The sequence below is a fragment of the Phyllostomus hastatus genome, unplaced genomic scaffold (assembly GCF_019186645.2).
Source record: "Phyllostomus hastatus isolate PE091 unplaced genomic scaffold, TTU_PhHast_1.1 phas_contig_86, whole genome shotgun sequence".
In the NCBI taxonomy this organism is placed as follows: domain Eukaryota; kingdom Metazoa; phylum Chordata; class Mammalia; order Chiroptera; family Phyllostomidae; genus Phyllostomus; species Phyllostomus hastatus.
The window spans coordinates 49,952,489-50,240,846 of record NW_025333977.1 but is presented as its reverse complement, the minus strand read 5'-3'; the positions used below and the strand labels follow the sequence as shown (position 1 = coordinate 50,240,846).

Below are 288,358 nucleotides of genomic sequence, written 5' to 3'. Positions count from 1 at the left end.
CATATTAAAGCTAAAAAAAGTATATATTAAATGTTGAGTTCAAATATGCACCCATCTCTTTCAGGCAAGATGGAGACATAGGTAGATATGCTTCACCTGTTCAGAAAACCAAAGGAAGGATAACAACCTATTTAAAAATAAAACACAACCAGAACTGCCAAAGTCGAACTGTATGGACGTCCAACAACCAAGGAGTTAAAGAAGAAACATTCATTCAGATCAGTAGGAGTGGTGGAGATGGGCAGCTGGGGGCAGAGAGGGCTGTGGCAAGATGGTGGCTGGCAGACCAGGTGGTTCTACATTTGTGGGTGGATAAAAACTGGGAGGAACAACTGAGGAGTGAGCAATCTCAGCACAGGACAGACCATGCAACCCCGAGTTCTAGCACCAGGATATTGAGTCTTATAACCTCTGGCTGTAAAAACTTCTGGGGTTTGTGGTAGTGGTAGAAACTGCCAGTCTCTCAGAAGGGTCTGTTTGAGGGGCCTCGGGGTCCTTGTGGGGTACACAAGCCCACCCACCTGGGAATCAGCACCAGGGAAGCACCCGGAAGAGCATCATTCACTTGCAGGAAGCAGGGGAAGTGACTGAAAGTGGGGCGAGAGCTGAGCAAGTGGCATCGTTCCTTCTCTGACCTCTCCTCATAGCCTCTGGCTATAAAAACCTGTGGCATTTGTAGCAGTGGAAGAAACTGCTGCTCTCTCAAGAGAGTCCGTTTGAGGGATCCGGGGGTCCTAGAATGTACACAAGCCTGCCCACCTGGGAATCAGCACCAGGGCAGCAACTGCAAGGGTGCCAGTCACTTGCAGGAAGCAGGGGAAGTAACTGAAAGCAGGTGAGAGCTGAATAAGCAGCATTGTTTCCTCTCGGACCCCTCCCCCACATACAACACCACAACTTGGCAAAGTGGGTCCCCTGCCCTGGCAAATACCAAAGACTCCTCCCTTTACAACATAACAGGTACATGGAGACAAAAAAAATATGGCCCAAATAAATGAATACATCAAAACTCCAGAAAAAGAAGTAAGCAATGAGGAGATAGCCAACCTATCAGATGCACAGTTCAAAACACTGGTAGTCGAGATGCTCACAGAAATGTTTGAGTACAGCCACAAAATAAAGGAAGAAGGGAAGCCTATACAAAGTGAAATAAAGAAAAATACACAGGGAACCAACAGTGAAGGGTAGAAAACTGGGACTCAAATCAACAATTTGCAACAAAAGGAAGAAATAAGCATTCAACCAGAACAGAATGAAGAAACAAGAATTCAAAAAAATGAGGAGAGGCCTAGGAACTTCTGGGACAACTTTAAATATCCCAACATCCAAATTATAGGGGTTCCAGAAGTAGAGGAGGAACAGCAAGAAATTGAAAACTTTATTTGAAAAAATATGAAGGAAAACTTCCCCAATCTGTCAAAGGAAATAGACATACAAGTTCAGGCAACTCAGAAGAGTCACAAACAATCTGGTCCCAAAGAAAGCCACACAAGACACACCATAATTAAAATGCCAAAGATCAAAGATAAAGAGAATCTTCAAAGCAGCAAGAAAAAAGGAGACAGTTACTTACAAAAGAGTTCCCATAAGACTGTCAGCTGATTTCTCCAGAGAAACCTTACAGGCAAGAAGGGGCTGGCAAGAAATATTCAAAGTTGTGAAAAACAAGGACCTATATCCAACATTACTCAATCCAGCAAAGCTATCATTTAGAATGGAAGGGCAGATGAAGTGCTTCCCAGATAAGGGCAGGTTAAAGGAGTTCATCATCACCATGCCCTTATTACATGAAATGTTAAAGGGACTTATCTAAGAAAAAGGAGTTTACTATTCAAAACTATGAATAGCAAAAGGACAACAAACTCACAACTATCAACAACCAAACCTAAAACAAAAACAAATTAAACAACTAGAACAGGAACAGAATCATAGAAATGGAGATCACATGGAGGGCTATCAGCCATGAGAGGAAAAAGAACAATGGGAGAAAAATTACAGGGAATAAAAAGCATAATTGGTAGGTACAAAATAATCAAGGAGAGGTTAAGAATAGAATAGGAAATGGAGAAAACAAAGAACTTATATGTGTGACCCATGAACATGAACTAAGGAGGGGGAATGTTGGAGGGAATGGAGGTACTGGGAGGAAGGGGACAAAGGGGAGAAAAAATGGGATAACTCTAATAGTATAATCAATAAAATATACTAAAAAACATGTATGCCCCACCTATAATAATAAACCAATTATAAATTATTTTCAATGTAGTAAGCCCAAATACTTAACATATTCAGCATATTAAATATACTAAAAATGGTAGATAAGCATCTCAAAAATATAATACAATATAATATAAATATATACATTTATCTTGAAAAGTTTGAAAATAAAAAGGAAGGGAACATAAACTGGCATACCATATGCTCTATAAACAGTTATTGAGTCAATGCTAGAACAGCCAACAGCTCATTTTGAAATGCTGGTCATTTCTCTGTGCCAGACAGAAGTGGGAATCAAAATGATTTACTCTAAGAACTTTAACTCTATTACTGTGAAGTCATTTATGTACTGTTAAATGATTTGAATACCCAAGAAAACTAGGATTCCCTAAAGCCTGTTCCTTTGCATATCCTTACATTTCTTCCACCAAAGCCAAATATTATGTGAAGCAATGAGTCTGGAATTCACAAGTGAGTAAAATTTCCATTGGCTTTAATCATACAGACTGTCTAAAAGGTTATTATATTCTCAATGCGGTCTTCTCATCTGTATTAATTTCATATTGCTGTTGTGACAAATGACCACAGCTTGGGTACTTAGAACAGAAATTTATTTTTTGTTTCCTGACAGTTCTGGAAGCCTGAAGTCCAAAATCAGGGTGTCACCAGGGCTATGGTTCCTCCTGAGGTTCTTGGGGAGAATCCATCCCTTGCATCTTCTAGGTTACAGGAGCTTGGGGCTCCTTAGTTGGTGGGTCATGTCACTCTGCCTCTGTCTTTACATGACTTTGTCCTCAGGATGTGTATCAAATCTCGTCCACCACTTTCTTATAACTAGATGATGGCATTTAGGGCCTACCAGGAAAATCCAGGATTATCTCTTAATCTAAATTGTCTTTCATAAATTTACATATTCCAAACAAGTTAACACAGACTACACAGAGAGAACCTGGTATCCTTAGGGCCACCATTCAGCCCATTACACCAATCATGAGTTAATCTACTGAGATACTAATTTCTATTTTACTTATTGCTGCTATAGAGTAACAATTCAAAAGCAAATTCTGCCCCCCATACTTATCCACATCCCCACACTAAGATTAGCCATAATTTTGTTTTTAGGGCAGAGGCCAGCACACGTTTTCTGACAAGTCCTAAAAAGTAAACAAGGATTTGTGGACCTTCTGTCACAACTATTCAACTCCTTCTTTGTAGTATGAGAATAGCTATAAGCAATATGTAAATAAATGTGTTCCAATAAAACTTTATTTTCAGAAATAAGCAGTGGGCCAGTATTCCCCTATGGATCTGGGTTTGCCAACTCATAAAGTCTGGGCTTTCCTTAGGGAATATGAAAATATTTTTTTATTTCTGGGTTGGTATTACGGACATTTCCCTGTGTTTCTAGGATTGGCCTGAATAAGGAAAGGTGGATGTGCTGGAACTGAGGTAGAAGGAAGGCAGGTTACATCAAGGATGCAGTTGTGGAATCAGACATCCCGTGTCTGGAGGAAAAAGAGGCAGCTCCAGGAGGATATCAGTTTCCTACTGCTGCTATAACAAATCACCACCAACTTAAAGAAATATGTTTATTGTATTATAGTTCTGTAGGTTCAAAGCACAACACAGGTCTCATTGGCCTAAAATCACGATTTTTTTTTTCTCAAGGCTCTTGAGAAAAATACATTTCCTTGACATCACCACCTTCTAGAGGCTGCCTAAGTTCCTTGGCTTGTGATCCTCTTTCTTCATCTTCAAACCAGCGGCAGAAGGTTGAGTCCTCATATGGTATCACTCTAACCTTCTTTCTCCCTTTTCCACGTTTATGGACCCTTAGGATTACATTGGGCTCACCTATATAATCCAGGATAATATCCTTATTTTAAATCAGTAGATTAGCAACCTTAATTATTTCAGCAAGCTTAACTTCCCCTTTCCATATAACATAGCATATTCCCAAGTTCTGGGAAGGAAGGTGTGGCATCTCTGGGAGACCTCCTTCTCCCACAGCATGTGCAGAACCTGTATTCTACTCCATGCAAATCTCAGGAGGTGACAGAACTACTGATGTGGGTTGAATGTGGATATCCAAAGATACTTACAACAAAACTAGTTCTACTGGCCCTGAGAACAGCTGTAATGCTCTTGTGGCAAAGGTGACAATATAAAAAGGCGTCTCTGGAACCCACCCAGAGCATTTCTGCAGCTCTCAACAGAGTAAGTAGGCCAGAAATAAAACCAACAAGAACACAATTGTGGCCATCATGAAGTACGGACCAGGGGCCTCTTCCATTTTCGTGAATAATGTAACACTTCTTAGATGAAAATAAAGAGCAAATTCCATTACTGATACTGGATGTCCTGCCAGTCAGATGATTAGTAACTCAGGGACATGTTAAATTTTATTTAGAAGAATAGAATAATATGACATTGCTAGTATCTCTGGGGTAACACAAAACTTACTCATACTCACTACATCACCTTCCAAAGTATAGGCGTGTTCCATATGTATGTTCTTTTCTTTCCTCCTCTGACCTCCTACTATTGCAACCCAGCTACTCAAAAGCCTTTAGTAATTCAACAATTCTGGTCCTGGCATCAAAGATCCCCATCAAGATCTGATCAATCCTTCTTCCACAAATTTAATTCCAAATATTAACATGTACACATTATGATTTCCAACATAATTACAATATTTTTGTTTTTCTATTAATAAAAATTTTTCATAAGGCTTCCCTGCCTTGAAAGGCTTTTTCCACCCCATTTTTAAACCTCTAAATCCTACCATATTCAAGGTCATTTGCAAATGTTACTGTTTATCATAAATCCTCTGATTTTCCCAACTAAACAAGTGGAGCACCTCACTATATTTGCATAGACCTTTAACTATTACAGCCTTTTATCAGTGCATCAGTCACACACCAATAGAAAAAAAATACTGTATTTCAACAAAAGGATTTAAAATACCTGCTTGTGGGGTGAAAAATCTAAATAGTGAACACTAAAAATTACCAAGAGAAAATAAGTAGCTATTACTGACAGATTTTAGGGAATAAAAAGAAAGAGGTTAGTTAGATTATTAGAATTTAGAATCTGAGAGTAGGGGCCTTGTGGATCTGAGACTCAGATCTCTAAATTGGGAGACATGCCTCATTGCACCTTGTACTTAGGGTGGGTAGCAATAAACTAATTTTGGAATTCAAAGAACCTGGAGACTGAAACCAACTTCCACTGTTAAACTTTTCCTGCTGGGGTGAAATGCCATCGTTGCAGCAAATTGTCACTGCCTAGGTGATAGCAATCTGGAGAGCAAACAGAATAAGAAAGTCCTCATTCATTCTTCTTGTGTTCCTATCACTCTAGTGCTTCTTGGCAGAACCTAACAGGAAGCCAGCTGGCAAATGAGCCTGGGAAATACAGCTTGCTACACCTTAGCACCATAATGATAAGGCAGATATATAAAGGTAGAATTAAAATCAGACAAGATGCACTTTCTGGAATGCTAATGAGGAAGACGCTTTGATGGAGAATTCTTTCAGTATATTTAAATTACACCATATAAAAAGTTGACTACATGGCCAAAACATAGAATTGGTCCAAGTCCCAGTAGAAACTCATATCTTTCCACCAAAAATCTTACTTTTCCAGTTATCTATTTCCATTGATAACACCGAGAAGATCTCCTGACACACAAACCAAAAATCTTACAATCCACCAATTTTTTCTCTCTATTACATAATACTCATCCACTACCAAATCCTATTCACTTTCTTTATAATCCCTGATTCCCAGTGTCTCTATATTTGTATGGCTACAAATTACCCACCCACCCATCCAAAGTCTTGTTTCTTTCAGTCTCAGCAGGTCCATGTTGGGTAAGCATTAGAAGTTAAGCACTATGCAAAACAACACAATCATCACAGAAATAGTAATATTGGAGAGGTAATACTAACATATATTTTAAAATTACACAATCAATGATATAATACTACCGGTGAATATTTTTAAGTTCTTACACAAGAGGAAGCAATGAGACTAGAGGTATCAAAGCAAGACAAGAGACATCAAGGAATGATATGAATTGGTTAGGTAAAAGAGAGGGAAAAAAAAGTGAGAGGGTACTCCAAACTAAAGGACAATGGAAAATCAATGGGAAAAAATTATTTTGTTGACCTTTTTGGGGGACACTGAGGAGACAGAACTAATGATACCTCAGGATTCATTAAAAGTCTCAGAAGGTCTTTGTTGGAATGACAGCCATTTTGTGAACAGATATAAATGAGCTGTTGAAGACACACATCCAAATTATTCTGGAGCTACCAGTAAATGTACTTCCTATTTCATAGAGTCTAACCATGACAGATGGATCTGTACTGCCATTATTCTGAAATTTCTCCCCGCTTCTGAGATCACAGACTAATAACATTAGCTTCCCTAATGTCCAAACAATTTTGTTGACTTCTATTTACTCCAGCTTGCTTTACTCTTCATTAAAAGAGTAAGAATTTTTATATCAACTTTATTTAATTCATGTTTTTTATCATTTTGTACAGAATTTTTCTTTTTAAAATAAAATGATCACTTGAGTATCAGAGTGCTTTTATCACTATGAGAAGACTCAAAATATAGCTAGAACAAATAAGGAAAAGGCACTCTCTGCATAATAAGACCTAAAGAGGCATTTCTGTGGTTGGTTATTTCAGACACTAAATTACATCAAGATAGGGTGGGCTACTCTGGTAATGACTTTGAACGAGTGCAGCAGCTCCAGTCATCCATGTTTAGCAACATTATTTAAAGTTCAGAAGAGAAGAGGGCATCTCTCTTCCATATGTCTGTTTTAAAAAAGAAGGAATATTTCCAGCAACACCCCAGAAAAGAGTTTCTCCTCATGTCTCCCTGTTCAAAATAATGTCACATGCCCATCCTTAAATCAATCCCTTAGAAGTGAATGAAATTACTAGGATTCGTTTAGAGAAACTGAGATTCAGAACTTGGGGTTCAGGAAGAGTCCATTCTCCCTTGAAGCCAAAAACTGCATAATAGTTGAAAAATCAGGGTTCTCTGTTAACACAGAACAGGGGTGAGGTGGGATGTAGGTAGAATCGCTGTTGAACAGGAGTATCTGCCCAGTCTTCCTTGAGCTTTAGTTTCTTCTTAATTAGAGTTGTTTCACCCGTTCCTTTTTTTTTAATTTTCCCAATTTGATTTTACTTTTTCTGATAGGATGTTCAATATATTAAAAAGGTTGATAATGTATATAAAATTAAGTCTTGATCTGCTTTCTTCCTCTCATCCATCAGCCTTATACAATCTGCCCCACATACCAAGTTTACCCTTCATTAGTTTTTCTCTTCATGTAGCCTGAACACTGCACTGTCCTGAGCATTCTTCCCACCCATGGTTCACATAGAGATTCAACTACGTCACATGCCCTCCTTGGATCTGCTCTGCTCTTTCACATGGTCCTCGGTGATTCATGGCTCTTTCTGTCGCTCTCACATGTCCTGTAAGATTGAGTCTCGCCAAAGACTTTCGGTATCAATACACTGATTCCTTTAGGTGTGCTCTCTTTTCTCCTCATTGCAATGTTGTGGCTGTTTTGCCAAATTTTCATTTTTGTGATTCTTCTAGCCATTTCCAGTCACCTTCTCTTCTTAAATCTCTCTATATAAAATTATTAAATTTTTTTCTCTGAACTTCCTTAATTCTGTTTTTCATAGTTTATATTATTTGACTATTCTCTGTATTACATTTCTTAATTATCAGATTACTTACAATAAGAGAGTCCCTTTCTTCCAAAATTCTAGTTATTTCCATAGGAAGCTTAAGCAAAAGAAAAAGAACCTGAAATTAGTTAAATTTTTTTGCTTGTCCACTTAGTGTTTGGAGAAATAACTTAATTTCCCCAATTTTTATTCCATATATAATATAATAGTATAATATATATAACAGATATGTATAATGGGGATATAAATATCTGCCTAATAAACTGTGAGAATTAAGTGTGTGTGAGTATGTGTGTTCTCATTCTTTTTCAAATGTCTGTGGGGTTGAAATGTCAAAATGTGAAGTTCTTCAAAACAACTATAACATGTAAGTTACAAATTCCAAAGGGCTTGTGGCAATTGTCCGTAATGATCTTCAGTCTGTAGCCTTCTCCCAACAAGCTACCACTGAAGCCCACACCAGTAGTTCAAAGTGTGTTTGTGTGACAAAGTCCACATTTGCCATGTCTCTTTCAGGACTTTGAAAAGGCCAAACTCCCTGGGGGCAGGGGCCCTCTGCAGACACCGAAATGTCTTTGAAAATTGTAATAGTTAATTTGTGGTCCCTTCTTGGGTTTTTCCTGTGTCATTTCAAGTACACAGTTTATTATACAATATAGAAGTTTTTTCCCCCTTTCCAAAGAAGAGAGATCCCTCTAGTGGTTTGAGTATTTTTTTAGTGACCAACGGAGACAGGGAAAGAGAGCCCATTTAATTTCTCTCTAAGAGCTATGAGAGTTGATGAGCTGGGAAGACAGAGCTGTGAAAATAAGAAATACAAAGAAGCATGACTTGATGGCATGCCTTTCTTTGCTATGCTGGCAGCAAAGGATTTTATGGACCTTCAGAGACTTGTTAGATCATTGTCCTGATTTATCAGGATCTTTCTGATTATCATTTGTGATCTATTACCATTTTCTCATTCCTATTATTTCAGCTCATTCCTCTCCTGTCTGCATTGCTTTTGGAGGATGCATATTCTTCTCGTGTTACTGCCAAGTCCAAATACAATGTTCCATGTGTAATTCTTTATGGAAGTATAAAAGTTGGTGATCATTCTTATGTTTGTATGAAAACAAATAGTCAAGAAAATCCATGTGCATTTCCAGCTTTCTGACTTTTACCTCATTAGGATGAGAGAGGAGTGGCCATTCTCTCTCCCTTCAATTCTAACAAAGCAACTGGAAAGATTTTTGTAAAAATTATTCTGCATAGTCCAAACCAATTGAAAGAAAAATGCTAGCAACCTACAAGTATACACATTAAAATAAACAATGCCTGAGATTTAACTGAATAAATAAAATCTTCCTATATCCTAATAATATTTTAACCAATTATTCTATTGTACACATTTGCCAAAGGAGTTCAGATGTTTTATATGTAGCCTCTGAATGGACACTTAGTTAAACCTGAGCATGCACACCTGTGTCCTGCAGCTACACCTGCCTTCCAACAGTGGCCAAGAAGAAGAGCTTAAGAATGAACAACAGATCCACAGTCCTAGGGTTGGTTCCTGAAGTGACACTGGCAAATCAAAAGAAAAATTTCCCACGGTCATGGGGCCTTTGTGTAATGGCTGAGCTGCTTCAAGTGTGCCAGAGATAAAGGAACTGAGCATTGTTCATGCAAATTATCACTTATCTAAAAACTACAGCCATAGGTTACAAAATACTGTTCCGATGCTGTGGCAATGAATCATTTTTGTGAGTTAAGGTGTTAAAATATATATTGTCCTTCAATATAAGCAATCAACAGCAATTGTGTTTTTTGTTCCACTTCAAATTGCTGGTCCCTAGGAAATCTAGAGAACAAAATGTTTCAATGTCATGGTACATTACACATTTCAGAAATTCCCACTTCTCCCACTTCAGTTCATGTGGAATGAATAAAAAGGCAGACATTAAATGGAAGAGGTAAAACCAAAAACAAAAAAACTAAGCTGGTTAATTCATAATCTAAGTAACTTGTAATTACATTAATTTGTGAATTAATATGAATAAGGACCACTACTTGATATCCTTTGTCCATCTTTCATTTTAGTTAAATTAGAAATTAATTCTATAGCCAGTTTTCGTGATTCAAGCTTGTTTTTGGAGCATCATATGTAATATGTTTGGTTCATCTTAAAACACCAACCACATAATAAAAATGTTGATACCCTCAAAGTCTATAAAGGAAGGGTTATATGTGCAGCTTCTAGAGAAAGTTCTAGATGAGTTCCATAATTTCTTTTCATTCTAGGAGAAGGGTCAAAATACTATGATGAGGTCACTAGCTTCAGTATCATTTAATTATTTAACAAATAATATTGAGTATCTGTGGTGGATTCACATTGTGTCACTTAGCTAAAATGGAACCCATTTCCCAGAATTCTCTTCACTATGTAGTTTCAAGTTAGTGTGGACCACAGAGATATTTGCATAATATCTAAGATGGGAAAGGGGAAGAGCAGCAGTTTTTTCAGTACTTGGGAGATCTGTGCAGGTTCACTACCAGGCACTACTGCAACTCACGCGCATTACGCCGGACAGTAGCTCCCCTGGATGGCACGGAGCAGGTCTCAGTCCGCCCCCGCTACTGCTCCGGTCAGACACCCTTTCACGTCTTCATCTCCTGGGACAGGTAAGTGGTTTAGTTCTGTGACAAAGGACTCAAGCTTCTGTTATAGGTCAGTTGCAACATTGAAGTTGGAAATTTGAACAGACTGACACAGGTACGCTAGTCCATCCTTATGAATTCCAGCCTTATTATCCTCACGGCTCCAGTTTCTCCTTGCTCTTCACCACTTCACCTCAATCTTTTCTTCCCAGGTGCCTGCCTTCTCAATTCAAACACAGACAACAGATTTTATGGACTATTTAACCAGCTCCCACAATAACATAAGGTTGACTCCCTATAAAAAATTTCCTATTATATATCACTCCTAATATTTGTGTTTCTCTGAACCCTGACAATACAATGTCCACTATAAACAAACCACTATGACTAGCAACAGTAATTAAAAAACTCAAAAAGCCAATATAATGAAGAAGACTATTAGTTTGCTAGGGCTGCCATAATAAAATAATACAGCTTAACTAGCTTAAAAAACATTTATTTTCTCAGAGTTCTAGAGACTAGAAGTTCAAGATTAAGGTGCCAGCAAATTTAGTCTCTTCTGAGGCCTCTTTCCTTAGCTTGTGATGGCTGCCTTGTCACTGTGTCTCATCTGGTCTTTTCCCTTGCGTGTGCATCTCTGTCTCTTCCTCTTCTCATAAGGAAACAAGTTACGTTGGATTAGGGGTCCATCCTTATGACATCACTAACTTTAATGACCACTTTAAAGATGCTGTCTCTAAATACATTCACCTTAAGGATTAGGGTTTTTACATATAAACTTGCAGAAACATGATGCAATTCATAACAAAGATTAACAAAAAATTGAAAAATGTAGTTGAATTGAGAAATGTTAGGTGCAGTTACAGAATGTGATGGATGGCCAGTTGATGAGTACATAATACAGTTCTGGGACTGTGGGCTCAGAGATAGGAGGATTACATAATGTATCATTCAAAATGGGACTCCTATGAGAGTGAAAAGGTGCATTAAAAATAATTGATCTTCATCAGGCATAATCTAGAACTGTCATGGCAAAAATAGGAGTCACAGGAAAGACTTCAAGGAGGAAATAAAATCCAAATAAGACCTAAGGAGGAAAAAAAGTTAAGGAGGCCAAGGGGAAAGAGTGGAAAGCCTGTTCTAGGTGATCAGGCAAAAATAAAATAATTAGCAAGAAACAATATACTGGAGAAACAGTGCCATATTTGGAGAACTATAAGAAATTCCATGTGGCTGAAGTTTAGCCTGGGCAGGGGGCCAGAAATAAAAGCCAGATAAGCAGGATTCAGAGGATAAAGGGGCTCTTGAAAAAGTTGAGACTTGGTTCTGGTGTCAGCTGTGGGCCAATACAAGTTTTAATCATGGAAGTGGCATAATTTGGTTTATATTTTAGAAAGATCTCTAAAAATTAGATCAATATATAGTGACTATAGTTAATAACAGTGTATTATATAATTAAAATTTGCTAAAAGAGTAGAACTTAAGTGTCTCACCTACCTCCACCCCACAAAATAAATATGTGAGGTGATGGATGTTTTAATTAACTAGATAGGAAATACTTTCACAATAATTATATATATCAAATCACCACAATGTACACTTTAAACGTCTTACAATTTTATTTGTCAACTATATCTCAATTAAGCTAACTTTTTTTAAAAAAAGAGAGAACTTAGATCAGGATGGTAGACTCCTCATTTCTCTTACTTTTTTCCCCCAGACACTCCTTTTCTCCCCAGGAAAAAAAAAAAGAGGCCGTTTTAAAGACTAAATAAGTAACAGCCTTGGGAAAGAATAAGAAATACCATCTAAAAAACAAAAATATGGGAGATGTGTAAAAATAAAAAAGAAATGAAACAGGATCAAATAGACAAAAGGACTTCAGTCCAGTATTAGAACCTCCAACATCTGGAGGACCTAAGGAGCCAAGTTCAGAAGGTTCTCACTCACCAAAGGGTAAATTTTGAATGGCAGTGATCATAATAACTACAATGGAGTAAAACATATCAAATAAGTTTCAGTCCATAAGTCTGTAGTAATATTATAATAAAACTGATTGATTGTCACTGAGGAATAACAGTAAATTATTTTGAAAACTGTCAATAAAGAGAAATAATCAAGCAGTTTCTTGTTTTTTCCATATGAACTGTATGAAGAGGTAACCAATATTAGATGAGGGAAAGTTGCTCTTTATAGAAATACTCCAGCTAATCCATGAGGAAGGAATGATTTAATTAATACATTCCCATTGGAGTTAATGAAGGTGAGTATTGTTTAGCTGCCAAAACTCCAAAAGAGAAACAACTAAGCTTTAAATGGTTCTTGACAGAAAAACATAGCACTACTATGAATTAATCTTTCCAAAAAAATTGAATTTGAACTTAATCAAACCTCTTATCAAACCCCCAGAACAGTTAATAATGTACAAGAAATTTAGAACAACAAAGGTTATAATCAGCAAAATCAACCCCCATTACAAAAGAAATGAAAGAATACTATAAATTGGAAGAGTGTTAGGGACATACCTAGCAATGATAATGTGTAGACTCTATTTATATACTGATTCAAAGAAATAAACCAAAAAACAAAATTGTGATGTTAATGCTATAAACTGTAAATCTAAATACTGACCAAATAGGTGATGACTAAATATTTTTAGTTTGGGGAATATATATTTCTAGAGAGTGATTGCATACATAAACTCAGAGCTTTTAATAGACACTTAAACTGGGCATATAACTGTGAGGAATAGAACCATCCATGGATTTTTGTTGAGCACATGGAAGTTTATGAGATATTGAGCTGTGTCAAGAGTAGTTTCTCACCCTCAGCACTACTGGGATTTGGGGCCAGAGAATTCTTTCTGCAAGGATGTGCTGTGCATTGCAGGATATCTAACTGCACCCATGGCCCCTACCCAACGAGATGTCAGTAGCATCTTCTACTCAGTTGTCACAATCAAAAATGTCTCCAGATATTTTCCAAAATTGCCCTCATTTGTGAATCACTGATATAGATTAAAAAGAGAAGTGGGTGGAGTGGATGAAGGCTTAAGGGACCAAAAAAACCTGCGACTGAATTACAATTCTGCTATTTACTCACTGTTACCATTTCTCCAGGCCTTACTTTTCTCATCTACAATATGGAAAATATATTGTCTAATTGACTAAGTAGATGTGGTAATCATTTAATAGGGAAGACACTTAAATTAATGAGAAGATATGCCATATGCCTCCCTTCAGAAGTGCCTATTACTATTTCTTCTCTTTTTCTTCTTCCTTGAAACAATCCTGCATCAGTAAAGCTGCTTAACAATCCCACAGAAATGAATTGTGAATGTCCACATTCACCCCTACCAATGAGGTACTTTGCAGTGAGAGAAACAAGTAAATAATCTCAAATAGCAAAGGTGAATTATTGTTCTTTCTAGAATCTAAGATCAGATCCCACATATATACCTCCCAGAGAGTCCTCTTAGTCTGACTAAAATACAACACAGACTCACTAAAGCTCTCCAGATCAAAAACTAAGAAAAAAATGTATGTTTTCATTCAATAAGAAAGATTTGGCCGGGGTAAGTCACTCTGTTATAAATGAGGTTCTAAGTTTTAGGCTTTGAGAAACAGGTTCATGTTTTACCTGTTTCCTAACAGTTTTAGCAGTTATTAACTCTTTTTTCCAAGGGTATTATTAGATTTTTATTCTAGTTTGATTTACATTCCAATGAAATTATAAAATATATTCATTTCTTTATTTTTTAAATGTGACTTAAATTATTATTTATTTTTAATTAAACCATTTTTATTGTTGAGCTATAACTCACATACCATACAATTCACCCACCTAACGTCTACAGTAAAATGGTTTTTAGCATACTCACAGATATGTACAACTACCACCATAGCAATTTTAGAACATTTTTATCACCATCAAAAGAAATCTCACATTTACCAATAACCTGCTTTTTCTGTCTCTTATTTCACTAATCCATTTCTATCTCTATAGATTTGCTTATTATGGTTATCTCATATAAATGGAAACATGTAGTCTTTTTTGTCTCACTTTTTTACTGATGAAATTATGATGAAATTATAAAAATGTAGTATTTCCAAGGCTCATCCATGTTGTAGCTTGTACCAAATTTTATTTATTCCTTTTAAAGGTAGAATAACATTCTATTACGTAAGTATAACACATTTTGTTTATCTGCTCATCAGTTGATGGGCATTGGGTTGCTTTTACCATTTGGCTATTATATATAATGATGCTATAAACATTCATGTATAAGATTTTGGTTTGTGCCAAGATGGAGGCATAGGTAGATATGCTTCATTTCTTTGCACAACCAAAAGAAGGATAACAATGAAATAAAAACAAACAAAAAAACCCAGAACTGCCAAAAAATCAAACTGTGTGAAAGTATGACAACCAAAGAGTTAAAGAAAAAAATTCATCCAGACTGGTGGGAGGGACTGGATGGAGAGGATGCACAGCAACATGGTGGCTGGCAACCAGGTGATCCTACACTCACTTGTGGCTAAGTCAGAAGGAACAACTGGGAAGTGAGACAAAATTCACAACCCAGGGTTCCAACACAACAAACTAAAGTCTCAAAACCTCTGGCTGTAAAAACCTGTGGGAGTTGCAGTGATGGGAGAAACTCCCAATCTCACAGGAGAGTCCATTGGAGAAGCCCACAGGATCCTAGAATATATGCATGCCCACTCACCGAGGAATCAGCACCAGAAAGGGTACAATCCACTTGTGGGAAGTGAAGGAAGTGACTGAAAGTGGGACAAGAGCTGAGCAAGGGGCATTGTCACCTCTCTGACCACTCCCTTATAGACAGTGTCACAATGCAGCAAAGCAGGTTTCCTGCCCTGGCAAATACCTAAGGCTCTGCCCCTTACCATGTAATAGGTGCACCAAGACAAAGAAATATGGCCCAAATGAATGAATACATCAAAACTCCAGAAAAAGAAGTAAACAATGAGGAGATAGCCAACTTATCAGATACACAGTTCAAAACACTGGTAGTCAAGATGCTCACAAAAATGTCTGAGTACAGCCACAAAATAAAGGAAGAAGGGAAGCCTATACAAAGTGAAATAAAGAAAAATACACAGGGAACCAACAATGAAGGGAAGGAAACTGGGACTCAAATCAATAATTTGCAACAAAAGGAAGAAATAAGCATTCAACCAGAACAGAATGAAGAAACAAGAATTCAAAAAAATGAGGAGAGGCCTAGGAACTTCTGGGATAACTTTAAATATCCCAACATCCAAATTATAGGGGTTCCAGAAGTAGAGGAGGAATAGCAAGAAATTGAAAAGTTATTTGAAAAAAATATGAAGGAAAACTTCCCCAATCTGTCAAAGGAAATAGATATTCAAGTTCAGGAAGCTCAGAGAGTCCCAAAGAAGCTGGACCAAAGGAGAAACAGACCATGATACATCATAATTATATTACCCAAGATTAAAGATAAGGAGAGAATCTTCAAAGCAGCAAGAGAAAAGCAAATAGTTACCTACAAAGGAGTTCCCATAAGACTATCAACTGATTTATCAAAAAAAAAACTTACAGGCAGCAAGAGGCTGGTAAGAAGTATTCCAAGTAATGAAAGACAAGGACCTACATCCAACATTACTCAATCCAGCAAAGCTATCATTTAGAATGAAAGGGCAGACAAAGTGCTTCCCAGATAAGGTCAAGTTAAAGAAGTTCATCATCACCATGCCCTTATTATATGAAACATTAAAGGGACTTATCTAAGGAATTGAAGAAGATCAAAAACTATGAACAGTAAAAGGACAACAAACTCACAACTATCAACAACTGAACTGAAACAAAAACAAAAACAGACTAAGCAAACAACTAGAACAGGAACAGAATCACAGAAATGGAGATCAAATGGAGGGTTAACAGTGTTAAGGGGATGGAAAATGTACAGAGAATAGGAAGCATAATTGGTAGGCACAAAATAGATGGGGAGGTTAATAATAGTATAGGAAATGGAGAAGCCAAAGAACTTATATGTATGACCCATAGACATAAAATAAGGGGGTAATGCTAGAGGGAGGAGCATATAAGGTGGGGGAGGATAAAGGTGAGAAAAAAATGGGACAACTGTAATAGCATAATCAACAAAATATACTTGAAAGATTTTATTTGAACACCTGTTTTCACTTCTTTGGGGATTACAGCTAAGTGTGCAATTGTTGAGTCACAGGTGACATCCAAGCCGATTTCCACAGCGATACAGCCATTAACTCTTACTCAAGAAAATAATGTTTAAAAAGCAGGATAATAACACTTCCTCACACTCTAAAACAGACTGTTCCTGCTCAGCTTTGTAGAGTGTCTAAGTCAAACCTCCAAAAAGGAGAAATGGTAGATATGTAATGTAAACATGCAGTCATCAACTATTCTGCACTTATGGAATCTTCTCATCTGTCTTTTTGTTGTTGTTATTGTTGTTGCTGCGATTGTTAAATGGTTTTCCAGTTGACCTAGTAACCAAAACATTGTTTAAAACAATGGAGAAGTGTATTCCAAATTATGATTAAAGTTGTAGAATAAATGGTCACACACAGCACCAGGCCACCTGACCAGGAAGGTTCATCTGGCTCACATCGATTGAGGGACTCTACCAATCTTGGAATTGCAAAGCTGCAGGTAGAAGGGATTCTTTGTTCTTCATTTTCCCCCATCTAACAATACCTGGCTACCCACCAAATAGGTATGTGAAAGTTTATAGGCATACATTTAATTCTGCAGTTATTACCATTCTCCTCCCTCTCCCTCCTGGATGGGATCACATACCTGGCATCTACCTAAGATGCTCATCAGGCAAGTGTTCAACAGTGAGGGGGCATCTTGACTGCAGGCAAATTCCTTGGCTTGAGACTATTCTCGTGGAGAAACTGACCAATTATAAAAGGCCAAGTGATGTCTCCAACTAAACAACAACAGCAGCAGCCTAGGCAGTAAGGGATCATAGTAGACTCAGGAACTCAAAACCAATGATTACGAATATAGTAAATTCATAAGTAAAATAATGATCTTGAGCTTGTAAAATTTAAAAAAAATAGGTTTTGAGGCAGAATGCAAGGTGGGTCAGAGTATTTAGATTAATACAAAGGCTATGAATACTAGGGTACATTATAAGTTGATTTCCTCAAATCCCTGTCTCCTGGTTTATATGCTTAATATAATTCTCTCCTGCAGTGCAGGCAGAACCTGTGATTATAAGGAGGTATCAATCTTATAATTAGGTTACTTTATATGGCACAGGTAAAGGGATCTTACAGATATAATTAAGGTTCCTAATAATTGGCTTTGAGTTAATTAAAAGGAAAGTTATTCTGGGTGGTCCTGACCTAATCAAGTGAACCCTTAGGTTATCCTTAAAGAAGTAAGCTGCCCTGTAGTGGAGAGCTCCATGGAAGGGCCTTCTGGGTTATGGAAAGCCATCTCTAGGAGCTAAAAGTGACCCTTGCCAACAACTTGCAAAAAAATGGAGACCTCAGTCATACAGCTACAAGAAAATGAATTCTGCCAACCACCTCTGAGTGCTTGGAAGTGATTCTTCCAAAGTGATTTTCCAGAAGAGGATGCAATCAGCCGGAACCTTGATTTCAGCTATTCAAGAAACTAAGCAGAGAACCCAACTAAAACACACAAGTCTCCAGACACACAGGAACTATGAGATAATAAATTAATCTTATAAGTTGCTAAGTGTGTGGCAATTTGTTATGTGGCAACAGAAAACAAAGACAACCAAAAGCCATAGTATGTGTGTGCATGCACTTCATGCTCTAAGGGAATTTAGTGGCTTTGAAACACTGGGCAGGACCTAACACATATTCTTTCTGTAGTTCTGTCTGTCTTTTGTGGTCTGATCTTTGACTTATATTTCATGTCTAAATAGCTCTTTTCCTACCTATCTTACATACACACCTTTTAAAATTAAATTTAATCTTTTGTTCTAATCTTGATGAGCATGCAATGACCTACACAAAGGATTTGCATGTTAATTTGTTTCATCCACAAGCGTGGAGTTCTAAACCCTGAAGCCTTGCAAATGTTTTGCTGCTTTGAATCCCAAGTTGCACTGTCAAGCAAAATAGGAGGTAGGAGAAATTAGAAACTGGTACAATGAGATTGGAAGTTCCTAAGGGAGTGGTAAACCTAACAGAAAACCTTCAGTGTGTGTGTGTGTAAGAACACAAACCATTTAGATGTGGATGTTATTGTCTAGTTAGACCAGAATTCTAAAGGGGCCAGAAGCAATTTTATTTTGGTGATTTCAGAGTACAAAGCAGTGTAAGTCTATCATCTGACTGCAGTTTGAATAAAAATGTGCACTACAAGGTAGACTCACAACCCTCTATTCCACTACAGTGCTAGCACCAAAGCTCTCTGTTTAATCCAAAGGCAGATGAACAACAAATGTCCTTCTGTTATTAGTACAAAGCTCAAACTGAATGGGGTTTATCAGGGTTTTACATCTAATCTCTCTGCTTAAGAAGTTCTGGCTGTTAGTTTTGGCTGGCAAGAGAAGGGGAACCAGATGCTTGAATGCCAAAGAGCAGTTCCTAGGTTAAAAAAAAGTTTTAAGATGACTTCTATTTTCATGTGTATGTGCCATTTTAAGCATAAACATTTAAAATTTATATCATTGGATTTTAATAATGAATTAATCTAAATAGCCAATTAGTTCCCCTCCAAATAAAGACAAAATGTGTCAACTAAAATTTTAGCTATAGGCATTTCTGTGCTTATTACCCCAGAGAGTAAAGCAAGTATTGAAATTTCTAAATAACACTAGTAAAAATGTATTCATTAAGTAGAATATTTTTATTTTAAAATTCCCACAAAATGCATTCCCTCCTGGCCATGGAACACCCTACACATGAGAGTGTGCTTGCAAAACTTCCAGCTGTTCCTCTTCATTTTTCCCTCATCAATTCCACACTATCATTTTAAAAAGGCACACTAAGGTTTTCCCAAATAATCACCAACACATGATGAAATTACTTCTCCAGATTTAAGAACTCCAGCAAAGAATTGCTAGGGGATTACTATCTCAATTTCAAACAGTGCCCCATTCAGATGGAACTGCAATCAATTTATAATTAGAGCAATAATTTCCAGTTGCCATATTTCAGGAGGTCTTCAGTTATCTTAGCAACTGGCATGAAATTCTAAAATAAAAATAATTTAAATTTGCTCTCATAAAAAAGACTAAAATGTACTCTGTTACTTCAGGAGCTGGAATGGAAGAAAAGTTTTAAAATTAAAAATAGAATAATAAGATCATAGTCACAAAGGGTCTGGCTGTTCTAGATGAGGGCAATGACATCAAACCTGGCTAATCATAAAAATAAATTAAAAACTGCTCAGAAAGAGGCTTAAAATGCATAGTCCTAGGTCCACACATACCTCTTAAATCAGAATCTTTTAGGTGGAACTTGAGAATCTTCAATTACAAAGCAACCCCCAGGTATTTCTAAAGCAGTTAGTCTGTAGAATAGAACTTAAGAACCACAAAAATTAGGAGATATCTCAATATATCCTATTGATTTGATACAATGTTAATTATGGTATCATGATTGAAAATAAGCTATTCTAATAAAACTAAAAAGAAATATTTTGGTCTAAATTCTTGCATTTAACTTTTTAATCTCCAAAATTTCCAATATATTACCAAAGGAATTAAAAAATTGTGGAAAATTTGTATTGGCTCTGAAAATCAGGGAAGGAACCCCAACTATTGTAGGAAAAATCAAGAAATTTCTGCAGAATATATTGCAAGCAGACCAACTTGGGAGAATTGCTAAACAACTCAATTTAAAAACTGACCCCAAGTACAGAATAGTAGAACCTGGAGTAAAAATGGGCATTAGAACAATGGTAGGAGGTTTGGGGAGGGTGTTGCAAATCTAGAGCTAAAAGGGTGAGGTTTCACTGCACAATTTACTCCAGGTTACCTCTGAACTGTATAGTGCAAGCCAAGTAAAATAAGGGCAATGTCACAGCTGGCCTCTGAAGAGACAGACTATGCCAGTAAGAGAACAGGAATATTATCACAGCAAACAAAGAGGAATAGACTACTTTTGGCAGAGGGGCAAAACTTCCTGATATGACTGCCTGTGGCTTTAATTCATACCCTACTCTTTAGAAGTAATTGCCCTATAATCTGGCCAAGTAAAGCTAATTCTACCCTCCTTTTTTTCTCCTTCCTTCCTTCCTTCCTTCCTTCCGTCCTTTCTTCCTTCCTTCCTTCCTTCCTCCCTCCCTCCTTTCCTCCCTCCTTCCCTCCTCCCTCCCCCCTTCTTTCCTTCCTTTCCTTCTTTCTTTTCTCCTGCCAGAAACACTCCCACCCCAAGCTGTGACATTCAAAGTATTTCCATACATTGCCAAATGTCCCCAGGAAAGGCAAACTCACCCCAATTGAGAAGCACTGCAAGAATAGCAATGTTAAAAATGTTTAACTCTATACTCATAACATTGAGCATTTGAGTAAAAAAAAACAATTTTCTAGAAAAATATGCATTATTGAAAGTTGATTTAAAATGTAGCTTAATAAACAAAGACATTGAAGTTCTCATTAAAATGTCTTTCAAAAAAGACAAATTCTGTGATTCCCTTTCTACTGAATTTATTAGGATTACACTGGTTGGTAAAATTATATAGGTTTCAAGTGTAAAATTCTACAAAACATTATCTACACATTGCATTGTGCACTTACTGCCCAAAGTCTATTCTCTTTATGTCACCATTTATCACCTGTTTATCTTCTACCAGCCAAATTCTTCACTTTCAATGCATTACATTGATTTATCTGTCTTTTCATGCTCTGATACCATAGTTTTATTTTTTAAATGTATTTTATTTATTATGTTATTACAGTTATCCCAATTTTCCCCCTTTGCCTCCCTCCACCTGTACCTCCTTCCCTCCAGCAATCCCTCCTTAGTTCATACCCATGAGTCATGCATTATAAGTTATTTGGCTACTCCATTTCCTGTAATGTTCCTAACATCCCCTTGTCTATTTTGTACCTACCAATTTGTACTTCTTAATCCCTGTACCTCCCCCACTGTACTCATCGTCCTCCTCGTCCTCCTCCCAACTGATAACCCTCCAAATGATATCCATATCTATGATTCTGTTTCTGTTCTGCTTCTTTGCTTAGTTTTGTTTTTTAGAATCAGTTGTTGATAGTTGTGAATTTATTGGCATTTTAATGTTCATAGTTTTGATTTCCTTCTTTTTCTTATATGTCTCTTTAACATTTCATATAATGATGGCTTAGTGATTATGAACTCCTTTAGTTTTACCTTTTCTGGGAAGCTCTTTACCTGCCCTTCAATTCTAAATAATAGCTTTGCTGGATAGAGTAATCTAGGTTGTAGGTCTTTGTTTTTCATAACTTTGAACACTTCTTGCCAGTCCCTTGTAGCCTGCAAAGTTTCTTTTGAGAAAACAGCTGACAGTCTTATGGGAACTCCTTTGCAGGTAGCTATCTGCTTTTCTCTTGCTGCTTTTCAGATTCTCTCTTTATCTTTAACCTTTGGCATTTTAATTATGATGTATCTTGGAGGGGGCCTCTTTGCATCCATCTTGTTTGGGATTCTCTGTGCTTCTTGTATGTTTATTTCTTTCACCAAATTAGGGAAGTATTCTTTCATTATTTTTTCAAATAAGTTTCTAATTTCTTGCTCTTCCTCTTCTTTTGACACCCCTATGATTTGGATGTTGGTATATTTGAAGATGTCTCAGAGGCTTCTTAGCCTATCCTCATTTTTTAAATTCTTGTTCTTCTTTCGGTTCTCATTAAATGTTTTTTTCTTCCTTATGTTCCAAATTGTTGATTTGATTCTCAGCTTCATCCCCTCTACTGTTGGTTCCCTATAGATGTTTCTGTATTTCACTTAATGTAACTTTCATTTCTGCCTGGGTCTTTTTATGCTGTTGAAGTGCCTAATGAGTTCCTGGAGCATCCTGATAATTAGTGTTTTATACTCTGCATCTGATAGATTACCTGTCTCCATTTGTTTGGTTCTTTTTCAGGAGTTTTGTTCTGTTCTTTTATTAGAACAATGCTTCTTTATCTCCTCATTTTGGCAGCATCTGTGTGTTTGTTTCTGTGTATTAGGTAGAGCTACTCTGACTCCCTGTCTTTGTGGCGTGGCCTATTGTAGAAAGAGCACCTGTTAGTTGTATGATGAGAAGCCATAAGCACTTACCAGGGTGGGGCAATATGTGAATCTGTGTGGGGGAAGGCTCAGAGAGGGAACATTGCCACTGCCTGGCCTCTGGACTTTTGTCTGGAAGGCAGCTGTCTCCTGGAACTCACCCTGATGCCAATCACATCAGTTTCTTCCCTTATGCCATGGGTGCTCTTCCAGCTGTTGCCCTGGTGCTGAATCTCTGAGAGTGTGGGTCTCGTAAGTCCTTAGTCTATTACAGTCCCTTTAAGAGGAGTCTCCTGTGAATCCCACAGTTTCTTTCACCACCCCAATCTCCACTCGTTTCTACAGCCAGAAGTTATGGGGACTTATCTTCCTGGCACTGGAACCCTGGGCTGGATGGTTGGGTCTGGGGCTGAGATTCCTTGCTCCTGAGGTATTCCTTCTGATTTTTATGCACCGCATGTGGATGTGGGACCACCCATTCTGCATCTCTGTGCTTGTCCAGGCCAATCTGCTTCTCGGCCTTTCCACCTACCCACATCTCTCCGCATCTTCACCCCTCCTGCCCATCTGGCTGAATGTGGCTGCTTTAAATCCTTGGTTGTCAGACTTCCATACAGCTCAATTTTCAGATGTTTCTGGGTGATATTTGTTTTGTAGTCTAGTTGTAATTTTTGCTGTAGTTGTGCAAGGAGGCAAGCTATGTTTTCTTATGCCTCCATCTTGACCAGAACCACAATGTTTTAATTTTGTAATAAACTGTTCCTTTCAAACTTCTAAGAACTATAGCATTTGTCTCCTACTTAAAATATTATAGATAGATTACAATAGAAATATAATGAAAGTTACATATAAGTAATAAAATTGGACAAATTTTAATTGAATAAGAGATTAATAATTGAAATAATAGGTTAGGAATAAAAATTTAGTATTTATAAAACCCAATATATCTGAAATATTAGCCCAATATATAATCAAAATAAAAATGAGATATCTATGTTTTTTTTCCCTCAGGATAAGTCTTTGAAATCCAGCATGTACATTACCCTTACTACCTACTAGATAGAATAGTTAAAGAATATATTTCTCAGATTTATTTTTCTGAAGTTTAGAAACATGAGCTTATAAAAATGTATAATCTCATTTAAGAATTTAGATACAAAAAAATCCAAACAAAATGCTAACAAAACACTGAGCATTACCTTATGCTGATATTTTATTTGTGACCAAGTATAGTTATTCTAGGAATGCAAGATATAATTCAAATGTGGACTTTAATAATATTACTTATTCTAAACTATGTAGAAGAAGAAAAAACAAATGATCATCTTGATACCAGAAATGTATTTAGTTAATAAAATTTAGTTTCTATTTTGATTTAAATAAACAAAACAACTCAGCTCTCAGATAGCTTCTTAATATGTTACCGACTACACTTGAAAATCCCAAAACTAATATCAAATGGAAAAGTAAAATGCAAGTGTCATTTTCAATAAAGCCAAGGCTGAGCTAAGAATAGAAATATCTTAATGTTTGAAAGATACATGATATTTTAAATGTCAATTCTCCTCAAATTAATTTATAGGTATTTTCTAAGTATAATGTGTCCAATTATTAAAAAAATAAGTGAGAGAAAGGCAGAGTTTTTAAAAATGAGGTGTGTTTGTTTTTGCCTGCAAGGCATTAATAAAAATAACAGAAAAGTAATTCAAACAGAGTGGAACACGTATAGAAAAAACAGGTGGAACAGTGAATCAATGTAAAGTGCAGAAAGGACTCAGTATCCAGATGTGATAAAAGTTACTTCTCAATTCCAGTAGAGAAAAGATGAATACTTCAATAAACATTTTAAGATTTAGCTACAATAAATATTTATTGAAACACTACCTACATGTGAAAAATAAGAAACAACAAAAATACCTAACACTATGAAACTTATATATATATTATGATATATTTATGCAATAAAAACATCTAGCCATTTAAAATGATGTAGAAAAATACTTAAATCTATACAAAAATATTTATTATATAGTGTTAATTAAAAATAAAACACTACCATGTATGAGGAGGAACACCCAAAAAAATAGAATTATTTTCTAAGGGGTGGGCCCCTTGTAGCACAGGCTTCCCCCACTAGGTGAGTGTTCTAGGAACCCACCTGTATCAGTGTACCTGGTGGCATTGTGAGAGGCTGTGTTTGGCTTCACTGAATGTTCATTTGAAGATTCTTTCAACATGTTTGCCCATTTAATAATGGGTCATTTATCAGCATACCTGCCCACACTGGGCTGAGTATTCAGCAGTTTTTGACCAAAAATAGCATGACCCCCATGCTCCACCCTCTCTATTCACCCAATCTCACCCCATGCAACTTTTTAATTTATTTGTTTCTCCGGATGAAAAATTCCTCAAAGGGAAATGTTTGGTTAATGTGGAAAAGGTGAAAAAAAAAAGCAACAGAATCAGTAAAGTGCATCAAAATTGATGAATTCAAAAACTGTTTTGAGGAGGGGAAAAAACATCCTGATAGGTGTATTGCATCAAATGGAGGGTACTTTGAAGATGACTGAAGTATAAACATGTAGAAATAAAAACACAATTTTTATAATATAAATAAATTCCAGGTTTTGAGTGTCCCCCCTCACAATAAGTATTGTGAGGTTCTACTTTTGTATTTTTCTTTGGTGTGTGTATAAGAAAGTGAGGGAAGACCAGAAGTATATACATTAGCTAAAATAAAGGATTAGTTATTTATATATGGTAGACTTTTTAAATTTTTATTTGTTTTGTGACTTCCTTGTACTTTCTGCTCAATATAAAAATGTATGACTTCACTAATAGTTTAAAAAGCGAAGGTAAAACACACACAAAATTATTTAATCTGTAACACAAAGTCTTTTGAGAAACATTGATGACTATTTTTCTTAGTGTTATTAGCTAACAAACCTGCCTTGCCAAAAATTCTGTTTTTTGGCCAATGCTTATTCCTGTATGTAGAGCTGTCCCTAAGCACTGCGTATCAAAATCCCATCCACAAACTCAAAGCCAATGATAAGGAAGACACATGAATAATGGGTAAGTATGTGAAAAAGTGCTAAACATCATTAGTCATTAGCGAAATAATAACTTAAAACCATAGTGAAATGATGCAATATACAAACTAGAATGTTTAAAATTAATAAGATTGACAATGCCAAAAAAGTTGTTGAGGATATGGAGAAACCAGAAACCTTATATACTATTAACAGAAGAATAAAATAGTACAACCAGTTTAGAAAGATATGTGGAAGTTTCTTGTAAATTTAAACTTGTGTGTAGCCTATGACCCAAGAGTTCCACTAGTATTGTCCAAGAGAAGTAAAAGCATATTGTGCAAGAAAGATTTGTTCAAGAAAATTTGTATCACCTTCATTCATTAATACTAAAGATTGTAAACCATCAAATGACCATCAAAAAGGTAATATATAAACTGTGATATGATCAGACAGTGGAATACTACTCAGGAATGAAAAGGAATGAACAACTGATGTATATAGCAATATGAATGAACATAGAGAGAATTCTGCTGAGCAACCACCACTAATCATCAGAGAAATACAAATTAAAACCACAATCAGATATCTCATACCTGTCAGAATGACTGTCATCAATAAATCAACAAACAACAAGTGTTGGTGAAAATGTAGAGAATAGGGAACCGTCATGCACTGTTGGTGGGAATGTGGATTGCTGCAGCCATTGTGAAAAGCAGCATGGAATTATCTCAAAAAATTAAAAATAGAAATGCCTTATGACCGAGTGATTACACTTCTGGGAGTTTAGCCAAAGAAGCGTGAAGAGGGTATAAGGGGGATAAATGGTGCTGGAAAATTAAATAAATAAATAAATAAATAAATAAATAAATAAATAAATAAATAAATAAAAATTGTAAAAAGACACAAAAGAGTATTGACCATATTATTCCATTAGATGGAATATGAAGTTCAAAAGGTATTGGTGGTGACAGAAATTAGAATGGTGGTTTCCTCTAGCTGGGAGTATAAAGGTTGTCTGGGAAGGGACATGAGAACTCCCTCAGTGATGGCAGTGTTCTGTAAGTGTGTGCATCACAGCTTTGTCAAAAGCTCCTCATCTGCTCTTCTCTCTCCTATTAATTTATAAACCATCTTCAGGCAAGGGTACAGGACTGGATCTTATTTCCTTTTCTGTTTTTTATTTTTTTTTAATCAAATCAAACGTATATCTAGCATGGTATTTTAGTAAACCAGTCGATAGATGATGTAAGAAGAGAACATACTAATCTTGGCCCCAACATTTCTCAATGGTCACCATTCAAAGAGAATATGTTCAGACCAGTTTTGTGTTGTAAACATCCTCAAGGCCACATTTCATTCCAGTGATCTACATGTTTTATTGAGATTGTAATTTGGGGTTCGAGAAACCACTGTTGTTCAGGGACATCCCCACACATTCACTCATCATGTACTTCTCTACCAAATTGTTGTCTGCTGAGTCTATGAAAAATTCTCTAGCAGCTATTTCATTGTAAATTCCCTAATCTGCTAGATGTATGGTAGAAAGAAACAACCAGACTGGGATAGGAGCACAGGACTGAAAGAGTTCAGAACATGCCATCCCAAAATATGCTGCTCTGGCATATTGGCTATTTTTTGTTAAAAGTGCTGACAACACAGCAAATACAGAAAAACTCTCTGAACTTCTTTCTTAGAAATATAAGATGGAATTCCTATATGAAAGATGCCCTCCTTGTACCAGAGGAAAGTAACATTCTTATTAGCAAGGACAAGAAGTTGAGACCTAGAAAATTCTGTAGAAAGAGGCCTTGTTAAAATAATTATCTTCCTTTAGCTGCCCCCTTAGTTAAGTTTAGCCTCCTCTTCCTTTCTTTTAGTCACTGTTCACAGTTGTTTTTCTTTGTTTAGCCTATTACAAAAGATAAGTATATTTTGACATTTTTTTCATTCCTTATGAAGGAATGTCATGTAAAACTTGTATTAAATTAATGTGATGCTTTTCTCCTGTTGGTCTCTCTTTTGTCAATTTAAATCTCAGGCTCCACCAAAAGAACTCTGAGAAGATAGTTATAAAAGTGTATATTTCCCGTATTAACCAATGTCATCTAAATAAATTTAATAAAACAAAAACTTGGGGGGACAGATCCAAGATGGTGAAGGAGTAAGTGGAAGCTACACCAACCAACACCCAGGACCACTCTGTAATTACAGCTAAATTGTAGAGAAATCGTCCTGAATAACCAGCTGAACACTAGCTGGAGAGAAGCCTTATAACCACAGAGAGAATGAAGACACCACTTCACCACAACAAGATTGGTAGGAAGTAGGGAGGAGGCACAAGAGTACTTCAGTGGATAGATCTTTCAGACAGAAAATCAATAAGGAGACAGTGGCCATCAATGACACACTACACCAAATAAATTTAATTGATATCTTCAGAACATTTACATACTTTTCAAGTGCACAGGGAACGTTTTCTAAGATAGACCACATGTTAGGAGAAAAAACAAGTCACAGTTAATTAAAGAAGATTGAAATCACATGAAGCATCTTCTCTGACCACAATGTTATGAAACTAGAAATCAAACACAAGAACACTGAAAAACATGCAACTACATGGAAGCTAAATTACATGTTATAAAACAATGAATGGGTCAACAATAAGATCAAGGAAGAAATCAATAGATACGTTGAAGCAAATGAAAAGGAGTATGCAATAACCCAAAATATGTTGGACACTGGAAAAATAATCCTAAGAGAAAAATTAATAGCATTACAGGCTATCTTTTATTTTTTATGAGTTTTGTAGGCTTTTTTTATTTTGCTTAATCCTGTCACTTTTTTTACCCAGTCCCACATGCCCCCACCCCATCCCATCTTTCTGAGAGCTGTCAGTCTGTTCTCTGTATCTATGAGTCTTTTGTTTGTTAGTATTTGTTTCATTAGACTCCATGTATAAGTGAAATTATGTGGTATTTGTCTTTCTATGGCTGGCTTATTTCACTTCATTAGAGTGTTATTTACAATAGCCAAGATTTGGAAGCAGCCCAAGTGCCCACCAGTAGATGAGTGAATTAAAAAGCTGTGATACATATGCACAGGCTATCTTTTTTTAAAAAAAGAAGAAGAAAACAAGAAAAACTCAAGTAAACAATCTAACTTCACACTTAAAGGAACCTGAAAGATAACAATAAACAAAACCCAATATGGGTAGACAGAAGGATATAATAAATATCAGAGCAGAAATAAATGAAACAGAATCTTTAAAAAAATGATATGAATGGTCAATAAATCCAAGAAGAAAAAATGAGAGAAAAAAACATTCATCAAGAAAAAAAAGGGGGATCCAAATAAATAAAATCAAAAATGAAAGAGGAGAAATAACAACTGACACCAAAGAAATACAAAGGTTGTAAAAAATATTATCAACAACATATGCCAAACAACTGGACAACCTGGATGAAATACATGAATTCCTAGAAATAAACAACCCCCCAAAACTATGAGGAAGAATCAGACAATCTGAATAGAAAGATTACACCTAGTGAAATTGAAGCAGCAATCCAAAAACTCCCAATAAATAAAAGATCTGGGCCAGTTGGACCTTGACTTCTCAAACCATTTCATAAAATCAAAGAGGAGAGAAGGATCCCAAAGTCATTTTACAAGGCCAGCATTATCCTAATTCCAAAACCAGACAAAAACACTACAAAGAAAGAACATAATAAGCCAATACCCCTGATGAACATAGATGCTAAAATCCTCAATAAGATATTAGCAAACCAAATACAGTAATGAATCAAAAAGATCACACACCATTATCAACTGGGATTCATTCTGTGAATGCAGGGTTGGTACATCATTCACAAATCAATCAATGTGACTCACCACATAAAAAATGAAGGATAAAAACTACATGATCATATCAATAGATGCAGAAAAAGCATTTGATAAAATCCAGCACCCATTTTTGATAAAAACTCTCAGCAAAGTGGGATTAGAGGCAACATACCTAAACATAATCAAGGCCATATATGACAGACCCACTGCCAGCATCATACTCAATGGGAAAAACTATAATTATTCCTCTTATGATAAGGAACAAGACAGGGATGTCTGCTTTCCCCTCTCTTATTCATCATAGTACTGGAAGTACTTGCCTCAGCAGTCAGACAAGCAGAAGAAATAAAAGGCATCCAAATTGGGAAGAAAGAAGTTAAACTGTCATTATTTTCAAATGACATGATACTGTACATAGAGAACCCCAAATATTCCCCCAAGAAACTCCTAGAACTGATAAATGAATTCAGCAAGGTAGCAGTATACAAAATTAATATCCAGAAATCAGTTACATTTTTATATGCCAATAACAAACTAACAGAAAGAGAAATGAAGAAAACAATCCCATTCACAATTGCTTCAAAAGGAATAAAATACCTATGAATAAACCTAACCAAGGATGTAAAATATTTTCTGTACTCAGAAAATTCTAAGACACTGAAGAAAGCAATTGAAGAAGATACAAATAAGTAGAAGCACATACCATGTTCATGCATAGGAAGAATTAACATCATTAAAGTGTCCATACTACCCAAAGCAATCTATAGATTCAATGCAATTCCTATCAAGATTACAATGACATATTTCACAAAACTAGACCAAATATTTCAAAAATGTATATGGAACCACAAAATGCCCCACATAGCAACATGGATTATGAGAAAGAAGATCAAAGTTGGGGGAATAATGGAACCTAGTATGATAATATACTATAAAGCTATAGTAATCAAAACAGCACAGTACTGGCATAAAAACAGAAACATAGATCAATGGAATAGAATAGAGAGCACAGAGATAAAGTCATGCCTTTATAGTCAATTAATATTTGACAGAGGAGTCAAGCACATAGAATGGACTAAAGATAGTTGGTTCAGTAAATGGTGTTGGGAAAATTGGATTGATACATGCAGAAAAATGAAACCAGACCACCTTCTTATACCACCCACAAGAATAAATTCAAGATGGATAAGAGACTTAAATGTTAGACCCAACACTATAAAAATTGTAGAAGAAAACATAAGCAGTAAAGTCTAAGACATTGTTTGTAGCAATATTTTTTCAGGTATCTCTCCCCAGGCAAAGGAAACAAAAACAAAATAAAAAAAAAATAAAACTACATCGAAGTAAAAAATTTTTGCCCAGTAAAGAAAATCATCAACAAAATAAAAAAAGACAACAGGCAGACTTGGAGAACATATTCATTGATACAACTGATAAAGGGTTAATACCCAAAATTTATAAAGAACTTATAAACTTCAACACCAAAAAAACAAACAACCCAATAAAAAAATGGGCAGTGGACCTGAATAGATACTTCTCCAAAGTGGACATACAGATGGCCAATAGACATATGAAAAGATGCTCAATGTCACTAATCATCAGAGAAATGTAAATTCAAACCACAATGATATATTATCTTACACCTGTCAGAATGGCTATCATCACCAAACAACAAGTGCTGGAGAGGATGTGGAGAAAGGGGAACCTTTCTGCACTGCTGGTGCAAATACAGGTTGGTGGAAAGCAGTTTGGAGATACCTCAAAAAATTAAAAATAGATCTGCCTTTTGACCCAGAAATCCCACCTCTAGAAATGTATTGAAGGAACCTCAAATACTGATCAAACAAACATAAGCTTCCCTATGTTCATTGCAGTGTTATTTACAATCACAAACATCTGGAAGCAGCCCAAGTGTCCATCAGTAGATGAGTGGATAAAACAACTATGGGACATTTACACAAAGGAATAATACTGGGCCATAAAAGAGAAGAAAATTTTACCCTTTTCAGCAGTGTGGATGGACCTGGAGACCATTATGCTAAGCAAAATAAGGCAATCAGAGATAGAAATATACCACACGATTTCACTCATCTGTGGAATCAAATGAACAAACTGAACTAATGAGGAAAATGGGGACATACTCATAGAGGCAAAGCAGGATGACAGCTGGGGAGGGGGAGGAGAGGCAGTGGAGGCATTGAGCGAAAAAGAAAAAAGGACTCATAAACATAGACAGCAGTGTGGTGATCATGAGGGTGAGAGGGGTATAAGGGAACTAAATATAATAGAAAAAATACAGTAAACAATAAATTTTTTTAAAAGTATTCCTTTTCCACACCACTACCCTTGCCTCTAGCATACCTGCTCTTCACATACTTAGGTAGCAGTATATCCCACTTTTGACCCAGTCAATGGGATCAGACCACCCAATTGTTAAGCTCTTTGTTCAAAATGTATGGATTTGAAAAGTTCCTTAAATGCTCTCATACAACACATTTTTATGTTGAAACTTTTTTCTAGTATCTCCCATTAAAATTTAAACAAACTGTATTAATTGAAAACTTTTAGCTCCTAAACAAATATATATAAAAATAATAATCTCTAATAAAACATGTATTTAAAGAAAGAATAACAACTATAATTATGGTGTATCACGGATATTTAAAATAGTTTCAAAGTAGGAATTTAAAAAAGTAAATATTCCAGGAACTGGCATCAATTTGAGGGGGAAAGTAGAAGTAAGCCAGAAATCTTTCACCCTTTGGCTGCCTAGAAAACCACTTTCTAGTACCTTAACACTTCTACGTTTTCATTCCATATCATTTTTGTGGATCTTTTTCTATTCCTCTTAGTAACTTTTCTTTCCATTATCAAATCTCTAAGATATAATGGGATCAAATATAAGATTTTTAACCAGTCTATCAGTCAACTATTTCAATCAAATTTTGATATTTTTATTTTTCTATCACTTTCTCTCCTATCGCTTTCAGTATAGCAAAGTGCAGTTTTGGGGTAATGTGTCTTAAACCCCATGAAAACTATTCTATTCAAAATAGTCTATCCATCTATAGGAATAGTCTATAGGAATTCTAAATAGCCTGTCCATCTAAACTCCAAGTTGAGAGAATAAATGACCAAGGAGGGAAAAAATGCTATTTGGATATCCTTAAGCTAAAAGTGAATTCCTGCAAAGGGGAAAGCATATGATCAAATTTCCACCTCAAAGAAAAAAAAAGAGTTAAATCTTTCTCTTCCAAGAAGCTTCTGTTTATTAAATGGCAGCAAATATTTGTACATGGAGTTACTCTCAACAGCAGACAGCCTGCTTTTCTACAAACACTGGTTTGTAGATTCTTTTCCATTTTCTTGACTAAAAAGTCAGCTCTGAAAATTGTTTTAAATGTTCAATTAAAAAGAGCTAAATTGTAAGCTCCCTGAGGAAAATTTCCTTTATTCAGTGATATTTCCCAAAACCTCATAAATACTAAATGGGCGAAATTACCTACATTTAACTGAGACTATGTTGTTAATTCTCTCAAGACCAATGGAGCATATGTTTTCTCGATGTCTGTCTATCCATGTGACAAAATTATGGAAAGAACAGATCTCAAAATTGCCAATTTTATGTTTTTTCCTAGAACATGAATGGACAAAAGCCTAAGAAAATGCTCTCTCCTTTGAATGCTATTTGCCTCGGATCAATAATATGAGGAAAATTCAATGCCAGTACAAATGAATGTCATCTTGCCTTCAACCACAGCACAAAAGGAAGAAACAGAAAAATACAACTTTTGTCATCAATCAAACATCAATGTTTCTCTCCCTCTTTTTCTCCCTCCCTGCCCCTCTCTAAGAGAAATAAATATAATCTTTTTAAAAAAGCATTATCAGTTAAAATGCACTGCTTTTAGAAGGCTGTCTGTGGTGCCTCCCACAGTTGTTTCCATCCTATTCTAGCAACGGCTAAGACGAAGATGTTCTAAAGTGAGATGGGCAGCTTAGGAAATGCAGACCCAGATGGCCTTATGGTTTGTTAACTTATTAAAGGCCTGTATTTCCTGGGAAAACATACTGAGGACTGTGACATGCTCCTAATATTTTGTGGTGTTTGTCAAATTGACTCAGAGCTTCCTTCACTTCTTGCTTTCTTACCCTATGTCTGGCTTTAATCTCAGATTTAGTTTAAATGGCTAATTGCCTCAGGAGGCTGGTACATTAGTTTTCAAGTTTCTTAAATACCAAATATAAGTGAATCGCTATCTTAGCCCTTAAATAAACCTCCTGTGGCTTATGTGTATATTCTTATTTTTACTTGAGAAAACTAGGAGTTCAGATCAAGTAACACCACCCCTCCCACCTGCAATTCCCAGGAAAACCAATCCAAAATTGCATACCGAAAGTCCCATCAGAGTTCACAATCTCTCCCTATACCAGACCTCCCTCCGCGCTGGGCCAACCCATGGTACCTTCAAATGGCATTCTTTTTACAAAACGTGGTCAGACTAGGTATTTTTCTTCACCTAACCCCATCCTTGACAAGAATTCTAAGGTGTGAGAGCAGTTTGCCTTATTCCTTCAATCTCCCAGGTGAACCAACCTCAAAATAGGTCTAACCAAGAACAACTTGATTTAGTCAAAAGCTCTGTGCCAGCTGAGGAGTTATATGATCTGAGTTCCATCCACCACTAATTCCAACTGGCTGTGTAACCTGTGCCCAACAGCTCAACTTCTCTTAGCCTCACATCCCTCATCTTTAAAGGAGCAAGTTAACCATCCAATGCCAAAGAATATTTTAGTCTGATTTACAGTGGAATTCCTAAGAGAGTAGGGGTATTTGGTAAGTTATTTGAATTAACATTTAATCAATAAATTGCAGAGTAGAGACATTACCTAAGAACTTAAACAAGAAAGCACAGTCTCTCAACTATACCTAATGTCATTTGGATTATATTCTCCCAAATATTCCTTTTTTAAAAGAATACCGTTATTTTAAAAAACCACATTAACATGTTTTTGTTTATTAGTTGGCATTTGAAATGCTCTGCTCCTGCATTGTAGTACCTATATCCAAAACCTACCAAAAAAGTAGAGTCCTTAAGAAATATAGCAGCACTTTTAGCTATCAGACAATAATAAACTGGGAATGACAGATGGTACTGATCATGGTGATTTCATGGTGAGAATGGTAAGGGCTTAGCAGCTTCCCATTAAATTAATGAGAATCCTGGGCCTTTAGGGCAGGAGTGAGCGATGTAACGGAGACATCTGAACACCTTTCTCTCACCCTGGGAATGAAAGGCAAGATTGAAAGGATAGCCGCTGCAGTTAAGTGTTTGCCTTTCCATGCAGTTTATCCTCTAGTTCAGGCTGTTACTCCATTATTCTCTCAGTTTGGTTTTCAAGATCAGCAGAGATAAAACAGCCTTTGTAAGGTATTTTGGGTTGTTTATAGCTTGTTTTCTGAATAAATAAGAAATAAAAGACCAGAAATCCCTCCCGGTCTCTAAAACTGTCCAGTGAAGGTATCTTTTTAATTTGAAATCGTAAAGTGAGATTTCCTTTTTATGATCTGTCTTCTTGCTTTGACCGTCAGCAACTCTTTGGTCTGCTATGTAAAGAAGGGTATCACAATTAGTTACAGATAAACAAATAAATACACTAGAATGTAATTGTGGGTTTTATCTTGAAGCAGAATGCAAAGATCGAAGACATAGTGGATTAGGAATTAGGTGAGTTGTGCTCCTAACAACCTGTGCATCCAGGAAAACTCATTTCCTCTCTCCAGGCCTCTGTCTCTTCAATGGTGATAACAATTGATTTGACCAAATGGTAAGTTTTCCAACACTTTGAAATATACCGCTCTGTTTGAAAATAAAGAGAGAGGGATTTGAATGAACTAGTTGATACTGTTGTTGAAAACAAATATTCTAGAATTCATCTTTTGAAGGGCAAAGATCCTTTTCTACAGGAGGGAAGAGTATTCTGTGCTACCTATTTTCCTGCTGTATTTTGAAAAGGAGGCACACGGTGTCCTTCACTTGCTGCTGTCAGTGTTCTTTGCCGTGACTCACAGCACCTGGTTAGTCAGTCAACACTGATTGACTAATCTTGACACCATTTGTTTTCTGACTTAATTTAGTCCACAATTCAATTCCCTTAACCCCAGGAAAAAATCCTTAGATATCACTTTGAAAAAGTTCATTTTTTATAATCTTTTAAAACATAGATCTTGCCATGACTGCATTTCCATTTAGCTAATTAATCCTCTATGTCTTTTCTAATTCCTTAGAATGACTTGTCTTGTCTGCTCAGTGTTTATTAACATCTTACCCAGAGAATGAAAGTTTAAAGAAAACTGCTGAAGACTGAAAATAGTTTATACATTGAGAAAAAAGTTTTTAAATTATGGACTTAATTTCCAGGTGCTTGAACATTAACATTTTCACGAAGAAATATAAAAGGGTTTGCTAGATCTATATTTTCTATAGACTTCTGAAAGAGTTCGAGCAACTGGAAAATAATAAAATCAAAATTTAATATGCTAAGTTTCTTTGTAAGTTTTTATAAAAGTCTGCAAAGAAATGGCAACCTTGAATACCTACTATTTGCCAAGCATTTTGCATGTGTTAGCATGCTCTGTCTCACGTTAGCCCTACAAGTGTCACACTACAGAGTTCTGATTGACAAGTAAAGAAACCAAGACTAAGCCAGGCAAAGTAACGAGAGCATGGCTTTACGAGTCGTAAACAGCAGAACCGGCATTCCGACTGCGGCTTTTCAGGGCTCTGAAACCGATGTTCTGTTTCCACTCTAGATCAGTGCTTCTCTTGAAAAATCCTGTTAGATAATCCACTTTTTGTGTTCTTTGTACTTTTCTTTGTCTCTCCCTACTTAAACTCAAGGTGAAGACTTTTTATTGCAGCTCTTTCCTGCCATGACTCTGAAACTAATAATAAAATGTCGTTTTATTCATAAAGTTAGCACTATGTGGCCTAAGGCCTTGCAAACATCCTCTCATTTAATACACGACAAGGGTAGGTGCTATAGTAAGTACTTACAGATTTGAAAACAATGGTTTGAGAAGGCTTAGCAATTTGTTTGAGATAAAATTGTTGGATTTTTCTGAAGAAAAAAACTTAATCCCATATGTCTCTTAAGACATCTGACTAAAGAAAAAATATATATAGCAAAATTTCATTTATTTCAAGTAGGGGGAGCTTAATTATATTCAATTGCTATTTTTAATTGGCTGTCTATCTTTACTCTAAAAAGTCCCTTTAACAGTTTGCTCTGAAAAAAACTTTTTGTTCTACACCTAAAAGAAACAAACAAAAAAAACCCCACCAAACCGAATGCCACTAGTATGATACACTACTGCCATCCAGTGGCCATTGAAGGAATAAATTGTAAATGCTTCAATGCTGCAAATGGCCACTAGTGCATTTATTTAAATATGAAATAAAATGTTGAGATTAAAGGAAAATATTTAAGTAGTAAAGTTCAATGTTATTACTTATCCTGGACACAATCTTTCTCAAAGTGAGTAAACTGGTGTGTGTGTCATGATATAATGTTAATGTTAGAGGCCTTTAAATAATTAAAAAACATGAACGAAGGAAAAGGAATACATGCTGTGCAATTGCAAATTTCTCTTTAAATTTTGTAACCCTTTTGATTCAACACAAGTTTTTATTGACATCTATGTTTCAGAAATATTGTGAAGTGGCCTTTGTGAATGCAGAGCTCAGCGTGGTGATTCATGTACTCACAGAAGAAAGCCAATTGGGTTTGGTCCCTGGGTCATGGATACTACTAGTGAACAAAGCATCTTGAATGTTTTTAGGATGAAAATTAATAAAATCAAAGTCATGTAGATTAATGTACACACTTAATTTTTTGTTATTTGTTGAATTTTTTTGTTTTTATGTTTTTTCATTGTTTCTTTGTTGGCTTATTCGAACCACTGTTGCCAAAGATATATCCATGAAGGAAGGCAGAAACCAGAGATTTTAGATTCAAATATGTTTACAATCCTACGTTGGAAGAGATCAAAATTACAACTAAACCGCAGAACAACCATCATTCAGAACCACCTGATCTGGATGAATGAAAGTCCTACAACTAGAGACTTAAACAGGAAGCCATACTGAGACTATAAAAGGGGACAGAGATGGGGAGTGGGCTGGTCCAGTGTCCATGTGTGGTAGATAAAATCAAGAGGGATATTTAGGATGCAGGGGTCAATCCTGGGAAGTGAGAGGTCCCAGCCCTGCACCAGGCCCTCCAAGCCAGAATTCTAGTGCTAGGAAGAGAAATTCTCATAACTTCTGGCTGAAAAAATAATGTCAGAAAACTTCCCTAACCTGGTGAAAAAAACAGAGTCCCAAACAAGTAGCACACACCAAAACACATAATTAAAATGTCAAAGGTTAAAAATAAAGAATCTTAAAAGAAGCAAGAGAAAAGCCATTAGCTACCTACAAGGGAGCTCTCATAAAACTGTCATCTGATTTCTCAACAGAAACAATATAGGTCAGAATAAATTGACATGAAATATTTGAAGTGATGAAAAGCAAGGACCTACAACCAAGATTATTCTACCCAGCAAAGCTGTCAGTTAGAATCAAAGGACAGATAAAGATCTTCCCAGACAAGAAAAAGCTAAAAGAGTTTATCACCACCAAACAAGTATTACAAGAAATGTTAAAGGGTCTTCTTTAAGAAGAAAGAAAAAAAGATAAAAAATTTGAATCAAATGGCAATAAATATATATCAACAATTGAATCTAAAAAACAAAATAAGCAAATAAGCAGAACAGAAACAGACTCATAGATACAGAGAACATTTTGATGGTGGCCACATGGGAGGATTAAAGGGATATATAAAAAGGTAAAGGGATTAAAAAGTACAAATAGATTGTTACAGAATTGTAATGGGATGTAAAGTACAGCATAGGAAATATAGTCAATAACATTGTAATAACTATGCATGGTGTCAGATGGGTACTAGATTTATTGGGGTGATCACTTCATAAGTTATATAATGCCCAATCACTGGGGTATATGCCTGAAACTAACATAATATTGTATGTCAACTGTTATTTAAAAATTAAAAATGCTTCAAATTTTATTTTTTAAACATGGTATTTATTTATTTTTAGAGAGAGAAAGGAAGGGAGGGAGAAAGAGAGGGAAAAAAACATCAATGTGTGGTTGCCTATCACACACCCCAAACTGGGGACCTGGCTCACAACCCAAGCACGTGCCCTGACTGGGAAATGAACCGGCAGCCTTTTGGTCTGCAAGATGGTGCTTAATCCACTGAGCTGCACCAACCAGGGCAAAAAAGTTATTTAAAGTTTTTAAAAAGCATCATAGATTGTAAGAACCTCTGATTATTTTTTAGCAAATATTTCTTGAGTTTATTGGAGAAATGTTTCATATTTATAAATACAGCACAATCTTGCCTTCAAAGTAATTATTGTTCACTACAGAAAACAGAAACACAAATATACAAATACAATGCAATATTCACAACGTCAGGAACAGGTAAGGAACAGTGTCTCCTTATTCATAATAAGGAGTGCTTCACATGTAGTAAAAACCCAATTGTTGTTAGATGAATGACTGCAGCAGTATAATTGAGGTACTTTGAGGTAAGCACAAGGTGTTACTAGACATCTGACTAAAATCTGAGAGGCTGTGGGAGGCCGTCTGGAAAAGGAAACTGGGCCACAGTGTGGATTAGGCACAAGCAGTCAAAATAGGAGGGCGCAGTAAAATGTTCCAGAGATCAGTGGTGGAAAGGTCTGGAGTTGACATTAGAATTCTCTAATTCAAGTCATTTGGAAACTAAGAAAACTACAGGTAAATAACTTGATAAAAGTCACATCATGGGTAATGTCGCAAGCAATTTTAGACTGGGTCTTCCAACCGCCTCCACAATTTTTTTAAAATTTTAGTAGTGCACCTATAAATGCCTTCTTTTTTTTTTTTTGACAGGGAGAAGGGAATATGTGGTGGTAGTGAAAATAGAAATAAAGAAATTAAAGGAAAAGTTGGGTTAAAGAAAGAATATACAGTATTCAACTAATAATTGGACATAGACAGACATTGAGATGTTCTGCTTACCAGTAAAGGGACAAAGAAATAAGAAGCTGAGCCTTGAGTGTCTGGTCTGTTAGCTCTACAGCAATTCATTAATGCTACTATTGTTTACATATTCTTGTATATAACTTTGGAGAGAAGTTCATCGTTGGTGACCATGGAAACTGTTTTCTACACAGTGAAACATTTTGAAAACTGACTCAAGACAAAACCAGTTGTAAGAAAGTCCAACAGGAGGACTTCAAAGGTAAAATAGAGGGATTAGATCAGAGGATGAGTCACTACCATCATCACCAAATTCTTAAGGAGCATCTACTGGGTGCTAGACAATGGGGTTGGTAGGCACTAGGAAGAGGAATAGATTAGCTATAATCCACCCTTGACTGCCAACCTCTGGTTCTGGTTCTTGGGTGTTCTCTTCAACACTAATTACCCCAATTTAAGCTGCAATTTATTGAGGGATTCTTCTGTGTCAGTGAGAGTTCTACATATTTTATAAGCATAATCTCATTTAGTCTTGATAACAACTATGTAAAGTAGTTCCTTATTACCATTTTACAGGTGAAAGAAGCAGAAAGGAAGAATGCAGAAAGTAACTGACGTAAGAGTGACTACTAACCTTTGAAAGGATATCCTGTTCACATAAGTTGGCTTTTGGCTGGCATAGGCAAACTTGACTTTCAAAGGGTCCCCACCATTCCCAGAACTGATGAGTGGTTCACCATGCCTAACTTCTTATACAAACAATGTGGTTGATGACGAACACCTGCTTTCCTTCTGGGTTTCTGAATTTTGGTACATACTAGGCAAAGGATACCTATGCAATCAGCCCCCAACACAAACGCTAGGCGATAGGTCTCTAATGAGGATCCCTGGTTGGCAACATTTCACATGTGTTGTTGCAAGGAGTTGCTGCAGGAATTCATCTTCTGTGACTCTCCTGAGAGGGGACCTTTGGAGTTTGCCCCTGTTTTCCTCCAGACTTTGCCCCAGATGCCTTTTCTCTTTGCTGATGGTGCTTTGCATCCTTTCACTGCAATAAATCATAGCTGTAAAGTACAACTATATGCTGAATCCTGTGAGTCCTAGTGAAGTATTGAGGCTAATATCTGGGAATCCTATTCCAGGTGAAACCTAGACAGACCTTCAGGAAAAACAATATCACAGTAGTTTGTGATCCTTCAAATCTGGGTTGTTAAGAATTACAATGGCTTGTTTTGATGGAAGAGAGAAAGAACAAGTGCTGAGTATTTAGTTGAAGATAGCCTAACTCCTCACTAAAACAGAATGTTCTTGCCTTCATACACTGTTTTCATTTGGATTTAGCCTCATGAGAGGTGAATGTGAACCTAGTTTCTGCAGGACATGGTCTTCTAAAAGAGAAGAATCATCTACTACAATCACTTTCAGACTTTAGTGTGCATTAAAAACACCTGGTGGGTTTGTAAAGACACTTGGAGCCTCACACTCTGTCAGTTTCCTGATTCAGTAGGTCTTACCTGGGGTCAAGAATTTGCAGATTAACAATTCCTAATGCTACTGATTAGTAGACCACACTGTGAGATTAGTGGATCTACTAATTCACTAGTACCCCTAGGCAACTATTGGAAAGGAGATGATACCCTACTTTGGGAGAAGAGAAATTCATGTCACAGAATCTTAGAATAACAACCCACATAACAATTGGTTCTGTCCCCAGTTAAGTAGGTGTTTGTTTATTTGATTTTTAAAATTGAACTTTGAACACTTGTAACTCAAAATCCTTTTCCAGAATTACTTTCAGATTGCAGCATTGGTATGTGGGGAAAGCTTCTAGGAATAAGAATAGCTCAAGAAAATACTGTTATTCTTTGATATTGGTTACTATAAATTTTATATATTAAGTACTGCATAGGTGGAATATTTAATCATCCAAACCTCAAATATCAATAAAACTGGTTCTCAAAATCTGTAACATTCTCACTTTCAATATGTAATCAAATAACTTAGAGTTTGGGGAAACACAACTTAAGGTGAGATATTAAAAAATTGGAATATTTTTCCCATTTTTGTAGTTTTGATGTCTTAAAATTTATAAGTAAAAGCAAACCTTATATTGTTCCAATTTCCCTGATGAGAAGACTGGAGGCATGAGGAGTGTCTCACTCGCTTCGAAGACCACCTTGCCAGGGTCATTGAGCAGTCCTGGATCCCATCTGACTGGATCTGGGATGGATGATGTGTTCAGCCGTACCTACAGGAAATGACAACTTTTCCTATAAAGAATTATTTGGTGATAAAACTTTACATAGCCCATAAGTTGAACTGACCCCAATTCTTCTACTGGTAAGAACCATCCAAGTGAACCCCTGTCAATGATTTGAGGTCCTATCCTCAAACACCTTAAGTATTGATGAGATGTAGTTTATCATTTAGTGCAGGCTCGGTGACTGACCAGATATGGCTTTTTTCTTCTTTTTGTTCTTGAGTTGAAGAAAGTTGCTTTGATTACATTGCTTATTATGTGGCACATTTTATTCTTGCAAAATGTGCCTTGTTTTTCACCCTTCTTACATTCCATCCCATCACTATTCTTACTTCCACCACAGAATATGGCAAGTGCTACAAACCAGGGCTTTTTTATATCTTTGTCCCCTCTTTGGAGATCTGGTTTTTATCAGGACACCAATGTTTCCCATCTCAAGTGTCATTACTTGTATCTTGAGAAAATCTCTATACCTCACTCAGCCTCAGATCTCCATCTGAAGAATGAGCAATGCAATAGTTAATGTTATGTGTCAACTTGACTGAGTCACAGGATGCCTAGCTATTTGGTCAAACATTATTCTGGGTCCTTCTGTGAGGGTGTTTTTGAATGAGATTCACACTTAAATCAACAGACTGTGTAAAGCAGATTGCCCTGCATAATGTTGGTGGGCCTCAGCCAGTCAGCTGAAGACCTGAATAGAAGAAAAGGACAACCCTTTCCCAAGTAAGAGAAAATTCTCCTTCCTGACAGCCTTCAAACTGACACTAGCTCTTCCTGCCTAATGGCCTTCGAATTGGGACATCAGCTCTGCAAAGTTTAAACTCATCACCCTCTGTAATCATCTGAGCTAACTTCTTACAGTAAATCTATTTATATTATTTACATTATCATCTATTATTAAATATATTATATATTGTAATGAATTACAGTAAACCTCTTTATATATTCATAAGTAAATTTACATATAATAAAGGGGTTGGCAAAAACAGGTTACAGTTGTTCATATGAAAAATAAATTAGTTAATTAAAAAAATAAAACAATAGTCCTGATGTGCAGCCCAATAGGCTGATGTGCTCAGTGGACTAAACACTAACCTGTGAACTGAAAGGTCGCTGGTTTGATTCCCAATCAGGGTACATGCCTGAGTTGTGGGCCAGGTCCCCAGTTGGGTATGTGCGAAAGGCAACCAATCAATGTATCTCTCACGTATAGATATTTCTTTCTCTCTTTCTCCCTCCCTCCCTTTCTAAAAATAAATAAATCTTTTTTAAAAAAGCAATAATAAACTGTATTTCATGTAAACTGTAAATCTACTTTTTCTGTCCCCAGTAAACTATATATTATAATAAATAATAATAAATACTTTATAGATAAATATATAAAGTAAGTTGTCATGTATATGAAGGGATATATTATAATTTTATACTTGGTTCTGTTTTGCTTAGGAATCCAGACAAATATAAGAAGTTTGAGCCTTGAGTCTAAATTATCCAGTCTTTAAAATCTGTGGTTCCAAATAATACTGACCAGACAAAAACATACTAATTGTGTTATCAGGATCCCTTCTGGTCTAAGGGTTCTAGTTTATACTGATATTCAAATCTTATATTGAAACTTAAATAAAAACTACAGAGCAACTGAAACTAGTTCAACAAGTATAAATTGGGGATACAGCTCTAATCAAAGTCAAGTCCCTGCCACTCATCTTGACAGAATGACTTTGGAAGTAGAAAGTTCACATCAGTTCAAAACTCGTTGTGTTTCTGGATGTGTTATGGACTGAATGTTTACCCTGAAACTGGGATCTTAACTTGCAATGTGATGATATTTGGAGGAGGAGCCTTTGAGAGGTAAGTAGGTCATGGGGGTGGAGTCCTCATGAATGGATCACAGAGAGCTCTCCAGCCCTCTTTCTGCCATGTAAAGACACAGAAAAAAAAAAAAAGAATAAAGAAAACAAACAATGACAACAACAACAAAAAACAGCAGTCTGCCACCAGGAAGAATGATTTCACCAGAAGCTGACCATGATTGATGATAGTACTCTGTGTCTAAGAAGCAACAAGCTGCTTTAGAGCAAGTAATTCATTTCTTTATGTATTTATACCAGGTGCTTTATGTATAGGATCTTAAGTCTCCTTAAAAAATGGTATTATTCTCATTTTATAGAGAAGGAAACTCAGGCTCACAGATAAAGTAACTTAGCCAAGGTCATAGAGACGAAATTGAAGTCAGGACACAAACCAGATTTATCTGGTTTCAAGTTCAATCTACCTCCCTTTCCACAGCATTCTGAAAAATAGATAAAGGACTTCCTTCAAGGAAACTGCTCTAGCTAAAGAGAAAAGTAATTATTTAGATTTCTTTTAAGAGCAGGAGATATTGGGGGTATTGATCCATCATAATTGTAGTTGAAATTTTAAGAAATTCATGAATATTTATTAAAGCAATTTTAACTGGAATGCCTCCTACCCTTTGATGGTCTCTTTTACCCATCTCATTATACCTATCACCAATCTCCTCCTATGCATCCACTGATTTAGAATCCTAGAGTAATGATAAGGAATGATATCTGGAAGAGGATTCCACAAGAAAAGTAGAAGATACAGACTCTGAAGTTTACTAAGTTGAATTACAATATATAAAAAGAATGCTTCAGTTTTTCTCCCACAACCAACTCTGGAATAATTTCTGAAGTGTGCCCTATCATGCAATACATATCAAAAGATCAAAGATTACAACTAGTAAAAGACATAAATCAGTGTTTGTTTAATTTTGATACTCTATTCATTATCTATGGCCACAATACTACTTAACAAAGTTAGATAAATAGCATAACATCAGAGATATGGAGGTGTGAAAGGGCCCCTTGGTCTCTCCCCTTGAAGTTCCAACAATTTGAACAGCTATAACTCAAAGAATTCCCTGCTCAATGCACAAACATACCTAACAGATCCGTTCATTGAAACATCTAAAGGTGGGGAGGCAAGAAAAAGTGGGGGAAGCAAAAATGGAGGAGGAGGGCTAAGAGAAGCCATGGACACAGTCCTGCAGCCAGGAACTCACAGCAAGCTCAGCCCAGAGAGGAGAAAAATCTGGTTGTGGCTGGTGATCCTTTGAGCCAGAAAAAGCAAAGAGATTCTGTGGGCATTGCTGCAGGAATGAGCAATGTGAGCTCTGGCTGAGCACAGAGACCTGGACAAGGACACAGCACAGGGGTGCAGCCATGGTTGTCGGGCAATCAGCATTCCAGAGGGAGAAATAAAGACATGAAGCCCTGAGACCTCGTGGTCTCCCAGAGTTCACCTCCCTTGGCCCTTGGTGTTGGCTTGTGGACAAGGGCCTGTGGCCCTTGATGTTGGCTTGAGTTCACAGTACATTATCTGTGAACTCAAGAGCTGGTATTAGAGAATCACTTTTTCCCCTGACCAAGAAGTGTACTCATGACTGGTTCCAGGGTCAGAACACAGGGGGACCCCATGGAGGTCAAAGGTCACCCTTACTGGGAGGATAAAACAACTCAGAAGGCTGCTGATCTCCAACAGCCTACCCCACCAGCAGCACACATTGTGAACACTGACAGCAGCATCTGGCTATGGAGGTCAACACTGGGATTTCACAGAACTAAAAACGTTGTGACTCAGTGCAACCTACTGAAAAATAATAGAAAGGCCTCTTTGTATTAATCTGCTAGCAAATTGCCACTCATACATAGATGCCTAGATATAGAAGGAATTCATTGAATACCATGAATAATCAAGGTAGTGAGGCAGCTCAGAAAGAAAAAATGTCTTCAGAAAACAGACTTAAAGACATTGAAATATGTGATATAAATGACAGAATTCATGATTGCAGTTCTGAAAATACCCAATGATTGAGAAAACACAAAAAGTCAGTTTAATGAGTTCAGAAAACAAATCAATGAACAAAATGAGTACTTCGCTAAAAAGATTGAAACTTTAAAAAAGAATCAAACAGAAATTCTGGAGATAAAAAATTCAATAAAAGAATAAATTAGCAAACATAGGAAATAGAGCAAACCAGGTGGAGGAAAGTATTAGTGATATCAAAGAGAGAAATCTAGAAATGATGCAGAAAAGAGACAGACTTGAACATAAAAAAATGAAAGAACTCTATGAGAACTATCTGACTCCATCAGAAAGAGTAATATTAGAATAATATGCATACCAGAAGAAGAAAAAGAGAGGGAACACAGAGCCTATTCAAACAAATAGTTGATGAGAACTTCCCAAATCTATGAAAAGAACTAGATCCTTGAATCCAAGAAGCAAACAAAACATCTTCTTACCTCAATCCAAAGAGGACCTCTCCAAGGCACATTGTATTAAAACTTTCAAAAATTAATAGCAGAGAAAAAATTCTCAAAGTGGCCAGGGGACAAAAGATAGTAAACTATAAAGGAAAGCCCATTAGGTTATCATCAGATTTCTCAGCAGAAATTGTACAAGCTAGAAGAGAGCGAAACCAAATATTCAAACTACTGAAAGAGAGACATTACCAGCCAAGAATAATATAGCCAGCAAAGTTATTATTAAATATGAAGGAGAAATAAAAACATTTTCAAACATACAGAAGCTGAGGGAATTTATCACCAGAAGAGCTTCATTGCAGGAAATACTCAAGGAGGTTATTTTAGCTGAAACAAAGAATAAAAGTTCATAAAACTATGAGTAAAATCACTAACAACTTACAGCAATAAAACAGATAATTTGTGACAACAAAAAACATAAACAGGGTAAAGGTCTGAATTTGCAAAGAGGATGGAATCGGATTAATTCAGAAGAAAAAGGACTACAGTATATAAGAAAAATTCTCTTTTATAAACCTAATGGTAACCACATACACAAAAAATGAAACACATTAACTTAAAAAAAGAGACAAAACAGAAGAAGTATAGAATACCACCAAACAAAAACAAGAGACAGAAACACAAAAGAAAAGAACCAGTGGGGGCACAAAGCTACCAGAAAACAAAAGATAAAATGGCTATAGGAAACCCTCATACACCAATAATTATCCTAAAAGTAAGTGGCCTGAATTCACCAATAAAGAATCACAGAGCAGCACATTGGGTCAAAAAACAAAACCCAACTATATGCTGCCTTCTAGAGACATATTTAGGCTGCAAAGACATTGTTAGATTCAAAGTGAAAGTGTGGAAAATGATACTCCAAGTAAATAACATCCACAGAAAAGCATGTATAGCAGTACTTATATCTGACAAAATGGATTTCAGGATAACAAAGGTAAGAAGAGACAAATATGGGTATTTTATCATGATGGAGGGAATACTATGTCAAGAAGACATGACACTTCTTAATATACATATATGCACCCAATGAGGGAGCACCAAAATATATGAAGCAACTACTAACAGAACTAAAGGGAGAAACAAACAAAAACATAACCATAGTTGGGGCCCTTAATACTATATTGACAGCTCTATATAGATCATCCAACAGAAAATCAAAAGAAATATTGGCCTTAAATGACACATTAGATCAAAAGAACAGAATTGACATTTATGGAGCCTTGGATCCCAGAACATCAGATTATACATTCTTCTCCAGTGCACATGGAATATTCTCAAGATAATCATATGTTGGGTCAAAAAATTAGCCTCAACAAATTCAAGAAGATTGAAATTAGCCCTGGCCAGTGTAGCTCAATTTGTCTGACTGTCATGCCATAACCAAAAGGTTAGGGGTTCGATTCCCAGTCAGGGCACATGCTATGTTGCAATTCCAATACCCAGTATGGGTGCCATGGGAGGCAACCAGTCAATGCTTCTCTCTCACATGATATTTCTCTCTCTGCCTTCCTCTCTCCCTTCTTCTTTCTCTTGAAGCAATAAAAAAGTGACCTCAGGTGAGGATAAAGTAAAAAAGATTAAAATTATACCAAGCATATTCTCTGACCACAATGCTTTGAAATCAGAAATCAACTGCAAAAATGAAGTTTAAAAAAACCTACAAATATGTGGAGATGAAAGAACATACCACTGAAAAAGGACTGGGTCAAAGAAGAAATAAAAGGTGAGATCAAAAGATATAGAGAGACAAATGAGACTGACAATATGACATATCAAAACTTTGGGATGCAACAAAAGCTATAGTAAGAGGAAATTTATACAATTACAGGCCTGTCTCAAGAAACAAAATAAATCCCAAGTAAACAACCTAACGTTATATTTTAAGAACTAGAAAAAAAAACAAATGCAACTCAAAGTCAGCAAAAAAAAAGGTAATAATAAAAATTAGAGCAGAATTGAATGAAATAGAGAACAAAAAGACTATACAAAAAATAATAAAACAAGGCTGGTTCTTTGAAAAGATTAATGAAATGCCCTGGCTGTTGTGGCTCAGTGGACTGAGTGCTGGCAAACCAAAGGATCACCAGTTCAATTCCCACTCGGAGCACATGCCTGGGTTGCAGGCCAGGTCCCCAGTAGGGGGCATGCAAGAGGCAACCACACATTGATGTTTCTCTCCCTCTCTTTCTCCCTCCCTTCCCCTCTCTCTAAAAATAAATAAATATTTTTTTAAAAAAGAAAAAGAAAAGATTAATAAAATATGAGGAAAGACCCCCCAAAAAGGAATTTATTTATTAAAAATTGTGTATTTATTCTTACATGTTTAAACTTCAGTCATCTTCATAGTACTCCTCGTTTGACACAGTACACCTATCGAGATGGTTTTCCATTGCTCCAGTTTTTGAACTCATTGAATTTGATGCCTTTTAGTGCTTTTGCTGTTTTTTGTTTCGCCTCTTTCTCATTGGCAACATATTTCCCTTTGAAGACTTCCTTTTGAAGACTCATCCAGTGAAACCAAAAAACGTCACTTGGCGGGGAGATCAGGTGAATAGAGAGGGTGAGGCACAGGATTCATGCTGGTTTTGGTCAAAAACTACTGAACACTCAACACAGTGCGGGAAAGTGAGCTCATAAATCACTCATTATGAGAGCGCTGAATCCTCGCCACTAAACCACCAGAGAGTTTTATTGTGAAATGGACAAACATGTTGAAAGAGTCTGCAAAAGAAATTCACTGAAGCCAAATGCAGCCTCTCACAATACCACCAGATGGTCCACTGATACAAATGGGTTCCTAAAACACTCACCTATTGGGGAAAGCCTATACTACAATGGGACCACCCTCCAATCTTGGGTTTCTTTTCAGTCCTTCCTCACAGACAAACCCCTGACTATAGTCACTAAGAAAAAAAAAAAGAGAAAAGACTCATGTAAACAAAATCAGAAATGAAATAGAAATTACTGCAAACAACAGAGATACACACAGTATCACACTAGAATACTATGAAAGATAATATACCACCAAATTCAATAACCTAGAAGAAATGGGTAAGTTTCTAGAAATACAGACCTTCCTAGACTGAATGATAGACTATTTAAAAATCTAAATAAACTAATCAAAAAAATGAGGAAATTGAAACAATCATTAAAAGCCTTCCAAAAATAAAAAGTCCAGGACCAGATGGCTTCACCAATGAAGTCTACCAAACATTCAAAGAAGATTTGAACCCTATCTTTATCAAACTCTTCCAAAAATTTGAAGAAGAGGTAATAATTCCTAACACATTTTATGAGGCCAACATAATCCTGATACCAAAACCTGGCAAGGGTAACACACTAAAAGGAAATTACAGACTGATATCTCTGATGGATATAGATGCAAAAATCCTAAATAAAAATAATAGCAAATCAAATACAACAATACATCAAAAAATAGTACATATGAAATGACATATTAATCAAGTAGGGTTCATTCCAGGGGCAGAAGGATGGTTCAACATATGCAAATCAGTCACAATATTACACCACATTAATGAAACAAAAGATAAAAATCCTATGATCTTATCAATAGATGCAGAAAAAGCATTTGATAAGATACAACATCAATTTACAATTAAAATACTCAATAAAATGGGTATAGAAAAAAATTATCTCAACATAATAAAGGCCATATATGACAAACCCTTAGACAATATCATACTCACTGGTGAAAAACTGAAAGGTTTTCCTCTAAGATCAAGAACAAGATAAGGATGCCCACTCTTACCACTCTTAGTCAGCATAGTTCTGGAAGTCCTAGCCAGAGCAATCAGGCAAGAGAAAGAAATAAAAGGCATCCAAACTGGAGAGAAAGAAGTGAAAGTGTCACTTTTGGCAGTTGACATGATTCCATATATAGAAAACCCTAAAGACTCAAAAAAAAATACCTATGAGAAACAATAAATGAATAAAGATTCTGGGTACAAAATTGATGTACAAAAATCCACTGCTTCCCTGAATATTAACAATGAAACTTCAGAAAAAGAAATGAAAAGAATTTATTTTGCAATTGCAAACAAAAGAATAAAATACCTAGGAAAAACAATTTTAAAAGGATGTGAAGGACCTATATACTAAAGACTACAAAGCATTATTTAAAAAGATTGAAAAAGACAATGAAATGGAAATATATTCTGTGTTCATAGATTGGAAGAATCAACCAGTAGTTAATTGGACACATTAACAAAGCAATATACAGATTTAATGCAATCCCCATCAAAATCCCAATGTCATTTTTAAAAGAAATAGGACAAAAAATGATCAGATTTTTATAGAGCCACATAAGACATGGAATAGCCAAAGTAAAAAGAAATGAGGAAATCATGAGGAAAAAGAATGAAGCTGGAGGTATTATACCACCTGACTTCAAATTACACTACAGAGCTACAATAATCAAAATAGCATGGTATTGGCAGGGAAAAAAAAAGACATACAGAAGAATGAAACAGAATTGAGAGCCCAGAAATTAAACCACATATATATGGGGAAATAATTTTTGACAAAGAAGTCAAAAACCCACAATGGACAAAAGAAATCCTCTTCAATAAATAGCACTGTAACAACTGGAAGACTACATGCAAAAGAATAAAGCTAGATTACAGTTTGTCCTCATGTACAAAAAATAATTCAAAATGGATCATAGATCTAAATATAAAATATGAAACAATAAAGTACATAGAAAAAAATAGGTACTAAACTTAAGAACGTTGGTCAGAGAGAACATTTTATGAATTTGACACTAAAGTCAAAGGGAAATAAAGACAAAAATAAATAAAAGGGACTATATCAAACTAAAATGCTTCTGCACAGCAAAAGAAACTGCCTACACACACAAAAAAAGCAAGCAAATGAATGGGAGATGATATTTGCAAACAACAGCTTTGGCAAAGGGTTAATATCCAAAATATATAAAGAACTTACAAAATTCAATACTGAACAAACAAACAATCCAATTTAAAAATGGGCAGAGGACCAGATTGGGACACACATCTCCCAAGAAAACATACAAACGGCCGACAGATACATGAAAAATTGTTCAACTTCACTAGCTATTAGGGAAATGCAAATTAAAACTACAATGAGCCCAGGCTGGTGCAGCTCAGTGGACTGAGTGCTGGTCTGCAAATGAAAGAGTCACAAGTTTGATTCCCAGTCTAAGGCACATGCCTGGGCTGCCAGGCAGGTCCCCAGTAGGGGGAGCATGAGAGGCTTCCCACATTGATATTTCTCTCCCTCTCTTTCTCCCTCCCTTCTCCTTTCTTATAAATAAACAAACAAACAAACAAATATCTTTAACAAAAACTGCAATCAGATACCACCTCACATCTGTTAGAATGGTGGTTATCAACAAGACAAGTAGTAACAAGTGTTGGAGAGATCATGGAGAAAAAGGAACCCTCATTCACTGCTGGTGGAAATGTAAACTGGTACAGCCACCATGAAAAACAGTATGGTGGTTCCTCAGAAAATTAGTAGTAGAGTTACCATGTGACCCAGGAATCTCTCTTCTGATTATCTACCCAATAAACTTGAAACATTTATTCTAAAGATATATGCACCCCTATGCAGCACTATTCATGGTGGCTAAGACATTGAGAAAACAAGAGTCCTTCAATAGAGGATTGGGTAAAGAAGATGTGATACATATATATATGGATTACTACTCAGCCATTAGAAAAGATGAAATACTGCCCTTTGTGACAACATAGGTGGACCTCAAGAGTATTATGCTAAGTAAAATGAGTTAGAAAAAGCTGAGAACCATAGAATTTCCCTCATATGTGGGACATACAACTGAAACTCATAGACACAGAAAGGAGTATGGAGGTTACTAGAGGGAAAGGGTAGAAGGATAGTAAAAGGGTGAAGGGGGCCTAATAGTGAGGGAAGATGATCTGACTTTGGGTGATGGGCACACAATGCAATATACAGATCATGTATCATAGAAATACACACTTGAATCCTATATGACCCCATTAAACAATGTCAGCCCAATAAATTTAATTATTTATTAAGTAATTAAATTATGGCTATAGAAGACAGACTGAGGCATTTTGAATGTCTTGCATGCTAACAAAACAATCCTGATTTAAAAAAAAAAAAAAACTCAGGGCCAGCTGGATGGTTTTGTTGATTTGAGCCAATCACAGTGATGTTGGCAGGGCTCTCTTACGAATTTGCAGCTGGCCGAGGGTTGCCTGGGACCTAGCCAAGCTAGAATGTCCACAGGTGGGAAGACCCACCTCCGCTCTATTGGGTTCCTCATCATCATCCAGCAGACTGGCCTCTGCTTATTCTAATTCCTTGTTAAGATTGCAAGGGAGCAAAAATGTGCACGCCTTCTGCAGTCTGGACTTGAAAGTAGCATCTCTACTCCGGCCACATTCTCTTGGCCAAAAACTGACAAGGCCAGCCTGGATTCCAAAGGTAAGAAAATGAACATCACCTCTTAATGGGAGGAGCTGCAAAGTCAAATTGTGAGCAAATCAAAACTGTTTTTGCAATCAGTCTACCACATTGATTATCATCAAGAATTTTGCAGAATCCTTTATCTTCTCATTGGTGTGCCTATTACCCATTAGGCCTACATTACCCTAACCATATTTGAGCAATCACAGGTTTCATGTGGTATTTTATATGCATGAAAAGTCATAAGTATTCAAAATTGAGGAAAAACACTACATACTAGTTAAAAATTCTCTCACTAAATTACATTGAATGAAGATAATATTCAGGAGCTTTTATGGAATCTAGAGAGCTAAGAAAAACCTTTAGCTTAATCAAAGTGATCTCTCTAACAAGTGCTGAATTCTCCATTGTATGTAAAGCACTCAGATTCAGAGGAAGATACTGAGAGCTTAAACCATATCTCAAGAGAGTTTGTAATCCAGGCTGGCATACAAAGCATCACACTTGCCTGCCACACTTGCTCACATAATGAGCAGAAATACTATGTGTACACACAGAGAATAAGTAAAATAATATTCCAGAGAAAGAAGTGAGCAAGTGGAGAGAAGGAGTAGAAGGTGTCATGGGTAGACTTGGCTTTGAGCTTACCTTTAATCTGGGTAGAAGACAAAGAAGCAACCTTGAGTAAGGAGGTTTTGAGGTCAGAAGAAAGCCCCAGCCGGAGGCTCCAAGGCAATCAATAAATAATTCTAATTTAGGCTCATCAAAATGAGATAATGTTAAAACCAACCTTATCTCTATATTTCAGTATATAAATTAGATTATGTAACTCTTAGCTTTGATCTTGAATGCAGTGGTCGTTCTGTGCTACCAAATTCAAGAGAGAGAAGGAAGGATAGAAAAGAGCTGAGATATGAGAATGGACTCTACTTCTGGTCAGGTTTTGCATATTTTGAACCAAAATAAAGATAAGGGAAAAAGCTGACTACAGTATAAAAGTCATTAACTAAATGGCATTGGCAAGCTCACAGAATGGGTGGAGAATTGCCAGGTCAAGAACTACACAGAAGATAAAAGCTCAGAAATGTAACATCAGCCTTGGGGGCAATTTTTCATCTGGAAACATTAGCTACTAAGAGCTGTACCAGCACTTTTGACAGCCTCCCAGGAATAAAGACACCAAAGGTGGAGTCCTGGCCCGCATTTCAGGTTGGAGCTCTAAAGGCTGTATCCTGAGTCAAGGTCCAGTAAAAACTGCCCAGTCACAGACTATATGGCCCAGCTTCAGAGCATCTAAATCTTTGAAGTAGAGTTATGGTGTCCCAGAGCCTCTAGCATTTTAGAAATTTTGTTTTTAATTCTATTGCATTTTCCTTTCAGCTGAGTGTTCTTACTGCTGGACGCGAGCAGAATCTCAATGAGAAAATACATCCACGAAAGTACTAAGATAATGTAAAATGACATTCCATGTTTGCTGCAAAGGGAATTTTACTTATCACACTAAAAAATCAGAGCAAATGTTGCATCTTTATTCATTATCAAATAAAAATAAAACATTTTCATTGATCCAACATGGGTCATTTAGATAGGTGGCTTTCTTTTATTATCTTCTTGAAAATCCATTTAGATGAATTTTTTCATGTGCTTTACGTGATGCTCAATTGTAAGATATATAATAAAAATAATTCTAAGTAGCACATGAATTATCAAGTCTTATCAAAGAGAAACAATAGTTTCTGCAGAAACAAAACAGTTAGCTTTGTGCCGTTAGATTTAATGAAGTTTGATTTTTATAAAATAGGGATGTTTTCAGAAATCCTTGATACATAATCTGCAGATACAACTAAGAGTAGGCTCTGCTTAGCAATCAAAATGACTTGTAATACATGATACTTAGTATGTAGATTTATAATCTGCTACTCAAAATATCCCAGTGTATCTTCCTGTTTAATTTATTTTTCTGACTCTCAAATATGTCAGAACAAAATGTTCTCATTCTTTCATTTTTGGGGACACAATTCTTTTTTGCATAATTTTAATTGGCACTTGTCTACTCTGTTCTTTACACTGTTTTTTATATGTGGGCTGCTGTGTTACATCACCAAGCAAAGTAGGAGCCATCAGATGATGACTTGCAGAGGAGAATGGGCCTAGTATATTCAAGTATATTCAGTGGTGAATTTTTCATGGCTGAACATTACATTACAATGTACTAAACAGGAATCTATAACTAAGATATTCAAGCTAATTTCAAATACTTAGTAAAATCAATTAAGAATGATGACCATAAAAATCAAGTGCAGATTAAATACAAAATGTTCTTTCTTTCTAAACCTTCTTTGATGATTAATTTTGTGGCTCAACTTGGCTAGACTATGGTGCTGAGTTGCTTGGTCAAACAACAGTCTCGGTATTGCTATAAAGGTATTTTTTAGATGTTATCAACATTTGAGTTAGTAGAGTGTGAGTAAAGGAGTTTATTCTCCAAAATGTGGGTGGGCCTTAAGAGGAAATACTGAAGTTTCCTAAAGTAGAAGGAATTCTGTCTCCAAATTGCAATATGGAAACCCTACCTAAATTTCCAAACTCCAAATTTAAAATTGCAACATCAGCTCTTAGCTGAATTTCAAGCTTTTCAGTCTACCTTATAGATTTCAGATTAGCTAGCTCCCATAATTTAGTGAGCCAATTCTTGAAAATAAATTTTTCTCTCTATATATAAAACTTTCTCTCTCTTGTCCTATTGCTGCTTTCATACTAATCCTCAAAGAGCATTCGAATTTATTTTTCCCCTCCTGAATTAATGAATACATTGTAATTATGTACCTAATGTCCTTTTGTGGATTTCAAACCAATGCTTTTATTTATTTCCTGAAAACAACTATTGCCTTTAATTTTTATTTTGAAGCACAGTAAATCACAATATTTTAAATGTGTGGAAAGAAATACTGCCCATTCTATAAAGCAGTTCCCAGAATATTATTATTAAAAGCAGTTTACAAAAGGCATTAGTGTTAGGGCCATCTTAATGACAACTTCTAGTGGTGAGAGGGAACCAAAATATTTTATTGAAAAAAAGCAAGTTAGGAATGGAGAGGTCTAGCAAAAAAAGTATTTAATGAGTGTATGAAAACAATTTTTTTTATTTTTATGCTCAACCCTCTCCACTGTAGCTAAACAGAAAAAAAAAAAATGATGTGGATGTTATACAATAGGAGGAACTCTAAAAGGTACACATAAAGTTGTCCCTTAATCTATTATCTAATCTAGTGAGACAATGTATCACTGATAGTTATGGAAAATAAATTAAGTGTAGGCAGCTAAGGAGAAGATATGTAGGGACCAAAAAGAGAACTGTTGACAATAAATTTATAGTATTCGAATATGTTTCTTTATAGAGTCACTTGGAGATGATGATTAATTTATATTAGCTGCTTCAAAACACATGTGCAAAAGGTTTTAACAAAGTTACGTAAGTACCTATGTTCACAGTATGGCAAGAAACAATTTTATCTTAGCAACTGGTACTAGTGATCTAAAAATGTTTCAGCCTTTAATGTGCACCAAAAAAGTCTGTTCTTGTACATATCCTCTAAATTTCTCCAATGTAAATCAGCAATGTAAAGGAGTCTTTACATTGATTCCTTTCCATGGATACAATACCAACCCTACTGGCAAGGCTTATATGTGGTTTATCTCTTTTGCCGTACTGACACCTAATTCTCTTTATAGGTCTGGGCAAAGCAGGGATGAGGAAACAGACATGGGTAGTGGGCTTCCTCCTCAAGGAAATCACTAATGTGAGAGAGTAGCAGAACAATCTTTAATCAGAGAGAAAGAACCATCAGAGATGAAAAGGGAACCTGCTCTGAGGGCAGAGGATGCTTAGTGGAAGTTGGGTGAAAGCCACCTATACATTCTATTTCTAATTCTTGAATTTAGGTATTTCCTTTCTCTAAGCTATCTAGTCAGAAGGAGCCATGCAGTTCTTGAACTCCTGCTCCATTCTTTGGGAGCAGCAATGCTGTCTCTCAGAACTTGTTCCCAGGTGAACACAGAATGACTGAATTAGGAATTTCACAACCGGTGCCATGAACTACTAAATTCCTGGAATATTCTAGGACTTTTAACTGGATACATCCAAACCAGATAATCAATCCTTTTTTCTCCATATTTCTCCAAGGACATTTTCCTTGTGTTGGTATCAATTAAGACATTGTTTCATAATAAGTAACAAATATATTGTGGCTAGCTTAAGCTGACAGATGATAGATGAATATTGATATATTTAAGGATATAAGAGGCCTGTCCAGAAAGTATCCAGCTATGCACTATAAAAATTAGAGACTTTTATTGAAGAACATACAAGATACAAGAAACATTGTACATAGGACAATGATGCCTCAGTCCCCTTCTAATAGGCACCTTGGGACCTCACATGGTTCTCCCAATTGCCATCAGCTGCCCTTTCGTATTTTTCTGAATCTCATGGAGGGTCTGAAATCTCTTCCCTTTCAAAGGAGATTTTAGTTTTGGGAAAAGCCAGAAGTCACAGGGCACCAAATCTGGGCTGTAGAGGAGCTGAGTCACCTGGGTAATTTGATGTTTTGACAAAAAACTCTGCACAAGATGTGATGCAGGGCGGGCACATTGTCGTGATGAAGCTGCCAATCACCAGTTGCCCATAGCTATGACCTTCTGAATTATCTGACTAGTTTCCACAGAGGAATGTTCAAGCTTAACACAAAACTTGATGCACATTTGTTGCTCTACTCACTCAGTCATTTTGAATGTGATAGCCACACATTACACATGATGACGCAATGTCATCTACCACCCCCACTGACTAGTACAGTGAAGTCATAATTATTCACACATGCACATTCCAGTCCACTCTCCTTAAGGGCTGCCAGGTTAATCGATGTTGCAAAAACCATTCTCATTATATTAACAATGGTTGGACTTTTTCCAGACAGACCTCGTATATATATGCATATATAGATGCAGATAGATGATATATACAGATAGATGGCTCATCTGATGGGGCATCTCTTGGCACCTCCTCTGTCCCATATGTGGGTGCTGCTGCTCACAATGAATTGCTTCTATCCTTGCATGGCTCACAGAGTAAAGATCCCAAGTCATGTGTGGAAAAATCCAACCAGGGGAACTAAATCATTATCAATAGCTGGCTGCCAGGGTGTGCCACCCAACAAGATTACACACTGTGGGAAATTACCCACAAGTAGTATAAAATACAGCCTCAAAAGGACATGGGTACTAAAGCTTAGGTATCTTTGTTCTCAAAATAGTCTCTACATTGAATAAAATGCACTCTAGCATAATTAACTTTTATATGCCTCTGAGAACTCTGAGTTACTTCCATCCTGAGCATGTCTTGGTCTTTTTTCTTCTTCCTAGCAAGAGTCAAAACCAAAGTTTTTATTGTAGTTGTTCAATCATCATGAGCCTATTAGATTGTGTTGTTTGAAGGACAGCGGTCAAATGGCTGCTGCAAAGGCAGAAGCCACGTCCCCTTTGATCACAGACTCATCAATAAAATTCTGTCACTGGTGTCTAGCATGTGACAATTACTTCTGTATTTTGGGAAGGGAAGACCATCTTAATTGAATTTGTATTTCCTGTTTCCCAGGCATTTTGAGTAGGAGGAGGGTAGACCTTCTCTACCATCTAATGCAATGGCTTGCGTCATCTTAACTTGGTTGGTGCCTGACACCCTCTAAATCCTGATTGTCTGCATTCCAAGCTGTGAGGTGTGGCAAATAGTTGTTTTAATTCCAGAGACTGCTTAATGAGGTTTTGTTAAGCCTCCTGTATTTGTACACCCTCAGGAAGAGTGGGACAATTACGAACTCTGTGTTTCAGTTCAGATGCTGTATTCATTGACTATGTAAGTGACCAAAACACGTTTACTTGATTTTAAAATCTCCAGACACTTACTGTTTTCTCAACTCAGAGATAGAATACCAAACAAATCTTGTTCCCAGTATAATGGCAGAAACAAATGTTTGAGACTTTAAAGGATAGTACAAGATTATATGGTAGGTACAAAATGAGCAGTACAGGTAGCACAAAGAGCAAGAACAAACTTTGGTAGTGACATTAACAGTGGGTAAACCCCTCCCACAAGTTCTGCTTCAGCAAGAGCAGGGTTTTTGTTTGATTTTTTCTTCTTGTGTGTTCAGGTATAACTCAACCAGAACTTGTTTGGATTTGTGCTACTGCTAGATAAATGTTTCTGCCTTTATTACCATAGAGGAAGAGATTTATGTGTAAATGTATTCTGCTATTTCTAGAAATATGTGTTCTAGCCCAACTTTGAGTAAAGTCTTCACCCCGAGGCTGAATCGATTGCGTGCTGCCCCACAGTTGTCCTCCTTAAATATGTGTAACTTGGCGTTGCATGTCAGGTGAAGGCCTTCAGGGGAAAAAACCTTGAATTGCTATATCCAAGGGAAAAATGTCTCAGAATGTGACATATGGAGCGTTATGATTTTTTTTTTGGCTCAAAGTCAAACAGGAACTACATGTGTTTTTAGATCGTATTTCCATCTGGGAATTAATAAGACTTATAAAATGGATGATTTTGTGGGGCTACCTGTGTTCAAAGCTGAGCAGAATTGTAGGGTTATACAAATGGAGAACGAAACAGATTTTTAATAAACTGGTATTACAGGACTTTTCCATATGAACTCCAGGGTCCCCTCTCTGTAGCCTCCCTGGGTGAGATTAATGAGTGTGAAGAATGAACAAGAAATCCTGTTGAGCTGGTTCATGCTCAGTCTCCAGCACCTAATATGTTGTTGGATATATGCTGCCTTTAGGAGATTCCCAAGTGCCAAGCACTGTGCTAAGCAGGTTATGGGCACATAAGCATGTAAAGGAAGGGGATTCTTCAACTTGGGGCAGAAACCTCTGTTAGAACCAGTACTGGGAAGGAAAACCTGAAGTATAATAGATGAATTGCTGGTGGCTCAGCATGAACAAGTAAAAATTTCAGAAGAAACCTGTTATAGGGTAAGTGGAGGCAGTCTGGCTTCCTTGCCCAGGTGTCTGGGTGGCTAAGGGAAGCAGTGTTCCCATAGCCTTGGATGGGCCTGATAACCAGTGTTCTCATAACCTTGAGACTGGGTCCAAATAAACTATTCCCATAACATGAAGTGGGCTCGTGTGTGTGGAATTATGTTACATTCTGTAATGTTATGGCAGTTTTTCAGCTTTGTTCCCCTCTAGTACTTAAATAAGTAGGGTCTTCTCACTAGTTAGAGACACATACAAGGGGACAGGTGACACAATGGGTGCCACAATGAGGAGCAAGGGCCATGACATGTGCCACGCAAAGACATGCAGACAGACACGCAGCTCGCAGCATGCGTGGCTTGCCTACCCATGAATAAAGTCATGCCAGACATTCCAAAGGCTCCATGAATATTTTTCCGTCTGCACGGATACCATGAACCTTCCCAGCCTTGAAGGGTTACAACACACCGGTCATGTGGAAGCTGCCAGTTTTGTGAATCCCACCTCCTGGAGCTCTATCAGGTTCTCACGGTGACTAAAGGAGAAAAATAGCCTCGACTTCCAGCAGGCAGTGGGGGGAAGGAACCATTGTGAAATAAACACATCATTCTTTTCTTGTTAACAAAGTCTGCACTCAGGAGAAACTATTTATTAACCAGAACCTACCCACTACAATCCCTTCACAGCCTGTCTGACATGGGAGAAGGGAAATAACCAACTCCAGCTCATTCTAACCATCCTATTTCACCTAAGAAACCCACATTAAATTCAAAGCCACATATGGAATACAAATAAATGAACAGATAAAAATATACCATGCTAATACTGATTAAAAGAAAAGAGAAAGTCACAATATCAATTTCAGGCAATGCAGACTTTAGAGCATTTAAAGTTATCAGGGATAAAGAAAGGCCTAACGTAATGATAAAGTTGTCAATTCTCCCACAAGACACAACAACCCTCAATACATATGAAGATAACAATGGAATATTAAAATATGTGGGGCCAAAACTGATAGAATTGCAGGAAGAAATAGGTAATTCACTGTTTTTTTGGAAACTTGACTACTTTTCTATCAGAAATGGCTGAGACAGCAGGCAGAAAACCAGGAAGGGCTTAGTTAAATACAACATCAATCAACTAGACATAATTGACATCTATATGCTAGTTCATCTAACAACAGCAGAATGCACATTCTTTTCAAGCTCATATGAAACATTCACCAAGTTAGACCATATTTGGGGACATAAAACACACCTTAACAAATTTAAAAGACAGAAATTATGCAATGTCTCCTCTCAGACAACAATGGAATTAAACCAGAAATCAATAACAGGAAGATAACTGAAAAATTCCAACAGTTGGAGCTTTAAACACACACACACACACACACACACACATTTCTAAATAACATATGAATCAAAGAAGAACTCTCTGGAGAAATTTTGAACTATTTTGAATTAAGAAATGAAAATATAATTATGAAAATTTGGGGGAATAGCAAAAGCAGCAGTGCTTGGAGTAATATTTATAGCACTGAATACATATCAAAAAGGAAGAAAGATCTAAAATCAATAATCTAAGCATTCAGTTAGATTATTGGAAACTTGAAAAAGGAGAGCATATTAAATCCAAAGTAAATGGAAGAAAATAAATAATAAGAATTAGGGCAGAAATCAATGCTATAAAGATAGGAAATCAATAGAGAAATCAATGAAACCAAAAGCTGATTTTTGAAAAGATCAATAAAATGTACAAGCTTTTAGAAAGGCTAACTAGTGTTTTTTCTAACTAAGAAAAAAAGAGAGAGGACACAAATTGCTAAATCCAGAAATTAAATAGGACATCACTACAGATCTGCTAAAACTCACACAAGAACAAACAATCTGATTGAGTCAATAATTGATAGCTTTACAAATCAGAACACACCAGGCTTTATTGTACTCACTAGGGCATTATACCAAACATTTAAAAAAGAAATTAGACCAATTCTCTATAGTCTCTTTCAAAACACAGGGGCAGAGGGAATACTTCCTAATTCAGCCCATGAAGCCAACATTACCCTGTTACCAAAACCAGACAATGGCATTACCAGAAAAGAAAACTACATGTCAAAACCCTCGGCTAATATTAGCAAACTGATTTCAACAATGTATGAACAGAATTATATACCATAACCAAGTGGGAAATTTAAATGCATATTGTTAAATGAAAGAAGTCCATCTGAAAAATCCATATACCATTTCAACTATATAACATTTCAAAAAGTCAAAAAAAATCAGTGGTTATTAGCAGGAAAGGATAAACAGGCAAAGCACAGGAGAGTTTAAGAACAGTAGAACCGTTCTGTAGGACATGGAAATGGTGGATACGTGTCATTATGCACTTGTCCAAACCCAAAGAATGTACAGCACAAAAAGTGAACCATAATGTAAATGATGGAGCTTATATTATAACAATGTGTCAGTGTGGGTTCCTCAGTGGTAACAAAGGTACCACTCTGCCTGGAATGTGCATAATGTGGAAGGCCAGGCATGCATGGGGGAAGGAGATACACTGCCAATCTCTGTACCTCTCTCCCAACATTAGTGTGAATTTATAACTGCTCTAAAATATGAAGTCTAATTTAACAATGTAAAATCTATTGTCTACTCTATACCACAGACCTGGTCCCCGAGACCGCAGATAAAAGTTTCTTTAACTGGACTTTTCATTCCTGTATTAGTTTATGGTAAAACTACAGTACTTGAGCTACTGTGCCTATCTCCTATCCTTCCCATGTGAATGTTACTAAGCTTTCGTGCAACAACTGAAGTGGAAAAACGGGAGGGAAAGAGATACAAGTTAGAGTGTTAGTAGCATATGATGTCTGGAGAGGTGGAGAAGGACCTTCTTCACTTCTTAATGAGCTTTTCCATGAAAAATCCAAGGACTGAGCAAAACATACAGTGTTGCTCCTGAATGGCTTAAGCTTCTCTGAAAGCATTTCATGACATAAACCAGAAGAGTTTCATAGTCCTGTACTATAAAACAGAAGCCTGTGGAAAGTAATACTGGTGATTTGTGTAAATATTTTAACTTCTGAACTTGATTTCCACCTGAGATAGTCTCTCAGGCTTGATAAAGAAATGCAACTGTGACAGGAACAAGCCACGTAGTAGTGTCATCAGAAGAAGACCCATCTGGAACCAGTTCTTGTGGTGCACCCCCCACCCCCCAAAAAAAGAATTTCAGGAGCACCCACGAAGGAGGATTTGACCGTAGTGGCACAATTTATTAGAGTGTGAAAGTATGGCCCAGGAGAAGAAAGGGCACAAAGGACGGAGATGCTGTCAAAAAGTCTGCTTTAGATGCTGCACTGGGCGCTTCCCCAGCGGGGCCAGCAGCAGAAGCTGGTCAAGTAGTCAGTCTGCTCCCAGATTCACCATGCTCAATGTCTCACCCATGACCAGGTGGTTCAGCTCCATCTCCCGGCAGAAGTTTAGTTGGTGGGCCACTGGCCCACACCCACACCTACTGGGCTGAAAAGGGTCAGGGCCCAGAGCCGCAAGGCCACCACCATCCCAACCCTGCGACATGCCTGCACCGAGGCTCCAGTAGTCCAGCTCAGTGTCTGCTCCCAGCTGGCATGAAATTCTTCGCTGTGTGACCTTGGGCAAGATACTTAACTTCTCTGTGCCTTGTTTTCCCATCTGTGTGTCCAGTGCCAAGGCTCCACAGCTCCCACGCTGCAATCGGCCCGTGCTTTGGCTCACGCAAAGCAGCCACCTTGAAGACGTGCCTTCGCTTCTGTCTCAGTACACTTCCTTGGGCTTGGGAAAAATGCAGGCTTCCTTTCAAAGTGTCCAATCTCTTTTCTAGCTTTTCCCAGCCTGTGCCTGTGCCCTCCCCCTAACCAATCTCTTTCTTGGATTTGCTCAACTAATGCCCTCCCTTTTATGGCCGCAGTTTTGGCTCCTACTGCACATGTGCTTAGTAAAGGACAGTCCCCTTGCCCTGCTAATGGGGGATGGAACCTATTGTTCCCTAGGGTGATTGGAAAGTGAGTCTTCCTGCCCACTTGGATGTGAATGTGTTTGGCAGAGTGATGCTGGCTATTCCCTGCAGTGACTGTGAAACTACCCCTTCCTCGTTAATCCAACTTAATCAGATGTTTGTTCTGTTCCTTTTCATTCATACTGCCTGCCATCACAGTAGTATTTGAATTCACAAGTAACCTGTGTGCCCCTTAGAGGTCTGCTGGGGCACTGAGAGTATCAGCAGCTTGGCTAGTCCTGGAATAAAGATGAGAAGAGGAAGCTATTAAAATTATATTTGCTATCATTTTACTCTCTGGCTATGGTGAACTAAAGGTGAAATAGACTTAGTCTCTAACACAATTGTCTTATTATTCTTGCCTAAAAGTTTTGAAAAAGTTCCTGGTCTTTTCCATTTCTAATCAATCTTCTATAATTTTGTCTGTAATTAGTTTAGTCTAATTTATTAGTAGGATTAGCGCCTGGTCATAATAAGCACTCAAGGGTTTGTTGAGCACATGATGCTTCCTCCCATGACTTCTGACGGCCCACAGTAGAGAGTCCAAGTTCCTTGGCATGATGTCTAAGACTTTAAGACCTGTTGCACCCTCTTCTTTTCCAAGCCTTTCTACATGCACCTCTTATCACATGTACCTCTTTCTTCACTTTGAGGTTCTTCTCTCTTATGTTTCAGATGACTTACATGTACCATTTTTGCTATCTGTCTTATCCTTCCTCCTATTCTGTATTAAACATTTATGTTCCTCCTCAGGTCTGCTCCTCAATAAAATGTTTCGATTCTAAAGACAAATGAAGTCGGTCCTATAAAAAGTTTCCATGATACAAACGTGCAGTTAGAAGATGAATAAGTTCTAAAGATCTAAAGCAGAGCACACTGATTACAATCAACAATACTGTATTATATACTTCAAAGTTGCTAAGTGACTAGCTCTTAAATGTTCTCACCACAAAAAAGAAATGATAATTATGCATGTGACAGAGGTGTTAGCTAATGATAAGGTGATAATCATGTCGCAATATATAGATGTATCAAATCAACACATTATACATCCTAAACCTGAAGAGTGTTATATACAATTGTATCTCAATTAAAAAAATATTTTTAAAGTTTCTATTAAACTAGTGAAACTTATTCTGCTTTTCAAGTGCATTGTATATGGTTGTTTACATATTTGTCTCTACCTTTAGACAGTGTCTTTTGCGGGCAAAGGTCTCAGCTCGTCTACATCAAGGCATGGACCACAATGGAGCAGATGAAAGTGGCGGTATTAGGGAAGCCCAGGTTAGACTTCCCGCCTCCATCATCGAGTGGTGAGCTTAGTAAAGTTAATTTATCCATTTAGTTATCATGTTTACAAACCCAAAATAAAATGACCTCAACTGGGTCAGCATCTGGTAGATAAAATTTCTGTTGCTGGATAAAATGTAGTGAGAGACAAGCAGTATGTGTGTGTGTGTGTAATTAAAAGTTTTCCAAAAGATTATTTTAATAGTAAAAGATTTTTAGATTTCATTGTCAAAGCTTATTCCCATTCAAAACCTGTGACAAATGCTGGATGGACAAAGTCTATTATACTTATACATGTCTGGAAGATGGAAGAATAGGTGGACGCACCATACCTCCTCGCACAACCAAGATTAAAACAACAATAATTTACATATAGAATAACACTCCGAACTGATAGAGGATTGATCTGAATGGAAGTCGGACAGCCAAGAAGTTGAAGTAGACCCATATATACAGACTGGTAGGAGACAACGAGCCAGGCGGGCGCGGGGCTGGCGCAGGTCGGCGGTGCGCGGAGGTCGGGGAAAATTTGGCGCGAAATTGGCGCGACAGCCATCTGGCGCACAAGAACGCAGCAGTGGACCCTGAGTATGCAAGCTGCGGCTGGCGGACCCAGTGGGGCAGCAATTGTGGACCAGGGCAGAGCTCGTAGTCCAGGATCCCAGAGAAGGGTCTGAGCCCAGGAGAATGGAACTACCACCATTGTTCCCTCCCGTCCCCGCTCCCGCTCCCACCCCCACATATAACATCACAATCTAGCGTCTGGGGTGCCCAGCCCTGGTGAACACCTAAGGCTCCGCCCCCCACCATCACAAGAGTGACCAGACCAAAAAGGAGAGAGACAGGGAAAGACATAAGACATGTTTCCAACAGAACAGATCAGTCCCCCAGGACTCATCCTTTTGAGCGACCAAGAAATAGCCAATCTATCAGATGCGCAGTTCAAAACACTGGTGATCAGAAAGCTCACGGAATTCGTTGATTTTGGGCGCAATTTAGATGAAAGGATGCATGTTACCATAAAAGAGATGCAGGAAGATACACGGAGGAGAGCCAATAGTGAAAGGAAGGAATCTGAGTCTCAAAACAATACAGTGGACCAGAAGGAAGATAGAATCAACCAAGCAGGAAAGCATGATGAAATAAGAATTCAAAAAAATCGAGGAAAAGCTTAAGAGCATCCAGGACACCTTTAAACGTTCCAACATCCGAATTATAGGGGTACCAGAATGGGAAGGGGAAAAGCAACAAATTGAGCACGTATTTGAACAAATAATAAAGGAGAACTTCCCCAATCTGGCAAAGGGAACAGTCTTCCAAGAAATCCAAGAAGCTCAGAGAGCCCCAAAGAAGTTGGACCCAAGAAGAAACACACCAAGGCACATCATAATTACATTAGTCAAGGTAAAAATGAAGGAGAGAATCCTAGAAACAGCAAGAGATAAGGGGACAGTAACCTACAAAGGAGTTCCCATCAGACTGTCAGCTGATTCCTCCAAAGAGACCTTACAGGCAAGAAGGGGCTGGAAAGAAATATTCCAAGTCATGAAAGACAAAGACCTACATCCCAGATTGCTCTATCCAGCAAAGCTCTCATTTAGAATGGAAGGGAAGATAAAGTGCTTTTCAGATAAGGTCAAGTTAAAGGAGTTCATCATCACCAAGCCCTTATTTTATGAAATGTTAAAGGGACTTATCTAAGAAAAGAAGATTAAACAACTAGAACAGGAACAGAACCACAGAAATGGAGGGCACATGGAGGGTTAGCAGCAGGGGGGGGGGTGGGAGGAGGAGTGAGGGGGGAAAAGGTACAGAGAATAAGTAGCATAGAATGTAGGGTTGAAAATAGATAGGGGGAGGGCAAGAATAGTATGGGAAATGTAGAAGCTAAAGAACTCATAAGTATGACACATGGACATGAACTAAAGGGGGGGAAACGTGGGTGGGAGAGGGGGGTACAGGGTAGAGGGGAGAAGGGGGGGGGGAATGGGACAACTGTAATAGCATAATCAATAAAATATATTAAAAAAGTAATTATACATGTCTGAAGTACCTGTAATTCTTTGTGAAACTGAAAAACTATGACTTAGGAGATATGCTTTCAGATTTCCTTCAAAATAGCATTTCTAAAATGTTTTCCTCCTATCATCTGATTTAAATCATTTGCTTGACTTAGGTTTTAGAATCAGTCGTTTTTATTCAGAGAACCCACAATTATATCATAGCATCAAAGTAAGTTAATTCAGTAAGACAGTGACATGGGGATGAACTAAGCAATTAAAGTCAAAATACGGAATTATTCTCACTTAGTTCAGAGTTAGAATTGCAGATTTTACATGTGAACCAAACTGTGCATGGTCTATAGGAAATAAATTGATTAAAAGCTCATCGAGCTCTTGGAATTATTTTTTGCAAACCATCCTGTCATATTTGTGCTTGCTCCTTTGACTCTTAAGTGTGAAAGTCAGGATAATTGGAGGGAAACTAAGACAAGTGAATTATTGTAATCAGAGATTTAAAGCTAAGAATTGTATAAAAGGCCACAAAACTCCAAAGCCATTTTCAAAGGGAAATGTGTTGCCAGGCCCAAGAAAAAGGATATTTCAGCTTGAATTCTGTATGCAGTATCTCTTTGTTACAAAGCAGTTGCAAATCAATATACTTTTGAGTGTTAAATTCAGAAATAAAGCTTAAATCAAAATGGAGAATGTATCCTTATGAAATTCTTTACCTTTAAGTGTTCAAATTTCCTTTTACCCTATGCATACAGAAAAAAAATTATAGAATAAAAACCAAAGCTCCCATTTTTTAAAAACACCTCCACAATTTGGAATTTGGTTGTTCTCAAAGAGTAAAATTTCTGCCAAATGGATGACAAGCTGTTGTCAAGGCTGAATGGGAGGCTTCTGTGGGCGTCTGCAAGGGGCTAATGCACAGAAACTGCATTGCATTTTGAGCTCACATACTCTCTGAAATAGAAAGAATCTAAATTTTAAAGCTTTTACTAATATTTCCTCAATAACTCTAATATTTATTCATAGACACAAGATACAAGCTTATGACATTAACCCTAGAAATGAAAACACTTTTTAAAGAGATATTAAAATTATTTTCAGTGCTGTTTTACCATTTTTTCTTGAGCATCTAAAAGAATGTCAATGAAATTAAAAGCATCCTTATGTTACAGAGTAATAATATTAATTCCCAAATATTAAGATAATAGGAAGTGTAAATACCAAGAGTTACTGAGCATCCTGTGATCAATGACAAAGATTCTTTGCTTGATCAAACTTTAGTGAGGCTCCTCAACCTTTTCCTAGGTCCACCTGTGTGCACTTATTTGTAAAGTTCAGTTTTAGCAAGAGCCTTGCTAAGTCAGTGTAGCAAGAGTTCCCCATGCTCCATATATGATCATGCTGGAAATCTCATTGGGCCACTGAGCTTCTACCACCCTCCAGGTGATGTTGGATCACCCTGGCCTGTCTTCAGCAAAGATTCTGTCAGGTTGGCTTAGCCAGAATCTCCTTTATTTCTGATGTTTCCTCTTAGTAATTTTTCATCCACTGACCCCTGCTCTGTTCCTTGGCTGTAAATTTCCACTCACCCATGTTGTCTTTGAAATAATCCCAGTTCTATAAGAAGTTCTCTTCTTCCTTACCACAAGAGTTTTGAATAAAATCTGTTTTTTACCATATTAACTATTGTCCAGCTCCAGTTTTTCTGAACACCAAGCATTGTTAGGTCCTTTTGCACATTTTTATCATTAAATTCTTAGCAACCATTGCATGTTTTATTATTCTCATTTCAAGCAGAAACTGAAAGGTAGAGATACTAAGATTTATTGAAGATCAAAGAACTAGTTAGTGCTGGAGACAGAACTTCAGTGTTTTGGTGGACTTTTTAAAGTCTTGTTTATTGCAAAAGTTGTGTCAATTTTTATTTTTTCTAGTGCTTCAAAATTTTTCCCAAATATAGAAAACATGGGAGTAGTTACGTTAAATAGGCAGGTTTTTTTCCAATAGAGGAGATATAGATAGCTTCCTGTTTTAAGATATCATAAATTTATCTTAGCATCAACACATTTGGGAAAGAAGCCATCATCATTTTACAAGGGAGTTCCCAGAACTGAGCCAAAACAAAGCCCTTAAAAACAGAATCATGTGAACCTTCATTTTACACGCTCTGGGGAAGTAAATGAAGAATGTTCATCCCACGTGGGAATGCTCCCTGCTGACCAGTCCTACTCTGGGAAGAGTCATGCTGCATTCCTAGAATGTTTGAGGTCGATAGGAGAGACTGACTGCATTCCCATCCACAGTAAGGAAAAGAGTGTTCACATTTATCTAGCTGGTGATTACAAACTAACTCTTTATAACATAGAGCTCCCTTTGACTCTGCAATTTACAAAATAGCCTTCAATGTAACCTTACATCAATTGCCTATCATTGATTTCTATGGAAACTCATCTTATTTTGTGGTTGATAATGATGATTTATTATCTGTTAACCTCACAGTAGGCAGGTTAAATAATTTAAGAAATTGACTCCCCAAGCTTAACAATGAGACATTTTACCTACAGTTTGAGGAGGAAGGTCTGCCTTGGATGTGGAAATACAACACTACAAAGAGCATGTATCTATGTAGCCTAGGTTGGCTCACACTTGTCTTTCCAGTTTATTAGAATTTGGTTTTGTTTTTTCTTTTCTAGGGGGTTTATTAGAATTTGTGCTTGAGATGTCAGACAACCCATTCTACACTGTTAATTAAGGATAGTAAGTGAAATATTACATTCTAGCTGTCTGTCTCCTTAAACATATTATTCCTATCTCATATTTAGATGGGCATGATCATGGGTTTGAACCATGACCAGTATAGGGAAAGAAAAATAAATTCTTTGTATCTTCTTAGGTTCCTTGGCTGGGTCTGAGAATTAAGCTGACAAAAACAGGTTGACAGGAGAAAAGCATACAAATTTTATATAATATTCTTATGTGCACATGAAAGCCTTCATAGCATTAGTGGCAAAACTGTACCAGGTGTTAGTAGTGGAGTTAGACCTCAGTTCAGCAGCCTCGGTACTTGAGTTCAGCAAAGAAAGAATTCAGGGCCAAGGAACTCAAATGGAAGAAGAGTTTATTTACAGAGGTAGAAAGAGGTGAGCCAGCTGGGCTGTGTGGGTTCGGGAAACAGTTACACAGGCAAAAGAAGGGCGCTTGGAGCTTAGAAAAAAGAAAGAGCAATTGTTCACACCTTGAGGTAATGAAAAGGGAGAAGGGCACAGGCACACCCCAGAGAGAAAAAGAGCACATGCTGGGTCCTCCATCCTGAGGGTTTGTATCCCCCCTCTTAAAAGGTGGGGACCATGGGGGAGATCCCAGGGGAGGATCTCAATAAATATTCATCAGCTTTTCTAGCTGCATCCTTTCAGGGTCATGGCCTTTACTGATTGGCGGGTGCTAAGTGAGGGGTCATTAGTCATTGCATCTGGCTCTTATGTCAGCCATGGTGTCTCTTCATCTGGTTTTACTGTTTTTCTGGAACTGGAGCTGAACATAACTGAGGCCCAAATGTCATCTCTAGTTTGACCAAAATTCTGACTATCTGGTAAACAGACCCAAGGCTTTGGTTCTTGAGATTTCTTGATGATGATCAGAACCTCATTGTCCTGAGGGCTTAATGCTTAAGGGAGTGGTCATGCAAGGGCTTGTATGGGAGTCTTTTGAGGCCCTTCTCTGGCCCCTATGTTTCTCCTCTAAGGGAGTCTACCACATGACTAGTGGCATGGTAGGGGAGGAAAAGTCACCCTGGGGGTGAGGTCCTACCCTACAGTTGTCAGCTGCTAGGCATGGGAGGCTTTCACCCTGAGTGACCTTGCATACCTGGCCTATCATCTTGGCTTTCCTCATGCCTGTCCCACTGCCTGCTACAGTAGGAAATAACACCCAAAGAAGCAGTTAAGTCCGAAAGCTATATACTTTAAAAAAAATCAAAGAATGATAAATTTGTGGAAAAATGACGAGACAAAGGCAAATAGCTTATGCTTCTAGAGGTGGTAAATTGTTGGAAAGAGACTAGGACATGTATTAGGAAAACTAATGGAAGACAGAGGTTATTTTGGTAGGTTTATTTGTACAGATCCATTTGACTTCGACTCCCAGACTTTGGTGATAAGAAAAGTCTTTTTTTGTACAAGGAGGGCAACTTTCTCATGGGTAATTTTGTGACCTGCTTTTAGACAGAAAAGGGGAAGTCAGAGAGGCTTTTCTGCATCTGCTGTTTCTCAAATGCCTTCAGCTCGAAATAATCAATATGCCAAAGTGGCATGTTTGGAGGGGCTTGTTCTGAACCGTTTACCGTCATTTGTAGCAAGGAATGTATGTACTTTTAGGTCTTAGAGCCTCAGAAAATATAACATAAAATTCTAAGATTCCATTTAATTAATGTACACCATCAAGTAACCGAAGACATGAGAAAAAAACTGGGGAGATGCATAAACTTCCAATTTACCAGTAGCTTTTGGTTTAATAATTGACTGTCTTAGAGTTCAAGAGTTCACACAAGTGAACTGTATTGCGTACAACTTAAAAAGGAGAACTTTCCAGAGTGGAGATATGTCCAGTAGCAAAAAGAAGAAAAAAAGATTTTTTCATGATTCTCAACACTCATGTTAACTATTTTATAGCACAGCTCTCAATTTTATGATTTAACCAGGCAATTGCTGGTTGATTTGAGAGCATGTGAGTAGCAAAGAAGGAGTAATCTAGTATGCAAATATTGGCTATAACACACCAACCATTGGACCACCAGTGCAGAGCACTGTTGAATAAGTATTAAAGGCTCAGTGAGAAAATGCCAAGATGACAAAGATGCTCTGGAGAACTATATTTCATATGGAAAAATGAGCACAGTTGGAAGAGAATATGTTAAATGCTGTAATGAGTACAAGTGGGGTTTTATATTGACTCTAACAAGCAGAATTGGGAAAGACACTTGGAGGCAGACCACTACACCATGAAGTCTTCTTGAATCCCAATTCTAATCTACAGCTAAAAATGTAAACCTTGAGTAATTGATCAATACATCTTCCATTAAATGGTCAAAGCACATAATTGCTACATGATAAATGCAAAGCTCTTTATTCCTTTGGCAGTATTTAATTTCAGAAATCCATTTAAATGAAAAGAAGTTTGATAAGCAAGTAAGGCATTTGAATATTTAATGGAATCATGTAAAGACAATAACATTATTAAATGAGCTGTTCACAGAATATAGTGTACAACCCTAAAAACATACAACCAAAAAAAAAAAAAAAGGCCAGTCAGAGGCTGTTTGCCTGGTACTTGATTCAGACACAGATGTTTAACAAACTGAACTCAAGCGTGAGAAAGGCCTGGAGCTCAGTTTAAGATAATTGTCTTGTCTGAAAATTGATTCATATGAACATTTCTGGGAATTACCTGCTTGGTCATCTCTTAAAAGAACTTTACCAACAGGAGTTTCTGAGCTAAAGTATATCAGAAAATGTGTTACACATCACAGTGACCTTGGGAAAACAGAGGTATCCCCCTCCCTTGTACATCAACTTTCTGCATTTTAATAGAGATCTACCAAATAAATATTACAAATGAACTTTTAACATGCTATTTTCCCAAGTCTATAATCCTTCAATTGACCCCATTAGGGTTGGTGTGAAGAAACATTCGTATGACCATATGAAGTCAAGGTAAGATCACAGCTCACCATCTGTCCATGAGAAATGAACTGGGAGGTTGTCCATTACTGATCAGGCATGTCTGGCACTTAGGAGCAGAAACTGATCACCTTCTAAATCTAAGCAGTTTATGTTGGAGACAGGAAGTCCTTTCTACTTTAATGTAAAATAGGTCATCTGTGGGGGGTGGCATTTTATATAGAAATGGCCACTTCCTGATCATGTGGTACCTATTACAGACTCTGCAGTGATTACCATTATATTATGTATTTGTTTGACTTTGTGTTAGGGTCTTGAAGTTTACTTACGTCTCTTGCTACAGATCCTAGAGATTCTCCACTTTGTACGAGAGAGCAAACTTTATGTAAATTAACCAAATTCAAAGAAGCTTGGTTTGTATTTTAGATAGTAATACAGTAAATGTGATCTTAACAAGGGTGTGTACCAGCACTTAATAAAAAATCCCCAAACACAGGTTTTTTAACACAGTCTTTTAGTTTTCTTAAAAATCTAATTTCCCTCATGACATTTCTGTCTATTATAATACCTACTTCATATTCAAGATTTAAGTCTCCCTTCTGGGCTATATTTCAAATCATTGACAATATATGGCCTTCTTTGAAAGTTATCACAAAAAGTAGAAAATAAGAAAAAAGATAAAAAGTAGAGATGGAAGTGCTGAGTGGTGACCTAGGATCACTCACCAAGTAAGGGACTGTCTCAATTCCCATTATGTGATTAAATTCATGCTTTGGCCAAATTAAAGATGACTCCATTTGGTTATGTGTAGAATGGTCAAAATCATCTTAACTGCTGAGATTCTACTTGATAGTTACCCACACTGGAAAAATAAGATATTCTTGTCTCCTTACATGCTTGTGTGAGATCAATATGAATCATTGTCAGAGTGTCTTCTGTGTTGTTTGCATCCTGATTGGCCCATGTGATATTTCCTTCACCTCCGCCTAACACAACAAACACAACTCCCTTGGTTCTACAGACTTGACACAATGTTCTTAAATTTGCTATCTTTATTTTATCTACCTCTATTGATCTAGGCCAAAAGTGTTTGTTGCTGCTGTGGTTTTTGTTGTTTGTTTTCTTTTTGTGCATTGTATCTCCCAGTCTCCCAACATGACTATCTACCTGCCTGTATCTCATCCTTCCCACTGTCATCTGTAGTCCTGCAAGATGACAAAGATTGATTCAACAGTTTAATTGAACACTCTTGGCCTCACTTAGTTCAATCATCAAATAGAGAAAAATATTATTCTACATAGTTAGGAGAGTCAAGTGAGAAAAGGATTTATCTGCTCACACATGGGAAGTTTTTATTTATGACAACAGCAGAACTGTGAGATTCTGTGAATAACAGTAGAAACAATACCTTTCCTATTTACCTGGAGAAGAGTTGTGGTCAGGATGGAATGATACTAATATTCACTACAGTCTGAGGGAAGGCATTTTGCAGGAAAAACGTGTTTAGTTCTCTTCTCAGATTAAACAGCAATTCTTGGTGCCTACATATGTATCCCAGTTACAGGCTCCCTTCCTGGTATTAATGGACTGGGAAAGGTAATTGTTAAAAGAACCCAACTTAAGAAGGAAAATGATAATTTTTAAACAATTATTGCATTTACGGTGACATAGCTTAATGAATCATTCTTCTGAATCACTCAAACTCATTCACATAGCACTAAACAAATCCTTGACAAATTATCTTGATTGTACTTTCTGTAATCATGTTGAGAAAAAGGTTAATTTCTAATACCATCCTTATGAATCTCAAATTTAGTCTGTTGGTATATTTCATTTAAAGAAATATTTAATTCACACCTGCTCACTCCCTCTTCTAACTTTCCATTTCCACTTTTACATCATTAATATGTATTTGCTTGCTTCCAAAGGTTTGGCATTTCCTTATGTTCATTTGCATTTTGTTCAGATGAAAGAACAAGGCATGGAGGAAGAGGCTTTATTTGTGAACTTGATGTTCTTTCTTGAATAACCAAAGCCCTTTCTACTGACATCTTTGAGAAGAAAAATATTCTGAGTGTAAAGGAGAATTTGAGCACAACCCAAATTCTTAGTTTTTGAGAATTTGTGGTCCTTGGTTTCTAGACTTCATTTACAAAAGGACTTTACTGGACTCAATTTAAAAACTTCATGTAGAATAAAACAAGTATGGACTATCACAGCAGATACTCCCCTGAATGTTATGCAAATAATGGGATCATATTAGAAATTCTTATTATTTGTGTACCAGGAACTACAAGCTAACTGATTCAACCTACAATGGGTACGCAGGCATTGGATGTTTCCAGATGATATTTAAGGGGCCTGTGTCTACAAAGAGAGAGGTCTGTAGATTTAAAACAATATGGGATAAAATAGGTACAGATGACTAGTTAAATTGATCACCGACACTATGATCTGGGATAAACCTCTTTATCTCTATTTCTTCACCTGCAAATGAGATTGATGAGCCTCCATCAAAATACCACTCTAATTAATATTGAAAATTAAAAAATTAATATATGAAAAAGTATTGTATAGATTGCCAAACCCTATAAAACTACAAGGTTTAGTAGTTATATTGTATTATTTTCATTAGCAGCAGGGATAGTTGTATTGTATTGTACTGTTCTAACAAGGCATGTATTTTGAAAACATATACCAAAAGTAGACAAGGAAAGCAAGTGAGAATTTCTGCTTATAATAAGAAAGGTTTCTAAACAAAAAACCAAATATGATATAGCAGTTATAAGAATGAATTTCATAATACAAGACTTTAGTCTAAAATCAGATATAAAGATTAATGTCTTTCATTTGAAAATAAGCAGTAAATAAATCGCTGGCTTCTACCATTTACTCTCATGATACTGAAAAATTACCAAAAGAAAGTTTATTTTCAAAAGTGTATATTTTATCTGGCTAACACTAGTGTTAATATAGCTTGAATGTGTGGGATATTTTCATGTTCTTCCAAGACTACTTATTTTTATTGTTCAATTTTCTCCTTAATCCTTAGAATGAAAGAGAGAAAATGTAATATTTTTTTGCCAGAAGCTTTTTTCCTCAATCTTGAATTATATTTGGATTCAATCTAAAGAAAAACATGTTTAGGATAAAATATTTGAGCTATAATGTTAAATATAAATAAAACTAAGAATAAATATTTTATACTTAGAGATATGCATAGTTATAAATCTAAAAAAGTTTTCAACTTAAGTACAACTAAACAAAAATTTTTCAATATTTAAATTAACAATGACAGATGTTATTGGGTTTAATAGAAAAATGAGTCCTTAGATCTATTCTGGATTTGATCTCTTTCTGCATTTATACATAAATCCTACAAATGTAATAATTGCCTATTCACATATATGTATTATATGAAGTAAAGCAGTTTCAAGATCTTACTAACTCAGAATAGTGACAATTTAGTCAACAGGTCATTTTCCACTGCCAAGGTCACACGTGAAAAATGAGGAAAGCTATAGTGTTTACTGAAAGCATGTGCTTTTGTTGAAATTGACATTAAATATTTTTGTATTTTATTAATTGCTGCCAATTAAAAGCAGCAAATTTCTTCACTGCATATTTTTAACTTTATTTTTATTGTTGACACTATTATAAATATCTCCACCCCACCCCCACCTTACCCCCCTCCACCAAGCCCCCTGCTTTGCTCTGGCCATCACCACGCTGTGTCTGTGTCTGTGTGTTATGGATACATGTTCTTTGGCTCATCCCTTCCCCTTCTTTCATCCAGTCACCACCCCCGACAGCTGCCCTCTGTTCCACAGTGCCCATTTCTGTTGCTGAATTATTGCAGGTAAATATTACAAACATTTTCCAGGGAATATGGTTGTACTGATTGACTCAAGTCTTTTCTATTTCCAGTGCTGTGAAACCTTTAGTGTGTGGTGATTTAGCTTTCATTTTTCACAGACACACTATCATACCCCAACACAGACTTGGACAATGATGTGACTGCTTGGTCCATTATAATGTGGACATCTAGATGAGTCTGATTTGTTGAAAGCAACTTAAAACCCTTAAGATGCCATTTAATGACCTCTATCTGAAATAATGTAGTCTAAAGTAAATTCCAATTTGTGCTTATATGAGACAAGTATATATAGTTTTAAACTATAGTTTCTTTTTACTCTAAGATTAAAATTACAGCTAAGACAGCATAAGAACAAATTGATTGAGATCTATTTTTTAAGAAAAGAAAACACAATTAACCTAGACATAACTAGAGTAAGAGACCATAGCTAGCCAGCAGACAATATGCAATTTAGATAAATTACAGAAAACCAGCACGTTGGTCTATTGCTAGAACGACAGCCTTTGTGGAGTGGAGGCAAGAAAAAGCTGTAATGAGGTTAATGGTGAGGTTAAAAAAGTATACAAACATATATTTTGTTAACTCTCCTCATTTGTTTTAACAGGTTATTAGGGGAAAAAAACTACAGAAAAAAAAAACGGAAAACAAAAGAAAAAGTGCTTCCCTTCACTAGAAAATAGAAAATCAGTCAGCCCCTGAAAATCATCTCACAATTTATGTAGAAGAATGCAGGCACATAGAAGCATTTTCCTTTTAAATACACCCCAAAGAAAACTTCATGTGCAAAGTCTTCAGGAAAGCTATGTGTTGGTACTGTCACAACAGTGAGAGCAGCCATGGAACCATTAATCACCGGTTTTGCCGCCTCCATCCTAATGGCCTTTGAGAAATAGCTCAGTAATGAACTGGCACTGATTTTAAAGCAAAACCAACTCTGATCCAAGTGATTATAGTGACTGAGAAAATAGTATGACCCAAGGAATGAACTGGGACCCCTTATATTATGTTTGCTTTTTAAACCACTTATCATCAATAAAAGATTATTATTCTGGAGTGATACCTTTTTCCAAGTGATCATGTCACTCTATCAAAACCTGAGGCACGAGAGAGAGAGAGAGAGAGAGAGAGAGGGAAGGAACTTATGGACACAGACAACAGTGTGGTGATTGCAGGGTGCGTTGGAGGGGGGGTGAGTGGAGGTGGAAGAGGGTATGGGGGTAAACAGTGATAGAAACATTTTTAAATAATTAAAAAATAAAAAGAAAATGTCAAGAGTAAAAAAAGGAAATGAGGTACAGTATATATTTTTTCTTCCGTGAATTTGCTATTTTAAAGATCAAAGTTCTTGGTATTTTTTTTATCAATGTAAAAAGTATCAGCTCTCATGTCTGAGATGATTGTTTTCTTACTATGTCTTTTAATTTTACCTGTTTTTTAAATAATAATTTTGGTAGTAATACATTTTTATATATAAAACCCCCCAATGCATATATCTGAAAAATAATTATTATACCTTTCTTAGTCTAAAGTATTTTTTTAACTTTACTTCTTCAATGCATCTGAGTTTTCAGCTGTGTGAGATGCAGGCCCATGTCCTGTCTTCACATCTCTCTTTTCCATTTGGGACGTTTGACCTCTCGCTCCTCTATCTTTTCCACAAGAACTCATAGCTGTCTACTGGCTTATTTCAGCTGATAAGAATATCAATTCTTTAAAAAAAAAAGAATATCAATTCTTTCAGCTTTAGTTTCAACCCGGAATGCTAAAAAACCCAAATCAGTTCAGACCCAAAGAACTATGTATATAAGAAAAGAATTTACTTAAACTGCAAATGATAAGTAAATATCTCTATGTATTTAGACTGGAGCACGTACCTCAAAATACAAAAATCCTACCAGCTAGTCCTCAGCCAACTTGTAAATAAATTATTTTTTTCTTATATGACTCTTTCTGAAATATATATGTTTTTAAAATTCCTACATGTAATATGTTAGCATTTGGAATCTACTCACAACCTTAAATCTAATTTAGACAATTTCAAATATTAGACATTTTCAATGTTAAAAGTTTTAAAAATGAGCCCTGGCTGGTGTGGCTCAGTGGATGTAGTGCTGACCTGTGACCCGAAAGGTCACTGATTTGATTCCCAGTCAGAGCACATGCCTGGTTTTCCGGCCAGGTCCCCAGTAGGGAGCACACAAGAGAGAACCACACATTGATGTTTCTCTCCCTCTCTCTTTCCCTCCCTTCCCCTCTCTCTAAAAATAAATAAACAAAATCTTTTTTAAAAAGTTTTAGAAATGATTCATCTAAATAGAAAATGGGACAATCTAATATTTTGCTCATTTCAATGCATTCTTGAAATCCAACACTTTGGTCACTATCTGCAGATAGTCTTTTGGCTAAGAGCTCTAGATTATTTCTGCTTTCTTTTTTAAAAAAATATTTTATTGATTATGCTATTACAGTTGTCCCATTCCCCCCCTTCTCTCCCCTCTACCCTGTACCCCCTCTCCCACCCACGTTTCCCCCCTTTAGTTCATGTCCATGTGTCATACTTATGAGTTCTTTAGCTTCTACATTTCCCATACTATTCTTGCCCTCCCCCTATCTATTTTCAACCCACATTCTATGCTACTTATTCTCTGTACCTTTTCCCCCTCACTCCTCCTCCCACCCCCCTGCTGCTAACCCTCCATGTGCCCTCCATTTCTGTGGTTCTGTTCCTGTTCTAGTTGTTTAATCTTCTTTTCTTAGATAAGTCCCTTTAACATTTCATAAAATAAGGGCTTGGTGATGATGAACTCCTTTAACTTGACCTTATCTGAAAAGCACTTTATCTTCCCTTCCATTCTAAATGAGAGCTTTGCTGGATAGAGCAATCTGGGATGTAGGTCTTTGTCTTTCATGACTTGGAATATTTCTTTCCAGCCCCTTCTTGCCTGTAAGGTCTCTTTGGAGGAATCAGCTGACAGTCTGATGGGAACTCCTTTGTAGGTTACTGTCCCCTTATCTCTTGCTGCTTCTAGGATTCTCTCCTTCATTTTTACCTTGGCTAATGTAATTATGATGTGCCTTGGTGTGTTTCTTCTTGGGTCCAACTTCTTTGGGGCTCTCTGAGCTTCTTGGATTTCTTGGAAGACTGTTCCCTTTGCCAGACTGGGGAAGTTCTCCTTTATTATTTGTTCAAATACGTGCTCAATTTGTTGCTTTTCCCCTTCCCATTCTGGTACCCCTATAATTCGGATGTTGGAACGTTTAAAGGTGTCCTGGATGCTCTTAAGCTTTTCCTCGATTTTTTGAATTCTTATTTCATCATGCTTTCCTGCTTGGTTGATTCTATCTTCCTTCTGGTCCACTGTATTGTTTTGAGACTCAGATTCCTTCCTTTCACTATTGGCTCTCCTCCGTGTATCTTCCTGCATCTCTTTTATGGTAACATGCATCCTTTCATCTAAATTGCGCCCAAAATCAACGAATTCCGTGAGCTTTCTGATCACCAGTGTTTTGAACTGCGCATCTGATAGATTGGCTATTTCTTGGTCGCTCAAAAGGATGAGTCCTGGGGGACTGATCTGTTCTGTTGGAAACATGTCTTATGTCTTTCCCTGTCTCTCCTTTTTGGTCTGGTCACTCTTGTGATGGTGGGGGGCGGAGCCTTAGGTGTTCACCAGGGCTGGGCACCCCAGACGCTAGATTGTGATGTTATATGTGGGGGTGGGAGCGGGAGCGGGGACGGGAGGGAACAATGGTGGTAGTTCCATTCTCCTGGGCTCAGACCCTTCTCTGGGATCCTGGACTGCGAGCTCTGCCCTGGTCCACAATTGCTGCCTCGCTGGGTCCGCCAGCCGCAGCTTGCATACTCAGGGTCCACCGCTGCATTCTTGCGCCCCGGATGGCTGTCGCGCCAATTTCGCGCCAAATTTTCCCCGACCTCCGAGCGCCGCCGACCCGCACCAGCCCCGCGCCCACCTGGCTCGTCCTCTCCTACCAGTCTCGATATATGGGTCTACTTCAACTTCTTGGCTGTCCGACTTCCATTCAGATCAATCCTCTTTCAGTTCTGAGTGTTATTCTATCTGTAACTTATTGTTCTAATCTTGGTTGTGCAAGGAGGTACAGTGCGTCCACCTATTCCTCCATCTTGCCAGAAGTCCTCTCTATTTCTGCTTTCTTGTGTGTGTGTGTGTGCACGCGCACACGTGCACGCACACACGTGCCCACATGCTGAGAAACCTGTAAAACTGTATCCATTGGTATTTGGTTAAGTCTAGGAACCCATTTACCTATATTTAACTAAAGCACTATGCAGTGTACTAAAACTATCATAAGATCTTTGAAATAGACTCTTTTCCTAAAAATCTGGAATCCCAAAGGGTTGGGTTGAGTTCTAGAGGATTTCAGCACCTTTCCTGTACTGAAACAACACTTGACCAGAAACCAAAGTGACTATAGAACAAATGGATCTGAATAGTGCCCTGTCTCAGGGGTGAATTTCTGATTTACTTCGTATGTAGTAAGTCTAAAAAGTATCAATAGTAGCGACTAAAAAAAATCTGTTTCAGAAACTTTGGGTCCTTTAACCTAAATTAAGATTACAGATAAAAGGGTCTCTTTATTTGAAAATACAAGTAGAAATCAAGTGAAAAAAAATACAGAAATAAGAAAAACTGCCTGTACTATACACCAATTCTACAGAATATATGAGAGACAGTTTACAATCAAAATGTACCTAATTCTATCTTTTTTGTATGGAAAACACTGAGTATAACTAACTATAACTACAACCATGACAAATTCAACTACATCCCATCTTATTAAACTAAAATATTAGAGCAACAAGTGAAAAGTAGATAAATTGGTTTGCACCAAAATTAAAAACTTTTGTGCACTAAATGGGCACTATTAATAGTGAAGTAGCAACCACTGAATGGGAGAAAATATCTGTAAAATTCATGTTTGATAATGGGTTAACATCCAGAATAAATATAGAAAACTCAACAACAAAAAAACACAAACAACCGAATTTTATACACACACACACACACACACACACACACACATATATATATATATAAATATTATGCAGCCTCATAAAGGAAGAAATTTCTGACTCATTCTACAACATGGCTGACTCTTGAAAACATTAAGTGAAATAAACCTGTCGCAAAAGAATAACTACTGTGTAATACTACGTATATACCACTTATATGAGGTACCTAGAGTAGTCACATTCATGGAGATAGAAAGTAGAATGATGATTGCCAGGTCCAGGGAGTGGGGGTGAATGGGAACTTATTGTTTAATGAACCAGAGTTTCAGTTTTGCAAGATAAAAAAGTTCTTGAGGTCGTTGGTGGTGATAGTTCCACAAAATTATGAATAGACTTTGATGACACTGAACCCTTAAAAATGGTTAAAATGGTAAATTTTATGTTGTCCATCTTTTAAAATAAATAATAAAATATTTGAAAATAAAATAAAATATTTGGGACAAAATTTGGGCTTGTGGAATTGTGTGTGTTTCTATGAGCAGTTCTTGATATCCTGCTGTCTCACCTAGAAAATTCTTTAGCATATTCTTGTTTTGTAAAATGAGATAGTGATATCAGTGCCATTTCTGCTTCTTCCAAAATATAAACAGATTTTGCAATTACTCAGAGATCATAACTTGTTGAAATCTTTCACTTGAGAGGGTATAAGCGAACAGATTTGAGTTTCGCTGTCTAAAGATGGCCTATCATGAAACTATCTTATACTTGGTATTTTCACAACTTGGTCTTCACAATGTTTATTTCTACCTCAAAAACTTTTTCATGCAATGCACTAAGTTTTAGCTGGGTGAAATGTCTTTACAACATATTCCAAAATGCTTTGTTCCATGCTCAACATTATTATCTTCTTAACCACTCATGGATTTATTCTTTTTTTATTACAATTGCATTTTCTTTGTTACAAAAATTGCAGTCAATCAAACATCAAAAGTGATGCCCAGATATTTAGGTATTGGTAGAGCAAATGTAGAAAATAGTTATTTTTGTCCATTCTCTGCTAATAGCAATGAGAGCTGTCATCTATCTGTTGACTGCTTTTGTAGTGCAGCTTATGCAAAGCACTTAACTAGCATTGTTCAATATTTTTATTCCTATATGCAGCAGTTTATCGAATCAGGTCATGCCTATTTCATTTAAAGGGGTGCATTCTGTGATTATATTCACAGCCTCTGAAGCAAATTTTGTTTCTACTTTACACCCATCTTTATTTCCATCTACCCAAACGATGAGATCGAATTAGCCTCTATTCTTTGAGAGAGAATTCTTCATGAAGGTAATGCTTCTGGTAATAGAAAATTTCTCTATCATTTTACTCTAAAAGTGAGGATCGGGGAAAAGAAATTCTCTTGACTTTTCAGCTGGGAAGCTGCTACCGCACTGTGCACCTATGACAAAAGAGGAAGGCTCTGCTGCACAGGTGGCAAACACAAAGCCCGGGGGCCAAATCCAGCATTCCACCTTGTTTTATCCGGCCCAGCAACCTGTGTCTACCCAGCAGCAGCACCAAGCTCTGACTTAACTATTAAGGAGTAGTTACATTTATACAGTCCTAAAATTACATCTGGCCCTTGGAAGGCAACCTCAAGGCTGATGTGGCTTCCATTGAAAATGAGTTTGACACCCCAGCTACTGTGAGGAAGGCCTAGATGAGGAATACTTGAAAAGATCTGGGAATCTGTATGATAAATTCAAGTTAAGAAGCTCTGGAAGAGAGTGACTAATCCAAGCTTATATTAATTAGTTTGGTCTGGGAGCTTCTCCCTTCTTGTTCCCCTGGATGGTAAGTCTTTGAGTAATCATTGCTGCTAGCATTCTTCACCACCCTTTGACTTCAGAATGTTGCAAAGTTGCCTTTTGTGTGTCAGGCCTAGTTGTATTGACAATGCCTGTTCCTCACTTTGGTTTGTAGAATCTACACAATCCTAGGTTAGTGTCAATGTCACATTTTGAGGAGGATGTGAATGGCTCTGTGCAATGTTCAGAGTATTCAAGACTTTAAGAGTGTTTTGACACACATGAAAATTTTCAAATACTGATTGCTAGTGACATGTACATCACAGAATTAACAACCTGGGAGATAATTGAATGGGATTCTTAAAGGTAAATGCCAATACTGACTCCTTCAGCTCCCCTGAGAACATTCTAACTACGTATGGAGGTGGGTTACTTACATGATGAGAGAATGAATGATCTGGGAGGCTTGATTGAAGTTGCACAGTGGAAAAAACCTTGGCCTGATTAAGGTTTATAAAACTGACTTTTTGTGATGAGCTTAAAGCATTACATGTAGGTTGCCATGACACTGTCATGACTCATGGCATCAATAGTCTTCTAAGCCCAGATTGGCCTTTGTTTTCGCAGCAAAGTCATGACTACCATAAAGAGAAGACAATAATACTGGAGCTAACATTTATTAAAGTATGTGTGAGTAAGAGAAAATTGCTTTATAAATGCACTTTCCTTTTGCTCTCTCCTCCAATTGGGCTTAGAAATTCTTTTATTTTGATGAATTTTTAAAACTTTTTATTGAATTTATATGGGTGACATTAGTTAATAAAATTGCATAAGTTTCAGGTGTACAATTATAGTATATGCCATCTGTACATTAAATTGTGTGTTTAGCACCTCAAGCCAAGTCTCCTTCCTAAATGCATTTCTTTTAATATGTATTTTTTATTCCAAGTGAGTTTTTAAAATGTTTTTATTGTTGTTTAAGTACACTTGTCTCCATTTCCCCCCACCACTCGCCCCACCCATTCCTACCTCCCACCCTCATTCCTACCCCCCTTTGGCTTTGTCCATGAGTCCTTTATACACATTCCTTGATGACCCTTCCCTTTTCCCTCCTGTTATCCCCCCTCCTCTCAGGTTACTGTCAGTTCGTTCTTTATTTCAATGTCTCTGGTTATATTTTTCTTGCTTGTTTGTTTTGTTGATGAGGTTCCACTTATAGGTGAGACCATATAATATTTGTCTTTCACTGCCTGGCTCATTTCACTTAGCATAATACTCTCCAGATCCATCCATGTTGTTGAAAAAGGTAGGAGCTGCTTCTTTCTTTCTGCTGTGTAGTATTCCATTGTGTAAATGTGCCATAGTTTGATCCACTAATTTACTGATGGACTCTTGGGTTGCTTCCAACACTGGCCTATTATAAGTTGTGCTGCTATGAACACTGGGGTGCATAGGTTCTTTAGAATTGGTGTTTCAGGATTTTTAGGGTATAATCCCAGCACTGGAACTGCCAGGTAAAAAGGCAGTTCCATTTTCAGTTTTCTGTGGAAATTCCATACTGTTTCCTACAGTGGCTGCATCAGTCTGCATTCCCACCAACAGTTCATTAGTGTTCCCCTTTTACCACACCCTTTCCAGCACTTGTTGTTTGTTGATTTATTTATGATGGCCATTCTGAATAATATGTTCTAAATGGTATATTTCTTGCAAAGTGTTCTAGCATTATTAAGCAGTTTTTAAATATACCCCTAAAGACACCACAGTGAAATTATTGCAGTGAGGTTGATTCCCTATGGAGGTCTTAATTCAGAATTATATGGGCCTTTAAAAGCCCAGTTTCATACTCAGTATGGATATCTTCTAAAGCAACCTCTACAAATGTAACAGAAAGTCTGGTTGTATACTTGACAAAGATACAACATGTAACCTTTCAAGAAAATACATTACAAATAAGTAGAATATATATCCTTTATTTTTGCACATGTCTTATTGTTATACTTATGTATGATATCCATCTTAACTAAAATTTCCAAGCTTACAAGAAATATTCCTCACTTGTGAAGGACTACTACATGATTGTACTATGTCTTAAAATGTTTTAAAAAAAGAAGAAGAGAAAAACTTTAGGAAAATCTACTTCTCTGGTTGCTTCCTTATTCTCACTGCAGAGGTGCCCACAAGAGTTCAGCAAGTGCTTTTAGGATTCAAAATAAACCAAATAAAATTTTTCTAACAGGATTATTGAGATAAAATTTACATATCATACAAACCACCCACTTAAAGCATACAGTTCAGTGTTTTCGGTACGTTCACAAAGGGTTGCAGCCATCACCACAATCTAATTTTAGAACATTTTTATTGCCCAATGTAAATAACCTTTTCATTCTTTTTGGTCTACTTTATGAATTCTGTATTTCTAGATAAACATAAGAGGCATTTTATTAATTTTTCAATGGTTCCATCAAATCTAAAATGAAGAAAAAATAGACAAAAATTTAAACACTTAGGAAGAAGGAAATAAGAAATTATTATTTTATTTGCTGTGTTTGGAAATGCAAAGTTTTAGGGAAAGAATTTTTAAATATGTCTTTAAAGTAATGGAAATTTTAGAAAGTAAAATATGCCAAACAAAAATTTTTATCATTCAATTGTTTTTGCATAATAATAGGCTGGATGTATAAGGCAGATTTTGACCTAAGATTATAGTCATTGCTTATAGATATCCTTTGAAGGATTTGTACTATTCCAGGGAGAAAACAAAGTTTTCTTTTAGTTTTAGATTTAGTTTTAGCCTTTGGCTCTGTCAATGCAGTTATGTATGTAAAAATCTAATAATAGAGTGTTTCTATATTGCCTGTTTATACAGAAATTTTTTTTGCAGTCCTATGAAAACCATTAAAGACAGGATACATGCTGTATTACATCCAACTAGGAAAAACAAAGTGTGCATTCATTTTATATTCACCGTTCTTATATAATTCTTACTAATTTGTGTGAATTATGTTATTTTTTCTGTTTTTTATGGATTATTTATTATTGTATTTTGTTCCATTACCATTTATTCCCCCAAACCCTCTTCCACTTCAACCTACCCTCCTTCCCCCATATAATCACCACACTGCTGTCTGTGTCCATAGTGAGATTTATTTTAAATTTGTATTGTATAAGTTGGAAGAAAAAGTTCAATAGTCAAGTTATTTGGAAGGGTTAGTCATTATTCTTTATCATGGTCATTGCCACACTGGGTTATTTTTGATAATTTTCTCTCAAACATGACTAAATGTGCTTGCCCAATCAACAATAAAAATTCTTTTTAAAATGTTTTATTGTTTATTCATTTTTATCATATTTTTTCTTTACCATTTAGTTCCCTGACACTCCCCTCCCCCAACCCCCAGCAATCACCACACTGTTGTCCATGTCCATGAGTCCTTTTTTCTTTTTGCTCAATCCCTCTATCCCCTAACCTCCCTCCCCGTCCCCTAGCTGTCACCTGCTCTTCATCTGTGAGTCTGTCTCTGTTTTGCTTGCTGGTTCAGTTTGTTCATTAGATTCCACATAGGAGTAAAATCGTATGGCATTTGTCTTTCTCTGACTGGCTTATTTTACTTAGCATAATGTTCTTCAGTTGTGTCCACCCTGTTGCAAAGGGTAAAATTTTCTTTTTTTACAGCCAAGTAGCATTCCATTGTATAAACGTCCCATAGTCATTTTATTCACTAATCTATTGGTGGACACTTGGGCTGATTCCATATCTTGGTGATTGTAAATAATCACCAATGAACAATCTGCAATGAACATAGAGGTGTTTATGTTCTTTCGAATGGTGTTTTGGATTCCTTCAGACATATTCCCAGAAGTGGGATTGCTGGGTCAGAAGGCAATCCATTTTTAACTTTTTGAGGTATCTCCATACTGCTTTCCATACAGGCTGCACCAATCTGCATTCCCACCAATAGTGCAAAAGGGTTCCCCTTTCTCCACGTCCTCACCAGCACTTGATCACTTGAATTTTTAGATATTACAGAATTTTTCTGATTTTCAAATGTTGCTTCACCCACTTGCAAACAAAACACACTTTTAAAGTGTTCTTTAAAAATCGCTATTTAAAACATTTTTAAAATTAAAATTCCTTGTTCAATCCTGCCTACTGAAACAAAATTTCTGGGCTTGACAGGCTGAGAATTCAAATTTTTAACAAATGCCCCAGGAATGTTTATTAAACATCGCAGTTTCTATGAAGTTGTCCTATTCCTTTCTGAGAGAGAGATTTGCAAAACACTGAGAAAATACAGTACAGCAGGATTTGATAAGCAACTTGTTCAGGTTTTGGGGGCTATGATAGTGCATCCTGTGGAGGTCGTGGCTTATCTGAGAGATACAAATGAACTTTTTTCCTTAAATATTGTTACATATATTGGGTGCATGGGTTCAAGGTCAATACTAGCTGCACATTTGTACAAGACTAATGTTAAGCCATAGTGTTTAATCTGTCAGTTTGGTTATAGCACATTTTGGAAAGGTGTGTGATGTTCGATAGTAAATCGTATCTGAGAGATACCATGAACTCCAAAGTCAGTGCTGGTGCAATTTTCTTTTTTTTTTTCCATGAAATTTAAAGTCAGTGTTGTGGGTTTTATAAAAATTATTTACCATTGAAAATGGCTGGAAAAATATATCAATTTGATAATCCAAGAGATGAAGAACTTCAGCAAATGCTACTCGAGTCATTTGTCTAAATATGTTTGCAATGTTGTGAAAAGTGTTTTTGCCTTGAGCATAGCAATGTTGTTTGCAATGACTGTTATAAACATTTTACAAAGCCAACTACTGAAGATTCTGACCAATTAATGTTAAAGACATTTTTTGGTTGTATGTTTTAGCAATATCCATGTTTCCATTATTTGAAAAGAAAAATTTTATTCTTTATGTTTTTGTATTTCTTTGTTTAATAATTTCTAAATTGGAAATGGGAAATGAAAATAAACAAAAATCATGTATTTTATTATATAAATATAATAAATGCAAATTTACAGTGCTTTTAAATTTTTTTTTTTTTTGCATTTCTGTACATACTAGTAATGAATATATCTCTTGGATACACATGATCTATGCTGTAATTTTTTTGACAGTGACTTCCACAGGGTTCAGAACAGAAAATCATTAGGACAAAATTACCAAAAAGGTAGGCACCTTCTGTGCCTTGTTCTCTATTTTCTTTCTAACACTTAGTACCACATCACATACACATAAATATTTGTTAAATGAAGAATTTTCTTTACAGCAGAGCTTAGATTGAATTTGAAGTTACTTCAGAAAATAGGCTTTTGGACAAAGGAATCCAGAGTGAAATGAATATTTTGTATGACTATGTTAACCAAGAACTCTGATTTTTTTAGAGTCAAGAAAATTCTAGATATTTTGGTGAAAAGTACACCCTGATTTAGATTCACTTTCCTGATATTTACTAAATCAAATGAAAATGTACAGAGACGAAAGAGTATGGTGGAAGCCTTTCCTATACCCTGAAATTCTTAGTTGAAAAATCCGTTTTTCCAGAATGTTTAATAGAATGACAAAAGGCCAGCCTTAAGCCCATAGCTTTGCCCTTGTTTGTTGTAGTTGGGGGAACATTGTGCAATGCTTTCCTCACCCAACAATGGTAACTGTGGACTCTCTTGTTGTTTGGGGCACAGCCTCCACTCTGGAGAAGATCAGAGAGAAACACAGAAGGAACAGCACAGCTGGTTCCTCAGACAGCGTGATTGGAATTCTTTCTTAGCTTTTGTGTTCACATAGAAATGTTATCTTAATCTCAATTGATGAGAGTGTTCTTAAAGCAAAACTCAGAGGTAAATGGCTGGAGGAACGCTTCAGGGAGATCTCAGAAAAACAAAATGAATAAGATCTGCACAGCAATTACATTTAGAAACTGAAACTTGTCACCCACAATTTAGACACTAGATGAAAAGACAAATTGTTCCTTTCTATTTTAGGGTTGAAGATTATAAAAGATCATAATGTCTTTTCACATTAAATAATGTTTTTCTGTTTCTGTAAAAAATTCCTTAATGTCAAGAAAGAAGGAAAATCATTTTTAGTCACACAAATGGAAAAATAAATAAATCTATGTAGTGGCAATAATTCATTTATTCCTCTATCCTACAGTTACTAAACATCTACTATGTGCCTAGTTTTGGTCTAAGCAGAGGAAGAGGTAATTCTTAGTAAGGGCTCTAAAAAAAAAATCTCAGGTTATTCCAAAAATCATTAACTAGGGGGCATCTCCAAAGATCAGAGATAAGGGAAACCTTCTCAGAAGAGATCAATACTTGTAAATATGAAGATTTTAAAAATTGAAATTTGGAACATTTTAATGCAATATCATAAAATTGTCTATGTAAATTTACCTAATATTATTATTGAAATCTTTGTGTCCTAAGCATATTATAACTCCCAGAAAGACAAAAAGAAGCAGCTCAGTGCTGCATGTGGAAGGAAGGTATTTGATTTAAATGTTTCTAATAATCCAGACCCATTAGAATAGTTATGGATCTTTACATGGTTCAGACATCATGCTGATAAATGAAATGAGGAAAGAAGGAGACTTTTTCAGGAGTACCATACCTGGGAATTTCAGCCTTGTATAATAAAACTCTGTTTGCTTGTTTGTTTTTAATTTAAATTATCATTATAAATCCTGGCTGGTGTGGCTCAGTGGATTGAGCACAGGCCTGTGGACTAAAAATTCACCAGTTTGATTCCTGACCAGGGCACATGCCTAGGTTGAGGACCAGGTCCCCAGATGGGGGCACACGAGAGGCAACTGATCAATGTTTCTCTCTCTCCCTCCTTTTCCTTCTCTCTAAAACAATTAAATAACTAAAATCTTTTTTTAAAATGATCATATAAGATGATTAGATGATTCACTTTATTCTCCAAGAATATAAAGACCCTTCTTTCTTTCTTTACTTCCCTCCCTCCCTCTCTCCCTTCCTTCTTTTCTTCCTCTGTCACTTTTGCTTTTCGCAAACCTTAGACCTCTGTGGAAGATACCTTGACACTATTACTAGGCAAGTCCCATAACATCACAGAGGAAGTAGAAATCCCTTAGGCATTGAGTGATGATTGGGAAGGGCTGAAGGTAAGGGCTAATGTGCAGGAAGATAAACTGTAGTTAGCACAGAAGTGTATCTGAGGAATGAGAGCAAAGAATGGAAACAGGAAGTATTAAACATCGTGTTTTCAATACTGCTGATGCTTCCTTCTCTCCTTTCTTACAAGATACTATATTTAAAATGATAAATAGCAAATGATTGGTAATAGTATCTCTAATCTCCTTTATGTTCATTTTGTACTGTTCTATCTTTATAACAGAACCAGAGTCAGAGGAAAATTTACGTCGCAGACAAAGAGAAAAAGAATAATGGAGAGGAACTCCAAGTGGGGTGAGAAGGGAAAAATGCCATAGTTTTTAAAGCAATGATCAAGACATAGTGCCTTTCCAGTTTGGAACTGGGGAGGGAGAAAGGAGATAAGGCTGCACAGATGTGATTATATAACCACTGCACTTAATTAGTAATTCTGCACTTTCGACCAGTGTTCTCAAACCTCAGTGTTTATGGAGTGGGAGAGGTGCTTGTTGAAATCTCAGGACACTGAACTCCATGTAAGTATTTCTGACTGCATACCTCTTTTTAACAAACAGCAGCTAAGAGATGAAGTGCAAGTTTCTTAAAGCAGAATGTAAAGTCCCTTGGGAAACTGAAAAAAGCCAAATTGACCATTTAATAATTATCAGGTTCTTTTGGCAAATATTGACAGCTCCCAATGATTGAAGGTAGGCGTCAGCTGACAGTCCTCTCCCACACAACCTTGCTACCACATGGTATCTTAATAATGAAAACAAGGTTTAGGTCAAGTCCTGTCAAACATTTACTAGCAAGCAAGTACAAATAGTCATGTAAACTGTGCTTGTGAACATGAAGTATGAACGCTGTTCAGACATTCTGAAAGCAGAGTAGCCAACCATCTGAGTCAAGCAACACTGTCCTCTCTGAAATGAAGGTGCATAACCAAATGAAGCTGTGACCCTAGATGGTTGCTCCAAAGATATCAGCTGTTGCTAGACTTGCCACATCCTTTCACCATATTTATACATGGGTGTTGGTGCCTGTTTGCTTCCCTTACAAGCATTTGTACCTGACGTTTGTAGAATCAAAGAGTAGAAGCATTCTCCATTGCTCTGATTTCCAGGGAAATCATTATGGTTCACTTTCTTCTATATCACAGGGTGCTGCTTTTTAAAAAATTACTGTTTCTATTTCTGTACCCTTTATACTATTCTTTCCAGTGTTGCTATAACAAATTACTGATGCGTGGGTCACCGGCCAGCAGTGATCATGGAACACTGCTAATGGCTCGTCAAAACTCGAGAAAAACATACACAGAGACAACCAGGTCCTGTGGGGGAATAGGAACAGCAGGGCCACTCCTCATGTGGGGAGCGCACCACTTGGCCACCCCCTCTCCTGGAGGGCGCCTCTTGGCCACCCTCCATGGTGGGGAAAGTGCGCCATTCCCCCTCCAGAGAGGCTTTTTATTGGTTTCGTTTGCATAAGAATTCAGGTAAAAGCTCATTACTCATTGCTAGGAAGTAAGGATCAAACAATAGATAGCAAGGAAGTCTGAGGGCCTATTTTGAGTCAGGGTCAAAGAGCTATAAGACTTTAAAGAACAAACTAACTTCCTCCTTGGACCCCTCTCATTCAACTGACAGCATTCTAAACAAAGCAGGTTTCACAGGAATTTACATATTCTTTCTTAGGCCTGATCACCCCGGGTAACCCGCCCTTTTCAGCACAGAGCTGCACCACCCTGTCATTGTTTCAGGCTTAAGTGGAGCAAGGGAGCCAAGGCAACCAAGAGATAAGGAGATTGTCTCCCAGACGATGAGGACTCAGGCTATGTCAAAGCTGAGGAGCAAGGGTCCATCACCCACTTTTGCTGTAGCCCCCAAAGTCCTTCTTTTGGGGGCCTCCCATGTGATTGTGCCTGTCTTAGATCATTCCCCCCTTGGGGAATCTTACCCACCTTTGGCTAACCGATCAAGCTTTGTGGTTCAGTTATGAATGAAGCAGCAGAAGCAGCACTCCTGCCAGGGAGATAAGCTTTTGTCTCCTTGCTGGCTTATGGTTCCAAGGGTGTTCCCTTCGCCTTAGCCTTAGCCTAGGCAGGGTTACAGCTTCTGATACCAGGCAGGGCGGTTCCCAACAAATTACCACAAGACATAGTGGCTTAAAACAATGCAAATTGATTATCTGTGGAATAGACCTCTGACATGAGTCTCACTGGGCCAAAATCAGTATGCCCCCATGGCTGCATAGTTTGAGGCTGTAGAGCAGAATCTGTCTCCTTGCCTTTCCCAACTTCTACAGACATTCCTTGGCTCAGGCCTGTTTTCTCCATCTTTAAAGCCAGCAGCACAGCACTGTGATCTTTGCTTGGTCAAGTCTGCTTCCTCTGACTTTGAGTCTCCTTCCTCTTCTTTCTTTTATAAGGACCCTTGTGATGACATTGGGCAAATGTAGATAATTCAGACGAATCTCCCCAGCTAAATGTTCTTACTTAGTCATGTTTGAAAATTCCTTTTTAGTCATTTATTATTTACAAGCTCCAGGAATAAAACTTGAGCATCTTTGTGGGGCAATATCCTGCTTACCACACCCATCAATTTGACTATCTAAGAATTGCTCCAGGGAATAACCATTTGCAAATGATTTTGGATCATTTTTATTCTGCTTGATGTATAGATATCACTATCTAACAAATTTTCTCTAAACCTATTTTCTGATTTCATATGACTTTGGGGACAAGGGCCAATACAGTAACATCTTACATCTATGATTTTAGCATCCTTGTTTTTGAGAATTTGCTGAAATTTGTGTAACAATTCTAATTCTTATGTTGAAGTTTTTGAAATTAATAACTTTTAACATTCATATGGTTTAGTTAAAATCTTTAAAGGAAAGACTTAGAGAAACACAACTATAATGCCCCAAATTTTCAACCAGTAAAGTGTGGTTTGATAGTTCATTAAAATTTGTAATCTGCATTATATCAAACTTTTGGGAAAGAATAGGCTGTCCAGAGCAAAGTCACTGCAGTGTTTCCTGAACAATTGAAGGAAATGATTCATAAGAGCTGCTACCTGTTGTCAGAACATTCTAACCTTGTCTACTCTGGTTTGTTTTGGAAGCCAGTACCTTCTAACACACTTTTCTCAGTGACCACCAGCATTTTAATTTTTTTCCTCCAGCTTCCTATTTTCTATGAGAATTTGGTCTTGCCAGTCAGATTTTTGCCAATCATGGGATTTATCAGCAACACAGACCTGTGGCTAAAAATTGTGGTCCTCTACTTAATTGTGTCTCCTTTTAAAATAAAATGTGCCCTGAAGAATAAAATTCAAAAATCAAATATCTACCAAAGGAATATTTCTTATTAGCTCACAGATGTTAAATTGCTCTTATAGGTTAGTTCCCTATCTCTTTTTCCAATCTCATCTTAACTCTCCATGCTTCAAATAGCAAGGTGCACTTGCTGGTTCCATTTGGTTTATTGCTTCCCCTAAAAATAATTTCAACAGCTTACGTAGCCTTGTAAGTTTGGTTCTTTCTAATAGTTTTGTTTGTAAGTGGTGACATTTTCTCTCGCAAGCACGATTTAACATTTCTGGTGTATTTTGGGCTTGCTTTGGTTTTTAAATTATGCATCTATTTCTATTTGAAACTACTATTGTTTGTAATCAGTACTAGCCTGGGCGGATGTAGCAGAACCTACACTAATCAGTAAATGTTTCTTGAAATGTTTACAGTAATGGTTCATTGAATTTTTTTCATCGCCCAAGGACATGTCTCCATTGATTTCAGAGAGAAATAGAGTGATAGAGAAAGAGAGAAACATTTACGTGGGAAAGAGAAACATTGATTGGTTGCCTTTTGCACACGCCCCAACTGGGGAGCAAACCCACAACCTAGGTAAGTGCCCTAAATGGGATTGGAACTGGCAACCCTTTGCATGGAATGATGCCCCAACCAACTGAGCCATGAGGCCGGGTCTCATAGAAAAAAATTTTGAGTCAAAAGAATTAGGTTATAAACCAAGCAGAACCCTTCGACTAGCATCTGGAAGCAATCAACTATGAACTCTGAAGTCAAACCCAGGTTTGAAACGAACTTCACCACTGATAAGCAGTTACCACTCTTTATTGCAATCACTTGGGGTAAATTATTTTTTCTCTATGATCCTCAGTTTCTCATCTGTGCAATCTGAAAAACATGTATCTTGCAAAAATAATGTGAGACCCACATGACAGAATAGAGGTAAAGCTTTAGGATAAAGTCCAAAGTAAGCATCTCATCAACAATAACTATTTATCGCTTTTATTTTGGCTTTTAAAAAATTCCAAGTATTCTTAAAAGATTTTTAATTCATACATGCTGTAAACTATTGTGACACCCACAAGGAATACACCACATAGTAAATAAAACAAGATCACAAAAGTATTACATTTTAAAATTCAACATATGAAAATTAAATAGCTCAGCAAGAATATTTTAAACAAAATTTTTTTTCTGAATACACTGTCAGTACAGATAAGCATATGTTTGTGTTGGGAGATAAAGTTTTCTATAAAGGTGCGAGGCCATTAATTAATGTATATAAAAGAATAAAACTAGTCCCCTACCCCACACCTTAAAAATGCCAATGCAGGTAGACAAAAAAAATAATTATGTGAATGAAAAACTACAATACCCAAAGTACAGAACATTAATATGTGAATATATATAAAATATACATGAAAATATATACACGTGAATAAAGATAAATGAATGCATGCATAAATAAATTGGGAAGAAGAGACAAATCTCCCATGCAGAATTCTATTTTACATATGTGGATACTTCTTCCTCGAGGATCCTGAGCTTAATCACCACCACTACCCTTCCTTGTGGGCGAGTTAGATGTAATGAATTGTTTCCAAGAATCAGAGTATGGGAGGAGAAAAATAGTAACTTTACAGTGGAGAAATCTTGCAGCTGCACTTAACCAACTGATTAAGGTTAACATCCCCAGTGATGTCTTATAGATATGTATGTACCTTTTGATATCTTTGGATTAGAACAGCGCTTTACCTATGAGATACTTTTTCAAAAAACCCTTAACCCCACTCTAATCATGAGAAAGACATCTGAAAAATTTAGATTTAAGGACATTGTATAGCATTCCTGGCCAGTATTCCGCAAGATTGCCAAGGTCAAGAAAAAGAAGGGAAGACTAAGCAATTGTCACAGACTATTGGAGAATGGGAAGAAATTACTAAGAAATGTGACCTCACATAGGGTTGGATTCTGGAACAGAAAGAGAAAACACTAGCAAAATCCAAATAAAATATGGAGTTCAACTAGTAATAATGTACTAATATTGGTTTCGTAGCTTTCACAAACATACCATTGTAATGTAAGATATTACAAAGGGTAGAGCTGAGGGAGGGACATATGGGGACTCTCTGTAGTATTGATGACATTTTTTCTATAAACCTAATTTCCAAATAAAAAGTGTATTAAACAAAGATTTAGAAAACAATATAAACTGTCTTTATAGTCTTAAGATATAGAAGGCTTTCTTAACCTAGAAAAACAGTGTAGGAAAATACTTATAAATTTGACTACATGAAATTCCAGAATGTCTGTTCATCAAAAAATGCTGCAAAAAGAGTAATAATATAAGTCACAAACTGGGAGAAGATGTTTACAACAGATATATTTCAATGGCAGAGATGTCTTGGAATGCAAATTGAAAAAGACAAGAAACAGTAGAAAAATGAGGAAAATACTTATGTAGGCACTTTAGAGAAAATGAAATCCTGAAGAAGAATGGATATGTAAAAGATGTTCAACCTCATTACTAATCAGAAACAAATCCACAATGGGGTATTGTTTCATGTTTGCCTGACTGGAAATTTTAAAGACTGAGTATATCAAGTGTTATCAAGGATGCGGAACACTAAGACGTCTGTTTATACCCTGAAGGCGGGAGTGTAAGGCTACATGGTCACTCTGCAAACAATTTGGCTGTATCTAGAGTTGAAGATGTGTCTATCCCACGGATGGCAAAGCAATTGCACTCCTACGTTTATACCCTAGAGAAACCTTTCTATGTATGAATCAAGTAAACATGTACCAAAATACTCTCAGAAGCCCTTATTGTAAGAGCAAAACAAACAAAACCTTTGGAGGCAACCCACCCATCTATCACAACACAATGCCACCCAATAATGAAATAAAGTGATGAGCAACAATAGCGATGAGCAACAACAAAGATGCATTTCAAGAGTATAAGTTTGGGCAGAGATGGGGGTGTGGAAAGGAAACTGCAGAAGAATGCAAAAAGCATGATTTTGTTACATAAAAATTATAAAATGTAGAACTAAACAACTCAGTGTTTAAAATTATGAACCTTGAGAAAGCTACAAAGAAAAACATGACAGTCATAAACATAATTCTTTTTTAAAAGATTTTATTTATTTACTTTCAGAGAGAGGAGAAGGGAGGGAGTGAGAGGGAGAGAAACATCAATGTGAGAAAGAAACTGATTGGCTGGGGGCCGAATCCAGGCATATGCCCTGACCGGGAACTGAATCAGAGAGAGATCTTTCAGTTTACAGCACAACACGCAACCCACAGAGCCACACCAGTCAGGGAACTAAACATAATTCTTATAGCTATTACCTCTGTGGAGGGCTTGAAGGAATAGTATACACTGAACATTTTTAAAAATGCAATATTCTCTGTTTTTAGTGGGATGGTGGATTCATGGGTATTTGTATTGTTATATTTTGTATTTATATATAGCGTAACTATTATTTTATATCTATTTAAATAATAAATATAAAGAAAGGAAGGAGAGATGGAGAAAGTAAGAGAGAGATAAAAGAAAGAGGGAAGGACCACATGGTTGATCTCTCCCATCAGCAACCACAGCCAGAAAGCATGGTTACCTGCACATGTAAAGGGATTCCCGAGATTAGAATTTAGGTTGTTAGATTGGTATATTTCACTGTCACTTTTCATGGTTATTTCAAAATAACCTCCATTTAAATTAGCTGAGTCCAAAGTACAGAAATGAAAATACCATCATCCACTCCCTCTAGTTCAGCCTCTTATAACACAGGGTCCCAAGACTTGGCCCCATGCCTCTTTTGGCAGAATCACAATCCTTTCTTTTCCCCATCTCTTTGCAACAATAGAGATTTTAAATGTCCCTGTCAACATACCTGGGCTCTGCAATCCTGTAATAAGCCATCCTTCCTGAGAATTCATCCCCAGAGTGTTTTCTTTCCTCCCTAGGACTTCCTTCCTCTTTATGTTTTCCAAGCCCATGAACACACTGGTAGTGGAAAATTTTCTAATGCAAATTTGCCCAATCATCACCAGAAACACCTCTCATCTTTTCTTATTCAAGCCATCTGTCAGGATTCCAAAAACAGAGGCCTGGGAGAAATGTAGACCTCTTTCTTTGCTAAATCTTCGTTGTATTTTTTTTCCATTACAATTTAGTCTTCTTATACCCGCTTCTCCCCTGCAATCACCACACTGCTGTCCACATCCATGAATCCTTTTTCCTTTTTTTATATGAAAGAGTCCGTGTTAGATTTGAGAAGGTCTTGTTTGCTTAGGATGCCTGGAGCAACTATAGAGGTAGGGAGGCTAATGGCTAATCCAGATAGAGCAAATGGTCTACCAGGGGTGCCCAAGCTTTTGGCATCTCTGTGTCACACTAGAGGAAGAAGAGTTGTTTTGAGCCACACATTAAATACATTGTAACACATAATCATGAAAAAATCTCATAATGTTTTAAGTAAATTTATGATTTTGTGTTGTGCCTCTTTCACAGCCATCCTGGGCTCCAGGGTTGGGCACCCCTGGAGCCAGAGGCAGTAGGTGTGACAGAGTGGGAATAGTAAGGACAGGACCGATGTGATTTGCCTAGAGCCTTGCTTATTGATGAAAAGCTGTCTAGAGGGAATGATGTAGAAGTGAGCCACCATCTCTGTGATACAAGAGTGAGCTGGTAGATGTAAACCTTTAACCCTAACTCACTGTCTACAATGAGAAAATCAGAAAACTGAAACCATGAAAGCTAAAGATTATTGGAGAAAAATTACTAATGGAGCATCAAACTTTGCTATCATCTGCAGGAAATAACAGCAAAAATTACTTGTAACCTAGTAAAATATTAAGAAACCAATGACTCCTCTCATTCATTACTTGCTATTGATATTAGTATTATACAAGATTGAACTGATTTTTAGGATTGTATATGGACCAAACCCATCTTTTTGACAATTCTCGACTGTTCACATAGCAAAATAAAGTAAACAACACTTGAAAAAATAGATGTGGTTCCTACAGTATTCTTTAGGCTGGGTAACTTATTCTTTTAATATTTACAAGGGCTTTCTGAGAAAATACTCACATGTGCAAACTATTATGAAAATATTTGTATAAATGATGATAAAATGTCTGCCGAGAGGGAGTATTCCGCTTAAGTCAATAATTCATGCCATAGATAGTTTTAAAAAAATGAATTCCCAAAATAAAAAGAATACTTCGGCCTCATTGTTTTCATCAAGGAGACCAAACCACCATTTAAACTAGAAAAAATAAATCAGATACATTTATTTTATGACAATAAGTTCATCATAAAAAGGAACCCCTCAACCTTAGGCATATATTTTGTTTTCTATGCAATAAGTACATTTTATAATGTAATTTGGCACATTTTATGGCTGTCGTAAAATATACAAAAATACACCATAAATGATACTTTAAATGCAAACTACATGGCAAAAAAAATTACCCAAATATCTAATAAGTTGAACTCAAGAACATTGTTTTTTTCCTCTTTGTACATGTTTTTTTCACTTCTTAATCCACCCTACATATTAGCTCCAAATGTGTATTCCCCGCAACAAAAGTTGTCTTGTAGCCCTGTATATGTCTAGTGTTTTAATTTAATTGATACAATATCCTAGTACACATCTATTTTATTGCTTTAATTGCATTGTACATTTTTTTGTTTTTTAGTTTGTTCCTCCCTTACACTGTTCTTTCACTGAAGACAGAAACTGCCATTTTTAAATGGATCTCTTTAGTTCTTTGCACAGTGCATGGCACATAGTAGATGCTCAATAAATATAGAATGAATTGACTAACACACATATAATGCCTACTCTCAAGATATTTAGTGTTCCTAAACACTGTTAGCTTTAAGTATGAAGTTAGATAAGTAATACTGACAGGCATTCTCACCTTTATAAATGCTTGATTAGAATATATAATTATGTATATGCTCTGTGATGAAAAGTTTGATTCATCCTTCTTAAATACTATGTAAATTCCGGAAACCAAAGAAAACTTCTAAGTGCCTTCTCCCCATGAACTACAATGCAATTAAATGCCATTCATATATTTTAGAAAGGCATTACCTCATCCAAAATGTAACAAAAAAATCTTAAGTTTTAACATTTCTGTAAAATGTAGCATACAGGAGTGTGAATCTTCTCCTCTCTCAGCCATACATACATATTCTGCTCTGTGGGTTGCTAAGATACCCTAAACTTAAAAGCACAGAAGTAGGATTTGGCTCTTTAAAAATAGGTGAGGCAGCTTTTTTTATTCCTCACAAAATTAGTCTCTGGGGAATACACACAATCTCAGCAAAATTATTTATTTTACTTTAATTAAATTGTGTTTGAAAAAATTTTAATTTTAATTTAATGATTAAATTAGCAAAATTATTTTCAAACATTAACCAAATACCTCTACCTTTTGGTTTCCCAGTCTTTCTTTAGTCAATCAGTAGGAAACAAGTCAGATTCACTTAAATGAGAAGTCACCGATTTCAGTTTCCACAAGTCGCTAGCTAATTCATATTCTCTTACATTCCTTCTCCTTTTTGCAGAAAAAGGAAAGTTACATCACAGGACAAAACCACTTGTGAAGTGATGGTGAAACTGGATGGGGGACGCCATGCTGAATTCTTAGACTATGACATATTCTTGGCAAGTATATTTTTTCTAGTTGACCCAGATAACAAGGATTATGGATAAGTCTAAAAGGTCTAAATTATTCCTATTGTGGAGGCTGACTTCAGAACCAATCATTTGTTTTTAGTTGTTAGTATTCTCTTTTTTTTAATTTTTAAAATTAAATTTATTGAGGTGACAGGGGTTAATAAAATTATATAGTTTCAAGTGTACAGTTCTATGATACATCGTCCATATATTGCATTGTGTGCCCACCACCTTATATCAGATATCTCTCCATCACTATATGTTTGATCTCCCTCTTCACCCTTCACAACTCCTGCACCCACCCTTACCTCTGGTGACCACTATACTGTTGTCTGTGTTTTTCTTGTTTGTTCATTTGTTGCTTTCAGTTTTGAAATCCCATATATGAATGAAATTACATAGTTCTTGACTTTTTCTGTTTGACTTATTTCTTTTGGTGTGATATTCTCAAGATCCATCCATGTTGTCACAAATAGTAGAATATCATCTTATGACTGAGTAGTATTCCTTCATATATATGTACCATTATATCTTTATCTGAGCATCTACCAAAAAACACTTCCATGTCTTGGCCACTGTGAATAATGCTGCAATGAACATAGGGGTTCATATTTAATGCAATCCCCATCAAAATCCCAATGACATTTTTTAAAGAAATACAATAAAAAAATCATTATATTTTCATAGAGCCACAAAAGACCCCAAATAGCCAAAGCAGTCCTGAGAAAAATAGAACAAAGCCAAGGTATCATACTCCCTGACTTCAAATTATGTTACAGAGTGACAATAATCAAAACAGCACAGTATTGGCAGAAAAACTGTTAGTGTTTTCAAGCTGAATGAAACTCACAGTCATGTCCCTGGACACAAGCCTCACAATCTGTTCATGGATAAGAAATAAACAGAGTTGATTATTTTACAGAATCTTGGTCATAATAAAAGGTATTATATATACGTATACTCATATACATATATAATATATACGAAAAATTGTATCTCTGAAATTGTGAAAGCAATATACATACAAAATGTTATCAGATCTCTGGACCTAGAGATAAATGCAGATCAAAAATCTCTACTGTGTACTTTAACCTAATCACTTAATCTGATTCTTCCTTTTTTTTAACTTTTCCACTTAAGTCAAGATTATATTTGGTAACTGTTGGGAAGGGAACTAGATAGATAGGACATGGCTAGGAAAGAAAACTTAATTCTCACTACCATCTTTTTGTAGCATTTGAGTTTTGAATCATTTGAATTATTACCTATTTAACAAATTGATTTTAAAGTGATTTTTAAACTATTTTCTTCCCCAGTACTTTTCTTCTCCATATTGTATTTATTTAATCTCCCCTACTTATTATTATCTTCCCATTGCTTTTTTTAATATATCATTTTTGTTGGTGATTTCTGGGGGTAGGGGGTATAAGGAGACTAAATGGTAATGGAAAAATATAATAAGGATTATGTTTCTATTTTTAGTCCACAAAATATATTGCATTCTCTTTGTTTCCTTTTATATCATTGCTTCTCTTAATTCTCTTTTTAATCATGTCTATTTGTCAGTTAGAGTAGACATACAATACTATATTATTTTCAGTGATTAGACATTATTATATAACTTACTAAGTGATCACCCTGATAAAGCTTGTACTCATCTGACACTATACATAGTTATTAGAATATTATTGACTATGTTCCTGATGCTTTACTTTATTCCCCATGACTATTCTGTAATAACCAATTTGTACTTAATCCTTTTTCCCCCATCCCCCTACCCAACTCCCCTCTCATCTGGCAACCATCAAAATGTTGTTCATATCTATGAGTCTGTTGCTGTTTAGCTCATTTGTTTACATTGTTTTGTAGATTCAATTGTTGATATGTTTTACTGCCATTTTATGGCTCATATTTTTATTCTTTTTTCCTCTTCTTCTAAAGGAAAATCCATGAACATTTCATATAATATTGGTTTGGTGGTGATGAACTTTTTCAGCTTTTTCTTACCTAAGAAGTTTTTTATCTGTCCTTCCATTCTAAATCATAGCTTTGCTGGGTGGAGTAATCTTGATTGTAGGTCCTTGCTTTTCATCACTCAATATTTCTTTCCACTCTCTTCTGGCCTGCAAAGATATTCTAGGAAATCAGCTGACAGTCTTGTGGGAGCACCCTTATAGGTAACTAACAGTTTTTCTCTTGCTGCTTTTAACATTCTTTCTTTGTTTTTAAACTCTTGTATTTTTATTATGATGTCTCTTGATGTGAGGCTCTGGGTTCATCTTTTTGGGACTCTCTGTGCTTTCTGGACTTGTATGTCTATTTTGTTCATCAAGTTAGCAAAGTTGTGTGTCATTATTTTTTCAAATAGGTTTACAATTTCTTGCCTTCTCTTTTCTCCTTCTGGCACCCCCATAGTGTGAATGTTGGTTTGCTTATAGATGTCCCAGAGGCTCTTTACATTCTTTTCATGTTTTTTGGATTCTTTTTTTTCTTGTTGTTCTGCTTGGATGTTTTTTGTTTTATTATATTCCAAGTTGCTGATTTGATTCTCAGCTTCATCTACTCCATTGTTGATTCCTTGTAAATTATTCTTCATTTCAGTTATGTATTCTTTATTTCTGACTGGTTCTCTTTTTTTAATGGTTTCTATGTCATTTTTCATGCTGTTGAAGTTCTCACTAAGTTCTTTGAGCATCCTTATAACCATTGTTTTGAACTCTATATCCAGTAGTTTGCTTGCCTCCATTTTATTTAGTTCTTTTTTTGGAGATTCCTTCTGTTCTTTCATTTGGGACCTGTTTCTTTGTCTCTGCATTTTAACCACTTCCCTATGTTTGTTTCTATTGGGTCGAGCTGCTATGTTTCTCAGACTTAGTAGGATGGCCTTGTATATTAGGTGTACTGTGAGGCAGCCCAGTGATGCAGCCTCCCCAGTCACCCAAGCCAGTGGCACTATGTGCGCCTCTGTGTATGCATTGTCCTACTGTAGTTGAGCCTTGATTGCTGTTGTCATCACTGGGAAGGATTGACCCCAGGTCTATCAGCTGTAAGGACTGGCTGTGACTATAGCAGAGGAGCTGTAGGAGTTGTGCAGGAGTTAACCCTATGGAACAGGACTTGAGTCAGTGGGTTTTTGGTCTCACTAACTCTGCCCCTTGAATGTGTAATTCATGAAGATGGTAGGGATGTAATCTGGCATAGTTTGAAGCTATCCACAAGGTGCACTGGCTTGCTGCCTCCCAGGACATGCAAGGTCAGCCACGACCTATACCCTGCCTGAGGCCACTCTGCACAAGCTACACAGCAATCTGCAGATGGTTGCTACTTGCAGATGTACTGAGGTTGAAGATGCCTAAGAGAGGTCAAGCTGTGAACCAAGGCTGGCTGCCAGTAGTGCTGGGCCTAAGGCTACTTAGCAAGGGGTAAGGGGCATAAATGCTACTTATTTGAGACATTTTAGGAAAGTCCAAAGCATGAAGACTTGCTTCATCTTGACCAGAAGTTCTCTGCCTCTCTTAATTCTTTGCATAATTTATTTCTTTTTCATTTTTCTTTTAAATACCACTTCTTATTTTCCCTGTGGCAGAATTCCATCTCTTTCCCTCTTCCTTCTTCACTACACACTCAGTCCAGGTGAACTTCTTTGCTGTCGTGTTTCAATTAATACCTATACATAAGAGATTTAAAAATATTTATCTCAACTCATTCCTGTCTCTCTAACCCTCTACATTCACATCTCTAAAGCTTTGTTTTCAGGTGTAATACTCAAAGAACCAAACTCATTCTTCGGTACTCCATCTCTGTTCCTCCTCTCCTTTTTTTCTGATTCTTTTGACTCAGATATTGATTCAGTCAGGTGTCTGATAGTAGAGACTTCTAGTAATGTTTCCTGATTCAGTATAAACTCTATTTACCTCCATTTATTTATTTAGTTATTTGTTTGTTTTAATAGCTAATGCACAAATGAGGTACAAAATACAAAAGATATACAAGTTCCCCAATTCCTTTCCTCACAGAAATTATGACCTGTTACTGTTATGTTACATCTCTTTCCAAGATGGTCTTTTTCTCTGTAAAGATATGTGCAAATATATCTATGTACACAGCCACACACAAAAACACAGAGACCACATACTGTGCTTCACCTTTCTTTTTTCATTCAGTAGTATATTTTGAAAAATATCCCATATAATTGAAAAAGAGGTCCCTTGTTTATTTGGTATTTTTTCTTTTAACTGTTGCAAGTTACTCCATTAAGTGTGGTAGGTAATATGGCATTCAGTTAAGTGTAAGAAATCAAAACGTATGACACTAGTGCAAAGGCTAAGAGAGGAGAAATGCAAATATACTATTGTAAAGTCTTATACTGCACAGAGTATAATACCACAAGCTGGATTATAGATTTATACTATAAACACTAATACAACCACAGAGATGCAGAAGATATCTCTTCGAGCAGCTTCTCAGACACTTGCAACAGCTACCTGTGTACACCAAATTTCAATTTTAAGAGAGCGAACTTGCCTTTGTTCCCCTTCCTCTTTTCTAAAACAACAATAATTGCATAATGCGTTGTGTTTATTTCTTGCTGTCCTCCTTTACTTTAATCAGATCTCTTTACCCACAGTCACCCTTTCTATACATATATACTGTCAGTGCTAAATGGTTTCATCATTTCATTAAAGTTTCTATGTCTTTCTATGTCTTTATTTTTATTAAATTCTTGATTGGCTTAAGAAAGGAGAAACAAGGGAGAAACAATGTCTCCTATTTTAAAACTTTAAGGAATTTCTCCATACAGAAAACATTTCAAGGGTCTCTACCAGAGATGTTTGTACTTACTCACAGCTACTATGCTTAATGTTTTGGTTTTTATGAATTCAGGGTATTATGTTTGAAAATCTTCATTATCTTTAAAGACATAAGACAATCTAATTATGCAGGTACAAGGAAAGGAAAAACAACTGATTCTGTGAGTTGTAAAGCTAAAAACCATTCTTCCTTTTTCTTACATTCTCAATAAATCTTTCCCATATTCCACAAAGCAAAATAACTATTGCCAAAAACAGTTTCAAAAATCTAAATATAAAACATCAAAAATGTTAAGGAAATTAAATACACTGTGCATCTGGAGTGAGAATCTTAAGACAAACAGGCAAGGACTTACCCAAGCTGGTACAATTCTTTTTCCTGGCATTTCAGCAAACTACACACTTGATATGGACATGTTTTTAATACAATATATTTAACGATTGTTTTGTGACACAAAGTTAGACTGCTGAAATATCTGTTCTAAGTGGATTATAGAAAGATTCTTGAGTGCATCACTTACTTTCTTATTTCACACTCCACTGGGCTTTGTCACCAGAGGTCACTTTGTTAGCCACCCTATGTGATGACTTCTTATGTTTCTGATGACACGATGCTGCCCTGGGAATGCCCATAACACAGCTGTCACCACCATCTGTACATTTTCATTATCTCTGTGAAATATTTTTCTCTTACCATCTGATATTCTGACCTTTCCTAATTGCTCCAGTGGGGTAAAATATTTTTCCCCATCAGCATGATATTCTGGTCATCTGGCAGCATTGACTTATCCCCATAGTTTCCAATAATAAGACTGATGATCCAACTTTTATTTTACTTACTCTTTATCACAGCTTTCACCTCCTAACGACTTGGGCAATAGTCCAAAGATGAATAGATCACAAATCAAGTTCAATATCACTGCATTATCATGTACCAATTATGAAAATAAATATTTGAATAATTTGCTATTCCTTCTATAAGGTGTCATTTGGTAAAGTTAACCCTTCCATAACTTACATGTCAATCATCTACATTTAGTGTCATCTTCATTAACATGTTCAAACTTACATTTTAGACAACATTAATCGCTCCTTCTCTGTGTTCTCTCTGCTAACACTGACTGTCACTATTCCTTTATCCACCTGTAGCACATGCTTTCAACTGCACACAAGATTTAATATTTAAGCACTTCCTCTATGCTGGCATTGTGCTAAATAGTGCACATACTTTTAACTCTCACTGCACTCATTTAACCCACACAAAAGTTTAATGAAGTAGGAACTATTACTAACCCATTTTATATCTTCAGTAATGGAAACACACAGAGGTTAAATGATTTGCCCACACAGCAGTAAGTGGTGGAGCTGAGACTCCAAGCAGTACAGTTCTGGAGCTTGCACTCCTCAATAGAGGTAACCTGCTTCACATAATCAAGCACACACAACCAGTGATTTCTTAACAAAAACCACACTGATGATGGACATTTAGGTTGATTTACATCTTTTGTTTTTATGGCCTATGTTATAATGAATACCTTTATTAATACATTATTTTACACATGAGTTTATCTATAGAATAAATGTAGAATTTTAGTTCCATATGATTTCCATTATATGTGGAATCTAATGCACAAAATAAACTACCAAAATGGAGACGGATTCATGGATACAGAGAATAGACTGACAGCTGTCAGGGAGGAAGAGATTGGGGGCTATGTGAAAAAGTGACGGAATTAACCAAAGAAGAAAAAGATTCATGGTGACCAATAACAGTACGGTGATTGCCAAAGGGAAAGATGGGTGGGAGGAGGTGAAGAGGAAAAAGGGGCAATAAATGGTGATAGAGGAGACTTGTCTCAGGATAGTGAACACAATATGATACACAGACGATGTACTGTAGAATTTTGTATGCCTGGAACCTGTTTAACTTTATTAACCAATGTCACCCCAATAAATTCTATAAAATTTTTAAGTCAAAGAGTTTATACACTTCACATTTTGATAAGTATTGCCAAAATGTTCTCCATAGGGGTGGTAAGAATTTATATTCCCAATAACCATAGATTAAAGCATGTGAAGTGGGGGGTTAAAAGCTGCTTATTAGGGCAGTAAAAAAGAAAAACATACAGTAAAACAATGTATTTTACAGGTTTTAATTTATGTTTGGAGTGTATTAGCTTTCTTGTTCTTAGCTTTTTGTCTCCCTCAGTTTCCCTCCTTTGCTAAATTGATGCAATTATAAGGTCTCAGTCACAAAGCATTTTGTTCAAATATTCAAAATCTAGGCAAAAGTATGTTTGTGGTACTTACAAAGGATAAGGAAGAATGAAGTTATCTAGATTAGACCTATCTGGGATGGGTACATTAACAGATATTAAATAGGGGCACTGTGTGTGCACAAGTATGCACATGTACAGGGAGGGGCAGCTGTATCCAAAGAATTTTTGAAAGTTACTTCCATATGAAATATAATGTTCCTGAAAGGGTTAGTAATTTTAAAATGTGCCAACTTTAAGCTTGCATTCATGTTACTAAAACTCAGCACCATAGTAACCACAGCAATTGTTTAGAACTCAGACCAAAAAGAGATCCTTTGCCAGCAAGATTATTTTATTATTGACATTGTTTGGAGATGCTGATGCTGGTGATAATAAAAAGCAGATTGAATTTAGTCAGTTTTGTTATTGTTTTTGAAGTCTCTCCCTGCAGTGCATTCCTTAATCCCAGTTCTGCCCTTGTTTTCCCACAATCTGAAACCTGCTATTCTCCACTGAGACAGTGAATGTGAAAACACGTGGCACTGGGCCTCAACAAGTTATTTTATGGCGGTGATTGCAGTGGTGAGTGTTAATCTTTGGCAGGGTTTACCCTTTGCAAAGTACACAGAAGGTCCATTTTAAACCACTTTCTAGTTTAGCACATTAAATTAGGAATTTGACTGTTACTGCAAATAGATTTTGACAAGTTTTCTAACGATAATATGGATTGTATTTCAATGCTCAAATGCATGCTAATTCTTAGCTGTTAAAATTAACTAGGTAAAAAAAAGGCCTCCCTTCTCATTTTCCTTTTGCTGGAATACCAGTACAATGACGTAGGAGAGCCGTTCCAAAGTACAGCCTATAACTGAGCTCCTCAGTCAAAGCTGTTGCTCCTTTTCCCCAAGTTCATGAGCTTTGAGCAGTGTGACCTTGGATAAATATCTCAATACCCATAAGTCTCAGTAAGATGATTATAATACTTGCTTTCATAGGGTTGTTGTGAGAATTAAATTATGTAATTCATATAGACTAGGTTACACAGTATCTGGGCTACTGAATGACAAAGCATTCAAAATTAACTACTACTGCTATTAATACTGAAATTAGAAAGATCAAACCAAAGTAGTTCATTATTGCACCCCCAGTTCCCACGCCCATTCTTCCTCTCCCTAAATTCTACTTTGCTGTCACCAAAATAGGTTAATTTGTCAGGGTATTTTCCTTTTCTTTTCTTTTTTTTTCTCATTCTTCTCTTTAGTTTTATTTTTAATTTATTTATTTTTAAAGAGAGGGAAAGGAAGGGAGAGAAACCTCAATGTGCAGTTGTCTCTCGTGCACCCCCTACCAGGGGTGGGGGCACCTAGCCTGCAACCCAGGCATGTGCCCTGACTGTGAATCGAACCAGCGACCATTTGGTTTGCAAGCCCGAGCTCAATCCACTGAGCTATACCAGCCAGGGCATGCTCTCTTTAGTTTTTTAAAATCCTCTTAATTTAATCTTTCAGGAATCCTTTATCACAAAGTAGCAGTATTTGTGTGTGATGTTGTATATACATGTTGTTTTATGACAGCACTAATTTAAACACTAAAATTCCAACCATTTTGTCAGTGGAATATTATTGGTTCTGTACTTTAAAAATATGACATCTGAGTTAAGTTTTAAGGACTCATTTTTAAGTCAAGAACTTAACTTGTTGTGTTTAAAAAACGAAAGACAAACCATGGGTCAGTCTGCATGTCTGGCAGACCAGGACCAATGTAACTCTCAATGTGCAGTAGCTGGTGCTCATCCAGAATCAGATGCAAGAAAACATTTTTCCAATCCAAAGCCTTTCAGAACAAGTGAAATATAAATGTAAACATGGTAGTGCACCCAAATCTCCATCAGTGAACAATGAAACCGAAGGGATTGCAAACCCCAAATGCTTTATTTGAAAACAAATAACTGCAGCTTGACACCAATCAAGTGCCACATCATTATCAAAAGCAAATGTTCAAAAAGCACTTTACAAACTTATCAGATAAGATATGGGGCTGTTGAAGATGGTGAGAGGGAAACATTTTGATTGGCTAAAAACAAATTCAGTATATTATCACTGCCCCTAACTAGCTTTAAATCAGAAAAAGTTTTATTAGCAACTGAGGTTTTTTTCACAATAAGCTTATTATTATTCATCTGTAATAAGTGATTCATTTTCATTAAAAATCAATAATATTACATATTTAATACAGTGTCATTATTTTATATAGCATTGACTATATTTTTTAAAGATTTTATTTATTTATTTTTCTTTTAGAGAGGGGAAGGGAGGGAGAAAGAGAGAGCGAGAGAGAGACACCAATGTGTGGTTGCCTCTCTCATTGCCCCAACTGGGGACCTGGCCTGCAATCCAGGCATGTGCCCTGACTGGGAATTGAACCTGCGATGCTTTGGTTCGCAGCCCACACTCAATGCACTGAGCTATGCCAGTCAAGGTATATTGACTATATTTTTAATTAAAACTTTACTTTTTAAAATTTTGCCTGCTAACCACTTATATATTAGAGTATTGATTCTGTTGTTATTAAATTTGTTATATAGTACTTTTACACATGTTTTATAACAAATAAATACTTATCTACAAATATTTGTAAATTGGTATATTAAATATATTAAATCTCCAATACTGGTGTTTTGTTTTATTAGTTCTAATGGTTGTTAATGGAAAACTGGTATGAATAGGAGTATTTCAGCATTTCTCAAAGTAAACAAATTAAACTGCCTTAAGACACAGATATTATAGGCACTGTATGCATACTGCCCTAGCTTGTTCTGGAGGGGGCCAAATAAAAAGGAGTATTTAAAATTCATCTTCAGCTTATCTTCAAACTCGACTGATCTCATCTAATTTCTTGGTAAGCAAGAAACATGACATACTAAAGTATAATGGTAATTTTCCTTCTATGTTAACCTTTTTTCTCTGTTTTTAGAGCTCTGTCAATGTTTTTCAGTACATTTCACACAAGACCACTGAGGCAAATTAAATGTGTCCTGAACATTCACTTGTCTCTGTCCATTAAAGTCAATCAAATGCCTGGTTTTCTTTTCATTTTGCAAATGAAAATGTGTTCAAATATATTGGTGTTGAAGGAAACAAGAAGGGATTCCGTGGAATGTTTTTGATGTCACCTTGAAGAAATTGTCATACACCATCTGCTGGTTTATTGAGCGTACAAAATGGCAATGTTGATGAATTCTTCCTTAATAAATTACACATATCGACACAGCCACATCCTAATGACTAGAAGCATGCCAAGGTGCTTTGAAATACATCCAGCCTCAATTATCCATAGGTCTTTTGTATTTGTAAAGTGACAAACACTCTAAATAATCTATTTTGTTTTGTGTTGTGCTTCATTTATAAATGCTGGTAAGTGTGTCTTTCAATCCAGCTCACAAATGAGAAAGTTAATGGTCTTCCTGTCTTCATTGTCCTTGCTGGTTGTCATCTGAGAATTCTTACTCTGTTAAGACTATACAGGCTGAAAAAGGGGTTGGTTTAGTTCAATGTCAAAAACAATTTAGAAGCCAACCTCTCTGTTTTATTCCTTAGATTTAATATCATAAACATGGAGCAAAAAGACAATGTAGCCTAGAAATGAAAATTATTTCATAAATCATTAAGTTCAAATTCTTTAGTGACTCCCTAATGAGAAGGAAATTTAAAATGACTTCTTGGATTTCCAGCCAAGATGAAAGTGTAGGCAGATTCATTTTTGCTTCCTTGCACAACCAAAGGAAGGACAACAACAAGCTTAAACACAAAAAACAATGAGAACTGCTAGAAAATTGAACTGTATGGAAGGCCAACAACCAACTAGTTAAAGAAGAAATATTCATCCAGACTGGTAGGAGGGGTGGAGATGGGCAGCCAGGGCAGAGAGGACATGAAGCAAGGTGGTAGACCAGGCAGTCCCACATTTGCATGCAGATAAGCCAGGAGTAACAACTGGGGAGCAAGACAGACTGCACAACCCAGGGTTCCAGCATGGGAAACTAAAGCCTCAAAACCTCTGGCTGTAAAAATCTGTAGAGGTTGCATAGGTAGAGAAAACTCCCAGCCTCACATAGATTTCATTGGAGAGACCCATGGGGCCCTAGAACATACACAAGCCTACCCACCTGGGAATCAGCACCAAAAGGGCTCAATTTACTTGTGAGTAGTGTGGGAAGTGACTGAAAGTGGGGCAAGAGCAGAACAAGCAGCATTGGTTCCTCTTGGACCCCTCCCTGACATACAACACAACAACACAACATCATGGGTTGCTCCACTTTGGCAGATACCTGAGGCTCCACCCCTTACAATGTAACAGGTGTGCCAAGACAAAGAAATATGGCCCAAATGAAAGAACAGATCACAACTCCAGAAAAAGAACTAAGTGATCTGTGAGGAGATAACCAACCTATTAGATGCAAAGTTCAAAACACTGGTAATCAGGATGCTCACAGAAATGATTGAGTATGAATGCAAAATAGAAGAACAAGTGAAGACTATACAAAGTGAAACAAAGGAAAATGTGCAGATAACCAACAGTGAAGGGAGGGAAATCAGGACTCAATCAATGATTTGGAACAAAAGGAAGAAATGAACATTTAACAGGAACAGAATGAAGAAACAAGAATTTTTTAAAAATGAGAAGAGTCTCAGGAACCTCTGGGATGACTTTAAATATTACAACATCTGACTCATAGGGATGCCAGAAAGAGAAGAGGAAGGACAAGAAGTTGAAAACTTATCTGAACAAATAGTGAAGGAGAACTTCCCCAGTTTGACAAAGAAAATAGACTTCTAGGAAGTCCAGGAAGCTGAAAGAGTCCCAAAGAAGTTGGATCCAAGAAGGAGCACACCAAGGCATATCATAATTAAACTACCCAAAGTGAAAGATGAGAAGAAAATCTTAAAAGCAGCTAGAGGAAAGGAGGAAGTTACCTACAAAGGAGTTCCCATAAGACTATCAGCTGATTCCTCAAAAGGAAACTTGCAAGCAAGAAGGGGCTGGAAAGAAGTATTCAAAGTCATGAAAGGCAAGCACATACATCCAAGATTACTCTACTCATCAAAGCTATCATTTAGAATGGAAGGTCAGATAAAGTACTTCCTAGATAAGGTCAAGTTAAAGGAGTTCATCATCACCAAAACCTTATTATATGAAATATTAAAGGGACTTAGCTAAGAAAAAGAAGATCAAAACTATGAACAAGTAAAATGACAACAAACTCACAAGTATCAACAACTGAAGCTAAAAAAAAAAAGAAAACTACAGCAGGAATAGAATCACAGAAATGGAGATCACATGGAGGGTTATCAGTGGGATAGGTGGGGGAGAATGAGGGAAAAGGTACAGGGAATAAGAAGCATAATTGGCAGGTACTAAATACACAGAGGGAGGTTAAGAATAGTATAGGAAATGGAGAAGCCAGAGAACTTATATGTACAACCCATGGACATGAACTAAAGGCAGGCGGGGGAAAATGCTAGTGGGAGGGGGGTGCAGGGTGGAGTGGGATAAAGAAGAGGAAAAAACGGGACAACTGTAATAGTATAATCAATAAAATATACTTAAAAAATAAAACAACTTCTTTAGCTGAAAGAGTTGGGAGTTCAAGTGTGGATGATAAGGAGGGAGAAAGATTGCTGTTATAATTAATAAATAACTAATTTTTAAAAATGAAGGAGACTTATGAAATGTAAAAAAAACATGGATTACTTCAAAATTTCAATTCTACAACTAGTTTATAAACACAGAAGCTGAAAGGCTCAAAAGAAAATAAAGAAATATGCGTTTAATTATTGGCCCCTGTTTCGGCACTGCTTTATGATCAAAGGTATTAGTCAGGAATTTAGGAATTACTTTAGGAATTGGAATTACTCTAGGTAGCTTAAGCAGGAAAATAATTTAATCAAGGAACTATGTAAAACTATTGGGAGAACTGGAGGTGTAGGTTTGAAAGCTGGGCCAGATCTAACCTCTGCCCAAACTAGGAAGACAGGGAATCAGGAATCACTGATAAAACTTCTGAGTTACTTTAAAAAATTGAATAAAATTAAAAAAATGAAAACACAACCAGACTGCATCTCTTCAAGAATAACACCCACTGTCAGAGTAGATCCCACAGCTCCCAGGAAACTGACCCTTGAACACTGGTCCCAGAGACCAGCTGCCTCCTCCAGCACAGTTTCCACCCAAGGTCCTCGCCTCTACTTCTGATTGCCTTGTGCTTCTCCTCCTGCTAGCAGCACACAGCATAAAGCAAGCAGGAGATGTCTCCAGCTCACTTCCCCCCTCCCTGAGACCTGGCATCTGTGTTAGGGTAAGTTATTTCAAATACAGACCCAACAATGTAAGAGAGCCTGGCATTGTGGTGTTTGGTTTCTTTCAGCCTCTTTAGTACAGAAAGACCCAAGAAAAGGTTGCAGACATGAATATTTTACACCAATTAACCATATTCAATATATTTACAAAGTGTTTTCACTGTCAGAGTGATATATTCTCCTCACTAAAACCTATTGAGATAGGTAGTTCTATAACCATTTAACAGAGAAGGAAATTACAATTTGAAGTTATTTCATGTGTAAAAGTGCAGATAGAGTAAGGTGCTAGGAGGAATAGCTTGATTATACAAGTTTACTTTGAAATTCTTTCCATGAATACCATGCTGCCTCTATTGGGATTTGCTGAATAAGCCATCTCTGAAAGAAAGATTCATGTAGTTAGAACTTAAAAAAGAAAGGCCATCTAGTGAAAAATAACATATACTTTTATAATAAACATGAAGAAATTGTTCTAAAATTAAATAACAGACTACATTTATTGAATCAAAGAAATAGATCACCCAAAATTAATTACCCCCCAAAAATAGTTGCATGTCAAAAAATCTGACATATAGAAAATGTTCTCTTTACAAAAGTTTTAAATGACAGAAACAGGTTATAAAATACTGTACCATATTATCTCAAATTAGAAAAAATATATATGAAGACTACATCAAAATTAGGTGGCTAATCTGGATAATGGCAATTTGAGTGTCCTCATGACATCATTTGTTCATAGGGTTGCCAGGAGTCGGAGCTCACTCAAGGGCACATAACACACATTTAGTTCTTTAATGTTCTTCTCCCTTTTTCAAACTCATATTTTAATTTTAAAAATATTAAGTATTCCTCTTAAGACAAAACAAAAACTTTTAAGAGTATGAAAGCATTAATAATTAATAAACATAGGACAAGTGTAGATAGAAAAATGGTAGGCAGGTAAAATTTTCAAGATAAAAATAGTTTAAGATAAATTTTTAAATGTGTGGTTCATATTAACAAGGAAAAAAGAAAAATCTCTCAACTCCATCTTGAGTTTTTTTAAACAAAATCATTAGGAATATTATAGATTTTGAATATCATAAAACATCACTCACATATATTTTAAAAATCCATTTTTATAAATATAAAGTATCAATAATAAAACTAAAGCTGTATGTCAACTATAGACATTGTGCTCAGTATCTTACCTATCTTAAGTGATTTGTTTATTCTTGTTCCCTTATCTCATTTGATATATAATTACTCAAATACAATTTAAATATTATTCACTGTTTTGTGTTTTCCAACATAGCATTGTTCAAAATAGATTTTACTTTTTTCTATGAATTGCCACTATAGTAAGAAAATAAGTACCATGTAAACCTAGTTAGCAACTTTGAAAATAAAGTTTTGCCTATCCTTATCTGTAAAATGGAAAATAGAAAACAATTTTAAGGCAGGTCAAGTTACCTAATTAAAAGATAATAGTGATAGTTTTAGCAGCAAGAACAGCACCAGCTGGAGTCAGGTGAGACCTTGGCTCAACAACCTCAAACTATAAGAGAAAGTTTATTTAGAAAGTCACAGAGATAGAGTGAGTTGTAGAAGAAATGGATTCAGGAAACAAATTACAGAAGCAAAAGAAGGGCCACTGGAGCTTAGGAGGGAGAAAGGTAAAGGTAAAGCAACTGGGGGGGAACAGATGGGGACAGGAAAGGGGCAGACCTGGTCCTGAGAGGGAGAGCACACAGGGTCCTCTGTTCCAAGGGCTTTTAAAGGGGGGGTTAGGAGAGGTCCCAGGAGAGGATCTCAGTAGCACATTCATCAGCTCTTCCAGGTGTGTCCTTTCAGGGCTGTGGTCTTTACTGATTGGTCAGCACCAGGGCAGGAGTGCAATAGCCTTTGCAGCTGGTCCTGAGGCAGCTGTGGCATAATTTTGTCTGCTTCTGTTGTTTTTCTGAGCCAGAACACAGCTGAGGTCTATGTGCTATCCCTATCGGTTAGTGCTTAAGGTAGTGGTCGTGGAAGGGCCTGGGGCGTGGGAGTTGTATGAGGCTACTCTTCAGCCCCTTATTTCTCCTCCAAGGGGTGTCTGCTGCATGACTAGCAACCTGCCAGCCACATGAAAGGTCAGGGCTTTATACCTCATGACCAGCAGCATGCTAGTGAAGGAAAGCCACCCTGGGGTGAGGTCCTTGTTTTCCCAGTTTTGCCAGTTGCTAGGCTCCCAGGGCTTTCTGCCCTGTTGACCTTCTGTTCCTGGCCTATTGTCCTTGCTGTGCTCATGCCTAACTGCTTCCCACAATAGGAATAGAAAACTTGGAGTTTGGTGCCTACAATTTTTTAGTTAGTCTCGAAGGCATCACATGAGGCTAAAATAATAAAATAGTGTATGTAAACAAGCTTTTTGACTGTAAAAATGCTATGATTAAGCTTCTTATTTTAATAAGAAAAAAAAGTATTTCTAAGCTAACATGCTAAAAACCGACCATAATCCATATTTCAATTAATGGCATGAAGAAAACAATTTTAGTTTTCATTTAGCTTTTTGGATGAGATTCTGTAGTAAATCAAATATGATTTTAAAAGTTTTGCAATTGGTAATTGTCTCTTTTAAGACTGAAAGTCTGCTATTTAATTCACATTGGATGCTATGTGTTCAAAGATGAATCACTGACAATATCTTCACTTGTACTTTAATTTCTAAAAATGAGATGATAATTATGTAACTTTCCAGGAGGACTCTAGATATAATTTCATTGAATTAATATGCCTCTAGATGGTCAGTTGTTACCATATATGACTAGAAGGCCTTTGTGCATCTAGTTAGGTCATGTATGTTTTCCCCATTTAGCTTCAAATATTATTTTTCAAATAAAAACCTTAAATGCTGGAGTTTATTGTAAAAAATGTAAAATTCTATACATTTGAAATACAGTTTATCTTAAATACTTAGAAATAGAAAAACTTATGGTTTATGCCAATAAACTAGAACTAAGATGACGCATTTTTTTTCCTTCTGGGACCTTGAAAAACTACACACACATGCACATATATATAGCTAAAACTTTGGTTCGGATAATGTGATTTAAAATATACATGTCGGCATGGATGGAACTGGAGAGCATTATGCTAAGTGAAATAAGCCAGGTGGTGAGGCACAGGTACCATATGATCTCACCTTTAACTGGAACATAATCAACAAAAGAAAAAAGCAAACAAAATATAACCAGAGACATTGAAATTAAAAATATATATGTCAACTGTAAATTATTACACCAATAAGACATAATTAGCCCATCACTTATTTCCCTCATGAGCATACTCAAAATTATGCTATTCTCCTCAAACGCCCTCTCAGACCTTGTCTCTGGACCGTCGCACCCTTGCTCTGCACGGTGCTATTCACACCCTGGTGCTGAATTAAATTCTGGTTTAAGGAGTTAAGTCATTTTGAGCTCAGAAAACACTGTACATAAATACAAATCTGAATATCAGTGGATAATTTATAGCGTCTACGTCAAATGTTGATGGAAAGCATTGAGAATAGCTGGTGAATTAAGCAGGGATGAAATTTCAAGGGGATTGAATGGGGATTAGCTGCTACTCTTTTGGAATCTCAGGCCCATGGAATGCTAGACCACTAGACCTCACAACGCAGATATTCTAACCCAAAAGATTTTATAATTCTCAGGGCTACTCACCCCAGTAGATTATGCTATCTCTAGTGATGCCTCCATATCTGTTTCCTAATGTCTCACTTTTTCTCCCCCAAATATATTCTACTCTCTCAGGAATAATTCTTATAGTCTCCCAAACTCAGCAGTCTCCTCTCTTACTCTCTAGCCAAAAATGGACATTAGCCAAGACATTCTTAAGAGATGATTTGTAGTCTCTATTACCATTACTGACAGCATTGAAAACCTAGATGGGTGCAGAAGGTGCTCCAGTGGTGATCATCCTATAGTTAACACTGCACCGATATCCACGTGGCTCATTCATTTTCCCTAACTACTAAGGCTCATTTTTTCCTGTCACTCTCCCCCACCCACCCACTCAAGTTATTAAGCACATTTGTTTTCAAGTACTCTTTGTGTATTTAGAGACTGCAAGCACATATTTGCCCAAACAAAATATTACTGTAATAATTTATAAAGTCATGTCATTCCCAGCCCAGAGAATACAGGGATTCATTTATTTATTATTTGGGGGAAATTTTATATTTGCTTACAATCATGAAATTTCCAAATTGAAAAAAATGTGGCTTCTCTATGTGTGAATAGCTAAGAAATATTAATATTAAAGGAATTGGACACAGAGGTGTGCATATGAATTTGAAACAGATGGGAAGAGTGGGTAGATGTGTGCTAAAGAATTCAATTTCACTAAAGCATGAAGCCAAAGATAACACTTCCATAAATCTCACTAAGCACTTCTTCCTTACTTTTCCTTCATGTTTTTTTCTCATTCACTTAACTGCCATTAGCTTAAAAACTGTCGGTGGCTGGGTGATACAGATATGCTAGGGAAGGAAAGTCACCCTGGGGTGAGGTGGGGGAAGAGACAAAAGAAGAGAGTGGAGTAGACAGAATTTTGAGGATTTCGAGGAGAGACAGAAGGGCTAAAGTTTTCTGCTGTCACTGGCACTCAGACCGAGGGAGTAGCCAGACCTCCTGTTGTGAGCTGGTGATTTCATTCCAAAAGCAGCCATAATTGAGGTCTTTCCAAGGGAGGACTCAGTAACTTTATATAAAAGGCAGAATTGCCCAAGTGCAATCTCAACAGAGTTACTTACCTGTTGTGAGATGGGCATCAGAATATTTGGGGACACCTCCCAATATTCCCCATTACAGGAAACAGGCTAACATTGTAAGCATTTGGTTTGGGGGAAGAGATGCTTGACACCCACCTCTGAACAAAACAATTTTTATGCTGTTGATGTAGAAGAATTGTTAAAAGTACAAGAACTCGTCTAAATCAAAGGTGAGCCTGAAGCCGCAGTTGTATTTACAATGTGAAAATGTTATTGAAAAAATAAGTATAACGTATACCAGTCTAAAAATAGTGTTAAAATATTTTACAGCTGGCACAGCGTGGGTAATGACCAGTTAAAGTGGACACAGACCAGAGTGTTGGGAAAGAGCCTGAGGAGGCCTGGGGGCGTGTGAGGAAGGGCTGGGCTAACCTAGGCCTTAATGTGTATTTCATTACTCTAATAACCTATACAGGCAAAACAATATGTGTACCATTTGAATTATAGCCCTGCCTTGATATAATCCAACTGTTGATGACACTCCATTCATGGTTTCTAGCAGTCTGATCTTCTACCTAGCAACTAGCAGGAGCCAGCTTGTTCACGTGGCACACACCTTTGCACTGTTTGCTGCGTACATATTTTACTCTACATCAATCATTTACCATTCTAATCTTGGATAGCTACAGTTTGTTTCCCAGAAGCTTTGATTCATATGAAAATGTCAAAACAAATCCTGTTGTATTTCACAAAAATTCTAAGAGTTTGGCTACCATATTAATCAAGGGTACTAATGTGTGAAATAATGGAATTTTTATCAAATATTCAGTCAGTTATGGCTAATACCAACATAAATATAGCAAATAAAATTTCACATTAGAAGTCTGCACCAAAGTTTTTCAATAACTTAAAGGTTAAAGTAAAGCTGGAACTTTTAAAGAATATCAGTATTAAAATGTCCATTTCTTCAACTATTTCATATGTCTTATTTTACACATGTAAAATATATACTTTCTCCAGTGCAGTTAGGTGTAGTTTTTATGTGATTACTCACACCAATTTATTGTTATACAGGGTGATCATGGTAAAAATATACCTACTAATTTACCAAATTAACAATGTCAAGTAACAAGTAGATAAATAACTATATATAAGAATTATGTGTACTTTTTCAATGTTCACTAAATCTTTTTCAAATTAACCTCAGAATTTCACACATTGCTATCTAGAGTAAACACCTCCAGCTGTTTGAGTTAAGAAAGGGCATAAAACTGAGAGTTTTATGTCTTCCAAAGCATGTTTACATGATTTACATTTTAAAAAGTAAAAGTATAAATAATGCTAAATTATTTTTGAAAACTAAGAAGACATTTAAATAAAATAGAAAAAAAAGAAACTAAAAATCAGGGAAAAATGCTTTTCTGTCTAAACTGGAGATAGTACTCTCAAGGAAGCAGCGAGTGATTGGAAACGAAGACCTGGTTGCCACAGGACTATTCTATGCAGAGGAATATAACACACAAGCAGTTTTTCTACCCTGAGTGTGAATATCAATTAGAATACTTCACTCACAAATAATAGACAATCTTACTCAACCAGGCTTGAAAAGTAAAGAGAGTGTGTTGGCTCATGTATTAAAAAAAAATAAAGCTATGTCTTGTTCAAGTGAGACTTGAACTACAGGTACAAGTGCATCACTGATGATCCAGTTTCTTTGTCTTTCCAACTTACCTTCCACCAAGCTGGTTTCATGCTAACAATGACTCTCCTTATACTACCGTGATGACTACATGCAGGTCCCTAGGACACATGCTTCATTTGCACAATGCTGAAATTGTGTTTACTCAGATGTTTCAAGATTAACTGTCTTTGCACGGCTGCTGCCCCATGCCCACCACTTATACCACACCTTGTATCTAGGGAGGTGCAGTCAACTGACTGGAGTAGTCTAGATCACATACTAGAACTTTTCTTTAGCTTCCCCAGAACCATATGGAACTATAGGGATAACCTTCCCTATCCAACACCACCAAACAAAAATCTGATACCATTGGAAATGGGTGCTGGGAAAGCATTCAACAAATATTACAGAGGTGCAAAAATACTAGGGGGAAATAAAACACAAAAATTGATGTCTTCTCAACCATGTCTTTGATATTTCAATGTTATTGTGAGAGTTTTTTATGAGGGATATGTAGAAAACAAAAATCAAAAGCAACATGTAAACATAAAAGTCAGCAATGGCATTCACTTCATTTGGTGCTATGACAGAATATATTACCATGTGCTTGCTCTCTCTCTCTCTCTCTCTCTTTTATTGTTATTCAAGTACAGTTGTCTCCATTTTCTCCCCACCACTCCCCCAACCCCAGCCATCCCTACCTCCTGCCCTCAATCCTACCCTGCTTTGGTTTTGTACATGGTCCTTTATACATGTTCCTTGATGACCCTTCCCCTTCTTTTCCCTATTATCCTCCTCCCCCCTCCCCTCTTGTTACTGTCAGTTTGTTTTTTATTTCAGTGTCTCTGGTTATCTTTTGCTTGCTTGTATGCTTTGTTACTTAGGATCCACTTATAGGTGAGATCATAGGGTATTTCTTTCACCACCTGGCTTATTTCACTTAGTATAATAATGATTAACTTAGTAGATGATTTTAAGGGTTTAATCATTGAATATTAAACATTAAATCTGAATATGTTGAGAATGTTAATTATGCTTATATTGAAATAAGTGAATCAATACAAAAAACAGAGTACTTTTGGTTAATAAATACTCTGTCAGAACAACATATTTAAACTGGCTATAGCTTTTGGTATAAATAAATAGCATTTCCTTGCACTTATTTTTTCTGTCAACAAAAATTCAATTATGAAAAAAATGGCTGAAGACTTCTGTTTAGATAAATGTTCTAGAAAATCCTGAAGACTTTAAGAAAAATACAGTTGAAGTTAAAAATTTTTAAGAAATGTATGAGTTTGCAGTAAAACTGTCCAGAAAAAATTATTAACACATTTTCAACAGAATAAAGAGACACAATGCATCTGAAGTCCATGTATGAAAATGATATTTAATTAAAAAAAAAGCTCTTATTTGAAAGGGATTGATAAACTTAATTTAAGAACAAGTAAAAACTATTAATGATAGAACTGGATAATTATGCCAAAAAGGAATTTCAAAATAATTTATAAGTTCAGAATACCTTTTCCTTAAAGAAAAAATTCTAGGGGTAGAAGTGGGGAAAATCATAATAATTTTCTCATCAGAAGAATAGTATAAAATTAATACTTATTCCCAAGAGTCACTGGATTTTGAATTTATATTTAATCTAATTATAAATTTATGTTTGTGTATAATATATATTTTTCTGTTTTGTAGATTCAGATGCTTTATATGGTACCATGTTGTAAGGGCACTCCATGTCTGGGGTCTCTTGGCTACAATTTGTAACTAAAACTATGGAGCTAGTGCATTGTGAGAAGTGAACAGCATCAGCTAAAAGACTTTTAATGTTGCTCTCACATATAAGGATTTTGAACTTGTTAGTCTGGCATATGGTTTACAAATTTTGTTAAACTTATGGATCCCAATGTTTACTTTCATGATTACAGTCGACTGTTATTAGTCCAAACTCTATGTGGGTTGACACAAAAGAAATTAACAGCTTTTTATTATGTGAAAATAGATTTATACATTAGTAAAATGCAAATTATCATTTGAAAAAATATTTCATATGGTGACAAATGATGTTTCTCATCCAATATCTCCTTTAGTCAAATTTTAGTGATGTGTTTATCACTAAGATGCTCACTTCTCTGTGCTGCATGTTCCTCTCCTCACATGCCCCACCATTACAGGAATAAAATAATTCTGACTTTCCCAAACTGATGCAAATGGGACAGACAAAACTCCTTTAACATAATCACTGGGCTTTGGCATCCAACCTGTGAAGAGTCCATATGTGAAAAGAATTCCTTATTTTCTTCCTTGGTCTTTCCTACTACCTCCTGTGTCCTGCCTTTGAAATTAGGTCACACTTTCTTCTCTTTTTTCCTGCTCAGTTTATTTCTTATGATTTTCTATTTTTTCATATAAAAGTACTTTGCATGCACACTCACAACCAATCCTTTCTAGTTTCACCTTTATCCAATTTTCCTAAAAAAATTATCTTTTCCTCTTTCCTTTTGTGAAACAAAATTAATTCTGATCACAGCTGATGTGCACAATGATGATAAAAAGCATGATTTATTGTAAATAAAGAGACCCAGGATTTTGTAGGAAAGGAGGGAGGGAGGGAGGAAGAATGGGAGGAAAAGAGGGGAAAACAACTGGCTCCATTAATTTCAAAAACCTTGAAAATAGGGTTCCTTCAGAATTTAGAAAAAGGATTCATCCATTTTCTATTCATCTAGTTCTCAAATACTAGAATTTCAAAAAAAATAAAGATATTTTTTCTTCCTTTATATCACAAAAGTCACAAAACAGATATAAACATGTTTGCTTTTGTACTTTTACTATAAATATACTATCTTGGCTATTGTCTGTATTAAATAGGCTTTTCTGGACTAGTCTGACAACTAGAATGTGTACAATGAAACAATATATTCTTTGTTCCAAATAATCAATTTAGAAGTCTGCTTTTGAAATAGAGATAATTGATATGCTAACTACTTATATCAATATACAGTTATAAAAGAGGTCCATTTATTATGGCATGATAGTACTTAGCAAAGTTAAACACTCTAAATGACAAATTAAATTAAATTCAGACCCTGCTTATTTATTGTGGAGATTTTTAGCTGATGAACTCTCACTAATGCTCCTTTGTTTCTTCTAGATTAGATTAAGTCAAAGGCGCACCAAAATATTTTAGAAAATATAATGAAGTCTTTTTATATCTGGACAAAAATATTTTTTCCCTTTGGAGTGTCCATCAATGCCTTCCCCTGACATCTAACCCTTTCCCCTAGCTCAAAAGCATTAACACAGCCAGAGAGGAGTGATCCTGTATCATCCATATTACAGATTCTCCCAGAGGTACCGGTAGAAGTAAACATTGAGTCCATTTCTGATTTTAATAAATTAAGTTGTCATATTTCACTCAAGATCCTTTTTATTTTCTTTTCAAATATGATAATTCAATCAACTAAAGATCTTATGTCTGGCACAAATATCCATATGGTTATGGATACGGGAAGCATTTTTCCTTCTGTCTATATCTGTAGTTAGACTTAATCACTGATATCATACTGTCTTGAATATTTTGAAAGGAATAATTTCAGAAAGCAAGTAGTCCTTTAATGCTCATTTTTTCTTTACTCTGATTAAGACAAGAGAGAAGATGGCAGTGTAGTTAAACATGGCTTGCCTGCTCGCATGACCACATCAAAATTGCAACTAAACTATAAAAAGCCACCATTCAGAACCATCAGCAATTGAGCTGAATGGAAGTCCTACAACTATGGAATTAAAGAAGAAACCACATCAAGACTGGTAAGAGGGGCAGAGATGTGGAACAGGCTGGTCCCAAACCCACATGTGGTGGATAAAAATCAGGAGACATATCTCAGGAGCCAGGGCTCCCAGCGCCCCACCATGCACCCCCAGATCACAGTCCCAGTGCCAGAAAGATAAGTCTCCTTAACTTCTGGCTATAAAAACTGTGGAGATTGAAACTGTGGAAGACAGAAACTTCTGGAATCCTGAGAAGTTCCACTTAAGAGGCCCACACACAGACTTTTTCAAACTCAGTCCTTCTGAGTTCCAGTACCAGAAATTTTGAAGTAATTAGAAGAGATCAGCAAGAAGTATTCAAAGTGATGAAAAGCAAGGACCTACAACCAAGATTACTCTATGCAGCAAACCTATCATTTAGAATTGTGGGACAGAGAAAGATCTTCTCAGACAAGAAAAAGTTAAAGAAGTCCATTATCACCAAACTAGTATTATATGAAATGTCAAAGGGTCCTCTTTAAGAAGAAGATAAAGATTAAAAAATATGAACAACTAATGACAATAAATACATATCTATCAACAACTGAATCTAAAGATTAAATAGGGAGTTCCCACCAAGATGGAGGCGTAGGTAGAAACCCTTCATTTCCTCGCACAACAAAAAGGAGGATAACAACCAATCTAAAATCAATAAACAACAAAAAGTGCCAGAAAATCATGGAACTCTGACAACCAAGGAATTAAAAAGACAGTCAACCAGACCAAACAGACCTGTAAGACGGCTGACAGAGAGAACCCAAGGCAAGGCAGTGAACCATGCAGGCAGGGCTGGCTGAAAGTACTCATGGTGAGGTGACGGACCAGACAGTGCTGTGAGGTGTGCTGAGACAAAGAAATGTGGCCCAAATGACAAATCAGAGCAAAACTCCAGAAAGAGAGCTAAGCAATGAGGAGATAGCCAATTTATCTGATGGAGATTTTAAAGCCCTGGTAATCAAATGTTCACAGAACATATTGAGCTTGGTCACAAAATGAAAGAACAAATGAAGGCTACCCAAACTGAAATAAAGTAAAATATTCAGGGAACCAACAATGACAGGAAGGAAACCAGGACTCAAATCAAGGATTTGAAATAAAAGTAAGAAATAAACATCCAACTGGAACAGAATGAAGAAACAAGAATTTTTTAAAAATGAGAAGAGGGTTAGGAACCTCTGGGACAACTTTAAACATTCCAATATCCAAATTATAGGGGTGCCAGAAGGAGAAGAACTACAGCAAGAAATTGAAAATTTATTTGAACAAATAATGAAGGAAAATTCCCCCAGTCTGGCAAAGGAAATAGACTTCCAGGAAGCCCAGAAAGTCCCAAAGAAGTTGGACTCAAAGAGGAACACACCAAGGCACATCAACAAGTTACCCAAGATTAAAGATAGAGAGAGAATCTTAAAAGCAGCAAGAGGAAAGGAGAGAGTTACCTACAAGGGAGTTCCCATAAGACTATCAGCTGATTTCTCAAAAGAAATTTTACAGGCAAAAAAGGGCTGGAAAAAAGTATTTGAAGTCATAAAAGGCAAAGACTTACATTTGAGATTACTCTATCCAGCAAAGCTATCATTTAGAATGGAAGAGCAGATATAGTGCTTCCCAGATAAGGTCAAGTTAAAGGAGTTCATCATCACCAAGCCCTTATTATATGAAATGTTAAAGGTACTTATCTAAGGAATTGAAGAAGATAAAAAACTGTGAACAGTAAAAGGACAACAAACTCACAACTATCAACAAATTAATCTTTAAAAAAAAAGAATAACAATGAAAACAAAAACTAAGCAAACAACTAGAACAGGAACAGAGTCAGAGAAATGGACATCATATGGAGGCTTTTCAGTGGGCAGGGGGAAGGGAGGAATAGGGGGGAGAGGTATAGGGAATAAGAAGCATAACTGGTAGGCATAAAATAGATGGGGAGAGGCCAAAAATGGTCTAGAAAACAGAATTCAAAGAACTTATATGTACAACCCATGGACGTAAATTGGAGGGTGGGGGGAATGCTGAAGGGTTGGGAGGTACAGGGTGAAGGGGGGATTAAGGGGGCAAAAGTGGGAAAACTGTAATAGCATAATCAATAAAATATACTTAAAAATAAAAAAATAAACAAACAAGCAGAACAGAAACAGACTCGTAGATACAAACAACGTTTTGATGGTTACCAGATGGGAAGAGGGTTGGGGGGAAGGTGAAAAAAGCGAAGGGTTTTAGGATGTGGGCATCTTTAGGGGTAGGTCATTCATTCTTCTGCCCACCAACACATCCTTGGCACACAAAAGATAAGAACATTTGAACACTTAGCCGACTAAACTAAGCACACAGAAAAATCTAATGAATAATCAATAATGAAAATCTTCTCTGAAGCGATGCATTTACCTAACACCAGAAGCTGGAAGAGGCAAGGAAAGAAGTTGTTTTTAAAACAGCTTTCTGATACCTACATATTAGTTTGCCTGCTATGGTCCTATCAAGGAGGAGTTAAAAACATTAATAATAAATGGATTTCTTTATGTTGTGAAAAAAAATGTGAAGGGGTTAAAAAGTACAAATTGGTATTACAGTTACAGAATAGTCATGGGGATGTAAACTACAGCATAGGGAATAGAGTAGCCATAGGACTTACAGACATGACCCATGGACATGGACAATGGTATGGGTATTGCCTGAGGGAGTGGGATGGGGCTAGGTGGAGGAAGACGAAGGGAAAATTTGGGACAACTAGAATAGCATAAATAATAAAATATAATAAAAAAGAGGAGATTAAAATTATTTGAACCAAAATGCATCTAACTATGCCAAATCATGCATTAGGATACAAATTATTCAATAAATATCTTAATGCACACAAATATCACACTGTAGCAAAAAGAAAAGTTTCTGAGAAATGTAATTTGTGTTCAGAGATTCACAGTATGTGTTGTACAATTAATATGCATCATACACAGGAAAAAGTACTTGATCACTAAAATATTCACTACTGAGCTCAAACATATTCCTTCAAGATAATTAAAGTTAATTCCTACTTTTAATTAAATGAGATCATCACAGGTCTCTTTTGAACTATTTCCATACTCAAACAAGAAGGTAAGTCTTTTCAGGATAGAGTGGTTTTACTAACACCAAAGTGAATGAAGACTTTCAACAATTTTTTATATCTTGATATGAAGAGGAGAAAGTAAAATCCAAGACTAGTTTATCCATGTTTTACATTTATTGATATTATAATGAGGTTGTCTTAATCAAATAGGGCTACCAGTACCACAAATTGGGTAGTTTAAAACAATAGAAATGTGTTCTCTCACATTGTTGAGGCTAGAAGCCTGAAATCAAGGTATTGGCAGGGCCACACTCCCTCTGGAGCCTCTAGAAGCGCACCCGTCCTTGCCTCCTTCAGATTCTGGTAGCCCTGGGTATTCTCTGGTGTACAACAGACAACATAGCTCCAAACCCTGCCTCTATTTCACATTGCCACCATCCCTATCTCTCTCTTCTTTTCTTATCAGGACACCAGTCCAGTTGGATTAAGGGCCCAACCTACTTTTGTATGATCTTATTTTAACTTAACTAATGAGCTCTACAATGGCCCTATTTTCAAATAAAATCACATTCTAAGGTACTAGGGGTTAGAAATTCAAAATATCTTTTCGAGGACATGATTCAAACCATAACAGAGAGCTATCAATATAACACATTTGTTTCCCACATGAATTCTGAACTAACTGAGAAATCTAAGCAGAAGTTAAATGGTGAGTAAAATGCCACTTTCACTGACGATAAAGCTCATTTTGGAGAATCTGACATATCTGAAGGTAGAAGATGTTCCTAGTGCTAGATACTGAAGTTACATTCACTTATTTATTCAGTCACAAATAGTGTTGGATTCACACAGATCTCTTCATGTGATTGCTTGCTCATGAAGGACATGCAGCATGCAGGAGCAGAGCAAAATGCATTCTTTACGCACTCAGGCTGGTTAGTGCAATAAGCCAGGCAGTGAAAGACAAATATCATATGATCTCACCTATAAATGGAACCTCATCAACAAAACAAACAAGCAAGGAAAATATAACCAGAGACATTGAAATTAAGAACAAACTGACTAACCAGAAGGGAGGTGGGAGGGGATAATGGAGGGAGAAGGCAGAAGGGTCATCAAGGAACATGTAGAAAGGACCCATGGACAAAGCCAAAGGGGTATAGGATGGAGAGGGAGAGGTAGGAATGAGTGGGGTGGGGGGTAGCAGTTGGGGGGAAATGGTGACAACTGTACTTGAATAACAATAAAAAAAGAGAAAATTAATTAATTAATTAATTAATTAAACTATATAAAGGTAAAGTTCTGTTTTGTGAGTTTAGGGAAAACACCAAAATGTCTGCCTTGTGTTCAAATACAATTACAGTGGAAATGTTACTGCTCTGATGCTATGAAGTATATAGATATTATTTTTCTTTAAGCATTTACATAACACAGATTCTGATCATTGCAAAATTTGTAAACAACACTTAGTTGAGAAAAGGAGGTGGCAAAAGGCTGCCTTGCTTCATTACAGTGGAATAATATTTAGTCATCCTGTTGGTTTAAACATAGGACAGGCAGTTCACACAGGTCTTCATCTTAAAAATGACATGAGTTATATTCTAATTATTCCCTAACTGCATATTTTCCACTGTAATCATAGGTTTAGACACAAATGAAAACTATGCACAAACGTCTCTCAGGTCACTCGAGCATTGCAGTCAACATGGTGCGTGGACTAGGCTCAGCTGCCCACAAAGAGGAGCCTGCTAGGTCCATATCTACATGCCGACACCTGGCATAGTTCCTGGTGATGAATGAACAAATGAACAGATCATTTATGGGAGAACTGATTAGCCTATCAAAACAGTCATCAATGAGTTAAAAAGTTTGTTGTAAAATTTCATTTCTAAGCCAGCCATTTTTCTATTAGAAAATTTTTCCTTGGTTCTAATGTTGGCAGTCTGAACAGCCCATTAAAAAAAGCAAATTTTGAATTCATTTCTTCAAAAACATTTATCAAATGCTTTTTCCTGAGTTAGGCATTTTGGGTACAGTAGCGGTGGGGAACTAACCCTGTGAAACATATGGTCATCTAAGGAGAAAAAGTGTGTTCGAACAATCACCCACGCATACAGTTAGGAACTGTGATAAGTGCATTTGAAGAAGCTCTGAGAGTGTGTGACAAGGACACATGATTTAGTCTGAGGAGTAAAAGAAGTCTTTGACATGAAGGTGACTTTTGAGTTGAGATTAGAAAAAAAAATGATTAGGAATTCAGTAAAGTTAGGAATTTGGGAGATTTGTATTTCTGGGGAGAAAAGAGCATGAACATGGGCCTGAGGTGGAAGGGAGAATGGAATATTGAAGGAACTGAAAGAAAGTCAGTATGGCTGGAGCTTAAGCAATGAAGGAGAAAGATTGGGCCTAGATGAGACTGAAAGGCTTGGCTGGAGGAGGACTGTGAGCAGGTTGTGTCAATGCTATTAAGGGGCATGTTATGTTTTAAGTCTAGATAACAGAATCATATTTGTTGCACAGTTGTTCCAGAAACCTGTTGTATGCAAAAGCTTGGCCAATGAAAGTCTTCTACCGGAGATTTGGCAACTCTTCAGGTGGGAAAGGAAGCTAGCTAATGGCATCTGACCTCTTAACACAGCCTCTTCCTGGTACACAGATAAAAAAGCTCTTACCATCAGCTAGCAGAAACTCACCTGGAAATATATACTCAATGCACACACTTGGGATGGAACCCAGAGTTTGTCATAATTATGGAGTCATGACACCACCAGCAATCACAAGTGAAATTCATAGTTTTAAGGTCCTGCTATGAAATTATTTTTAATTCCAAATAATTTTTAAAATTTTTCTCTTTGCTACATAAACTGAGATTAATGAGAATGTACTTTTAATATGTTTAATTTATAGAACCACGGAATTTAAGCATGAGATTCTACTATGATCCTCAGGGTCTCCTATGACTTTGCTGTCTAAAATGTGATCCAGAAACCAACAGTATCAGTATCATCTAAGAACATATTAAAAAGTCAGAACCTCAGAATCTCGGCCCCCACTGAGACCTACTAAATCAGAGTCTGTATTTTAACAGGATCTCTATATGATAAAAGTTTGAGAAGTATTGCCTTAGAACTTTATTCACATTCTGTATAGAAAGCTCCATATGAATAATTGAAATGGTTAAGTAGTATGTTTTTGTTCAGTATCACTAAATGGAATATTCTGCCCTTTCAATGTGTACTTATTTATTACTGCGTTGTAAGAGTCAAGCTGGAAGAGCTTTGTAAATTGACATTTTAAAAGTTTCTTATTTCTCAAACTTTTCTTCTCCCTTACCTTCAGTAGACACATTATTTACACATGCTCATTTAAAATGCACTGTGTAGTTTACGTGAACGTATTTAATGTCTCCCTGGAAGAGGGGGCAATATTACTTCTGGAGCCATACATTGAACAGTGTATTTATGATAGAAATAAAAAAAGTCATAAATAGAAAAGGTCTTGAACATGAGAGGGCTCATTTCCATTCATCTTAGGGACAGATGGCTATTTTATAAAGGGAAATTTGTTAATATTATTTTTAATTTGGCAAAGGAAAGTCCCAGAACTTGGGCTGGGGCAGATTTTGAGTAAAAAAAAAAAAATTAAGATATGTCATATCAAAATGAATGGGGATTTGTTATCTTGGTCCTTGTATATGTGTTCTATTTGCTATTATAGTAAATTATTTAAAAAAAAATGAAAAGTTAATGGCTTAAAACAACACAAATGTATCATCTTATAGTTCTGTAAAGTAGAATGCCAACACAGGTCTTAGAAGACTAAAGTCAAGATGTCAGAAGGGCTGAGTCTCTATCTGGAGACTTGAGGGGAGAATGCATTTTCTTGCCTTTTCCAGCTTTTAGAGGCACCAGTATTTCTTGGTTGTGGCCCCTTCCATCTTCAAAGCCAGCAATGGTTGCTGTCTCCCTCTTCACTTTTAAGGACCCTGTGATTATGTTGGATCCACCTGATTAATTCCAGATCTCCTTTTTTTAAATTTTTTTTAGTTTCACCTTAGGATGTTTTTATTCATTGGAGGGAGGGGGAGGGGGAGAGGGTGAAAGAGAAAGACACACACACACACACACACACACACACACACACACACATTGATGTTAGAAATTTGCAACCTAAATTCCCCTTTGTCATGTAACATAGCATATTCACAGGTTCTGAGAATTAAAACATGGACATCTTGGAGGGACCATTACTCTGCTTACCACAGCCCTTGCAGGGAGGAGTGATGCCATGGCATGGGAGAAGAGTAGAAAAGGGATTCTCGGGAGAGATAAGGGTTGGGCAGTCCTGCACAGGGAGACAGGCTGTGTTCTCCTGAGAAAGAGATCCAAGTGAGAGTTTCCCTAGAGTGAGGATTGATTGTCAATGAGACTTTAAGCTGGTTGTGGTTTTTGATATCCCACTTTGCATTGATTCCTGTTCTGCGTATTTCTGCATTTCTCCATTAAGCCCTAACATTTCATGAAAAGTCTGTTACTTAAGGCAGCTTTTTGTGATAAAAAGGATTGGTGAAGCTATGTTCATGAAGCCTGGAGTAAAGCCAATCTCATAGAGAACAGCTGCAGGAAGAAGATGATTAAAAGTGACTGAAGCCAGGAACAGAAATTCACAGCAAAGGATGATGGGAGGTTACCTATCATTCCCACACCTGCCACTCACAATGTTCAGAAGAAGTGTGCCTATGGAAGTTCATTTCAGTTAGATGGAAGTGATCATTAATGTAACCAATACAGGAAAGGTTCCTCGCATCCATTTGGCTGTGAGATACAAACGCAAATAACATGTGCTTTTTTTTAATCTGAAGGAGGAAATTGACAAGCAAATGCCTGTTATAGGACCTAGTACATATATGCAAGCTGCATTTGAGAGCACAGGGAGAAAATTCCAAAGCAGATTGCACATATATGCCAAGGAAGGCTTTCTAGGAGTAATGTTTGAAGATTGCATGGAAATATGGCTAGGAGTATATGTGTACATGGAGGGAGGAGTAGGACATTTCAGAAAGAGCAAATAGCAATGTGTAAAAACGTGCAGTCCTAACATAGATATCGGAGATGTACTCCAATTTTATCTTTGTCACCCATTAATCCTTTCTCGGTTTGGTCACAGTGATGTAGGGTTCCTACTCCTCTGAAAATGAATCCCATCTGATCCCATCCACTCTGTCACCTAAGGGTCTCTCTGCTGCATCAGTTTCCTTTCTCCCACTCAAGTCTTCACTCTTTTCTTAACTTCAGATCCTTCTTTTCTATACTTAAACACACTCTCTAATATCTCCTATGCTTAATAATTTTGTAATATCACCTCCATCCCTAGCTCTCCATTCTGCTACTTCCTCCTCTCTCTTTCCTTCCCAGCCCAACTTCCTGACAATTCTCTACAAACCACTATACACTAGACTTGTCTACTTTCTAACATCCCCTTTACCTCCAATTCTTGGCTGAGTTCCAAATACTCCCTGCAGACCTGCATAAAACTGCTTTCTCTGAAGACACTAACTTTTTTGTTGAAATCAAATACTGTTTTTCAGTCCTTGTAGGGTAAGTGGAGGCAGTCTGGCTTCCTCACCCAGGTATCTGGGTAGCTAAGGGAAGCAGTTGTTCCTATAGCCTTGAAGGGGCCTGATAACCAGTGTTCTCATAGTCTTGAGACTGGGTCCAATAAACTGTTCCCATAATGTGAAGTGGGTTTGCATGCACAGAATTATGTTATGTTGTTATGTTCTGGCATCTTGCTGGTTTTGTTCTCCTCTAGTACTTAAACAGGTAGGGACTCCCTGCTGGGGGAGATGATGATGAGAGACACGCAAGGGGACAGCTGCCATGATGGGTGCCACACTGGGGAGCAGGGGCCACGACATGAGACATGCAGATAGACACGCAGCTTGCAGTGTGCATGGCTCGCCCACCCATGAATACAGGCATGCCAGACATTCCAAAGGCTCCGTGAATATTTTTCTGTCTGCACGAATACCATGGACTTGCCTGGCCTTGAAGGGTGGCAACACAGTCATTAATTTTCTAAATTCTCAGACTTGTCTGACAAGGTTGCTAACTTCCTCCTGAGAACACTCTTCCCCTCTCTTCACAGATGGTAAGATTCTGATCTCCCACCTGACCGGCCAAGCTTGCATCTCTCTTTTGATGTCCTCTTCCTCCACTTCTCCAATATTCTAGTGTATATCCATATTTTTTTTTATTTTAAAGGTTATTCAATGAAAGGGTTTTTTTGTTGAAAAAATATTTGATGTGTGTCTTACAATTCATTGTAAAGATTAGGATTCAGTCTAAAAAGATTGCTTCAAGTATACAAGTATTGTTTCAGAGGGTTGATATTGTGATTAGAAAAATAAGTGAAGTCTACAGAGATTACAGATAACTTAGTAATAAAGAATAGAGCATGAGAAATATGATAGTTTATGCTTGTTCCCATACACATTTTCTCCCAGACATTCCCACCACTGCTGTTCTAGGAAGGAAGATATGCCAACTTGATTTGAAAATGCAGTTCAAGCGTGGGAACAGTGCACTGTAGTGCAGACAAGAGGGTAGAAAGCAATTGTGGTTATAAACTTCACTTTGAAATACTTAATGAGTAACATAAGAATAATCAAAAGTAACATGCTAACAATATTTAAATACATCTGCTGTTTTATGATATTTTTTAGTTAGGGGCAATTTTTTCCGAAAAAAATTAAATTATCAACATCAAGTAAACTGCCATTTCTACTTCCTGTCCAATCATTGAGGCTGGTTTTCTAAAAGAGTAAATACCCTTTTAAAAAGTCATGGGTATTTTCCTTCTGCTATTAAGAAATATTTTACTACTTACAAGGCTCTGTATCATAGCCCTCTGCCCACACAAAATAATGGATTTGAAGTAAGGATCATTTTCTTAAGAAAAATAAAGTGCTTACGCAAACTAGCCAAAACCAATCTCTATCTACAGATTGAACAGATTAAATGGTCGGGGCCATGGGAAGTGCAAAGCACCTGGCACTGGGAATTCACTATGAATGAATGGGAACCCTGGGCTCAGGCAATGCAGCAATAGTCTGATGGTGATAGTTATTTCATCCATTTAGGTAGAGACACAATAGTCAAATGGTATATTAGCATTTACATTTTTATTTAAATTCTATGGAAAAGTAGCCATCACACTAAAGATAAGTGGCATTTGCTTAATTGATTTGTGCCCCAAAATGCATTGCCAAATTACAATCATTTTGTAAAAGTCATCATTTCTTTAGTGTTTCAGATAAACATGCCTGCACTAAGCTGAATTCTGGGTCCCAGGCCCCAACTGAGCCCGCTGCCATGCACAGCCCAAATAATAGAATCAGTATCTCTTGCTTTAAAAAAATAAAAAAGAGGAAGAAAACGGTCCTACATTAGTATGTTAGTTCTCATTACCTTAAAATAAGAGAAAGTTTCACTTAAAGAGGCAGAATATGCCCTGGGGAAACTCTATCATAATATAGTTATAAAAGGAAATTTAACTATTAAAAATGATTTGAAAACCATTCTTTTTTTGGTATATAGTACCTAGGAAATGATATTACCTGAATGTATACAATGCAGAAGCTTGGGGAGAAAGAGGTTTAATTAGAAGTTCAGGTTTAGATAATGTATGTTTTAGGTATTTGTAGATTTCCATGTGGAATAGGCAGATATTAATTTTAGAACTTTTGTAGAGATGTCATGAAACCCATGGAACTAAATGACATTACCTGCAAGTGGATATACAAAGAGAATGAAATAGATCTGGGGCAGACCAACTCAAGGTAAGGCAGAACTAGATCCTACAAAGACAACTGGGAAGGGTTGGCCAGTGAGACAGAAGTCATCAAGAGCAAGGAGGGTCATGGTGTGTAGGAAGAAAGTATCTCCAGAATACAGGAATGATCATTTGTGTCAGAAGTTATTCTGATGCCAAAAGCTGCTTATAGGTGAGGCAATACCAAGACTGAGAATTAACCACTGGATCTGGCCACATGGAGATCACTGGTAACCTTGAACAACCAATTCTTTTGGAGAGGAAGAGAGAGACAGATTGGAGTGGGTTCAAGAGAGTGTGGGAAAATAGGGATTATAACAATGAGTAGACACAATTCTTTTTGAGAGGTTTGACTGTAAAGGGGAAAAGAGAAATGGAAAACAAAGATGAAAAAGACACAGAATCAAGGTATTTGTTCTTTTTCATCCTTTTTTTCTTTTTCTTTTCATTTTCTCTTTAATCATCACCCAAGGACATATTTTTTTCATTGCTTTTGGAAAAGGAGGGGGAGACAGCGAGAGAGAGAGAATGACATCAACGTAAGAGAGAAACATCAAATGGTTGCCTTCTCATACATGCTCCAACCAGGGATCAAACCCAAAACCTGGGTATGTGCCCTGACTAGGAATCACATCCACAACCTTTTGGTCTGTGGGACACTGCTCCAACCAACTGAGCCACATTGGCCAGGGTGAGTTTTTGTCCTTTTTTGTTTGTTCTTGTTTTTTTGTATAGAAGGGGGACAATTGCATTAGCCAAGTCTTCAAACAGGTGAGAGGTAATAAGAGGCCATAGTTGCTTTAGCACCAAGGGTGATCCATAGAGTGAACTATGGAGGAAAATACAGTGTACATGATTACAGACATAGGTCAGCAGATTGGTAATATTTTCCATGAAATTAGAAACAAGGCCAAGGCCATCAGTTAATAATGAGGAGGAACGTGGAGGTCTTGGAGGTTTTCATAGAGAAGTGAATATCAAATAATTATGAAAGAGTGGAATAGAAGATTGAACTGACTCAAAGAAATCTCAAGGTCTCCCCTCTTAGGCAAGTCAGATGCCGACCCAGGAGATTCTCAGATTGATGAAATATCTTGGGGCCTTTTTGTAGCATTTCATTCCATTGCAACAAGCTAGGAATTACAGTTTCCACTTTTCATGAAGAGCATTCAGAAGTACTAAGCTCCACAGTTTACCTTCTTCATTGCCCTACAGAATTTCAGGGTTTTAGCTTACTTCCACGAAAAATACAGACACATTTAAATGTATTTCTATGTGTTTAAGCCTATACTGATAAAGCAATTCCAGAAACAACCAAGGTGACTGAGTCATACCGAGGCACCCTGCTTCCCAGGATTGGCTGATTGAAATTACTGCCTTAGACAAAGTGTCCCATCTCTGACCCACTGTTGGCCTGGAATATGAAATAAGATATCAAATTATCATAGAGCCTCTCAAATGAGGAAATCATTCAATCTAATATGCCAAAATAATGATTATTTAAATTTGGATAATATTGGTGGCTTGTTACAACATTTCTAAGTGACCACCTCATACAAACCCAAAATAAAAGACAAAAATAAAACTTTTATTATCTGTATGTAGAAAAGGAAAAATATTTTTTCTGTTATCCTTCTTGGTTCTTGGCTGGATCCTTGTAACTACAGACAGATAGAAAAGCATACAAATGTATTTAATATAAGTTTTATGTGACCTGAGAGCTGTGATAAGAAAGTGAAAGCCAAAAAAGCAGTTAAATCGAAGTGTTTTTATGCTAAGTTTGATGAAGAGTGATAACTTGTGGAAAAATGTTATAGGATAAAAATGGTGTAATCTATGTGTAGTAGACTGGGGAAACTTAGCAAAATCTGTCCATTCACTTTCAGAAATAAGGATACTCCCTCCCTCTGGGTATGGGGAGAAGCCTCTCTCATGAGAGTCTCATGACTTGCTTCAGCGGAGAAGGGTGGAGAGGCCTTTTAGCACCTGCCATTTCTCAAAGTCCTTTAGCTTAAAACAACATGCCAAGGTGCCATATTTGGGGGCAGCGTGTTCTAAACCTTATCAGTAACAACACTTTCCCTTTATTCCAGAGAAGCTTCAATAATCAAAATAACCCTGAGGTTGTGACATTACATGTGATTTTCAAAATATTTTAGGTTAAGAAACCAGAACAAATAGTTTCAAAAATGTAAAGTAAGAAAAACTTGATTAAAGTTTTCAGATATCATGAGCTGTTTAAAGAAATACATTAATATCGAAAATACACTGAGAGCATAAAATGAGAACAAACATTTTCTTGATTAATGGGAGTATAAATAATGTAACCTATGCAGAAAATTTCATGAAATGGTAAAACATGCAGCACCAGACTATTTGGTCAGGGGCACTGACCTCTTTTCCCTTAGACTGTCAAACAAAAAAAATTGACAACAGCCAATACAACAATAGCCATCAGTTGTAAATTAATCAAAATTATACCCATATTTTGTGTCAAGCAGGCAAAAATACATGCTTTTTGCTGTGCCACAGATTTTGTATTAGTTCATGTGTGCCATGAGATTAAAAAGGTTGAAAATCACTGAACCAGAGAAACACTTGTGAAGGTCACAGTCCAAGGACGAAGGCCTACAGAAACACTGACACTTCACTGAAAGATTGTCACATGCTCCACCTCAGCCACATCATACCACATTCCCGCAGGGCTCCGGTTTAACAACAGCTCCACCTGTGAGCCCTGCACGGAGAAGACTCTCTTTAAGGAGATGTCCTTAGGGAAGTCCAATGTCAAGCGGGAAAATAAAACAAGGACACGAAAGGAACTTGAAGCTTCTAGCACCTGTAGCTACATTAAAAATTAACATAAATCCTCATGCTAGAGTCCTGTTTACCTCAGTCCTAATTATTCATACATATCATATTCACCTTTCAACAACAGAAGTTATAAGACCTGCTGAAGGCAAGAAAAAATACAGTCTGCAGGCCCAAAGTGAGGCAGGAGGTAGTCAGGAAGGAAGCTCCAGAGGCCCCGCAGGGCTGAGGTAGAAAACATCTATACATGACAAAGACCCCCTAAGACGGGTTGTTCCTGTTTTCTGGGAGAATGTTGAATCATAGAATGCGCCTGCGCGCTACCCCTGATTCATTATAACATCATTATAATGAAATAAAATTGTGGGACTCCCTTCTCCAGTAGCCAATCAAGAAAGTCATGGGAAACCACGCATGCACAGTAGCTTTGAAATCCAACTCCTTGTACCTGCGCAGGAAAAGCCCTCCAAAGACTAGCAGGGGGGCTTCTGCCCCTATAAGAATAGAATCCCCCCAGCCCACGTGCCCTTTTTTTTCCCTCTGCTCAGAGCTGGCTCACTCCCGTGTCCTGTGGTGTGTACTATCACTTAATAAACCTCCCCTCTTTCTTTATGCTATAAACTTTGTGTGTTCGGTTCAATTCTTTGTTCTCGATCACTAAGAACCTGGTTACCTGTGCACACCTGTGCACACCTGTGACAAAAGGAAGCATTAGTATAAGACTGAGACATGGCACAGGTTTAGGATTATCAGATGGGGAGTTTAGAATAACTGTGATGAGCTTTTCCACACTACTTAGACAGGGATCCATACAGTGTCATACAGGGTTCCCGTTGTAACTTAAAGAGAAATTATCACAATGTCCCGATACTTTGATGTCCTTCAAATGAATGAGGAGGATATCCTCACACTTCTTGCAGCAGGAACTCATGTAGGTGGCACAAACCTTGACTTCAAAATGGAACAGTACATCTACAATAGGAAAAACGATGACATGTCCATTATAAATCTGAAAAGAAGCTTCTGCCGGCAGCTCATGCCATTGTTGTCATTGAAAACCTAATGTCAGTGTCATATTGCCCAGGAATATTGGTCAGTGGGCTGTGCTGAAGTTTGTTGCTCCCACTGTAGTCACTGCTATTGCTGGCTGCTTCACTCCTGGAACCTGGAACCAGATCCAGGTAGCCTTATGGGAGCCAGGACTTCTGGTGGCTACTGATCCCAGGCTCACCACAAGCCTCTCACAGAGACTCAAGCTAACCCACCTACCATTGCTCTGTGTAACAGTCTCTTCTCCATACTATGTGGACACTGACATCCCATGCAACAACAAGGGAGTTCACTCAACAAGTCTAATGTGATGGATACGGGCCTAGGAAATCCTGTGCATGTACCAGACCATCACCTGTGAGCAGCCATGGCAAGTCATGCTTATCTCTACTTCTACAGAAACCCTGAAGAGGTTGGAAATGAAAGGCAGGCTCCTGCTGAAAAGGCCATGACCAAGAGGGAATTTCAGGGCAAATGGACTGCTCCAGCTTCTGAGTTTACTGCTCTTCGACACAAGGTCACAGACTGGTCTGAAGACCAGCGAGTGCCCTCTGTGCCAATTCAGCAGTTTCCTACTGAAGACTGGAGTGCCCAACCCAGCCACTGAAGCCCGGTCCACAGCTTCCACTGTTCAAGCCATTCAGTGGGTAGGAACAACCAATGAGGGTCATAAGCTATTAAACAAAACATGGAAATAAGGTTGACACAAAAGAAATGGAATTATCTAGAAAATTTTTAATAAAATAAAATAACTAATTAATATGTTAAAAGCCCTCATGGAAAAATGGAAACATGCAAGAACAGAAGAGCAGTGTAAGTAGAGATGGAAAATCTAAAGAAGAATCAAAAGGGTATGCAAGAAATCAAAAACACTGTGACAGAAATGAAGAATGCCTTCTATAGACTCATCAGCAGACATGAGACAGCCAAGGAAAGAATCAGTGAGCTTGAAGATAAATCAATAGAAATGTAGTTTAAAAAATTGAAGGGTTGGAAGACATATTAAAAGCAATCTAGTATGTCTACTCATTTTCCTTCAAAAACGTTGGATTAAAATTCATTCTCATCTTTATTAGATGCCAATAATGTAAATAATCATTTAACTCTTGCTTTCAAGACTATTGTAAATAGAAACAAATAATTTTAACACAACTAGCACAGATAAAATAACTTCAGGCATTTAAATACCATTTGGCCTCTAAAGAGCAGTGCAACATAAGTTACATACATTTAATATTTTTTCTCCCCTCAGCCTAGCAATTTCCTCATTGCTTAGAATTGTTAGCCCCCATTCTTCTGGTATTTGTCACCTGGAAGGTTTTCCGCACTTGTCTTCCCCTTTGGTGGGGGATTGGGGAGGGAGAGCACTAGCATTTGTTGCATGCCTACCAAGCACTACACTGAAATCGGTGCTTTACCTGTTATTTTAAAACCTTTTCCCTGTAGTATAACATATACACAGCAAAGCACAACTCTTCTGTACATGTGTTACATATTTTCATATGCAGAACTTGCTGAATTTTCACAAAGTGAACACACTCGAGTAACCAGCACCAAAGCAAGAAGTAAAACATTACAAGCACCCAGAAGCCCCCTGCACCTCCTTCCAGTCATTAATCCCTGGCCCCTGCAAGAATAACCATGATCCTGACTTCTGCTAGCACAGGTTCATTTTGCCTGTTTTTGTGCTTTATATAAATGGTATGTGTGGCATTTAATCTTCACCATAACTCAGCAAGAAGGAGCTGCGATTAGCCCTCCTTTACACATGAACAAGCAGAGAGGTTGAGTAACTTGCCCAGGATGACACATGCAGTAAAAGGTGGATCATGGAGTCAAACCCAGGCTTGTCTGGCTCCAAAGCTCATGTTCTTCCCTCTATATCTTGATTCTTTCTCCTGCTGCACCCCAACCCCTTGCCCCTACCACTGTATGTCTGGGCTGGAAATCTGTGAAGTTATTGGTCCTCATAACTCGTAGGTGTCTGGGACCAGAGCCTTGTCTCCCCCAGTGCCTTCCTGCTCAGGACTCAGCAGAATCCCTGGGGCTTTCTGGGGGCTCAGCACGTGTACAGTTAGTATTCAATTAGGAGAGTCAGAACAGGATTTTATGTATTTCACACTGCCTCACAGCATCCTGACTGATTTTTAAACATCTTTCATTGTCTTTTTACTTTTTAATTAATGTCCTATGTTCTTCATGCTATATCCTTACACTTGCCTACTGCCACTCTGATCCCTTCTGGGATTAAGGATCTGTTGTCAAACATTGGAACTAAAAGCTCTTATTTACAGCCTTGACTCCTTGGTCACCAGTATTTAACGTCACTTCAGGCAGGGTTTGATTTCAGTCTAGCTGTTCATGTTTGCACATTTAGGTAACTTGCTTCCAAATATCCATGACACTGAACTACAAAGGTCAATTACTATTAAGTGGACTTTTTAATACATTGTAATGTCAAAAGAAAAATAGTGCAACAATTTCTTAAGATTAGTAGCTTTTCCTACTTTCATGAACTGAAATTGGTATTTGAGCTCAGGTTTACATATTTCACATCTCACGTGTGTGAAATTTTGTGCTGGTGGAGAGATGGCTGAGAAAAGGTAGCCCCTGTCCTTACAGTGTGATCAGGGCATAACTGTGGTATTAGATCACCTTAAAAGCCTTTCATAAATTCTGTTATTCAGGCCTATTTGAAGTGGAACCTGTTTGAGTTGCGGCCCAGGCACCAATGATTTTTAAGAGCAGCCCAGGTAATTCTAATGTGCAATCACAATCAAGATTACAATTACTGGACTAAATAGTAAGAAAATATTCATACAAATAGATTAGGAAGTGATGGATAAGAATCACACACACACACACACACATACACACATACACACATACACACATACACATACACACTCCTGAGATTTCAGAGAAGAAAGAGTTCATATACAATGGAGAAATCAGCAACAAATATTTTAGAACAGAATACCTGACTCAGTGGAGATGTATTTCTGGAAAGGGGGCACTCTGATGGAAGATGGTAAAGAAATGCACATGACAATGACCTTTCTACATGATATGGAAAGGAGATGGGCCCCAAAGAAAATACTGTAAGGGGCTGTAGAAAAATAAGACAGGGAGTGGGGTCCCCAATTGAGAAGACCTCAAAAACTGAAATTCAGGGTGCTGTCATTATAAAGTATTTCTTAAATAATTTGTTTATTTTATTTAAATATCCAGACACTGAAATCCATATTCCTGTTGCTTAACTTCAAAATTAAACATTAAGGCAGTTGAAACCTCTGCATTCGCTTCCCTAATCATAACTGTCCCACACTGCTGAGAAGAAAAGGCATTCCAGTTCCAGACATAGTTTTAAAAATATCATAATTATCATCCTAAATTTGTTTATTATCCCCATGCATTGCTTAATACTTAAATACATAGATGCTCATGTTCCTAAACAAAACACAATTTTTGAGTTAAAAAACATAAAGTATGGAAGAAAATAAATGTGGCACAATGAAAAAAAGTGTTTCAGAAGTTGGGTCCAGCTGTAACATACGGGAAGTTTCTGTGTCAGCTAGGTGTATTTGGACTTGCATATGAAATGGGCTTAGAAAGAAAGGGATAAATATTAAGAAATGGAGAGGAGGTCTTGGTGCATTAAATGTAGAGAATGAGGAAGCAGGATGAGTCAAACAAAGATATTAGGCTTTGACTCTCAGAGATTAGAATCTTGATGTGGTGCTGACAGGTTCAATGACTCATGGAGGAAGGAGTGGCTTCCGCGAGGCTAGATGTTGTTTTGTCACATTGGCCCTGTTGACCATCCCCTCCCTGCTGCAGCGCTCTCCTCACTGGTCTTCTGCCAAACTCCTCTTCTGACTTTGTGTTTACTTCTCCCATGGTTCCTTCTTACTCTCCCTCATGGCCTCATTTTGTGTCCACCTCCTCCAGCTCATGCTTTCCTGGATAGACTCCCCATTCCCAGGGCCTTAATACACAAACACCAATGACTTCACTGTAAGGTCAAATAAGTGTATGTCTCCTGTAGTCCAGACCTGGATTTTGTGTTGTCTGTGTTGTGTTATCTAGCTCCCATAGCCACTTTCAACTTATGCAAGTTAGTCTTATTACCATCTATTTCCCTGCTGCTTTATTCATACTCTTTATTACTTATTCCTACTCCATTTACTTTCTAATTTTGAAAATTGTCCCAAAGTTGTGTCTTCTTACCCAAGCCTTATGCCGAGTCTTGCCAGGTTCTTAATGGTGCTCGTTTTGGCCACCCTCCCCAACTCTCTGTGCTACCCTAATCCCAGGTTCTTAGGTCATTTCCCTGGCCTGTTATAACTGTCTAGGAACTTATCTCCCCAGCCCTGGTGCTGTCCAACACCTACTGTCTGTCTTTTTTTGCTCTCAGTGTGATTTTCTTAAATATAAAACATCACTTCCACACTTAGGTTGAAAAAAGGACTCCACATCACCTTCTGCAGAATCTTTCCATTTTTGTTCTTTTGAGCCCTTTTTTAGGGTTCTACCAAGATGACTCAAAAACAACTGGTAGTATCAAGTTAGAAGCTGAAAGGGCAGATGATTCTTTTTGGGAGACATAAAAGAGTTGGATGGAAAAGCACAGACCTGTTTACCCTCTCCTATCCTGCTGCTAAAGCAGTTCATTGATACATACTTATTGAGCACCATCTACCATATGCTACACATTCTTCTCAGGAGCATTATATGTTAACTTTAACTTTCACTACAACCCATAGATGTAGGTATTATTATTAATCCTAATTTATATATGGGGCATATTGATGTTAAATTACCCAAGTTCACTCAGCTTGGTGGAGTCAAAAACCAGGACTTGAATGCAAATAATTTCACTCTACAATTTGTTACTCAAAATGAGTTACATGGAAATACTAAAAATGCAGACCCTCTTCCCCACCCTATATGATTTTAATCAGAATTTGACTTTTTACAAGATTCCCAGGTAATGTGTGCATTCATTCATGTTTGGAAAGCATTGTTTTTGGGTCTGGGTTCTTAACCATTACATTATCCCTATGTATCATTAGTTAAGTTTCCCTCTCTTCTTCAAATGTATAGGTTGCCTCTTCTTTTTATGGGTTTATAAGAAACAAAATAACAATCCCCCAAACCTTTCCCCTTCACTTTTCAACAAAGGGATGACAGCGAGAGGAACCCCCTGTGTGCTGTGTGCTCGGAAGGTGAGCTCCCCGCAGTGAGCTAAGCCTTTCTGAACACTGACTCCTTTTATGGCCACTTCATCATTTGACTTGAATCTAGCATCTAACACTCTCAACACAATTAAGACAGTAAATTAAGGAACTAGAACTTTTCCAGTCAGGGGAAATATGAACCTGTCTCCCTGAGGGTTATTATTCTAACCAGTTCTTAGTGTAGCTGCATTTTATCACTCCAGAGGAAGAACTAGGGACTGATGTTTGAAATGACCTCTGGTCACTTCATGGTTCTCCAAACACTTGATATTAACTTGGCACCAGTTGCTAGACAGGCAGGACAAAGGGGTGAAAGTAGCTATGACTTGGGGTTCAAGTGTTTGGAAAAGTGGGGTATCAGTTTCCATTGCAACTTTGATTGACATCACAGTCACATCACAATTTTAACAGTGGGTTAAAGTGACATGTATCTTCTAAGTTAATATGGGAGGAGGAGTGGCTTCAGGATATACCATAGATCATTCTTCATCTTCATGAAATTCCTGCACTGAGGCTTTTTGGTCTAGCTTCAGCCTTGCATCCTCACCCACCTGGTGGCTGTCTCCAACACTCTTTGGGTCTCTCACAAAGGACTCAAAACTCGGCCAAGCAGTAATGAGAAATGGATGGCTTACCTAAGGTTTTACAGACAGAGGGAGTATGTGTCACATCACATAGCATGTGGCAGAAACCTAAGCAAAATCCTTATTAGACATAAGGATTCTTCCTGTCTTTCATCCCAATCTAAACAGCTTATTCCCCCTTTTCTTTCTTTCCTCCTCTGTTCTTTCACTCAGTTTCTAGAAAAACACAATATTGTTACCAGTATCAACTATAATCCCCAAGTTTAAATAATTCAAGCAAATCATAAACTAGAGAGTTAAAAAAAGTAATTAAAGCTTTTCTTTGTTTGTTTCACTAAGCATGGCACCCAACCTGATTCTCAAGACCCTGTCTAACAAAAGCAAGTCTCTTCATAGGTGAGGGGAGTGATGCGTGGGTCACCGGCCAGCAGTGATCACGGAATGCTGCGGATGGCTCACCGAAAACACGCGAGAAAAAACATGCACAGAGACAGACTAGTTTCTGTGGAGAAGTAGGGACGGAATGGCCACCCCCTCTAATGGGGAGCGCGGCGTCCAAAACTGCTTTTATTGGGCTCGTTTTGCATAATAATTCAGGTAAAGTACAGTACTCATTGGGGGAAGTAAGGAACAATAGATAACAAGGAACTCTGCAGGTCTATTTTGAGTCGGGGTCAAAGAGCTGTAAGACTCTGAGGAACAAACTAACTTCCTCCTTGGACCCCTCTCATTCAACTGACAGCATTCTAAACAAAGCAGGCTTCACAGTAATTGACATATTCTTTCTTAGGCCTGATCACCTGAGGAATCCGCCCTTTTCAGCCCAGAGCTGCACCACCCTGTCATTGTTTCAGGCTTAGGTGGAGCAAGGGAACTAAGGCAACCAAGAGATAAGGAGATTTTCTCCCAGACGATGAGGACTCAGGCTATGTCAAAGCAGAGGAGCGAGGGTCCATCACCCCCTTTTGCTGCAGTCCCCAAAGTCCTTCTTTTGGGGGGCCTCCCAAGTGATCGTGCCTGTCTTAGATCGTTCCCCCCTTGGGGAATCTTACCTGTCTTTGGTTAACCGACCAAGCTTTGGGGTTCAGTTATGAAGCAGCAGAAGCAGCGTTCCTGCCAGGGAGATAAGCTTTTGTCTCCTTGCTGGCTTAGGGTTCCAAGGGCGTTCCCTTAGCCTTAGCCTAGGCAGGGGTTACAGCTTGTGATACCAGTCAGGGCGGTTCCCAACAGGGGAGCAATGTCTATTAAGAAAATGACAATGGACTGTTTTTTTCTTACTGCTTCAATCTTCTTTATTGTGGTACTTCTTCATATTTTACAACTAAATTAAAACTTTTATTTTGTTGGCAAAGGCTGAGTGGACATGCCACTCTTAATATTCAAACAATATGGTGCCTGCTCTTTGTATATATGTGTTTTTGCAACAAGCATTTGAAACACATCTTCATAGTACTACAATGGCTTTGGGCATTTCACACTGACTTCAGTCAGAGAGGGCAGCATATATGTATAATTTATACATTGAGTTTTCACATGATACTTCTTAGGAAAAGGCACTCCAATTCTAGACATAGTTTTAAAAATATCAAAAGTAAGTGACAGACAACATAAAGTCTGACAAGCTCAAGCATCTTTGCCTGGTACAAGGCTCTGTATTACCTGACTTTTGCCAGCCTTCTGGACCTTAATTCCTATTGGACTCTTCTTGCTCCCACCATCTCCACATGCTGCCCACCAGGACTCTTGTTCCCGGAAAGCACATGATACTTCAGCTTCTGTGCCTTTGCTTATGCCATTTTGTCCATTCACCCTGAGATACAATTTGTATCATTGCTGCTATAAAGACTTCACTATCTTAGAGTTCACATTGCTGTGAGGAAGCACCATAGATTGAGTGGCATTAAGAACAGAAATGTATTTGCTCACAACTCTGGAGGCTGGAAGTTGGAAATGAAGGTGACAGTGTGGTCAAGTTCTGATGAGAGCCCTCTTCTGGGTTGCAGACTGCTGATTTCTCATCATAGCTTGCCTTGGAAAGAGGGCTAGAGAGTACTCTGGGGCCTCTTCCACAGAGGTACTAATTCACTTATAAGGATTAGCTCATTCTCAAGGACTTTGCCCTCCTGACCTAATCACTTCCCAGAGGCCCCCACTCCTTAATAGCATTACATGCAGGATTAGGATTTCAAAATATGAATTTTGTTGGGGGACACAAACATTCAGTCCATTCCATTGGCCTTCCCCATTGGAGGTGGTCACATCTGTCTTTGTTATCCTGAACATTCTCATATCATTGCGTTTATATCACTGTGTTTACCTGTGTCTTATCTCTAGTAGACAATAAACTTTCTGAAGGAAAGAACTGTTTTTCTTATTTACTCTCAAAACTAAGCCACTGCCTGACCAATGTAAATGTCCTTTGAATCTTTGAATGGATATTCATTCAAATGGTCATTTCCAAAATGACAACAGACTTTGATGAAAGAAAAATAGTGTAGATGTATAGTTCACATTAAGACACAATTTTGGTTAATATATCAGAGTTATATCAAGAGTTAATATATCATAGGTCTCTTTTTTCCCACCCTTGGATTCTATTTTTAAAGTGCGTTGGGTAAGCATACAACATTATTAGTCTAGTCAGAACTAGTATCAATAGTGTACTACAGGATAAAGATGTGATTTCCAAGCAGTACTTCGTAAAGTCCGAGATGGCTTTCTAAAGTATCACCCCTACCAAAAAAGGTTGTGAATGAATGAAAATGAATCTCAATTTCTAAAAATATTTCCTAAAAGTCTCTATTCTATTGACAAATAGAATTGTCTTTAATTAAGAATAATTCCATATATCTTCAGCTATAGTGTCTGTTTATTGAGAAAATAAAACTTATCTACCCACTTTCATTGTTTCTAATGTGGTATCAAGCAAAGGTACAATTATCTTCCCAATGTTACAAAAATCAATTTAAACTTTTAAAATATGATTAAAATGCCTGGAAAAAATGGTAAATAATAAGAAAGGTTTATAAATTAATTCCCATTCTAAAAAATAGGACATACATTTGTATTTGACCATATGCCAATAAACAGTATAAGAATATTGAGAAAAATGATCACTGTCTTTTAAAAATGAGAACAGTCTGAGTTAGGACAATAAATTAATGCAGACCAGACCACTTTTACTGTGTAACTAGTATGGACTTGAATTAAAACCTTAAGATTGTTAGAGTTCTTTTTGGATTCTACTGAAGTTGGAAAAATCTATTTCTAATCCTGTGATATATTCACTCTATGACTCACATTTATAATTAAATTTGGGGCACTGGCTAGTCATCTAGATATAAAGGAAACAGAATAAAAATCTGTTTATCATCATAAAGATGGAATTAGTAAAAAAACAAATTAAGATGTGGAAAAATGAGCAACTATTAGTATGCCATTTTATGCAAAATATGAAAGACAACTACTTACCTTTATAAATCCAATAAATGCTGTTTGTGTCACAAAACATAGGCAAAATATCCTCTTTTCAAATGCTAGTTTTATGTGAGGAAGGACCAAAATACTAAGAAAACAAAACCAAAAAATTAAAAAACATTTCTACTTCTAAAAAAGGAAAACAATAATTCCCAACTATGTATATTTTACTTGCATTCCACAACCACTTAGTCCAAAAGTGAGGAAGTATAGTAAGTTTTTACTTAGTTGAGTTGAGAAATAAGAATACGTAGATTTTTGGTTATCAATATACAGTGCATAGATCTTATTATTGGCTTTGAGGATGTCTCTGTGTGCCATTTTTTGTTTTTGTCATTAAGTTTTCTTTTTCTCAGTTGTTTCTAAAAAGAATACTAACATTGAAACTCAGAAACCAATTCCAATTTGTTTTAGTGCATGTCTAGGATAAGAGAGGTTTTCAATTTAATATTTAAACACATTACTAAATATTTAAACAGCAAAGTACTTGTGCTGGGTAAATTCTAACTAAAGTAAGATGGAAACTATTTTACCATTCCTATGTTACTAACTGTAAACTGGGGACTCTCGGATATGAGGCTTCTTGATGTGTGCGTGTGTGCATGTGTGTTATCATTTTAGTCTATTCAATGTAATTTCCAGATTAATTTTGGTTCAAGTCAAAGAAGCAATAAAATTAGTTGGGGATTAAAATGACTCTTCTTAAACTTTTGTCTAGCTATATGCTTTTGAACAAAATAAAAATTTCAAGGGTAAAGTAAAATCCTATTAAAATCAAAATTCTTAGTCATTGGTATTGTCTGTTTTCATTTTTTTTATCTTGAATAATTGATTGATACTTTGCCCTTACACATACAGTTTAAAGTCTAAATACTTGCAAACAAAATATTTTATATTCTTTTTAACTAACTTCATGATAAATGACACAAGTGAAAGTAATAAGGCTAGAATTTTGTGAGGTACAGTTATGTCCTAGATCTGTTGAGACAAGTGTCCCAGTGTATCGGCCAGTCCCACATGAACTCTGTATTTTTAATGACAAAAAAGCAGCAAACGTATGTTGCTAAGTAAACTTGGGTTGGTAGATAACAATAGAGAGAACATGGATTCGATTCAATCTTTTGAAATCATTGTGGTTGTAGCACAGAACTGCCCTGGTGGAATGTTGCCTAAGGCACATTAAAAATTTTTACCAGTGTATGAATCTACTAAAATGGATTGAGGGTACATGTTTTTAAGGGCAAGAAATGGTCTTCAATATACATGGTTAAATTAAAAAGGGCAAGGTAAAGGATGGAGTGTGTGTGATAATATCTTTTTTCTCTGGTTTCTATCTGGTCATATATAAACAAAGGATAGAAAAGAAACTGCAAGAACAACTGTCTTCTAGAGAAAAAAAGAAGATTTGATGAAATAAAAATTTTCCTCTGTATATTCTTTTGAAATTTAAAATTTGACTCAATATGTATGTATTATCTATTTCAAAAATCTATACACATGCTGGAGACCCAGCCCTACTGAATCAGTATCTGAGGTCTGGCCGAGGTAACAGAATTTGTGAAAGCTATAACTACCGTTTGGCACTTACTACTTTCTCTTAAGAAATGTTCACATGGCCCTGGCCACTTTTGCTCAGTTGGTTGGAGTGTTGTCCTGTAAACTGAAAAGTTGCAGGTTCATTTCCTACTCAGGGCACATGCCTACATTGTGGGTTTGTCCATGGTTAGGTTTGATCTGTGGTGGGGTTGCATGTGAGAAGCAGTGGATCAATGTTTCTCTCTCACATTGATATTTCTTTCCCTCTCTTTCACCCACCTTTCCCCTGTCTCAAAATAAGCATGTTCTCAGGTGAGGACAAAAAAATGTTCACATGAAAGTATAACTTTTATTTCTACCAGCTAGAGAAAAGCATGGGATTGGTGGTGAGGGAAACTTATGCTTCCTGTTGACAAAGATTGCGCAGAAATATAATTGTCATTTTGCTATTACCTTATGTTGTAATGAGGAAGCATTTTTGGAAATAAAATTAAACATAATGGGATTGCACAGTCATTAACATTTTTTATTTTGCTGACCAAATGTTAGTAAGTACCAACAATATTATATTCCAACTAACTTCTATTTTTTGAAGGCCATAGTAATGAATGAATTGATCCCTAGATACCTGCAAGGGTGAACAGTGAAGTCCAAAGCTAAGAATGTAGGCTTTGTGGATGTGTGGTTACTAGGTACAGGAGAAGTCCCATTATAGAGAGGTTCCTAATCTCTGGGTGATACACATGGGGCAGTGCCATAGTTCCCTGCCTCCTGTTCTTTGTTGGTCCTTGGCAGGATGCATAAGTTCAGGTTCTGCATGACATCCATGAAGATCTGGTGTCCCATCATTTCCTTCTTTTGGACACAGTGCTACAAGTCAGACCCTTTCCACCCTTTAGGCTACCTCAGTCCCCTGATCAGTACTTGGGCAGGGATACTTCTCCAAAATATCCCAGGATCCAATATGGTAAGGCACTCTAAACATTCTCTTTTTGTTCCATTGATCAATCCATTTGGAGGTGGTTCAAATGCAGGAAGACCCCAAATGCCCAGAAAGAAGCTTCAAAGACCCATTCTCCCCACAAGAGCAAAATGCACCTGCCCAAGGGGATGGAATGGTCTGTTCAGGAAGACCATGGGCGCAGTAGCCACCCTCATCTTCTCACATGAAAGCAAATGGAAGCAGTGAACTGGGGCTTTCAGAGACTGTTCTGTAGGTACAGTTTTAAAAATCATAGCAAAAGGTACATTACTCAGGCAATGAAAGGTAAGTCTTGTACCTTTAGCTCTCATGAAAAGGACCAAAACCCTTTCACATCTTTATGGTATTGCCCAGATGTTATGTGGTGCAAAAGGGAGATAACTGGTGATTCCATTCTTCATCTCATCTATATGAAAGCTCATTAGTGTTAGCTAAATTGAGGCTAGGCTCAATTTCCTAAATTATGAGAAGAACCTATCTTTGGAAGGGAACATGTACAGGGATATAGAGAAATGTGGGGGCTTGAGAAGAGAGGGTAAATGCATTAGTTTTTTTCTTTTATCTTCACATGAGAACATGCTTATTGATTTGAGAGAGAAAAACATTGGTACACACCCGGATTGGGGACAGAACTTGCTGTGTAGGCATGTGGCCTGACCAAGAATTGAATCATGGCCTTTCAGCTTATGGGACAACACTCCAAACAACTGAGCCACACTGGTTGGGGATAAACACATCAGTTTTAAAAGAAAAATGTTGAATTACTGCTAATCTGAATACTTGCCAATGCAAGTTGGATAGAAGGTGTTCTTGTCTATCTCTTTTCTTTTGGCTATAAATTCACTAAAGACAGAAACTCCTTATATTCTCCTGGGATTCCCTGGACTAGAATGTATAGCACAAAACTTTGTTGAATGAAGTTAAAAGTGCCTCTCCCCTATTCTTTGGCAACTGGTTTAAGACCTGACTCCTGAAGGCGAAACGAGGCCTCTACTCCAGTGCAAGGGTTAGGCTGATAGTCTGAGTGACTTCTCTCTCTGGTTTGTCACTTACTCAACTTTTCTTCTCCTTCCTACATTTGAGACCGAAGATACTGCCAGGCTGTGGTAGGCAGAATTCTGACATGACCCCCAGTGACCCACACCTTTGTGCTATCCCTCCACCCTGCTCCCCTTAGTGTGGGTAGGACCTGGAGCTTGATTCTAACCAGTACAGTATGGCTAATGTTTTGCAATCTTACTCCTGAGATTATGTCTTATAGAAAAGGTCAAGGGATATTGCAGATACAATTAAAGTTTTAAACAGTTGACTTTAAAGTTAATCAAAAGGGAGATTATCCTGTGTGAGTCTGACATAATCATATGAGCTCTGTTAAAGAGGTTTACAGACTGTCTTTCCTTGGAGGAGAAAACTGCTGTGATTCCTATAGCTGCATGAAATCCATTCTGCTAAGAGCCACATAAGCTTAGAAGAGGACTGGGGCCCATAGGAGATCCAAGTCCTGATGACCACTTGCTTGTGGCTGTGTGAGGCCCCGTGCAGGGGGCCCTGTGAAGGTGGGCTGGACTCCTTATGCATGGAAAACTGAGAGAATAACAGCAAGTTATTTTAAGCCACTATGTTTATGGTAACTTATTATGAACAATAAAAAATTAATACATAAATGTATGAAATATTTTAGGCAACTCTGGTAGCTTTCTTTGTATGATTACATTACATTTTTACATGTCTGTATTTTCATACACTTCTTGAGAGCTGGACTCTTTGGTTTTCTATGTGTCTCCCTTCACTCGGCACATAAATATTTCTTGAGGGTTCTTTGAATGAATAAATTAATGGATGAATTCCTTTTTGCAGTACTCTGGTTCTTTTTATGTTCAGTCTTTCTACTAACAAACTACTCTCCCCACCTCCTACTTTTATTCCTTTGTCTGACTGTTCCCAACTGGAGAATAAGTTAAGTCCATTAGCCAGCCATGTTTTGGTTATAATTAGCAAGCATTAGCATTGCAAAGTCTAATGTAAGTTTATTCTCTTGGGTTTGGGAGTCCACATGAGCTGTTCACATTAATGTATCTTTTTTCATATTCAATCATAAAGACATCCTTCCTGTGAGATGTCATCACCTGTCACTTAGCAATTGTTAGGACATTCTTAAAATGCATTTCCCGTATAACTTGTCCAATTACAAGTACGGCAAGATACAATTGCATTATATATTCTGATACTTAGGAAAAACTGGACCACTCAGGTTTCCTTGTTAAAAGTGACAGAAAGCAATTTCATCTTTAAGAAAGAAATGTGTTGGAAATCAATCTGGCAGCTGACAGAATAAAAGAAAGCATAGAAATTTCAATGTGGAAAACAGAGGAACCGCAGAAGTGTGTGGGGAGAGTTGGAACTGCGGCTAACAAACTAACCTTCAAGCAGCCAGAGCAGAGTGTCGATGCATCCTTGGCTCGACCCTGGACACCACTCAAGCAGCCCTCCACCATCACCTTTCCACCACGCGTACTCCTATCACTAGAAAGAATTCTAGATTATCTCTTTACTTACCTCACTAGCTGAAGATTCAGTGGGTCTGAGCGTGCATCTGATTGGCAGAGTTCCTTCTGTGGATTGGAGGGAGCAAGTATCTGGCATTTTGGTTTCTGTGGCAGGAGGTGGGGCTCCACCTCTTAACAAGACACAATGGCCAATGCTCCGAACGTGAGGTCCAGGTGGTGGGCTGCCTCTGCCCAAATCACAGCCTGTGGTATATCTGGTACAAAGAGTTGATGTTTTCTAGAACTAGGTTCAGTTTGATGACATTGTTGAAAGAAAATATGGAACAGATAAGTGAATTTCAAGAAAGACTTGACATATGGGCAGAAAAATTTAGGACATCAGAGTAAGATTATCTAATGGCCAAGTGTAGTTACATAAAGAAGGAGATAACACAAAATGGTTTTGGAGACTTCAGACGTTGCCATTCATATTCACAGTTATGGGTAATTCCCTTTAACTGGAATAAGGATCCTGCATTGTTCAAGAAGTGTGATTGCCATTGTCAAGAGTGTTCCTCCTGCCCCTCTCCCACCCCAGGCATGTTTCTACTCACCAGCCTAACTGTATAGAGACTTTGGCTACAGAATTTCCTGCTCATCACATGCAGGTAATTGGGTCAAATAAACACAATAGATTCATGACCACTTACTTCAAGTTTCTGTGAAATGAAGGTAAAGGAAAGGTCAAGTTCTTAGTACCTTCATTCAGTAGGCTGGTATATGAGGCCCTGGCTGTCAATTACTTCTCCTTCATTCTTTCTTCACCAAGGCCCATATCAAACATCACTTTCTCTGTGAAACCTTGATTTATTTTCTCAGACCAAGTACATTTGTCAATTTTTCCTTCCTTTGACTTCCAGTTATTTGTAAATAAATTTGCTTATTAACATTTTATATTCTGTTGTCAGTATTTCTGGTTCTCCACCAGACAGTAAACTGTGTCAGAGCAAAGACTGTGTTTTTTAGGCAGAGTTAGGTATTCCCTATTTCTTGTTTCCTCATTACTTTGTACACCATGACATCATTGCTGTAGCTGACTTCCCACCAGTTTTTTTGGTGGGGGTGGGGGGTGGGCAGTAGTAATCACTTGTTTTTCTTTGAACTTTGTCCATGGTACTGAAATTTGAAAGAGCCCATAGCAAGAAATCATTGGTTTGTCTTAAGTGGACTTGTCATAAACAAGATGTATACTATATTCCCAATTATTTGACCAAGTTATCATACACATACATAATAGTACAATAAAACTGTATTATTAAATATACTATGGTTATCGTTCAAAGCCAGTTTCTAACCTCCATAGTTCTATACCACCAAAATATTATAGCATACAAAAATATCATCCATTTGAATTGTACTTTGCCATTTTCAGAGCACATTCAAATAAATCAGTGTTGATTCTTTTAACAACTGAAAAGGTGGAACCACATTCTCTGTTTTATTCTTTCATCCACATGTTTCTGGGGTTCCTTTTTTCTACACAATAATATCTAAATGTAGAACAAAACTAGCTTTGGATTAGCAAAGAAGACTGATGTAGTTCGATGTTTTGCAGATCTCTAATGTCTGATTTAACAGAAAACAACAGAATTCTCTAATCTGTTTCTGCATTCTATCTCTTACCATATTTGGTTGGGTTGAAGTATATGAGGACAATCTCGCCTCACACAGATATGTACAAAGTTATAAAGGGAGCATCTTGCTGACCACTTGAGAGGGATTTTGAGAACCTCCAGAAATCCATCCACCACACTTAGAAATGGCTGGTAGGGGATTTCAATGCAGAAGCTTTGCAGTCAGGTAGACCTCCTATCTGGGTTCAGACTGGTTTGGTGCTCTGGTTGTGTTCTTGGCAATTCACTTAAACAATAAGCCATAGCTTCCTTCTCTGTGGAAATAGTGTAATTATTTTAACTTAAGTAATTATATTATATAACCACATTATAATATAATATATACAATAATACATTAATTATAAATAATTATATAATATAATTATAATATATTAGTATATACAATTATATAATATATACTTCTCATTATATATAAGGCAAACAGTAAGTACATTATATAAGTAAATAAATATAATGTAGTAGTCTAAATACTTTACATGTACTTAATAATCTAATCATCAAATAGCCCTATATTATTATGCTGATTTTATAGATGACAAGACTAAATCCAAAACATATTTCAATAAAGGTCATGTCAGAAAAACAGAATGCTCTCTAAATATTTAAATCAAGGGATACTTAATCCAAAGAATTGGTTTAAGTAATGGAGAGCTGAGAAGCCAAACAAGGACAGTAAATTAATCCAGAGTTTAACAACAACAAAAGTACTCAAGAACTGATTATAATTCTTAATTTGGAAGGGTGATGAAAGAAAGCAAAATTTCCAGGAGAAACTTAAACCAGGGTATACCAGTCTAGTGAGAGATAAAAGCCCGAAAGGACTGTAGCCCTAGGAGATGCTACCTAAGCGGGGAGGGAGAAGAAGAAATACATACCCTGGCTTCTCCCTTTCCCTCACCCTCTGATACCACACCTCTGCCTTTCATTGGCCAAATCCATTCTGAAGCCAACTAACCTGAGGACATGGAATATGCAGGGATAGACTTTTCTGAGATTCAGAGCAAAAAAGTTGAAGTGCAAGGAATGTACCTGATAGGAAATAGGTAAGGATTGTGCAAAAGGCTTAGGTGAGTTGCTTAGCATCACAGAACTAGCAGCCCCTGGGTTGTTCTTTGGGATGTGTGTATGTGTGGTCATCGTGTGCACTGGTGTGAGAGATAGAGGTCTTGGGAAGTGAACTTAGTTTACATAGTTTTCTCTGTATATGCTATAGGATTACTTTAGGAAAATATATGCCTAACACTATAGAAGAGAAAGAAATGAGAAAGGGTAGAGGGACTCTGAGCCATTTTCATTGTCAGAGTATGCCTTTGGGCATGTTCGAGGTAAAGGGAGCAAGTGATTCATGCAAGAAACCTGCACTGTTGTGCTGATTCTTGGTTGACAAAATGTGGCTTTTTATCCAAGTAGAACTTGCTTTTAAAGAAGACTTTGCATTGGACTAGATTCCTATTTTAATTCACAGAACTTCTTTCCCCAAAACTATTCTAATTGGAGGTGTCAAAATTGACAGAAAATGCAGAAGTACTATTCTTTAAAGCATGTCAAAGGATATTCAGTAGCACAAAGGTATAAAGTGTAGGATTAAGGAGATTAAATGACTGTTATGAGCTGAACTGTGTTCCCCTAAAATTCATATGTTGGAGTCCCAGCCTCTAATACCTTGGAATATAGCTGTATTTGGAGATAAGGCCTTTAACGAGGTGATTAAGTTAAAATGAAGCTGTTAGAATAGGTTTCTAAGCCAATATGGCTGTTGTCCTTACAAAAACAGAGAGAGGAACCAGGGAATATATGCCCAGAGGGTCAAACGCATACCAAGAGGCAGCAAACAGGTGTGGCACCTGCAAGCTGAGGAGAAAGGCTACAGGAGAAACCAAACCTGCTGGCCCTTTGGTCTTTGACTTCCAGCCTCCAGAACTGTGAGAAAACAAATTTCTGTTGTTTAAGCCACCCAGTCTGTGATATTTTGTTATGACTGCCCTAGCATACAAAGAAGCAAGATCTGGAGACTTTCAATGTGTAAAGCACCATTGACTGCTGGAGATACTAATAATGATTAGCTTTGTTATATGAAACAATACAACTGCCAGAATCACAGAGCTGTACAATTGGAATGAGAAGTTAAAATTAGACATACACACAAAAGCATAAATAAAACTTCTTTTCTCTCCTTCATGGCTTCCCATTTAATTCAACAATCATTTTATTGTGCCATGTATCAGGAAGATAGTATTCTTACGGGTTCTAATCTATGAACACCCTCTCACTAAATGGTACCACTGTGAGCTCCTCTTTGAATAATTGCTTATGGTTTTCTTATTGGTGGAAATAATTTATTCCAGAATGTCAATCATCTAAAGAAAAGACAAGTTATCCTTATCCTTCTTAAAGTAAAGAACCACTCTTTTGTCATGGAAATTGTTCAAATCTACACTACAAATTGCATGTTTCTCTCTTATTCATGTCTTACAAATGTGCTTTAGCACTGTATTAAATCTTGGGTGTCCAGAAATGCATTTTCAAACTCTTTCTAAACAAAGACAAACAAATAGTCAAAATAGAACATAACCTATTTCCTTGGTTCACACACAAGACACAATACTGAATATTATAAGAAACAATTTTGATCCAAAATAGAAAAATAGACTTAGTATTAAAACTAAATTTTAAATTTTATACTAAATCTATCACTTTATGTGTTTACCTGAGTGTCAACAATCTAAATTAAAGCAACAGTTTAGAAATTATTAAATAGTATCCCTAGGTTATCATTCCAACAACTGTACATATTAAGGCTGACTCATGAACAGCAAAACTGACAGTGTGACAAATTTTTAAAATAAAGCAGAATATCGGGGAATGGATTATATATGTAAATTTATCTCAAGTTCTCAAATTTCCATTTTTTATATTATACTCCTTCTAAAAAAGAATGCCTATAATGAAACTTGAAATTTCCTTTTCAAAGTTCTACAAAATAACAATTAAGGTTAAAAAAATAAGTAGGAAACCATCCGAAGTAAGATGGGAATGAACAACCAAAGTGGACGTGTATGACCACCCTGTCAAGATCTTCATTTGATGATTATCCAGAGTGCAGGTCACATAATTTTTTGATGGAACTAAAATTTTAACTCAGAGGAACACATGCCCAATTCTTGAAACTAGTTTTTAGTATATGGCAATAGTTTTTTTAAAAAACCACAGTCCTAGATGTTTATGTTAGATTTAACTTTCTTAAATTAAAATGTGAACCTAATGGATTTTCTTTTTAAATCTAGAATACAGAGAAGCATGAAATTGATAGGTTGAAAAGAACTTTGGTCTGTAAATGAGGAAAAGTGGGCTCTAGTATGCCTTCTTTAACTAGTCGCTCTCTTTGGGTCTCAGCGTTATCATTAAAAAAAAATGTGCCTTCTATCAGAACTGTTGCATTGTTCCCAAAATACTGAGTTTCCAACTATCTTTTTCTGAAATTCTTCTGGCAATGCATAAGATATCAATAACATAAAATTCATAATTTGTTAAAATCATATGACCAAAGACACGAAGGCTCAAGGAAAAGATTTCAAAAAGTGCTTGAAGATGATGTAAGGTGCAAAAATGATTATAATGTGCATAGATTTGTTACAAAGCCCTAAGGGTTACTTGATCCATGATTCTTCAATAAAGCCAAATTACATTTCAGTGGTTATTTGCCAAGTTTGCTTTTCTTGTCAACAGATTAAAATTTATGCCAGGATTTGCATATGTGTGTATTGAATTTGTGACACTATGCACTGAATATTCCACCCCCCCCCCCAATGCAGCACCCTCACCTCCTATCCCTGGGTTAGTTTGTGAAGCTCAATAATTTTTTTTTAGTGGATAGAGATTGTTTTGTCCATGTTAAGTTTTCCTTACAATTTCATATATATATAAATGAATATATTCCACACAGGATGGTTAATTGATAGCTTGACGACTGGGATATTACAATGTATTGTAGCATTTAGGCAGTGATACTTTTGTAATGTTGTCTGTTGTATAGACCATAATTCATTTATAGCAAATCTTAAGGAAATAATGCTTATTTCTCCAGAACCTAGCAATGACTGGCACATGTTTGAATGACGTTGACGGAGAATGTCATTATTGATTTATGTAAAGATTAGTTAGTAAAGGAAAAAAGTACATTGTGGCAAAAGGACTTCTGAGAGCCATTTGCTTAAGTCACTCTTGACATTTCCATTCGAGCAAGTTTATTGCTTGGGAAGTTCCTAGAAGTCGCGGGCGGAGGACGGGAAACATAGAAAGGAGCCGGGGTTCGGAACCCAAAACAGTTTTGGGACCTTAGGGGGCCTAGAAGGAAATGTTTTGATTTGGAAGAGTTAGGAGAGCCGCAGATCCGACAAACACTGGGCAGCCTCGGGCCTGGGTTTGGAATGCCGCGGAGCCAACCGCGGCCGTCTCGTAACCAGCCAGAGGAGCGACTCAGAGGTCCGGCCTGTGGGGCGCGCCCTGGCTCCTCTCAGTATCGCCGTGTCCGTGCCTGGCCGGGAGGAGCCCGGGCCGGGGGGCGGGACTCCAAGGTGGCCCCGCCTGGCCCCGCCTTGCCCCGCCACCCCGCGGGTCACAATGTAGGGTTAGGGAGGCCGCCGGGAGTGGCTCAGCGGGGGCGGAGTCGCCTGGCAGGGGCGGTGACGGTAGTTGGGGGAAGGGAGGGGAGAAGGACTCCAGCGGAGGAGGACAGCGCCATTCTGTCCGGCAGTTCCCTCCGTTCCCTCTCTCTTCCCCGCAGTGGCCCTTGAGCGCCAGCAAGGGAGCGCGCGCGCGCCCGCGTGACGCGGCCCAGCTAGCTCGCGCCCTCCGGCGTCCCGGAGTCCGCCACCCGCTCAGGGACCTGGCAGTAGCGGACCAGCACCGCTCAGGGCGCGCCGTACAGAGTCGTGAAGTCGCAGCGTGGCCCTCGCTGTCCGCGCCTCCCCGCCAGCCCGCGGTGCCCGCGCACGCCAGCCGCCATCACCTTCGCGCCTGGCTGGCGGGGGCGCTGTCCTCCCCCGCCGTCCCCGCTGCTCCTGGGAGCTCGGCGGAGCGTGGCAGCCAGGGCTCGCGGAGGCGCGAGGAGCCGGACGCAGCCGCTTGTGTCGCCGCCGGCGCCGCGGGGGCCATGACCGTGGAGCAGAATGTGCTGCAGCAGAGCGCGGCACAGAAGGTGAGGCGAGTCTGCCAGCCGGCGTGGTCCAGCGCCGCTCCTTCCGACGTGCGGCTCGCACACGCCTGGGCCGGGAGCTGCCCGGCCTCCCCCCGCAGCCGCTCGGGCCTCCGTTGCCCCGGGCTCCCTCCTCCGCTACCTACTGCCCCTGCCCGTCGCCTTTGGGGGCATTGCTCCCAGTGCTGAGCTGTTTGTGGAAGCAGGGTATAGTTAGCGGGTTTCAATCCACTTCCTTCTTGCCGATTTTTTTTTTTTTTTGTAACAAACGGTGGCTGGTATTTATTGAGAGCGACCCTCACATTTCTACACTCCTCTATATGGCTCCTTAAACTTGTCCTCAAAAAAAAAAAAAGGAAGAAGAGGAAAAAGAATAACCAGTTGTCATCCCTTCTGAGCACAGTTTGTATTTCGAAGGTAGGACCATTCCAGGCCTGCTATTTACAAAAGGGTCTCCGGAACTGAATCGCTTGCCTGGCGGGGCAGATACGTTTACCAGGTGGACTCTATATGTACAGGGATTTGGTTGTTTCCCTTTCCTCTTTCCGTTTCTTAATACAGGAAATGCCCCTTAAGAAAGGAAACATTCCTGGCCATATTTATTCCAGGAATCTTTTGTCCCCTAAGTTTGACCTTGTTCCATCTTTCAACCTTTACTCTGGCCTCAGTCACACATTCAAATGGTCACTTAAAAGATTCCGTTTGTGAAGCTTCAGAAGATTTATAGTCAGTAGTGGGAGACGCTCTTTTCATTCTAGATTTTGTTTTCAGAATCTCAAGTGCACTATCACGGCTTAAACTATATCTGTCCGGAAGAGTAGTTGGCTATGACTTAATTATTTTGGGTATTAGTGTGAGCAGCATTTTGGGTACAATGAAAACATTGCTGTAGTGTTGGAATTGGAGAGATCGATGCGTTACTGTGAGCAAAGCCGTGTGTGGCTTATCAGGGTGAACATGCATGCCCCACCCTCTTGTAGTTTTGCCATATACCTGTGCTTGGTTATAGAATAAGGCCTGCTGTCCTAAAATGGTCTAGGTGTATGTTCACAGCCCGTTAAGTTTTTGATTTGAGATTATTTTTAGAGTTTTATGATAGTACTTGAGGTAATTGAAGATGCTGAGAAATTTTGGACAGCAAGGGCAGTGTGCATTATTTTAGGCCCTTTGGGAAAGTTCTCTTGTAACTCTTGTGTGTTATAGTTAACTGTGACTGATAAATTTAGAAGGTTATTGCAGACTGCTGTTTATTTACAGTGAAATCTAGATTTAATAATGGGAGTTTAGAACAGTTTATCTCCTAATCCCATCTATTCTGTTTTAGAGTATCTTAAGTTTTGGTTTTTGATGTTTTACTTAGTACATGACAAAGTGTTAATACTTAGAACAGGATTTTGTGGTCATGTATACTAAATTATATTTAATAAGTTTGGTATCTTTTTGTTTATAGTTCTTTTCAGCATTGAACATTATATAGCCTGTTTCAAAATGGGAAATGTATCAAAAATTTTTAATACCTTTTAAATTTGAACAATGGCAAAAAGTTTGTGAGTTTTTTAACTGATTTTTACTAAAGTACTTCTTTAACATAGAATCAGATAATACAGATCTGCCTGGTTCAGACATTTATACATAAACTTACAGGATAAAGAATTAAATTCCTGAAAGTGATCTTGGCCATTAAGTCCAGTTTTCTAGTTTAATTAACCCCCTCCTTACATAAAGAGAGTAGTGGTTAATTTAAAGTATTACCATTATGATGCTATTTTTAGTGTATGTCAGATTATTTCTTGATATTGGAGAATTTTTTAGAGCAATATTAATTTTGTACTTTCATCATGGTATTTGTACTTTTTAAAAGAAACACGTAATGTATTTGTTTACTTTCGGTAGTACTTTCTGTATTAATATACTATTATTTTGTTATTTATATTAGAGCTATTTTTTAAAATATTTATATGGGTATGAATACTTTATACCACCTACTTCTAATAAATTGATAGATTTAAATTCACCAAGCTGGTAACTAGGAAGTGAACTTCAAGCTAGTAACTAGGAAGTGAACTTCATACTTTAGAAGAAACAAAAGTGAAACTCTTTGTGTTCACTTCAAAATTTTATGAATTGCTAGTAGAACGAGAGTTGTCTAGTGCATAGTGCATAATCAAAATTTCAGCCTGTTTTCTGCTCTCAAAAAGTTGTGTGTGTGTATGTGTTTGTATAACATTAGTTTTATGTAAATAACTATATTTTGGTGGTTGGAACAGTTTCCTATATTTTCAAGATTCGTTTTTTCCCTTCCAGAGGATATTATGAGTAGTAATAATTATTTTTTTTAAAAGCAGCACAACACAAAACTTTCGTAGGTATTTTGTTTACCTAGAGGGTAGCTTGTCACAATATAATATAACTCAAGGGGCTGTCTTTTCCTCGGATGTGTTCTTTGCTTCATGCTGAGGTTTGGCTGTAACAGAGTTAAGAGAGGTAGTACAACTGCAGAGAGCTGCTTGTCTGAGGTTTGGCAGATACAGGTGAGGTGGAGTTGGAGGCAGATCAGGTATAGTTAAATCCTGCCATTTGCTCTGGAACATGTATCTTCAGCCTTTATGCTTGTTTTTTTTCTAAGTGTGGGATCCTTAGATCTCAGAAATTTGATACATAGAATCAGGTCCCAGGTGAGGATTCTTTAGGGCAGCAATAGAAGGCTTCCTCCCAGGAACCTAATTAATTTATAGAGTGAAGTGAGCTGGATACTATTTACTTTAAATGCATACTTCTGAGTTGAGTAAAATGTAAGGTTCATAAGGGTAGGTATTTTGGCTGTTTTGTTTCACCATAGGGTTTATAACAGTTCCTTGCATGTGGTAGTTTTCAGTAAATATTTGATGATGAAATAATGAGTGAATGCTTTCTAACAGGGACACAATTGCAGTACTCATTTTAGTTCCCTCTGAATCTTAAGATTTAACATTACGGAGAAACAGTGAAAGTTCCAACTGGACAACTGTTGGAATTTTGAGGCAGTGTAATGAAAAGACAATAGGAGGTGGGTAGTATCTAAATCACCCTATGATGACCATGGGGAAGTCATTGAATGCCTCTGAATCATCATTTAAAGCCTCAAGTTAGTACGATTAGACATGAGCAACTTTTTAGGATCTGAATGTTTAGTGGATATAAGCATGCATTTATTTAAGATAGGCAGGATTAAAAAAATAGTAGACAATAGAGGAAGAAGGAATTTTATGGATCAACACTCAATTACTGTGGGAGTTAGGTGGGAAGAATGTCACAGATTAATCAAATTAAGTGTTAAACAAAATTTAAGAAACAGTACAAACTGGATTCAGGGTAAGTTTCTTAGCTAAAATAATGTAGTATTTTCTAACTTTAGGTATCATCTAAAGTTATAAAAATACAATACAGCATTTCAAGGGACAGTTAACATTATACAAGGTCTGTCCAGCCATATAATATGAAAAAGAGACATTTATTGAAGAAGATACAAGAAACATTGTACACAAGACAATGATGCCTCAGTCCCCCTCAAAGTAGGCACGTTGAGACCTCACACAGTTCTCCCAGTCACCATCAGCTGCCCCATTGTATTTTCCTGAATCTCTCTGACAGTCTGAAATCTCTTCCCTTTCAAAGGTGACTTTAGTTTTGGGAAAAGCCAGAAGTTGCAAGGTGCCCATTATGGGCTGAATCAGGGTTGAATCACCTAGGTGATTTGATGTTTCACCAAAAAACTGCACGAGAGGTGAAGCGTGAGCAGGTGCGTTGTGATGAAGCTGCCAATCACCAGTTGCCTTACTTGCAGCCTTCTAAATTATCTGAATAGTTTCCACAGCGGAATGTTCAAGCTTAACACAAAATTTGATACAATCCATTACTCTTTTCCCTCAGTCACTTTGAATGCAGTGGCCACACAGTACACATGCTCACTCACCATGTAGTCTACCATCCCCACTGACTAATACAGTGAAGTCATCATTGTTCACATACATGCATTCAGTCCACTCTCCTTGGCTGCCAGGTCACACTGAAGCTGTGCAAACCATCCTTGTGATTGGATTTTTTTCCTGACAGACCTCATATAAATCAATGTAAACATTACATACAATGAATATTCTTTAGCACTAAATAGTTGCTTGTCTTGTTATTAGTGTAAGACTTGGTTTAAGCAGAGCGGTAAGGATCCAGTTTATTCTCGTCTTACTTCCTTTCTCACCTAATTTTGATTTGTATACTAACATTGTATCTAGCTTCCTTTATGAATTTTCATCAGTTCTAATAAATATTTGCTTTTTTAAAATATTTTGTGTTTACAGTACTTTTCATTTGCAAATAATATGACAACTGACTTTTCAGTATTTATACCTTTTTCACTTACTATTTTATTGCTTTAGCTAAGATTACAGAATACAACTAGAATTAATGTTAGTTTCTGTTACGTATTGTTTCATTATGACATGGAAATATCCTTGTAATTCCAAGTTTTTAAAATCTTTTGGAATCAGATTTAGAATGTTGACTCTATCAAATGTCTTTTTTTTGCAACAGCTGATGTGATATTCAATAAGAATGTTGTAATAGATAACATATGAAATATTTATTATACACTATATAAGGAATTATGCTAAAAGTTTTTTAAACTTTGGTTTTTTATTTAATCTTCCCGACCAACTTATTAGATGAGCACTGTATTTATTTTCCCTTGCATTTGCAGTTGAGGAAACAGCATGAGAGAACTAGAGCGACATTTCGTTGTTCGTGTGTCGAGAGTGGTGTTTAAACTCAGGGTTGTGAGGCTCAGGAACTCCAGTTTTTTACCATTGTGTTGTACGGCTTTTTGATAATAAAAACTCCCTTAGTCATGATACCTCCGAATTCATTGTACAAGATTTTAATCTAGAGTTTGGTATCAATATTCTTAAATGAGATTGATTGCATGGTTTGCTTTTGTGTGTATGGGCTTCCAAGGTGAGGTTAGGTCATAAAATCATTAGGATGCTCTTTGTGTTTTTCCGTGCTTTTGGAGTTGTTTACTATAGGATTAGGTTAAGCCATTCAAAATTGATGGTGTTAAATAAATTTTTTTCATTCAACATAAGTACTTGTTACTTTGAAGGTTTGATGAATATAACTATATCAAGATGACCATTTTGTGTACAAGTTTTAGGTAAGCTTTCCAAATGTTTATCATCTTATAGGTTTTCTACCTCTTCCAGGTTGAGTTTAAGAATTTTTATAGATTCAGATTTTATTTCATTTAGATTTTCATAAATATTACTCTGATATTTTCTTTTAAATCTTTGTATAGGTAGGTAGATCCCTTTCTTATTCTTGTTTATGTTGTTTTGTTTTCTCAGTAATGTTTGTTTGCTAGATGTTGATCTGTTTCTTGGGCTTTCAAAATTCAGCCGTTTCATATATAACTTTTGTTTCTCCTAACTTAAAATTTTTTCTTTTGTCTTTAATGAGTCCACCTTTCTAGTCAATCTAGTGGTTGCTCTTTTTATACTTCAGTTCACCTTTAGTGAGTTTTCAATCATGTTTAATAATGAAAAGCATTTTGGGCTGTAAATTTTCATCTGATTTTGTTTTGATTTTCACCTTATTTAAAAGATTTTTTTTGTTTACTTTCCAGGTTGTTGCATTTTGAAAATTGTTGATTTTTAGTTTTGATGCACTGTTTAGAGAATATGATTTGCAGTAGTTTTAGAAATTTATTAGGATGTCTTATGACTAAGTACCTGAGGTTTTAATGAGCATGTGGAAAGGATATGTACTCTTTGAAAGTTACAGAATTCTGTATATAGTAAATGAACACTTATAGTGTGATTTGAATATTTAATGTCTTAATCTTTATATCTTAAATTCAGAGAGATCTTGATGTCTTTCAATGTAATTTCATCAAATTATCTTTGTATTTCTAGTGGATCCAATCCAAACTTATGTACATTTGCTGGTCTTTAATAGGATATTATCATTCATATATATGATGATAACAGATACGTTGAATTTTTTATTGTCATCTGAGTTTCCATACACGAGTCCTGTTTCTCCCTTTCAGTTCTGGGGGAGTGGTCAAGCTTTCATTGTTTCACCTTCCCAGCCCTGGCCTCCATGTCCTGTACTGATTCGGAAATCTTTCTCATTTCTGCTTTTTTAATTTTAAACAAATATATCCAAGCACATATTTTTCTGAGTGTCAAAAAGTAAAATGAGTTCTTCCTTCGGTCACCAATAAGATAAGGCTTTTTAGCATACTTTTTATTTACAGCTTTCCTGGTTTTATTGGAATACTGTGGAATTGTAATCCTAAGTGACACCCTTTTAAATTTCTCAAGGTATACCTTATATCAAAAATATTAATCGTGTTACAGACATGTTAGAAGTTAATTAGTTTTTAAAAATTAGATTTAAAAATTGCATGTTTACTTTTAACTATGTTTTTCTGTATAGTGTAATAGTTTGATGTTACTTTTTTAAAAATATTTTATTTATATTCAGGAGGAAGGGAGGGAGAGAGGGAGAGAAACATCAATATGTGGTTGCTTTCGCGCGCCCTCTACTGGGGAATCTGGCCCACAAACCAAGGTTGTGACTGGATTGGGAATTGAATTGGAAACCCTTTGGTTCACTGGCCTGCACTACTGAGTCCACTGAGTCATACCAGCCAGGGCTGATGTTACTTTTTAAATTTTTTGTGTGTATCTTTCTAACAGTCCTGCCTAGGTTTTTTGATCTGAAGATTTTAGTGTTCTTTTCAGTAAAAAGATGTTTTAAAATTATTGCTTTTACTCTCCTTTTTTCTCCTTCTGTAACTACATTATTTGAATATTAGATATCATTTATCTCTCACTTTAAACTTTATCATTTCTTTTTCTCTCTTTTTGTCCTTTGTGTTAAGAGAACTTCTTAGTTTGATTGTCTAGATTATTGTTTTTGTAATGGCAGTGTTATGTTTACTGCCTCCTAGGTGGTCACATAATTTTGGATGGTTTGTGTAAGTCCTGTACATGTTACTTGGTTCTGAAGTGCACAGAATGAAATTAATCACAAACCTTGGTTCATGATCAGCTGTATATGCAAATGTTTCCATTTATGAAATTATTTATTAATTTTCAATAATAAACATCCATAAATCCATTACTTAAAAGCTAGAACTTAGAAAGTAACTTATGTGTAACCATATAGCCCCCTCATCCCACCTCCCTGTTTTCATAAGAGATTGTATTCATTTTGAATCCTGTGTTCATTTTCCCCTTGATTTCCTTTTATTGCATCTCAGTGAATTTCTGAAAGTATGCTTTTAATTTTAGTTCTTTAAAATTAGGAACTTTTTCCTACCTTGATATCAAAAAGATACTCATCTATCTTTTCTATTAAGAGTTTTTAAAGTTATATTTGCAACATTTCAGCCTTATTTCATCTACTTTTAATTTTTGTACGTGGTACGAGATAGGGATCCAGTTTATTGTTCAGTATATGTATATATGGTTTTTTGTTGTTAATCTTACCTTACTGAAAAGTTAAATGCTCTCTCCAACTGAACTGAAATGCCAGCTCTGTTATACATATGGAAACATTACGTAAAACACTTTTTTCCGCTGTGCTATTTTGTTCCGTCATTCACTTTGTGAATATCGTCCTGTCTTCACTGCTCTGTAACAATCTTTAGTACTAGTGAAGTAAGTTTGCTTCTTTCCTTCCAATGGGTTGTAGCATTTTATTCTTCCTTAGAAATTGTAGAATAATCATACCACTTTCTCTGAGAAACCCTTGCTTAAGTTATTTATTAATTTCCCTGAATCCATAGACTAATTTGGCATTAGTAACACCATTCTGATACTGAGTCTCTCCACGAACAGGGCATACTTTTTTATTTAGGTCTTCTTTCATATTTCTTACTTAGTTTATAATTTTAACTGTATACTTTTTTTCCTCAAGATTTTATTTATTTATTTTTTAGAGGGAAAGGAAGGGAAGGGGAAAGAGAGGAAAAAAAAAACATCAATCTGTGGTTGCCTTTCGTGTGCCCCCTACTGGCCACCTGGCCTGCAAACCAGGCATGAGCCCTGAATGGGAATTGAACCAGCAGCCCTTTGGTTCACAGGCCGGTGCTTAATCCACTGAACCATACCAGCCAGGGCTGACTGTGTAATTCTTATACATTATTTTTTCTAGATAGTTGATAATTTTTTATAACAATTATATGTGGTGATTTAGAATATTTGTTATTTGTTACTGGTGTGTATAAATGCAGACGACTTTTGTACATTAACCTAATATCCAGCCACCTTGCTAAGCTTTTCTATTTTAATACTTTTCCAGTGATAATTTTGGACTTTGTATGTAAAAGATTACATGTATAAGTTATGATGGTTTTATTCATTTACTTGCAATTTTTATGCCTGTAATTACATTTTTTCTTGTTGTAGTAGGTAAGACCACTAATGTTGATTAGGGGTGATGATAGTGGGTATTGTGTTTAATTGCTGATTTTAAAGGACAGTTCCATACTTTAGTACCTAATGCACTTCTACAGTATTTACTTGAGTTAGCTGTAGAAACAGGTTATAAAGAGGGTTCTATTTGTAAAGAACTAAAGGTTATTGTGTTATTAAAATTTTAATACTTGCATGTACTTTTCTCTTTGGATCCAACTGACTCTGTGAAAATTTTCACTCAGGCATCGGGCAGGGGTGGGAGGTGGGGATAGCTTGTTTATCAGCCACTTCTCCATCATTCTGTCTTGTCTTTTAGTGTTTATGTGTGTGAATCATTTCTGAGACTTTTTGTGATGTATGTGCAGCATATGAAAACTCAAGTATACTTTAAAGAAATATAGTAAAGTTACTATCCGTTGTACCACCTGGACATGAAATAGAATATCTTATTATTCTAGAAGTTTCCATAGTGCCTCACCCACACTGTCCCTCCCTTGCATATCCCACTAGCTGCTGTCTTGACTTCTTGAAGTTAATGTTACTGCAATATAATTTACCAAAAACAGAAAACACCCATGTAAAAGTTTATAATCAGATGAATTTTGTCATTATAGAATACTTGTCATTCCAGAAGATAATATGCCACCCTTTCCATTTGGCATCTGCACACTCCCTATTCCAGGTAACCACTGATCTGATTTTTGTCACTACAGATAAGTTTCGGCTGGTTTAGGCCTTCACATAAATGGTTTGGTCCCCAATCAGGGTGTGTATGACAGGCTACCGATCAGTGTTTCTCTCTCACATGTATGTTTCTCTCCCTCTTTCCCTCCTTCCTTTCCCCTCTAAAATCAATAAACATGTCCTTGTGTGAGTATAAATAAAATAAATATATTAATTAAATAAACCTAGCATGACATCTAGACAAATGGAGTTTCTAATAATCAGTATGGTGTATTATGTATGTGTAATTAGTATGACCAACAACTGTATTTATTGGTTGTCAGTAAGTATTTGTTATACATACAGCTGCTAGGAATTATATAGTATTCTATAACTTTGAAAGTTCTACTTAGAGCATGTTTATATTGTTTTATTAAGATAAGGGATTTTATTATTGGCCTGCAAGTGAATTCTGAAATTTTATGTAAGGAAATTAGAGACACATAAAAATTTAACTGGACAATAGAGAACTATATTAGGAATTAGGTTATTAGCATCAGAACAAGTTAAATACATATTTTATTTAAACTTCAGAGATCATAGTTTAAAGATACAATTTGATTCACAAGTTTTTTAAAATATATATTTATTGACTTTTAGAGAGAGAGGAAGGGGGAGAGAGAGAGAGACATCGATGTGAGAGAGAAACATCAATTGGTTGCTTCCCTTACACGCCCCAACCAGGGATCGAACTCACAACCTAGGTATGTGCCCTGACTGGGAATTGAACCCATGACCTTTTAGTGTATCGGACAACATTCCAAATAACTGAGCCACATCAGCCAGGATGATTCACAAAAGTTTTGTTTTAACCACATGTTTTGCAGAATATAGCACTCTAATTTAAAAAACATACTATTCCAAAAGATTTTTTTGCAAGTTGGGTTTTCAGAACTCAAAAATGCATGTTCCCATAGAAACCATTTTTCTTGGTGTTGGGTTCTTATTTGGCCTAGAAATATATTTAATTCTGTGAGAATTTAGTTTATAGCGTTGTGGAACAATGTGTTTTGGGGAAACGGCATTTAGAGTTTCTTATGATACTCTTATGATTTATTTTTTATCTGTTAGTTAATAGGGATGGGGGATCCTTCGAGGGTGTGGACATCATCCAGCTGTTAGGTTGGTTGAGGGGTTGGACAGTGAGTAGGGATATGAACTGTGAGGTGAGGAAGGATGGAAACACATTTATTGAGCACCAACTGCATTCATTGCTTTTTGCTACTTCTTTCCCATAAAGTATCTCATTAATTTTTCCTAATTATATGAAAGCTTAAGAACGTTCCTCTAGAATTCTATGAAAAGATAGGAAAAAACTTTTTAAATTTAGAATTTCTGACATTTCTAAGCCTAAATGTAAATAGTGAAGAATAAAAAAGCATACCTTCAGATTTATACATCCACGGAGGCATGTACTCTGTATTAATCAATAGAGTACTTAAAATGCTGTTAACTCAAAATGGTTAAAACAAGCCTTGAGTCTATGGCAGTGGAAAATACAAGATACCCCATCCATTCATGGGATTACTGTATAGATTATTTATATTTGGGAATTTCAACAATACTCTACATGCTGTATATTCAACTTGAAGCAGTATTGATAGGAACAGAACTAGGCATTGAAGCCTATGAAATTCTAGGTAGGATATAGGAGAGTATAGAACACAGGTGGCTAACACAAGGCCCGTGGGCCAAATCCGGCCCTCCACCTTGTTTTATCCAGCCCACACCTTGTTTCTACCTGGTGGCAGCACTGAGCTCTCGCTTAACTGTTAAGGAGTAGTTACATTTATACAATCCTAAAATTACATTTGGCCCTTTGAAGGCAACTTCAAGGCTGATGTGGCCCTTAGTGAAAATGAGTTCAGCACCCGTTTTCTCTATAGTAGAGAAAATATGGTAATACTACAGAGTATTTTCTCTACTATAGAAAGTTTGCTTACTAGTTAATGGGGCTTGATTTATGTATGCTTATTGTTCCCATCTCCAATAATTAGTACCTTTTCCCTGTGGATGAGTCCAAGCTTTGAGATCTGACTTACTCCAGTTCACCTCTGCAAACTCTGCTCTATTCATTTTTCAGTCCTTTTGCTGAGAGCCTATCACATGCCAGACACTGTACTACTTACCAGGAACGCATCAATGAGCAAAACAGAGTCTGTGCTCTCTTTGGAATTATTGTCTGGTCATTAACCATAGTATAGTATTAAAATCTGTGGTGCCAGGAGAATCTCTAACCTTAAGAGAAGGCAGCTGAATATAAAAAACAAACAAGCAAAAAAAACCCAAAAAACAAAAAATGCTTTGAATTAGAAAGCAGAATGGTATTTTTGACACTGAGAAAGAAAGTTAGAGGGAAAAGGAAGACAAGGTGAGGCTAGAGATAGCTGTGGCCTGTGAAGGATCCTGTAAGCCATGAGGATTATACTTTAGCAAAATTCCTTAGAGAGGTCGTAGAGTGTTACAAATGAAGGAAAATTAAAGTTGTGTTGTCCCCCATAAATTATAGATTTAAAAAACCCAGCAGATTCAGGAAACACTAGTTCTTGTTTTTTTTGTGGTCTGGGGTTTGTTTCTTTGTTTCTTTGGTGGTTTTTGTTGTTGTTTTGCTTGTATAGCTGATTAGAGGCAGGCTTGGGGCTTACGAAGAGCTACATGAGGGACATATTATGTACTTGAAATTATCTGTCAGTGACGTTTGGGGATTTCTTGTTACGGTCAGAGATAACATGAACCAGGGCAGTTGGGTGTTATCAGGTAGATACAGAAGGTATTCAGATGTGTGTGTGGTTATATACCTTAATGGCAGTAGTACCTTGATAGGAAACGTTGAAATGTTTGTCACTTAGTGCCTAGCAGTGTTTTAGTGCTTATAATTCTGAAGTTTCAGAATGTCTTTGAATTTTCTGTGAAATTGGATTTTTTTCTCCCACCTTGGAATTTTGAACTCTTTCTTAGAGGTCATTGTAAAAGTTGCCTTTTTTCCCCTGAAGATGGAAATCCTTGACTTTTTTTGTCTTTGCACTAAACCCAGTTTTATTTATATTTGGAAATTCAGTTAGAAGAACCAAGATTGATTTATGAGTCATTCACCCTTTAACTCAGAGAGCTTTCCTGCCTTGTAGTCAGCGGTGCATCTCTTTTTTTTGTACCATTAAGTAAGCATTTTACATCAATAGAGTAGTGGAATTTGAGGCTGAGTTTTCTTTTTTTCATTAAATCGTTAATCTCCAAAATCAGATACGGAAAAGAACAAATATGTAAAGAATGTAGGCTGTGGAATTTGAAAAACCTATTTTTATTCCTGACTCTGTACTTGATCTCTTGAGTCTCTATTAGCTACAGAATGAGAATAACTTCCTAGAGGGTGTGTACGAGTGAATGTGAGCATGTATTACATGAGATTATATACTGGAAGCACTAATACAGTGTTTGGCATGCAGCAAGAGCATAATAAATGCTATCTTTCCTTGGCCTAAGCCAGTGATCATTTTTTGCCACCTCAAAAAATTATACCACTGTTAAATATGTTGTAATCTTTACTGACATATATTTAAAACAGATCCAACGTTAAGTAGGGCTAACTGAAAGGAAAAGAATTTCTGTGAAACACTCTAATCCTTAATTTATGTTAAATTTATTGATGCCTCCTTTTCCCTATGGTACATAGTACTATATTTTGCACATAGTAGGCACTTAAGGATGTCATCAGGCAGTAAAAATAACATCGAGGAAGGAATTCAAAGGCCTGTATATAGACTTGGCTTCTTTGCTTACTGATTTTTGTGGTTTTTGTAAGCCACTGACTCTCTTTGAACATTGTGTCTTGACATCCTTGGTCCAGCAGTGTGACAGTTTGCACCCACCTCATACGTTAGTAGGTAAGAAGTTTATACCTACTGATTTCTCAGAGGTCAGAAAAGAAGCTCTAGAAATGGAAGTGGTTGGGTCCACCTTGGATCCAAAAGTTCTAATCAAGGAGGAGAGAATCATATGCAGGACATTTTTGGTTGAAGATCAGGGTGTATCCCAGACCAGAAGTTTGGTAAATAGAGAGGTCCAAGTCTTGAAAGGAAGACTATGGTCTTAAATACAACAGAGACAGCATTGACAAAAACATAATTGCAAGGAATTGAGGTGCAGGTTTTCAAAGACAGAAGAAACGCAGCTGGGAGATGCCAGTAATAAAGGGGGAAACTTGACAAATGAGGTGGCTTCCCTACCATAAACTAAAGTTTTTTTTTCTCTTTTCCATTTCTTGCTAATTTAGTTAAGAAAATTCTTTCACCTTTTCTCTTTCCCACTTAGCCTTCTTCTCCACCCCAGTGCTTTTCTTTTCATTGTTTTATTTTCAATCAAAATTCATGAGATTATGAACCATGCTAGAGCTAAGCCTGGGTTTTTTTCTAGGATATTTAGCTGGTTTTGTTGTGAAAGATCCCCAAACCATGAACTCAGAGAGATTTGCTTTTCTTATAAAATACTCAGTATTCTTATTGCACTCTATCAGTCAATGATCACCATAACAGCCACTCCAAAAGTTAGTGGCATACCAAAATGCAATCATCACTTTCATGATTTGCAGGCTGGTTGCATGGCTCTTCTCCACATGTACCTCATTCTTCTGGGGCAACTGGGCTACCCAGGTCATGTTCTTTTTAGGAAGCTGCAGAAGTTTATGAGGGCCAGCCCAACCATGCAAGCTCATTTCATGTCTGCTCCATGCTGTCTGCTAATATGTCATGGCTCAAAGTGTGTCACAGGGCAAGCCCACCCTCAATGCAGCAAGGTAATACAGCCTGTCTCTCATGGGAGGACATGAAGATGGCAAAAGGTGTGGTGGTTACGGAGATGGGAGAAGAATTAAAAGTCTAACATAGGCTCTGTAATCTTTTCAGGGCTTAATATTTGTGTTTACATTATACCTTGTCATTAATTTGTATATATGAGGCCTGTCCAGAAACTATCCAGCCAGGCAATGTGAAAAATAGAGACATTTATTGAAGAAGATACAAGATACAGGAAACATTGTACATAGGACAATTATGCCTCAGTCCCCTTCAAAGTAGGCACCTTGGGACCTTACACAGTTCTCCCAGTCACTATCAGCTGCCCCATTGTATTTTTCTGAACCTCATTGATGGTATGAAATCTCTTCCCTTTCAAAGGTGATTTTAGTTTTGGGAAAAGCCAGAAGTTTCTGGGCACCAAATCTGGGCCGGAGCGGGGCTGAGTCAGCTGGGTGTTTTGTTTTGCCAAAAACTCTGCACGAGACATAATGCATGAGTGGGTGGGTGCTTTGTCGTGATGAAGTTGCCAATCACCAGGTGCCCATAGCTGTGGCCTTCTGAGTCATCTGAATAGTTTCCACAGAGGAATGTTCAAGCTTATGCAAAATTTCGTGCAGCTTCATTGCTCTACTGGCTCAGTCATTTAGAATGTGATAGCCACACAGTGAACGTGCTCAACTCACCAGAGTCTATCACTGCCACTGATGAGTACAGTGAAGTTGTCATTGTTCACACATGCACGTTCCAGTAGACTTTCCATGGCTGCTAGGTTACATTGATGTAGTACAAACAATTCTATTATATTAACAATGACTGGATTTTTTCCAGACAGACTTCATGTACTATTTTGAATTCCATCACTTCAGCCTAATATGATTTTGTAATACATTGTATTTTCTTACTCAGACTGTACTTCTAGGTCCATCTGTATCAAAATCATTTGAGATGCTTATTAACAAAATCTCTAGGGGGTAGGGTCTGATAATTTTTATTATTAAAAACTCATCAGCTCATTCTTATGCACATTGAAGTTTAGAACCTCTTCTTTAGTGGAAGGACATTTGCGGTTTCTATTTTTCCAGCATTATGTATAAGTGCTAGCAACATTTGTACGAATGACTAATTTTGGGGAGTTATTCAACAGTCTTTCCCTGACTGAAGATTGAGTAATTTGCAATTGAGGAAAATAATATTTGGTGCAAATAATGGAGTTTGGAGTGCTGGTGATGGTGAGATTACAAACCGGGTTTAATATCTTTTAAGTATTTTATTATTACTAAAATAAAACATTGAACTAGATATGGAGAATTTCTGTAATATTTTCATACATCTTTAATTTGGAATGTTGGATATTGATATCATGGTTTCATTGCTAGTTATTGGCAGTTTTTTGAATGAAAGTGAAAAAGTTAACAGATTTAAAGAGAATTTTATTTTTCTTATATTTCAGCTTTGTAAATCTGGCATTTTGATTCTTCAGTAATTTTGATTCTTCATGACATTCTAACCCTAACATTGTTTGTGTACTTTATTGTATATGTATTGTTCGATAATCTTGGTTCTCTCGGTTCTTTCAAGTTTTATGGACAAGAAAATTAATCGACGGCATGGCAGATCTATATATGGCAGATACAATATACATTCTTTTTTTTTTTGCTTATAAACAGAGCCCTATTTTATTTTTAGAGCAGATTTTTGCCTAGCTGAAAAAGTACGTCTCCTAACCTCTTTTACAACTATGATTGGCCATGTGACTTTGTTTTGCTCAGTGAGACTTTAAGTGGAAGTTATTTGAATAAATGGGGTTGTTAAAGAAGGCAGAATAATTTCTCAGACACCTATTGTCCTTTGTTCTTTCCTTCATATTATCTAAAACTTGGACAGGATGCTGGAGGAGGTGACATGGAGTGACTGGTGTTTGATGACTGTCATGTGTAAGAATGTTTCGTGGGGAGACAGGAGGATTCTAGATCTTCGATATCATATGGGATGTCCTTATCAGATCTGCACTGCTCACCTCCAGCCTACTTCTGTTAGGGAGAAAAGGCATTGTAGTCCGGTGAAGCTACTCTTTGTCCAGACTCTGTTGCATGTAGCTGAATATAATTTCTAGCATTTACAGGTGGTTTCTATAACAGACTTTTAGACTAGGGTATCTCAAATTAGACTTTAAAATTGCTTTGAGTCCTGGCTGGTGTAGCTCAGTGGACTGAGCGCAGGCTGGGAACCAAAGTGTCCCAGGTTCGATTCCCAGCCAGGGTACATTCCTGGGTTGCAGGCCATAACCCCCAGCAACCGCACATTGATGTTCCTCTCTCTCACTCTCTCTCTCCCCCTCCCTCCCTTCCCTTTCTAAAAATAAATAAATAAAATCTTTAAAAAAATTGCTTTGATCTTTTAATTTTGAAATTTGTTTAGGACTCTTCCTCTGAATATATGCACATTATGCATATTTAAATGATCAAATATGTTTTGAAATGCATATTTTGTAATTCTGACATCAATAAATATGCATGCAGAAACTTTTAAAACTTTTGAAGTAATTTTAAATTTAAAATTGCAAAATTACTATAAAGACCTTTCATAACATTTCTTTCTGAACCATTTGAGAGTAAGTCACATGCCCCTTTACCACTTAAATACTTCAGGGTGTATTTAGGATAGTACAGTTATCAAGCTCAGGAATTTAATATTAATACAATATTGTTATTAAGCTGCCCATATTCATACTTCTCCAATTGTTCCAATAATACCCTGAATGCTTTAATATGAGAAGCAGTCTGGTCTCTCACAGGACTTTTGCTTGCCATGCCTTTTTGGTCCCCTTTAATCTGGAGCCTCATCCTTTGTCTTTCATGATACAGACATTTTGAAGATAGAGGTGCCGCAGTTTGGATTTGTCTGATGCTTCCTCAAGGTCAGATTCAATTTGTGCATTTTTTGGCAGGAATACCACAGATGATTGTCTTTTCAGTGTATCATATTATATATCAGGAGGCACACACTATTATGTTAACCCATTACTGGTAATGTTAACTGTGATCACTTGGCAGAGGGGTCTCCATCAGGTTTCTCCTTTATAGTTACTCTTTCTCCCTTTATAATTCCTAGGAAGAGAGCTTGAAACAGTGTGATTATCCTGTTTCTCATTAAACTTTCACCCAGCAGTTTTAGCTTCCACTGCTGATTCTTGACTGAATTATTACTGAGATTAATGTAAACCATTTTCAAGAAAGATTTCATCAGATTCTTTAATCTAGTGATGCCTTGTTTTTCATATCATATCCATTGAGCTGACTTTATTTCATGGTGCTGTCTTGGGAACTTCTTTTAAGGAGTGTAGAGGTGTAGGGAGGAACGTGGCTCTTAATTGGGCTAGTTTAGGGAAGGATTTGATTGTGAGAGCCTATCCACCCACCACTTTTTCTCTCCAATAAAGTATAATTACTATATACTTGTAGACCAACAGAGTTATAAACAGGTTCGAAGCAAATTTGGGCAAATGATCAATTCTATTTAGGATCTGTTATGACAGATTAGAGAATGAGGTGGTTCTCGTTTTACTCAAGTACATTTTATGATCCCCATGATGGTAATAAACCCACCTAGTGCATGGCCTGCCAAAAGCATGTCTTTTTCAAACATTCCAGGTGCTTGGATGCCAGCTGACTCAAGAGACAGGGAGAAATTACCAGAACTGCCTGATGTCAATCAGTAGTGCCATCCCCTATTGAACTAGCCCAAAGGATAGTTGTTGGGCTTAGTCATCATGCAAATCACTCCATTCTGTCATGGCAGACATAAGTGAGGCTGTGAGGAATAGGCCAGAAACCTAATTCAGTAAGGCTGCATTATTCTTGGGGGGTAATGTGAAAGTTCCCTTTTGGTGGAAACATGACAATGGAATAGGGCTCCCACAGCAAGGGTTCATGCTTCCTGAAAGAATGAAGTTTCTTTGTCTCTCTCAAGTTCTTTTTTACTCTAGTTTACTTTGCATTTTTGCCTCCCCAAAAAAGTCATTTATATTTTCAGATTTCAGCATGTAGTGATTTTGTTTTTTCCCCCTCCTCTAGCACCAGCAGACATTTTTGAATCAGCTGAGAGAAATTACTGGGATTAATGACACCCAGATACTACAGCAAGCCTTGAAGGTAAGAACCCTCATTTCTACTGCCTACCATATATGAAAGCTCAGCTTTTTAGTTATACCATGTTCTAGTAGTAGAGCTATAAGAAAGAACTTTTTATAAAGTAAGAGCCTTACTTAACATACTACAATTTTAAGCATGTTAGCTTGCAGCCACATAATGTTCCAAGGTATTATGGAGTGACAGATAAACTCTCTTCATAAGAAACACTTTCCATGCAGAATGAAGGGGTGTGAATCCCAGTGCTAACAGCTGGTTTTACTAAAGAGCCATGGGTTAGAGTTTAAATGGGGGTGGCAGGTGGGGTGGGGTGGAGAAACCAGAAGAGGCAGAGGAGGGGGATGAAGCAGAAAATTAGTAGAGGGTAAAAAGCTTACATATTTTTTCTTCCAAGAAAGAGAAATATAAATTGGCTTATTGTACCTTGTGAATATTCAACATCAGTCTGTTCAGTGTATGCAACAAATGAACTGTGTCATTTTGGTTGTATCTTACACAGTGTCTCCATTTTCACAGAGAGGCACCAGATGAGTCAGATCACAGGAATAAGTGCGCTAAAAAAGATCAAGTGCGTGAGAGATGTTTAAGAACCAAAATTGCATTTTAAACTTACAGCATTTGTGTCAATTAGGCCTGAACACTGCTTCAGTCCTTTGGAAATTACTCCACGAGGCAAAGTTAATTATGTAGCTTTTGATTTCTGAGCCCAAAGGTCTTCACTTATTTCTAGAAATAATTTATCTTTCAGATGAGCATAATCATAACCATAATGATAGTGATAATAACTAGCATGCTTTAGGCACCTACTGTACTAGGTGCTATTCTGTGTACTTTATGTGGCTAACACTTCCTAATAACTCTATGAGTTGGTATTATTTTCATCCCCTTTTAAAAGATAAGGGAACAGAGGTTACAGTGACTTGTTCGAGATCACACACTGGGATATGGAGGAGCTTAGAATAGAAGCCGAGCAGCCTGGTTCCAGGGTGCCACACTTAATTTCTGCTTTACCAGTAGCTTTGCTTTAGCTTTTTTCCCTCAGAAAAATGATGGAACAGTACTGTGCAGAGCATTATTAATATGCAGGTTTTATGAAGCCAGTGTAAGTATTTGGAGAGAAAGCTAAAGTGTCATACCTCAATTTTTATGATTCTGACATTTAGATGATTCCCAGTGTTTTCTTTATTCTGATAATATGACTTAATCACCCCATGTGTATTTTCAGAAAGCATCTTTCCCATTCTGTATGACTGAGTGTGAGTCTTACACCTATTACCTTGTCGGGGCAAATTTAGGAAATTTATTTATTTTTTTTAACTTGGGAAACAAAATATGCTTAATTAAATAAGAATGAAGAATTAAATTAATTCTTGTTCACATTTGCTTTGAGGTAAGTTATGTAACCATAGTTATTCTTTTTAACTTTAGTTTCAGGTACCAGTGGCAGGGAAGGGGTGTGGGAAAACAGTATGCTTAAACCTTAACTGTTGCCCACTACAAATTTGTATGATGTGTAATAATGACTTGACTCAGTTATACTGACAAGTACATACCTTTCGGAAGCCACAGTGTATTCATTTCAGCACTTTCCTTTAATTTTGAGTATCTGTTTTAGCCCTCCAAAGTTAGTGACCATCAGGTTGTGTAAATCCTGGGTGCACTCAGTTTGTTATTGTACTGGGTAGTGAATGAAAAGCACTTAGCACATTTATTGGCATGTAGTAAGTACTCAATAAATGTCAGCCATTATTATTGCAAATTATTTTACAGCTAGTTTACTTATCTAACTATAGAATATGTTATTATACCATATTTTGGATGAATCATTCATTTAAGAATCTTATAATAATTGTGATAAATAACAAACTTTAAAACAGGGGTGCTTTTCAAACTGCACTGTGACTTTTTTCTCTCCTCACTAGCTACTAGAATTGGTGGTGGAGTGGGTTGGGGATTTCATTCTTCCATTGCTCAGGCCTTATATCTTGGAATCATCCGAATCTTTCTATTTCTGTCATTCCCCATATTTAATATGATAGCAAATGATACTGGGCTCTGCTGCTACCCTTTCTGTCCCATAATCTCTTCTCAAAACAGCCAGAGCAGTCTGTTTAAAATGGAAGCCACACCATGTCATTTCTGTCCAGTACTCTCCCCTGGCTTTCTGTTATACTTCGCACGTATGGCCAAGTTCCTAAGGCCTACACAGCTTTATGTGTTCTGGCACTGTGTTACAAAGATAACTTCATTATTAATATCTGTATTTCTTGATGTCGTTTGAATGAGCTATCATAGAGTTGGTGGTATATTTATTGATAAGTGTACAGAGAATATAGAGCTGTAACTGGACAAATCATTATTTTTTTGTTTTAGAAATTCTTAGTTTCCTAGCATCTGCTTTCTTCTAAACTAATGCTAGAATAAAGTTGTGTCCAGGTATGATTTTGTGTCCAGGAAAATTTATATAGTGTTTATTATTTGGGTAGGGTTGTCCTTTTGTCAGTACTGAGCATTTTGTCTAGGAATTCTGCGTGTCTCTTATACTACTATCAAGCTTCAGAATATTTTGCTGTTTTCTTTTGACAAGCCTTTCACATTTACTTGTTAAGTTTGCCTGTAGGTGTGTATTCAGCATCCATATTAAAGGGAATATCTTTTAACGCCCTTGTTTGCAGAAGTACTGTTATATAAATATTCATTTTTTACCCCTTTATATGGCAAGCTCCAGAAAACATTTAAGTTTTTTTATTGGTTTAAAAGTATGTCTGTGATTGCCTTTTGTTAAGCAGATATGAGAGTAATGGAAAATCACTAAGTAATTAGTTATAGAAGTGATTTTTACATTATGTTAGTAGTTTTAATTAATACAAACAGGAATTACATTGATGTAGTGTACTTTGCTTACAATGAATTTACAGTACAAAATTAGAATCTTAGCACTGATTTCAAATCAAATTTATTTTTGCTATTAAGTATTAGTTGTGTAGAAAATTACAAAAATCATGTGAAGATGTATAGAAATATTTCAAAATATTTGATGTTCTGTTCTTGATATTTGAAGGACAGTAATGGAAACTTGGAGCTGGCAGTGGCATTCCTCACCGCAAAGAACGCCAAGACCCCTCAGCAGGAAGAGACAACTTACTACCAGACTGCGCTTCCCGGCAATGACAGATACATCAGCGTGGGAAGCCAGGCAGACACAAGTGAGTTCTCTTTCTCTTTCTTAATATTTTATGAAGAGTGTAATGAAAATTTCCTTGGAAATATATATATATATATTTGCATAAGCAGAGGTAAAGGACAATAAAAGAGCTACTTTAAACTTGGTTCTTTTTAGTGTACTTGAAAGGAGCAAATGTTTTTATTAGCAGCATTATATATATTTTTTCCAGTTGAAGAGTAAAAGATTGTATCTAAGTTACAGAGCATTTCTAAGTCATAGAGCATTTCACATAGTATTTGTTGTTTTGAAATAGGGAACAGCTACAGGTGTTACCAAACAAACTTTTCTAGAATTTTAAATGGGGACAGTCATTTCTTTTATGGATTATAAGTGTTCTTAGAGGCCTTAGGATTATTTTTGAAGATAAAATATTATTTCTAATTACTGATAGGTTTACCATTTAATGGAATTTCCTTTCCCTCAAACCCTTCCCCTTTCCAAAATAAACAGTTTGGAAAAAGATTTATTACCATGTAACAAAATTAATGAACACACACAGACACATGTACACATACATACATAGGGGAAATTTTACATGGGATTCTAACTTTTCTTCATGGTATGACTACTTTATGCTTGTATAGCTGTCAGTTTTCAAAAATGTGTTCAGTTACCTCCATATATTATTATGGTATAATAACTGCACTCTGTAAAATGTAGGTATTTATTTTTGTTCATTCTGGATTTGAGAAGTTTGATTACTAACTTGTATTTGGTGTTTGAAGAGAATTTCTGATTTTGTTTATAGACTTCCATAAAGTTTAGAAAGCAACCAGGAAGAACCTTTCCACATAGATGTTTGTAGCTATCGATCATCTTTGAACACTGCTTAGTGCTTGTTAATAGGATATTTTCGTTTCAAATTTTCAGGGTAATCTTTATATTATTCCTGCGCAAATGATCTTAGGTTAGCCAAAGCTAGAATACTCCTATCTTACACAGAAAATGGGTCATGGGAGAAGTTTTATACTTAAGGCAGACCTTGCTTATGTCCAAGTTCAAGACAAACTATAGTCTGGCCTCTGTCTATATCTCTAACTTCATTTTCTACTGTTTTTCTCTCACTTTACACTGTGATAATACAGAAAATGGCTTGATGTTCTCATACACCCAGTGCTATTTAACGTCTTTTGTCTTTACATGTGCTGTTCCTTCTGTCTCGAATCCCCTCTAGCCTTTACCTCCAGTCTACTTTCTTCTGGAATGTTTCCCTGGGCCTCTAGGTTGGACCAAGTGCTTCTCTAGTACCCAGAGCATACTTTATTCTTAAGAGTACTGTGTTGTTTTCAAATTATTTGCTTGTGCCTTCCAGGCTTGCTCACCAAACTGGAAGCTTAACAAGGCAAGAGACCATTGATGTCCCCACCACCATACTAGAATGTCATAGTCTCTCAAAAATGTTGGAATTATTTTTGTATGTGTAAAAAAGCTGTTTCAAAATTGATGAAAGGGAATGAGCTTGTTGCAAGATAAAAGAAATGATTTTTTAAAGAGAAGTGTATAAATAGAGGAGGAATTAGTATGTGAGAATAACATATCTTTCAAGGTCCTGAGACTTGGGGGGGAAACATAATTAGATAAAAAAAGGAAAAATAGAATTATGTTGATTGAAGGCAGCTGCTGAAAGTTAAGGAAACAGTCATGTTTCAGTGTTACAGCAGAAAGGATGAACAGATTTTAGAATGAGAGTTGGGAATTCTAATATAGTTAGTAGACTTTGTGATACGAGATAGCATGTATAGGTATTCAGGGGAATTGGGATTATAAGATTTATAAACAAAAGAAAATGTCTTACTTGCTGTGAGAAAGTGAGCAAATATTGCTTAAGCCAGATGTTAACACCTGTTCAAGATTTTTGCCAAAGGAATAGCGAAAATGCTGCAGATAAAAAGATTTGAATAGGCACACTGAAGGAAGAGGTAACCTGATTTCAGAAGGCATGTGTCCCGTTTGGTCATGATTAAATTTTTTCTGCATGTGTGTAGCTCTTGAAAAATATCCACTAAGTAATTTTATATTCCACTTGAAAGAAATGGTAGAAAAATAGTTTCTGGTTTCACCTCAACTGATTGACTGATGTATTGAGCAAATTGCTTACTCTTATGGTTTCTTTATTGATAAAATGTCCTGTTTTTCTAACCACATGCTAATTCATATTTAGTAATTCAGTAATTTGGATAGTGCGTCCATAAAGTTGGTTTAAGATTATTGAGAAAAAAACTTGTTCAGATATAATGTAGTGCTTGTATTATTAATAGCATCAAACTGGGAAAAATAGCTGGTAAGATAACAATAATTCTTTTCAATTTAACAGATTTGTACCATATTTTATAAAGTTTTAAGAGCTATAGCTGCCTTTAAGAAGTAGCCCTGATTCAACATTTAAATTTTGTAGTGTCATAATGTTACATGGTTTAAAACTAAGAAACAAAGGAGATGTCATGCATTTAGCAGGTTCTTTAAATTACTATGTTATTATTGCAAAGAATCAAAATCTTTGTTGTGTTTTTAATTCTGGGGAAGAGTGGCAATACATGTGGGTAGGAAAGAGAAATAATTATAAATGAAAATGTGTTCAAGTGCAAGCCTTTACTGAAAAACCTGCATTAAATGCTGAAGGAACATGTAGTATTGGAGTGATGAAAGTGTTAGGAAGTTTTCATGGGATTATTTTAGGTATAAAAACCCTTTTTGAGCATTTTCTTAATTGTATGTGAAATACATTGTTATTTGAAAGTTGACCATAGTTTAACTTACTTCACTTACTTCTTTCAAATATGGCAAGAGTTTGTTTTTTTTTTTAATTCATTTTTTTCAGTATATGTCTGTTGCAAACAGGGCTAAATTATAAAAAAAGCTTTGCAGCTTTAAATGTGTCATCTATAACAATGTGGACAAAGTATATCTATACTTTGAAATAAAATCTCTAATGCAAAATACATATGATTCTTTGTTGATATAAGCCAGAATATAACTTTATAACTATGAGTCTCTATTACAAGAAATAAAACACAATTTTATTAGTGACTACAAAAAATTAGCTTTTTAACTAATATCCCATAGAAGTGATGTTTGGGGCTCGTTGGGAAATTTTCATTTATGCATACCCAGGTACACCAGAAGATAAAGTAAATTGTTCCATTTGATTTGAAGAACACGTATTTGTGAACCTGCCATTAATACTGAAGAAGTAATTACATTTTCAGTAGTTAGTAGGACAATGATTGGCCTTTTCAAATGCATTTTTACCTTTTATTTTTGAGAGAAGAAGGAAACATTTCAAAGAAAGCTTATTATCTGCATATCAAAGAATTAAGAAGTGGTGTACCTATTGATAGTATAATTTAATACTCTGTTGAATTTTGGGGAAATGCCTAAATCATTTGTAGTGTTATTAGCAAAAACTTTAGACAACTTTTTTTGTTGCTTGGGTCTCCTGTCCAGATTGGATGTTGTGGTTTTCAGATTAGTGCCTCTCACCTCCAGCTTAATTTTTAAACAAAATCATGTTGGAATTTTGCTGTAAAAAATACTAATGCAATGGGGTCAGGGGAACAATGCAAGATATTGAGATATCATAGGTGTACTTAATAGTCAGAGGAGAGATTCTGTGAAGCTTTTGTGTCGTGACAAACTCTGTCATAAACAGGACCATACATGGCTATTACCAATTTGAAATCAAATAGTTACATTCTTTCTTTCATGACCATTAAATTCTTTTGAACTTTTTTAAAACAGGAAAAAAACAGTATATGCCTACGAGAACGAGATGTACCACAATTGAGCAATCAAAGTATGGATCAAAAGATAAGAGAGATTTAGGTAGGTAATTTTAACACAGAAAGTAATGCCACCTACTGGCTTTAGTTGCAGAGAACTTGGTGTAACACATTGGAATAAGTGTTAAGTGGTCGATCCTTCACCAATTTAGCATCATCGTATTCCCCCACCCCACCCCAAGGAACTAGAATACTTTGTAAGGATTGCCTAGAATGTGAGAAAAATATTGAGGTTATATCCGAGACCTCTGGTTTCCGGCCTAAAGTGATTTAAAGTACAAGTGATAAATAGATTCGAGCCTAGTACTGTCATTTCTGCTGAGGCTAAATCCCTTATGTTAAATTAGTATAGGCTTTTATTAACTGAACACTGATATTTTTTCCCATTCCCCAGATTTTTTAAATAACTGCAGATAGAAAAAAATGTAGTAGAAGTTAAATTTCTTTTTCCATCAGGATTTCTGATACATAAAACTATTTTGGAGATTCACCAAAAATCTGAGTTAATCTTAGAAATAAGATGCTACAATGGTGTGCAGTTCCTGGTAACTGATCACATGTAATTAGGTTTGCATTCCATTAGACAGGCACTGTCAAGGGACTTGCATAACTTCATGAATTGTCTCTAATTTTAGGGCAGAATGATAGTCATGGCAGAATGATAGCAGTTTTTGTTGACTAATATAGAATGTTAACTAAATTGCCTTCACAATCCACGTTGAAAAACAGTAAAATTGATGACAAAACTCAGGAATGGCTCATTTCCTATTTATTTTCCTAATTGATGCTACCATTATAATTTTACCAGCTATTATTAGAAACAGAACAATACTATTTAGAGCTGAGTTGTTCGGCATAGTTATCAGTAATTACCTGTGGCACCCTGACTAGTATGGCTCACTTGGTTGGGTGTTGTCCTGCAAACTGAAAGGTCACAGGTTCAATTCCCAGTCAAGGTCACATGCCTGGGTTGCTGGCACAGTCCGTGGACAGGGAGTGTACAAGAGGCAACTGATGGTTGTTTCCCTCTCTCATGCTGATGTTTCTTGCCCTCTCTCTCTCCTTCCCTTCCCCTGCCCCATAAAATAAATAAAATCTTTAAAAAAAATAGTCCCATGTGGCAACTTAAATTTAAATATAAATTAAAATTAAATAATATTAAAATGCAGTCTCTTTATTTCACCAGACACATTTCAAATGTGCAGTATTAGTCACATGTGACTAGTGGCTACTATATTGGACAGATAATAGTGCAGATAATAGTTCATTTCCATTACCATAGAAAGTTACACTGGACATCACTGTTTTAGAGATGGGATGAGTTCAGCAGTGGGAAGATTGGAAAAGGAGGAATATCTTAAGAGAGCTGACTGAGGGCAGAGGAAAATGGGAGAGTGGAGTGTAAAACAGTTATATTGCTTATATTATCCTCTTTTAAGTATTCTCTTAACATATACTTTATTATGCTATTTATCCTTTCACTTACTAGAAAAATTTTAGATAGAGTATATGTTCTGAAGTCTTCTAATTAATTCTATGAAGATGCCTTACTAATTTTTATCTCTATTCTATAGTTTCTAGATATTTTTATCTAATTAACCAATATTTGTTGATTGACTAATATGTATCAGGCACTTTACTTTTTTAGGCCATTGAAAAAACACAGAGTCTCCATATATATAGGGGACAACAGACAGTAAATAGTAAATAAATAATGACAGGTAGTAGTATTCTATGGAGAACCTTAGAACAGGGTAAAGGGACAGAGTGTGACTGAGATACAGTTGCAGGTCAGGCACGGGATGTGGTATTTTAGATGCAGAGCCAGTCAGAAATGTCTCTTGGATGAAGTCACATTTTATAGATACTCCTAAATGAAGTGCGAGAGTGAACTTCATGGATGTCTGAGGGAAGTGTATCTCAGGCTAGGGCCTCAAGGCAAGAGTGGATTTGACTCAGAAGATGAATTGTGAGGACACAACCATGGCTGAAGCAGAGGGAGTGAGGGTGAAAATGGTCACGTACTAAGTTCCAGCCTCCTGCTCACCATCCCTGGGCTCACATTGGCCTTTCTGAGGGCACTCCCATCCTTCTGGTGGCTCAGTGTTTTTGTATGTTTGTTTGTTTTTGTTTTTTCTTTTTTTATAGCTCTTCCTAATTTTCCAAAACAACCAGTTAATTTGCAGTTGTATCAGCTTTTGTGTGTATATATATATATTTTTTTTCTTTCAGTTGCTTCTGCCCTGGTACATATTCTTATTACAATTCTTTTCAAACTCTTGTTCAACACCTTAACTCCTAACTCCCAATACAGAGTTCTTTCTACCAATATTGCTCCCCTGCCTAGAAGTTTTTGCTGGTGGTAAATATAAACTTGGCTTATTAAAAAACAAAAAGTATTTCTCCCAAGTTTAGTACTACATAAATAAAGAAAACAATGGAAAAACTTACTTTTCTGAAATCAAAATCTTTATTCATTTTAGTTCAACTAGATTGTGGGCTAAATTAGCTTTTGTCAACTAGTGTAGATGCCTCATTGTCATTGAACATGTTATTTTCATGGGGAATGAATTATGAGTTTAACAATTGCATACATTTAAAGTCTAATTTATTGGTAAATTGATGGCTGCTTATTTTGGGAGTTAGCAGAGAAGTGTTTGGTAGTTAGTTTACTCAAATGGTAATTCTTTGGAAAGTAAAAGATTTATTAGGGTGAATGTTATATTTTGGTATATATATTTCTGACTTGATGGAAAAAACTTTTTAATTTGGGCAGACGAAAATGTTGGAGATTACTGCTCATAGGCTTTTGTAATATGCGATTTTCTAGTGTTACTCAACTAACACTAACATGCTTATGCACTTGATTGGGTTCACACCAATATTGGGTCAGCCAAAAGGTTTGTATTTTTCGTAAGATGGCTCTAGTTTCTTTAACTTCATTTGAAACAGTTGTATTGTATTGTATTGTGACAGTTGTCATATGCATTTAAAAATCTATCAAAATTGCCCTGGCTGATGTAGCTCAGTGGACTGACCATGGGCCTGCAAACCAGAGAGTCACTGGTCTGATTCCCAGTCAGGACACATCCCTGGGTTGCGGGCCAGGTACCCAGTAGGGGGTGCTCCAGAGACAACCACACATTGATGTTTCTCTCCCCTCTTTCTCCTTCCCTTCCCTTCTTTCTAAAAATAAATAAATAAAACCTTTAAAAATAAAAAAATCAAAATGGTGGATTTTTATGTAGCCACTTTAATATTGAAGATGGAAAAAAAATATGCAGCATTTCCAGCATATTATGCTTCATTACTTCAAGAAAGGTAAAAACACAACTGAAACACAAAAAAAGATTTGGCAACATATAGAGAAGGAGTTGTGACTGACCGAACATGTCAAAAGTGGTTTGCGAAGTTTCATGCTGAAGATTTCTGTCTGGACAATGCCCACGGTCGGGTAGACCAGCTGAAGTTGATAGCGATCAAATCAAGACATTGAATAAGGTCAACTTACCACATGGGAGATAGTGAGATACTCAGAATATCCAAACCCATAAAATTGTTGGTAAAAATGAAAAATGTGTCTTATTTTATGGAAAAAAACATATGGACTGTTTGGCCAACCCAATACTAGAGGGAGGGGTAGTTAAAACAAAGTTTAGTGTCTTCCCTTGGCACAGATATAAAAATATTCGTAATACTTTGATATTTGGATAGAACTGTTACAAAGGCTAAATTTTTGTAATTGACTTTTGCCCATTAGAAATTGTTTATAGCCATGCTTATGCTCTGTCCTGTTTTGTGTGTAAGCTGGGTAAGCATATAAGTAAATCGTAGAGGGCTAGTTTTAATTGTGAAATTGATAGTTCATTAGGTATTTTATGGAAATCATCCTACAGTGCCAGGAACAGAAGAAATTTAGGTTTAACTATTTATTGAAAGAACATCTTTTTATTTTTTAAAACATTATTTTATTGTGCCCTGGCTGGCGTAGCTCAGTGGATTGAGCACGGGCTGCGAACCAAAGTGTTGCAGGTTCGATTCCCAGTCAGGCCACATACCTGGGTTGCAGGCCACAGCCCCCAGCAACCGCACATTGATGTTTCTCTCTCTCTCTCTCCTTCCCTTCCCTCTCTAAAAATAAATAAATAAAATCTTTGAAAAAAAAAATTACTTTATTGTTGTTCAATTAAAGTTGTCTGCATTTTATCCCCACCACTCCCCACCACACCAGCCAAACCCACCTCCCTCCCTTGCTTGCACTCTCCCCCTTGGTTTTGTCCATGTGTCCTTTATAGTAGTTCCTGAAAACCCTTCTCCCATTGTCCCCTCCCACTTCCCCTCTGGCTGCTGTTAGATTGTTCTTACTTTCAGTGTCTCTGGTTATATTTTGCTTGCTTTTTTCTTTTGTTGATTAAGAATGTTTTTTCTTAATATTGGTCTTACATGTATTTGGTGTATGAGTAGGTTATAATAGTCTTCTTTCAGGATTGCCATATCGTTCTAAAATATCCTATTGAAAGAAGCTTTATTATGTAATGGGAATAATGGGAATATAATGAAGAAAATTGTAGTTACATTAAAGCTACAGGCAGATAATAAATAAACCTTCTTCATTGCTTAAAGGAAGGAAGTCCCAGCTTTTCAGTTGAAGAGCAGTAGTTTCTGGTCAACTAACCTTTTTGCATTAACTATTACTATTGCTTGTTTCTTTCTCTGCTCAGACTCAAACTTCTGACGCTAGGTGTGTGAGTTTTTCCCCCACAACCAACCAGTGCACCAGCAGTAGCTGGGTGTCCTACAGTTTAATTCACTTCTGAAACTATTTCCAGGTTAAGGGCCCAGTCCCATAAGACTGCCACCACTTTGGAAGCCATTCACAAGTATTGAGTCTCAACTTACCCACGCGTTGTCTGACTTGGCTACAAATTGAGGGTTCTCACAACCCCCTCCTCAAGTTTGATAATTTGCTATCATGGCTCACAAAACTCAGGGAAACACATATATTTACTGGTTTGTTATATAACAAAGGATATGATAAAGGATACAGATGAACAGCCAGGTGAAGAGTTCTGTGAAGCAAGGTCTGGAAGGGTCCCAAGCACAGGAGCTTCTGGCATGAAGAGATGGGGAGGACCATCCTGCCAGCATAGCATGTGGATATGTTGACCAACCAAGAAGATCTCCAAACTCTGTAGTTTAGTTATTTTTCTGGAGGCTTCATCAGAGAGAGGAAGGATTGATTATTAACTTAATCTTAGGCCTTCCCTCTTCCCTGGAGAGGAGGAGGTGGGGCTCAAAGTTATAAGCTTTGCACCATGGCTTGGTCTTTCTGGAAACCCGTGTCCATTCTGAAGCTACTCAGGAGTCCGCCAAGAGTCAGCTTACTAGAACAAAAGATGCTTCTATCACTCAGGAAATTTCAGGTGTTTTAGGAGCTCTGCATCAGGAACCAAGGTCAAAAACCAAATGTTAAAAATTGCATCTTTATCACTTACTTTGCTCTTTGCATGATTTTAATAGCACCATCTATTGGTAATTTTGAATATATTTCCTTTCAAAGTTTGGAAGAATCTGTACATTATAAAACAAATTGAAATTTTTAGCATCATTTGATTTCATCAGAAAAGCTGTTAAGTACTGGGAAGATATTAAGTTCACAATGGTGGAAAAGTTTAACAAAGGTCCAACTTTTGCTTAAAATTTTCATATTAATCATTGGCAACAAATACTCTTATTTGTTTTCTTCCAAGTGACAGGTCACTTTGTTTACTTTTGAGAAAATGCTTTCCAAATACTGAAGTCTGACTACTCATAGTTTGTAGTGTGCTGATGTTTTTTTAAGTAAAAATAGTGTTCCATGAAAAAATCAGCTGGTTGAGCCTGCAGCTGAAATATTGCACTAATGTCTGCTCTAGAGCAGCAGCCTGTTTTGATACACAGCCAAAGTACTTCCCATTTTGTGAGAGTATTAAAGAACATGAAAGTCAGTGTTCCATATTTAATAAATTTTTCTCCTTTTTATCAAGGAAGTAAGAGAAACTAGACCTTTTTTAAAAAAATAGTGTGTGTGTGTAGTTGTGAGGAGTACAATGAATTGTGCACACAGCTTGGTTCTGCTGCTCTGATTTGTTCTAAGTAGCAGCAGTTTTTAAAGCAGTGTTGTTCTGCATTGTCAGTGCAGACGTGAGCACAGCAGAAGAGGCAAGTAGCATGTTAGTAATACCGTGAGAATATTTTTTCCTTAGGGTTTTCCCTTTTCTCATAGGGTTATGGGGATCCCCAAGGACCCGTGGACCACACTTGGAGAACTGCCAGTATGCAGAAAAGACCACTTGATTTAATAGTTAGAAGACTTAAATTGAAACCTGTCCACATTCTTTATTTTTATGTTATACTTCATTTTCACAACTTCAGTTGTCTCATTTATGAAACAGGGTTAAAAAACATCTTACCTTGCTATTTTCTTTTTTGTTGCTTGAGTTACAATTGATAAATTATGAAAAGCTCTGAGAATGATTGTTGCTATTCTTATGTAATTTTCTGCTCCAGCCACTTGGGTTTACTTGCCAGCCATGAAATGGTAAACACTCATGATTGTTTCAAAGAAATTTAGTGGGGGTTTGCGGTCTTCAGAAGTCAGTGCAGGTACTGTTGTTCAGCCTTCTGAAAGGACTCCCAGGTTCTTGCTGGATTGGCCAGCCAGACGAGCTACTACTCCCTCTGCTGCCACAGTTACGCTGGGCGTGAATCAGGCTGTGTCTGGGACCACTGAGTTCAGGAACATGCCTCTGCTGCTGTAGCCCAGGGAGCAGGCTGCCAGGATTAGGGCACAGCCATTGAGCTGTGTCTGGATGTTGGCATGCAGAGCCCAGTTGCCACTTCTCTATCTCTTGACATCCCTTATACTGGAAACTGGACAATGGAACAACCCGCATCTCTTCAGTCGTATTGGAGAAAACAGCCAAAAGCAGGATAATGGTTTCCCCTCACTTCTGCCTTCCAAATCTCACATTAGTGTATCCAGGTGGTAGACTTAAATTTTACCCAGAACTTCAACCACAAGTGAATTGGGAAAATAGGTTTATTTGTTTTAATATTTACAGCTTCTGTAGTTGAAGAGCGCATACTAGGAGGATGAGAGAATGGAGTCTGAGGGTTAATTGATTGTATCTGCCAAACTGGTTTTTCTGCCTCTTTGTGCTTTGCAAATTGTTTCCTTTACTTCCATTATTCTTTCTGCACTCACCCGTTATAATCATTACTTAATGATTCATTTTTATAGGCCATTTTATGCCTCTCTCGTCCTACCTTTCTCTTTATCAGTATTCATACAGATTCCTACTGGACTGGATGAATGCATTTGCAGCTGCATTCTAGCTGGACTTGTATTTTGTGAGCCAGGCTTAGGAAACCTTTGGATGGTTGGTGAACATAGGCATGCTTCACCATTTCAGTTACCTTTGATATATTAACTTTGCTCCACATTTTATTTGATGGAATTTTTTTGGATCCTACTTAACTACATTTTTGTGAGATTTACTATGCTAAGGACATTTTAAAAAACACCTTCCATAGATAACTGTTACTTCTAATATTTTTAATATTCTTATAAGCTACTGTTTGGAAGGAAAAAGTGTGGATAACAATAGAAGTGGGCTTTTGAAACTGTCAATATACATTATTTCCTACTCATTAAATGTGGGATATTCTTTTCTAGTACCTGTATAAAACCCTTTAGCCAGATGGTAAAATGCAAGTGCCTTATTTCCAATGCCCTATCCCATTTTATTTGTCTCTTGTAAAATTCCAAGATTACACAGAAAAATTAATATTTAACGTGTCTCAAATACAATAAACAATGAGTGCAGAACTTGTTCAAAATATCAATAAGCATAATCTCAGCCATGTAAAGATAAGGTAATAAAAGCTATAGTTTCTCAACATTCTCTTTTGTTAAACCCCTACTTTTCAACAATTATGATTCCTATCATTGTTTAAATGATAATGGGAATATTGTTGGCATCTTTTGGGTTAAGGAAATTGACCAGTTTACGTTGGCAAATTTGATTTTAAAAGTTTTTATAAAGTATAGTGATAATTATAGCCTTCATTTTTTAGATAAAGAATACTTATAGCACCAATACTGTATTGTTAGAAAAGAAAATAGTATCATTTATTTGTATATTTATTTTGGTGAAATGAAATCCTTTTGTCAAATTTAAAGGGCTGCCCTGGCCAGTGTGGCTCAGTTGGTTGGAGCCACACCTGTATACTGCCCTGTATACTGAAGGGTTGGGGGTTCAATTCCCGATCAGGGCACATGCCTAGCTTATGGATTTGGTCCCCAGTTGGGCTGCATGTGGGAGACAACCAATTGATGTTTCTCTCTCCCCCCTTTCCTCTCTCTCTAAAATCAGTAAACATATTTTAAAAAAATATTTAAAGGGCTGCAGGTTTATTAAATACTTCAGAGGGTACAGAAGTGCTTTTTGTAGAAAATGAAAGATTCTTACACTTTCTACTCCCTTAACCCTCCCTCCTCAAAATGAACCACTGGTTAACAATTTGGAACATATGTCCAGACTTTAAAAAAAATGTGTGTGTGTGTATGTGTGTGTGTCACACACACAGTCAGTTTCTGAAATGTAATTTTTGAGAGCTAAGCTATTAATTATACTATGACGGATAATATCTAGTTGGCCACATGGACAAACTGTAGTGTATGTTTGTGTTAACTTTGGAAAGCATGAATGTGAATGTTGATTTTGATTTGTGTTAGTAAAGAAACTTATTAGCTTTTAATCAGAGACTATAATAAATATTGAGATTCCTCTGCAATGAAAAATATTTATGCTGCTATTGTTTTAGGTATATTTTAGAGAAGATCATTAAGTTCTGAAGTATACCAGTTTATAATTGGTTTTCATTTCTTCAGAGAGGCTCTTAACACATAACTAAGTTGGTGCTAACTTTGGTTTGAAAGGGTATATTGGGTATAGAAATATCCATGATAAGAATTACCTTTCCTTTTGTTTGACTTTTAATTTTGAGTAAGATAGTTTTGCTTTTCAGATGTGATTGATCTCACTGGAGATGATAAAGATGATCTTCAGAGAGCAATTGCCTTGAGTTTGGCGGAATCAAACAGGGCATTCAGGGAGACTGGAATAACAGATGAGGAGCAAGCCATTAGCAGGTAAAAACATAATTTGTATAAATAGATATAAGTACTATCTATAATATAAATAGTAATTGGCTTTAATTTCAGCAGGCACAAAGATATACTTTGTTATTCTAAATAAATTATTAACATACTTCAGTATTGTTTTTATATTTTTCCTAACCAAAATATTCATATTCTAGTTCTAATTGCACTTGAAGCTTAGATTTTAGGATTTGAAATTGTAATATGGCTATACATTTAGGTGTATATTTTAATATTTCTTTGATTTTTCTCCTAACCCCTTTTTGTATACATTGTCCAATTTTACTTATAAAATTGTCATTTATAGCTGGAATCAGCCAAGGTTTTCTGTGAAGGGCCTATTGTACATGTTCTAGGCTTTGCTGGCCATATCGTTTCTGTTCCAGTGACCCCACTCTGATGCTGAAGTGCAAAAGCAGCCACTGATCACACATAATGAGTGCAGGTGTGTTCCAATAAATCTTGATTCACCAGAACAGGCTGCCACCTGGAGGTGGCTCATGGTCCATATTTTGCCAAACACTGATATATAGTATGATAGCATAAGGGTTTTTTTTAATTTTTTTCCTTTTGTAAAGAAATTGGCAAGATTCCAAGATGTGTGATGGAATGATAACATGTATTTTCTTATTTAATAATAGCCAATATTTTTAGTTTGAAACAGTTTGATCTACCAGAGCATTAAATAAGTAAATTTGATTTTATCACAAAATAATTCTAATGAAAAAAAACTTGTATAAATTATAAGTAACTATAATCTTCTGAACAACTCTTTGGAGGCATTGGTAACTCTTACTGAAGGAGCTATTTAACTTTTAAAAGGTTACATGATTTTCCAAAGGTTTACAGTGTAGATGGGTCTTACGACTCCAGAGTTATTTTTCCTGTAACACAGGTTGGTAACAGAAAATACCAGCTTTCTTATAATTTTCTTGGCACAACATCAGTGATAAACTTCTAAGTAATCTTAAATTAATGTATAGTAGGAGATATCTCAAAATGCTATGTTTACGCTATGCATGTAATTTTTCTTAGTAATACTTTTAACTGTCTTTAAGTGTTATTTTGGAAACTATCTGTGAGACTTACATTAAAATGGAAAGGCGTAATTAAAATTTATTAACCTCTTTAGTGTGGCTAATATCATTTAATGCCAGTATTTTTAAATGAAAACCAAAAATACATAGGCTCTCTTTACACATTTTAGGTAGGTTTATTTTGTGAAGGATTAGGGAAATTATAAAATTAGTTTTGTCTTAAAAAATAGATTGAGCCCTGGCTGTTGACTCAGTAGACTGAGTGCCAGCCTGTGAACCAAAGGGTTGCTGGTTTGATTCCCAATCATGGCACATGTCTGGGTTGTGGGTCAGATCCCCAGTCAGGGACCTCGAGAGGTGACCACACATTGATGTTTCTCTCTCTCTCATTCTCCCTCCCATTCCCTCTTGAAAAACAAATTAAAATCTTTTGAAAAAATAGATTGAAATGAAATAGTTGTCTTGAGCAATTATATAACTTGGCAGTACTTAAGCTTTGATAAGAAATGTTTTAAACACGAAATACATGCGATGGGTTTCATATTTAAGGGGAGTGAGGGTCTACTATGTGAAAAAGGTGTGAAATAGTATCAGCAGTTTCATGTCAGGTGTTTTCTAATTTTAAAATAGTGTGTACTAATTAGATAATAAAAAGTAAAAAGGATTTAAAAGATAGGGGATTAAGACTATTTCTAATCTATTATTAAACTCAACCTATGTATTATATATTGTTTTAGATACTCATTTTTGTCCAACAGAAAAAAAATTCTTAAGAGAATTCTTTTTCTTATTCTTGGTCTTTTCATTTTTAGTGTACTTTTAAAATAGTAAATATTTTATGAAAAGTTTTTATTGTAGATAACATTATAGAGGTTTTGGAATAGTATAATTTTACATAAATTTATATTCTGTAGAAATAAAAAGTGATTAATTTACTGTGGCAAATGCAATTGTTTTCATTGGTATGTGTAGATTTTCTAATTTACAATTTAAAATGTTAAATGCAAAGTGCATTAATAAACATGTATACATTTTATAATTTAAAAATGTTAAATGTAAAATGTGCACATAATAAGCATGTATATAAATCACATTGTATCAGAAAAAAGAATATGAGAATTCTAGCTAAACTTTTGGCAGAGTTATATTTGTTTCTATGCATTTTTATTAAGGGGAGGACTTAAATTCTAAAGGCAAAATGATGCATTTTAATGGAAAAATGTTAAATGCTATGCTTAAAAGTAAATTTAAGTGTTTGTTTTTTACCTAAGTTCAGTTGACAAATTTTGCCAAAGTAAATGGTAGAATCATTTGACTTGTAAGTTTCTATTTCATTAGACAAACTTTAATATGAGTTCACATATTTGGAACACTATATCATTGTGTATAATTAAATGAGATAAAGACTATCTTTTTACATATTACAATCCTGTGTTTAGGCACCCATAAATTTCCTGGTATAATTTTTTAAGTTGATTTTTTAAATTTTATAAGAAATGTATGCTCTATTTACAGATAAACATTTATATATAAATTTATCTATAATGATATATATCAACTATTGTATTATATATGTCACTTATGAATCTATGCTTACACACATTACTAAAGTGTACTTGTTAATATAATTACTTCTTACTTTCAGGATTGAATGTATTTATAATTATCTCTTGGTCTTCATTGTTTAGGTGGAGAATAAGTAGAGTGTGGATAGTTGAAATTTACTAATAGTTTAGTGCATTGTGACTGGTCTGGGTCTATGGCATATTTCTTGTAAAAATTACTTGCTTCATGAAATTACTCTCAACTAGCTTTATAAGGCTAAGTTCTAGTTAGAATTGTTAAAAAGAGCATACCTCCAACTGTTTCAAGAAATATGGTAGACACATTTTCTAGTGGAACACCAAAATGTGTTGTTTCTGTTGGATATAAAATTTAATAAGATCTTCTTAAAAGTATTATAGAATTGGTAAGATGGTAAGACTAAAAATCAAAGTGAAGGAATGAGCCCAAAGAGTAAGTTTGGAACACTGAAACTCACTTTTTGAGATGATGAATATGCTTGTGTGTATAAACTTGAACTTTATTTATAATGTCCTTTAGAATGTGTCTATGTAAGTAAGGTAGGAAGCTTTAATAGGAGCTCATTCCCCTTATTGAAATGCTTTTACCAAGGGATGACATTCGTAATAAGGGTTAAATGAGAATCATTTCCCCCCTAAAGCCCCTGGAGCACTATAAAGATAGCTGCCTTGGTTCTGAGGAGTGCTGTTGTAAGTAATGGAACTTGCCCCAGAGGAGCTGTATCTTGGTTTTGAAACAAATCTGTGCTACTTTAATGGTCCAATAAATCTTAAGTCGGGGATTTGGTTTTAAAGGGTGTTAGATTTGTGTTGTCCCTAGTCCCTGGCAGAATCAAAAATACATTCTTTATTTAGGAAGGTGTCTTTATCCTTGTCCTCAAAGAACTCCTTTTGGTAAGTTTTGTAGCTCTATAAGCCCCACCAATCAAAATTACCAAACATACTTGGAAAAAAGTTACCCAGCAAAAATGCACTCATTTGTTTAGATATTGTGGTTGATAGAATTATGCTTTAGCTTTAAAGGAAATAAGGAATGCTTGAAAGTAATGACCTAACACATTTGAAAAAGAACTGAAAATATCCTTTCGAAATGAAAATTGGAATTAATAAAATTAAAATACAGCAAAGGTTTAATAGATTAGAAATAGCTAAAGAGCATATTACTAGACTAGAAGATATATAAGAAGAAGTTATCCAGCCTGTAATGGACAGCTGTCGGTAAAGATGGAAAAAAGTTGCAAGATTTGGAAAATAAACTGAGTAGGTCTAAGGTACATTAATTGGTATTATAGAAAGGAGACAGTGGGTGAGAGGCAAAATGTAAAGAGGCAGTCACTAAGAATTTTTTAGAAGTGAAAAGAAAACCTGTAATTTTATGAAGCCCAACAAATCCCAATCATGAAAAGTAAAAGAAACCAATATATACATTGCATTATAGTGATACTCCAGAACACTTAAGACTGGGAAAATCTTAAAAGTACTCAGGAAAAAAGTGGAATTATCCTGAAAACAGGGACAGTGAAAGTGACAAATGATACAAATTGACACAGCAAATAAGGCATATGGAAACAAAACCACCAGAATTCTGTACTGGGTGAAGCAGTGTGGCATAGTCTCACCATGGCATTCTTCCTTGTGATGAAGGCACCAGGGGCAGTTCTGAAAGACAAGAGCTACTACTCTCTGTCCCATGTCTCCCTCACCCCCAGATGTAGGGTGCTTCCACTGCTACAAAATCGGTGTGTCCCATTCCAGTAATAATTTCACCTTTTTTTCCCAGCAGTTTTCTACTTGCACCTCACCTTTCATTCAAAAGGTCAGATACAATAGGAACAAAAGCATTTTTGTAAAATTATAGGGACCATTTGTGCCTCCCACTTTGGCCAGCATGGGCCACTGATGAGGAACTGGAGTAGTGTACTAAACCAAGTAATCATTATTTTGATTCTCTAAGACTATTCAGCACAACAAGGAAATCCAGGTGTCTGAACTGGAATTAAGTTTGGGAGCCACCTACAAGGTTTACCAACCAGATCAGCCTAGGGGAATGAAAAGGATAAAATTCTGTATTTTTAAAATAGATATCTCTTACTCCCACCCTTTTCATCATCATTACGTAGGAAGCAGCTGTGACGTAGAACTGCCTTAAGGAGGTTTGTGGAACAGAAGTAGGTGAGGGAAACAATTACCATTTTTTTAAGTTGATTTGTGAGGATGGTAGAGAGCACAGAAGGTCCATTGAATATTTTGACTATTGTTCTGTTTTTTAATGGTTTTTATGTAAAAACATACACCATCATCAGATTACAAATGGTTTATAGAAGTTGAAAATATGAAACAGATTAGTTTCAAGGGCCACCAGGATGTGGCCAGAGTTGGCTGATCACACTTGAACAGCAATACTCTCAGCAGTACTCGCGCTAGAAAAAGTGTCAGCAACTGTGAGGTACCACTGATAGTTCTAAGAAGGGTTGTAGGGGGCGGGGGTGGAAGTGGTCAAAGATCCAATGTGGTAAGTCTGCCAAAAGTGGGCAAGAGCCACAACTCATACAGTATGGCCTTCCTCACTGCAAGAAACAGGTCAGCCGTTGGCAGAGGTCACATGCCTGAATGCAGTAGTAGCCTCTGGGTCAGAAACATGAGTCCCTTAATTTGTACTCAGTATATGATTGTGGGCATGCTGCCATGCTGGGTGCAATGATAGATTGCAGCAGTGGTGGCAGTCTGGGTGATGCAAGCTTGATGAGTCATTGTATTAAAGAACAGTCACTGCTGTGTGTCACAATGGCTTAAAGACTGATAATCCCAAGTGTTGGTGAGTTTGTATACCAACTAGAAGTATCATGTGCTGTTGGTAGAAATGTGTAATGGTATAATCACTTTGGGAAACTGAAAATTTCTAATGAATTTCACATATACTGTGCATTTCCACTCCTAGGTATAGACCCCTGAGAAGCTAGTGCATGGTAGCTTTACTGATAATAAAAACTATTAAAAAAACAAATATTCATAAAAGCAGAATAGTAAGCAATGGTGATCTATTCATTCAATGGAATGCTGAGCAGAAAGTGGAAAACATTTTCCTGGTACTTGCAAGAATGTGCAGGAATCCTCAAAACAACACATTGAGTAAAAGGAAGTTAAACTAGAAGAATAACTCTTGTGGATTCCATTTATGTAAATGTCTAGAAGTCAGAATGGTGTACTGGGAGATGGAGCAGACACTGCTATCTAAAAAGGGCACGAGAGAATTTTCTGGAATAATGGAAATTTTCTATATCTTGTTCTGGGTGGTGGTCACATGGGTGTGTACATATGTAAGAAATGTCACTGATCTGTATATTTAAATTTGTGTATGTTATTACATGTACATTATTTCTCAAAAAATATTCTTACCAAAAAATGTATCTAGCTATCTATGTTAATTGAAAATCACTATACACACAAAATTTTATGTCTTATATAAGAACAACTGAGAAGGTAAAAATTTAAAAAGCAATTCATAATGCAAAACTATTAAAGACTAACAATAAATTTATTAAGAAATGTGCAAGAATTTCTAAGAAGAAAATTATTAAATATTCAGATTAATGAATATTTATATAATTGGAAATACATTCTATTTCACGAAGTAGAAGGCTGAACACTGTAAAACTCGTCAATTCTCCTTAAATTGATTTAGGGGTTTAGTGTGATCCCTATAAATAACAATGAAAATAACAATAGATTTTTTTAAGGAAATCAACATGATGGTTTCTCCCTCTCTTTTCCTACCTCCCTCCCTCCCTGCCTTCCTTCTTCTGTGGGTCAGTCCATACAGTAGCTTAAATGAAACACATGCTTTGCAGTGTGATGCTTCCTCAAAATGGACTTAGGTGATCTAAATGGGATATTTTCAACATTACTGCTGTAATACAATTTAAGTAACAACGCAAAACAAATAAAACAAGACCCACAATCGGTACAGTCAAAGGTTAACTGGAAGATGAACATATACCATAAATAGGTTCTTTAAACATTCAGTGTAGTATGTGGAAGGAAAAGAGACAGCAAACATTTTGTCATCTTTTTATATTTTGATAATACTGAATGCCATGGTCATGACCAGTGTTGGGAAGATAAGAAAGCATGTGAAGCATGGCGGGGTGTGAGTTTTGATTTGTGGCTTTTGGGATTGCCTTTTGGCATGCTGCATTTTGGTATAAGCTACGTCTGAACTGTTTCCTGAGATTTGCAGTGTTTCCCCACCCACCTCTCTGTCTACCAGCAACCTTAATACCTGGAATGTAGCTGTTGTGTACTTTAAACCTTAAAGCCTGGGTTGTACAACCGGCTTTTCTTTTGTGAGGCCAGGAAAAGTACCCTTAGGTAGAACTTAGCGTTATGGAAAGTTTATATTCATTATGACAGTACAGGACTATAGAAGGGAACAAAGGATTTGGGAATAGAGTAGCATTTGAGCAACAAATACTTTGGGCTTTTGCTTAAGAAAAATAACGATGAGGTATCTTAATCACCCATTTACTTTAAACACTTATTTAGCACCTACTACTGCTTATCACATATGTTCCTGGGATGGAAAAATCTGTGTTTCTGCCCTCCAGATGCTGAAAATGGATGGGTTGATTAACAGCTGTTTTTGGTTTAGTGTGATAGCATTAAGTCCTTTAGGAGCCAGGAGGAGGTAGGGGGAAGAAACCTACTGAAGCATGTTTTGGTGGTAAAAAGTTAGATGTATATAAATAATCTCCAAATCAAAGAGACTATACAAAGTCATAGCGTTCTTTCATTCACCATCTTTTAGTGCCATAATTTTACCATGTGGTATGGTTAGGGAATATTATAGTAAACCTATTGTTTTTAAGAATCAGTGTCTGATGCTATCTACCCAATAAGTGAATTGAGAGTTACATGAATATTTACTTTTTTATATATGACATCCCAGGTATAAATATGACTTAGGAAACAGATAGTCATTATATCTTAGGTGACTTTGAGGAGCAATAAGCATGTACGTCTTGAGCCCTGATCAAATTATTAGAGTGTGTACCTAATTTGGACTCTGTAAAGAAAGGTATATAGGAATGCTGGGGAGATGGTGTCTTCCCCTTCCAACTTCCTCTGTGGGGTAGTAACACGAACAGTGCATGCAAGCTGCTTGGTACTAGAAAGTACATTTGAGGCCATGCATTCTCCCAAGTCCTGTGGAGGAGAGTAGGCAAGGGCACTAAAACATTTTCATTGCCTCATTACATTAAGGTAACATTTACATTCCATCATTTGTATGTACACGTACAAATGAAGAGATGCATTGTTTTAGTGGGAGAGGGGCAGAAGAGGAGGTTGAAGGAATTACTGTCTGGAAACATTAGAAAAAACAGACTTCATGAGTTTAGGTAACCTTAACCAGATCTGGATGAGAATATTACTACCTCAGCGCAGTCTAGATGGAGATTTGGGATGGGTCGGTGACACCTGCAGGACATGAGACCTCGTTTTACTCAGTCTGGTCTTCAGGCTGCACCTCTCTTTGTTATTACTTCATGTGGCATATATGGATTTTAATTTTTGCAGATTGGGTGTATTTTGTGGAAATTAAGTGTTCTCAGGTTTTGTATAATGTCTGTGTGACCCAAGGCCTAATCACTTTGGTAAATGTGATCTGGCCTGTTGGCATTATTAAGAAGGGTTTGTTTCTTATTAGTATTTTATTATAACTGGTAGTTCAAAATGTATAATGATTGAGGTTCAGCCACCAGGAGATTCAGGATTGATTATAATTCTTCTAGACTTTTGATAAGTTTATACTTTAAGAATAAACTCTCGAGTCCTTTATTAAGTGGTTGTTGTACAAGCCAACTAGTATGTATACAAATTGTTAGATGCCTCTTCTCTCTCCCATATGTGACCACTGCTGCTAATTCTCTCTTGTTTATGGTGTCACTGCTAGTTTTCCCAGAACTCACTCCTTGTTTTAGGTTACTCATCTCTAATTACCAGGATGGCAATAAGGCTTCTTTATACTTCTTAATATAGATATGCATTACAAAGGGAATAAAAATTTCAAAAGAAAACACTCCCATTTATAAAAGTCAATAAAAACTAAACATACTGTTTTATATGCAGCAGTCTTTTGTGTTGTATTTATCTTTTTTGTACTATGCATTAACTTTCTCTTTTGAGTATAAATTAGTTGCCTCATACAAATTCAGTTTGTTCCAGTTCATCATTATTATTACTGTGTTATATTATGCCAAACTGGACAGCCTTGGACAATAGGAAGTCTCCATTGGCTCTTTGACTTCTTAGGTCCCCCTCATGTACTTGAAAGCTTGTTCCTGGTAACAATGGGATGTTCTGTATAAATTTTGGTTTTCTTCTGCCCCAATAAACCTAATTAAATACCTTCCAAGGAGTTATGGTGTTTTTTAGTGGTAAATAGTTGAGGGAAAAGCCTCCAGTGGCTGAGGTTGCATTTGAGAGTTGATATTATGCAAAGCCTATTGGTGGTGTTTGATCACTCTTAATAGTGACAGAGATGTAAACTATTTATTTTTCAATATGTGAGTTTACTTTGATCTTCACATTTTAACATGTTGTTACCTGCTTTTAAAAATTTATTTCCGAAGAAAGACTTTCTCCTATATTCACACATTATTTTGAGTAATAACTTGGAATCTTACTGCATTGTATCCAATGTCATGTTGTAAATAATGCTGCTGGAGGTAAAAGAATCATTTACTTTTCTCCATATTTAAGGAATATGGTATATTATTTTGACATTAATCTGGTAGGGTAAAATCTTTAGGATAAAGATGGTGAACCCCCAAAGTTGGAAAACTTCATTTTTGCTGAGGTTTTTGTAATTAACAAAATGTGATTAAGACACCTAAATTTTTTTTTTTTTTTTGCTTATTTAGAATAGTAAGTAACACATGCATTGAGCAGGAAATATTCTTTGTCAGTTCAGAGGTGGGAATTAGGGCTCTGCAGCATGTTGTTGCAAGAAAACATCATTAAGCAGAGTAGCGTTGCTTTTGCCATGTTTAGATGTATTTAAGATATTCTCTAAGTGAGTTTATTTTGAAGAGGTTACTCTTTTATTATTCTGATACATCGATATTATTTCTCTAAGTTTTTCCTTTGGCAAACTTTTGGGTAAAGAAACAAATACATAAGAATTCTCTTCCTCTGTTTAGCTGTCATAGAGTCAGAGGTCTCTAGAATTGACAGGAACCCTAGAATTACCTTAACTTTATAGAAAAGCAAATTAATGATCAGAGTCATAGAAATGCATTTTGTTCTGTTTTTAGTATTTTCTTGATGATTAATCATTTAAAAACTAGTCATTTTGTTATATTGTTAATATGCACTTTAATACAGTGATTTCTCAGAATACTTATCTAGGTGCTGTATTCCTGGTACTAAGCCTTTAATTTATTGAAATGTAATTTAACATATTTTCTATTACAAACATTGTCTTTACATTTGAATTGCCTTTTTCTTAGGGAAAAAAAAATGCTGCATGCCTCTGGATCCTTTGGCATTACCACTGCTATATTTTTAAAGAAAACTAATCTCTACTGAGTAAAGATAGCTCTAAGTATTACTTCCCCAAATATATTATCTAAAGCTTAAGTTATTAAAATGCTTAGTTTATGCTATTTTCTACTGTACAACACTAAATTATTAGGGTTTTTTTTTTTTATTTTCTCCTCTTAAGAGTTCTCGAAGCCAGCATAGCAGAAAACAAAGCATGTTTAAAGAAGACACCTACAGAAGTTTGGAGGGATTCTCGAAACCCTTATGACAGGAAAAGACAAGACAAAGCTCCTGTTGGACTAAAGAATGTTGGCAATACTTGCTGGTTTAGTGCAGTCATTCAGGTAAGGATCTTCATGCAGATCTTATTTGGTGGGCATATTAGCAATTGATGGGAAAGTGAGTTGGGCTTGTGTTTCTCTTCAGTTGTATACTGAGCACTTAACTGCATGAGGTTTCAGAATGCTCTCTAACAAATTAGTTTAGAGATTGTAGCATTCCTCATCCTTCTTTGTTCCTCACTCCTGGGATGGAGTTTGAACATAGGTCATAGAGTATGACCTATGCCTTATTTGGTATTATTTGGAATTAATTTCTTCTCCCTCCCTGCTGTTAGGAATTGGTATCAGGGTGTAAAGAAAACATTTCTGTATGAATTTCCTTGCAAACTTAGGGAAGGACGTAATCAAGATTTGAAACCAGACAGATGAGACTTATTTGTATATAATAGAAAATGTTGTTCATTGAATTTCATCCTTTACATATTATTTTTAATATAAGGGAGGCATTTTATTTGAGGAGGGTACAGATTAATAACACATTTTCCCCCTAACTTGTAAAGCCCTTAATGAAATGTTTCCTGAGACCCTTATTCTAAAATGAAAAATGTTTGTATGCATAGATATCCATATTCTTCTTAATTTTGACTAGTTTTTCTTTTTATTTTTTAGCTTTTAAGTGATATGACTGTTACCAAATTCTTTACCATTCTCAGACATTGATAACCTTAACCATCAGGTTGTAAAACCTTAAAGAATCTCCGTAAATGAAATAATATATGGATAATAACATTCTCTTAATTTTTTACCCTTTAAGAAAATATTTTGTGTTTACTTTCCTAATGAGGTAGAATTCAGTTTATTAATGTTCCTAATGATTACTTTTTAAATCATTGGATGTGTATGTCATTGCTTTTTAATAGTAAAAGTATCTCTTCATTTTGTAGCTTTCCAAACCGATAAAATGACTGCATAAACTTGCATACTATGTTAAAGCAACTAACTGGTTTTTACATTTTCTACAAAATTGCTAATTGTATTTTCTAGGCAATTAATAAGTACTTCAACTTTTTTCCTACTTCAGTAGTATAATTTTGAGCCCCCTCCCCTTTTACTTCTGACTCATAATGCCATACAATTTGATTTCCTTTGGTTTTCTGGATTTGCACCTCTTTAATATGTTCTGGTATACATTAGTTAATAACTAATATACCATTATTTATTTCCCAAGCCATTAAAATGTTAAGGAATACCTGGCATAATGTAAATCTGTAGTAATACTTTTGTTTCCAGCCTTGATTATGCATTGATTTAGCTACATGCCAACAGTATCTAAACTTTTATTTGCTATTTTAGTCTCTAAGACTGTATTGCTTTACTTTACTTTCACTATTAGTGAGGCTTTTGCACTTCATTGTCCAATCTAAATAATTCAGACATCATTTTAAAGTGGGAAGCACAGTTTTATGGCTGTGATCTGAGTGTTCATGAACATGCCTTGCTGCCTGTCTTTGGGCAAACAAACGCTGTTCCTACACTATTATGGCCAGTAAATGAGGTGCATTGATTAGAAGCTTCTCTTAGAAAACTGTAAGAAGAAAGAAAGCACTTGCAAGTATTCAATATTTGTTATTTAGAATAAGTTCTCTTTATTTCTCCATACCATATTGTAAGAAAGACCCATTTGAAATTATAGTTAAATTAATAATACATTTGAGGAGAATCACTGTTTGTTTTCATGGGATAAACTTCTCTTAATATCTTAATTTTCAAATTTGAAAGAATTGTTCATTTGATTTTACTTTGGTGTTTGCTGGTCTTAGCTTTTCCTTTCCATTTCAAATTTTTGGGGTTTTTTTTTTTTTTTTTGAAGGGAAATGGATTGGGAAAATTGCTTATCCTTTTGAACAGTTGAGGTAGTTTTAACTAATTTAAAATTTTATCTGCTGCTTAACTGGTAGCAGGGCTTTACAGCACTCCCAGGCAAGTGTGGGGCGCTTGGGGTTGGTTACTTCTTCTTTTGGAGAAACCTGCACACCTAGAGGTAACTTCTAACCTTGAAAAAGCTGAGTTATGATGAAGTATTAAGATACTGATTTTTGGAGGTATGGAAAAACATTAAGCTTTAAATTTTGGAAAATTATGGGTGGAAAAAATACTTTGTCTAAAGATCACTTCATTTTGTTTTTTACTGTAATTTTAAAGTCTATTCTGTTTTAAGTAGCTTTTCATATTCACCATACTCATAAATCAAGTAATTTCTGGTTGACTAAAATACAAACATCCTGGGGGTATTTAACACATCTTTAGGTAATTCTGTACCAGAATATAGTACAGTGTCTGACTCCTTGGAAGAGCCCATTATGTAATTACTGAATGAGTGAATGAATGAACCAAAAAAGGACCATATATAATTTATGGTAGAACTGAAGACTTAAGAAGCTTCTATCACCTTAATAATGTATGGGATTGAAAAGATGCTGCAAATTTTCCAAAAAAAAAAAAAAGGATATATTAACATGTTAATTCATATTACTTGCTTTTATTTCTTTCATTTTCCCCCAAAAAAAACCCCCCAAATATGTAGTTCAATGAGAAGACTAAGAATTTCATAGCAGTAAAAGGCTTATAGTGAAAAATAGCAATAATCTGTCCTAAACATGCCTGCCTAATAGTCCTGCAGCAACTACAATCAGTTCTAGCTGTTTCTCCTGTTATCTTCATTTTTATAAATGGCATGCCTTCCTGCTGAGATAGATAAGGATATAGCTCTCCCATTTCACCTAGAATTGCCTTCTGTTTCATTGACCAACATAGTTATAGCACAAGTTGAAAATAGTAGTCAGTGTTTACATTTTCTGTGGCTTTGTAAATATTACAATGATTTACTAGGACTACCCTTCTATAATCCTTTGTTTTCTTGGAGTTTACCACCATTTTTTCTATTTTTATATATTTATTCTTAAAATTTTCCAAATGCTCCCACATCTCTTATCAATAATATGGTCTTTATGCTCAAGTGTATCAGCTCAATTGTTTTAGTCTTTGACCACAGAAGATTTCTCTGCCTCAAAATCAGACTGGATTCTGATTCATTGTGCTTAAGCATGGTTGCTAGTTTTCCAAAGCAGGTCTAGAGAAAAGGAATTGGGGAAGGACAAGGGAGGGGTTTGTTTGCATGTTTTTACTTAGTATTCCTTTTTGTTAGCTCTGAATCTCATCCCTTTTTCTACCCTGGTGCGCACTGTGACTGATTTTTTAAACCTGAAACAGTAAGGTTCAGTGATATTCAAAGACTAAATCTCCCATATCCCAAAGAAGGAGGAAGTAGTTGTCTGGGATGGATATAGATATTTAATTGCTCTGTATGCAGACTTTTATCTTTTAATCCATCTGCTTTCCCTGCTTCACCTTGAAATTTATATGATACCATTCTATTTTTTAAATAATTCACCTAGGAGAATTTATCTTGCTTCTCCTTGGTATCCTCTACTATAGGCAGTTTATATATCCCTTTGCTCTCTTGTCATGAGTTCTTTTGCTTTCTACAAATTATTTGAACTTTCATCTCTCATAACTCTGTTATTTGCACGAATCTAGCCAAACTCCATTTTAACAAGTGCTCTTCAACAGTCATGTGTCAGTTTTGGACTGAATACATGGATACTTACTTCCAGTGTGCATCAGTCACAAACACAATTTAGACAGCAGTGACAATTACCCTCTCCCATCCCTTCTGAAGGAATGTGTTGACCAATACCACTATGACTGTGATTAAGGGTATAAAGAGTTTGGGACTTTAAAAAAATTAATGTCTATGTTGTGCTATATCTGTTGCACAACATGATGCAGAATATGTTGGTCACAAATTCTACTTTGGGTAATAGCTTGGTAAGTTGTTTTAGATCACCTACCTGGTCATGTTTTGCCAGAACCCAAAACAAAACAAAGCAAAAAATCAACTTTTTGGAGGCATCACATAATTCTAAAATGGAGGAGTTTTGAGGCCAAGTTCTGAACAAACAGGGTGTTCAGGGGATACACTTCATGTTATGGGCTGGTTTTTATCCTTGAGGCAATTCCCAAAGTGGCTGCTGAGTGGGAGGGAAGCTAAGCACAGTTTTGCACAGACTCGGAGCTCTAGTAAACGCCTTAGCTTTTCAGAATACTAAGGGATAGAAGAACCTTGGATTAATTGAGAATTAAAAATAATAAAAAATGATGAAAAAATTCACAGTTTTTGAATTCCAGCTTCATCTCAGAGCTGATTAGATTAAGTTGACCTGGGATATCAAATAGTCCCAGTCTTATTAGAAGATACTAAGAACTTTGCATTTTCTCCAGCTTCTCACACATACCGTCTTGGCACTCAAATCATACAGAGTCATGGCAAGGAAGTAAGATATGTCCAAAAATTAAGGGAAAATAATGGGCAGTAGAAATATACCTACAGAGACACATGAAAGTTGAATTGTTATAATAATTATTAATATGGTCAAGGATTTGAAAGCAAGATTGAGAATCTTGGTAGAAAACTATAAAAAGAAGAAAATAGGAATTTTAGGACTGAAAATTATAGTTAATAAGTTAAGAAAAGAGCACATTAGACACAACTGAAGAGAACGAGTCAGCTGGACAACTGGTCTGAAGAGTATTTTGAAACTAAAGCCATGAAGTACAGGTGAGAGAGTTTGGACATGTGAATAGTACAACGAATTCAGTGTATTTGTGGTTCTGTGGGGAGAGTAAAGAAGGAAAAGGGAAAAAACAGTATTTGAAGAGATAACAATATTGCAAACTTGATGAAAGAGATCAAGCCACAGATTTAGGAAACAATGGGAGTCAAGTAATATAAACGTGAAGACCTCTGCACCAAGGCACACCATAATAAAACAGGAAAAATGATAGAGACAAAAAGAAAAATCCTAAAAGGTGCCAGATGAAAAAGATATATCACCTATATAAGGAACAAAAGTAAGGCTTACAGCTGACTTCTCAAAAGAAATGCTATCTTTAAAGTGCTAGAAGAAATAACTGGCCATCTACAATTCTGTAACTAGCAAAAATCTTACCAAAATGAAGAGAAAATAATTTTCAGTCAAGCAGAAGCTGAAATAACTCATCACCAGCAGACCCACACCAGAGGAGATTCTAATGGGTGTTGAGGAAGAAGGAAAGTGTTCTCCAGAGCATAGAAGTAGGATTGAAACTCTTCTGATTTATCGGTATTCTTTTTCCTACTTAAATTCTTCCCAGGAACAGTCTATATTTTGTCTCCCTTACTTATATCCCATTTCTTCAGTACTCGTTGCTGCTCTTCCTCATGTACCATTCAACTGAAAACTGACATCCCAAATGCCCAATCCAAAGGTTATTTGCCTGCCCTTACCTTATTGGAATGTGGTAACCTTTGGAAGTATTATTAACCGTGTTCTCGAAATTTCTTTGATTCTTTGATGAGAATATTCTGTGGTACTTTATGTCTTTGTTGAAAGGCCTCCGGTGAAGGTATTTTTTTTTTAAGTTCTGCAGTTATTTTGACACTTAGCTATATTTGAAAGCCCTTGCTTTTTTCTACTCTGTTTTTTTTCTCTAATCTCATACTCTGCTTCCCTTACTGTTCTTATTTTGTCTTATAACTCTTTTTTCCTATAGCATTTAAATGCTTCTCTTTCCCTAAGGTTCTGATCTTGATCTGCCATTATTATATTCACATTATTTCTGATTTATAACATCTACTCATTGATTTAACCTGCCACCATAAGATTGTAATCTCCACAAGGGCAGAGAGTTGATACATTTTATTCTTTGCTGCCTGTCTTCCTTTGCATGTAGTGGGTGCTCCATAAACATTTGTTGAATGAATGAATAAATGAATTGTCTCATATGTTCATATTATTTAGTTAAGAACTATTTTTAGATCACAAGATAACCAAAATATTTTTCAACATTTTCTATTAGCAGACTTAGAGTTTTCCTTTCATATTTAGGTCTTTAATCTACATGTATATTTATATATACTTATAAATATTATAGTGGGCCACTTTTCTCAACAGCTAACTACCAAAAACCCCAACAACTTCTGTTTTTTTATTGATTTGGATCCCCTCTTTATCTTCTGTCAAGTTGGTTAACCCATCTTTACTTAGATTTAACACATTATCACTTCCTGCACAGTGACTTTCAAACTTTATAAACTGTGACTCACAAAAGGAATACATTTTGCATTGTAAAACACTTTACATATACATGTATGTAAAATATCTACAATGAAATTTATAAAAATACTCTGGTGAATTTTCTGTGTCTGATGTATTCTGATATTTTCCATTATATTTTATTTAATTTTTTATACAAGTGTTTACTATGATGACATTAATGAATTACAAGCTATAGCTTAAAATCAGCTTAGGAAACCTTTCCATGGGTACCTTTTATATGCTCTCATTATACACTCTGTGAACAATATTAGTATATCTCAGAGTCACATTTACATTATTATAATTATATATCTGTCTTCCTTCTAGGTTGTGTGTCTTCTTGAACATAGAGAGATAATATGTCATTTCTTTCTGTCTCCATTACCAGGAATATGGCCCATAAATTTATTTGTACTATATTTTTGTAGAATTGATACCTCTAGATGACTTATAGTAAACATAATACATTTAAAAAGTTCTAGACTTTGCATTTGTATACCTTTTATTTTGAGGAAACTGCATAGTAAGCACAGAATAACATAACGAAAGCTTTTAATATGTAGTATTTTTTTTTTGAGTTGTCCATGTATAATTTCTGTTTTGCAGTACAATATATTTGTTAATGATCAAGAATAGTATGTCCAATTATAAGTAATTTGACTTTTCTCAGAGGGAAAAATACAAGGTCTGGCAGAAGTAACTCCTGCTTGAGTGTGGTTGGTAGGGTATTACATGGGTGTAATAATTTATAGTTTTAATTTGAACATTTCACCTAAAATGTTATATGGTGTGCTTGAGTGTGATAATTATGTTACAGAATTACATGCTTACTCTTTTGTAATAAAAGATTTGGTAATAAAAAAGGGGCGTTATTTGTGCCTGACTCTGTAGTCCACCTTTCACCAACTGCAACAATTCTGTGATAAGGTGTAGAGTTTATAAAAAATAAATCTCTGAAATGCATCATATTTTTTACAGTTCTTCTAGCAGAATTTTTCCTTAAGTTCTTAAATTGTTGTTCTTTTTCAGTCATTATTCAATCTTTTGGAATTTAGAAGATTAGTTCTGAATTATAAGCCTCCATCAAATGCTCAAGATTTACCTCGAAATCAAAAGGTAAAATTAAACAGAGGGTCTTAATTTTTAATCTATGTTTTTCTTGGGGGCACTTGCCACTCATCAGATCTGAAACAGTGTCAAATTTGAATATCAACTCATTATTCTCAATTACTACTACAATAACTTTCTGTTCCTTGTCAGTGTCATACAAATATGAATTTTTCCTCACCTGTGTGCGCCAGTATTATGCCAGTTTTTTGTATGATTTTGGTACTTGCTTTTTTCTTTCTGGACCTTCAATTTTCAGTAAACTTAATAGGCTACAATTTACAGTTCAAGATTTTTCTTTGTTTCCCAAAAAATCCTGTTAAAATCAAAAGTTTTTACACTTGTTTTTCTGCAGACCAGCCCTTTAAAAACTCAGTGTTGCTCTGGCTGTCTTTGCAGTGCAAGTCTAGTTTGTGAGTTAATATTGTTGGGTAATGTGATGTGGCAGCACAGACGACAAGGCTCAGTTCTGCCTGTGGACCTAAAGCCAGACAAAGCACTTTACTTGATCTGTCTCTGCTCAGTGTCCTTGTCTGAAAAGTGAAATAATTATAGCAATTATTTTTATCGAGTTGCTGTGAGAATTAAATGAGATAAAACATGTAAAGGACTTAGAAGTGCCTGGTGCGTAGCAAGTACCAAGTATCAACTTTTGTTAGGTATTATATTGTTCACATTAGCTTTTCAAACTATAGGACTGATTTGCATGCAGAAATTCATACTTAATGGAAAAAACTAATTATGGAGATATTATGCTTGAGTGTAGGTCCTCGGTGACCTTCTCATAAAGATACTGTAGCCCTGAAGGGACTAGGTTTCATTAAAGTGTTAAACTTTGTGTGACCTATTGTTAGTAGTAATGATAAATTACTAAATTATGTTTTTCTTTTAGTATATAATTTTGAAAATTACTTTTTCTGCAAACACATGAAACATTTATAATGCAAGCTAATGGGATTATAGCTTGATTTATAGCCAGGTTTTCAGGCTATAATCTTTAGTTATAAAGTGTCAGGCTGATAAGCAAGCCATTTTCAAAAGGAAACAAAGATCATCTGACAACTCCTCATACCTCCAGAGAAATTAAGCAATTACAATTTATACATGAAACTTTTTGGATTACTGCTTCCCTTTATCACAGTTTGTTAATATCAATAGCCCTCTCTCCTAATGTGTCAGCTGGAGTATGTTTATAATTTATATAACATTTTTTAAAAATATTGCTTCCAGTTACATACTCTTATGTATCTTGACCTTTTCTTTTATGTTCCTAGATTTTAGTACTATACAGAGTTTTTTTTTTTAATTTTTTGAAATGTTGACTAAAACCAACTTTCTTTTCTGATCTTCGTAAACAATTGTGATACTCATGCATATGTACCAGAGTTTTTTGGGGGTCATGAGAATGTCAGCTGAATGCTAGAGAAATATATAAGTCCAATCATTAGCACCTTCTAGAGAAATTAATTTATTGCAGTGGCGGGGTCAGCATGTCCAGGTGTCCCTTTAGCGTAAGGAATAAAGAGAATCACTACTTCTGTTTACAAGAGATACTTATTTAGAAGCATACTGCACAATTTTTTAGAAGATTGTTCCACAAATGACGTTATTATTTAATTTGGCCTGGTGACAGCATATTATTTAATTTGGCCTGGTGACAGCAATACATACATCTTTGAATTTGACACAGTTTGACACCTTTGAAGCAAATATGGGGGATTTATAGGTAATTAATTAGCCACTGATTAGTAGTACTATACTCAGTTGAGGTGATAAAAGACACACGTTTTTAAAAGGGTGTTAGTGTAAATGTTGTCACTTATTATTTAATAATGAATCTATATTTAACTCATGTTTACTGCTACACTGAGCTTGAAAACTAATGTGCTAAGATACAGCATACCCTTGGGGATCACTTTGATCAAATCACAAAGATGTTATTTGCATGTACTGCTAAGCAGGGTATTCTTTATCAGCAATTAAAGGTTACCACAAATACTGTATTACATACATAGTAAGAGAAAGAGGTGAAGTCTTGGAAATCAGTTTGTATTTTAAGTAGACTTGGTTGTTGTTCCTAGATGTTGAAAGTAATTTTATACATTCCTGTTTGTTTGTACTGTTCACAATGTTAATGTCTAGAAGAACTGTGAGGTACAGAAATTGAAAGATAGATTCTAACTGTAAACACCTCACTTTCCCCACTTTCACACATACTCTCTTTGGCTTAAGAAGTTACAAACTGATGGCAAAACATATTAAATGTTAACAACACAAAGATGCATAAGACCATAATATTTAGAAGTAATCTCTACATAGTTAGCTAAAGTTTTATCCTGTTTATATTACTTAAAGTCTTAATTTATGGTATTTTCCAAATAAATAATATCTCCCCATTTTTTAAATTTTATTTATTTTTAGCGAAAGGGGAAGGGAGGGAAAAAGAGAGGGAAAGAAACATCAATGTGGAGTTGCCTCTCATGAGGCTTGCACTGGGGACCTGGCCCACAGCCCAAGCATGTGCCCTGACTGGGAATCAAACTGGCAACCTTTCGGTTTGCAGGCCCACACTCAATCCACTGAGCTATACCAACCAGATCTCTCCCCACTTTTTACTACTCACAAGTGTGGAGCATTGAGCCATACTGTATTATTGGTACTTTACAAGTACTCAAAGGACTTATGAATTTTACAAATAAAAGAGGCATTCTAGAACTTCTGTGTTCAGCCATGATGAAGTAACAGAGACTGGATTTACAAGTGTCTGTAAATTTTAAAGGATTCAAAGCATTAAAAAAATGTGTTCTGACTATAATGAAATTAAGTTAGAAACCAGCAAAAAGATATCTCAGAAATCTTACTGATAGTTTGAAATTAAATAATATATCTTTTAATAACCCAAAGGACAAAGAAAAAGTCAAAGGGGAAAGTTCAAAATATTTGGAACTGAATAAAAATTAAAACATGACATTTCAAAATCAGAGGGATGCAGCAAAAGCAGTGGTTAGTGGAAAATATATGAACTAAACACTTTATTAGAAAATGAGAGTGGTTTCAAATTAATGACAATTTTCACATCAAGAACTTGATGAGAAAAAGCAATTAATTTGAAAACAGAAGAAAGGAATAATAAAGAACATAAATCAATGAAACAAATCAGAAAAACAGTAGAGAAAATTAATGAAATAAACTACTTAAAATTAGTAAAAGCAATGAACTTCTAGGCTGACTGAGCAAGAGAAAAAAAGGAAGAAACAAATTATCAATATAAAGAATAAAGGGGCATATCACTGCATATTCCGTAAATAAGAGGATAGTGGAATATTATAAACAACAGATAAAAATCTTTAAAACTACAAGCTATCCAAGATCACTGATGAAAAAAATAGATGAGTATCCCTATATTATATTGTATTATATTATATTATATATTAACACTATGTTATGGTAGTGTGGGAAATTTATACATAAAAATTGGACTTTTAGTTAAGAATCTTGCCACCAAAAATTTAACAGCAAACTAGTTCACTGGTGAATTATACTAAACATTTTAAGGAATAAATAATACCAATTCTCTAAATGTTTGTCCAGAAAATTTAAGAAGAGGTAGCACTTCCCGAATCATGAGCCCAGTGTTACCCTAAAACCAAAAGTGTTACAGAAAAAGATACTCAAAGAAAACTACAGAGCAATATTTCTCATGAATATAGAAACAAAGGTTGTGGCAAATTTTGGCAAATTGAATCCTGCAATATATATAAAGGCTAATACCTTATTGTCAGGTGGGGTTGATTAGTTATCTGTTAAAAAATTAGTGTAATTCACCACATTACCAGACTAAAGAACAAAGCCATAGATTATCTTAGTAGATGAAGAAAAGGGTTTTGAGAAAAAGATAACATCTAATTGTGGCAAAATATGTCTAAAACTAGGAATAAAAAGGAACTGTCTTATCCTGATAAGCTCGTTTATGAAAAATATACAACTAATATACTTAGTGGTGAAAGACTGAATGCTTTTTCCCAAAGATCAGGAAAAGTCAAGGATGTCAGCTCTCTCCACTTCTATTAAACATTAGACTGGAGTTTTTAACCAGTATTGTAAAGCAAGAAAAAGAAACAAACATGCAGATTGGAAAGTAAGAACTAAATTTGTTTGTGTGTTTATGTGTGTATTTATAACTTGGTTATCTATGTAGAAAATCCCAAGTACTCTACCAAAAAAAATATTCTTGAAGCAAGAAATGAACTATCAAGGTTACATGATACAAAGTAAACATACAAAAATCAATTATATATCAATTATATAACAAATCAATTTCTAAATATTTGCACTATACAACTGGGAATTTAAATTTAAAATTACTTATAGTAAATTGTATAAAATACAGACTTTTAGAGGTAAAGTAGACAAAAGATATATATGGAAAACTACAGAATGTTACTGAGAGAGCCCTGGGTGGTGTGGCTCAGTATGTTGAGTGCTGGCCTGTGAACCAAAAGGTCACTGGATTGATTCCTGGTCAGGGCACTTGCCCGGGTTGCAGGCCAGGTCCCCAGCTGGGGGTGCATGAGAGGCAACCAATCAGTGTTTCCCTCTCTCCCTCCCTACCCCTCTCACTAAAAAAATAAAATCTTTGAAAAAATTCTTTAAAATTTATTTTAAAAGAATATTGCTGAGAGAAATTAAAGTAGTAAAGTGATATGTAGCATGTTCATGGATCAGGAAATTCAGTATTGTTAAGGTATCACTTGTCCCCAACTTAATCTCTTTATTCAGTACATTCCCTGTCATAATCCCAGGAGGCTTTTTGATAGGAATTGGCATCCTGATCCTAAAATTTATATGGAGAATCAAAACAGGTAGGATAGCCATAGCAGTTTTTAAATGAAAGACAATTTTGGGGCAGGCTGCAATAATCAAGGAACTCTCTTATTGGTGAAAAGAAAGTCATGGAGACCATGGAGTAGAATGAGAACCAAGAAGCAGAACTGCACATATAGGGTGAATTGATTCTAATCATTGTGGCCAAAACAATTCACTGGGCAAAGAAAAGTTTTTTAAATTATGGTGTCATAGCCAGAAAAATAATTCTCAATTCTTACAGGATATTACACAGCCCTGCTTTAGAAATCCAAAGAGGTCGAGGGCACATGCCTGGGTTGCAGGGCCAGGTCCTCAATATGGGGACACGCAGGAGGCAACCACACATTGATGTTTCCCTCCCTCTCCTCCTGCCTCCTTTCCCCTCTCTAAAAAAAGTAAATAAATAAAATCTAAAAAAAAAGAAAAAAAGAAAAAAAAATCCAAAGAGGATTTTTTGCTCTTATGAAAAACACTTTTCCAGTACTAATATAGGTCTTTTGTAAACGTGAAGTGGCATAACTTGAACTTTCAGAAATCAGAGGATACTCTTCACATTATGCCATTTTGACTTAGAAAGGTTTTATGGGAACACTGTGTTAGGATAGTGTGGGAAACCTGTATATGAAAAAAATTATAATCAATTATAGATCTAAAAGGAACAACTAAAAGCATAAAAATTATTGAAGAAAACAAAATTTTAGTGTTTTGGATTAAAAGATTTCTTAAGTAGGGCAACAAAAAGGCACAAGTCATATAAAAGAAAAAATGATAAAATTAGACTTCATTAAAATTAAAACCTTGTAATCTTTGAAAAATGTATACAAAGGAGGCAAGCCACAGATAAGGAAAAAATGTTAGCAAAACATGTATCAGCTAATGTAGCTAGAATATAGTCAGAACTTGTACAAGTCAATAATAAGACAAGTAACCTATTACTGTGTATTGGGAAAAATATTTTAACACATACATCACCAAATAAGATATGCAGATTATAAATACCCACATGAAAATATGCTCACTCTGTAAGTCACTTGGAAAATGCAATTTGAAGCTGAAGGTTCTGTGTACCTGCAAGAACAAAAGTTAAAAACATAGCTCACATGTAAGTGTTATAGAATGTGGGCCCAGGACTCGCATTACACTGCCAGTAGGAATCTAGGGGACTACCTCTGGAAAAGTTTGGTTGTTTCTTAAAAGTATTCATACAGTCTAGCCCCCTCCTTTCTAGGTTTTTACTCAAAAAAAGTGAAAGCATAGGTCCACACAGAGACATGCACAATAATATTCACAGCAGCTGGAACAGGTTAATGGATAAATAACTGTGGTATATCCATACAACAAAATACCACTGAACAATAAAATGGAATGAATTATTATTCATGCACATAGTCACATGAGTGAAGCTCAAAATAATTATGACTATTGCGAGAAACCAGACTGAAACAAGTACATAGTGTATGATTCGATTGATATAAATTTCTAGAAAATAAAGAGTGACCATGGTTGCCTAGGAGGGTTAGGAAGGGGAATGAGGGATGCACAACCTTTCGGGGATGATGGATAAGGTATGTCATCTTGATTGTGGTGATGCTTTCATGAGCAGACATGTCTAAAGCTCATAAAATTATATACTTTATAATGTATACCATACTGTACATCAGTTATATCTTGATAAATATGTTTGAAAACAGACAAAGAACAATGTTAGAATATCTTTATGTGTGGTGGTATTTTCATGATTTAGGTGAATACAGTAGCTGCTCTTAACATGATTTACAGTTTTGCCATTTGAAATTCAAAAAGATTTTCTAGCCATAGGAGTTGTCTGAGAGAAAAATATTTTATTATATTAAGTATTTTACTTTTCAAATATGCTTTTCAGCAGAATTCCACTTAATTTTTAGAAGTCATTTCTCCTTGTTGCTTGGCAAGGAGTGTCTCAAAACACTGCACTGACTTTAGATAATGAAATCAATCTCAGGAAATTAAGGATATTTATGGAAATTATGAGTTAAAATTTGTATTTATACTCCTAAAACACATTTATATAGGACAATTATAGGGGAGTAGAAAGTACAACAGAAACATGTGTAGGGAACTGCTTCATAGGGTGTGGAAATGTAGCTCAGCACCCACGTGGAAAACCAGTGGGGAGCAAGCTGGCACGCAGGACCACGCCCGCAGAGAGATTCTCTTGTGGGAAATCAGGCCTGCATTATTACATCTAGGCTGCTTTGTGACTTGCTCTTGCCAAAACTCCCTCACCCTGAGTTCAGGCAGCAAATGCTTACTGCATATATTTAAAGTAACTTCCTGAAGTCTGTGCTAATTCTCCCAAGGACTGAAGTGTAACCAGACCAATTACTCTCATCATTTCCTTGCATTTTCAACATTGTTTCCTTGTTAATCTGTAAGAAGTAATCAGTAACATCCGTTAGTTGCTCTCTGTAAAAAGTAATTACCTAAAGCAAACGTTAAGTATAACGAATGAAAACCCTCTTTGATGTATGCTATTAGAAAGCCAGTAAAAGCCTGTCAAGGCAAGGGTCTGGGCGCTCTCCCCTTGAGAGTGGCTGTGCCATCCCTTTCTTTTCCTCCACAGGACTCAGCAGTTCCTGTGAATTTATCTTATCTCTTCCACAATGTTGAGGACTCCACGAGTTGGGTTCCGCATCAATTATGGATTACTTTTCTATCTCATTTAAAACTTTTCCATTTAACTCTAATGGAATTTATTATACTTAAATAAAATCCATGCTTTCCATAACTTAGCATTGTTCTGTCAGGCAGTGCACTTTGTGATTGCTATAATGGTATAAAGTTTTCTATCAAATGGCAAATATATTTGGAATCAATTTTCTTCCCTTATACCTATTTCTTAGGATTCCTTTTTTAATGCATTCTGGAAGTAGCTATTTCTATTGTTTATAGTTGTTTTTTAGTCCAAAAACAACTGTACACATATATACACATTTTATAATGCTGAGAACTCCAACCCTGCAAACCTGGAAAACTTTTCTAACATTTAGATTGCATAAGTTTTATCTGTTAAAATTGTGACTACAAGAGCTAACTGTAGTAAGAATCACTTTTATTGCCATAAAGTATTTGTATTAATGTGAATTACATTCCTTTTAAGCTTCCTGATTTAAAATGAATTGCTCATTATTGATAATTAGTGAGTTGTTTTTATTCTTTGGTTTAATAAACCAGTTAGAAGTGTATGACTGCTTTGTGTAGCAAAGTTGTGGAAGAGAGACAGAAGTTCTTGTCTGTGAGAATTTTGTAGTCTTAATTGAGAAATACAAGTAAGATTTCAAAGGAACACTGTAGTCTAATATTAGGATCTAGCCAAATTATTAAATATTATTCTGATAATTAGGATCATCACATGACAGTGGCAGGTGGTGATTCATTGTTAAATGAAACACATTTATTTTAGTACCTGTGGAATTTGAAGGAATTTTTGACTTGGCAGGATTTGGGAAGGCTTCGTGGAAAAGGAGGGATTTTTGCTTAAGTGGGTTTATTGAGGTAAAGTACTTAAAAACAGTGCCTGGCACATAGTTAACACTCATTTAATGGTGAAAGTTGTTGCTGCTGTCCTCAGCAGCATCTGAATGGAAAGGATTATAATAAACACTTGAATGAGGAGATATGCTTGGCTGGGTAGTGACATGATTTGCTATGAATATGTGCCATTTCTGCAGAAACTGTGAGCTCAGCCCAGGTCCTTTGCTGTTTTTGTGCTTGCCTGCTTTGAATCTCAATAACAACACTTTTTTTATTATGATGTAGGAGTGCTTGGCTTGTTCCTAATTTATATTACTTAAATTTTCGTTAATTTTAAAATGAGTGTCTATTTACTGGTAAAGATTTTGTTCATCTTCATTTAAAGGGTTTTTTTTTTTTCCCCAACAGGAGCATCGGAATTTGCCTTTTATGCGTGAACTGAGATATCTATTTGCACTTCTTGTCGGTACTAAAAGGAAATATGTTGATCCATCAAGAGCAGTTGAAATTCTTAAGGATGCTTTCAAATCAAATGACTCCCAGCAGGTAGCTGTATTGTGCTTACTTGTTTATTAACCATTTGTGTTTTGCTTAATCTGATTATTCAGTCAGCACTTTTTTAAAAGATTCATGCAATTGAAGATGTTATTCATCTCTATTAAAATAAGCTGGAGCCATTTAAAACATTAATTTGGAAGATCTTTTTAATTAAGAAAAAGTAATAAGGTATAATTTATGATTGAAATTGGTAAGTTAAAACAATAGGTAAAAGTAAGAATGCTCTAAAACGTTTAATTAAAAGTCTTCACATGTGTATGATAACCCAATGCTAATACAGTTTACCTGATTTGATATGCCTGTTTTTGCTGGGAGGGAATGGCTTTCCTTAAAAATCAGAGAAAGTTTCTGAACTACATTAACTTTGTTGTTGCTTTTATTTTCTACTCTTTATGTGGAACTATTTAGTGGCTTTTTATTCATTTCTGTAAAAGAATATTGGGAATTTTTGTATAAAATAGAAAACCTCTATAAACAAACCAACATTTTCACATATAATTGAGAAGTCAGAGAAACTAATGGAGGAAAACAGAAGAGAAGCAAGAAAGTAGCAGAGAATAATAGCAGCAGTGTTGGAAGCCATGGCAATGAAGCAATGAGCAGAAGTAAAACATTTTGTAAAAGCCACTACAGTTGCTGTGTAGTCTTTGTAGTACTTGGATGTGTCTCTGGGACGCAGGTGTGTGGACAGTGTGTTGGGAGAAGGGTTTTGAAAGATACGTGATTCTGCCACCTCCTTCCCTGTGCATTTTTTGTTTTTTTACATTTTATGGCAAAAATGAACAAAAACAGTGCCCGTGATATGGTTGGTGGAAATGGATTTCTTACATGTAGTAAGAAAAGCATTTCAGGGACCCGCATATGGGAGATGAGACATGGTAAAATTTACTGGAGTAGAAATGAAAGACTGCTCCCAGGTTCCCAATGTTTGATTTGTATCCGTCGTGCTGTGGAGGAAGTTCAGCCTTGTCTTCTGAAAACCTTCTGGGCTAAGTTTTTTGAGTTTTTTTGTAGTGTTGTTTTCTTATTTAGTATGTATACCCTATTTTCTTGTGGCACAGAGTACACAATTAAATTTGATAAATCACTTCTATACCTCTGTCACAGGTGGGCACAGGTAACCAGGTTCTTAGTGATCGGGACGAAGAATTGAACCGAACACCCAGAGTTTATGGAAGAGAACGTGGGAGCAGGCCAACTCCAAGCAGAGATTGACCTCATGGGCTGGGGCGACTTTATTCTTATAGGGCGGATCCTTCCTGGCTAGTTTTAGTGGGCTTTTACTGAGTGTACACAAGTAGTTGCATTACTTTAAAGCTACTGCGCTTGTGGTTTCCCATGATCCTCCCTGACTGGCCACCAGGGAAGAGGGTCCCACAATGCTACCGAATTCATCCCCGTTTCTCCTGGGGTCCCCCTGTACTTGGTTCACCTTTCCCTTCGCCAGAGAATTATAGCTCTCCATGTTAGAGATTGGTGAAAAAGAAGAGTTATTTATTCAAGTTATACAGACTAAAAGTAATGACTTAATGTCTTTGTCAAAAATCCCAAAGTCCCTTGAAACACCCACAAACACACACAGTCCTTCCTTACCCGCTTTGCCCAGTCTGGAGTACCGTATCTCAGTAAAAGAAATAGAAGTCCATGGCTTAGCCAGCTCTCGGTTTTTCTTAGTAATTTGTGCTCAGCTGGCAGGCCTTCCCTAGTTCCCAGCACCATTGGTTGTGTTGCCAGGATCTCCAGCTAAAGCCTTGTGGTGATTCTCCTCATGGCTGCGGGGGGCGGGGCGGGGGTGGGGGTGGGGTGATGCCCCTTTCTGGAAGAGCAACGGGCAGCAGCAGCAGGAGCGTCCAGAGGGCTAGCTCGGAGCTTATCGTGACCTGGCCCCGGGCCCAGAGCAGGTGGCTGCAAGGTTGGCCTGAGGTTCCGAGAGCCCGAGTGATGGAAGCGTGGGCGCAGCGTGCGGAGGCGTGGCGGTGGCTGCGGCAGCCGGGCAGTGACCCTGTGCTCCTGAGTCACTTACTGGTGGCCCCTTCTCGCGGCCGAGGCTGCAGAGCCGGCTGGGGCTCGGAGCCAGGCAGTAGAGGAGCCGCAGGCGGCTGCATCTTGGCCGGTGTCTGCACGGCTGCAGGAGTCCCCACTCTGCTAAAGCCGCATAGTTCTTACTTCAATGGTTGCTGCGCTTGTGTTTAAATCCCCGCGCCAATCTTCCTCTGCAGCCCCATTTCCGACTCCTCCCACACTCGGCCTCACGGCCCAGAACTCTCAAAGCCTTCCAGCTTTACTGGACTGCCATTGTGGGTCTGGGCAGGTACGGCCCCATGTCATGGAACCAATCATCTCCAAGTTCTCACGCAGGTGCAAGCGCGGTAACCAGGATGAGTTGCCTCCCAGGTGCTGTAACTAGGGAAAGTTACTTCCATTTCCCTGGCTCAGAGCTTGGCCAGAGCTAGTTAACATATCTATGTAACCAGCCAAAGGCCATAGATATGTAAAATGACCATGCCAGAGGGTAGCTGCAAGGCTGTTGCTATGGGAAACAGCTCTCAATGGCCCTGCTCCATTTGTCCCTTCCCCCAACCCACACCTGAGGTGGAGGGTGAGGACATCCTATATATTTTTCTAATATTTCATGGACGCCTTGAGTTCTGAACCCCATTACAAATCCTTCTTTGGGGGACCCTTTGGCTGCACCCTCCTACACCTCTACTTATCTTTTATTCTTGAATTGCTTTTTCTTTGTCTTTTCCTTACAAGGCAACACAAGCTTCACTGGGAGCCGAGTCTGTGCATAGGTAGACTCTGGTTTTGTTTGAGGGGAGAGGAGACAACCAGCTGTAATTGCTGTGATGTACTCCAGAATGCCACAATGGAAATGCCTCTGCTTTGTGCCAGCAGTATAGAATAATTCGTTTTCTTACTGTAGACTTTTTTCTCCACAAGGTCCATCAGTTGAGGCAGATACAGGTTTGATTCTCTCCACTCTTAAGGCACCTGAATCTGAAGTACACATTAGTGACATAGTGGAATAAACCTATAAGTGAAATAAGCATAATTGTTTTTTTTAAAAGTAAACTTATGCTTACATTTCATGTTCTTTCTAATTATATCATATTTTGAAATACTCAGGAGTCTTGGGGGGATACCCTTTGGGATATAGTACTGCCAATTTTAGTTATAACTTTTAATTGAAAACTAAAATGTTATAATGAAGGCTTCATCTTTTTTTCTCTTGATGAAGGCAGGTAGAATTATTTTATAATTGTAAATTTTAGATGGATTGATAAAACAGACAGGGATTAATTTCTTCTGAAGAGTATTTTGATAACGAGGAAACCATTTTGTTTCTTGCCAAATATCCTTGCAAGATAAGTGAAGTTTAGAAAAATATGGAAGGTTTTAAGGTGCTATAGCTTACTTGGATAACTGTAGCACGTTACAACAATCCAAGTGACTTAAAAACAGTAGAAGATTTTTCTCTCCATAACTTAAGAGGCCAGAAACCCTAAATAAAGGTGTTGGCTGGGCAGGGCTTCCTCCAGCAGCTCCAAGGGAGAGAAGCCTTTCTTGCCTCCAGCACCTTCTGTTGGCTCCTGGAGCTATTGACTTGTGACAGCATAGCTCCAGCCTCTCTCTCCTTCTTCACGTGGCCTTTTCCCCTGCGTGTCTGAGTGTTTGCTCATGTTCTGTGTTTTATAGGAATGCTCATGATTGGATTTAGGGCCCATCCTCTCCAGGATAATCTCATCTTGAAATCTTTACCTTAATTATGTCTGCAAATATTTATTCCAAATAAGTTTACATTCTGAGGTTCCAGGTGGACATAGATTTTGGCAGGTGACTGTTTAACCTACTAGAGATGGTATGGATATTTATAACTGGATTTTTTGCTGAGTATAGTTGTTTTTAACTATTCGAGTTTGGAGTAATTTAAGTAATCTTCCTAGACCTTAGTTTCAATATTTTAAAGGTGTATAGGTAGGCCCAGATGCTCTTTAAACAATTTTTAGATGGAAAAACATATGATAGTGAGTTTGTTTTATATTTAGGGCTACTTTGATAATTAAAGACAAATTACTTACATTGATTTATCTATCCCCACACCCCCCCCCCCCAGGTTTTAAATGAACCTATTTTCTATGTTTCAACTCATATATCTCAAAAAATTATGGTAGTTGATATGTACAACTGCTATTGGCTATTCCAGTTTTTCTCTGAGGGGAGCTAGAACTGAAGGAAGGGGTGACAAAAGGTGATGGATGGGCTAGTTCTGAGTGGAGGATCAGTTTGAAGTTCATAAGATAGTAGACTCAATAGTTGGGCAATCAGTGATTGATTGAACTCAACCTAAGTTAACATATTTTAGTTCAGTTGTTACGCTTTTTAAAAAATGAATTAAGAAAAACATGTCTTCCTTCTAAGAGAGAAGCCAGTAACAATTCTCTATAAAATGAAGAACTTTTTGGTGATATGGGTGTTTTTTTAATATTCACTACAGAGCTTTCTTGAGAGAGTAATAATTCTTTTAAAAAATCTCATTTGTTCGTTTAAAGTTTTTTCCTGAAGTAGAACCCAATCACAATGATTATCAATATAGTTCTTGGTTTTTTCAAATACTGGTTTTATGTTCTGGTTAAGTTATAAATATTTCTTGCATTTGATGTGAAAGATTTCATGTGATGCCTTTGTGAGGAATCAGTAATTATACATTTGAATGTCTGGCTGTAAGTTTTATGTTGCAATATTTAGTATTTTTGTTAATAGGCTCAAAAATCAACAGATTTTTTTTTTTCTTTCCACAGCAAGACGTAAGTGAGTTTACACACAAATTATTAGATTGGTTAGAAGATGCCTTCCAAATGAAAGCTGAAGAAGAGACGTAAGTTACCATGAAATTTATTCTTAGAGTTTTAAGAACTTTATAAATAGCATTCTTTTTTTTTTCTTTTACATATTCAATGTCAACAGAGAAATAGGAATCTGAGGTAGACACATGGGAACCCAAATGTTACCTCTATATTATTGACTAGCTGTTTGGCATTTGTGGCCACAAAGGATGATGGTAGCTTTAGATTTCCACTATAAGAGCGGAATCTAGCAGAAAGACATAAAAACTAATCCCTGAAAGGGCTAGTTGCATATACCCCCTTCTTTTCCTTAGATTCAGTGAGGAGAGGGACATATTTCAAGTAAGACTTAAGATTTCAGAGGAAATGGAAAAGTTCTAGCCTCTTTCTAAAACAGTTTCAGAAAAGGGGGAGAAAATTTGACTAGAACCCTAAGAAAATTAACAGAAAGTAAATTAATATGCAAGACTTCAAAATTGAAATAGAATGACTCCGTTGGAAGAAACAAAGATTCAGAAAATAGTCAAGTGGCACTCTTCTAAGACTCCAGATAAGAAGCAGTTTAGGAGTAATGTGTTGAAGATAGGACACTGTATGAAGTGCTTACAGAAAATCTGGATACATTTGAGAGGAGGAACTAGGAGCTTCAGGGTGAAACATTTAAAGAACTACTGAGAGCCCTGACCAGTGTAGCTCCCATAGAGAGCCACTGTCCCATAGACCAAAAGGTTGGTGGTTCAATTCTCCATTAGGCCACATGTCTGGGTTGGGGGTTCGATCCCTGCTCCAGGCACATACAAGAAGGCAACCAGTTAATGTTTCTCTCTCACATCGATGTCTCTGTCCACCCCCACTTCCTCTCTCTATAAAAGCTGTAAATTTCAGTATTAGAACCTTGAAGTTACAAGGAACATGAGCTTTTAAGAAAGGAAGCAGGGGGGATAACCATAGATGAAGTACATAGGCTCTCCATTAGTCTGGCAGGACAGTAATGCTGGTGGAATCTTTCAGCTCAGATGGACAGGGCATGTTTGATTAAGAATAGTTTTGCGCTCTGGCTGGCGTAGCTCAGTGGATTGAGTGCGGGCTGGGAACCAAAGTGTCCTAGGTTCGATTCCCAGCCAGGGTACATTCCTGGGTTGCAGGCCATAACCCCCAGCAACCGCACATTGATGTTTCTCTGTCTCTCTCTCTATCTCCCTCCCTTCCCTCTCTAAAAATAAATAAATAAAATATTTTTTTAAGAAAAGAATGGTTTTGCCCTTCCCAACAAGCCCAAATAAGCATATATCATACAAACTAAAAGTCTGATACTGAAGTGTATAATAATAGAAAGATCAGGCATTCGTGAGCACAGACTATAGCAGGTCCTCCTGTAAGGGCATCCTGCATAGTAAGTCATTTTAACCTTTAAAATACCCTTGTGGTTTTAATTACAGTTATTATCTTCAGTTGACAGGTGATGAAATGGAAGAGTAAATTTAAATACTTCACCCAAGGTGACACTAAAGAGCAGAGCTGAGTGCATGATAACTATATACATTATTGTTCGTTTAATGTTTTCTTTATTATTTATAAGTACAAAAATTAAAACCATATTTATGTTTTTTTGAACATGCTTTAGGGACGAAGAGAAGCCAAAGAACCCCATGGTGGAGTTGTTCTATGGAAGATTCTTAGCTGTGGGAGTACTTGAAGGTATAGTTACATGTTTACCTTTTATTGCAATAGAAAAGATACTATCTGTTAGCTCCTTTCTCTAAATACCAACTCTTATTTGTTGAATGATTGTTCATTTTAATTGACCTTCTCTGTTTAGAATTCCTGTTAAATTGCTACTACTAATCATTTATATACAAAGCGCAGAATGTGTGATGAAAACAAAGGTACAGAGTGACTTATCACATGCTAATTGATACTTAATATTATCCTGTTGTTCTTTCCCTGGAAAGGCTTATATGATTGGTTAATATTAGGATACAGTTGTTGGTGGGTCTTTTGAAAATAATAATGTAGTTAAATATTGTGTTTTGGACTATTATCACTGTTTTTGAGGGTTTCAGGTCTATGAATGTTGAAAGCTGCCTTTAACAATTTAGCATAATCAAGAACTTGTAGGATTTTTTTCCTTTTTATTGAATTTATTGGGGTGACACTCATTAACCAAATTATACAGGTGTCAGGTGCACAATTTTACAACACATCATCTGTACGAGGTATTACATGTTCACCACCCTAAGTCAAATCTTTGCTCATCACCATTTACCCCCCATACCCTCTTCCACTTCCCTTTGCCCCCCGCCAGACATCACCACACTATTGTCCTGACCAAGAGTTTTCTCTCTCTTTTTTTTGTTCAGTCCCTCCACTCCCCAACCCGGCTCCACTCCTCATAGCTGTCAGCCTACTCTGTGACTGTGTCTCTGTTTTGCTTGTTAGTTCATTTTGTTCATTAGATTCCACATTTGAGTGGAATCATAGGGGACTTGCCTTTCTCTGACTGGCTTATTTCACTTAGCATAATCTTCTCCAGGTCCATCCATGCTATCACAAAGGGTAAGGTTTCCTTGTTTTTGATGGCTGAGTAGTATTCCGTTGTGTAAATATACCACAGCTTTTTATCCACTCATCTACTGATGGGACATTTGGGCTGCTTCCAAATCTTGGCTATTGTAAATAATGTTGCAATGAACAAAGGGTGCATGTATTCTTTCAAATTGGTGTTTTGGGTTTCTTTGGATAAATTCTCAGAAGTGGAATAGCTGGGTCATAAGGCAGTTACATTTTTAATTTTTTGAAACAACTCTATACTGCTTTCCACAGTGGCTGCACCAGTCTGCATTCTTACCATTGGTGTAAATGGGTTCCCCTTTCTCCACATCCTTGTCAACACAAGGATGCCCTTATAATGTTTGTTGATTTATTGATGGTAGCCATTCTGACAAGTATGAGGTGGTATCACATGGTGGTGTTAATATGCATTTTTCTGATGATTAATGTCATTGAGTATCTTTTCATATGTCTATTGGCCATCTGTATGTCTTCTAAGGAGAAGTGTCTATTCAAAATCTTTGACCATTTTTTAATTGGATTGTCTTATTTTGGATATTGAGTTTTATATGTTCTCTATAAATTTTAGATATTGACCTCTTATCACATGTATTGGGGAATATGTACTCCCTTTCAGTGGGTTATCTTTTCATTTTGTTGATGGTTTTCTTTGTTGTGTGAAAACTTTTTGGTTTGGTATAGACTGATTTGTTTATTCTTTCTTTTGTTTCCCTTGCCCGAGGGGAGATATCTGAAAAAATATTGCTATGACAAATGTCCTAGATTTTACTGCCTGTGTTTTCAAGTAAGATTTTTATGGTTTCAAACCTAACATTCAAGTATTTAATCCATTTTTAATTTATTCTTATGTATGGTATAAGTTGGTTATTTAGTTGTATTTTTTGCATGTACCTGTCCAGTTTTCCCAACACTGTTTGTTGAATAGACCATCTTTACCTCATTGTAATTTTTTGCCTCTTTTCTCAAATATTAATTAACCATAAAGGTTTGAGTTTATTTCTGGGCTCTTTATTTTGTCTCTTGATCTACATGTCTGATTTTATGCCAGTACCATGCTGTTTTGATTACTGTGACCTTGCAGTATAGTTGGATATGAGCCAGTGTGATTGCTCCAACTTTGTTGTTCTTTCTCAAGATTGCTACAGCTATTAGGAGTCTTTTATGGTTTCATAAAAACTTTTGGAATATTTGTTCTGGTTCTGTGAAATATGCCTTAGATGCCTTGATAGTAATTGTGTTGAATCTATAGATTGCTTTGAGTAGTATGGACATTTTAATGATGTAATTTCTCTTATTCGTGAATACAGTATATGCCTCCACTTATTTTTATCTTCCTGAATTTCTTTCTTCAGTGTCTTATAAATGTCCAAGTACAGGTCTTTTACCTCCTGGGTTAAATTTACTTGTATTGCTAGGTGTTTTTTTATAGAATTGTAAATGAGATTGTTTTCTTAGTTTTCCTTTCTGATAGTTTAGTATTGGCATATGAAAATACAACTGATCTCTGGATATTAACTTTGTATGCTGTCACTTTGCTGAATTCATTTATCCATTCTAGTAGTTTTTTGGTGGAATCTTTAGGATTCTCTTTATATAGTGTCATATCATCTGCACATAATAACAATTTAACTTCTTCCCTTCCAATTTGGATGTCTTTTATTTCTTCTTCTTGTCTGATTGCTATGGCTAGGATGTCCAGTACTTTTTGAATAAGAGTGGGGAAAGCAGACATCCCTGTCTTGTTCCTGATCTTAATAGAAACAATTTTAGTTTTTGCCTATTGAAGATGATGTTGGCTCTGGGTTTCTCATATATGGCCTTTATTGTGTTGAGGCATGTTCCCTAAATTCCCATTTTACTGAGAGTTTTTTTAATCATAAATGAATGTTGGATTTTATCATATGCTTTTTCTGCATCTATTGATATGATCTTATGGTTTTTATCCTTCATTTTGTTTGTATAGTATATTGTGTTTATTGATTTGTGGATATTGTACCAACCTTTCATCTCTAAAAGAAATCACATTAGATCATGGTGTGTGATCTTTTTGATGTATTGTTGTATTCAGTTTGCTAATATTTTGATGGGCATTTTAGCAACTATGCTCATCAGGAATATGAGCATATAATTTCCTTTCTTTTTTAGTGCCTTTATCTGTTTTTTGGAACTGGGATAATGCTGGCCTTATAAATGAGCTTGGGAATTTTTTTCCTCTTGAATTTTTTGGAATAGTTTGAGGATAGTTGTTAGTTCTTTTTCCAATGTTTGGTAAAATTCACCTGTGAAACCATCTGGTCCAGGATTTCTGTTTGTTGGGTGTTTTTTAATTACTGCTTCGATTTCACTGGTTGTGATCCGCCTGTTCAAAAGACCTCATGTTTCTAGAACTTTATCCATTTTGTCCAGATTGTCTCAATTTCTCTTCTCTTTCTGGTATCCCCCTTTGTTGCAGATATTGTTACACTTCGTGTCCCAAAGGTTTCTTAAACCATTCTCATTTTTTGCAGTTATTTTTCTGTCCTAAATGGTGTGTCTCAGTTGGTTGGGTATCACCCTAGAAAACGAAAGGTTGCCAGTTCAGTTCCTGGTCAGGGCACATGCATAGGCTACAGGTTAGGACCCTGATTGGGACAGATATGAAAGGCAACCAATCAGTGTTTCTCTCTCATATTGATCTTTCTCCTTTCTCTTTCTCCTCCCTCCCCTTCTCTCTAAAAAATAATAATAAATTGAATAATTTTTTTAATTTTTGCTGCTCTAATTAGGGTGTTTTTTCTACCTTATCTTCTAAATTATTGATTTAATCATCTGCCTCATCCAACCTGCTATTTATTCTTTCAAGGGCATTCATCATTTCAAATATTGCATTCTTCATTTCTGACTGCTTGTATTTTATGGTTTCTATGTCCTTTTTCATGCTGTCAAACATCCTTATCACCATTACTTTGAACTCTATATTTTATATCGATAAATTGCTTTTACTCATTTTATTTACCTCTTTTATTTACCTCTTTTTCTGGATATTTTTCCTGTTCTTTCATTTGAGACCTTTTTTCTGTCGTTTTTGGCTGCTTCTTTGTGTTTGTTTCTATGTATTAGATTGATCTGCTATGACTCCTAGTCTTTGTGGGGTACATGTCCTGTGGGGTGCAGTGGTGCAGTCTCCTTGATCACCTGAGCTGGTTATTACAGGGATGTCCCTTGTGGGTCAGCTGATTTGTGTGTGGAATCAACCCTTGGGCTGGCTGAGTGTGAGACTCAACCCTGATCGCAGTGTACAAGCTGCTGTGCAGATGCTGACCACATGAAGTGGAATTTGCCTCAGCAGGGTTTGGTGCCTGCCAAAATCTCCCTTTGTATATGCTGCTTGTGAAGCTTATTGGATCCTACTTTGATGTTGTCTGAAGCTGGCCACTGAGTGTTTTGGTTCTGGGCTTCTTGGGAGGGACTCTGGTGTAGACCAGCATAAGCCACTGCCTGTGACTGGCCCTTGGCAACCTGTTTGGAGCTGCAAAGCAGTTCTTTAGACTCTTCTTTTTTTTTTTCCACTAGTATTTTTTAATTTCATTTCCTTATGCTTACTTTTCCTCATTTATTTTTCTGTTTAATTGCATTGTTTGACTGGTTTTTCTTATTCTCCCTTTATTGTATTTTAATATTCTTTCTTTCACTTTACCCTTGTTCCAATAATATACAACTCCTTTTTAAAATTTTTATTTTAATTGTTGTTGCAGTACAATTTTCTCTTTTACTCCCATCCCAACCCACCCACTCAGCCCTCTCCTCCTCCCTCCCATTTCCCCACACCCCTAGTTTTTATCCATGTGTCCTTTATACTCGTTCCTGTAAACCCTTCCCCTTTTGCCCTGAAATTCCCTCCCTCTACTTTTCAAGACAAAGAGTTGTCTTCTGTCTTTTGAAAAATCAGCTAAGAGTGATACTGCTCTACTTACCCTAAATGCTCATTACTTAAAATCTGGGCCTAACCAGTTACTCCTTGATTTTCCTAATAAAGGATAGAACTGAGTCAGTAGTATACTTCAAATAATAATATTAGTAATTCCCCCCCAAAATTTTTGAGAACTTATTTTTACCAAATGGCCCAATGCATCAACTTTTAGAAGTCTACCCAAAGTATAAATTTGGAAAATTAGTTTTCCTTTTAGATGTTAAGTAATGGACTCCCATGAATGTTTGTTTGAATATAGTTTTATAATTTAGAATTTGGAAAAAGACAGAAACTAAGTAATTGTTCAGTTATTTAAAATGTTAAAGTGTCAGTGTATTTTTGTTTGCTTCAAATGTTAATATTCATTATATAAGAGTGGAATAGTTTACGTAGTGCATTACTTTTTAATTTGGGATATTCATACTGTAATATGGATTTTTATTTGAAGAAGAATGCTGTATCTGAAGCCAGAGAGTAACTCTAATCAGGTTGTGACTGGCCACTATTTATAATCCTCTTTATGAGCATTTCTATCTGTATTACCATGATTCTTAAGGGTGATTGTTATTAAAATACTTAATTTGTCAATCAGTGTCAAAGTCTTTGTACTTAGTATCTTCTTCAAAACTATTTTGCTACATAAATGTAATTTTAATACATTTCCACATGAACTATGTGTTTGCTTTGTTAAAAATAATTTATTTTAGAGCACTTTCTGATCACTTTTTTATATATATCTTCCTAATGCTTTCTTTTAGATCACTAAGTCCCAGTTGGGGTGATTTCAGTTTGTTTACTAAAGGATTCCCTTGCAAAATGTTTCTCAACTTTTCCAGAACTTTTAGTCCACTAACCACTCCCTCCATTCAGTTCCTCTCAGCCCTTGTCTTGATTTTCTTCTTTGTCCATTACAAATATGTATATAAATATCTAAAACTTCCTTTGTCACATTCCCTTCTGGCACCATCTCTCTGGTTATTCTCTGACCATCATTAAGCTATTCATCTTTTCTCTGTGTGTACTGAGTGCCTGAATATTACTGAGGAAAACTATAGTGGATCAAGAATCTGTAGTAGATACTAAGCTTCACTGGTCTCAATTCTCTCACCCTACCTGGCAGTCATACTTGTTTTGTTCAATCACTGTCTGCAGTCCTGTTTTCTGCATTAATGATATCCATCTTTTCTACTTTCAATCTGATCTCTTTGTTTCTTCATTGTCTGAAAAACACCTTACCTCAAATTTCATGAATTTACTGAGAAACTAATGAAACCTAACCAGTCATCCTAAGGCACTGAATCTAATTTTTAAAAATAATATACCATAGTTCTTAAAAACAGTATCATCAAATATATGTGCTTTAGACTCCACAGCCTGGATCCGTTCCTAACTCAACTGTGTTTATTATATTTGACTCTTCAGATAATAGAGGAATATTCAATCTAATATCAACAGGCTATTTATATGTTCTCAGAATCTCATTCCTTCATGCTTTCACTTAGACCTTACTGTACCTACTATCTTGTGGGTAGTTTTTTGTTGCTGTTCTTGTTATTTTGTGTCTTCAGCTTTTCCCTCTTAACGTGTCTTCCTCACTGATATTTAGACGTGGTCTGATATTGCATGTTTTTAAAAAACTTTTCCCTTCACACACTCTTTCCCATTAATCCCATTTATAAAGTTAAGCCCCTCTGAAGAGAGGTTTGATTTCACCTGCTAACTCTCCATTTATCCAAACCATCCCACTTTTGCTTCTGGCCCAGACTGCTTCTAAAAGGAATCTTTTTAAGGTTGTTGTATTGATTTTACACGTGTTCAGGTTCATTGGATCCCTCTTGTCTCTCATATTGAACTCTTATCGACTATTAATTCTACTGACTACTCATTCCTCTTCTCCCTTTTTTTCTATTGTTTTCATAAAAATACTTGTTTGACTTCTGTGGCACCATATTTTGCTGGCTTTTTAAAAATTTCTGTGTGCGCACTTCTTAGAAGTTATATTTATAGTCTCTTATATCTAAGGCAGGACATCTTTGGGACTCAGCTTAGGGCCTCTTCCTCACCCTGATAATTCCCTAGGCAGTCTCATTTACTCCCTCGATTTCGTGCTCTCAGCAAGCCAGCAACTCTCTCAATTATGACTTTGGACCAGAAGATTAATCTTACAGGCTCACATAGCCAACTATCTTCTCTGCTTAAAATCTCTTGGGGCATTCTAAAACAATGATGGCCGTTACTACCTTAAAACCAAAGGAAAAAAAATCCACTGCGCTTTCTTCAGTGGTGTCCCTTTCAGTACACAAACACCAATCTAATTGTTGATGCTTGACATCCAAGTCTCATTCTTGATACCTTCCTTACTCTTCTGTCCTCCATCCTGCCTAGGAGCCAGTCAGTCAGGTCTTGCTGGGTTCCCTTCTTGTATATATGCATCAGTGTGTCCATGGGTAAATTCATCTGCTTTCGTACACTTTTACTAGTAACACCCCCATGCTACTTTTATTTCTAGATGGATTCGGTAATAATCTCCCAGTAGTCTACTGCTCACTTAACACAGAAGGATGTTTTTAAGACGTAAATCTGATCTTGTTATTCCTAGATTTAACAATTCAATGACTTTCTATTATACTCAGAATATACTGGAAAAAAATCTTAAAAGAAAATCTTTTTCTAAAATCTTAAAAAATCTGTTAGACTTAGTAGATTTTGACCCAACTACCTGACTTTTCATTGTCATCTCCCCATTGCGTCCCCAAGCTCTACTGTCCTCTTCTTAATTCTTCAAACATGCCAAGTTCTCTGCAGCTTTAAACTCTTACATGTGCTCTTCCTCGGCCAAGAATCCTCCATAGGTCCCTGACACTGGCCTGGCTAAGTCCCACTCACTGTCCAAGTCTCAGCACAAATGTTCTTTTGCTATGGAAGTCTTGTCTGTTCTACTCTCCAGCCCTAAAGACTGTAGAAGCTCATCTTTTTTGACTCTCTCACAGCAGTCTGTCTCACCACACATTTTATAGCACTTAAAACAACAAACATTATTTGTTCAGAGTTATATGTGCAATTAATGTGTATAATGTCTTTCTTTCAAAGAGGCTGAGAGTTTCCTCAGCGCAGGGACCGTATTTCTTTTGTTCACTGTTCTACATATTCTCACTGTTTAGCACAGTATCTTGCCTTTAGAAGGTACTCTTTGAAAGAGTAAATTAATAAATAAAAATATATGTGTATGTATACATATATACACATACATATATATATATAATTGCACAAACACTGTGTATGTGTGTGTGCATGTGTGTGAATTGAATATCTCTGGCTAGATGTGAATGTACATATGTACATGTATAAACCAACAGGAAAATTACCCAAACTCACCACTCCCTGGAACATAATCAGTCTGAGTTAAACAGTTTTGAGGTTCAAGAGGTAATTCATATATAGTTAGTAGCTAAAAGGCCACATTGAGGAATAATAATTTAATTAATTTTCCCCCCTCCTATAGGTAAAAAATTTGAAAATACTGAAATGTTTGGTCAGTACCCACTTCAGGTCAATGGATTCAAAGATCTACATGAGTGCCTAGAAGCTGCTATGATTGAAGGAGAAATTGAATCTTTACATTCAGAGAATTCAGGAAAATCAGGCCAAGAGGTGAGTTTAGCATTTACATTTTTCCTCCCCTTCAGGTCTGCCCGACAGTGCTGTAAAGCGCAATTTAAGGCCCTATTTCTGTAGCTACCTAATAATTGAGAGAGAATACTCTGAATATATGTTTGCACTTAATGATGGTAATTTAGACACATTTGGGAACCTTCACAGTTAATATAGTTTATAATCTATATTAAATTGTCACGTAAAAAAGTGTTCTCAAAATTTTCTGTTAAAATTTCCCTTTAGGACATTTTTCAGTCTTTAGACTTTTTAGTTGAGGTGCCAGTCATTATAACACACTAGTTCTGGAAGTAAAGAAGAAAAACACTACAAGAACAAATATAAAGGACACATGGACAAAAACTAGGGGATGTGGAAATGAAAGGGAGGTGGAGAGGGATGCATGAGTGGGCAGTGGGCTGGGATGGGAGTAAACGAGAGAAAACTATACTTGAACAATGATTAAAATAAAATTAGAGAAAAAAATAATAAATAAAAAATAATGTGCCATAGTAAAACACTTAAAATAAAATACAAGAAAAAACAAAAAAACAAACCAACAACAAAAAAAACACCCCACTGATATTAGGGTAGAATTCTATGTAGATATATGTTACTTATATTAAATATTGTTGGAATTTGTCCAGGCCTAGATAGGCAACACCAGAGCCCTTTTCTTGTAAAATTGCTAGGTAATTATATGAAAGGCAGATGGATGAACTTACTTTCTACAAAAAGAAATAATTTGCAAACTATTAATACCTTTTGCCTGTTTACCTGTGTCCACTGGTCTGTTCTTGCACCCAACTCTATCTCTTCAGCTCCATCTGTATGCCCATCTACCCATTCATGTGTTTATCCATCGGGGAGTGGTAGCACAGTAGAAAGCAAAGGACAATGGGTCTCTAAAATCATCGTTAAGCAGTTGTGGGTGGTTGTCTCTTTGTAAGCTCCAAGCTTGAGGACAGGATCTTCATCTGCTCCTTTCACTTCTGTGTCCCTAGTGGATAGTACAATAACTGCAAATACGATTGTGTGACACATTTATTGACTGAATGAATGAAAACCTTAGTGTTATCAAGAAAAAATTCTGAGGTCTTTATCTCTGAATAGGTGCTTAATAAATATTAAGTGGTGCTATCTCTGTGTTGCTTATGTAAAAAGGGACTGGATTCTTGTATCTTGGGAATATATTGATTTAATCTGAATTGTGTGATTTTTTTCAAAGATACAATTAACCATTTTTTGTTCTAAAGCTTTTTCTTCGCTCAAATACCCACACAAAAACAGAAATAAATAATATTTATTATTTTTTTATGAAGAAAAGAAGAAGAATATATGAAATAATTTTTTTCTCTACATCACAGATTGTCCACTTCAGGAATTTTCAGCAGAATGCCTAGGCCCCACTGCAAAGCTGTCAGATCAGAGCCTAGGGTAGGGATGTGATACATTGCACAAGAGCTCTGCAAGTTATTCTGATACAGACCTGTGACTAAGAATATTTAAATAAAGCTTATTTATTTTGATTGGGGAAACAGATCTCCTAGGATTTTGACTTTCCCAGGATCCCATAAGGGGACAAGAAAGCAGGCATCCTTAAGTGTGATCTGCTTTCTATTATTAAGTAAAACGATGATGGATGGACAGGTTCAGGCCAAGAAAGGTGGGATGGCATATTCCTTACTTTGTCAAAGTAGCTTGTAAGCTAAATACTCTATATTTTATTGGTAAGTAATCTTTGTGACACACTCCAAGCTTTTAAAAATGCTTTTCTTACATTGAACTTGAATGTAATTATTTTTAAAAATCTAGTTTGTCCTTCCCCTTTGCCTCATAATCTAATGCCTTATATTGCGCTACATGCTTTCTGCCTAGGCTTTTCCAGCTGACCTATGGAATACAGTGGTTGTCATCATCTCTAAATTCAGCAGTTCTTAAGCAGTCTCAATAATAGCGTATTTAATCACCTGTGATTTCTATTCCCAGTTGCCTAGATTTGCTGAACATAGTAGTTTCAATGATAATTCAACCTGGCTTAAGAGGATCACCAGTGAAAATGGACTATCTTAAAAGTTTTTAATAATATGTTTAAATTATAGTCTTATTTCATTATATCCTTCAGAATAACTCTTTTATTTCTCCTGAGTGTCTACAAAAACCAATGAAAAACATTTTAGGCTTGTTTCTAAAGTGGCATAATCCCTGAAGATAACACCTCTAACACTATTATTTAGTAAAAATTGTTGATTTTATTTTGATACAGAAAATATCTTTTTTACTGAAACAGTTGTGGTCAACTTATAAGGAATACCTTTAGTGTCCAGAATTACCATGTTAAAACATTCAGTGGGCTGTAAGAGTTTTAATTTCTGGAATGACGTAACGGGAGACAACTGAATAAATTAAAAATATTTATATGTAAGATAAATACTCATAAAATATATTTCTAAAATATATTTTTAAGGTAGAAGGGCAAACAGGTAAACACAATTAAATGACAGAAACTGTTTGAATTGGAATAGAAGTTTTTTGATTTTCATCCTTAGTTTACATCTTTGCTTTGTTTGGTGTTCTAGGGGAAATTCAAAATGGCAAGTCTGTTTCCCCCACCCCACCCCACCCCCCGCATAATGTAATCTCACAAAAGCAAGGTTTAAAACATATTAATAGAAAAATTAGCCCTGGCTGGTGTAGCTCAGTGGATTGAGCGTGGGCTGTGAACCAAAAGGTCATCGGTTCAATTCCCAGTCAGGGCACATGCCTGGGTTGCAGACCAGATCCCCAGTGGGGTCCACATGAGAGGCAACCACACATTGATGTTTCTCTCCCTCTCTTTCTCCCTCCCTTCCTCTCTCTCTAAACAAATAAATAACATCTTTTTAAAAAAAGAAAGAAAAGAAAAATTAGCTCTTGCAACTATAAAAATGACTGTATTCTTTCTAGAACACAGATTTATAGCCATGATAAATTTAGAAGCACCTTGGTTGCCAATGCTAATTATGTAATTTTTATTCATGAATTGCATTATTCTATTAGTCCTACAGGTTTATTATATAAATGTAAATATAATAAATATGTTTAGAGATGTGAAGAACATAAACATCATTTTTACCTTTAGTGACCTGTGCCCCACAAGCATCACATACCAGTTATTAAATTGAAGAAGTGAATACAATTTTTTATTGCATGGAAAAATAATATTTCGGAAGAAAAAACTCTCATTGTCTTATTTGATATTCTAGTTATATACTACTGTACTTGGAATCCTAAAGTCACGGAACTATAGATACCCATAACATTTTCTAAAATGAATTTAGGGAATGTCTAGCTATCTCCTCTTTTCTCTGTCAGCTTGAGAATGAGAAAGTGAAATGCTTCTATTTCTTTAATAGGAAAATCTGTCCCTGGTGTTAGAGGAAATGCATTCACAACAAATGCATATTACATAACATCTTATGAACACCCTTTGTTAAGGCATGGAGGCTATTTCCTGGACTTTTTATGGTCTACAGAGAAGCATACTCCCAATTTGGGTCATTTTTATTTCCCTTGGCCCTGGTAGGTTTCCATGAATTAAAGTATATGACCATTTCATTTTAATGGTGGCTTTTAAAGGGTTGGCAGTAAAATATGAAAGTAATAGTTCGTGAAATCTACTTATATACTTGTTTCAGTATCATCAAATGGAATAGAGAATGATATCCTAAGGTTCAAAATATCACATTTCTTTATGATATGTGTGAAGTATGTTTTAATTTCTCTTTTTAAATCCTCAACCAATGAAATGTTTATTGACAGAGAGAAAGAGAGAGAGAGACTTTTGTGAAAGAGAAACATTGCCTCCCATATGCACCCTGACCGGGTATTGAACCCACAACCTTTTTGGTGTACAGGAGGATGCTGTAACCAACTGAGTCACCTGGCCAGGGCTGTTTTAATTCTTAATAGTAGTTTTAGGTGTGGATTAAAGCTAACTAAAATTTTTGCCAGTGCCTTGTGAAGACTAAATAAATAAGCAAATCTGTTCAAGAAATTTTAAAACTTGAGATGTTTCTGATCTTTTATAATTTTCTCTAGTCAACTTCAGATAATACCCATATATAAGATAAAACAAATTCATTAAACTTAAACTTATAGTAGAAGATAATCCAAATCCAGTTCAGGAAATCTCAGTTCAAGTAATCGTTAGCATTTGGGGAGACAGAAATAGCTTTGAATAACCATTTATTTTTATAAGCTGTATTTAGAGAAAAGTAGCAACTCTGAGGTTTTAGTTAAATCCAGTTTGGCAGATATACATCATTCCTGCTTTTTTGGATTTAAATTACTGTACTCAGCTTACTGACATTTGTGTGGTATCATTTTCTGGCACTTGAAAACATTACACATAATTTAGTATGTATCGATTTGTTTTTATAGTAGTAAAAAACTACATTGCATGGCTTATAATAAGCACTTTAAACATACTTGCTGCATTATTTTGCACTTCTGTATTTGTTGATTCACAATTTTGTTCATTTTCTTCCTCTTTAAGTAAATAATGTTTATATAAAACATGAATCTGTTTTATAAAAGTAATTTTTGGAAGTTTTGTTGTATTTCATGCTTAACTGAGCAGTTGTCAAAGTGCGGAGGAGTTAGTCCATGGCAATAAAGCATTTATTTTATTAAATACTAGTCACTTAAAAAGATTTCAAATATAATTACCGTAAGTATGAATTCCATGTTTATTAGTGATAGATCTTTTTCTTAGTCAAAATTCCAGTAGCAAAATTGAATGTAAAACAGTTTCTGCTTTTTAGTATGAGAATTGTGATCATATATGCTATACTTTTTTTCTTTTATGTTACTGCATCTTACAGTTTGTCACAGGTCTTTGACAGTAGGGTTGACTATAATAAGAACAGTGTATCATTCATATTCAGTGATACAATATTAAAGAAGTCAGAAGACTTGAGCTACTAAGTTATGATTTCACCAATACCTTTTTCTTTAGGTTAGATTCTAATGTAAAGAATTATCATGGAAGGACAGTTAGAAGATTTTTCTTTTTCCTGGTTGTATGTTATCCTCATCCTTGAAATTTTCAAGAGATGTGAAAATTTTTAGGGAGAAGTTGAGTTTTATCTAAATGTCATACCTATTCATTTCTTTGTGATGTCAGCATTATGATGACACATTTAAAAGTGCCATTGCTGATGCCCTGCCTGAAATTGGAGTGGAGAAAACAGAAAGGTGATACTAAGGCTTTTAATTATTATTTTCTTTCAGCATTGGTTCACTGAACTACCACCTGTGTTAACATTTGAATTGTCAAGATTTGAATTTAATCAGGCATTGGGAAGACCAGAAAAAATTCACAACAAATTAGAATTTCCTCAAGTTTTATATCTGGACAGGTATGGTTTGGTATACATCATGACTTGGTTTTGAAAGAGTAACCAAGTGAAGAATTACTGTGCTTAAAGAAGAATTTTGCTTAATTTCCTTAGAATTAATCTTTACCTTTTGCATAATATATCAAATAGCATTTGTCAAGAAAAATGTAGTTCTTTTCTACTTAATAAGGTATAGTTACTGTAAATAATGTTATAAGGAAGTTTTTTTTTAATTTAATCTTTTTTAATATATTTTATTGATTATGCTATTATAGTTGACCCATTTCCTCCCTTCACTCCCCTGTACCCTGCCCACCCCCTCCCACCCACATTCCTCCCCTTTAGTTCATGTCCATGTGTCTTAGGAAGTTTTTTAAAAGACTATTTTTTATATCATAATTCTGTCAGAATTTTCAAAAATACTATTTTGTATTGTCTGATATTTTGTTACTTAATTTTGAATGAGTTGATCTTCTGTGGTATTATATCTACTTCCATGACACTTAGAAATACTGATGATTGCTACTTTTCCTGATAGATATATGCACAGAAACAGAGAAATAACAAGAATTAAGAGAGAAGAGATCAAGAGACTGAAAGATTACCTTACAGTGTTACAACAAAGACTAGAAAGGTATTATAAACTTTACAGAATTATAAGCCAACTATAAAAATTCATTTTTTAGAGATTATCTAGAATCTTTATTTTACATTTTTCTTGAGTAATATATGATTCTGGGAGTTGATAATCATTCTGAACAGATATATTTACTAATATAGTTTAGTTTTGAATTGTTACAAACTTAAAATAATTTATAGTTGGCCTTAGAAGATTATTTTAGTATTTAAAATTAAATATTGTCACCGACAACAAATAAAGCTTATGGTGCTAAAAATAGCTATAAAGACAAACTAATTTACAATTGAGGTTTATTCTTTCATGAGACTAATTTGACACTTGAAATTTTCATTATGACAAGGGGTGACTGAGTTTTTCTTCTTGACACAGAAGATACAAAGTCAAAGGCCTAGCGGGCCTCATCGAGTTTTTATAAAGAATGGAACCAAGTCAAATATAAGTGGTGGGCGAGGAGCACCTAGAGAGCAGCTGATGGAGAGGGAGCGGCTGCCATCAACACTAGCGGGTGGTGTCTTACAAATATCATCTCAAGATCATCTAGCGTGTCAGAGTGTTTCCAAAAGAAGCCAAAATCTAGGCTGATGTTCTATATTGTATATTACAAATCCACAGGCTGAAATGTGGCCTGAGAGATGCCAGTTTGCAACCTCTGCTCTAATCTTTGTTCCCTTGTTTTACTGTTAATTTGAAAATTAATACCCTAAAACATTTTTGTAGAAAAATAATGTATATTTCAATAAGTATTTTTCTTGAAAGGTATGTGTAATTATATTGAAATATAATCAGACGTAAAAAAAGGAGGAAGATAATATTAGTCACCATGAAACCAGATGACAGATCTAAAAATAAAAATAGTCTCAAGGGATGAAACTGTCAGTTTTCATTTTCCTATTGGGTTACAAGTTAGAGCAGCCATTTAAAATTTGGTAAAGTGTATACACACATTCAGTCTTAATCAGCTTTGAGTCCTTTTCTTTGGAGACCATTTAATTTATTTCTTAAACGTGTTTTTAGTCTTACTGTCTTCATCTGGTCATTAATTTTATTGTTAAGAAAGATTCATTGAAGTATGTGTGTCATGTTTTATAAAAAACATTTAAAAAACAAATTTGCTTTAAATATAAATTAAAGCATTCATACATTTTATGGTTAACAGATATTTAAGCTATGGTTCAGGTCCCAAACGATTTCCATTGGTAGATGTCCTACAGTATGCGTTGGAATTTGCCTCAAGTAAACCTGTTTGCACTTCTCCTGTTGAAGATATTGATGCTAGTTCCCCATCTAGTGGTCCCATTCCATCACAGGCATTACCAAGGTAAAAAGTCTTTTTGGAACAAAATACAGCTGTGCAATCTGTATTACATAATGATGTCATTGATGCCTTTTGAAGAAGGTTTTATATGCATGTTGTGATTGATTTTAATGAACCCTAAAAAGATTAGATACACTTAGAACATTGTGCCTTCTGTGTGCTTTCTTATTTCATCGTTTTAATAGATTTTCTGGTTATGGATTGAATTTTTCATATTTTTTCTGTTCAGAGTTATACTTGAGGTTGTTTTAGTATGTTATCTGTTTCAACCTTTTGTCCAGAATAATATTGTTAAATTAGAATTTTCTTCTGTAATGTAGGCTGGTAAGTGTTAGCAAGGGAAGGTCTTGGTAATTTTGGTACACATAAGATTTGTTGTCATTTTTTAAGTAAATAAGATCAAGTGATTTTTACTATAAAGCCACAGTTTCTTACATGTAATAAAGTAGTCTTTGTATATTAAGGATATCATTAGGATATTAAATTAATCCACATCTCTATTTTGAAGATCTTTTCTTTTTGAAATTATAAGCCAGTTTAATGCAGTGTATTAGGCACAGTCTTTGTCCAGAGCTTCAGTTTGGAAAATTTAATATTTTCTGCTTTAAAAATACAGCACAACAGAACAACAGGGAGCTCCTTCTTCAGAATTGCCAAGCACATCACCGGCATCAGTAGGTGCCATGTCATCGAGATTGGTAATTCACAAACCGTTCACTCAGTCTCGGATACCTCCAGACTTGCCCATGCATCCAGCACCAAGGCACATTACAGAAGAAGAACTTTCTGTGCTAGAAAGCTGTTTACATCGCTGGAGGACAGAAATAGAAAATGACACCAGAGGTAAAAAGGTTTTCGTAGCGTAGTCACCATTGCCTCATGGATATGTATAAAGATACATTTGAAAATGGAAATTGCTCTGGATTATATATGTAAATATTATAAAGTATTTTCTTCTAGAAAGGGTTTTCTAAAAGATAAACTAGTCTGGCTTCCTATTTTTACAATCTTAATATCAGGTTCAGAGAGACTTAAAGGTTCTCCCTGGATTACTTAGCTGATTAATGCCATAACAGATGGTCTGATTTTCTCGTTTAGTGCTCTAAATTTATATCAAATGGATATTCACAGCTACTCCATTGGTGAAACATCATACAACATCATATCTTGTACATATAAATTATGTCTACCCTGATGTTTACACAGTGCGTTTAAGTGATAAAAATGTTCTTTAGGCCTAAAAATCATAAAAGTGAATTTTAATTTTTAGTGTACTCTAATGAGATTTCCAACTATGAGCAGTGTGCCAGCCTGTGATGAGTTTTAACTGGCATGTAGCAAAGAAAAAGGACAGTGCCCTATGGGGGAGGGGGCTGCGCATGTGTGGGCTGGTGTTAAGTTGCCATCTGTCCTTTCTTGGAAAGAACTCTCCTTTATTCTGAAGTGATCTCCTTCCTACTTCACTATTGTTCAGATGGGTTTTTTTTTTTAAATGAAGTGATGTTAATATTTTATGGTAGGTTTTATTGTAATTTTTTCTTACATATCAAAAATATAATACCCTATTACTGCCCCCAGTTTTATCCTAATACTAGGATTTTTAAAATTAAAGATTTAAATTTAAAAATAGCTACTGTTAGAACTATATTAAACAATATCAATTATTACATTTGTGTGCCCCACTTGGTGCTTTATAGACAATATGTAAATACAGAACAGTCCTAATTTAATAGTGAACAAATAGGATACAGTGATGACTAACAGCATTAGTAACTGTAAAGATTTCTCTTAGTATTTTTCATATATAAGTGATTTTTATATTTAAATTTAGTAGCATAATAATTAAGCACATAGGTTTCCCTGAACACTGTGCTAGTAGGTTTGGCATAATTTTCTACTGGACTTGGATTGTGTTTGTTTTACAAGATTACATTCAGAAGGTGCAAGCTAGGAAGCTTTTGACACCAAGGTAGCAGCACTAAGGCAGGAAAGAAATGAACAGATTTGAAATAGTCTTTGGAGACTACTGACAGTAGTAGACCATTGATGAGGGGTGAGTGGCAGAAATCAAGGATGATTTTCATAGTCATTCATAATGGTGTGAATAACTAAATAGATAGAATGCACTTTAGAAAACGGCAGACTGGTGGGTGAGCAGGTCTCCACCTCCAGGGAGGAAGTAGGAATATGATGAGTCCACTCTTGGCCATTTTAAATGCTTGAGGAGCTTGGGAGACATTCATGTGATAAGATTTGGACCTATAATAATACAGATCAGGTAAGAAGATTTTCCAGGACTCTTTACTCTTTTATTTATCCCTGTTAATATTAGTTGTTAGCATTATTTTTTAAACCATTGTGTAGTATTCCGACACATGAGCATGTTGTAATTTATTTAATATTTCTGTTGATACTGCAAATAGTGCTGGCCTTCTGTGTTCATGTTTATGCACTTTCATTAGTATTATATATTCTTAAAAGTGCCATTTCTGTTCAAAGTGTATATAATTTTAAATTTGACTATTTTAAAATTTTCCCCCCAAAATATTGAACCAGTTTACATTTCTAATGATGTGAGAGAGCTTGTCTCTCAACTTCCTTCCTAGCCCTGGGCACTTTTTCGTCTGGTAGCCTGTTAGTTGGGGGAAGAAATGGTATTTTGGTGTTTTACATTTCCTTAACTATGAGTGCAGCTTTATTTTTCTGTAAATTTTAGTGACATCTTCCCGTTTTTATATAGAACCATTTGTCTTTGTCTTTCTCTTACTGCTTAATAGAAACTGATGTTTACAGGTATCAACTTGGTGCCTGAAGTGTGTGCTGCAGATATTGTTTCCCCTGCTTGTCTCTGTCATTTGACTTCCTTTATGTTGGCTTTGCTTTTTTTTTAAATGGAGATTTTCTTAAGTTTGGGGAGGGAGTCTTATCTTTTCCTTTGTGGTTCCTTGATTTTCTGTCAGGATTAGGAATGCCTTTTCCCACTCTGAAGTTACTAATATTTTTTTGTAGTCTTTTATGGTTTGTTCCTGATTCTTTCCAACAGATTCAGACTGTAAGTCTAGTTATGCCATTATACTATAATTAACCATTTTCCTATTGATAGATATTAAGGTTGTCTCTAGTTTTTTTAATTATATGGACAGTGTAAACTGTGAACATCCCTGTATCTGAATAATTTTGTAGGATAGATTACTACTGGATATATAAATAATGAGTAATGGGATTCTCAGAATTTATTTCCATTGGTGATTATAGTGGATTTTTATTCAATTATGTGTCTGTATAGGATAAGTGGTAAAGTTATTTTATTTAAGTTTAAAGTTTTTCTGTTTTATATAAATAGGTAAGGGGTTTTAGTTTTAATTTTCATTGAAACCGTTTTTATGTATATGAATGAGGTTTAGTTTTACTGGTTCTGCACATTTTCTAAAACAAACATTGTTTTCTTAACTATGAACTTGTGCTGTATCTTTTATTAAGGAGAACTATACATATTTATTTTTATACAGACTCCAAATAATAGTGATTTACTGTTTTAGGATTTTTTTTTTATTCTCTTAACATAATGGTAGGAAAACCTTTCATCTCTGCCTTACGAATCTCACTAGAAACATACTTGATCTTAATCAGTAAATGACATCTTCTGTCCTTAGATTTGCAGGAAAGCATATCCAGAATCCATCGAACAATTGAGCTAATGTACTCTGACAAATCTATGATCCAAGTAAGTTAAACTTTGAACTAGTAAGCATTATAAAAATTATTTACATATTTTTATTTATCTTTATCTTAACCAAATTTTTCTTAGATGTTTTGTGATAAAATTGCTGAACTTAAGCCGTATTAGTATTTCCCCAATCATATTATATTCTTATACTGCATTTATTGCTTACTCTTTTTATTACTTTATAATAAAATTTATCAGAATTTTCTTTAATATTTAAAATAAAATCACAAGAATTATAAAATTATTTAAAGATATTAAGATTATGGGAAATAGTATAGGGCACAATTACATTTTAAGTTCTGGTATACTATAATAAGCCACTTTAAAATTCAGCCATCAGTTTATAATTGTGAAGATTTAGAGAAATTATTTGCTACATGTAAAAGTATTCATAAGTTCTTTGTTCAGAAGTAATAACTGAAATAAATCAACAAATACATGATCAATATTTTGAAAATCATCCTGTTTACACACCTGTCTGCTTTCCATGTCTTTAGTTTATCTTCTCCTTCTTTTATTATTTCATTTTTTTCAAACTTTTAATCTCAGCCCATTTTCTCTTGATAAGAAATACATACTCCTATGGTGTCCTCTAGTAACATGGTTTGTGGGTTTCATGGAATGTGGTACAATAGAGTACTAGACTGCCATTTAAATCCCTTCTGTTTTCATATTCAGGTTCCTTATCGCTTACATGCTGTTTTGGTTCATGAAGGCCAAGCTAATGCCGGGCACTACTGGGCATACATCTTTGATCATCGTGAAAATAGGTGGATGAAGTACAATGATATTGCTGTGACAAAATCATCATGGGAAGAGCTAGTGAGGGACTCTTTTGGTGGTTATAGAAATGCCAGCGCATACTGTTTAATGTACATAAATGATAAGGCACAATTCTTAATACAAGGTAAGAATATGAAATATATAGGGTGCTATACATTTTTAAATAAGTAGCCCTTTTGTGTGACTCCGGTCTCTGGCATAGTAAGGTATAATTCACCCAGAGGGTGATGGATATGATCAGAAAGTACTGTTGGGTTATTGTGAGTAAACTGGAATGAAAAAGTAATTGTGACTAGGGCTGAAAATTGGAATATATTTTGCATTCAAAGTAAACTACTTCTTAACTATTAAAAAACGTAAATCTCATGGGTTTCTCCTTTCTCAAAATCCTTTAATGACTATATCACACTTTGACTCGTGTTCAGGTTCCTTGCCTGATTTACAAGACCTCCATTTTCTGGCCCCTGATGGTCTCTCCAGCCTCATTTGTGATCATTGTCCATTTCAAACTGACATTTGAAATTCTCGTTGCATTCTGCTCACACCAAATCACTTCATTCATACATTTATGCATATATGTTCTTATGTTTTTATTTTTATTTTTTGCCAGTAATGTTCTTATTTCTTCTTTTGCCTGACTCCTCCTCATCTGTCAAGATTCAACTTAAGTGTCATTTGCTCTGCCAAGTTTTCTTTATCTGCCCAAAAGCAACCATCCTTGTGTCCTTGTGATGTGCCTCTGTCAGGCCCCTGCTGTGTGTTGGAATTGTGTGCTGTCTGTTCTTTCCCTCTTCACTTTTATCTGCTCAAAGCTAGGAACCATGTCATAACATGTCTTAATCTTTTTTAATTTTTACATTCTAATATATGTTTTCCATGTAGAAAATACTTAATAAAGTTTTGTCAAAACTGATAAAATCAACTTTCCTTTTGTATTTGATCATTCAGCAAAACTAGCTAGGCAATCCACTTGTGACTGAAAGCCAAAATTTATTTTGTGTGTATGGAATAGAAGTTGAGTAACTCTTTGAAATGATATTTATGCTGTGCTTTAAAAAATCTTATGTTGATTATTTTTCAAATTGCATATTGCTATACTTAACTGCCTCAGATGAAAAAGAATTTTTAGTTCTAATTTGAGCTTAATAAGTTCATGAATTATTTCTTCTCATTTTGTGATAGGTTTTACTTCATGAATAATTAGAAATCTGGTATTTTAACAGATAAAGTAGTACTACGTCAGTGTTTGAGTAACAATTTTGGCTTTATATCTTGTTGTATTTTTTTACTATTCAGATTAAAAATGAAATCTGAGACCATTACGTATAATGGAGTATGAACTATTTGCATCATAGTTTTTCTGAGCATTTGAGTTCTCTTTTAATTTTTAGGTAATAATTAATTTGCTAAATGGTAATAATTCGCACTTGAAATCCCATTTGAAATGCATTCTATTTTGAGCTTTGCATTTTCCATTTAATTCTTAATTTTATATTAGTTTTTGAAATATAATTTGCAGAGGAGTTTAATAAAGAAACTGGGCAGGCCCTTGTTGGAATAGAAACATTACCGCCAGATTTAAGAGATTTCGTTGAGGAAGATAACCAGCGATTTGAAAAAGAACTGGAGGAATGGGATGCACAACTTGCCCAGAAGGCTTTGCAGGAAAAACTCTTAGCATCTCAGAAACTGAGGGATTCGGAGCCTTCTGTAACAACAGGTTAGTTCATTTTATTAAATTGTGTTTTATTTCCAGTAACATTTATTATCGATATTTTATTAAAAATAAGATGCTTGTTGAGTAAAAAACAACCTTTATCTTAAAAGTATAAGGAGCTAGTAAAAATGATCTGAAACTCCATCACTCAGAGATACCCACAGGTCATAATTTAGTTTACCCGTTTGTGAGACACCACCATGCACCTAGACAGTTAGTTGATCCTTCAACCAGGTAGGGTGGGGTGCCAACTGCCTCTGCAGGAGAAAATCCTCATATGCTCTTATAGCTTTTTCATGTTAAAAGAGGTGATTCTGCAGACTCTTCCCTCTTCCTACCCTGTCTCTGTAATTGGGCTTGATCCTTCTTGGCAGGAAGCATGAAAAAGCTGTTGGAACCAAAATTAACACAAACCAGTTTATTAAAACTGTCAATAAAATGAACTCTAGTGATTTTATATTTGGGCAAAGTAACACTACTCCATATATATTTTGAGTATACTTAAACAAAATATATATACTTGTTTCATAATTCTTAAATCAAAATTAGCCAAAGGTAAATATTTTTTCAGTATAAGTGTGTATAGACCTATAAAACAAAAACCAATAAATGTATAAAAATACACTTTAAAATAGCATTTTAAAATTAGCTGATGAAATCAATAAAATATTTAGTGTAAACACTATACAAAAATAAAGAAAATATGTTCTAGCAAAATTGAAAATAGAATGTATTCTGACTTTTTTTAAGATTGATTTCATCATCACTGAATTATATGTTTTAGGACAACATATTTCCTACTGTAGAAAAAGTGCTATTTCTCTAGTAGTTTGGAAATGAGAAGAGATAAACACATTTTTTTCACACTCATTTGTCTCTTTTTTTATAACTCTGAATGGATCTTTTTGAATGACCTTTATTTTTTTTTTGCAAGGTCTGCATGTTTAGTTTTTAGTTGTTTATTAATTGTTTTAGGTATTTGTTTAATTTCTTTTACAGACAGATTCCCATTCAGCATTATCTAGGTGGGTTTTAGCATTGTCTTTTGAACTTTAGAAGGCATTATTCTTTCAGTGGGAGATTCACAATACCACAGTAGCCCTTGTGACCAATACAGGTACGCATGGCTCTATTCCGACTTGTAACTTATTATATAAATTGAGTAATTGAGTCTTTGGTATTAAGAGGCACTGATTTAGAACTTTTAAAAGACCAAGATAACGGTATAATAGCAGCAAAGATAATAACGTTTGGTATGTAAATGCAGCACAGAATATCTGAACAGGTCTTTCATCCGGCGAACTCTCCCATCTTGAGCAAGACTGCGCTTTCTTTCCAAGCATCAAGTGCCACTGTGTGGACCAGGTTTTGCAACAACTCAGTGTAATTACAGTGATTTTGTCCACTTTGGTAGGAAATGACATAGCTCAGCAGCTATCGAGAGGCTTCTGTGTTCAAATCACAGTGTAGAACCACATTGTATTTTATTTCAATTTCAGGCAATTCCTTCCCTTCGTGACTTCCTTCCTTGCCTTCTCTACCTACCCTTCCCAAGTCACTCTCCTGAAATTGCACAAGGCATAGGTACTGTGTTGTTCTTCCCTTAACTTTTCCATACTCCCTTTGCATCGGGCTATTCTCATTAGTCATGGAATAATGGAGCTGCATAATTGGCATAAGTGGTGGTGGTACTTAAGGACTCAGATAAAGGTAAATCCTCCATTTATTGGTTAAGCTGAAACTCTATTCTTGGTTTACCTATACTTTATGGAACAAAAAATATTAAATTCTGTAGTCTTTTTCATTTGGCGTATTTCTCACAAGACTCTCTAAATTTACAGACTTAACACATTTTATTTCTACCAAGTCAAGCTAATACATATTTCCACACAAGTGGACAATATTAATTCCTATCAGACAGGGCTCGCCAACTTTGCCCCAGCATTTATGTTTTTCACCTTCTGTTTTCTCTGAATAGAAGAACTGTTTTCTTGATTAGTGCATTCTACCATACATTTCATATGCTGTTTTGTAATTTTGAAAAATTAGTAGTAGGTATCTTTATATATTTTTATTTTTCTCCTTTTAGTATTAAAAAAAACTTGAAAAAATGCAAATATTTCAGAGAGGAGCTAGAATAACTAAAAAATAAGGAGACTGAAATGGTCAGTTCACATATAACTGTTCCAGACTGGGTTTTTAGAAAGCAGTGGCAATACTGTCTTAATAGGAAACATTGTGTCCCCCGTGGAAATGCTAGAAATATGCAATTTGTTTGAATTAATGGAAAGGAATGTGCTAACCATCAATTTGGGATGTGAGATTATTGTTTAAAAGATTGGTTTCTGTTAACTATTTAATCTTACATATCACACTAAGAAATTCATCCTGTGTTGCAGAGGAATTTAAGATATCACAGTTGAATAAAGAAATTATTACAATGTTTTTGGAACCACTTATCTACTATTTTTAGTAGACAAACTTTACTTTAATGACCATGTCATCTTTTCCCTATTTCTACTCACAGTTTTTTGACTAATTTTTTTAATTTTATATATTACTTTCAGAATATCAAAGAAAACCTGTATTTAAGGTCTCTTGGGTGTGCCCTAGGATTATGAGTGACTAGTGAAGTTATACAAGAAAATTATGCTGATAAAATCCATCAGAGTGATTTTCTTCCCTCTCTACAAATGTTCTTAGTAAAAGTGTAACCTAAGAGCTATTAAAATCCAATTTCTTCTGAGTGATATTCCAATAAGAATATAACTTACATAGTATTGATTAAGTCAGTATTTTGTTCCTCTTCTGCTAACATGTGAAATCCATAAGCATCACTTCTCTAGTATCATTCATATTCTTATTGCAACAACGTAGTAAATGATGGGAAAGTATTATTTGATTTATCTCATGCTACCTCCCTAACCAGCTCACTGCGAAGGACAGCTTACCTGGACCTTTGTGTTTGGAGATACAGCCAAAGTTCCTTGTTATAGTTATATGCATCAGAATTGCCTGGGGATATTTTTCTGAGTATAAATAGCATAACCCACCTAATACTTATACTTATCCCAGATTTAGGGATAAGTCTGATCCCTAAGACGTATTGGAATCAGAATCTCTGAAGGAAGGATCCAGAATATATATAGTTTTTTATAAGATCCTCAGATGAGTCAAGGTGTACCACAGATTAAGGCCATCAACTATATTTATAAAGAAATTAATATGAAGGAGAGAAGAGCTATGCCTGAATTATTATTTTACTTGTGTTAACTCCTATTTTACTAAAAAATATATTTGAACAACATATATAGCATACTCAAATTTAATTTTAAAAATGAAACAAAAAAAGACCGTAAAAATGGATAACATTGTATGAAATGCATACCGTAAGATTTCATAAATTTGTCTAGCAGTGTCATGCACAATTAGCCATGGGACTTTCCTACAAATAATTATCTAAAAATTAAAAGTAAGCAAATGTCCCAGGAAAATCCAGCTTATTTCTAAGAGTAAGACCTGGTACAAGGAGCAGTGTTCTTAGTATTCTCACATCCTTTAAACTGGGACTGTGTGATGTTCCTATTTAAATCTTTAGAATCTAGCACAATAATGACATATAGTAAATGCCCTTCCCATGTTTTTTTAATTAAATTCATTGTCTATGGAGATTTCAGTAATGAGTTTCCTCAGGATGATCCTCAGTATATGGGAATGCCAACATTTTATACATATAGCCAAAATTATTATACATTGGGGAAGTAGGCTAAAAATGTGTGGTGTAGATATAGCTCTGTCCTGGGTAAATTTTAGGTTTAACTAGTTTTTAAGCCTCTAAACCAACCCCTCTTGGAGATATCAAGTTGTAATTGTTTTTCATCTGACAACACTCAGCTACCTGGGGCAGATTCAGAAAAGAGAAGAGGTTGGTTTCATTCAGGGTCAGGGATTTTTGTCAGGTAGGCATGGAAAAGGATGCTGTGGCCAGAAGAACAACTAGTTTGCTCTCTTTGGAAACCTAGTCCAGGATTGTCATACAAACCAAATCCATGGGGTTTTTTTCTTTTGGTAGAATGCTAATGGTTTTCCAAAATGAGATTTCCATACTTATGCAATAAAAATTTACTATGAATTCTGTATTATAAACTATAATGGGTACTTTCTTCAGTAATTCTTTATTACTTTTGGATTCTTTTTTTTTTTTTGTAAAATCTGGAGGAAGTGCTGTGTGCTGAAGAATATATCACTTTCTGTAGAATAGTAAAATTGATTTATTGCCTAACTTTGAACGAGAAGTAAATACTAGAGTCATCGTAGTATAGATACTCTGATTTTATTAGCCATACAATTGATTCTTTTCTCATGAAGGACAAGCAGGTGAACCAGAATATCTAGAGCAGCCATCAAGAAGTGATTTCTCAAAGCACTTGAAGGAAGAAACTATTCAAGTAATTACCAAGGCATCAAATGATCATGAAGATAAAAGTCCTGAAACAGTTTTGCAGTCGGTAAGAACTTTTCTTTCAGCCTCAGATAGTAGCCTTGTGCACGAAAGCCCCCCCCCCCCCACCATGGTGGAGACTGTGGAGGAGATGGACCAGGAGTCGGGCGAAGGGGCCGAGGGCAGGCTCCTCTATCCGCACGAACAGTGACTGGGTGTCACCCGACTCCCAGGCTGTTGTTTTCTCAGCTGTAATTTAAAAAACGATTCTTTTTAAAAATGAGTTTCTATCTTCCTGTTACAGGATTATGGAAAATTACAATCCTAGACTAAATGGGTCATTTGGGAACTTAAAAAGAGAACCAGAATATTAGCATTACAAGTTGACCCTTGCACAGCTTTGGGGTTAGGGCCACCAGCCCTCCGAGCAGTTAAAAATCCACATATAACTAACTTTTGACTCCTCACAAGCCTAACTGGTAATATACATAGTCAATTAACAAATATTTCATATGTTATATGATTATATGCTATATTCTTACAATAAAATACACTAGAGAAAAGAAAACACTATTGAGAAAATAATAAGGAAGAGAAACTACATTTACAGTATTTGTTGAAAAACAATCCACGTGTAAGTGGACCTGGACAGGTCAAAGCCATGTTGTTCAAGGGCCAACTGTATTTCTCCTGTCCCTCAGGCCTCCCTCCATCTCTAGTCTTACTACATTGGAGTAGCTGGGAATAGGGTATAATGTTGCATGCAATGTGTTTAGCAATAAAATACTAGATACCCTAGGTTAGAGTAGTATTAGGATAAATATCTTGCAATATGATTTATGCATATTTCAATAGTATCAAATTCAAACATTGTCATAATTGCCATTGTAAATCTGTTGGTAATTCTCAGTTGTGTGTTTTTATAACAGTAAATTGAGCACATCTGTACTGCACTATGTTTTCAATGAATATGACATTCTGGGAGATGTTATTTCAAGAATATGGTATTAAAAAGCCTTTAGTTGCTGGAGACTTATTTTATTAGCACAAGCAGCTCTAATGCAGGTTTCACGATAGCTGCAGATACTTTAGTATTTGGAGATTCCCCTTCTAGAGAACTAAAGAGAACAGGAGGTACAATTTTTTACAGTTTTCTACTTAATATGTGAACTTAATTCAAACAATAACCTGCTAAATGCACTGAGGTCTTTAATATAAGACCTCAAGTAACCAAAATGTCCAATTAATAGGGTATTGTGTTATGTTTTGATGAATGAAATAATCAGAATTACTTTTCTTCATTTTTCTGTTTGAGTAACTTGGATTATATATCATCTTGCTATAAAAAAGTGTATTAATAAAGTTTTTTTGACCTATCCAAATTTTGCAAATGCTGTATAGACTCTAAATGAGCTTGAGATGAACACTTGCTAACAATCAAGTGCTTGTTGGAAAATGCTTCTTTCAGTATATCTAGATGTCTGATTCTCAAGGGATGGTAGGATAGGAAAACTGAGGGAGGGAAAGAAGGTGGAGAAGTAGGTAAAAGGTGAAGTATGCAAAGTCCTGCATATTTTTGCAAGAAATAAAAAAATCAATTTTCCAGGGCCTTTGCTAATTAGGATATTAATTTGTTAGGGTTTATGTTCTGGGTAATAAATATAATTCTTTACACTGGGATCAGAAAGCCAAAAAAGCATTACCTAAGTTAACATAGAATCATAACTCTTTGTCGTTTGTTTGTTTGGCTAATCATGTGTAATTTAAATTTACAAAAATCAACACTTAAGTTTTGATTGCATAGTTTATTAATAAGGATATCACCTTATAAGCTAGCAACCTACTGCTTCACCTTTACTTGAGAAAAGAGGATAGCAAGGAGAGAATACAACAGACAGCTAGCATGAATTTTTTTCCATTTGGCTCATCTTCTGTGACAGCACCAACATTTGGCCCTATTGTCTCTATAAACCCTGCATCCTGTCTAAGAATGCATTAATCATGGCTGCCTGAAGCAGCCTGTGTTCTTCGTCTCATGGCCAGGCGCTTAGAATCATGATAACCACTACTGGGTTTTCTCATTTAAAGGTATACTTTAAAAACTAAATTGCATCGATGAAAAGAGTCTTCAAACTTTGAAATTAAGTAGTCCTGATTTTTTAATATTTATTTTACTTCCTATTAGCTATGCAAATTTGAACAAGTTGCTTAATTTCTCTAAACCTCAATTTTCTTTTACATAAAATGGAGGTGATTATGGGATTAATTCAGATCATTTTTTAAAAACGCTTCACATATCGTGTAGGCACTCAGTTGCTATTAGTGTCCTTTTAATGTTTAAATACTAACCATTTCACAAATATGCAATATATTCAGCTCCAACCTTAGTATAAAAAGACATCCCTGGAAAGCTTAGAATTTCAGAAAGTATACAGAGATACTCTTCAAATGTTGAAATAGCTTTCTTTTTAAAGAATGTCCTTAAATTTAAATAAAATATTTTAGGAAACTTGAAATGTACAAAAAGTGGACTCCAAGAAAGAATCATGCATAGTCCCACTATCCAAAGTTTAACACTGTGAATATGTTAGTGTGTTTTCTGTCATTCTTATTTTTATATACAGGTTTGGAAATCATAGTTAAGTTACTACTGCATATAAAATTGCATATCTTAATTTTCTAATCACTTACCATTATAACCTAACCATTTCCCCATGTTATAAACTTTTTAAACAGCATTTAAAGGTTGAGTATTATTCCATTGAGTGATTAAATTCTTGTTTACTTACCTATTCCCTCATTGTGTATTCAGTTCTACTTTTACATTATTTTAAATAGGCTGCTAGAAATGAAACTTTTTTCATATTTTAGGTTATTTCTTTAGCTTCCTCATAGTTGAATTATGGGATAAAAAGTGTGAGCATACTAAGGGGGCCACAAGGGATGCAGTTCTATAGCTTTCTAACCACTCTGTTATGTGACCACTTTTTAAAAAAAAATCATACATTTAATGGATTTCAGGCCCTCAATAAATATCATTGTATTTTAATTATTTTTGCAACTTTTAACTGAGGAACTTATTTTTAGCTCCTTTCAAATTTAGCCTTTGTTAAGGTGTTCTTACAGGCCCTGATAATAATCGAAAAAGATAAATATACATCTACTTTACTTCAGTGAACCCTTAAATTCTCTGTATGAAAATTTTTAGGGTACCTTAGGATATCTAAACTTGAGAACAATACTACAGAATGTTTACATGCACCCAAAGCTTCTTCCAATTTTCAGCTTTCTCCCATGTAATTAATCACTGTTATGCTGTTGAAACTCTTTTGTTTTAACTGGAAAGGTTTATAAAACATTGACTATTTTTCTAAGTGTAATTTTTTGCACAAAGGGAGTGTGTTGTTTTATAAGGCTCAGTACTGTAAGGAATACCTTTCCCAGTTGCTAGTTGCCTTATACTTCTCTTTTCTTAAGATGGTATGTTTTGGATTGCCTTTCTTGTGAGAAATTTTTCATCACAAACTCCAGACAGATTTCTTAATTTACTTGCTTATGTTTCACTCTTGTGAATGTAGACCTAGGATAATTATTATTCTCTCAAAATACTAGAATTAAAAATTCTTCATTAAATGCCAAGGGCCAAGCATATCTCCATAGGATATTTGTGAAGGTAATATCAGGTTAGAATTATTCAAACATAAGCAACTTTAAATAGCATAATAGTATAATAACGTTAGTAACACCTGTCGTTTATAAAACAACGATCACGCACAGGTGTCGGGTTACCTGAATATTCTCTCATGACCATGGCAAACGTGCAGGTGGGTTATTTTCTCTTGAAACACTGAGGACTTAAATAAAGTAAGGAAACCTTTTCTAAAAAATGTTAGTTAAAAATATCATTTATTTTAAAAGAAGTGCCAGTGTTGGCCATTAGTTTTATTTTATCTTTTAGCTAAATTCTTTCTGCTTATGTACTTCTGGAGAGTCAAGAGTGTGTTCCTATCCCTAAAATGTACTTATATTTTAAATAGAAACAAAACCCTTTATTTTACCTTAATTAGAGTTTTCTGCTTATTTTATAATGAAACTAAAGTTTATCTTTGCTTAGAAAACTTTCATGGTGCAATTTGAAATTACTCAATCAAAGCTGCATTGAAGCATTTTAGGTACTTTTGAAATTTCCTTATAGGTAAATAGTGAATATTCTAGTTATAAGTCTCTTCAGTCAAATTACATCTGAACAGCACTTTGAATAAGCTGTCTGAATCATATTGAGTGGACTTTTCTGGATTTCAGGCTAGCTTCCACTCTGTTAATGAGGATTAGTGAAATTTATAGAATTTGTTAAAGAAAAGGAGAAAACTGATTATGTTCTTAAAAATGGTACCACTTTTCAGCAGTTTTTTTTTTTTTTTCAAAAACAATTCATTGGACACATGATGTAAATATATGGTGTGAGGTCATAGGCTGTACAGAATGAGTTAAGCACAACAGAGTATGGGTATTAAATAGATATACATTTGATTACTAGACAGGATAGAAAGGTGAAATCATAACAAAGAAAACCTGAATACTCTCCTGAGTTCAGAGGAAGGTCATATGTTATTTTTATGGAGATATCAAGAAAGGCTTTATGAAGTTGTTAGAATGTTTTTAACAAATAAAATCCTTAGCTATGAGGATAGCAGTTGAAAGTACAACTTTGCCGTTTATTACTTTTAAGGATTTAGAGTCCAAGATGCCTTGTGGGGGGAGAAAAATGAAAACTTAGTTTAGTGTTTGAGATGTAAAGGGAAAGCTGGAGATCTTGTATTATCACTTGATTAATGTATTTGCTTCTAATACTCAGTTTTAAGTGGTTTTATTTCATATTAAGCAAATGCAGGTATTTGTAAAAGACTTGAGAATCTCTGCACTTAAACTGGGTGCTTCGTTGTTCTCTTTTCTAATGTTCACACTAATGATTTTCTTCTGCAGAAACCTGAAGGTACTACAAGCCAACCACCTTGTAACCAGCAAGTTGTAGAGGTGGCGATTCCCCATGTAGGGAAATTTATGATTGAGTCAAAGGAGGGGGGTTATGATGATGAGGTACTTTTGTCATGCCACTTGCACTTTTCCTACTTATTTTTTGCCACTTAATACAAGTACTTTGGGCATGGCTGCACCGTCTCACTTATTGTTTGTAGCTGCATAACATACAGCTTCGCCACCCCTGGTCTGAAAATACCTTACCAATTGCTCACAGAACTTCAAATTTCAAATGAAAATTTGAGCAGAAAGCTTGTGGTATTTTTCAAAATAACAACGTTATGTTTCTTAGTGTTAATTATTTTATGCCAACATAGGATTGGTTTACTCTCAGGTTGATAGATTAAAATAAGGTTTGTTTAAAAAGCAAAAATTTTGAGCCCTGGCTGGTGTAGCTCAGTGGATTGAGCGCGGGCTGGGAACCAAAGTGTCCCAGGTTCAATTCCCAGCCAGGGTATATGCCTGGGTTGCAAGCCATAACCCTCAGCAACCGCACATTGATGTTTCTCTCTCTCTATCTTCCTCTCTTCCCTCTCTAAAAATAAATAAATAAAATCTTTAAAAAAAATTTTTTTGAACATTTTAAAAATAATTTTTGTTTTTCTTTCTAGTTATACTTAATTATTTATTATAATCCTTTACTCACCCTTTCCTGCCACAACATACATCCTGATTGCAAAGTGATGATTGATATTTTTGCTTCTGCAACCTCCACATGGCTATGAATTGAACATGGCTATGATTCATCAACAGTTGCTGAATGACTGACTACCAGTGCTATACACACAGTGGGACCTCCATCCTGTCCTTCCTACCTCTTCACTATTCATTCTCATCTACTTAGTTTTCTAACAGAATGCAGGCATTTTTGCTTCTCATGATACATTTTTCTGGGAATCCAGATGAAAATGCACTGTCTCCTGGTCTCATCGTATTCTCCCCACTCCTCCACTTTACTCTTAAGACTCTTACATTTTGATATTTTCCATATTTCAGGAGGGTCAGGAAATCTTCTGCATAACAATATAGAAGACCTTGAGTTCTATTATTTGTTAGTTTCTACTGGCTTAGATAAGAATTAAGTCTTCTAGACTTACCTCAAGGTTTTAATTAAACTATTATATAAGACTTAAAATGTCTTTATGGTACTAAAATCAGAGGTGTCATAAAGATATAAGTTTTAGTATGTCAGTGTAAGAAAGTATGGCTATAAGTATGGAAAGTATGGCTATATGAGAATATGGCTATTTTATGAGAATATGGCTATTCTCATAAAAAGCAGGTTTATGAGATAGGAACTGGTCAGAAGAATTTTTCTCAAGAACTTAAAGTTATTGCAATTCTCACTATATAATCCAAAATAAATACTATGAGTAATAGGTTCAGTGACTCAGAGGTGATTGATGCAGTCTCTTGATAGCTGTAATGTAATAGCTTCATAGTGCCTTGATTATTTCATTTTGCAGATATTTTACAATGTAAACAGCTAAGAATAATAAGCTATATGAAAACAAAACTGTACTTAAGTATTTAGTACTTAATACCAATATGTTGTTCTAGTTAACTATTTTAATTCCATATTGGTACTTGAAAATTATGGAAATTATTGTTTTTAATAAAAATGCTAGTTCATTTATCAAACACCTTTGTGCTTGTTTTAAGGTGAGCCTTCTGGCATTAAAAAAAATAGAATTGTGATTAATCATTTAACACTCTGTTTTGTGAAGTGCTTATGCTGCCAGTAGAGTTTTGCTTTGTTTTTTAATTCACTGGAGTGGCGGTTTAACAGTGCATGTGCCTTGGAACTAAGTCCTATGGATACAGGGCTACTGCTTATGGATGTTTGGTTGTGCAGTTTTGCAGGGCTGCCTGGCCAATGGGCGGAAGTAGAGTTGAAGTGGAGCTTACGCTGACTAAGCGCCCCAAGCCTTAATAAAGAGGCACCTTTTTTAAATAAAAAGATTGTTGCTAGCTCTGTGTGGTTCTCTTACTCAGAGAGCAGCACATTTTTCTAATTTGTCAAGAAGGAAGGAGATGTCTTTTCAAAAGTCTTTGGTTCAGAGAAGATGCCTTTTTGCGTTTTGCACAAAGGCACCATATAAACTAGATGTGGCCCTGTATAGATGATTTTGAAATATACTTACATGCATATTGGATCACATTTGCTATAAAAATGCAATATTTGATTATAAATAGTAAAGGAATTCTAACCTGCATGTGAAGAAATAATTTTGGTTTTTAAAGTATTTTTACGTTACTCATTCAAAAACTCTTACTTTAAATCCCTGTGGCAGATCATGATGACACCGAACATGCAAGGTATTATCATGGCGATAGGTAAATCCAGAAGTGTATATGACAGGTGTGGCCCTGAAGCAGGGTTCTTTAAGGTACAATGAACATTTTCATTTTATTTTCTTACTTTTTAAATTAGACTTCTTAAAATGTTTTTCTTACTTGAATTAAATTTGATTTCCTGTATGATTTCTCCTTTCCTACCATAGTCATGGTCACCTGATGTTCTGGGGGTTTCTTTTGTGCATGAATCTAAGACTGATTATTTATTTCTTTTAATACAGATAATTCAACAAAAACAAAGCATTTTACCTGGGTTACCCTAATAGTGCACCTCTGATTTGTTAGCAGAAATTTGAATTGTGTTTTATGTTTTTATCATATTTAAAAGGAATAAAAGGTATTGATGAGCAAAACTAGGAACTGAGTAACTTTCCGAAAATAGTTTATTTTTCCTTCATTGGTAATACTATTAGTCAATCTTATAATATTTTTCTTTAATTTTATTATCACATGATACTAAATTGCTTTATTGGTTTGTTTGTGAAATGGTTCATTCATGTGTTATCTCTTTTTTTCCTAGTCACTTACGTTTTCCCCATGGTTAATTTTTGATATCCTAGTCACTTGAAGACCTGTGAGACCATCAAGCAGATGCATTGTTCCACGACTCAGTCTTTTTCTCCTCTAAATCCAGATCCTTACAGTGTTTTCATTACAACAGTATTTACTTTTACATATTTGAAAAATGAAAACACTGTGTATTTTGTCATTTTAGTTGTAGTAACCAAAAATCTACCAGAATTTTTCCACTCCTATCACCTTGTTAGTCTTTGTTTTTTCTATTCAAAAATAAAAAAAAGCAGGGTTAAAGAGATATAATTCACTACACTAAACACATGCTCCTTTTTTTTACATAAAAAGTCTAAACTTTCCTCTTAATTTTTTGTACTCTGCCATCAGCAAACTCAGTCTTCAAAACACTGCTTATTTCCGGTATTTCTTCAGTGTATAGTACAAAACAAAGGCCTTGTGCATAGTGGCCTATATCAATAAGCACTTTTCGACTTATTTGGATTAGAATAACCAACCATCCTAGTATGCCCAGTGCTGTGGGGAATCCTGGGAGACAGACACCTTCAGTGATAAACTGTAGAAGTTCTGGCAAAATGGTCTCAGAATGAGCTGATCACCCTAACAAAGTTCTTTAAAAAAGGTTGAAAAGCTACTCATAAAAAAAAAAACTTTTATGTTTAAAAATTCATCCTTACTCCTAGATAGTCTAAATTTATTTTCTTTTCTTAAAAAAACACTGAATATGTGTCTTCTAAAGTTTTCATCTATTTCTTGTGGAAAACTTATCTGTTGTTTACAGTGCCATTGTCATTTTGTATCAAGTTGGATATCTTAAATTGGAAGTCTCATTTTTATTAAAATAATCTCTGCATATATTTTAAAGAGCCCTCTAATTATACATGCTACAAACAACACTCACCACGTCCCCTTCCCCTGTGGAAACAACTTTTAATTATTTTACCTAGTCTTTTTGGCATTATTTCCATAACTTTATAACTAGAATGCTTGTTTCTGTTTGTTTGTTGTTTTTTTTTTTGCGATTCTTAGTTTACACATTTTCTTTGAATTTCCTGCTATGGGATGTGAACAATGAGCCCTCTTTCTTATCCCAGCCCACATAGAGTTCCCATCCCTCCATCTGCACTGTCTGCCCCCCGGCACATAAAATCTTGTCACATTGGTTAAATCAGAATTCTTTCTATTATTTTTATATATGCTACTTGGGATTGAGCTAAGTTCTAAACATTATTATTTTACTTTGTTTAAACTGAGCTTTTGTTTTCTTTGGAGTTTTGGTTTATTTTGGTTTGCTTAATTTTCTTTGTGTATCACGGTTTCACTTCTAACTCTCCACCATTTGCTTAAATCTCCTCTTATTCTGTTCTTTGTGAATTTTACCTTTTGGAGAAGTCTGTCTGGCCCTTCATGTCCTGCACTGGTTTTCCTTTACCCTGAGATCTCTTTTCACCATCAACTGGGGGTGCTTTTTACATCTTGTCCTGTGTGCATTTTCTATATCTCATATATTTCTCTTTTTGGTTTACCCACTAATTTTTATGCAGCAACAAATTTCTAAAGTTTGTATTTGTCCACATTTTATTTTTACACATGTAATTGAGGAATACATATGTATGTAATTTTATGCAAACGTTATCATTTGTTTATAATTAATGTATATTTTGGTATAGTAAATGACTAACATTTGGAAAATTCTAGCTGATAATAATATGATTTTAGGAAATCTGTCAAGTGAATTACAAAAGTAATATTTGCATTATGCAGTCATTCAATAATATAGAGGTGTCCAAAATATGTACATAGCATATCTTTGTCAGGTTTATTTTATATTGGCTTTTTAGCTAGGAAAAGAAGCTTTTCCACTCTCTGCCTAAGTACTTATAGATATGGGTTTCCTATGATCATACTAATTGTTACGTGTTATTTATGTTTCCTGGTGGTAAAACTGTGATGAAAGCATTAACTTTGTTACTGATAAAAATGTGAGTTGCACAGTGAAACTGACATCAGGCTGGGTGGTGGACTTGCTGAGGTTTCACCTGGGAATTAGAAGTTACCAACCCAGTCAGTCCATTCCTGTGTCAGCCACCCACAGGGAGAGTGCCCTGTAAACATACAACATCAAAGAGTTAATAGGCAGTCAGATCTGGAAAAATAAATGCGGAAATATACTTACCTTGATCTTTCTCCCAATTTGACTATTTATTAGCATTCGTTTTCATTGTTAACAGAACCCACCCCACCCCAGAAAAGATAGTGGCTTAAAGACAGAGGTTTCTGTCATACAAAAACGAAATCCAGAGAAAGGCAGTGTAGGACTACTATGATGAACAAAAATAAGTCAGACAAAAGAAAATAATATTCTCAAAGTACTAGTTGCTTGTATGTGTATGTACAGGGATGCGAGGTGGAGATGATAATTATAATTGTGGGATTAGTTTAACTTTTTTAATTTATTTAAGAGAAATTAAAATTTGTTTTTTGTATATTTGTTTCTATACCTATTAAAGTGCCCTTAGGATTTTTAATGAAGTAATAACACTTTTATAATATGAAAATTTTTAACATTTATTTCATTGCTTCATAACAGTTCTTTCCAGTTGACATAACTTTCTCATTGAAATGCCTATTATTATTACTCCCTTGTTTATTCAATAGATATAAAGTATATCAGAAATAGACCCAAACAGACCCACTTACAAATGGTACTTAATATGTTATTAAATGTATAAAGGATACATTAGTGTATATATTAGATGTATAAAGGATACATTAGTCAAAATTTTATGTGTGAACTGTTTGGCTATTTCTCTGTTTGGAGAAAATGAAATTCCATAATCTAAACAAAACAGTAAAATCCTAAAAATACTAGAATTAAAGATATGCACAATTTTGGAAGTGTTCATATGGGCCCAAATTCATGAAGAAAGTATTGATATATTTTATAAGATTTTTAAAATTCTACACAGTAAGACATTAAAGACAAATTGAAAGATAAATGACAAAATACAATTTGAAACTTATAGATGAGTCAAATTTCTTTTTTAATATATTTTATTGATTATGCTCTTATAATTTTCCTATTTTTTTCTCCCCTTTATTCCCCTCCTCCTTGTATGCCTTTCCCACCATCATTCCCCCACCTTAGTTCATGTCCATGGGTTGTACATGTAAGTTCTTTGGCTCCTCCACTTCCCATACTATTTTTAACCTCCCCCTGTCTATTTTGTACCTACCATTTATGCTGCTTATTCCCTGTACCTTTTCCCCATTCTTCCCCTTACCCGCTGATAACCCTCCATGTGATCTCTATTTCTGTGAATCTGTTCCTGTTGTTGTTATTTGCCAGTTTGGTTTTGGTTTTGTTTTGGGGTATTTTTTTTAGGTTTGGTTGTTGATAATTATGAGTTTGTTATCATTTTACTGTTCGTATTTTTTTATCTTCGATTTCTTAGATAAGGCCCTTTAACATTTCATGTAATAAGGCCTTGGTAATGATGAATTTCTTTAGCTTTACCTTATCTAGGAAGCACTCTATTTACCCTTCCATTCTAAATTATAGCTTTGCTAGATAGAGTAATCTTGGATGTAGGTCCTTGACTTTCATGACTTTGAATACTTCCTTCTAGCACCTTTTTACCTGCAAGGTTTCTTTTGAGAAATCAGTTGATAGTCTTATGAGAATTCCTTTGTAGGTAACTCTCTCCTTTTCTCTTGCTGCTTTTAAGATTCTCTCCTTATCTTTAATCTTAGCTAATGTAATTATGATGTGCCTTGGTGTGTGCTTCCTTGGGTCCAACTTCTTTAGAACTCTCTGAGCTTCCTGGACTTCCTAGAAGTCTATTTCCTTTGCCAAGTTGGGGAAGTTCTCCATTATTTGTTCAAATAAATTTTCAGTTTCTTGCTCTTCCTCGTCTCTTTCTGGCATCCTTGTGATTCAGATGTTGGAACATTTAAAGTTATCCCAGAGGTTCTTAAACCTCTCCTCATTTTTTGGAATTCTTGTTTGTTCATTCTGTTCGTGTTGAATGTTTATTTCTCCCATCTGGTCCAGACTGTTGATTTGAGTCCCAGTTTCCTCCCCATCACTGTTGTTTCCCTGTATACTTTTCTTTATTTCACTTTTCATAGCCTTCACTTTTTCCTCTATTTTGCAGCAATACTCAACCAATTCTGAGGTATCCTGGTTACCAGAGTTTTGATTACCATGTGTGGTGGTCTGCATCTGATAGGTTGGCTATCTCTTCATTGCTTAGTTGTGTTTTTTCTGGAGCTTTGATCTGTTCTTTCATTTGGGCCATATTTTTTTTGTCTTGGCACACTTGTTAAGTAGTAAAGGGGCAGAGCCTTAGGTGTTCACTAGAGCAAGGCAACCCATGTAGCTGGGTTTGGTGCTGTATGTGGGAAACAGCACCACTTGCTCTGCTTTCTGCTGGTTTTCAGTCACTTCCCCCACTACCCATAAGCAAATTGGGCCCTCCTGGTGCTGATTCCCAGGTGGTGGGTGGGTTTATGTACATTCTAGGACCCTGTGGGTCTCTCCAACGAACTCCCCTGTAAGGCTAGGAGTTTCTCGTGCCACAACCCCCACAGGTTTTCGTTTTGTTTTGTTTTGTTTTGTTTTTCAGTCAGAGGTTTTGAGGCTTTATTTCCCTGTGCTGGAGCCCTGGGCTGTGTGATCTGTCTCTCTCCCAGTTGTTCCTCCCAGTTTATCCGCATGCATATGTGGGGCCTCCAGGTCCATCAGCCCCCGCTTTGCCACTAGCAAGTCCTCTCCACCTGAGCCGCCCGTCTCTGCCCCTCCTACTGGTCTGCATGAATGTTTCTTCTTTAACTCCCTGCTTGTTGGACTTCCATACTGTTCAATTTTCTGGAAGTTCTGGTTATTTTTTGTTTTTAAATTTGTTGTTATCCTTCTTTTGGTTGTGTGAGGAGGCAAAGTATATCTATGTGCAACTCCATCTTGACCGGAAGTCCTAGAATTTTTTTTTTATTACCAGTCTGTCTGTGTCCTATATATTTCGATGTCTCATATATCCAATATTAATATAATTTGGATACTTTGGGCTCAGTAATTATTTAAAACAGTATTTTTAAATTCTTAAGTGTTTTATTTGGGAGTTATCTTTAGTTTTAATTCTATTTGTATTGCATTGTGGTCAAAAAACATAGCCTACATGATGCTGATCCCTAAAATGTGAAGTTTCTTGGTACACTGTCACTCATTAGAAAAATAGTCCATAAGCATTTTAAATGTACATACTTATTTATATAGAGATACACTTTTTCTCTGTACTTAACTAACATTATTTTACAGATAAAAGCCCTAAGACTTGGAGAATTACATGACTGTTTTTTTGTCACAATTAGTAAATGATATCCTAGCTTTCGGAATCTTAATCTAGCCAATTTTCCCTTAGATCTTACCACCTCCAGAGTATATAGTATGTTTGTATATTTGGTATCTTCTAATGTATCTTTATATATGGTTATGTCAAAATAAGTTCTCTAAGAAGTTAAAAATTTAGAATGATTTTATAGTTGATTTAGAAAAGTAGAAAAATGTTTAGGTAGAAATCATTTGAATCTTTAGAATTGAAGATTTGAAAAGAGAGACTTAAACTAGTCTCACCGAAGGAGTCACCTGCAGATAGGTGGGGAATGAACAAGAAAAGATGACATGCATGTGGGGAACGTAAGAAACAGAGGCACATGTGCATCTGGGCAGACAGGTCTGACCTAGGTGGATGGAGGAGATCTTTGTTGAAGAGTTACAGGAAATAAGACTGAATAGGTAACATTGGGCCTGATGAGTAGGACCCTGTGAAAGGACTGGTGAAAAGAAATTAAAAAATTAAATGTAAAGTAGTTTTGTCACTTAATGACCAGTGTCACACTTCATTTTATAAATGTGTGGTGGTCTCATTGACATGTCTGTGATAACGAAGGATGGAAAGAACAAACATAAGTCTAAGTATAAAGGATTCTGAGGAATTGAAATGGGGCAAATTTAACAACTCAACAGTATTAACTGTATTCATGTTAGATTGTGTAGAGCTCTGCTAAATATGTCAGTGTGGTAAATCTGTTGACAGTTTGAAGGCATAGATATGATTGAAGTATATTTTAAAAGTTAGAAAACTAAATTTAAAAAATGATGAATATGTGCTGGTAAAAAGTGGTTTATGTGGGGGCGGGTGGGAATTACTCTTAGAAATTAAGACATAACTTGACTGCTTTAAATTCCTATAGATTATAAATTTGGCATTTACTTGTGAAACTTAGGATCTTAAGCAGAGCAAAATCAAGAAATAAACATAATCTTAAGTAAAAGAAGATAAATGTATACCCCAGTCCTCTAGTAGAAATCTATATACTATTTATGAAATAATCACAGTCGTTACTTTGAAAGTAGGTAGGAAAATGGATAACCATTTAGGGTTATTATTTCTATCTCTATACCATAGTATTATTTTCACAGACTCAATACGAATTTAATTTATTTTGGCATACTAATTTTGGCCAAAAGCACAGTATCTAAAATATTTGTAATATTCAGAAAACCCTGACACCTATAGGAGCCATTGTCTAAGTGCTGTAATAAGGAAGAAGAGTTGATAGTTTTTGTTTTATATTTTTCTCAAATTTAGTATAATTTGGTAATTAAATGATCATGTGCCTTATTTTTTTTCAAATTGGGAAAATAGGGAAAATTTTTAAAACGTTCTAGACAAAGCTTATGTGTGCCATAGGTATGCCAAGAACTGAACCTTGATAATCTCACGTGTCAAGGCAGAGTTAATTTTCACGGCTGTTTTTAACCCTGGCTCTAAGACTTTAGAATGACATGTAGATCCTTTACAAAAAGAATATAGAATTACTTTATTTGTAATCCTAAACTATATAGAAAGGACTTATTACCCTTTTTCTTCATGAAGTATAATAATATATAACTAGAACATTTCATTTAATGTTTGTTAGTTATAATTTCTCACTTATATAAAATAGTCATATAGGCAGTAATATTTGTATGCCCAAGAATTGCTTAAGAAAGGCAGGCATACATTTGACAAAGAAAAACCCTTGCAATAGAGTAGGTAATCTGTAATATGTTTTTCATGTAGCCTCCAAATATTTATGGTTAGTAGAGCTAAAATTTAGATATGTCTAATATAAATGAGTAATTTAAAAATTACTATCTTTAATCATATAGGTTTCTTATAAACAGCAGTATTTGATGTATATAACTATGTATTTCTATAGGAGGAAATATTTTCAAATCATTTGTTCATGTGTAGAAACATATTAGTATTTATTTTTTATTATAATTAGTTATAAATAAGCCCTGGCTATTGTGGCTTAGTGGATTGAGCACCAGCCTGTGAACCAAAATGTCACTGGTTCAATTCCTGGTCAGGGCAAGAGGACAGGTGTAAAGTGTGTCTCTTGCGCTGTGATGTTTGTCTCCCTTTCTCCTTTCCTTCCCCTCTCTAAAAATAAATAAATAAATGAAATGTTTTTTAAAAATAAAAATGAATTATGAGGTGTTTCCATCCTTAAAGGAAAAATATATGCCAGCATCAAGGTAGTAATAGTGATACCATTCAACAATAAATAATTGTACTAATAAAATGCATGTTTTTTGAAGCAACAGGGATTCATTCTTTGGTAACTACACTGTCATGGCTTGCTCTTTCATCCCTTATTTGTGGACTGTTCAGCAAAAAGTTACTTATAGTAATAGTGCCGGGCATTCAAGAACCAGCCATTTACGTTGGGTATTCTAATGGAGCTGTATTTCAGCCCTAGAATTTGGGATAGTAGAGGCTACATCAAATGGATACTAGAAAGTATACGATAGAAAATACTTAGTATCTCAATCTTAAAATACCTTTGAATGGCCTTTGACTAGGCTTTTAATTTTTTTAAGTTTTACAAAATCATTCACATAGTAAACTTAGATGTTTTGTTTATTTCACCAGTTCTCTGGGTGAAAACAAAAAGAACATGTAATGATTGGATGAGGAAGGGCTTCCGTGGTCACGTTCTTAGAAAATTCTTTTAATCTATGGAATATAGAACAATATTCTTTGTATTGTTTGTAATACTTTGAAAGGAAATGAAAACCATATTTGACTGCAATAATCATTAAGATTATAATATTGAAGGATTTAATTGTTATAATTAACAAAAACTGACATTTTGTTATTGCTTTTTCTAGGCAATTAAGTTGGAGTATTCGAGATTGGTTAAACTGGCCCAAGAAGATACCCCACCAGAAACAGATTATCGTCTGCATCACGTGGTGGTCTACTTTATCCAGAACCAGGCACCGAAGAAAATCATTGAGAAAACATTGCTAGAACAATTTGCAGATAGAAATTTGAGTTTTGATGAAAGGTAATTTAAAAATATGAAATATCTAATTCATATACTCAAATGTTCTTGCCTTTTATAGCTCCCAGTGCAATATTTGAATGTTTATTGTACACATACAGACATCTCAATAAATAAAGCACAAATTAGACTTTACTCAGTGTGAACAGTTGTTTTATAATTTATCTACAGTTTATAGCTATGACTTTTAAAAGCTTGAACTTAAAATTATTCAGATCATTTTAGTACATTTTAATTGTGAACCAGGGTACTGTACTAGGCAATATAATGATATACAGAAGAGTATACTGTAATCACTGCCTTGTAGAACTTAATAATTTAGAGAAAAGAATTTCTCAACCTTTACACTATGTATACTTTGAGTCAGATAATTGGTTAAATTAATTTTAGTGTACCAAAAAAAAATGTTTTCTCTTAGAAGCTCCTACAAAACTATTCACTAATGTTAAAATTTTACAGTTTAACTTAGAATGAGTGCTGTTTTAAAAAGGTAGGTCTCTGTTAAAAATCAGAGTGTTGGAAGTTAGAATATGAAAACAATCACATTTTAATTCTGAAATAAGTGACTATCCTTTTATGACCGTTTCAAAAATACTGAATGAAAAATATATTTGGCAGAGGAGAATGTGAAGAGAAATGAACATCTAAGATTAGTCCTGCCTCACCATGGATTAAGTGAAGGAGTACAATTAAATGGTTTTCAGCAGTACTGGTAAACAGGGAGTGACCAGAGTGAGGGTTGGCTGTTTCAGTTTTAATAGGGGGCATCGTTTATTTTGTTACATATGACCACAAATAGCTCAGAAGTGTAACTGATTATGACCCTTATTATCTGTCTGTTGTTGTACTGTGTTCCAGTGAATATATGCTGTCGAATTTTGAGATTTGTGGAATAATCACATTTTTTCATTCTTTTGCAATTATTTGTCCAGGGGACTGCAAATAGTTTCTTTTGATAACCCAATTTCCATTGTGCTTGAAAGTCAGACTAAGATGCATGTGATAACTAAATATATCTTGTGGGGATTTCTTTAGCTGTGATTTTCATCATAAAATTTATTAGAATGTTTCCATTCTTACCTAAAAGGATAGGCATATTTTGGATTCTTTTTAACTATTTGCAAATAATTCCATTTGGGGGAAAATAAAATTTAATGTCTCCTTGAGCTTGCTAAATAAATATAAATTATTTTTGAACAGATATTTTAACTATGCAATCTTTATTTATAGAATGTAATTTAAACAGTATATATAATTGTAACATAGTAAATTTAACTTAGAATTACTGGGACTGTCTTTTATATACTTTGTAACTATCCAGCATTAGTCCCTAAACTTGTTTTCACTTAATTTATTTGGGAGTTGTTTCCTCAGTGACAGTGAATTTCATTTTCATATGTTGGATAGTTTTGACTTGTACAACATACATTTTTCAGTTTTTATGGATTTTGCTTTTGATTTAGGAATATATTTCTCTCATTTAAAGGTGTCACAACATAATGAAAGTTGCTCAAGCCAAACTTGAAATGATAAAACCTGAAGAAGTAAATTTGGAGGAATATGAGGTAATGTGCTTTTGAGAGGTTGAACTGTAGGTGGAGAATTCTGTGGCTCTGGTCTTCCTTTCATTTTAGCCCAGCTGAGCACCAGAGAAAATGACGTACACGGTGGTGCAATAACCTACCAAGGTTTTTCTCAGCTAGCAGGTTAAACTTGGTTAACAGAACCTGTGTTCTTTTTTTACCCCATGAGTTCTTTCTCTCTCTCCTTTTTTCTTTTTTTGCTTAATCCCTTCCCCTCCCTAGCCCTCCCCCACCCCCTGGGGCTGTCAGCCTGCTCTCTATCTGTGAGCCTTGTCTCTATTTTGCTTGTTAGTTCAGCTTAGAACTTCCATTCTTAAATGCTATCCTTTACCAAAGCCATGCTGTATTTTTTTTTCTTTGTTTCATCACATATTTATGGGATGTGAGAAATTTATTTTAATCCTTGAACCACACCTATATTTATCCTTATTAGACATTGTTGTGCGTGTAAGAGAGAGACCACGAGTACTGGTATTGGGCTTGCAGTAATTTTGTGCACAAAATTCTCTTAACTTTGACTTTAAAATTAGTATCTTTTTAAATTTACCAATTCAAATACTTAATATTTTTAAGTAGTTAAATTTATACTATATATAATATGTTTCATATACATGTATATTATTAAATGTAATGTTTATAATACATTATTGATACATATAATTAACTATATAGTGTCTTTTTCCATTTATAAATTCAGTATATTTTCAGTTGCTTTCATGCGTGCTTTGATTAGTGTTTGGTTCCACTTAATTATTTTAGATTCCCATAAACAATTATGGTAATTCACCATATTACAACAGATAATATGACAGAAAGATACATAAAACAGTCATTTTTAATGAAAACCCTCAGCTAGCCTGGAATACAAGGTTACTACTTTACTGTGCTAAAGAGTGCCTCAAAAACCAAAAAGTTACAACAAGCATATAGAACCACGGACACTGAAAGCTCTCCTTTTGTGATCAGGAGAAAACAAGGATTCCTGCTGTTACCACTTCTACTCAGGGTGGTACTGAAGGTTCAAACAGGGCAGTAAGGTGACAAGATTAACCAAAAGTGAAAGATTGAAAGATTGGAAAAGAAGAAACAAAGTTATTTTCAATTTTATACCAATATAATACAAACAAGATCTATAGATAAACTTATTGAAACTAATTAGAGAACTTTGCTACATTCAAACCTATGTCAAATATCAATTTTATCCTTTTATACCAGTAACAAATAATCAGAAAATAAGTTTTAAAAAATAACATCATTTACAATTTCAGCCAGAACTAAGGAATACCTGGAAATAAATTTAACAAAAGATGTGCATGACTTTAGGAGACATTAAAGAAGACCTATTTTAATGAATAATATGTATCATGTTTGGAAAACTTGGTATTATAAAAATGACAGAATTCCCCTAAATGGTTTATTGATTCACTGCAGTTTCTATCAAACTTTAGCAAGTTGTTTCAGGGAGCTTGATAGACTGAATCAGAAATTTTACAGAAATGCAATGATCTCAGTCTAGTCCTGACATTCTTGAAGAAGAACAAAGTAAGAAGGCTTATTTTACTAGAAATAAAGACATAATAACTATTCTGTTTATAAGAATATTAGCTTAAGAGTAGGAAAATTAGAGCAGTAAAGCATAATAGAAGATCTAGAACATGGCCCCAAGTCAATGGACACGTGATATGTGACACAGATGGCTAGCGAATTGGTTGCTAACTCTTCCCTGTTCCCAGAATTCAGGTTACATGGGACTTAATTTTTAATTGTGATTTGATTCTGCAGTTCCTCCGCAGGGTTGCTTCATCAGATTGGATTCAGCATATTTTTATTTTAAAAACTTGTTATTTTTTTTCTAACTGCAGAGCCATTAAATCTTACAGGTATTCACATAACATACTTTTGGATTTTGTTGTATGTCACCTATCTTTGTCTGACTCTAACTTAGGGATCCGCAAACCTTGACCTGAAAACCAAATCCAGCTTACCATCCCTTTTTATAAATAAAGTTTTATTGGCACACAGCCATTTATTTATGTGTGTTTTCACACTGTACTCAGAGTTGAGTAATCTGTAAATCCTAAAACTTTTACTATCTAGCCTTTTTCAGAAAAAGTTTATTAACTCATAACTTCTGAGGCAATTCTAATGACAATAAAGTGGCAACTTGAATACTTTCCCAGGAATGCCAGCTTTATATTTGCAAAACAAATTTTACCTTTATTCATTATTAAAGTCTACTAATAGTATAAAAATAATGCCTCAAAAACTTAAAAATTAAAGTGGCTTACATTCAGGGAGAATATTATTGGTCGGTAACTGCTCTATATGTTTCCTACTTTAATTTGCTTATAATAATGTTCATATAAGAGCTTTAATACTTTTATTATCAGTATCGCTTTTAGGTTAATCCTACATTGTATTTCAGTTACGGTTTTCCTTGAATCAATTTTTGTTAAATAAGTTAAGAAAAATTTTTTTTTTTTGTTTTCTAGAGTTATAGGATGTCAGTTCTGAATTGTTTAGTCCTATTACTTACCCTATAATTGGCTTTTCAGAGATAGGGCAGTGAAATGTGAAATGCATCTGTCCTTTTCACTGCAACTCAGATGAATAGACTGCTCAGCTGCCACATGTAAAATCAAATTTGTCTTTAATCCACTTTGATTTTGTTCTTGTGTATAGTGTAAGTTGGTCTAGTTTCATTTTTGTTCCTGTATCTGTCCAATTTTACCAACACCATTTGTTGAAGAGACTATCTTTACCCCATTGTATATTCTTACCTCCTTGGTCAAATATTAATTGACCATAAAGATGTGGGTTTATTTCTGGGCTCCCTATTTTATTCCATTGATCTATATGCCTGTTCTGTGCCAGTGTACACTGTGTTAATAATTATGGCCAGGTAGTATAGTTTGATATCAGGTAGTGATTTTCCTCTAACTTTGTTTTCTTTCTCAAGATTGCTGAGGCTTTTGGGGGCCTTCTGTGGTTCCATATAAATTTTTGGAATATTCGTTCTAGATCTGTGAGATATGCCATTGGTATTTTAATAAGAATAGCATTGGGAAACCATAAAAATCCTAGAAGAAAATGTAGGCAGTAAACTTTCAGACATTTATCGTAGCAGTATTTTTGCTGGTATATCTCCTTGAGCAAAGGAAACAAAGGAAAAATTAAACAAATGGAACTACATCAAACTAAAAAGCTGCAAACCATCAACAAAATGAAAAGAGAACTCACTGAATGGGAGAACATACTTGCCAATAACAGACCTGATAAGAAGTTAATTTCCAAAATGTAGAAAGAATTTACACAACTCAAAACCAAAATGTGAATCCAATTTCAAAAAAGGACAATGGACCTGAATAGACACTTCTCCAAGGAAGACATACAGAGGGCCCACAGACATATGAAAAAATATTCAACGTCACTAATCATCAGAGAAATGCAAATTAAAACCACAATGAGATATCACCTCATATCTGTCAGAATAGCTATCATCAATAAATCAACAAGTGCTGACAAGAATGTGGAGAAAAGAGAACCTTTTTGCACTGGTGGTGGGAATGCAGACTAGTACAGCCAGTGTGGAAATCAGTATAGAGTTTCATCAAGAAAATTAAACATTGAACTGCTTTTTGACCACCAATCCCACTTCTGGGAGTATATCCAAAGAAACCCAAAACACTAATTTGAAAGAATATATGTACCCCTATGTTCATTGCAGCATTATTAACAATGGCCAAGATCTGGAAACAGCCCGTGTCCAACACTAGATGAGTGGATAAAGAAGCTGTGGTACATTTACATGATGGAATACTATGTGTCCATTAAAAAGGAAATCTTACCTTTTGTGACAGCATGGATGGACCTGGAGATTATTATGTTAAGTGAAATAAACCATTAAGAGAAAGACAAATACTATGTGGTCTCACTTATATGTGGAATCTAATGAACAAAATAGAAATGGAAGGATGGATACATAGAACAGACTGGCTCTGTGAGAGGGGAGAAGGGGTTGGGGGGCTGATAAAAGAAGGTGAAGGGATTAAGCAAAAAAATGTATATGACACCTAGACTACAGACAACAGTGTGATGACAGCCAGAGGGAAAGGGGGTGAGGGTAGGTGAAGGTGGACAAAGGGGGGATAAATGGGGTTGGAAAGAGACTTTGCTTTGAGTGACAAGTACACGATGCAGTGTGCTGATGGCTGACATTCTGTTGAGTTGTACACTTGAAACATGTTTGGTTTTATAAAACAATATCAACCCAGTAAGTTCAATTAAAACAATAAAATAAGATTCAGCACAAATTTGGCAAAATTAATGGTTAAACAAATGCATTATGATAATATCAAACTTATTTTTAGTTTAAATTCTTCATCAAATAACAGGCTTCAATCTTTGAATCACATTAGAGTAGCTTTATTTACTTCCTACATTCAGTGTGATGTAGACATATAAATATAATACAAGGTGGGGCAAAAGTAGACTTAGAGTTATTTGTATGGAAAATAACATAATAATTAATACATAATAATACAAGAATAAACTCTGGTTTGTGTGCTCACAATTATAAGCCTACTTTTACCCTACCCTGTATTTTCATAATATGCTTTTTATACTGAGGAATTTTAGAGCAAGAGATAACCAGATTGATTATCCTGCCTGTTGTCTTGTAATGCAATCTTTGTTGTTTAATTTTTCATCAATGTCTAATACTTTTTGTTTATTATTTTACTAATAAGTAAACCTGTTTGTCAGAAATTAGTCTTTTTTGCTTTTTTTTAAAGATTTATATTTATTTATTTTTAGAGAGAGGAGAAGGGAGGGAGAAAGAGAGGGAGAGAAACATCAATGTGTGGTTGCCTCTTGCGTGCCCCCACATTGGGGACCTGGCCTGCCTGGAGACGTATGCCCTCACTGGGAATCCAACCAGCGGCCCTTTAGTTTGCAGGCCAGCTCTCAATCCACTGAGTCACACCAGCCAGGGCCAAAGTCTTTTTTAATTTAACCTTTATTATATTTTTTCTCATGATTTTTTAAAATTATATTTTATTGATTATGCTATTACCATTGTCCTGATTTTTCTCCTTTACCTGCCTACAGCCAGAACCCCCTACTCCCTCAGGCAACCCCCTTAACATTGTTCATGTCCATGGGTCATGTGTGTAAGTTGTTTGGCTACTCCATTTCCTACACTGTACTTTACATCCCCATGGCTATGCTGTAACAGCCTGTTTGTACTTCTTAACCCCCTCTCCTCTTCACCCATTCCCCCACATTCCCCTCCCTGATTTAGCTCTAGTTTATCTTAATTTTGAACTCTCTGCTTCTACTAATATATCAGAACAGTATATTGCTTTATGATGAGATTTCATTGTGGTTTTAATGTCTTCCTGTGTAAACCTTTCACATTTTCTTTCACGTACAGGACTGGCATCAAGATTATAGGAAATTCAGGGAAACAACCATGTATCTCATAAACGGGCTGGAAAATTTTCAGAAAGAAAGGTAAGGAAAGTGGACACAGCTGAAAAAAAGAGCTTAATTTTCATACTTAATTCTATTCAGATATGACCTTATCTATAGAAAAGATTTTATTCACATTATATATTTTTCATAAATGTATTATTTTAAAACAGTTTCAGATTTCCAGAAAAATTGCACTGTTAACACCAAGAGTTTATATACCCCACATACAATGTATTTTTTATTTTAAGTTAAATCTGTGAGCTTGGTACCAGTATCTTTGTATCAACTCTGAAATACTACAGCTGAAGTTTAGGATGAGGTAGAATTGGATAGAAGCCTAGAAGTTTGCTGGACATCAGAGGTGCTGGTAGCCTGGCATGTGGAGTTCTCTGTATTCCCTGGCATCTCCCTACAGGCACCTGCCTTTCCACATTCCCTCTGGGCCGAATCCGTACCTCAGTTCAGAGACAGTTTTTCCAGTCTGTCTCTGCCTGAACTTTCCATGACTTGTAAAAAATATATAGCTGTAGAAAACTGGTCTCTTCTGAGCATTGTGACTGCACACTTTTTTTTTTTCATTTAAATTGCAAATGGTTTAAAGGTATATCTACTTAAACTATAATATTGTTACTTATTATTTTAATTGTTACCAAGAAGAAAAGATGGGTATTGATTTATTTACCATTACAGATTACTCACTAGTTTGCGTTTACTTATTTCTCTCTCTATTTCTTTATTTATATCTTTTAACATGAACTTCACTAGTGATTTGTTTTAAAAAGTGCTATATTTTAAATAATGCCATATTGCTATTGCAACAAGTAAAATGTATATTGAATTTCTTCCTTCTCTTCCCCATTCCCCTCTCCCTCCTCTATCTTTCCCTTTTCCTCACTAGGTAATGAAATTATTTTTTCTTAAATGATAACTTAGACCTCTACTTCTAGAGCTGCAATGTCCAATGTGGTGGCCACCAGCCATATGTGAAAATTAAATTTTTTTAAACTAAAAATTCAGTTTCTCAGTCAGACTAGCCACATGGTGAGTGTTCAGCATCTCCGTGCAGTAACTAGCACATGTGCTGAGGGACAAAGCACTTCCTCCCTTGCAGGAGATCTGTGGGCCTCACTGCTCTGTGCATTGGACAGTGCAGAACGCTGTTATCCCTACAGTTCAAGTTATTACAAAAAGTAAAAAGTAATATTAATACTTGGATGCAAATTATTAAAGTCCTAATTATTGTATAATTTATAACATAATTCACTTCACATTGGCCGTTGAAATAGAAACCTATTTTGATAATAGCTCTATTTTGTAAGTTTTTATTTTGATCAAGGTTTTATTTCTTTAGTAGAAATATTTAAATTCACATTAGGATTTCTCAGATTTGTACTGATGTAAGTATTAATATGATGTTACAATTCAATAGAGAGTCTAAGACCAAAATGCTATTTAAAAATAAAAGAAAAGAAGCTCCCTAGTGCAATAACTTTGTCATGGTCACACAACTAGCTACAGGAGAAAAATTAAAATAGAGACCCCTGTATTTCTGGATAATGCAATGAAATCATTTAAGCACAAAAAGTATTATCTCACTCAGAATTAAAAAGGGGAAGCTGTCACTTTATAACTGTCTGCATAGTGTCTTATATTAACTTTTTTTTAGTTAACATCCATTAAAGGTCTTCAAAAAGATATAACTTGGAAATATATTGAAATTTTATAATTTCTTTATCTCAAATATTTGTTCTATAGTCAGTATTTCAGTATAGCAAATATTAATTAAATTGGCAGGATTGACTGGAAAGTTAGTAATGGTGACAAGTAATATTTATAGAGTGATGTAAAAACAAATTTTAATTTTGTTGCTTTAACTATAGCAGTTACCATAGCTAGCAACATGTAAAATATTGCCAGTAGGTTCTGTCATATTTGTTTTTAATAAAAATATAAGACTCGAAAGCCAAGAATGGAATATTTATTGGCAGGTCCTTGTCTGTTCTGTGAGTGGCGAAGTGAAATCATGTTTTCAGTAACTGTAATTTTACAGGCGTATGGGTGAAGATAAAAAGGCTCCACCAGGCTACACAGTCTTAGTTTCTCTTAAATAAGAACACAGTAAATGGACTGCTGACTCTTACTCTGATTCATTTGAAAATAATATTTTAAAACTTTAAAAGTTGATAAAATACGGAACATTTTGGCACCTCAGTAGAAAATTGGAACAAAGTCATGGTTTCAAGGCTCTTCTCAGAGAAGTGACTCAGGTCCAGGAGGCCAGATATGAATGTCATTCAGGGGCGACCTTTGTAACAGGAAACTTAACAGCTATAAAAGAAAAAAATAGATGTGACAACAAACTACTTCGACTTCGTGGCATAAAATAACATTTAATATTACTGTCACTTCCTTTTTTCATAAATAAAACAAAAAATCTTTAGCTGAAAATATGTCCATATTATTTTAAAATAAAGTTTCATAGTTTTGTTTTTTCTCAAAAACAAATTCTGGAAGAAGTCATTTTTAAGAAATATATATATAATACCTTATTTTTTCAAGACAGTTTCATATGTATAATTTGATGTTTACAAATTATACAGATTCATAATTCTACATTTAACCATTGGAGAATAGAATTGAATTATATCTGAACACATGAAATTAAACAATAAATAACACTGATTGAGAGTTTACCTTAGAGCTTTGTAATTTTTAATTTTAGGATGTTCCATATTTCTGAAAGTTATGATTAGACAAACTGACACAAAGGAGATACCTTAAAATATCTTTCATATTTCAGTTATAGAAATATATATCTGTATGTATTTTTTTCCTGTAGTATGTTAGGAGAAAGGTAATTAGCTTAAAAGCAAATATAACACTCAAACATTTTTCTCTCCTCCCTTTATCAATACTAGTTTGAACTTCATAATACCTAGACTTGATCATTATAACAAATTAATACTGTTTGTATTAAATATTATACAAAGGTCTACCCTTTCAGCCTTTTCTTTTATTTCTTTGCGTCCTACTAGGTTTCCCAGACTTAAAAGCATTCTTTCCCTTTTTTACTTCAGCCATCTCCCTTAGAGATTCTTCTATCTTTAAATTTTTTCAGTGATTGGAACTGTGCCTGTGGCATAGAAAAAAACGTGACCAAATCGTCACTGAGTGAACCACATGATGTGATCAGAAAACAAAGTAACACTATGCCTTTCACACAAAAAAATGACATTATGCTAAACAAGTAGTTTATTGACTTTCATGTCAGTCTTAATTTTGAATCTAAGTGAAAGACATCAGGAAAATAAACACCAAAGCTGACAAAAGGAACTACCTGATTTCATCAATTACGACCTTTTCTCTCAGTTTTTTTCTGTTTTTTTTTTTTATTTTTGTATTTCACTTTTAAGACATAACTATCTCCTGGGTTCAAATGTGTCTATTTTTAAAACATGGTTCTCAGGCTTGCAATGCATCAGATTATAGCTTTTATTATAATGTTCTAGATAATCAAAATGTAAATATTTAAAATGTTTTATAATTATAATTGACCTTTTATATGAAATACTAATGCTATATATTTCTTATAATTTTCAAGTTATATAGATTCCTTGCTGTTCCTTATTTGTGCTTATCAGAGTAACAAAGAACTCTTGTCCAAAGGCCCATACAGAGGACATGATGAAGAGTTGATATCACATTATAGAAGAGAATGTTTACTAGTAAGTTGAATGCATGTAGTATTTGTTTTTTTAATTTAATCTTTATTGTATTTTTCCCATTACCATTTAGTCCTCTTATATCCCTTTCCCCTCAGCAATCACCACACTGTTGTCCATGTCCATGAGCCCTTTTCCTTTTTGTTTGATCCCTTTACCCCCTATCATCCCCCCCCCACCCCCCACTAGCTGTCACCTGCTCTCTATCTGTGAGTCTGTCTCTGTTTTGCATGTTGGTTCAGTTTGGTCATTAGATTCCACATATGAGTGAAATCATGGTATCTGTCTTTCTCTGACTGGCTTATTTGTTTACTTCATCTTTTTGTCTTACATTGAGCAAAGTACCCAGACCAATAGATGAGTGATTGACTCCATAAACTCTGATGGGTTAAGAATCACAATGATGTCTATAATCTCGGTCTAGTCCCTTAAAATGAGAGAATAGACTAAGTTCTTTATCTCATCTTCTTTATGGAAGCTAAGTATTAATATGATAAACAATAAATGTTCTTAAAATGAGATCAGAATGATTACATGTTTATATCTAGATTTCATCACTCTGCTACTCCCTTTTCATGGGAAAGGAAAGGCTACATAGAGCATGAGGAATTACTATGATCCCAGGAAAATAACGAGCGTCGTTCTGAGCTGCACAACCAGTAGTGGATTGGGTGTGCCTAGCTCAGAAGGTCATTGTGGTCACTGTAGTGCATAGGGACACACTGCATTTTTTAACTTAGTCATTAGTTTTTTCCTCAAGTATTTTTTACTATCTTTGTGCTGAAATGTTGTTATTATAAACTGTTAAAAATCTTTGTAGCCTTTTTTTTTTTTTTTAGTACCAGAAATGCACTGTATTGGATGAGTGGAAAGGAAAATGTAGAGTTGTCAAAGCTGCCTGACTTGCATTTGTTTCAGCATTTTCTGTACCCTCGTCTTCATGCCTGTTGTACTTTTGCCACAGTTGAGGTCCTTACCCTCTTGACATCAATCAAGAGGGCTACTTCCCAGTCTATCCTCTAGTATATAATACTGCCAGGATTTTCTGAAAACAAACCTGATCATGCCAAACTTAATGTTAAATCTTCAAATAATAATGACATGTCTTAGAATGCATAGAACAATGAGGGGAAGGCAGGACAACTGTAACTGAACAACAATAAAAAAAGAATGCATATTATAAAAAGTATGGTATTGTAGATACTTCAAGATTTACCTTATTTAATCCTCTTAACCACTATGTAAGGAAGGTAATAGTATCATTTTTCAAAGAGGAAAACTGAAGCTCAGAGATTACTTATTTGCTCAAGATTAGATAATTAGTCAGTGGCTTTGTTAGATTTTTAACATAAGCCTTTCTCCTAATGAAAGATAAATTGCACAAGAATGATATAATCATACAAATAATATAATTTTTATATTTTAAAATTCAGCTTAAAACTGATTTTAAAAATCGTATTTATCATGCTATAAACATAAGAATTCAAACCTAAATCCTTAAATATTATAGCTCTTTCCGTATTCCTTAGCTTTCTCTTATGCCTCTATTTCTTATCTTAAGAATTTCTCTGTTCTAGATTAGGAGGTCAGCATATTTGGCCTGCACTCCAGCCCATCACTTGTTTTTTGTAAATAAAGTTTTATTAAAACACAGCTATGCTCTGAATGATCTGGAGAATATCATGCTAAGTGAAATGAGCCAGTCAGTGAAAGATAAATACCACATGATCTCACATATATATGGAATCTAATGAATGAAGTAAACTGATGAGAATAAAATAGAAACAGAAGTATGGATACATGGAACAGGATGATGTCTGCTAGAAGGGGTGCGGGACTGGATGAAAGATAGTGAAGGGACTAGTCAAAGAATATTTATGTATGACCCGTATCACCCCTGAACACAGACACTGCTGTGGGAAATGAGTGAAGGAGGCCTGGGGCTGGGTAGAGATGGGCAGAGGGAGAGAAAACAAAACCCGGACGATCGTAATAGCATAAACAATAAAAAATGCTCATTTATATATTATATATGGCTGCCTTTGTGGAACAATGGCAGGGTTGAGTAATTGCAACAGAAACAATATGGCCCTCAAAGCCTAAAATACTTCCTTTCCTGTCCTTTACAGAAAAAGCCCACTGGCCCCTATACCAAATTGTAAGCTCATGAAAGTTTTCTGTACTGATCACTTGAGTACACCTGCATCTGTAGAAACTGCATCTAGAACAGTTTCTAGCACATGGCATGAACTCAGTAAGAATTTTTTTCAGGGATAAATGAATTAATTGTTTACCATTTTATCTTTGTACTAAGGAATATAGCCCTTCTTATTCAGTTGACAATTATGGAGACAATGAAGGATTTTTTTTTTAATTAATATGAAGTTTGAATTTCTTTATTTTTAAAATTATTTTCAGTGCTTATTAAATTTTAGAATTGGGGGAAGTTCATCTCTGGAAAATAAATAAAAATTGGCCCCTGTAGTGATGATCACTATAAGCTGAACATGAAGTTTAAAAACATGACAACAACCCTGGCTGGCATAGCTCAGTGGATTGAACGCGGGCTGGGAACCAAAGTGTCCCAGGTTCGATTCCCAGCCAGGGTACCTACCTGGGTTGCAGGCCATAACCCCCAGCAACCGCATATTGATGTTTCTCTCTATCTCCCTCCCTTCCCTCTCTAAAAATAAATAAATAAAATCTAAAAAAAAAATTTAAAAAAAAACATGACAACAATATTTTCCCCTTTCCCCACTTCTTTTTTCCCTTATTTCTGTTGTAACACACATAGCTTATTCCAAGAGATTTTCCTGCTAGCTAGAACAGGCTGAGATTGGTTTTCTTGATTGCCATTTGTTCTAATACTGCTTGTGGACGTATTTATTATGTCATCTTCAGTATTTACAGTTACAGGTATTTTTATTTCATTTAAAGAAAGAAACAAACCTGTTGTTGTTTTTTTTCCTCATTGTATTAAGAAATTAAATGAGCAAGCAGCAGAACTGTTTGAATCTGGAGAGGACTGCGAAGTAAACAATGGTCTGATGATTATGAATGAGTTTATTGTCCCATTTTTGCCCTTGTTATTGGTGGATGAAATGGAAGAGAAAGATATACTTGCTGTGGAAGATATGAGAAATCGATGGTGTTCTTACCTTGGACAAGAAATGGAATGTAAGTTTAAACAATGGTAGTGGGCATCTGAGTTGCTTGGAATTGAAAGCAGTTAGAACTAATTGTTATATTCATTTGTATCATTTTTATATTCAGTAATATTCACATTATTCCTTTTTTCTTATTTACAAATTAAGCTATGAATTCTACCATTGCCATTTATCTTTTATCTCTTCCCTCAAAATGGTAACTGTTTTATCTGTTTTAAAATGAATCTTCGCCTGGCCACTTCAAGTTTTATAAAGCTTGTTGAAGATGATAATTTTTTCTAACTGGCTCTCTATCCTTAGTGACCTCTGTTTGTATTTCGCAGCAAGCCTCCAAGAGAAGCTGACGGATTTCCTGCCAAAACTGCTTGATTGTTCTACAGAGATTAAAGGTTTCCAGGAGCCACCGAAGATACCTCCCTATTCCACGCACGAACTGTGTGAGCGATTTGCCCAAATCATGTTGTCCCTCAGTCGAACTCCTGCTGATGGAAGATGAACAGCACATTCTTCCCTAAACACACTGTATAAACTTTTTTTTTAGTTTTAACCCTTGCCTTCCTGTCACAGGAATTGCTTGTTGCTGCTATCATTTTTAACATTTTTTTTTATTTTATTTTAATGACTGCAAAATACAAAATAACTATAAGATTTTAGCTGGACTGCAAACAATAAACCTGAGAATCGCATGGCGCTCGGACTGTGTTTTAACCAGCACTCATGTCTAATCACAAATCTGAGTGATTTCATTGTGGCGAAACCATGTTCTTGCCACTTTTATGTTTCAGTATTACCTGCTTTTATCTTTATCTACAGCTTTCATTTAGTCTGGATCCTTCCATGACTACAGCCATTTAAGTGTTCAGCACTGTGTACGATACGTCATATTTGGTAGCTTGTAAATGGAATTAAAGAATAAAGTTTTATTTATGGCTACCTATTTGTTTGTTAGCAGGTATATTGTATATCAGTGTATTATTTTAGTTATAATATATACATGAATTTGGGGGACTAAGATTAGGTGATTAATACAAACTTTTGATTTTGCTCTAATGTTAGCACATTGGATATTTACTAAATATTTGACACTTAAATATATATATTTTTGACTAAGTTGTTAAACTTAATATGGCACCTAAACCTGTTTTGAATTCAAATCAGGGTTTCACTAAAGTGAGTGGCTAAGCCAATCACACTGAAACTTTTAACCTTTTCTTAGATTAAACTTTTATTTTCTTATGTATTTACAAATAACATAGCAAGGTGATTATTTCAAGAGGTACCAGAAAAAAATACTTGAATAAGGGCTATTTAATAGTGAAACTTGTAAGAAATATGTATATGTATATATTCACATGATACACACGTGTGCACACACACAGGTTCTTCACAATGGAGGGCAATGTTTTGCATTATACAACCATTCTATTTTTGTAAATTGTATGCCACTTTCATTGAAAATGTTCTCTATTAATCAGTGCTGTGAAATGAGGTTGATATTGTTTACCTAGAATTTATGAGTATCTTACCTGCTATTATTTACCTCCTTTTCAAAGAGGAAAAAGCTGTAGAACATTTTATAGATGGAACTTCTGTTTAAGATTGATGAAATAATATTGTGAATGAAAATCAATGCTTTAAAGGTAATCATATTACCAACAACCTATTTTTGAATTTATAAAAATTTCTTTATAAACAATACTTTGTTAGCATAGTAAAATATACTATCATTTTTGTGTATGTTTGTTATAGCGTCGCCAAAAGTGCTCTTTATAAGTGCCTCTCACGAAAGATCCTGGATAAAGGAGGAAAAAGAAACTATTAAATTGTTATATGATGCTCCTTGTAAAGGTATCAATGTACTGCTAAGGTATTAATGACAAGAATTTGATACTATTTCTGCTGTAAATATAAATTTTGCATATCATAGCTATCAAAGCGTGTTTTGGTTTAGATTTTATATTCTCTACTTGAGCAGAATTCATATTCTGCATTGGTTTTTAAGTTCTGTCAAAACTTTAGGAACTTTCTGTGTGTCATCAAAGCTTTTGTAAATCATCTTCGGTATTTGGTGACATTCAGCCATAATGGTAGGGTGGTTTGTGTGATGTGTGTAGCAGACAACTGAGACACAAAGCACTCACACTCCACGTGGAAATTACTCCTTTCACAGGCCACATCAGAGAATCGTATGTGGCTCTTGTGCTGAAGGTAAGTTTTATTATTATATTTACCTTGTCTTTAAAAGGCAGTTTATTTATTTCTAGTAATGAACTGGAAATTACAAAAGTAACCTTTTTCAAGACCTGGGGAAACCACTTGTTTTTATATCAGCTTTAATCTAGTTTTAAGGTTTAGGTCAATAAAATTTCCTTATATTATTTACTGGGCTAAATATAATTTACAAGCAGTAATTTAAACCTTGGAACCTCATAAAACTGCTGTCTGTGGCATATTTTACTTTAAGTGACTTATTTTGATTATTATAGTCTTCCCTCCCTGCCCCCTAAAAATTGTATTTTGAAATAATAGAAAGTGAAGTTCAAATAGAACTTAAGACTTGTAGGAACTTTTAAACACAGGGCTTAGAGAAACTGTAGCCATGAGTGAACCTTTGAGACCCCACTGATACTTTTCAGATTCATTAAAATACTGCAATGACCATACCCTGAATCAGTGATTCTCAAAATGCAGTCTCAGATCAGCAGCTTCAGCAACACCTGGGAACATGTCAGAACTGGAAATTCCCAACTCCCACACCAGACTGCTGATTCAGACACTCTTCAAGTGATCTGTGTTTTACGAAGTCCTTCCGGTGATTCAGATGTCCACTAAAGTTTGAGAACCACAGAACTAAATAAAACTATGGGAACACTTTCCGCATCTTACATTGATGCTATTTAATTTCCATTTACTTATGATCTATTGTTTGTTGGAAGATTTTCTTATTCTCCTCACTTGTAATTTCAAAGAAGTGATTACAAATTATTTTCCTTGGTTTAGATTTGAGACTAAAGTGGTTTCTCTCCCTTATCTGATTTCCCCAGGTCAGTGTCTTTGTTTTATGATTCAGAATTGTTGATTTCTGCCTCTTGGTCCTCCAGTCCTTTTCAAAAGTAGAGTCACTCTGATGCTTGGGAGAAGTGAGAAGGGCTACCCTTGTGTAAGCATTAAAAAAAAATACATACATATATGTATATTTTATATATATATATATATAATTAAGCTGATTAAATATCATTTGTGCCCACGATAACTTTATCCAAACTACATGTATTAGTTTGCTAGGGCTGCCTTAACAAAATATTATAGAGTGTCTTAAAAAACAAATTTGTTTTCTCATAGTTCTGGAGGCTGGAAGTCCCAGATTAAGGCGTTGACAGGTCCGGTTCTCTCCTGAGGCCTCTCCGTGGCCTGCAGACCGCCCTCTCACTTGGTCCTCACACAGCCTCTTCTCTGTGCGCACAAGCAGCCCTGGTGTCTCCTCCTCTTCTTATAATGATACTGGTAGTACTGGATTAGAGCCCACCCTGGTGACTTCATTTAACCCTGTTTACCTCCTTAAAAGTTGTCTCCAAAGACAGTCACACTGTGGGTGATGGCTTCAACATGAGAATTTGGTAGGCATCTAGGAGACACAGTTTTGTCCACAACAGTATGTGAAGGCCCAGTTCATGTATCTCCCTTTCACAAACAAAAATATGATTGTTAGCCCCTCTCCTTTAGCCTCAGGATTATAGTTCTGTTCTTATACCTGCTTTATTATTTTCTTTAACTTTTACTTTATGCTAAAAACTATATTAGAGTTA

At 35.9% G+C, this 288,358-nt stretch overlaps 1 protein-coding gene and 1 pseudogene across 6 annotated transcripts; both read left to right on the top strand.

Annotated features, from left to right (window-relative positions):
* Positions 1-138,862: 138,862 nt before the first annotated feature.
* Positions 138,863-139,751, top strand: LOC123827377 (annotated as a pseudogene).
* Positions 139,752-159,683: 19,932 nt separating this feature from the next.
* On the top strand, positions 159,684-286,487 carry USP25 (ubiquitin specific peptidase 25). 6 transcript variants are annotated; one of them, XM_045851122.1, is made up of 27 exons: positions 159,684-160,249; positions 178,292-178,369; positions 181,428-181,572; positions 185,331-185,414; positions 194,444-194,567; positions 204,920-205,082; positions 212,246-212,332; positions 221,111-221,248; positions 226,063-226,139; positions 227,732-227,805; positions 236,130-236,278; positions 241,553-241,680; positions 242,198-242,293; positions 243,456-243,617; positions 244,231-244,457; positions 247,268-247,338; positions 248,020-248,248; positions 249,644-249,844; positions 254,210-254,349; positions 259,266-259,379; positions 261,614-261,709; positions 270,430-270,608; positions 272,092-272,170; positions 277,623-277,702; positions 281,265-281,388; positions 284,367-284,562; positions 284,876-286,487. In XM_045851122.1, the coding sequence occupies exons 1-27, from the start codon at positions 160,205-160,207 to the stop codon at positions 285,046-285,048; spliced, it is 3,459 nt and encodes a 1,152-aa protein (XP_045707078.1). In that variant the 5' UTR covers positions 159,684-160,204; the 3' UTR covers positions 285,049-286,487. The 6 variants fall into 6 exon arrangements, with proteins under 6 accessions (XP_045707078.1, XP_045707080.1, XP_045707082.1 ...); XM_045851124.1 differs by lacking the exon at positions 259,266-259,379; XM_045851123.1 differs by lacking the exon at positions 185,331-185,414 and having other exon boundaries at positions 159,719-160,249.
* Positions 286,488-288,358: the final 1,871 nt, after the last annotated feature.

Bases quoted from the DNA above. Each gene is read 5' to 3' on its own strand.
- USP25 (XM_045851122.1), top strand. From the start codon at position 160,205: ATGACCGTGGAGCAGAATGTGCTGCAGCAGAGCGCGGCACAGAAG. The intron at 236,279-241,552 runs GTGAGTTTAGCA...ATTTTCTTTCAG, and splicing joins CAGGAAAATCAGGCCAAGAG to CATTGGTTCACTGAACTACC. The intron at 272,171-277,622 runs GTAATGTGCTTT...TTTCACGTACAG, and splicing joins TAAATTTGGAGGAATATGAG to GACTGGCATCAAGATTATAG.